This window comes from Melanotaenia boesemani, chromosome 22 (assembly GCF_017639745.1).
Source record: "Melanotaenia boesemani isolate fMelBoe1 chromosome 22, fMelBoe1.pri, whole genome shotgun sequence".
Lineage (NCBI taxonomy): Eukaryota > Metazoa > Chordata > Actinopteri > Atheriniformes > Melanotaeniidae > Melanotaenia > Melanotaenia boesemani.
This window is the reverse complement of record NC_055703.1, coordinates 21,672,820-21,895,051: the sequence shown is the minus strand read 5'-3', so window position 1 is coordinate 21,895,051 and position 222,232 is coordinate 21,672,820. Positions and strand designations below refer to the sequence as shown.

Here is a 222,232-nt window from a genome sequence, read left to right as displayed (position 1 = left end):
TTATTCATGATGACATATAGAGGACGGACAGCTCAAAAAACACATAGGAGGCTAAAAACAGTCTCGACAAAACAATTATTTTGTGCATTTTTGAAGTATGAATAAAAATCTGCCACAAGATGATACAAAACCAGCAGACGCAGTGAATCTAAATGATTTTCTAACCTTAAAGCCATAAATCCACCATGTTGCTAGACTTAAATTCAAGTGTGGGGAGCATTTAATTTCATATGTACATGAAATAAAACCTCATCTTCTTAAAATAAAGCAGTTAAATTCCTGTTTAAAAAAAAGGGTGACTGTAAAAATCTGGCTAAATTATCAACAGGCTGATATATGACTGATGCTGCAGATGAGATGCAGTTTGATTACATTTTACTGCACAGAGTATCAGCACAAAATTTTCTGTCTTCACCTCTTACAGCATCCAACTCTTGATTTAGGCTGCAAACAAGTTTGCATTAATATGTTTTTATTATTATGACCTTTAGCTTTAGCAGTAGATCTTCCACAGTGGTCTGTCCCTGAGGTATTTCCAGCCAGACAAAAACAGAGTTATGGTGGAAACACTGGATATTTATGAGGCATGGGGCTGCAGCTGTAAAAGCAGCTACATGACAAACAAATGATTTATGGTTGCAGTATGGTAGTCTTTGCCAAACAGACGGATTATGTTATTTTTTTACACTACCGGACTGGATTATGTTGCCAGAGCAGCACTTTCTTAAGCAACTGACTTTGCTGTAACAGAAATCCTGACAGACATTACCTTTCATGTAATACAAATGAAGGGAGGCCAAAGTCATAAATGAAGCTAAAAACTACACATTTATCTTTGAAGTTTTTCAGACCACTTGCTGTCAAGGTGTCATAAACATCAATCCTTGCTGGAATAAGTTGTGCTGCAGTCATTAAAACAGGAAAAATCAAAAACAAATTGGCAGGCATTTGAAATAAAATCAGAACATTCACACAAAAAGCTGCATTTTGAAATCAGTTTCAGTCAGAGTGAGCATGAGAAAGAAATCTGACCAGAAATGCTCATCTTCTTCTAACCTGGAGATTTATATAAGCTGGTTATTTGTTAAAGTGCAATCCCCAATCATTCTGAGAAGAAACTACACTAAGACTGAAATGGACAATAACTACTAAAAACATATTTAATAAAATTTGTTTTTTTGCCATTTTAGGCCTTTCATTCAGATTAGGGGTGTCAAACTTACAGCCCAGGGGCCAAAACTGGCCCTCCACTGGGCCCAATCTGGCCCACCAGATGAATTTGGCAATTGTGAAAATTACACAGAAAACATAAACATTTTTAATAAAGGTAACTGCAATCCCAGCCTCAGGATGTTGCAGGGTAACAACAGCTTCAGGAATGTCATTTTCCCATCATAATGAGTCAGAAACACCAACTTTAAACTTGTAGTGTAGTACTGTTTTAAGGTCACATGTGTCCTGACTACTGTATGGGTCATTTAAGTGGGATTATTAGGCGAGTTGTTTACCTGCCTGACCAAATAAAGTTTTACTCACAAGGTCCAACATGTGAATGGTTGTGAAATCGCTAGAGGCATAGAGTTAGGCATCCCCAGTGGTGCTGGGAAGGTTTGGAAAAAACTAAAAACAACCACTGTGTTAATGCATGGCACGACACAAGTAAGCCAGCCCTTCAGGCCACAAATCAGCATCCACCTGCATGTTAAGGGTTAAAAACACTTTTTGAGGGCAGTAATATAAAACTTTTGTGAGATAACAGATGGTTTAAAAGAGGTGTGAAAAACACAGTTAATGTTAAATTTGAAAAAACTTCGTACGGAAGTGGTGGCCTTAGTTTCACCTTCTTGTAGCCATTTTTACTCCCAAGGATGCACCTACAACCATTAAATCATTTTTGCTATCATAGGGATCGCCTCCTACTGGGCTTAGGATAGGATGCAGGTTTAAGTCCTTCCTGAATCAGCTTCTGTTTTGAAATGAAAGATATCTCTTCTTATTTAGGCTACACATGTTTAACATCATATTTAAGCCTTTTAGCATTCTAAAATGAGGACTAAAACAAAGAAAAACCGAAGGGCTGAATATACTGGATTAAAATATATTATTTGATGTGTTTACAAAGTACTTCACTGATATAAACCTCTAGGTTGTAGTAAAGAAGAAGCCAGGGGGTTACTAAAGTCAGTAGGATTTCTCCTCGATTATCCATCCATCTATTTCCGGTGGGACGTGCCCGGAACACCTCACCAGGGAGGCGTCCAGGAGGCATCCTAACCAGATGCCCGAGCCACCTCATCTGGCTCCTCTCGATGTGGAGGAGCAGCGGCTCTACTCTGAGCCCCTCCCGGATCACCAAGCTTCTCACCCTATCTCTAAGGGACAGCCCGGCCACCCTGCGGAGAAAACTCATTTTGGACGCTTGTATTCGCGATCTTGTACTTTCGGTCACTACCCACAGCTCATGACCATAGGTGAGGGTAGGAACGCAGATCGACCGGTAAATCGAGAGCTTTGCCTTTTGGCTCAGCTCCCTCTTCACCACGACAGACCGATGCAGAGTCCGCATCACTGCAGACGCCGCACCAATCCGCCTGTCGATCTCCCGCTCCATCCTTCCGTCACTCGTGAACAAGACCCCGAGATACGTGACCCTATTGCAGACCCTATCCTCGATTAAAACTAATGAAAGCTGATACAATAATTTACCTCAGTCTTAAACAGAGGTGTTCTGACCAGCCACTGGTTCCTCCCATCAGCCATGATATCACTGAAACTGGAGCATTATTTGCCATTCCCAGTAGAAACTGTAAGAGGTAATGACAGCCTCAACCATCATCTATACACACACTGCGGCTCTTATCCTTATTCAATACATCAAAATATGAGTTTGGAAATTTTATACTGCTATGCTTGAATGCAATACAGAGAAAGAAGAGAGACAGAGACTAATGGACAGCAGAGATCAGAAAAAGACAACCAGACAAAAACTAATCTCATCTATCTGCGCAGGTCAGGTTTCACACAGGAAATGGGTTTTCTTTCCTCTCCTCACTCCTCATCGATCCCTCCTTCTTTTCACCTTCTCTTGTTATTTCCATCACTCCTGCCTTTCACTCTCCTTCACACAGATGAATGGATGGATGAAAAATAAAAAAAAGTCAGCTGGGTTTATTCTCTGTGAAGATTTTTGCTGTCCTTTAGGGAGAAAAACAGTCTAGGGATGAGACAAGAGAGCAAAAGAAACGTAAGTTTTCATTGTCTTTTTAAGTCATTAATTTACTATTGTGTTCCTGCATGTCCACAGTGTATTCCTTAACACAAGCACCAACAAAAACGAGTGATAACTTGTCATTTTTTTCTTTATACAGAGTTGTCCAAACAGATACTTTTCTATGACTCTGTTATTAGTGTCTGGTTCAGCTACTACCTGGAGATGAAATCACTTGGTATTCTCACCGGAGCAGATGCCATCAAGATCATTGATTTCTTCCTGAACTCTGAGGAGCAGCACGTCCTGCAATATTTCCTGCTGCTGCTCCTCATCGCCCACTCCAAGAAGCTCCAGGTGATGCTCCTTCAGTCTCAGCAAAGCACGGCCTGCAAATTCATGCACAGAATAATATATTTTATGTTGTGCATACATATTTAAATAGCATTTCACAAAATCTATTGTAAAACATCTGTAAAAAATCTTCTTGGCATAGTTTAAAGGTCTGAGTGAAAAAAAGAGATGAATTCCATGTATACCTGATATATCATGTTTGATAATGGCTTTTTGGAGTGTGCTCATGTGTGCTGGGTGTTGTTCTTTAACCCATTCCAACACTTCTTCCACTGACCACGATGATGCTCGCTTTGACAGGTCCATCACCCTCCTGCCACATCAGTAAACGCTGGAAAGTGATTAAGAAAAGTTGTGAAAAGATGGAGACCTTAAATGTCTATATAACAATTGTTTATTTTACAAGAAAAATGCAAAACACAGATTAAATATGAATAAAATCCAGCCTTCCAGTGCTCCCCATAACCTACCAGAGAATTAAAAGGCACTACTGAGCAATGGCGGAGTTTTTTTGGCGCTTTCTAACAGAGGCTAACACGGTCTCCATCTTGCATCCTTTCTCTTCTATAAGCTCACTCCAGGCAATAAAAGTCAGTCCTATGTTGAATTGTGGAAAACTGGAACAACCCTCTGAATAAAGACTTTAATCTGTTTCCCTCAGGCCGCCGACACAGAGTCACAAGACTTAGACGTAACAGACAAAAAACCTCCTTTGTTCCCTTTGCAACAGAATTTTAAAATAGCTACAGGTGATCTTATTTCTATTGTGATTTTATTGAATGATCACATTTTGTTTAGTGCTTTTACTATTTTTGTATTTTAAGTTATTGAAGGACCATTTGGGTATCATTTATCATTTTGATTTTTTATTTCCTTGGTGGTTTTTATTGGTTATTTTATTGGACAATCATGTTTGGTGTACATGAGTGGATTTTATTGTTTCATGCTGTAATGTCTTAAGGACCTGTCTGTAAACAAAGTTTTTCATTAGGGACAAAATATCACTTTTCTCACAGAAGAAACTATATATACCCTGCCTAAGATGCCTCATTTGTACTCCAGGCATTTCTTCTTTGAGCTATTAACATCACCATGAAACACCTCAGTGTATTGCCTGCTTAATGGCCAGTCTGGTACACTTCCAACTCAAAATGAACAGTGACCTCGGCTTTGACATTACTTTACCAATTAGCTGACCAATCAGAGCAGACTGAGCCTTCCTTTAGAAAAATCCTGTAAGGGACGGGAGCTAAAACTGAGCGTTCAAGTCAAAGGAAAACACCAGGTTCTAGAAAAATATTGTAGCTTTGGTCATTAAGGCATTTAGATTTCTTCTTCTTTCTCCAGAGGACTTTCAATATCCTATGGAGCACAAACTGGGAGTAATCCGCACTCTAAAACACAGGGCGGAGATAAAGTGTCATCTTCTAATTTGTTTAATTGTAATTCTTTTTATGAATTTTAATCATTCTGTTGTGATATTGACATAATTATTTGAGATAAGTGGATCACAATCTCATTTCAGTATTTCATCTGCATCACCGCAGACATGCAGGCGTCCATCAGCAGCAGCTCACTGAGGTTTTACTGCAGGTAGGTCACATGGTAGACCTTCAAATGAGAGGAAATGTCATTTTCTCATGATATTTGACACTTTGGATTCAATTTACTGCACATATGGTGTCACCTACAGTACTTCTTCCATTTAAGTTACATTTTCTAGTGATAAATTTGATGATCTCTCCAACATGATGACACATACATACCCAAGCGTGGCAGCTGGGAATCTCCACAGAAACTTGAAATCAAGCAGCTTTGACATTCTAAGGTTAAAACAAAAAGGAAGTTCTGCCATTTTAAAAAAGTTCCCTCAGGTTTGTTTGGCTTTTCTCTTGGTCATACCCCCTTGGGCTGCACTGCTATAGGGCAAAAAACTGCTAAACTGTTGATGTGACCTTTTCAGCAGGCCAGACTAGTTATGAGGTTGTAAATATAGGAATGCAATTTCCTGAGTTAATTAAGGGGGATGTGCAATTGGTTGAGGAAATAACGAGGTCCCAGTGGAGTAATTGACATACAGAAAGTGACCAGCACAGAGAGACAGAGGCAGGTTCCCCTGAAGAGCTGGGGTGAGCTGAGGGTAGAGAAAATTTTACAGTAGTCTACTGTGTCGGCTTTATGTCTAAGGACAGCGTATCTCATACCTAACAGCCCCAGTGGGTCTGTTTTTTATTGAGACATAAAGTGACTGTATATATTGCTTGTCTCATTTCCTCTGAACCTTTTCATTTAGCCTCATTCTGTCCAGTTACAACTTAACCAGGACTTGTAAACAAATGTAATGTCCAAAAACAAGTAGGGTGGAAAATTAGCTTTTTGAACTGCCTGTGTGAAAGATTACACTCTATAAAACCCTACTTAATTAAACTTGTTAGCTTATGTTTAATCCTCAATTCAAACTCGTATGTTTGTAATAATCAAATTCAAACGCCTGAAATGAATTCCTCTCACTGAAATACTGCCTCTCTGCAGTACCACGTGTGCTCTGGTATTACCGCCTCCTGCCGGCCAGAGGATGTCAGGATGTGTTGTCTTCCACAGTCAATTGCCAGAACTGGGATGTTAGAAAAAAGGAGGTGAGATGAAAATGTTTGAAATGTAGCCTGCATCACTTATTCCCTGCACTGCTGTCTTCATACATAAGAAATTTATCCTCCAGATCAAGTATGACTGTTATCATGGAAAACAATGGATCAATGCAGACCTAACTAAAACCCAATGTTCAAAAACAGGACTCAGATTCTATTTTCTGTCCTCAGAACGTTGCAATCCTGCCATTTAGTGGTAGTTTGCAGGATTACAATATTCCTTTGAGATTTAAAAAAATGTTTAAGGACAAAGTTACTGTGGTGCTCCTTTTTTATGCGATTTCTGAAGCAACTCCTTCAAGCTACAATATGTCAAAGCTTTCCCAAAACTCAAACATGTAAACATCTGTGAGTATTTCCCTCATCAGAGGCTAAACCCAGTTCCAGTTAAAGGTTTGCACTTAAACACCCATTAAATCTAAAGCGTACACAAACTTTTATACTGGTACTGTAACTCCATAAAATAGGAAAAAAAGTGTTGAGTTTTGTACAAAATTATATATTCATTATGAACCAAGAGCATAGCCGAATTAAGCAATCTCCTCTGTGTAGAGAAGAACGGGGGCCGCGCGACCAACTCGATTTTAAGTTACCCAACTCGCTTTCATTACTTCAAACACCAGAACCAGAGTTCAGGTGTTGAAAACACACCGAGAACGTACAAATTCGATATAAATTTGAGTTCACAAAGTCGTTACATTTACCTCAAACCCGGATCATTCCGTTTGATACTGGTACGGACGGAGACTGCGTCCTCTGTACCTGTCCAGCACACGAACGTCTTACGTCAGGTACGTTTCTTTAGGCTCCGCCCCTCTCCTCCACTCCTTCGTGATGCTTTCAATAGCTTACAAGAATGTTAGAAAAATGAATTCCGTATACAACAAACAAATACAAAACTAGATTGTGGTAGAGTATTGAATGAGGATTAATTCGGTGATTTCACAGTCTAATTAAAGAAACTGTTCCTGTGATATTTTGTTGAGCGGGCTCTGCACTGGGTAGGTTATGTCCTTTATTCTCTGCGTGCTTTAAATTTTTTTTTATCAATATCACTGATCTGAGCAGTTTGGACGCAAGAAAACAAGTTGAGTTTTCAGTATTCTGTGATTTTCATGCACATGAATCTAAAATTATATATAAATTCTACCTCAGCTCCACTGATGTAGACGGTGTGCACATCTGTTGTCTGAAATCCAAAATCATCTAAATTTTTCTGAAGTTGAGCTGCAGGATTTCCAATGCATTACAATACAAGACAGTTGATTTTATCCTAATTTAAAGTCTCCATCATTGCTTGCAATCCTGCCAGTGATTATGGAATTATTAGCAAACATAAGAGTTTTCACTAGTCCTGGATATTCAGATGCAGAGGATGAACCTACAGCTCTGGGTGAATCCAGTGCTGAGCATCAGAGTAGAGAAAGTGTGGCTTCCAGCTTCTTGGAGGGAATAGTATTAAATGCTGGGTCCTATGTGTGAATTGTTGTAAAACCACCTGGGGAGGAGAGTCATGGCTGCACTGTAAGGTGCTGGAAAGGTGATACCTGAGGCCACCTCCTCTGTTCATAGGTGTTTTTTTCAGGTTTACCATAGATGGCTTCCTTGACACCTCTCTTAAACCATCTATCCTCTTTGTTCTACTGTCCTCAAAGAATTGTCCTTTTTCTTGAAATGCAGGTGAGTGGCTTAATAACACTGGTCTTTGTGACCAACAGTTTTGGTCAGGTAGATAGGTAAACAACTCAAAAAATTATCCACCATGTTGTATTGAGATCCTCAGTGTCAAGGCTAGAAATAGATAAGAGGTGAAGCTAGTGGCAGTAGGACTGAAAGACGATCCTTATCATCTACCCACCGACACCTAGTTAGATAACCAACACAATGAAATAATCCCAGCTATCAATCCTGGGTAGCTTCCAGTAAAGATGGAGAAGTTCTTGCAGGTCATTATACTTGCATGACTGAGTAAGTGTTCAAATTAGCAAATAATAATATGTGATCATGTCTATAACAATGATATAGATATTACGGTAGTATTGTGTAATAATAATAACAAAAAGATAATAAAATGACAAACTTAATTTGGATAACATCCATTCCTTTTGATGATTTTTTTTTCTGTATTTCACTTGATCAAGTAAAGGAATATTTCATTTATATCCATAAAAAATAATAATCCACAAGTAATGCCTGTATAAACATGCTAAGGTGGCTTATATGCCCACCATACAGTAATGTTGTTGAAAATAGACTATGATTTATTTGTTTTACTTTACAAACATGTGGTACTGCAAAGACTGCAAAAAGAAAATGTGACTTTGTAGTTAACCACATCAGATATGCTATCATGTCTTTTTCTAAAATCTTGGTAAAATATAAATTTCTTTTTTCTTATATTTCTTAATGACAGGGTACATTCTTTTTAGATTCCTAAATTACATCTTACCCTACCTTCTAAATTTTTTTATATTCATAAGTGCAATGTGATTTTCATGCAGTCAAAAAATTTCAGAGGAGGTCTTTATATCTGTTTATTTTCCTAATCAGAATATAAAACACAGAAATACATAAAGCGGTCATGGCAAGTAATAGCTTATTCATTTCTTTTTGCCTTTTTTTTTTTTTTTTTTTTTTTTTTGTGCAGGGTGTTTCAGGTGCAGCCTCTCCCTTGAACCCAATGCAATCTTGGCTAGCTGGCTGATGAAGAACACACACAGTCTGGATGAAGCTGATCTTTAACAGGTCATCATAGGGAAGACAAAGAACACTGTAGTTCAGGCCCAGAATCCATCTGTGATATGTTCAGAAATATAAACCTAGCAGAGCTCTTAGATCCAAAGACTGGTCAACTGGTCAAAACATTTATTTTCTCATGCGCCTATGCATGAAATATGCATGGTAACTTTTAACCTAACTTGCATTTAGTCATTTTAATTTATGATTTTAATATAATCTTTGCTATTTGTTGCTGCCTTTTATGCTTTCTTGCACTATTTGTAATCCTTTTAATGTTTTATGTGCACTCTGAATTGTCTTCTATATGAAATGTGCCATTCAAATAAACTTGCCTTGCCCTGTAGTTCAGTTCTTCCACTAATTTCATGATATTTCTGGCACCAATACATAAACAACTACATGATATAAACAGGAATATCATAATAAATCTTTTACTCACCAGTCACATAATGATCCAAACAAATTCCAAGGTGTACCATCAACATTAACCTGCTTGATAACCACTATTCAGTTATCACGTCTCTCTGGGCTTTTGTGTCTCTTCGGCAGCACAAAGAACAATCTCTCTTTATCTGTACAATAATTAGCATCTATGAGCTGTTACTTGGTTTTGTGTGTGATTTCTATTTTAATCCAACAGATGGCGCGCATGTACAGCTAATTTAAAACTCTTCCCCTTCCAGCCTCGGCACCAGCAGCAAGGCAATCTTCAGCTGGAAGTTTGTAGTGGTCACGTGACGATGCTCAGGGTATATTATTCCAAATGTCCGAGTTTGTTCTCCACTTTAGAGCCGCTAACTGCCTCTGCAACGCTGGCAACAGCTGTGCATGCTGCTGTGCTTTACTGCCGCTGCCGGGTCACTTTAACAAACTGTTCCTGACACTTTCAGAGTTGTCGGACTGAACGAGGGAAGTAAAAGCGTCAAGACGCAACTTTCTGGTGGGAAATCATGAAGAGGGCAGAGCTGTGATTGTGACCCTAAGTGACAGCTGACAAGGTGAGCCAGGGGAACCTTTTACTGCCTATCTAATCTCAGGTTTATGTACAGGCTTTAAATAATCTTACTAAAAATCCTTGCATCATAATTTTCTGCACCTGTCATTCCAAAAAGATAAACTGTCATATATTTGAGCAGCCCTGTAATGATATCCCTGGAGCTTAATGGCATATTAGATGCATGGAGTTTTAAGTGGCTGGTGACATTTGTCCTACAAATTCTTTTGTGGTTTCTTGATTACCAAATCCCCAAATAGGTTAAACTTTTGACCTTTTAAGGGGGGCAAACTGGTTGACACCTGTTAAAATTTTATTGCAATTACGATGAATGGAAAGTTAAAGAGGTGATTTACTGTGTGCCATTTATTGGAGTGATGTGTCACAATAGGCAGGAAATTCACATTTAATACAACTCATCCGCAGAAAATGTTTACTTTGTGTTTCAGCGGTCATGGGTGAAGTATCTCTTTAATTAAGCAGGGAAATAGGTTAATGTTGCACATGGATGACTGAGCAATGACAAGGGAGCTTTGTTTACTATGTGTATATATAGAGAGAAAGAGACATGTTGCTTTAAATTCCTCCATAACCCCCTATATGTGTGATTTCAAGTCTGAAAATGAGCTTATGAACTTTTATTTTGATTTTAAGATAAGGGAGGTTTGTGTTTGAATCTGTCTCAAATATAATATACCCACAGAGACCACATGTCTTGGTTTTTTCAGACCTTGAGGACAATTGGATGCTCTGTTGGGGATGAATGACTTGATAATTGGGTTCCCATGTTTAGAGGATGGAGAACAGACAGTCTGCTTTCATGGGTCAATTTCACATCTCTTTCAAACCCCTGAACTGTCGCGCTTTGTGCAGTTACCACAGAGCAGACCAGACTCCTGTCTTGGATTTTACAAATGAGGAAATTAAACCATAAACTAAGGGAAGACATGATGTTGAGTTGTCCACATAAGAAACAGCGGTAAACTGGCTTTTACATGGAGGTTACTTTGACAATGCACCACCCTCAACATTTATGTAGACCAGTCACACTACCACATAGCAAAAGCAGTCCCCCCACACCCTTACCCTTGGTAGGACAGCAGTACCCCTCTGAGTGTTCACTCAGCTCAACAGCTGAGCCCAATCCCACTCATCACCACACAAGCCTAATCCACAAAGCCCCTACCCCACAACCCAGACCACAAAGTAATTATTGCTAAAGTCCCAGGACCTGACACTCCAGATCATCCTAAGATGTTCTTTGACCTCATCCTGACTGGTCAGAGCTGGTTGGATACACCATGTACATCCATCCTCCTCCACTGCCATCACAGATGCAGATTTTTCTCAGTACTTGCTTATAACAAGACAGATAGTCCCTCCTTAGCTCAGAAGGTGCAACATCCACGTTCTTTCTAAACAATTAACCCTATTTCTCTTTTATTTATTTATTTTTTTAACCATGGTGAGTCATGTTTAAACAATTGTTTTGCCAGCATTTTTCTTTTTAACTTCAGGTACTTTTAAGCATCTAGTTTTGCTACTGGCCTCACATTTCTTTATCAGGAGGTAAAACATCTATCTGTTGCTTTAGTCTACCATCACATGACTTTCCTCTTTTCTTGTGTAAAGAAATCCCAAAAGTCCACCATTGGAGAGTTGGTCAAAGTATGACATTGATCACTTTGCTTTCCCACCATCCTCTGTTAGCACTGAGAGACTAACTTAATGATTAAAGTTTTATCCCACCACACTCAGAGTAATGAGAAGACAACTCACTCCACGCACTAACCCACTCACACACATACCATCTGTAGACACAGACATACATATACAGGGGTGTGAAGTGTTTAGCAGGTCTCCTAGCAGCCCTAATGGCTGCTGCCTAGCTTCAGTCTAAATGTCAACCTGACCCTTCTGTCCTCTCTTTAATGAGAAAGTCCTGACTGAGCGCTTTTTAACCACTTTCTCAAACAGTCATAGATCTACCACCGGGGCTTCAGGGAGTACACACACACCCCCCCGACTCCTGACTGGAGTATATTTCATTTAATTTCTGTGAGGTGTCTGACAAAACCTTTCTGTACTCAGTTTTATCTGTTTGTTTTGTGTTCCCTTTCACTTTATTCATATTAGGTTTAGATCATGCATAGTGTGGGAAACCTGGTCACAACCGGAGGAGCAAACAAGCTCGACACAGAGTAAAATGTCTTGAGGTACTGAGACATGAAATATTTATAAAAAAGAGTGGTTTTTATGAATATTTATATCAGTTACAATCTTGGAAGCAACTGGAACATTTCAAAGTCAGTGCTCTTAATTACTAAATGAGTCATACCAGAGTGTGTTTAACTGGTGGGGAACTTTGTCAGCCTTCAGGTGGAGTCACTGCTCCAGAAGATAAATGTATAAAGGCCAGTACTATTAACTTTAGTACTTAAAAGAAAAATAGGACAAAAAGCTGGACATCATACATAATAAAATAAAAATCCTCTATGATGAATTTCCAGATAACTCAAATTTTCCTGTAAAATGATACATTTCAATGCACTTACAGGCCAAGAAATCTGCAGTGTGCTAATACCAACCAGTATATGCACTCACCAGCAGCAACTACTGGGATTGTCACACACAACCATCTCTAGGGTTTACAGAGAATAGTCTGAAAAAAAGAAAATGTCCAGTGAGCAGCAGTTGTCTGATGTCAGAGGTCAGAGGACAATGGGCAGACTAGCTGAAGATGCCAAAAAAACAACAACAGTAACTCATATAACCACTGGTTTCACCCATGGTATGCACAATCCAGTCTCCATTTCAGCTGAAACATTTGGGTAGGGTCAGAATTGTACATCAACAAAATAAAAGCATGGCTTCATTCTGCATTGTATCAACAGTCAAGGCTACTTCCAGCAGGATAATACACCATGTCACAAAGCTCAAATCATCTCCAACTGGTTTCTTGAACATGACAATGAGTTCACTGGACTCCAATGACCTCCACAGTCACCAGATCTCAAACCAACAGAGCAGCTTTGGGATGTGGTGGAACATCATGGACGCAGCTGACAAATCTGCAGCATCTGTGTGATGCTGTCATGTTGATGTGGAACAAAATCTCTGAGAAAATGTTTCCAACCCTTTGTTAAATCTATGCTACGAAGAGATGCACCTACTGTAGCAAGGTGTACCTAATAAAGTGATCAGTGAGGGTAAAGGTTTCACTCAGGTGTGTGAGGTTTAAATGTTCCATAAATGGATGAAGATTCATCCACTGTCAGTGCCATTTTTTTCAGAATTTTTGGTTTTCTCATGCTTCATAACTTAATTTTCTCTTGCAATGAAAAACAAATTATTGGCTCAAAAAATCTAGAATTTTTACACTTTTACACTGAGTATCAATATAACAACTTGTCCATTACAGAGAAGCCACACGCAGCCCATACTGTGTGTGTTCTCCTAGTTTTGTTGACAAGCTGTCTGTCATGATGGGAAGCACCTGCTGGCTGTTTAACAAACTTGATATTTTATCAAATAAGATAATTTCTAAGTATGGCTACCAGCTCTATATGTGCTCAGTTACCATTTCCAGTTTGACATTGAAATACTGTACCATGTTGTGGAAAATTGGCCAAGGAATCAGCTTTATTACCTCTTCTGATGCAACACTATAAGAAGGAAAGCAGCAGCCACATCCGTAAAAATCCTTATGGCTGTTTGGTATTAAAGGTAAATCACCCCTTCTTTCTTGCCCAGTGATAGACTTTCTCTGCAGTTTTATGCATGTTATTTGATAGCTGTTGTAAAATTTCTTGCTAAAAGCCAAACAGACAGATGGAACGGAGCTAAAACACAACTCATTTCCAGCTATGTTGGCAGGAGAACAAATCACATAACATTGGTTTAAAGACAGCCACAATCCTCACACCAGAAGGATTTCCTTCTATTTATTTAGCTTGGAGCTTTGAGTGTGTGTGAGTTTGTTGTCAGTCAGAGCAAGCAGAGGAGATCAGAGCTCTTGCAGCTGGTCTCCCACGTTAGCAGCAGAAATGGACAGTAAGGGAAATAAAGCGCACACTTGATCAAACTTCAGAACTCCAACAATACCTCAAGCTGTTAGGAAACACATTCTTTTATGATTTTCTTTGCAGTTTCAATGGTACTAGCTGTAAATTCAATTTTAGGTCATTTTAACGTTATTTTCTTTAGCTTTATGCAGCTATAATTTTGCAATTTTGATCTTTCTGACACCAATACTATAAAATGTAGTGCAAAACATAATTTTTACATGGCTCATAAAAAAAATTTAAAGTATGATTGAGCTTAACTAGCTGCCTGTAAAACCCAATTTCATGATGTTTTCTTGACCCTGTTCCCTGCACAGGTAGAGCTTGAGTTTCAATTTGTCAACATGTCAACACTTTCTCCACAATCCTATGCAACGGCGTCCACTTTCTGCATATTGCCAGCAGTTAGTTGGCCACATATGCTTGAATTCTATCTTGCACATTGTCTTCAACATTTATTGTACTTTTCTACTTCTTCTCTTGAACTCAATTCCTTATTTTTGTGCTCTCAAATGGTTGCAAATGGTTGGGGTGTGATGTTAACAGTATGCTATAGTTGCCATTAATGTACACAGCTGGGTCTAAATGTTGCACAGTTACAGAAATTTATGAGCTTACAGTTTACATGATTTACTATTCATCTCTCATGACTCATGTCAAGTTTTTCTGTATTAGTGACAGCAGTGACAGACCTAGTGTTCATGTGCAGAAGAGTTTTACTTCATTATAGGGGAAGAAGACATTTATTAGACATTTTAAAACTGTTGATGCTCTCTTTTTCAGCTATTAGAGGTTATAGAGCAAATGATTATTATGATGATTCTTTGTTATTATTAATGGCAGTTTCATCAGTTAGCCTATGGTTAAAGTGGAAGAACATAACTGACATGAGAGAAATGTGATTCTTTTTGACTCCTGCCAGATCCTCCAGCCTCCCAACAAGTTAACATCTGCAGTGGTGCACATCTGACCACAAGCATCACTTCTCACCTCTGTGATGCTGAGTCAGCACTGATGTAATATTGAACAAAATGAATGTCCTGATTGTCAGAGTTAGATATGCTCAATGTTATGTTATCAGATAAAGCTTTTGTGGAATGATGTTTCATGTGTATCTTCAGGAGCAGATGGAAAACAAAGCCATGTATTTGAGCACAAGTGAAGAGAGAGAGAACACCTCCATGTACGAGGAAGCCTACGATGGACGCAACTTGTCCAAACTTAACCTGTGTGATGAAGGTAAGAGTGAAGAATTTTACAGACTTTTACCAAAAGGTGCAACCATAATTTGACCTTAATTTAAATCCCAGCAACTACAGCATATCCTGCTGAAGAGACTAATCGCAGTAATTTAGGTTTTTCTTAGTGACATCAGCAGCTCTAAAGTCTTTCTGGCAAAAGCAGCAAGAGAACGAAAAAAGAGAAAATGCTTTAGCAGATTTTCAGAAAGGGACTTTCTACAAAACCGTTTATGTGTGTCTACAGAAACACCCACACACTGATAACCAATGCAGACTAAGCCCTGCACACTAAAACACATGGATGTGCAAAGGTAATGCTGTCATCTCATGGTATTTGCTCTGCTTTCCCTGCAGTCATTGAAAGCCAGAAACATTCAGAAGCAACATCTGTATGTCTGTAAGGACAGGTGCAGCTAAACAAACCCATGGCTGACCCCTTTCATAATCTCAGGTTTCAACCTACAGCTCGGCCAGTTTGCTGGGAAAGTCAGAATAAAACTCAACTGGAGAATTTAACTTTCTAATGGAAAGCAAATAACAGTCTGACTCATCAAAACTACTGTTCTACTCCAGCTCTGCAAACCCTGGAACAGTTCCACAACTTCTTGAATTAAAGAAAAATATTTCTTTAGATGGTTTTCTAGAGTATGAGATGAGATTAATTAGAAAACTCAAGTAGGGCTTTGTAAGACATGCATCATTTTATGTTATCTGTTAGCAAATAAGTTATAAACTTTTACATTTAGGACAATGAATATAAGTTCAATTTTCATTTTATTTCCAAAAAAAAAAAAAAAAAAAAAAGAAAAATCAGAATGAAAGCAATCAAAGTTTTATCTTATAGTTTATTTGTGCTTTCAGTATTTCCCTGCTCTTTGTATCGGGCAGTGTTATGGCACTGAATCAGTTTCTCATCTGGTGTGTATCAATAATGTCAGCTTGTCCTGAAGTCCTAAAATTTTAACTGCATGTGTTACACATGAGGTGCTAATTTCCTCTTGAAGCTGTTGTATTTTCTTCCAGTCTATCTGTATGGTCTTAAGATGTTTTGCCTTCTTTGAAAGTATGTTTTGAACTCGTGTACAGTGACTTAACTGAAGAGGCTGACCTGCTCGAAAGACCAGTTCTGCTTTTATACACTACATTCCAATCATGTTACACACACACATACACACACACATCTGAACCAGCTGTGTTTTCTTACACTGGAGTGGAGTGTGCTCTTCATCATAGAGAGGAAGTGTGTGCGTGTGTGTTGTGTGTGCATCAGCAACAGTTCACCAGCTTCCATTGATGGATTATCGTGGTCCAAATGAAAGCCTCCTGTTCGGAGGCTGCGCTGCGGAATAAGTGTTCGCATTTAAAAGTCAGATGCAATTTAACATTGTGACTGTTTGCAGGAAAACTGAATCTATAACTTTAATATATCCAAGCGGATGTAATATTTATCATAATGTGGCCACACTGATTTCACATAGACACCTGGGGCTTAATGTTGTACAATAAAAATTATTCTGGTCATTAGTTTGCCCAACTTGTTTTCATATGTTTTGTGGGTTTGGAGAAGGTTTACCAGTGTGTCCTGGAAGATGTTTCAGGAAAATGGGGTATAGAGCTCTTTACTACAGGCAATTTGTTCCCAGAAACGAAATAAGACAAACTTGTTTCCATCAGGGTAGCCCTTCTGTTTATAACCATTACATAAAGATTTTCTGCACAAAACAGTAGAGGGCTTGCTTTCGAATCTGTTTAGGATTAAGCTGTTTCTGAGATTAATGACAAAAAAAAGGAATGAGACAGTAATTACAAGCAACTGAGTCCATGTCCACAAGGAGACCAGTTTAGTGTCTGTTAAAGTCTTTTTTGTTGTTTGAATGTTTCATCCACATGGAACTGGTGTTATGAGGGCCTGGACATGCTCCCATTTAAGGTATTTTCAAAATCCCAAGTGAATAAATCTGTTAAAATAAATCTGTTAAAAATAATTCAAAATTACACAAATATGCCCTTTTTAGATTCTCTGCCATCTTCTTCTTTGTATGTCAGGGGCCGAACAAATCTGAAATCTGATTTGACAACACAGGTGCCGATAATCGACATAAATGTCTTTTTAGATTTTTTTTTGTTTGTTTTGTTTTCCTTTTCTTTTTTTTTTTTTACCAATGTCACTACACCAGCATGAAGGAAATTATTGACATTTGGGTGAATATATCTAGAAAACAGTTTGTCCCTGTGCAAGTACAAGCAATGCTATTTAAGACTTTAACCTGAAGTTAGCTTGAAGCTATAACAGCACTAATCGTGCACCTATGCATGAAATTTGCATGGTAACGTTTAACTTAATTTGCTTTCTTTGCATCATCGGTAATGCTTTTAATGCTTTATGTAAAGCACTTTGAATTGTCTTGTACTTGAAATGTGCTATACAAATAAACTTGCCTTGCCTCTTCATATGGTTATGGTATGTAACTCAGTATCATTTTGTACAATTAGATATAAGAATTAGAAGAAAGAAAGATATTTTAGACTTTTTTTTAAGAGAAAGGACACATTTTCAGTGAAGTAAACATCTTCCTCAATGTCAGCAGCCTGACTTCTCCAGACATGGAGCTAGCCATGCAAGTCATTGTGGTCAGACACACTGATCCAGTCTACCACCACCACTAGACAGATTCTTAAACCAGAGCTGCTACTGGCTTGATTTTCCTACTACCATATCAAGTGCCACATACTGTACTCCAAAATAACCAAGTTAAGCTAAACATTGTATGTTTATATTGCATGAGTTTATGCACATGCTCCATGTCTTATTCTTTGTTTTTGGTGTACTTCTTAGAGTTCCAGTGCCTCTTACAGGCTTGGCATGCACACTACGACATTTTCTGTGGTTTTGTGTGGACACACACATTCCTTGAAATAATTCTTTACAGAAATTTTTTTAAAAATTGTATCAGTTCGGTCTCTATGTGGATGAGGCCTGAAACTGGCTTCATCTGAACTGGACTCACTGTTAGGGATAGAGTGAGAGTTCAGTGTAGAGTTATCAACTGGAGCCAGCTTAGGCTGTTTGGGTGTCTGGTCAGAATGCCAGTCAGATGAGGTGTTCTGGACATGTCTCACCAAGAGGAGGTTTTGGAGACAATCCAGGACTCGCTGGACAGATTATTTCTTGGCTGGTTTTGGTGTACTTCAATATCCCACTCTAGAAGAGTTAAAAGAGGTGGGAAGGAAGATGGAGGTTTAGGGATTTCTGCTCATCTAATCCCAGATAACTAGTAAAAAATGGACAAATTGATGGGCAGAATTAGCGGTGATCTCTTAAAACACTATGAAAGTAATTAATCTTATGCCAATGTCTGATGAAGGATGTGATGTCAGAAGAGCTTTTCAAAAATGTCTTTATCCTCTTGACCTGATGTTCCCATCAGCCACAATAACAACCACTCTACTGACTCACACACAGTCACACACAAAACAGGGACAACTTTCTATCATTCATTTAAAGAGCTGTGTCAGTTTTATCAAGACTAATTCTCAAACATCTGTTTGACCCTGACATGTGCTGACATGAGTTATGGTAATAGCTCTTTTAGTGAGCATGCACAGTTCATGGAACATGATATGATGTATGAGTCATTATGCATGTTGGTCAAATATTGTGGAATAATACAGAATTTTTGTTTGGATTTAGCTACCAAGAGCTTGTGGACAGTGTGTGTGTGTGTTTTACTGTGTGCTTTTTTAAGCCAAAATGTTTACCCTTCCCCTTGAACTTGTCAGTCCTCCACGCTATGAAGTGACTATTATGGTCATGATGGTTTACCACACACTTTAGATTTAATGACTCCAGCTCCCCATCGGCAGCAAGGTTTCACGGATTTTTATATAGAAGATTATTCAAACATTATAAAATACAGAAATGCATGAAATGAGTGTGCAGTGTCAAATTTGAGCAATAAATCTTTTTTTTTTTTTTCTGCCAACTATCATTGCCTGCGGATGCTGCTGAACCCCAACTTTCCAGTCAGTTGGAGGAATAGTTTTGTTTAGAGGGAAACTGTGGGCTGCTAATTCATTTATGTATTCATTTATGTATGTATTTTATTCTAAAAGCTAAGAAAATGTGCTTTTTTAACTTTGGTCAGGGTCTGGAATGCGTCGCAGAAAGCAGGACCAGTGTTGCAGTCACCTGAACTCCCTCTCAGCCATCAAATACGCCATTGTTTCCCTTTACATCCTGGTTCTTCTCACCATCTTTGGACTCTGCCTGGCAGGTAGGATACGAGAATGAATTTACCTGTAAAGATATGGCTTAGTCTTGTAACGATTCTGTTTGTGCTGGATGACCAAAACACTCTAGGAACACAAAAAGGTCATCTGACAAGTATGTCAGGCTTTAAAAACTTTGAGCCTTTGAAACTGAACATCATGTCAAAGCTTTTTCTTTCATATTATTTGTGCAACTCTCTTTTTACCTAACTTTTAGCGACTGTGGAAGTACACCTAGTTGAAAACTTGATTGGGCAAATTATCATTCAGTGGAGATGAAAGATTATTTTGTCAGTGTAAAAACAGACTAAATATATCTTTCTAGATCCCTACATATAGCCAGTCACACTTACTGTCTATGTATGGAGTAGCTTTGTAAAAATAGCAGATTTTTGACTGACGTGGCAGAAATTCTCCTGTTGTAGTTAAAGCAGCACTACTTAACTTTGGCAGATTTTTGCTGTTTGCCACAAACTAACGAAGACTAATTTATTATTCATCTTGCATTCTTATAGTGTTTGTCTTATAACAGTTTATGCTCTTGGCTTGCCAAGGGTCTTGCTTAAAACTAAAGGATTTTTTTTTTCCAATTCTTCATCTCGACACGTCGTCATATGTTGGGGGGGAAAAAACTGTGTTCCCATTAAAAATGTCAGAACTTCCATATTGTCCAGCCTTTCCCAAAGAGAAAAAGAAAAGAAGGGACAAAAATGTGGTTATGTTGTACATATTGGAAAAGTGAGAATATTGTCTGCCTTTCCTCTCAGAGCTGTTATGCAGATGACATCAGCCATTCCTCAAGGTTGAGTTGTAATGTAGGACACACACATGAACAAATACACAAATGCACTATAAAAGCCTATTTAGGTTGTCTTAGGTAACGTTTAGGGATGTGGTCTGAAACCATATTCCCCTCCTAAACTGTCTGTTCTGGTTTAGTGTTGAAAACACACAAGCACACTAAATGAATCAACAGTTATTTGAAGTACAACATAAGCTCCAGTTATGTATACAGTAGTACTGCTGCTGCTTTTATAGACGTTCTCCACTTGACAAAATCATTATACAGCTATCTACTGTTAGATGTATGAATGTTTCCTTACGAAATGTATTGCAGTATGTTATGAAATCAGTTTTCTGAGTACAGTTTGAGAATGGCCTTTGAGCTTTCTGCTGTTAATCCAAATGTCTACACATGTGTGGCAGCTCAAAACTTGATTCCCACATGTGAAAGTTGCATCTGTCCCAGCATTTTAGAAGCATGACATGCTTGAACTTTTTCACAGCTACATAAAAGGCAGAGGAGTAAAGCATGACGATGGCTTTGAAATGCTGGCTTCCTGTTAAATGTGCAATGATTCTCCTACTTCCATTCAACCATGGTTATGTGAATGTACAATATTCCATTTTATAGGTTTATGTATTGCCTTTTACTTTGGTAAAAATGACAACCTTTGGTCTCGGTCATTGAGTAGCATCACTATTGATCAACATATTCAGTTTACTCATAGCACTGATAAAATCTCTTGTTGCATTTGAATAATGGGGCGGAAAGACCTCACACAGGTAACCAAAAGGTCATTATGAATTAGTTTCTTTGTGGATATTGAAGAACCTTACAGAAAGCCAACCATCATCCCAGCAATCCACTTATCAGGCCTTTATGGTAGAGCAGTTGGACAGAGGCCATTCTTCAAAGACACATGACAGCCCACTGGGAATTTGCCAGGGGGCATTTTAATTGACTGTCAGACTAGGAAAAGCAAAGTCCTCTGTTCTGATGAAACAAAGACACATTTTAACCATCAGCCTATGAGGTAAAACCACACACTTTATCACCCTATTAAAAGCCATCTCTTGCGCTAGTTATGTCCTTTTATGGAGATGTGTTTTCTGATGTTCTAAAGTTTGGAGACGAGTACAAAACAAGCAAATCTGATGAAAACCCTCCCTAGAATTGTCAAGATCTTAGGCTGGGGTGAAGGTTTTGCATTTCAACAAGACAACCCATAACATTCTGTACTGCCATGAAAACACAGCAAAAAAGTCAGACTCTGAACCTTGACCCAGTAGAGCTGGATGAACCTGAAGATGGCTGCACACCAAGGCTTATACATGAATGTTTCTATCAAGAACAACATGAGAAATTCTTAAAAGAAAAGGTCCGCCAGCTATTCATTCCAAAGATTTGAGGTGGTTTGTTTTGTGGATGATAAATTCTGATAAATGATTACAGGGAAAAAAAGGAAAAATTAATCCATGTTCAAAACATAACACAATATGGAAAACTTGAATGTGAAAATGTTCCATCAGCCCTGTACATCTTGTTAAAAAGAAAAGAAGAGATATTAGTCATTCTCTTACCAACCAAAACAACTGCTAAGTTTCCAAAGCTAGATTTGGGAATGTAAGCAGTACGCCTTTCAAACATAACCTCCCAGTAATTGGCTCAAAACAAGTGAAACTCAAGAGTGGAAATTTGGACATGTGAGTTATGGAAATTAGCATTAGCCGTTTTTTCATATCACTCAGTACACTCAGTAATAAATTCCAGTGTCTTCAGGGCTTACGTTGCTGCACTTCCTCCTCCTTCTGGGTGATTTGGAAAAATCCTGGAATGACATTACATCGGCCTAATGCCCCATTTACTTGTATAATGGTGTGAGGGTATGAATGAGAAAATCTTTGGAGGTGTATCAGACATTTTAGTGCTGTTACCTTCTGCAGACTCACTGTGGCCTCCTTGTAAATGTCATCTCAGCTTTTATAGGAAAGGAGGACAAAGGGGTGATATTATCAAGGGAGAAGGAAAAGAAGGGGAAAATTAGAGAATGGTGTTAAGAGAAATTTTGTTCACGTCAGCTAAAGAATGCTGGAGAAATCTCCTGATTGCTTTAATCCTAATTTCATTTCAAAGCTTCTTATTCTTAAGTCACAGACTCCTGTTTTAACTTCACGGGCGATGCCATTTATTGAATGTGGCTTTGCGTGTATTCCCAGGCTCCGAGATGTAGTTAAGAGTTTGGAACAGCTTTGCTGTCATCACAGAGGTATTTGGATTTTGTTAAAGCCTCTAGATGAGGTTGTTTGAGAAAAGCGGTCAAACCAGGCTTTTTCAGCCAACCTCTCTTAAATAAAATGCCATCCATCCAAAATCTAAGTGGTTTCAGAGTAGCTGCGCGGGAGGGCCCCTCTCTTAAAACACACATTCATGCAAAACAAGTCCACGCACAAACACATTCACAACGGTTGCCAGTGTTCAGATGAAAACACATTCAGCTCTGTGCCGTTCTCTTTTTGTCTGAATTTTCACTTGATTTTTTTGCCTTCTTGGCCTTCCTTCAGTATAACTGCTGTGTACGGTGCATTTGACACATTTCTGTTATATTTTAAGTAGATCATAGAGCCTCATCTAAAGCTGAAAACATCTGCCTTCATGCCATGAATAACATGGGATTCTCTGCGTCAGCGCATGTTATGCTAAATCTTAGTTTTGGACAAGAGAAGGATCAGAAAGTGACAGACAGAGAGGCATAAAAGCCAAATGACAAGAGGATGAAAGAACCAGATGACGCCTGCTTCATTCATCATGCAGTTAAGAGCTGCCACATCAGTCTATTATTTCTACAGGCTTATCTCCCTGCAGATATCGGTGAGTTTTTTAGGCTCTGGTCGGGAGGCTCAGCAGGAGCAGAGGGATTGGTCTGGAAACTTTTATCAACTCAGAGAAGCCTGTTGGACAAACTTTTATCTTGGCAGCAACGTCTTGTGACTGACAACCAAAGAAGAGGGTGATTTACTTCAGACATGTTTGGCTTTTTAGCATTAGCATTTTAGCTAATCTCTTGTAGATGTACAGTAATTTAGTACAATGTTGAAAAGATGTCTTAAGGTTTTAGTTTCCAGAAGTCCAAGGAGGAAAGAAAATATGGAAGTTCAGCTTTAATGTCCTGATTAGGATTATATGAAGTAAGGTAAATAGATTTCTGTGCTACCACTACATCTTTGTATTGATTCCCCATCAAAGTGGACTCATCTGTTTCAGTCCTACTGTCGCTGATCCATCACCTGACAAATAAGAGTAATATCTAATATTCATCAAATAAAACAAGGAGAAGAAATCTTTCTTTTACCAACTATTAGTGATAGCTGAAAAAGAATTTGCTTGTTTTGAGGATTCAGATAACGGAAATGGTAATATTGGTTAAAAAAATTAAGCCTTAACCACTTGTTCCCTGTTGTTGAAGATTTGCTACAAACCTCCCTTGGCCTTTGTTTATTTTATTTCTTTTTATCAAACTAATTTATTTTATTTATTGGTTTGCTTTTATTTGTTCATTTATTTATAGTTTATTTCTTTATTAGTTGTTATTAATTAATTTAATTGTATTTTATTTCAGTTGTTTTCTTTTTGTCATTTTTTCCTGTATTTATTTTGTTTTTATATTATTGTAAATAAATTCAGGCATTAAGGGGTTAAGCGAGGTGACTGTTTTTTTTTTTTCATTTTCTTGTAAAAAGTGCCCTCCACCTCAAATGTATTTCGTTCATTTACGTAGCGACTTTAAAAATGACAAAGGACTACTTTTAACTGCAGAACATAAATAATTCCACTAGGTGTCAGAAGACAAGTCAAATTGTAGACAACATACACATTTTAAGAAATGTGATCATGTGAGAGTGCAAATATCTCAGAAACTCATATGAAATACAATACATTGGGTATGATAGGGTTTAGTCTTCATAACATAACTTGCTGTGGCTGATAAAGAACATCCCAGTAATTCTTGCTTAAAAAAAAAGTTTTAAATGGTTTTCATGATGACTTTAGAATAAAGTAAGAAATAATATGAGTAGGTGTTGCAGAATAGTTCCAGATTTTTTTATGTTATACTCTGTAAATGACATATGAATTTTCTTTGCTGTCAACTATTTGGGGAATCAAAGGAAACAGCTAATTATACACTATGGATATGTGCTTGGTTTAGAATGATGGTGACTGTTGTTTTTTTTACTATTTTATATGCCCACTTGGCGGTATTTTATGAAAACTCACTTACTCTGGGATGCAGTAGATTGGTACATATTATGTGTGAACCCTTAAAGCAGCTGTAATAACTATTACTACACTGAAAAAGGGTTATTCTAGTGAAATATACAGAAAATGATGATCCACTTCTGTTTCCTTTAGCTCTGTGGAACATTTTAATGATTTTCTTTATTGATTTGGTTTAACTGTTCTACTACATCTTCTAAATGTCACCCTCTCAGTACAAAATCACTTAGATAAAAATCTACTTTTAGTAAGTAAAAGCCAGGAGAGGAGAACTGCAACCACAAACACAGCTTAAAATAATACTATTGCATAGCTTAATATGCAAATCAGCAACTGTTTAAACATTACTATGTATGGAGTGACTATGTGCACACAATTTTCTCCGGGATTAATAAAGTATTCTCATTCTGATTACTGTGTTCGTACATTGGCCATAAAAACTAAAAATGTTGATATCTTAAGGAAATGGGGTTTACAGAAACTTCCAGAAAGACATTCACATTTTCATATTTTATTAGATTGAGCTTGTCATGCTTCAGTTGCACCTGAATAAAAGCTCAGGTTACACATGTGATCAGTTATATGCTTTGTTTATCTTAATTTTCTCTTTTGTGCATGTTGACTCATGCAGACGGCACTCTGAACAGAACATTCATTTGTTTCCCGAATAACACAAACGATCAAATTTAGAGAAGTCTGGTTCTAACATTGTATTCATGAGATTACTTTTTTCATTGGATGAGGGAATGTAATATTTTTGGATGCATTCTTGGCCAGACATGGCTACAAATACTTTGTGCTGCATCTGGAGTCAGTTCTCAGTAACAGGTTGTTGAATTGTCCCTTTATAAGGCCTCACACAGAGAGCGAGGGCTAAGAAGTGCCAAGGTGTTCAAGATTGGAGGTCATAGACAAACTTACAGTACCATCTCTCACTGCCCTACTAAGGTGTTACCCTACACTAAACAGAGTTAAAGTCTTCCTGCAGATCTTGAAACATGGCCCGGCATCCCTTTTGTAGGTGCAGCTGAGTCATGTTTTCCAGTCGGAGAACACATTCTGCTCACAGGTTTGGCACGGTGGCGCTCTTTTCCTTTGCCAGTTAATTGCTGGAAAATGTGATGTTAGGTTTATTGCTCTTCTATTAAGCCATGAAATCTTCAAACAAGAGTGTCTTTTAGTGATAGGGTCGGTAACAGTATCATGTTATTGCCAAGTGGAAATAGGCAACAGGCCCTGCATCCTGAAACAGCTTTGGCTTATTTTGGGCCTTTGTGGTAACTGAGTTTGGTTGTGCAGTTATCAGAATCAGTTGTTGTGTTCGACATCAGCCTTTTTCTGCTGCTAATATCTCTTTTGACTTTAAAGAAGACTTTGACTGATTTGTAAGTTCATATCAAGATCATGAGAACATTGTTGGTGCAGACAAAGCATACCTAGGATTATAAGAATCTAAAGACATCTCTGCATGACTCAGTCAAAGGCTACAGAAGTTGTCTATTATGACAGTTCACCATGCAAATGCAGGTCAAAGTGCAGCCATACAAAGAGGAAGAAACACTGAATATGTACATAATCTAGAAAGCTAGCATCTTCTCTGGGATTTTTAAACATGGACTGAAAGTGGACAACTGACACATGATCAGATGATTAAAACAGAAATTTAAAATAACTTTCTCTTGAAACTCCTGGGTGTCATGAGTCATGAGTCATAAGTGCTCAGTTCAAACACATGCAATTCAAAAGTGCCAGTGGAGCTGGGAATTGGACATCTGAAAAGGAGCCATCAGCAGATGCTCCCTTTCACTTGGTATCTTTTTGTCAAATGCTTTGCTTTGCACTTTTCAGAAAGACTGTTCCAAGCCACATATTGCATCTATTACAGCAGCATTGCTGTAATTGATGCAGTATGTGGTAGAAGACCTTTTCACCCCTTAAAAACCAAACCCACGACTGTTCAGCAGCTAGAATCTTACATCAGACAAGATTAGGATACAGCAACAGGTCTTCTCAATAGAGTGGGCCTGATTATCAAACACTTTGATAATGCGAGGAATTCATTGATTACAATTTAAACCAATACATTTCATTATACCCTGCATGGTTCACCTTTTCATAGAAGCTGCTTTTCATCCAAGTTTTATATTTACTAAAAATACACTACATATGGTTTTGTCATCTGTGAGTGTTTCAAATCTTTTAAAAAGTGCAGAAAAGTCTCTAACCTGAGCCTCACTTGTGTGCTAAATGTTTGTCACAGATTGTTCACACTGAAATGTTGAAATCACATTTCTCTTAAATGTGATTTCAACCAACTTTAGAGAATTTTTCCTTATATCTGTGTTATCCTCAGATTGCGGATCAAGATATTTTTTAACGGAGAGCATGTAATTTTCTGACATTAAGTCTGTTGAACACCGTCAAGATGGAGAACACTAACATATGTGGTCACTGGGAAAACAATGATGGGCTCTTTTTAGCACAGCCACAAGCTTTAGGTAACATTAGCTCCTTTGAGGTTATTTAAGAAAGCGTACATTCTATGATGAAGATTAAAAAAGAAAAAAAAGGGAATGTATTCCATATGTGTCTGGCTAAGTTTGTCCGTAGCAAAACTTGTAAGGGTGACACCAGGAAAGTGCCACTCCTACAGACAAACCTTAAAGGCTTTAAACCACACCCGTGTGGAAACAATAATCATTTTGGCTGGATGAGATGTTTCTGATCTTTGTTTATGTTTGACACAGGTTAGAAATTCCTTTCCTAAACATACATTGCCTACAGGAGAAAAACTTCCATCATTACAAACATGCACACTCATATACAGAGACACACACACACAGACTAACATGCTGTATATTTTGAGAAGTACATTTTTGGTTGCAAATGAATACATTTGCACATGTTATGCATATAAAAACAAACTGGAATGTATGCAGATGTGTGTTCTGTCATTAAAGTAAAAACTCCAAAGAAGAAAACAACAATTAGCTACAACATTAAAACCACAGACAGGTGAAGAGAATAAAATCTGGTCCTGGTATTCATGTAAATGTTACTTTGACATCTGTTTCCCCATCATATGCAGACCTGTAAATAGTAATATAAACAACACATTCACTGACTCACATGATGCACACGAGCTTTCCCATCCGCAAACACATACACATGCTTGTAGACATTTTTTGTCACATGTATGCTTAGCCTCAGGGCCTCTAGATTGACTCTGAGAGCATAAAGCCATTTCTAATGAGTCTCTGTACTCTGGCCTTTTCTGAAGAAAGGAGTCTGGAGACGGTCCAGCTTTCCCAGTAGGAGTTCATCATAGTAGGAGCAGACATATAAATGCACAAAAAGACTGAATAGTCAAGACAAGAGGGGTCTCAAAAGTCAGCAGACAGCTTCATTCAGAAAGTCAGACAAAAAAAAAAGAAAAAGAAAAAACCGTCAGACACAGCATTTATTTGTCAGGACTAATTGGACCAGGCCTCCCTCTCCATTTTCTCAATACTGGAATAAATTCTTATCTGGTCTGAGGAAACAATGATTACCAGAGAATGAATTATTATTAATCAGTAAAGTTTTTTTTGTTTTTTTGTTTTTTTTTTATCATATAACATGGCTTACACTTTTAGATCTTTCACATACCATTCTACAAGGATGTGGGTCTTTCATATTCAGAGGGATTTTGCTGAATTACAGTGAAGCTCTGAGGATGGAAAAAGGATCAGAAACTGATTTTGGTTGAGACTGAAATAGTGTGGTTGGAACTTTGCACAGAGAACCATGATATCCACATGCAACTACTTTAGTGATCTCCTCACTTTTCTTTAGACAAACTATTAGGAGTTTCAAATATTAGATTGATTGCAATAAAATTCATTACAGATGTTCATGATCCCATCTGGGAGAATTGTAATAACTTAGATATTTTATCAGGACAAACATCAGGAGAATTTATTTGGGCAAATGTCAACACTACAGCTTTAAGTGATGAAAGTAAACCTGCTGAAGGTACATCATATCCTGCATACAGCATCCTGTGTGAAAGCCTCTTTATAGTTGTTAGTTGCAATAATTATATGCAGGAGTGCACATACACTTGAACATGGTGTGTTTATTTGCATCAATTCTGTTTTTAAAAAGTCAGTATTGATGGTTTGAATCATTATTTACACCGTTCAGGCTGGTTTTGCTGGAAAAATGCATAACATAAACATAAGTTTGATCATTTATTTGTGTATTTTAAGTCTAATCAACACTGAAGAGAATGTGAGGTTGAAGTTATTACATGGGACATTTAGGGTGATTTAGAATCAGTTGTTTTTTTCCCTGTCAGTCCTGCAAACTAACTTAAAGCATAATGTTTTTAATTTTCCAATGTAGAATTAAACTGTAAAATAGTGTTTAATTCCATTTCTACTTGATTTTAACTAGATCTTAAAATTATAGCACGTCTTTATCATAAATTCTTGGGTTTTGTTTAGTCTAGAAAGTATAAATGTTCAGAAATCTTACAGAAATGTAAGATAAAAGTGCTGTATGCTGCTCAAACATTATGTTAAAAACAAAGTTTTTGTAAGGAATACTGACACAGGATGGATTTTGTTTGAGGTTTCACGGACATCATTTGCTCTCTTGTAGTTTTAAATCAAGCATTTATGTAGAAGAAAAATGGAAATTCCCCTGAAATGTGTTAGCAGTATATCATGTTCAGTTGACACGCTTTCTTTGTAAACATGCAGCTTCATACAGCTTCAAGCCAAAGAAGGTCATGAGATGCAATAAAATGAGATACTAAAGTGTGTAAATAACTCCAACACAAATAAAAACAGCAGGCCTCACTCATGCAGCTCTCCATAAACAGCTATAGGGATTTTATAAATCAGCTGCAGAGCGATGGGGGTGGGGGCTAAAGCTCTCGGGATGTCAGGGCACAATTGCAGGCATCCAAATAAGTCCTCCAAATGTCTTTTTTTTTGTGCTTTACAAGCAGACTAATTAAGTAACAACAAACTCCAAAGACTCTCATGCACATACACAAAAACACTACAGGGGTTTAATCTGGCTAATCGCTGTGTTGCAGCTCAGTGAAGTCATACAATACAAAAATGATGAGAGCTGGCGCCTCAGAGCTGAATGGTTATTAGTTTCAACTGTTTGCTTAAATGGCAACTTGGAACAGAAGAATTAAGCGATGGAAATGTGTGGAAAGCAGTTACAAAGCAAAATCTTTAAATATGTGTTCATTGACTTTCTTGTGACTCCATTTTGCCTAATTAATTCTCTCATTCTCCATTGGGACAAAAGCCAGTTAAGTTAAGTTTAATACCTGAAAGGGCCTTTGAATTAAAAAACTTTACTGCTTTGTTTTTGCACAGTTTATAGCTGCTATAAACCAGGTTGGTTGTCTGATAAATCTCTGAAGCTTGAGATGCAGCAAGATGTTCAGAGTTGAACTTCTCAGTGCAGAATGAGGGGAGGGACACAACAGAAATTCAACTGCAGCCATTGTGTTGGCAGAGTGGACAGCTGACAGAAAGGGTCAGTTATACAGCCTCAGATAAAAGTTATTGAATGAACAATCTGTTGTGTGTTTTTTTTGTCTGCTTCTGATCCTTAAAGGGGTTGTGGTTGCATTTACACAATTGCACTCATTGTTAAACATAACTTATTCCTCATATCTTGCACTCACCATCATACACACACACATACTTTCACCAGGCTTATACACTATGGTGTCCTGCAGGTTTACTCACCAATACACACAGTTATGTTTTCATATACTTGTTGCTAGAGTTGTTGTTGACTGTTTTTCTCAGTGTGTCTCCCTGTAGGTGCTCCTGATGATTCTCTGCTTTGTATTTTACACAGGCCATAGGTTGTTTTCAGTTTCATTACATGTGTAGGAGCTGGTAGTTTGGTTTTCTGTTTGGGTTTGATCGCAGTTTTTCTTCTGTTTACTCTTTTTTCTACACTGATATTTTTGTTTGCTCTCCGAGGTGGACCGCATTTATATGTTATGTAGATATGAACAAATGAAAAAAAAAATAATAATAATATGTATTAAGAGGATGATTATACCAACAAAGCTTAATTTCTTTAATATTGATTAATAAATTTGTTTGGAACAACAGCCTGACCATCTTTCTGCTTGCCATGATGCTGGACAGGACAAGGTCATCTACTTCCACATATGTGGATTACTTTGAATTAGGTCAAATTCAGCCACCTGTAGCCAATAACTCTGTCTGTGTGCATAATACTGTTGATGAACCAAGTTCATCAGGACAATCCTATGGGATGAAGGAAGTAATACATTTTATTAAGGAAGATGCAGGACAACAGTAACTATCTGATTGGATTTTAGAGGTGAATCTAGCTTAGAAAATAATAATCGGATGACAAAATGATGCCATTAGCTTTGTGGTTGCCGTTGGTGATAATGAATTAGCTGTCTTCTTCTGCGCCGCCCTTGCTTTGCTTGACTGTCAGTGAAGTTTCTGGTGTGCAGGTTTACCTCTCAGAACCTTAAACAGAGGATGAAAATATTTTCTGCCATCGTCACCTAATGTAAAAGAAATTTGAAAGTTTATTTAGGATATACCCACAATTTTGCTGCATACTCAGATGCTCTGCAGTCTGTTTTTTGCTTTTTTTAACTTCAGTGGAATAATCCTTAAAACATGAAAAAAGGAGTGAGTGAATGTAACTGCACAGGGCCAGTCAGTTAGATCATCTGGTCTCATAACAAATAATCACTCAAAATGTCAGGGGGTTGGTGTTAGCGCTTCGTTTCATGATTTTGTTTGTTTATTAATGTAACTGAAAGCACAATGATGATATGATGGTATGTAAATGCTTAATAAAGGGAATCCCCAAGGGTCAATGAATGAACTAATTGGCGTTTACTCCAATACAAGGCAGAAAGCCAGTACTTCCTCTGTGCTCTCACACACTGACAGGAATATTAAGTTATTTGACCTCACACAGCTGGAGCCACACTTTGATGTCTGCCACATCAGACATAGCCCACACTTGGAAATCAAACAAACTCCACCACCACCACCGCTGTCGCTTCATTCAGACATTCCTGTACTTGAGTTACAGCTGCTTGAACTCAACACAAAACTTCACAATCTACACACACATCCTTTCCCTAAGAGACACAGCTGAAGAGTCCACACTTCATTGTGTTTAACCTTTTAAAATAATCACCAAATAAACACAAGAAAACTCACAATGTTGCACATTTTATATAAAATTACCACCTGATTTATGTGTTTTATTCCCATTTAGCTACATCTTCTGTTTTATTTACATGGATCTTTTCAGGCAGCCAAAAGTGCAACTTTTAATAATCTGACTGTCTCTGCTAAGCCAATATATTTCTAATATAAACATCTTGCGTAAACCTGTGGTTTAGCAATGATATTTATGTATGTGCAGCTGCAGAATTGGGTCATGTGTGAATGCTGATGACCCAGGAGTAACCCATAACAGCAGTTGTGTGTTAGCGGTCTGCAACCATGAATGTATGGATGTGGGTGTCGGTTCATGACCTCATGGCAAACATGTGGTTTTGTGTGTGATGGTGTTGCCATTTCCAGTGAAACACAACAAACTCAGGCAGATACTAGTTTTTACAGTTTTCCTCAGATGTTGGCATAATGCAGGACAGATTGTTAAATGTTGTCCTATGAAATGTGAGCCCTGTTGGTCTAAACAAATGGCAGCCTATATCTCATGTGGTTTTCCCTAAATTAAGACCACATTAGCCATTAAACCTGTCATCTCCATGTGCTGCCCCACTCTCTATTGCACTGTTGGGTTTTCTAGGGGTTATTACATTGATGTTTTCAACAGTTTTACTCTGCTTGTCATGGATAAACGAAAGGCCACGCTATGCACAAACCCACAAAGTCCAAGGCCCCTCCCAGGAAGATGATGTATATTTCAGAAAAAGCTCCAAAACAATCAAAATTAGATTCAAAAGGCACATAAATTTAGAGATTACCAAGAGTCAAACTGTCAACAAAGATCCTAATAAACGTATCATGTATCGATATATCATAAAATGTCCACAAAGTAAAGAAAAACTATTTATATGAGACACAAAACAATCTAAGAGAGGCACAATGTGACCACTGAGAGAGTAATAATGCTGAGAAAAGACACAAAATGACCTAAATGAGACAGAGAGTTGTCCCTAACTTGATACACTTGGTTTTAAAGTAACACGATAAGGCCACAAAGAATTGCAAAATACCCAAAGTCAGGCATAAAATAGCATTGAAAATAAATAATGACCCATACAGTACAGTGTTTTAGAGACATTACCAAACTATCACAGAGCAAATCAGATCAGAGAAGTGGGTGTTTCATCCAGATTTGCTATGAAGTGTGCACAAATGGAAGTCTTCCCCCTATACATTTCTTTTTAGAAGGAGGTAGAATAACTGTAGCCTTTCTTCCTTCATGTCATTGTCTGCTGTTGAATGCTAACTGGTTCAAGTGGAGTTTAAGTACATTTTGTGGTGATTGAAGTCTGTGTGGTCATCGCTGAAGGTTAAATTTTAGTTTGGCCATGTTTATATACATATAAAATATTGTTTATGCTTATTTTGGGTGTCCCAGGCTGCAAGCAGTGAGAACAAAATCATTTTTATTTTTATTTATTTTCCTTGAGTTCTGCACTCGAGCTTGCATTAAACACAAACTATCACCAAAAACATGTATAATGACAGCAAATTTCATCTGCTGCTTGACCACAGGAGACTGTTCTGTTCTCTCTCTCTGTGCTTGCTGTGAGTTTTTGTTTGTATCCCAAATGTGGTGTGTTTATTTACATTTTGAGATGGAGTGTAAGTTGACTGCAAAGCTGTTTTCTCAAGGATAGTTCCCACTGAGCACTAACATCATAGTACAAGATGAATTAGCTGCAACTTTTCTTGCTTATCCAGTAAAGTTGAAATGCTTTATTTAAATCTCTACTTGGTTTATTTTTGTGTTTCAGTGGCAAGCTGTGTTTCATTTTATCTGTAAGTGCAATGATTGCTATTGTTTTTATCAGTATTGTTTATCAATTAAAAATTGGTCTACAGCATGCCTTTACTGTCTCTTGGTCTTTCAGCCCAAAAAGTTTTCAACAGCATTGTTGCCAGTTTTAACATTTCTGGATTTGTCTAATGATTATTTTCATGGGGGGAAATGACATCACAATTACCCAGAATCCAAAGTGACTCCACAGTTTATTTGTTCAACAAAAATTGCAACCTCAAAATTATAATTGATAAATTAAAACTGTTACTTTAAATCAAATTTGCAGAACAACTTCCTTCCTAAATACAAAGAGGCAGCTAATATCTCACCAAATGATAACATTGATGGTCATTGTCTCATTACAGGATGACCTAAAGAGACAATATCTGGCCATGTATAGTATGGTTCATTTGGAGTAGTGTAAGCATTTGAACTGGTGCAGATCAAGGAAGCCAATTCTCTTTCACTTAAAAACTATGGTCTCATAATATTATGACTACATACAGTTAAAGCAACTAAAGTCTCACGTGTAATTAACAAATGTAATTGGTGTGTCCATGTCAGACGTTGTCAAACATCACTGCCCACATGGATGCCTTACATTTGCATGGTTGTTACCCAGTACATCCACTAGAGGGCAGTGCATAGTTCAGAGGCAGCGCAGCAGCGGGTGGTAGTCTGTGCAGCCATTAAATACATCATGGCTTCTTCTATATCCCTTATGCTGGCTGCACGTGAGCTAAACTTCACAACATTGCCCCCACAGTTTCTAGTAGTACTGCACCATTTGCTGTGGCTGGGCATGCATCCGCAAGATCCCTGAAAACAGACTGAAATGAGCACGAACTGAAGACAGAGGACAGACAGAAGGCTCCATCTGTAAGCGTCTTTGTATTTAACGTTAGAGATAAATGGGCCTTAAGACTGCTCATCTTGTTATAAAGACATATTCCTCAGAAAAATTATGCATCATTACAACATTTATATAGCTTAGACTTTAACTATAGCTCATTACTTAAAATACTTTTACAGTAATGTCAACCCCTTTATCAACATGTTTCTGAAACAGCAGCCTCCATCAAAAAGACAGTAGTGTTGCAAACACACTCAGGAGGGGCTTAAATAAGATAAAGAGTCTAGAGGTTTTCATCCTTCCTACCTACCATCTGTGGTTTGTGGTTTTTATTTTGTCAAATGGACACTGTCCTGCAAGAGAGCATGCCAGGGATAGATTTCCACCTCCCAAATTCAAAGTCCTGGCATCCAAAATACCCAGAACCCGATGCGATTAATCAGAAGCTGCATCACATATATCTTTTCTGATTATTGTTATTTGTGCTGCATTGCTGCAAAAATCTAGTTTCATCTTCTTTTCTAAAAGATTTAATTATGAAGCGAGCCAAATGCTGAGCTTAATTCAGGATGTGAATCCAACCTTTTGTTAGTCATCCATTTTAAATAAAGCATCGGATGCCTTTTGATGTCAGGTCAAAGAAGGTGGGTAGATCCTGTAATTTCATTCTCATTCACGGTTGGAAGGCTTTCAGGTCCACAGGTCACAAAAAGACTCTTTCTTCTTTGTTTCCCACCCTCCTTCCTGCTACTGGCATCTCCTCAAAGTCAAGAAGGATGTTGGTCTGGTTGAGGGCGACTGGTCTCTTAGTTTCTTGCAGACACAAAACAAAGTGTTGTAATGATTCAGAGTCATTAGAGGGATATTTAAGAAGAGGATACTGTCAGAATGGGACTGAGCTTTACAGACACATGGAAAATGTCTATATTTAGCTGAGAACAGCTGTTTTAATGTTCTTCTGGTGGCTATTTTTCTCACCCTCCTCACAGGTGGGATCACTTTCATCTCTGTTGGGTCAATTATGGAGCCTGCTCTGAAATTGGTCTGTAATTTGGGGTAACATTACATGCTCTGTGAATGTTGAGTTTCAGCCGTTTTACAGTCAGGATGAATTTAATGAGGAGTTATATTCATATTGCATGAATCTGCAGTAAACACGTCATTTGTACCGTATTAATGTTTAGGGTGTAATAATTTATTTACATAAAAAAAAGTCAAAGAAAAAATGACAATTCACTTTCTTTTTGACAACTGCTGACTAATTTCAACAGTTTTTAATGTGAGTTTTTATTTAAATTAAAGGTGGACTGGTGGGATAGGCTCCATCCAGCCCACCTCTGACCGTGCATTGGAATAAGTGGGCATAGATAATGGATAGATAGGTAGTTTAATGGTATAATGAGGCAAACTTAACCCTTACACTAGAATGTTTATATCCAGACTTCAGTTCAGCTTATCGGCACGTTTTCTCTGTTAGGGAACTTTCTTTAATCTTGTGTAAATATTAAAGAAATGTTGTGACCACATAAACATAGCCCTGCTATGGAATATTATAACAAAAAAAAACAATATTTTATACTCTATGTACAAAAATGAGCTACAACGTTTAAACCACCTCCCTAAATGTGTGCAGTTTCTTCTGGTGTCACAGATGTGACCGTCAGCGTTACAGAGAAACAGGTTGGCGTTAGATCTTGTGGATTATGTGGATTGTCAATTCTGGTGTGTATATTTATTGTTCAGTCAGATTTAGGTTTTTGGTGCATGGAGGCCAGGTCAATGCTGCATGCACTTCGAGCCGTTGCTGAGCAGTATTTTCAACGTGGAGGTGGCCGCTTGGTGGTGAACACTGTTCAGGTGTGTGGTTTCCAGGAGGTACACTGCAAAATACTGCACTGAAACAAAATCATCAGCTTTATTCACTTCTCCATTAAATATTCAGTCATTTCCATGCTGCAGCTAATTAATGCATAATTTTGTCACTGTATATAAATATCAAGAAGGGATGAAGTCTAATTCTTTGAAAAAAAACTGACCTTTTTGAAGGCTTTAAGACTCCATCATGGTCATCTTTGTATACAAAAGCAGCTCTCAGACATATATTTTTTAAGTAATTCCTAATACTGTCATTTTTAATAATAATTCTTCAGGGAGGAAGTTGTGGATTTGTTGGGAACTGTTTTCAGCAGCAGATTAAGTTATGACAGCTGAGCAACGAAAGAGAAAAGCCAGGCTGTGGATCACTGACACATTTTTTACAACTTCTAAAACATTATTTGGCTTCAGCTGGGCCAGGCAGGATTTTCCTTTTACTTACTGTCAGCATGACCAGCTGCAGCCTTATACTTTAATATCTTTTACTGTAAACAGTCAACTCCTTCTTATGTGATTAGAATGAGAAATCAGTCTTGTTTTTTGAATGATTTTTAACTTGATGTAAAACAGTCTGACAAGGAAACGATGGCCAATCATGAAGTCTCAAAACTGGATACATCTCTTTTTTTTAAGGGGTGGCAAACCACACGATTTATATTTGCATTTGAGATTAAAACACATTCAGTATCCTGATTTTGTTCCAACAATAAAATCTTTCCTCTTAAAGATTTGCCACCTGAATGAATAGAGGGTCATTCCAGGTTCTCCAAACACAGAAGAACTTGTTCTGGCTTGTGTGTTTGGGTTGGACAGCTGAAGGATCTTGATATTATTCCAACAAAAATCTTCCGGTTAAAGTCAAGTCAAGAACACCACTGTATCAGTCATTGATCAGATTTATTTCCTTTAAGAGAAATGACTGTGAGGTCAACATCACAAGAAGAAAGGGGGAGAATGAAGGAGTCATAAGAGGCTCCAAAGTTCGGTCAGTGAAGGAAGAAGAATTACGTTTCAACACAAGTTGGACTTAAATCATCAAAATAACCCTGACTGCATTCTCTTTTTTTCATTTTGAGCCATTTCAGGTTCGTACTACAAATTCTTCTGCTCAGTTCCAGCGAACTCTGCCACACATAAAGCAGCCCAAACCAACCAATCAAACTTAGTGGTCTCATTTTAGTTAGGTGGTCTTCATCAGCTACAGCACATTTGTATACATGCAGTCACAAGTTGCAACCACACATACGTTTGTGTATCGTCCAACAAACAGATCCCAGGTCCCAAACACAACCTGATGTGATGTTTTGTAACTTGCGATTTTTTTCTCTGCTGAGAAGAACAATGAACTCGCTGCAAAGAAAAATATTTAGAATGTTTTATTTATTTATGATGTTTGACTGAAGCTCGAGTTGCTCCGTTCGTTGGTTGGACATGCAGATCGAGTCCAAATGTTGCAGTACAGGCATTTCTGCTGGTTTTGAATGGTTTCAGCTACAAGGGAAATGGAACTATAAATTTAACTGGGTTATGAATAAAGTTAATGGCCACGCCTGAACTCTGAACTAAAGCTTCTCTAATTTTCTTCTGCTTCACTTTATCTTTCAGGAAAGTTCTTCGGTAGTTCAGATGGATTTGGGCTTACATTAAAAACTCTTGGATAAGTTATGTAAAGCACATATTTGCTACAGATGAGAGGGGCAGAGCATTGGTCAGTTGGACTTGATGTCAAAGACTCGAGACTTGACTTGGACTTGGAAAAAAAGACTTTTCTGAGCTGTAGCTCAAACTGTGTCAGAATCGAAAAATATATGTATGTTGTTAAAGATTTTTTTTACTATTTGATATCATATTTTGGGATTTAAGTAGTTATATTATCTAAAATCTCATCATTTTAATAATAAGAAGATATAATAAGACAATAAAGTTGTTATTTTGGGAAGAAATAAAAAAATATTAATATTGCTCACATGAGGCGCAAATGTTTGTTTTACAGATGTTTTTTTGGTCATTTTCTCAGTATCTAATGGATTCCAATCCAACTTTATTTATAAAGCCCTTTGAAACAATCACAGTGGACCAAAGTGCTGTACAGAAGAATAAAAGCCCAGATTGAATATGTGGGAGTCATGACTGATGTTGATCACGATTCACTGAGAGAAAACAGCATATATAAATAAACTTGACAAACTCATCCACAAATCCTGTTTGTAATGGTGATTAAAAGCTAAATGACTCTGCTTTCTGTTCTCTCTTTATTAAACACACACAGATTTGCTGTGTATGAAGTGACTTTATTAAACATCCTGTTCGGGAGTTGCACAGGGAGATTAGTAGCCATGGCTGCAGGGTCAGGACACAGAGGACTGCAGGACTTTGAACTGTACAACACATTTAACATGATTCAGGGGTGACTTTTGATAAACTACAGGTTAGCAGAGCTGGGAAAGAGAAACTGCTTTGCCAAACAATGTATTAAGAAGAAGCTTGTAACAATAAGCTGAAGAGGATGGGTTCATGCACTTCACTCACTAGTTTACACTGCAGAAAAACATACTTTCATCTTTAATGAATCTCAGCTTCATCGTGGGACAGGCAGTAACACGGCATTGTGTGTAACCACAAAGTACATGTCACCAGTCATTTCTACATATGTGAAGCTTTTTGCATGATATTTTATGGCACTGAATGATAGGTCATGGTGTCATTCCTCGAAATTAAATTGCAAAAAATGCCAAAACAAACCAAGAAAACAAAGACACAGTGGTAACATGCAAAATGACTCATGCTCAGTTACTTTCAACCTGTATCCATCAATAAATAATTCAGACTGCAGATAAAGAGATAAATGAAGACACCATGTTGGCTTTAGTTACAGATGATCCTGATCATGACACTGTCCAGGAGGCCCCGGTGACTGTGTGTGCACCCCATGTGGTCTACTCATGACAGCATGGGGACCCAGACCTTTTTCACCTTTTTTTATTCTGGCAAAAAAACATAAGGCCAGGAGCTGTTTTTCTTTTTTTTTTTTTTTTTTTTTTTTTTTGCTGAGTTAAATTCAGTGGTTTTCATTAGAATTTGTAAATAAGGTTTAGTTAAAATGTACTAAAATGAGCCAGAGTACAATTTTGCCCCTCATAGTTAGAAATTTGTTTTTGTGAGAGAAAAATGGAAACAGGTGGTCGTTGCAAAGTAAATAAACATCTATCCAGATCTTTTATTTCCAGAAGGAACATAAACATGCACAAACATTCAGAACAAAGACTGATTATTTTGTATAATTAAAGAAAATCATTTTCCCTTTTTAGATGTGCAAAATATCCAGAAGTGCAGTAGGATGGAGTCTAAAAACTCAACAAGACTGAGTCTTTCAGCAGCAGCTGAAATGCATTCTTGTTTTACATCCATTTTAAGAGCAGACCAGGATCTTTATGTCATCTGCCCATGGTGTGATAAGACAGAGTTTATATTTATAATACACTGTATATAATATACACAAAACACTAACATATAATGAATTATTTTGTATATTTAGTGATAAACATGTGATATTATGAAAAATAGTAATGATTATTTGAGTCTTTTTGTCCACAAATCAACCAAACTGTCCTCATAGACACAAAAAGAAGATATCTCGAAACACCGGCATTAGCATGTAAGTTGCACCAAATGGTATCTAATATGTTTGCTTTCTCTTCTCATCTTGCATTTGTATTGTTCTAAACAAATATTTACATGTGTATATAAAGAAATGCTAACATGTTTTCATATATGTGTTGACCCCTCAATGTCTGAATTTATTTACAATTCTATAAAAACAAAATAAATACAGACAAAAACAATATGGGGATAAAAAGAAGAAAAATCTGGTATGAAATAAAGTACTATTAAATGTTAAATAAACAATCAATAAATAAGTATTAATAATAAAATAGTATAAAAAATAAACATAAATATGAGCAAATAAAAGAAAAAAATTAGTTAGATGAAAATAAATAAAATAAAGTCCAGAAATGGTTTGTTGGAAATTTGTGAAACCAAGCGTCAAAGTGTTCAATTTCATTTGTATATTTTATTTGTGCTTATACCTGTAGTTAAATCCATCATTTTATAACCTTCCTTCTTTGCCTACCATGATAACATCTGCACCTTCAGCCTGAACGTGTTGACAGAAATAAATAACCCTGATTTTGGTCAGCCATACCGAGTGCAAACAACAGTGCAGATGAGCTGCAGACGTACACAGACCATTAATATGGGACCCATTCACATTACACCATGAAGCCCAGCTGTTGAGCTGGCCTGCTCACCCAGCATTTGATACGTGCATGGATAAAGTGTCCTCTGCTTCTGTGTCTCCACAAGAGAGCCAGAGACCATGAAGCTGTGGATTTGGGACTAATATATTTTGAATATTGCTGCCGTGCCACTGTGCTTGTGTTTGAAAACACTGAATAAGAGAAGAATGGAACAGATCACACATGACTTTCCCATCCCACAGAGCTGAACTTTGAGAAGTTTGAAACTTATTTGTCAGGAATGCATCTTAGTTTTCCTTCAGTAGGTTAAAAACGTCTTTATGCTAAAACGATCTCTTTGAAGGACTAATATGAAGAACTACTGAACTGATAGATAAGCTGCAAGAAATTTTCAATCGTATCCATAAAAATGGTACAAATTTGAGAACATAAAAATTCTTGGCAGTCCTCATAGTACACAACCTTTTTCAAAGGTAGATACAGATAAAGTTAATCTAATTTTGAAACTTATTTGTGTTTCATCGTTGCTTTTTAGTGTGTTCCTCTTCTTTTCTACAAGTTTATCCAAATATTAGCCATTCATGTTTTTCTCCTTATGTTCTCTTTCTGTAATATAGGATAATCTAAGTGCCCAAAAATCACTGTAAATAAGATAAATTTAAAAAAAAGCATCATTAACCCTTAAAACTTTACTAGATTGATGCATCTGGTCTGATACTAAGTTGACACGTAGTTGGGGAACATACTGGAATATAAAGTGTTAGAAACTGCCCTCAGCAGCAGGGAGCTAAAATAATATATATTTAACTTAAGATAAATTCTAATTTAGCTTGATGTGTGGTTAGGCAACCATGTTGTTGTGGAGAGAAAAACATCCATTTTAGCCGCTTGCAAATGAAAAGATAAGCCTTTCACCACACAATGACCTTTGGGAAGATGGTTTCTGTTCTTCTAGTTAACAGAGCAGCAGTATAACAGACATTAATTAACAGAAAATATTTCTGAAGCCGATGGATGATCCCCTTAGCGATGTAGATGGAGAAACAAAGTGGAATTTTATGATAATTGGAAATTGCTCTAATAATTCATAGTTGCTGTTGACTGTAAGAAGCATGACCCCAACAACCTATAGTTAAGAAAAGCAATTGTGCACCTTAAACTTAAGAAACCACACAGCAGCTTTTCTGAAAACCCCTTTACAAAATTAAGAAACAGATGTTGGATGAATGTTACTGGTCCATGTAAACTTTTTAATATAGTAATAAAGAGATTAATGGACCAATGTGTGCAATGGATGTTTATTTTCCTTCTCTCGCTTTAATTTCTACATGGAGTTTCTCTGAATACCACAAATGAAATTTGCAGGTTGTAACTTGCTTACTTTTTTAGTTTGTAACAATAAGCTGATCGATGTTTGATTAACAAAGAACAATCCAAAAGCTGTGCTTATTCTTTTTAGTTTCACGTGAATTATTAAATAAATATTATTTTAAAATCAGTTTAGCAACAACTTCTAATATAGGCAACACGGTCAAAGCCTGTTATTTATTACGTTGAGTTACCACATTAATTAATTAATTTCTCTGTTTTTTGTTTTTTTGTTTGTTTTTGTTGTTGTTGTTTTCAGTTAAGGGGTATATGACATGGGCATGGCAGGTTACATAGTGACCAAAAAAATAAACAGAGATGCTTGCATCACGGATTTATCTGTATTAGCTTCTGTGCATTCAAACCAAAATGCTATTCTTGAGTTTACGTACTAAAACAGGGTCATCAGCATCTTCAAGGGCTTCTATTTTGAGGGCTTTAAAAGCAAGACTGATGCAGATACCAAGTTTAATGCTATCAAATGTTCTGCCTTTAAAAAATAATTAAAATTTGCATTGATCTCTGTGATAAGTATGAGATATTTTCAGTAAATCCATCTATAGAGCCAGCTGTGCTTCCCTCAGCACACTCCAGTACACTACTTAGCAGTAACACACCTCTAAGCTGGTTACAGACTGCCAAGAAAACCAAAAAGGAGAAAAAAAAATATGCATACTGTATATATAATGTCTGCCAGCAAATTTTGGAAGGAAAATGTTTAGGAACACAGTCCAATGAGTGTAGCTGAAGAGAGACACAAACGTTACTAAACTAAACTAAAAGTTGATACTATACCCACGTTATTTTTCCATACTGTTGAAGCAGATGACAAAAAGGGCCCACTATGTCAGTAATATGGAAGTGGTTTGGTTTCAGTAGATATAACTAAGAATAGATTAATACAATGCAAAATGCAATTAGTTAACACCAAAAAGAAAAAGCATGAAAATGCAGGCCAATGTGACTCGCTGCATGAGTCCTTGCAGTGCAATTGTCAAACAGAGAAGCATCATCTCATCATTCGTGGCTGCACCCTTATATGAAAACATTTAAAAAGAAAGAGACTACAAAAGCCGTTTTATTTTTCATGCTCCTTGTGGTCATTATTAGTATACTTTTGAAATTGAAAGCATTAACAAGCTCTATCCATCCATCCATTTTCTTCCGCTTATCCGGAGTCGGGTCGCGGGGGCAGCTGCCTAAGCAGGGAAACCCAGACTTCCCTCTCCCCGGCCACATTCACCAGCTCATCCGGAGGGATCCTGAGGCGTTCCCACGCCAGCCGAGAGATGTAGTCCGTCCAGCGTGTCCTAGGTCTTCCTTGGGGCCTTTTTCCGGTGGGACGTGGCCGGAACACCTCACCAGGAAGGTGTCCAGGAAGCATCCTAACCAGCTGCCCGAGCCACGTCATCTGGCTCCTCTCAATGTGGGGAAGCAGCGGCTCTACACTGAGCCCCTCCCGGATCCCCTCAACACCTAGGCTGTGCCTAGAAATCCTGTCCATAAAAGTTATGAACAGAATTGGTGACAAAGGGCAGCCTTGGCGGAGTCCAACCCGCACTGGAAACAATTCTGATTTACTGCCGGCAATGCAGACCAAGCTCTGACACCGGTCTTACAGGGACCAGTCAGCTGGTACAAGCGGGTCCAGCACTCAATACTCCCGGAGTACCCCCCACAAAAGTCCCCGGGGGACACGGTCGAATGCCTTCTCCAAGTCCACAAAGCACATGTAGGTTGGTTGGGCAAACTCCCATGCCCCCTCAAAGACCCTGAAGAGGGTGTAGAGCTGGACCACTGTTCCACGCCCGGGATGAAAACCACACTGCTCCTCCCCAATCCGAGATTCGACTATCCGACGACCCTCCTCTCCAGCACCCCTGAATAGACCTTACCGGGGAGGCGAGGAGTGTGATCCCCCTGTAGTTGGAGCACACCCTCCGGTCCCCCTTTTTGAAGAGGGGGACCACCACCCCAGTCTGCCAGTCCAGGGGAACTGTCCCCAATGTCCACGCGATGCTGCAGAGGCGTGTCAGCCAAGGCAGCCCTATTAGCGACCGCCGAAGCCACGCTCCGCTTAGCCCGCCGATCAGCTGCCTCTGGACTCCCACAGGCCAAAAAGGCCTGATAGGACTCTTTCTTCGGCCGTTCCTCCCAATCACGCCCCGAGGGAGTCCCCAGAAGGAGTGCTCTCCAACACCCCCTCCAAGGACTCCAAAAAGGGTGCAGAAGCACAAACAACAGTCAGGACCCGTCCCCCTACCCGAAGGCGGAGGAAGGCCACCCTTTCTTCCACCAGGGTAAACCCCAACGTACAGGCGCCAAGTCGAGGGGCAATGAACATGCCCACACCAGCTCGGCGCCTCTCACCAGGAGCAACTCCAGAATGGAAGAGGGTCCAGCCCCTCTCAAGGACAGTGGTTCCAGAGCCCAAGTCGTGAGTCCAACTATATCTAGCCGGAATCATTCAACCTCGCAGACCAGCTCTGGCTCCTTCCCCGCCAGAGAAGTGACATTCCACGTCCCTAGGGCTAGCTTTTGCAGACGAGGATCAGACCGCCAGGGTCCCCGCCTCTGGCAGCCGCCCAGCTTACACTGCACCTGACCCCTATGGCCCCTTCTGCAGGTGGTGAGCCCACGGGAGGGGAGGCCCACATCACCCTTTCGGGCTGAGCCCGGCCGGGCCCCATGGGCAAAGGCCCGACCACCAAGCGCTCGACTCTGTGCCCCACCTCCAGGCCTGGCTCCAGAGGGTGGCCCTGGTGACACACATCCGGGCAAGGGAAACCTTGGTCCTTGTTTTCTCCTCATCATAGGGGTGATTTGAGCCACACTTTGTCTGCAACAAGCTCTATATTGTGATCAAAATCCAGTTCAACTAATATAGAAAATAATATTGTAATATTTTTTTGCCATATCATTCAGCTGTTAAGATGTACCATTGCTCCAATTGGAAACTTCCAGATTCAGGCAGGAATTTATGTTTGTCTTCATTGGATTTTCCTTCATGAGACCCAAAACATGCAAACCAATCCTTACATTTCATTTCATGGCTGAAGATCAGGGATATGTAAATAAAAGTTGCAAATACAAAAAGGTGCAAAGTAATGAAATTGGCTGTGTTCTTGGGTTTCATCCATTTTCTCTTATTCAGTTTTCTTCATGTTTCATGTGTTATTCTCTTTTCTTTTTTTATTCAGCCCCTCTCATCTTTCATTTTGACATGTTCTTGATCTTCCTTCTCTTCTTCCTCTACATGCAGCCGCTCCTTCTTCCTTTACATGCACGCTGAACCTATCTGTGTGTGTGTTCATCATTTTGCGGTAAAGCAACCTGTGTAGTGGAGAGAGATTGCAGCTTATTTAGTTTTTCAGGTCATTAGGAATAAACCTAACACATATAATGAGCCGTAATTCAGGTGGTTTGCTTGCAGCAGGGTGGCTTTGCACCACTTTTGTTTCTGTCTGTCTGAGATTATGTTGACGTTTCTTGGTCTCTGCTGGTTCACAAAGCCACACAGAGAAACATGCTTTTATCGCTCTCAGAGATCCACGGAAAGTGTGGAAAGTGTGTGTGCTGTGTGTGTGCTATATCAGGCTGTTAAGGGTATCAGTGTTCTGAGGGAATTATCTGTTTCCTCCTATTTCCTTAGTAATTCCTTTTATATCCATTGGATGTTTTTTTTCTCACACTGCTCCCTCTGAGAGGATGTTGTCCCTGTGCAACGCTGAGGATCAGGTTTCAAAACATCTTGCAAGATGTCGAGCCGTTACCATGCAACATGCTTTCATAAAACCAAGGAGCTTTTTCTCATTAGACACGCTGGAGAACAGAGAGATTTTGTGCCACAGTCAAACACAAGTTAATGTTCTGCTGCAAGTATGCTAACTGTTAGCAAATGTGATGTTTACTCACTGACATGTTCTCTTCCCCTTTCAGATTAGTATGTTTGTATCGTTTCGTCACTTTATCTGTATGTTTGCATGCAAGTTTAGGGTTTAATTTTAATCAGTTATATTACTGCCTTTAATCAGAAGCCATGTGTTTTAATTTGAGAGGAGGATCCCTTGTTTTCGTGCTCAAGTATTGCATTTCCTTCATTTAAAACCCTGGCCTCACACTCAGAAAGTCCCTCTTTGCTTGCAAATATGTGCTATATCACCTCAAAGCTGTCTGGTCCAAGACACTGTTGCTTTTTTTTGCGGGCTCCTTCTGTGCAAGCTTCTGCTCTTGGATTTCTGCTTTTCACTCAACCTTGATAGAAGTCTTTACTTCGTTTCCTCATCATCACTTTTACGCCAACAGCTGCAGGAGTTACCTGCAGACCCTAAAGATTACATTTTTGGGGATCTCTTTGAAATCTCAACCACTTCTACTTTACTTTAAATAAAATCACAAGTTTTATCAGTATTTCTTCAGCATTCTTGACTATTTAGCTCTGTATAGTCCTCACAGATGGGAGTTTTCTGATCTTTAAATCCTCTTCATAAAATGTAAACAGCATGGCCAGACAAATATTATAACCCATGTAGGCAGTTGGTTAGATAATACCATATAAATCCTGCATTACCTTCAAGATGATGTTATTGTTGATGTAGAACATTATATAGAACTTGTTGCATTTACTTACACTTGGCCATCTGAGGTTTACCCAGGTAAGGTTCAGTTTACCTATTGGGGTGGCACTTTGGGTTACAGTCAGATTTTAAGGATGGCCCATACTCCTCGTAGCCCCGTCCATGACTGTTAAACTTTAAGTATGTTTCAGATAATCCTGCTTCCTGTCTGTGTCTCACACCTGGGTTGCCTCACCTCCATCTTATCATTATATTCTTCTTCTCTGTGTATGTATACTCCCAGGATTCTTTTGCTTTTTGCAAGATCATCATCATTATTTTCACCTACTGTGTTTTTGTGGATGTTTCATTGTGGCTTTCCAACCTGTACCAGTTCTGTGTCAGTTTTTTTACTTTGATTCATAGTTTTCAAACTTTTCCATTTCCTGCCTGTGTAACATCCTGCATTATGTAAGCTAAATCATCCACCTACAATTCTTTATCTGCAAGACTCTGGTGTCCTCCATCATCTTGTGTCTTCAGCATAACATTCTGCTTACAACCATGGATTGTGACACTGCAACATATTATGTGATTTGTAGAGAGAGAGGGCTGCTTTTTCATGATCATGCACTGTTTGAGATTTTTTTTTTTTTTTTTACATAAATGCTATGGCTTGTTTTAGTGGAAGTGTTTTTAAATCACAGTATTCAGTCCAGGATTTTGGTCTGGTAATCAAACTAGCTTTAAGCATTTTTAGAAGATTATTAATAAGAGAAGAAATTAAGCTTCTTTTGGTATCCAGCTTTAGGTCAATTAAACCATTTGAAAATAGTGATGTCATAAACATGTAAAGCAGTATTCAGCCCCTAATCCAATTGGCTTTTACTCATTAGTTTTGGTAAATTTAAAAGTTGTCTTGGGAAGAAATTGTAGACGTCAATGTCCAAAAAGCAAAGAGTCCAGAAGCCTTTTAAGATGTTCTTTTTAATCACTGGAAATCCAAACGTCATCTATCTAAAAACTGCTCCGTCCTGCAAGCATTGGATGAGCAGCTGCTTGCAGAGGCCAACTTAGCATCAGTCAAAATGAGGAATTTCTGTAATGAGACATTACGGCATAGACAACTGTACTCTGAGCCAAGTTAGAAAGCTCATAAAAATATTTAGGTCTTGATTTAAAAAAACAATACATTCAACAAGAACAGAAAACCAAAACCAGTGTAGAGTGACTGGCTCAGCATCTGCTCAGCATTACAGTTCTGGCTCGCTTCATGCTGACAGCTGTGATTGATACTAAATGAAACTCGATTTTGGGAATTTTGCTGTTGCTGAGGGATCACTGAATCAACACCGAGAACAAATTTCAGACTGTCCTCCTCTCTTTGTCCCTCTTCAGTCTCTCGCTCCCAGGTGTCCTTGCAGCAGGAGTTGCAGATGGAGAACGTGACTCGAATGTCGGAGAACTCTCGGCTGCCACAGCAGACCCTGGGCGAGGCATCCACTCAGGCTGACCTGGTGGAGAACATCTGGAAACTGGAAAACATCTTCCAGAACCACAGCGAGTGGCTGCAGAGGCTGGAGATCCTCATCAAGGTACCATATAAGATCAAACGAGATGAAATGTGTCTGTGTTATGTTCTCTCTCTTTTTTAGCTTTTTCGGGATGGTTGAGTAGGTGGGGTCTTTGGGAGTTGGTGTGAGTGGTGGGAAGATTTGTGAAACAGGAAAAAGAAACATTCTGCTGTTAGGTTTGCAGCATGATGTAATAATGCCCATTGCTATGGGCCTATGCGGTTAATTCAATTAATTGGCTTTGTTATCAGTGATTAGTATCCAGTCACTGTTTAACACTTATCTGCATAACATTCTCTCAAGGCTTGGCTTTTAGATGAAAACATATTGGTAAACACAACAGAGAAACTGTATTTACATATTTATGCTTTTTCCTCCAGGTTTCATTTTTTTGTATTTACAGTTATTTATGCTAATATTTGCTTACTATCCTCACAAAACCAATTTCAACCCCAATTTTTGGGGACATCGTGTGTCAAAACATCTTCTTGCTTTTATTCCAGCCATAGAGGACCATTACTTTTGTTCTTTTCAGACATACTTGTCACTTGTTGGTCTTTGGCTGCTCCTGATTGGATATTGCCATCAATTTAAGCTTTCTAATTGGTTGAAAATCTTATAGAAACTGGCTTCATCATGATTTCTGGGTCAAAACAGAGGTCCCTTAGCAACATAGTAGTAATAGCAATTTTCTTTTTCTTACAAAATAGTCATCATAGATCACTTTTTTGATTTTCTAAATAGAATCTCTGATTTAATCCTCTTCCTTGCAGGGCCTGGAGGTAGAGCTGAGGAGTATCCAGGCTAATTCCCTTCAGTCAGACGGCTACCTGGTGCAGCTGGACGACAGGTTGTCCTCACTCAGTTCCTCTGCTGACAGGAACCTGACAAGTTTGACTGCAGAAGTGACCCGAACCTCCAGATGGCTGCGTGACCATGACCTCCTGCTCAGGTACACATTTATATAGCAGCCTAGAGAAAATCTTAAGCTAAAGAATGCACTCCTATTTGTTTCTGATTGTATTTTAGGGAAACATCAGGGCAAGTGAGCGGGCTGAGAGAGAAACTAGACGAGGTCAACTGGACTGTGGGAGCTGTCAATCACACTTTCAGCAATGACATCGGTATTCATCACTTCAAAATCCAGGACTTACAGGTTGGAGGTTCATCAGAGTTTACATGAAAACATCATGTATGTTAAACCTGCTGCTGAAAACAACCCTGCCTGCAAACGTCTGCGCAGATCCAGATCAGCAACATAACAGAGGACACCAGCAGTTTATGGGTGACGCATGTCCACACGGAGGCCCAGCTGAGAAATGAGATGGAGATCCTGAACACAATCACAGAGGACCTGCGACTGAAAGACTGGGAGCACTCCATGGCCTTAAAGAACCTCACAGTATTAGAAGGTCAGTAAAGAGATCCAAATGTCAAATCAAATTCTTTAATCTTTAATCTGTGTGAGATTTGTGTGTGAAAATTACTGACAGCTACTGGTAAAGGTGAGAACAAACTTATTCAAATTCAAAGCACAGTTTTGAATGCACAGTGGCTGTTAGTGGCCATACGTCTTCCAGACATAAACATGTTTTTAATTATATATTAAAATTTTCTGTGATTTTGTTACACACTCTACCTTTAATAACAAGTTTTAAAAATGCAAAAAAGTGCAAATCAGATTTTCATGACAATGTCATACTTGACTTTCAAATTCCTGCCATGTTTTGTAAGGCTTGGTCAAGGCGTCAAACAGACATCATAAAGCATTGTCGTGAATTATGTGTTTTTGAGTCAAGTAAAAGAATAGCTTGTAGTTATCTTTTGTGACAGAAAGCAGGACATTATGCAAAAAATATGCTGCAGATTCAGCATTTTGTTTGCAGCACACAGAATAGTCTTCCTAATTATTTATAAGTAGTTTTTACGTTTTAATTATAGGTAAAAAAAAAAACTGATCTCAGCAGAAATAAATATAAACAAGGAACTGCTGTTAGTACAAACTTGTTCACTAATTTGAAATACTGTAGATACAGTTATCCTGACTTGATTCCAGGGGAATTGCCTCAGTAAAGTCTGCAAACAATACAGTTTGTCTGATGCAGACATGTGTGTTCTCTCATGAGGCTTCTTTAGAAATTAACTAGAAAATTTGCAGTTTATGTTTGAAAACAGCTTAGGACTGTGACTATGATTGAATCTGGGAACATTCAGACATCTATCTCCCTGATGGGACCTTGTGAAGATAAGATCTAAAGTGCTTCTTCTCAGCACTCTGGATATCATGTGGCATTTGCAAAGTAACATGACGTTGCAGTGTTAAAACATGAGAACTTTCATTTAATCCCCCTGGGTTGGACTCAGTGCTCTAAAAAGATCTTTTAACACAGCTCATCTGAGCCATGTTTGAAGTCCAGTTGAGTACAAGTGACCCCTTGCACGCAAAGTTGATTTTACACCATGGAATTACTACCCCAGAGTCTTAAGCAACCCTGTTCTTCATCCAATCTGTTCAGACCTGATAAGTCCCAATGTGATGCAATTCTTGTTGCCAGCGTACCAAATGTCTTCTAGCTTGTTAAAAATCAGAATAGGTATGCCATGATGTAATGCTGGCAGGGGTCGCAGCCCCAACTGATTGATGGCAACTCAAACCGAATGGGACTCCTGATCTGGAGTCTGCTTCACATGTGGGTGGGATGCCATTTCTTCTGAGCCTGGAAACAATTGTGGGTTAAAATTAGGCGCCTCTTCCAGAATGAAAACTCAGTTAAGCTCTGTCATTAGTTTTAGCCATGCAGGCCATTTGTTTGTTGTTAGCTCTCACTCACCTTAGCCAAGAAAAGTTTTACATCTCTCTCCATGTTTACCCTCTTCTTTACTCTTCCCAAGGCTCCATTTTCTTTCCTGTTTTTCTTATTCAGTTCTTTATCTCAGTGTTTAATTTCTCTCTAAGATCTCAATGCCACACATGCTGCATTAATGACACAAACATGTGAAGTAAAGTATTGCCTCTAGTTATTTTTGTAAAGGGATGCAAAAAAAAATCCCACATGGTTTAGTTTACAGTAATGTAGGAACATTATCACCTGAATTTGATCACTTTTGTATATCCAAAATTTGCATTTTCAAAAAATTGCACACTTATATTTTGGGCTTTGTTGTTTGTTGATCTCACTGGCAACTTGGACCAGTATGATGTGGAAATGTTCCTGAACTGTACCAAGAAGGAAGCAAGTTCGTCTGCTGAAGAAGATCTTTTAATACTACTGAAAGCTTCAAACAGCTACTAAAATAAGAGTTTTCCTTAACTTATAAGATAAAGACTGAAATTTCTCTCGCAATTTTCAGTACGTAAACTTCATCAAATGGCCCAAAACTTGGAATTGGCAATAATTATTTTCATGTCAATTCCATAAACTGTATATAAATAAGAGACCTCATGGGTCTGAGAAATTAAGAAAATGTGGAAGTGTCCTAAATGTGCATTTTACCAACAGGGGGAGCTGTTTACTACTTAAGGAAACATTTTCTTGATGGGTTTTTTGTGTAAACCACTTAATTTAAGTCATCTAACTATGGCTATGTACATCTTTTGTATACAGTTTATGGTCAGCTGTTTTCTAATTTTGGGTACCTCTGTAGCTAAATTGGTTGAGCATTCATGCCTTATATACAGTACAGAAGTTAAAGTCTTGCTGAATGTTGACTGTGATAAGTCCAGACTGCACCCATTTAGGCCGTTTTCACACATAATAGTCTACTAGACTTAGTCTACTAAACAGCTGGGGGTTGCAACATTCAGTTGGTCCGAATTTGCTTTCACACCACACTTAGTCAAACAAATTTAACCCTCTGAATAACAAATACTCATTCTCACCTGAGGTGGCGCTACATCAAGAATTACTGAAGCAAAATTTAAGATGAAAAACAAACAAAAAAACTCGCTCATTTAAAACCGGGCAACTTCCATTTCTATTGGTTGTGTTTATCCACAATGACTTTTTTCTGCATTTGGTTCACTTGGACTACATTCACACTGCATGTTTTAATGATTAAATCTGATTCTTTTGCAGAATTTTTTATTTATTTATTTATTTATTTTTTGCACAGTTGTTCAGTTCACAATATCTTTTCAGTATGACCTCTGTTACACTCCAGTGTGAACTGTTTACAGCCCTAAAGTGACCCCCATGTGAGGCAGACGTGACGTTACCATAATGCTGTTTATGGTAGCAAATATAGATGCTACACATGTTAGTGTGTGAGTATCAGTTTTAAAGCTCTTATGCAATTACAGCTGGAAAAATGATTATATAACGTTAATCCATCCATTGTTTACGGTCGATCTTACTGTGACCCATCTCATCCAGTGTTGAATTGTGATATCTGTCTCACTTTAATGTCTTAAAAGTTGGAGTGAAGTCAACATGACCGTTCAGACTGAGGTTGTTTTGAAAAAGATCGGATATATATACGATTTGGTACCACATCTGAAAGTAGCCTGGGTCAGATTTGAAATAATCTGACCGTAATAACAGGATCAGATATGGGTCACATTTGGGCAAAGAAGTTGGATTTGAGGCTATGTCCACACGGCACCGAAGCCAGTTCAGGTGTGAAAACGGTGGCAAAAACTAGGAGAAAGGCTTCAACATCCCCACGAAACCACTGTGGTACATACTACAAGGCTGTGGGGGGCACTACAAATATTGAAGAGTAACACTCCAGAGCTAGAGCAAAACAGCACATGTGCAGATAATGACATATCTGCTTGATATGCTTGGTTGATACTGTCTTGTAAAAGTAGCTCATTTTGGTGCTAAAGCTGTACAAGCCAGGACTTTCTGGAGCAGCACCACAACACAGTTGGTCACGGACGCCATTATTGTTGTGTTTGGCGCATTCATCACACTGACATCATATGCTCTAGTGGTGCAGTTACGTTGTCCGCACAATACCACAGACGGTGGAGGTTTCAAACCTATCCACCTTGGTACCTGGTTTCAGACATGATTGGTTTCATGGAGGCTAATTCCTGGTTTCGTGGGGATGAAAGGGTGGATTGCTAAAATACTTTTGCAGTTTTACTGCAATTCGGCGTCGTGGGGACGGCCCCTGAGTCACTTTTTCCTGTAGTGTGAACAGAGCCTTTTTTTTATTTTCTTATAGAAAAAGAGTTTATTTATGTATAGGTCTTTTTTTCTGTGTATGATTAAAGAAATGTTTCTGTAAAACTTTCTTTTAAATACAGTTTTATCCATCTGTTTTTAGGCTGCAACATCCTGTATCCTCCAAAAGAAAAAAAGAAAATAAAAACACACACACAAACCCAGTTAAGATCTTGTGTCATTGTTGTTGGTGATGAACGGTCCAACACTCTCCTCATTTTGTCTTACAGTAAACATACAAGTTGTCATATCACAGTCTGTTATGGTTCCTGCTAGACTACACAAGTGTGGCAGACAAAACAAGACAAGCTGTTGTTCCGTCCTGAAGCAGATTTTTCTCTCAGTGTTTTCATGCTGATGTTGTAATCCTGGACTGGGCTGTTGGATGTTTTCATGCTGGCTCTGGACGACCCGTTACACTTGTTAATGAACAAAGGTGACTATTAGAGCCAGGAAATTAATAATGTGTTGCTTGCCAAAACAAGGTCTTCACAGCTGCTAATATGAGTTTTATTCCTTTAAAGATTGGCATTCAGACTTAAATTCTATGTTGTAAAGTTAGGAAACTGTTAATATGAGTGAACGTGATAGGTTCACACCACCAGTATGTTTTTCTGCCTAGCTTTTGACTCATTGCTTTCCAGGAGAGCAAACTTAACAGGCTTTTAAATTAGTTCTAATGGCAAAGTTACTGAACTATAGTATGATTTTTTTTAAATAGAGGTGGAGAAAAAAAAGGTGTCAGTATAAGTAGTTATCCATTCTCAGCTTCCCCAATTCACATGCTGTAGTATCTTTGATCAAGATACTTAACCCACTCTGACCTTGATGTTTTCCTCACATGAAAGTAACTTTAATTTAAAGTGTCTAATGAATGTACAGATGCCAATTTTAACGGATAGAGGTGCATAGTTTTGCTCTATACAAGCTTAAATCTACCAAAAAGTACATTCAAAGCTCTGTAGCTGCCACCTTGTCTCAGTTTGATGAAAAGGGAAAATTACGTCCATTGACTTATAGATAATGATGGTTTAAAGGTCTACTAGATCCTCAATGTTCATTATGCACAATTTATCTCCTTATTTACATTTCTTCTTCAGCTTTTTGCAATCTGAAATATTTAGCTACTGCCTCTTTTCTGTGTCTCTGCCTCTTATGGGGAAACCGAACCAGCAGTGCAGACTCTTACAGAATAAATTAAAAAGGGCATTAATGCAGTATTAAAATTTAGACAATGACATTATGAGTCAGTGATCTACTAATGTAAGATAGTTAATAAGGTTTTCTATTCAATCTACAGCATGTCTTCCTCCTGATCTTGGCCTCCCAGCAGTTAGTAAACATTTCACACACAGATTGTAGCATATCAACCAGCAGTGGCCCGGTGACATGCAGCTTAATCTTGCAATAGAAATCAGAATAACATAATGTAACTTTATGGTGTTATTGTGCTTTCTGTGTGCAGCAGTGTCAGTAATTTGTGTTGCTCAACTAGATAAAAGCTACAGCAACTAAGCTGATGCCAAAATGTCCATTACATGAACTCCACATTGATGATGATTAGTTACCGTCCAAAACCTTAATTTATTTCTTACTTTAGCATGTCTAATATATGAAAAGGGCAATTTAAGGCACCCTTTGATTTGAAGCATGACACAGCAATAGCAAACTTGACTGTGAACAATGGTATTCAATGGGAGCCTTGTTCCAACTAAATTTATGCACAATTACATTTAGAAGAGTCAGTTCTTTGGCAAACTGAGACTGCAACTAATGGATATGGATAGTTGTTCATGTGTTGGTAAGCTATTACATGCATGAAATAAATATATCACAGAGACAATGCGACAAAGAAATGAATGGCAGCTTGATCAGTTTTCCTTGGCTTGTGCTACTCTTACAAGGATAAAACCACAAAAACGTGCACACTTTGACTGCCCTCTTATTGTGACATTTACACAGCCTTATAACCTGCTGTTACCACTTAAATGTGTACAGTTGTGAAGCAGCCTGAGGCGGCAGCTGGCAGATCTGTATCTCAAAAAGCAGTCACTATCAGAAAAGTGCAAACTGGAGATCTGAAGGATCCCAACCAGTGAACATGTGCTGGACCATAACAAGTCCTGAATTCTGAAGCATTCCCACAAGCTGTGCTGTGGTCCACCTTGTTAAACATGTGGTTCCAATTGTGGCCAGACCTTTCTCTCTTTTTCACTTTATATTTGGCTTTTTCTCCAACTCACTCTCTCTGGAGTAATCCAAGTACAACAAATGCTTGGACCGAATCCTTCCACCAGTTGTCAGATCTAGTTTGGCCTTCATTTGGTAGCTGTCATTCAGTGTGTGTGTGTGTGTGTATAAATCCATGATAGATATGAAGACATCTATGAAGCTTTTTTTACAACATTGGGGAAAATTTCACCTACATATATATATATATATATATATATACATATATATATATATAGGTGAAATTTTGTGTGTGTATATTATATACAGTATATATATATATATATATATATATATATATATATATATATATATATATATATATATATATATATATATATATATATATATATATATATATATGAATTATGTTTTTATTGTTACTAGACCAGCGCAGTTTGTAATTGTACAGAAATGTTTAAGAGAATCTTTTAAAAACAGCATTTGCAAAATGCAAAATGATTTGCTTTGTATGCACTAAAAACTCCAGTCTTCCCCTTCTTCATGCAGGACCTCCAGGGCCAAAGGGTGAAAAAGGTGACACTGGACAACTGGGGCCCCCAGGGGCCCCTGGGCTGACTGGATTGAGAGGTGGGTGCGAACATGCCTGTTGGTTATGGAAAGGCAAAGCAGATTTCCAGCCAAGTCTCACATCAAAATGCTGAAGCTATCTTTGCCAACAGCTCAAAATATAGTTGTTAAATAATAAAGATTGTATTATAATGAGAAGTCTGTGGTATTATGGGACCCTGTAAACCTAAACCTCCAAAGTAAACAATCACTAAAAAATGTAAACAGAAGGGACCATCAAGAAATGTTAGAGGAATAAAACAAAAAAAAAAAAAAAAGGGGGCAGTACAATCAGGAACCCTAGTCTACTGGGTGAAAGTCCTACTCTTTCATCTTTTTCTCACTGAGAACGGATACTCGACATGCACATAAACGCAAGTCTGCAGATCAATTTTGCTGAAAAAATAGGGCTTCAACACTTTGTTACAGTGAAAAAGAGAAACCAGTTGGTTTGGGTTAGAAGACAATCGCAGTAAGAGCTCAAATACGTTCTTATTACAACACCATCATCATTTCAGTGAATGCTAGTTGGACGAGAAGATGTTACACAGTCTTTAAATATAATAATATATCATTATTGTTTGCATTAACAACATTTGGTCATTTTTATAGAAGGAAAGTCTCTGAAAGTTATTAAAGATTGCATCCTTCGCAGTTCATAATTTACTTCAGTTTTATAACTATGAAACTATTATATGTTTTATTGTTTTAATTACTTTATTATTTTATATTATACTGATTTCAGCTCTTTTGTACACATTTCTCCTGCAACAAAAGTTCTAACTGCAGTGGGACTTGTTAAACAGAAACAGGCCAAACAGAATATGTATTGCTTAATTATCTGGGTTTTCTCAGATTTCTATCACAGCTTTGTTGGTCTAAAGTGTTCATTTTATAATCTCAAAAAAGATTCAAATAAACTACCAACAAAAAAGGCTTAAAAAACCCCCACTTTAAGTGTGAAGCAATGTTTGTGTGAAGATTATTATTTTTGCTTTTCATTAATTAATTTTTTTCCAACAGTGTATTAAGTCATACATTCTTCAACTATAATAGCCCAGTGTTACCAGCTGTTTCTTCTGATAACTTTTTAACCTGTAAAATATGATAGTATCACAGTTTTTGAAGCATTTTACCAACACAAAATGCTCTAATTCATTTAACAAATGAAGGAACTGCCCTGGCATTCTTTGTGGGTGGCTTTTAAAAGTCATAAAATCAAGTTGCCCTGTAAATACTGCATGTAAGCACCAAATTTGGGAGTCACAACCCTCTTCTAATCACCAGGATTTAAGGTTTAGAAGCATGAATGGTGGACATTTAGACACATTTGGAACAGAACAGTCTTTCAGGTGTTGCTCCTTCAGCTGTTGTGATTACATTTAGATGCATTAATAATGCAGTGAGCAGTCATTTTTATATATATATTAGGAATACATAAGCCACATACTTTGGGTGGGGATTTATTTTCAGACAGGACCAGCGGGATGCATCATCAATCTTCATCTTGTATGACTTTCTTCTAAAAAAAGAAAAAAATAGGAACCTGCTGCCAAAGTCACCAGCGTGTCACCAAAATTCTTTTTCAAAGACAGAGCATAATACAAACAACAACTATATGAATCCAGATGTTCTGGGAACCCCTTCAGCCTGGTACTTCTGGAATCATCACCCCACAGGTCGCCCCTGTCATCATCCATCCTACATTCCTTGGCTACAGTATACTTCCAAGAAGCATTATCTCCCTATTGAAAGGGGGCCGCCCCTGTGCTGCTGTACTTCCAGGAAAAACTAAATGAAAAGAATTTCTAACGTCAGAGCTAAAAAAAAACAGGGCTGATTATTAATTAACCTGTAGACATAGCCAAGTGAATTGAAAACAAAACCCTCCCCGAGGCCAAAACTTAAACACACCTCAGTGTTTATCACTGGTCTCAAGTAGAAGTGGACTCTTTCAGGAGCTGAGTTTTGATCAACAGACTCATTAGTGATGAGTTGCTGTATAGCTGAATGGTTTTAAGCAAGAAAAAAATAACATTTTATAACCTTATATGTTATAAAACAACACCAACAACCAATAAACGCCTACATGAAGGCTGGGTAAAGTGGCTTTATCTCTTTGTGTTAGTCCTTTTAGCATCAGGTGAACTGTTCAGGACATACATGGCTAACATAGTAGCAGGTCGGATAGCCACAAGCCACAAGTGCATTAAAAACCAACTTTAAAAGAAATTAAATAAAAACAGAAAGAAAAAGAGACCTAAAATAAAATAGATAAATTCCAGGAAATAAAGTTCCAGTGTGGGCAATTTAACAGTTTAATTAATTTAAGTGCAAATTGATCTTTGCATTTAATGGAAGTGCATGCAAACATTTATCAAACGTCGAAGCATTGTTTCTGACCATGCACACTTCTCTAAAATACTCTTAATCCAATGCATCAGATTTGTTTTGAACATATGAGTAGAAACCAAACACAATATGAACAACATATAGGAAAGTTTTGTTTGTTTTGTATGAGTTATTATTTGGTCCCCTGATTGGATGCTCAAACAACCTTTAGCATCTCAGTGTTTGCTGAGATGTTTCATCTCCTTTAATCAGTGCTTTTGGTTTCCTCCACCTCCTGTTGGAAATACAGTTAAGTCTGGAAATAACTGAACACGGACGCAATTGTTGTGTTTACCAAAACATATTCAAGCTACAGTTATATAATGAATGCAGGCTCAGAGTTCAGACTGGTGGTAAAGTGCATTTAAGATTTGGGGGATTACATTTTTCCAATATGTTGATCCTTCTTTTTAAACATAATGAAACAATCGACTTGAAAGCTGGAGGTTTTATAGATTGAGGTAAAATCTTTATTTTCTCATCAGTTATTTCTTTTGAAAATTGCTGCTTTGCACCCACAACAAGTGGGCTGTTTCAGTGCAAGCAAAATAGGCCTTAAACTGAAAAAAAACTCTAAAAAATTCCATCTGAAAGGTTGTAGGACCACTGAGAGAAACCAGATCAACAGATTTGAGTTTTTTTGGGGGGAAAGAGCATACTTATGAGCTACATAATAAGGCCCGGGTTTCATTATCCAAAAGGAAAACATCTGACTTAAAGTGTGAAACTGTATTTATCTGACTTTTTTAATGAACACAGCAGATTTACCACAAGTCAAAATCCATTTATCAACCTCAAGAATAGGAAGGGTAGGATTATAAAAAGCAAGACGAGTTCTAAACTAAACTCATTTTGAACCGCAATGAAAGAAAGAAAAAGTATGGAGATAGTTTAAGATGTCCACAATCTGAAGTTTGCAGCATCATCTGTAACACATATGGAAGCATAATGATGGTATGGACATGCACAACGTCCAATGATATCAGGTCACTGATGTTAAATGATAATGTGGGAAATCCAGATGGATGAATTCTGCTTACTCAGTTTGACAGGAAGGTTTATTGCATGGCATCCTGCCTCCTCCAAACATCCTACACAGGTGTTTTGAAGGTAAAGAGGCAAAAACAAGATTTTAACCAGATCTACCATCAATTCACTTATGAACGCAAAGATAAATGCAGAAAGACCCACTACCAAATAACTGAACACAGCTGCAGTAAAGGCCTAGCAGAGCATCACAAAGCAGGCAAACTTTACTTTGATTATGTTGTCTTTTCCTTCCAGACTACAGGCAGTCATTGCCTGCAAAGAATTATCCAACAATATAGGCATCATATTGGAATTAACACCAACAATTTGTCTGTTTTGTTGTGTTTATGTCAGAAAAGCTTCAGATACTGTTCTCTTAGGCAGCAAACAAAGTTTAATTTCAGAAAGTTACTGTATTTCATTTATTATCCAAAATGCTTTAGGGATTCAAACATAATTTAAAACAGATTTATATTGTTTTATTATGCTCGACTGTGTATATATTTCATATAAGAACTGATTGCCAAAGTTCTGCAGGCGATTAAATAATGTGAAGGAAGTGAAACTACAGTGGAGCTTACTGTTCTAATTAAAAACCTTAAAAATTTTCTCTTTTTTGCATTTTTTTAAATGCTGGAGGCTGTTTTTGTAAAAAAAAAAAAAATCCCCGATTTTACTAACAAAGGTCTCCACAATTTGTTTGCATTGCACCAAAAGCATGTCTGTAGCCCAATTTGCATCGAAGCCAAAAGAATCTATCATCACGTCCAGCCTTCTCCTGTTAAACGATCCAGTTGGACCAACAGAACACAAGCAACAATTCTGCTCTGGATCCAAACCTTGATGGAGAGCTTTTTCCCACTGGGCTGAATCGTGTTTAGTTACATGACATCATCTATCATTAGTTTATTTTGTGTTTCTGGCTCTAATGTGTTCAGTCCAATTATTTCATTTAAATTCAGAGCAGTCACAAATGTGTAATCAGAGCGTTTATATGTTTAGAAATGATAAAGCGTACTTTAGCAGTGCAATCAATAAGTCATTACTACATTAATTTTGAGACTTTAAAGCGTGCTTTCTGTAAATAAACATTTTAATTTTGTGCTACAGGGTAGGTTTTTAGAAAGAATGGTGCAAATAGTGTTTATGTTTTAGTGTAAAGGTTTAAAATGTGGGCAAATGGCAGAACAAGACTTTTAGAATCTTAATTTCTAGAAGCTGATACTTAACGTGTGTCCTTCGCAGTAGGAATGTTGCTTGATTAAATCACAGAGTAGTGTACACAGTGCTGATATGCACAGATGGGGCTAATAAACCATGCAATGGGACTCCTTCCAGGTAAAATGCTGCATGTCAGCTTGACAAAATAAAGATCAGGAGTTATTTATAGTAAAGGCTCACATCAAATTTTAAGAAAAATGTGATGACTTATCAATTTCAGTGGGACTGATTATGTTTCAGCCTGGCTCCCTGGGGTTTTAACCCCTCAACAGAGTTTACAGGCCTCTTTCATGTCTTTCCCTTTACCATATTGAGAAAAGTTTGTTACAAAATCACTCACAGATTGGTGTTTCATCAAGAGTTTTTCACTGTCTTAACAACAGACTCTGTGTAATATAAAAAGCACGGGAACGGGATCAGTTGCTTTGTAGACCATACTGCTTTTAACTGTCAATGAAACAAGGTCGAAAAAGTTTTCTAGGCGTCCTTAATGATTTGTTAGTTTTATATATCTTGGGAAATTAGTCAAAATGTTGGCATCTTTTTGCATTTCATCACAAGAAGGCCTCCTTAGTCTATATTCTTACAGGAAATTTGTACATAAAAACATGTAAAATTCCTTTTAATGGGAACTTTAAATGGTATTTTAGTGCACAATATCACTAGAAAAAATTTTATTAAAGGTTTTTAAAAAAATGAAAGAAGTGTCAATTTCTTATAGACTTTTCCCAGACTCGAACAAGAGAAATCGCCCCCTATTGGCCATTGTAGAGAATGCATGTTAAAACTACTTCTGTAATGGCTTCATGTTAATGACCTAGAGGCTTTATTTCAAATAACAGACACCAGTATTAACTCATTTTCTCCATTCTCCAATACTAAAAGAAAGTGTATGCTGGTAAAATCTTTCTGTGTGTGTATTGCTGTGTAAACATAATGTTTGATGACCAATGCTGTAGCATGTTTTGGTAGGGCTGATTTTTATGCAAATGTGTTTACATTTCAGGAAATTTAGGTGAAAAGGGAATGCAAGGTCCTCGGGGAATGAAAGGATCTGTCGGCGCCGACGGCATGCAGGGAGAGAAAGGAGATATTGGACCTGTTGGGCCTAAAGGTACATCTATGAATTATTATCTATGATAACAATAACCACAGTTCCACAATGTTTTGGGCTCTTTTTGAGACCATGTCACACAATTACATGGTCTAGGTTCTTTTCTGGACAAAAACCTAAAAAGGAGAAAAATAAATAATCAGAATATCTGAAGCTAAAGAAGCGCGACTTCTTCAGCTTTTAGCTGCTTGGACCACCATAGTGTTGGATGTTACCGGGCGACTCAGTAGTCACATTAAAATGACATAAACTATTTTGTTCTCTCACTTAACACCCGTGTATAGAAAAGTTTCTGCTTCTCCCTGTAGTATTGAACAACTCACTGCTGAACCTTGTACACATGTTCACACTTTAAATCATGTCACACTAGCAGCCCATATGATTGTTTGAAATTAATAAAAACTTATTTATCAGGAATTATTATGAAGCCAAAGCTTTAACAGTTCTGACATCAGGAGCAGGTGTCATTGTTTTCTTTTTGTGATTAGTCATGGAAGCTAGAATTGCTCAACCACCCATCTCTTGTTTTGTTTATGCCAGCATAACATCTGTTCCTGCCAGTCTGATCAGGTCTGAGCTTTCTCAACACATTAAATGCAAGAAAATCTTAAATAATCCATTCAAAATAACAATAAGTGTAGATGAGCTTTTTCTGAAGTCAAAATAAGTTCTTCAGGAGAAAAAAATTTAGCTATTTGGTCAAATAAACTTAATTTACAAAGAGAAAAGTTAAGATTTGGTTTTAACTTTCCAGTGTCAATTCATTATTATGCATTACTTACATCAGAAGCTAAGTCTGAATCTACTATTAAAATAAAGTATAGTCATTGGGATTATAATTCAGAAAACATCTACAGAAAATGCAGTTGTTATTTACTGAATCATATTCCCTGTGAGAGAAAATTAAAAGTATTTTACTGCAACAGTGGGGCCCATAACAAACTCACAGCAGCCACCAAGCTAATTCGATTGTTTTTTTTGTTGTTGTTTGTTTTTAAAGATTCCTATGCATGATGCAAAATCCGTAACATGCATTTAAATAGTGTCCCAATAGTCTAATATAACATTATGAGAAGCCAAGGGACAGGCAGTGTTCTGATTTATTGGAGCTGTTCACTGCAAATTGTAGATATCATTTTTCTCTGACACAAGTATGCACATGCACACATGTCAAACCTGTAGACTGACAACTGTCCACTTAATCACACCTTAATCTAGCATACTGAGCCTTCATAACATGTCAGTGTTCTCTCCTTTCTGTTTTCACTGGTTCTAATTATTCTGTGCATAAAACCCCGTAGTACTGATATGAACCTCACCCTGGTATCACCAGTCGGACCGCACAAGTAATAACAAAAACACAGACTAGAAGACAGTGTGATAATGTGCTGCAATGTTTGTATTTTTCGTGGCCAAATGTCATTGTGTGTGTGTGTACGATACGCTGTATGTGTGTCCAGCCAACAGCTGTTGTTAGTCAGAGCTGGCTTAGCTGAAATGTTCAGTGCACGTCCCAAAGTCCCAAAGTTGCCCAATAGCTCTGAAAGCCTTGGACCCAGTTGATCTGCTGTCTTTTGCACTTAGTTGTTATGGCACAACAGTCTGTCCATTAACATTTTGGCACATTTTAACACAGATAGATGTGCCTGTTGCTGGTTAGATCATCTTCCTCCTCATGTAATAAAATGTGTGGCTCTACCACATATTATAAAGCATAAAAAATAGAATATGCTGTAAAATGTTATTGTAGGAAAGGAATTACTTCAAGAAAATGCAACAGAGGATGGGCCAGAGAAAATCACCCATAATATTTGGTAGTAGAGGCATCGTAAAGGATGGGAGCCACTGCTTTTAACCATGACATCATCCTGTATCTGTGTCACGTTGTTTTCACCATTGAGCTGAACTGTTAGGAGGTGAGGACAGCTTGTAACCATTTCCTTCACTTAGTGCTCTCCAAAAAAAATATTGGACCTATTTTAAGTTAATTAGCTGCACATATTCCAGTTATTCTGACACTGAATTGGCATTTCTCATGTGGACAATTCAAAGTTAAATGTGCTCAAGGCCTCCCTTTTTTTGGAGAACTCGTTAACAAATGAGATTGTAAATATTTGGTGAAATAAAAACCTCAGTCTACAACATTTCCCAGCATTACAACAGCTTGTAACGTGGCATCGTGTCAGAGGGTCATGTTCTGTCTCTGCGCTTCATGCTCAGACATTAACTGTGTCTCCCAGCTGAAAACATGATCTCCAAAATAAACTCGTTAGCCTGAAATTCCTGGAAACCAGCTAGTGGGAAGCCATGTTTGTTAATAGAACTCTTTGGATTGCAGTTCACTGATGTCAGTGATTTTGATTAAAAGAAAATTAATTAAATGGTATTGGAGTATGGAGGGTCTCTTCTTCCACCAGTGGGTTACTCATTCAGCAAGAACATAGTTTAAAAATGTTTTTGCAGTTTTATTTATTTTTTTTAATCTCCAACAGCTGATAAGTTGTTGTCCTTTACTGGAAGAAATGACACATTTTTTTTTACAAGAAACCTGTTTCACAATAGTAATTTGTAAGAACTGCTTGCACACAAAGCTCAAATAGAACAAAACAGCATCATATTTCATCAACAATCATCATTCATGTATGATGCTTGACTTTGATTTGTTAAAATCAGCCAAATAAGAAGAAATTACCCTTTTTTGGGAAAATCATAGCTTGTGTGTTTCAGTCTGTGACACAGGCATTTCCAGTTAACCAAAGATTGATAACTACCATGAAAAAGCAAGCATGAAAAGTCTGTCACCTACATCATCATTTGATTGAGATTAATTATGTGATAAGCAACTCAAAATGTCACATTAGAAAGCAATTTACCAGACAAATGAAGACAATATGCTCTCAGATGTTTTGGGCATCCAAACACTGGCAGCTTCCAACAATGTGTGTCTATGCTTTCACCCATGTGAGGTCTGGTTAACAGACCGCAGAAGAGTGAAGAGTTTGTAGACCTTCTGGTGTGAATGAGGCCTCGGGGTTAGTAGGAAAAATGAAAAGGCTTGCAAAAACAGCACTGAGGAAGTTTTCATTTTGTTTTCTTAGATGAGTGGTGAGTAGTGAAGAAAAGCGTCTCAGTTCAACTGGAGTTTAAAATGTTTCCTGACAATATTATTTGTTTGTTTCCTTTGACCATAGATATGCAGCTTAAAGCACCATCACCTCACAGCAGTATGTTTAAGCCTCGGCTGGGGCCTTTTTGTGTGGAGTTTGCGTGTTCTCTCCATGCATGTGTAGGTTCTCTCCGGGTATTCTGCCTTCCTCCCATGGTCCCTAATGGTCCCTCCCTAATTTGGGAGAGTTATTAGGGTTCCTAGTTGAGATTATAAGTTGTTTTTTTTTGTTGTTGTTGTTTTTGTTTTTTGTTTTTAAAGGAACAAATTTAAAGGAGCCAGTTATGGTAGTTTTGACCAGTTGTTCCCAACCTGGGATCTAAGGCTTCCCAAGAGGGTCCCCCAAAGAGGACAGGGGGTACTTACTACCATTGTAATTAGTGTCCCTATTTTAAGGGGGGAAAGTCATGCTGTATGTTGTTAATTTAACTTTTGCTTTATTGAAGAACAGGACTCAGACAGAATACATTTTTTAGGATGAGAATCTCACTTTTGAAAGCATAAAACCTAGCATGGTTTCAGCTCGGGCTGGGAAAAGGGAGTCCATGGCCCTTTAGTATTTGCATGTAGGGGGTCCCCAAGGAAAATCGTATGGGAACCACTGGTTCTAAGGCAGTGTTCCTGTAGGATTCCTGGAGAAGCTGGAGGAAAGGGAGGTCTGAGAATCTCTGCTCAGACTGTTTTTCTTGTTACCTGGTTCTGAATAAGCTGAAAAAAATGGATGGATGAATTTATATTGTCTTATCTGTATCTGTATTTAGTTTTGTAATCTTTGTAGATTTTTGTATTTAGTAATTGTCCCTGTCAAATTAACAATAAAATGAATTCAATTATATAAAGCATTGAAAGCATTTCCATTTGTTCTCCATTACCCAGTAACATTTGAGTCGGCTTTAGCTGTAGGTTTCAGGTTAAGATGATGTGGAGAGCAAAAGAGGGAAAAAGCCTTAGCAGCAATAAAATCTTGAATTTGTTGTGGATGGTTTATCATCTGACTCTTTAAAAATATTCTTGAATTCTTACATGAAGTGGAGCATGGAACAGAAAGGTTTCAGACATATGTCTGTTATCTGTTATCTAAAAATTTCAAAACTGAATTTGAAGCCCTAAAATGAAGGTTGTGGATGATATTTTAACAATGTGTTTGCAGATTTTTGAGTCACAAACCATAATTTGGAAAGATTTATCCCATGTCCCTAATCAAAAGACTTCTTGTTGTTTACCTAACTACTCACTAAAAAAATGTTTTGAATAAGATATTTGTTAGTTCATTTCAAACATTTAATCCAGTTCAACCTTTTCAGGATCACCAGTACTCAGGCAGAATTACTCGGTTTAAATAAAAAACATTTACTGTTTTATGTGGCCTAGCAGTAACCCAGCACTGCCTTTTCTTCAGTGTTATTTAGTTAAGAATGAGGTCAAATTGTAGGCTAGCTGACAGCTGAGGACGTCACAGACTTGGTTTGCCAGAGTCTGACTGTAGTTGTGGACACAGACAGGCAGTAAAACACGGTGGGTGGGGCTGAGGACCACCTCAGCTGCACCTACATTGTGGTTTTGCATGTTTAAAAAAAGGAGTCAAATTAAAAGTGGGATAAATGCCCACTTTAAGCTGATCCTCCTATAGCTTCATGGCAAAAACACACTTGTGGTTTTCAAACCTTTTTCCTGAGAAATGGCAACAGCTGGCAGCGAAGCACACGCTGCTGCTACAGAGGTGACTCTTGGTAATTTGGCATAAAATGATGTTTTGAAATGCAAAAAAATGAGAAAAAGTCGTATCCAAGCTGCTGATTGGAGAAATGAGAGGTCAGTAAAGGTATTTACTTTTGCAGTGACCACAAATGAAAGGATTTGAACTTAAAAGTGATTTAATAGTTGAGATTTTCATTAACTTTTCCAAAATAAATCTACACTGTGAATACGCTCCAAGAAATTACCTTGACAAAGTGCTTCAAATTTTTTTCTACTCGACAGCTGAAGAGCCACATTAACCACAACTTTTAGAGGTAAATTAAACTCGGGATTCAGGATGGTGTCTCCCTGTTTTCTTATTTTTTCAAAGGCAATTACAGGGTTCTGCTAAAAAAAATAAAAGGAGAGGAAATGGGTGTGAGCTTAAGAAAAGGTTTGAAATTGTGAAGTTAAGTGAAGTGGTTAAGCTTTTCTCTTTTGGGGGAGTTCAGGCTATTTTAATGCTCTCTGTCTTATCTTTTTAAAACCTGAAGTCCCCCAATTGAGGGCTTTGAGAACAGATGGATCCAACCTGTGACAAAATTGTCATTTTGGAGACTTCACTGTACCAGAGTTGGCCTTTGCAGAGATAATACTCACATATTGCACTGTGACATGATAGAAGTTTAGAGCTATAGCTCCACCATTCCAGAAGGATTTTCATATTCATCCTGAAAGTGTTTAAAGTTTTTAGATGAGCCGGAAACTTTTTTGATTTTAGTTATGTGCCATCTTTATTTATTTTTCACCTGTAACACATATACAGATATTTGCACATCTTAAAAAATCTCCCTTTACTTTAACTCCAAAGGTATTCAAATAGACATTGATTGCATTCACTTATTTTTTTATGGGTATGCAATTTTCCAGCTAAGGCCTAAAACAAAGCACTCAAATGGTTTCTTGACATAATTTCTTCCTAAATATGTTGCGCTTGTTACCATATGACACATTATCAAAAGAGACATTGAACTGCTAGCTGTGAGTCTCCGCCCGTATTATTTACCCAGAGAGTTCACATGCGTTATTCTGGTAGCGGTATATATATTACCTGGTACCGCTCCAGACGCAGCCTGTGATGTCATTAACTCTGTAGTGGCCAGGCTTCAAACACAACATCCAAACGCATTTGTGGCGATCTCTGGAGATTTTAACAACATCTCCCTCTCTGCAACTCTACCAACTTTCCAACAGTTTGTCAGCTGCTCCACCAGAGAAAACAAAACGTTGGACTTATTTTATGCAAATATTAAAAATGCATACAGCTCCTTTGCCCTGCCACCTTTAGGAAGATCAGACCATAACCTAGTTCTTCTCTCCTCCTCCTACAAGCCCATCGTTCAGCAACAACCAGTCATTAGAAAGGCTATTAGAACCTGGTCTAATGAAGCTGAAGATGCTCTGAGAGGATGCTTCGAGGCTACAGACTGGAACGTCCTATGTGAACCTCATGGAGATGACATCAATGCCTTGACTGAGTGTGTGACAGATTATATTAACTTCTGTGTGGACAGCACCGTTCCAACAAGAACAGTGAGGTGCTTCCCCAATAACAAACCCTGGATCACCAGTGACCTGAAAAAGCTGCTGAACATCAAAAAGAAAGCTTTTAGGGATGGAGACAGGGAGTTATTGAAGTCCACACAAAAACAACTTAAAACACAAATGAAGAAGTGCAAGGAGGACTACAGGAAGAAGTTGGAAAGTAAGCTTCAGAAAAACAATGTGAGGGATGTGTGGTCAGGAATGAAGAAGATCACTGGCTTCGGGATAAAGGAGGATCTGACTGATGGAGGTCTGGACAGAGCGAATGAACTGAACATGTTCTTCAATAGGTTTAGCTCACCTCCTGCTTCAACCCCAACTAGCCACACACCCTCCATGAGCCCACAGCTTTCCTGTCACACCTCCACTCTGTCACCTTGCAGCTCAGTCAAGGACCTGGACACAACCTCATCTCCCTCCACATCAGGACTTCCTGAAACCTCCTCTGCCTCCACCTCCACTCTGTCTGTCTCCTGTAACCAAGTCATGCAACAACTGGTGAAACTGAACCAGAACAAGGCTGCAGGTCCAGATGGTGTCAGTCCCAGAGTTCTCAAGACCTGCTCAAAACAGCTATGTCCGATTCTCCAGCACCTGTTCAACACCAGCCTGAGCCAGAGAAGAATCCCGGTGCTGTGGAAAACATCCTGCCTTGTTCCAGTGCCTAAAAAACCACAACCAGCTGAACCAAAAGACTACAGACCAGTCGCCCTGACATCTCACGTCATGAAAGTCCTGGAGAGACTCTTACTGGCTCACCTCAGCAAGCAGGTGAACACCTTTCAGGACCCATTACAGTTTGCATACCGTAATGGGCTTGGGGTTGAAGATGCCATCATATACCTGCTTCAGAGAGCCCACTCTCATCTGGACCAGTCAGGCAGCACTTTGAGGGTCATGTTCTTTGATTTCTCAAGTGCTTTTAATACGATTCAGCCTGCTCTGCTGTGTGAGAAGCTGCAGAAATTCCAGGTGGATCCCTCCACAACCACCTGGATTTACGACTACCTCACAAACAGACCACAGTTTGTGAGACTGAAAGGTTGTGTGTCTGAGATGGTGGTCAGCTGCACTGGAACACCACAAGGGACTGTACTTTCACCATTTCTATTCACGCTGTACACCTCAGACTTCCAGTACAACTCTGAGTTCTGTCATCTGCAGAAATACTCTGATGACTCAGCAGTTGTTGGGTGTATCAGTGATGGACAAGAAGCAGAGTACAGAGAACTGGTCGGTCAGTTTGTGAAATGGTGCGGTGACAATCATCTCATCTTGAATACCAAGAAAACAAAGGAGATGATTGTTGACTTCAGGAGGAACAAGAACACACATAGAAGTGTTTCCATCATGGGAGAGGAGGTGGAGGTGGTGGAGGAATCCAAGTACCTTGGAGTTCAGCTGGACAACAGACTTGAGTGGAAAAGCAACACTGAGTACATTTACAAGAAAGGTCAGAGCAGACTCTACTTCTTAAGGAAGCTGAGATCTTTTAACGTCTGCACCAAAATGTTGCAAATGTTCTACAGGTCTGTTGTTGAAAGTGCAATCAGCTTTGCAGCAATCTGCTGGGGCAGCGGCATCAGAACCAGAGACTTGAAAAGAATTAACAAACTGATCAAGAAAGCCGGTTCTGTGCTTGGAGTAACTCTGGAGCCGCTGGAGTTGATCATCAAAAAAAGAATTCTGTACAAGCTGACGAAGATAATGGAAGATCCTTCACACCCTCTACACAACGCCGTGACGAAACAACAGAGTGTGTTCAGTGGGAGGCTCGTTCAAGTCCGATGCAAGACAGAGAGATACAGAAGATCCTTCCTTCCAGCAGCTATCAGGCTGAAGAACAAAGCCCTTAATTAATTAATGTGATTGTTTTACTAAAAAATTACTACTACTACAATATTGAATTTCCCTTTGGGATTAATAAAGTATTTTTCATTCATTCATTCATTAAGAAGTTTATCCAAATATAATTTCTTCACCAAATGGGTTTCACTTTAGTATCCTTTTTTAATTGATCACTTTTTTTCCTTTACCATATTTTATAAAAAGAAAAAACACCTTTCTTTGTGATGTATAAATGATGGAAGTAACTTTTATTTTAAGCATAAGTCAATCTGAGACTCCTGTCCTGGTATGTCCACAGGTGACAGAGGGGAAAGAGGCTATAAGGGACAGAAAGGTGATCGAGGAGAACGAGAAGAAAGAACAGGTAAGGGGAATCACACTCTTTTCTACTTGTCTGCACCAATAAAACTGCAGTGGAATAAGCCTTGTATGTCATTACAGCCTTCCTACAATAAATAAAAAACAACTGTGCTGCATTTAGGAAATTAACAGTAGTACTAGTTGTACATTTTATACCATCTAACAGCTACAATAAAAGCACAGCTGGAAATATTGCTTTAAATTGTTGGCTTTAATCCCCCAGAATATTATCATCCTGTTACTAAAGTGTCCCTCTATGGTTTGATGATTTTATTAATGTGCTTTTTCCCTACTGTAACTACAGCTGCAAGCTTGTGAGATGACCAAACAGGCATTAAGAACTAATTGTATGGCATCTGTAAATTCACTATGACGGAACATTAAGGAGAACTTGATCTGTTAAAAGATTCAACAAAAATATTAAGTATTTTATGGACTTCGCTGCAGACAGATTTTTTTAATGATATGGTGACATTCCCATTAATTAGTGCAGTAACGAGCTGCTGCTTCAGCTCCATAGAGAGTTTTCCATTAACTAATCCCACAAAGCTCTTTTTACACTTAAGAAGCTGCTTTTCTCCAGTTTATTGTTCTTTTCTTTTTTAAATTAAGCGCAATTTGCCCTTGTTCCCAGAGACTTTGAAACCTAATCAAGTTACAATATTTATACAGATGTTGACAAAAGAACCAATGAACCAATTATTTCACTGACTGCTGCCAAAATTAACAAAATTTCTCCCTTGCCCATGCTCCAAATCTCCTCCACATTTTATTAAACTTGGCTTGGTAGTTTTTGCAAAATACAACTAAAAGTATATACAAATATTTTCTGTATGATGTTATCAGTCTCTCTGATCACTGTGGATGAATTTTCCCACTCTTCTTTTCAACATTGGTTCAGTTCATTGAGGCTTGATGGATATTTTATGTACAGCTCTCTGAAGGTACCACCATATTTCATTTGTTAACGCACACCTGAATGCTGCAAACCAGCAAAACGTCTGTTTTTGTGGAGGTGCTCGCACTTTCTGATTATCAGCTAATTTAGTTCATCTTATTAGCAGCACCTGGCTGCTATCATAGTGATAAGATGGTCAAATTAACACTACAAACTAAATAAAAGAGCACATAAGTTAAATGATATGTGTAGAAATTGTAAGTAAATGAAATTTGGCATAACATTATTCAGATGCATTTTCAGTTTTTATAGCATCAACATATGAAGAACAAAAGGGCAAACTTGTCATCCTGTTTTTCTTTGTTAACTATTTTTATTTCATTCACATATGTGCAGCTGATGAGAAGCGTGCATATTATCAACCTATTTAGACCAAAGTATGTTGGTTCAACCAGAAACAAAAGGTGAAGTAAGAAAAGTTTTAACAGGTTTAATTTTACTAAAAATATGTTTGACAAGGAAGCGGCTGGGTTTATTTATGTTTAAAATGTACTGTGAATATTTACTTAGACTCTAGTCAAATCTTTTCAAGCTGCTGTTACAGTAATACTCTACTGGAGCCCCTCTGCTGTTGTATAAGCACATATATAAGAGCAAAGGATCCGAAACCAACAGGAGATGAAGAAAGATTTACAAGCTGATGATTTCATGAGCTTTAAATGCAATCGTCTTTGGCCCACCTGAGGCCAGAGATGAAGGATGTTAAGATCTGCTTTTCTTGTCAATAGTGTCACAGTTTCTTGCACAAGATGAAGAACCACATGGCATAATGTACATCAAAAGGATTGAAAGCTATTATATGTGCATATGTCATGTGGTGGTAAACCAAAACCCTGTAAAAAAAGAAGCCCACTCGATTTGAGCCAGGTAGAAAGAAGAAAAACAATTTCTCAAAAACCGCAGACCTTCCTTTTTTTCTACAAATATTTTTCTTTCTTTTTTTACATCATCTCAGCTGTTATGCATGTGCAATAGGAGGGTGCTCATGTAAAAAAGTCCTGGTCCTTCGACCACATGAATGGCCTTTGTGCCCATTACAGACCCGTCAAAGCTCAGCTCTTTCCTCACGTCATTTACAAGACATGGATGTTTGATGTTTCAGAAAAAGAAAAATGGGCCACGTTCATATGCTGTTAGAAGTATCAAATGGCAGCGTCATGCATTTTTCTGTCAGAAACCTCATATGGACGGCTTATCTTTGGCTGCTTGACTTGGATCTTTTGACCCTTCAAAGCATGCATTTTGTACCTGTATAAGCATTTACGTTTATCCACACATGTTGGATGTTAACACAAAATCAACCTGCTGCACAGATCATTCTGTTTCTGAAAGGATCAAATGTTTAAGCTCTGTTTAAAGCCTCACCGGCATGAATGAATATTTTTATGTTTAAATAGAAACAAATGGAAACCAGACTGTAGATATTTGGTTTTAAGAGAAAGAGCAAGATATCTTATATATATATGTGTGTGTGTGTGTGTGTGTGTGTGTGTGTGTGTGTGTGTGTGTGTGTGTGTGTGTGTGTGTGTGTGTGTGTGTGTGTGTGTGTGTGTGTATACATAACTTTCATTTAGAGTGACATTTTAGTCTATATTAAATGTATAAATAAGTAAATACATATTCAAATGTGTTTTTGAAAAGAAACATTAATAGTGTATAAAATCATAAATTAAATATAAACAAGTTAGTATATTATATTAAGTTCAGAAAAAAGCAAACAAAGCTATATTTATGTCATAAAGGATTCAAGTCATAGCACTTTTTGTGACTGGCACATTTATATATTTATTCAATCATTTAATATTGACTTCGTTAGTATTCCTTCTGCTGGATTTTGTGGACTTGTTGGCTTGAGCAAATGCAAAAATGACAAACAACTTTCAAAAAATTATTCTAATAAAGAAATGCTTAAATGTGTTGTCTTTTAAGTTTCAGTATATGGCTTTTGAAACCTTAATGTGGCAGCAAACTGCTGCTATGTGAAGATATTATAGTAAAATAAGGTTTTTAACAGGTGCTTTCCTAAAAAATGGGGTTTATATTTAAAAATTCTACAGATGAGCTGAATTTTTTTTAATAATGTGTCTATAGTAAAACTTGTTTAGGTGAAATAGCAATCTAACACTATCCTTACTTCTTATAGCATGCAGCATAAAAAAGAGATATTATATCTTAACTTTAAAAGATTTGTTAATGATTTGTTGCTCAATCATGGAAAAAACAGTCTGCTGGTAATCAGCATGTTGGCAAGACTAAGTTGTGTATAGCTGGCAGCTCCGGGGGATAAACACACTGTAAACATTTCATGCAGTGTATTCTGCAAATCCCTCTCAAATTCGGCCGTAGCTGATCAGTTTACCATAAGATGCTCTGTATCATTTAGCTGTGATTTTCAAAGGTAACTAAACTTTCAAACATTAGCTAAAAGGAGTCCACACTTTCCCTGAAAAACATTCTCCCTTGAGTTTCTAACCAAATTCCAGTTTTGCTTTTCATTTTGAAGCTGTTTCAAACATTTGTGTAATTTTCTCCTGACAGCTAACATATTACAGGAGAGATACCATCTGGCAGTTGGATAGCTGATCACAAGGGGCCAACACTGAGTATATTGGGTTTAATGCTGTGTTAGTACAGTGTACCTCTGCAGCCACTGGGATCCAAATATAAATGGTTTCAGATTTTTGAAGCTGTTGATACATTTGTTTTTGGACGTGAGCTTGTGTTAGTATTATTCTTAAAAATTCACTTGTTCTCAGTTTGCGTAACCCTTCAGCATCAAGTTACAGATGTTCATGTTTTTGTTTAAATTAGTCTTATGCGGCTGTAACAGAACAACTTGCCACCTCTACTTGAATCTTAATTTAATCATTTTGATTTAATGCGTAGTTAATCATAAAAATGTTCACGTTGAAACCTGTCTTCATATACAGACCTAGCTTGATCAGGAAAGCTGGATTTATTCCCATAATATTGTCATAATTCTAAGCTAAGGTAGCTGAATCTTTATTGTATTTATTAGACAGATATGAGTGTTGTATTGATTTCAGCGGAAAAAACATTAAAGCTCTGTAGTTCCCAAAATGTCAAAACTGTTGCTACACTTGAGATGATTCAAGTAAACTGACTTTAGTGTGTATGTGTGCTGCCCAGAAATCAGATTAAAAACAAACAAATTGTTCTCAACAGAAATAGCCTGGCAGGAAGGAGAAAAATTAAAAAAGGAAAAATAAAACATAAGAGAAACTTAAAGAGCATTTGAGTTCTAGAGGAACATTTTAAAAACAGATGAAGCTAGTTAACAGTTGTCCTGTAGCCATTCAGTCCCATCCAGTCCAAATGCTTTCTGCCTGCCAGATAAACATTAGTAATATGTGATCACTCCATGCTCTGGCCTGCTTCAGGTTCTGGTTGCTGCAACTTCTCTGGCCTCTGAGGCTTAACCCATTTGGATGATCGTCAACACTTGGAGCTTCCTCAACTAAGCTTTCCTAAGCAAAAACAGCCATTGTAGTCTGTGATAGCTCATACTGATATCCAGATTTTACAGAAGAGATGTAAAGCTTTTTAAGGATTAATTAGCTAACACCTCTTTTATGACACAGTACTTTATTTAATGTCCAAGGTGAACATGAGTACTGATGTCTCAGAAGCTTATTTTTAAACAAAACAACAGTAAATCTGCTTATACCACACAAAATTAGATTTGCACACATTTTAACCATAACACATAAAAACTTGGTTTAGTCTTCAACTGCATACAGTTTACTGATGGAGTTTAAGCTTGTATCTCTCACTGCAGGGTCCTAAATCAGACATTGTGACATATTCCGGGGCTATTCAATTCGTTCCCATAAGGGCTGCAGTCCTGCAGGTTTTCAATGTTTCCCTGCTCCAACCCTGCTCTGTACCCAGATTTTCACTCAAACCTGGGTATAGAGTTGGAAAATGTCAGCTGTGCGTGCTTGTCTACATACTTGACACTGATATTCGTCTTAACAAAGTGCTTCTAGAGGAAATTAAGTGTAGTTATCGCTGATGTTGATGCAAAAGTCTTCCATCTGATTGGACGTCAAAGTGACATTTCCATAGAAATTATACAATGTTTTGAATCAAAGCACGCATCGTTGCACTCTGACTGAGCAAACATAAAGTTTCACATTTTTCTCCAACAAATCACCAAGAGTAGGAAAACTTGAGCACTTCTTTATAGACACACAACACAACTTTTGCTGATTTTCTCAGTGATGCAGCCCCTATTGACGGCTAATTCGGCATCCATCTTGCATCCTATCCTACCTGTACTGTGAGATCTCCCTAAAACCTCGACTGCAACGTCACAGAGAGTGGCGGAGGAAAAGGTTGTGCAGTGCTGAGCAAAGACGGCACATAATAAAAGTCACTGTGCCATCAAACAAGTCCACATAACACATAGTGTTTGGGTTGGAAAGTTAGATAATGCGTCTTTAACATCCATCTATTTTCCATACCTGCATTTTCCAATTTAGGCTTGCAGGGGGCTGGAGCCTATCCCAGCGCCTATCAGGTGAGAGGCAGGATCTGTGCTGTACTGTATGTGTGGAGGGCTTCCAATCCAGAACTAAGAGACACTGATTAAGCTAACATGCATGTTTTTGGACCGTGGGAGACGGTTCCCAGAGAAAACCCACACATGAGCAAGAAGAACATGCAGAGTCTTCAAAAAAAGACCCCGGCTGAGTATGAAACTTCCTCCTGTGAGGGGACAGTGCATTCAAATGGTGCCACTTTGAACGTGCACCATGTCGATTCAGCAAAGAAGCCTAAGAGGATATTATCAGAGAAAGCAAGGAAAAGAAAGTGAGAGAGCAAAATATAAGACAACAGTCAACAATGGACTGACTTTTACTGGCTCAGAAAGAGATCAGATGCAAGACAGATGCCAAATTAGCCTTCATTAGTGGGTGCCAAAGAATTTGCCAAAGTTCCCTAGTGTGGCTTTAAAGCCTAGCAGTATTTAGGTTTGTTTATTCTAAATTGTAAGAGTATATTTATAAATATCTTACCCTGACAATATATTTTATGCCTCCACCTAACTAATTGTGTCCAACAACAAAATACAAAATTGAAAAGCTGTTGGAGGATACAGCTCAGCCTGAGTGCGAGCTGAGAAAAAAATCCACTGCTCCTCAATGAAAGGAGTCAGCTGAGATGGTTTGGACACCTCCAACTGGGAAGAAATCCTGGAGCCCACCCAGGCCTCAGTGGAAGAATTATGTAACATTTCTGACCTAGGAACACTGAGGAACCCCCCAGGAGGAGCTGGAGAGGATCACTGGGTACACGGATGTTTTGGTTTCCCTCCTGGATCACCGACCTAACTTTGGATAAATGGAGGAAAATAGATAGGCATATTGATGGTGTTGACTAATGCAGGATCAAAGGAGACCACAGTTCATGGTGAAACATCCACCTCTGTTACCTCATCATAAAGCCAATATAGCTGTATACCTAACATACAAATAACACATTAAATTTCTAACTATTTTGCCTGTTAAACGCAAAGTATGTGCTTTTTTTTTATATTTTGCTGGTCATGGAAAAATTATAATACAAATATGTGCAGTTTTGAGAAAATCGTGTAATGGTAGGTGACGGGCTAGTGAGCGCAAAATATTTGACTGTAAATTTTGATTTAAATTATACCCAGTCAGAATTTATGATGGTCTGATGAGGCTAATATCCTGTGTAGATAGAGTATCTGGCTTTACTCGCCAGCACTTTGTCAACAGTCTCACCAATGATGAGCAGTCCAGAATATTGTAGCTATGAGTGTGTGTTGTACAGTATGTGTGTGAATGTTTACCTCTCATTCTCATTTCCCTTCTGTCCTGTGAAAGGTGATAAATCAACTCCATTATATGAGTACAGCTGCTGCATAGTTTCAAGAACATGAGATGAAATGCAGATCCATTAAGTTTCTATTAGTAACTAACACACAAAAGCACATTTCTCTGTAACTATATATGAGTTTTTGGCCATATTGGCTCTCAGCATGAACCTCAAACCAGCCTGAGAAGGACTAGACTGGGGTAATAAGTTAGCTGACATATCAAAATATATTTTTAGTGATGACAACAAAATCTTCAGCTAGACCTTATTTGCCGTTTCAAATTTCCAGTAAGTGTGCATAAATTCTTGCTTAAAGTCTGGAATGTATGTCGGTCTATCTTAAAGTTTCCCTGAATAAAACCTTTATCCCTCTTTTCTCCGTCATTCTGTATTTTTATACAGATTATTTTTAGTTTAAATGCTTACAGATGCATTTGGGGAAGTTTCAAAGCAGGAAGTTATGAATTTCAAAATCCTTTAACTGGGGCGTGAGATTACTGTCAGATTATGGTTGATAATTTACTTTGGGAACACAAATCTTAGAACGTCCGCATTTGGAGAGGGAGTACTTTCACTTGTTGGTCTAACTAAATCAAAGTTTCTGTGGTTTATAGAAACATTTGCTTTTAACATGTATATTGGTTTGATTAACAGAGCATCGGTAAACTCAAACACTCAAAAAATAATCTGCACTGTCAAAATTTTAATGTAATCATAATGTAATCTTGTTGGGTTGTTGAGTAAAAAAGAAAAGAGACTTCAAACACAGGAAGCAAATGTGTCTCTATATGTGTAGGCAAAGATCATTGTAACATCATTTGTGTGTGTTTTGCAGTCGAGGAGGCTCTGGTGCGGTTGGTGAACGGGTCTGGTCCTCATGAAGGACGCGTGGAGGTTTTTCACGATCATCGCTGGGGAACGGTGTGTGACGACGCCTGGGACAAAAAGGATGGAGATGTAGTGTGCAGGATGCTGGGGTACAAAGGTGCAACTGGGATCCACAAGACTGGGCGTTTCGGACACGGTATGCATCAAACACACCTGTCTACTCTCTGCTGTTGTTTGTTTGGTGTCTTTAAACCTTTCTTTCAAACTTTGGAGTGATCTGGTTCATATAGTGCTTGTAAAGGTAGGTGACATTTGCATTGTGTAAGTAGATCATTTTAATTTCTACTCATATGTTAATAGATTAGCTCATCCACACCAGACTGTTCTAACCATCGCGTGGTCATTTGTTACTATAGCATCATAAAGCAGTTTTCAGCAAAATATACCACTAAAGCATTTGTGCTCACATATTTCGATGCTCAGTCACTTGATGTCAAAATATATTTGAACAAGACAAGAAAAGGTACCGCCTGCTGAAACAGGTGGTACCCTTCATGGCAGCTTTACAAATATAAGTTGGTTTATCTCAAGGCATTTTTACACAAACTGTAATGATAAGCTCCTGAAGACCTGGAAATTTAGCCACACAGAGGGTAAAGGTTTGAACAGAGTAAGGTTTATTGAAATCAGAAGAATGGTGGGGAGAAACCAGATGTAGTCCGCTAAGGAGTGGCGGGGAAATCCTGAGAGGCTGCGTGTTTAAGAATCCTGAAACGACTCCAGACATTAATTATGGGTCCACTAATCCAAAAGGCGTAGTCAAGGGCAGGCAATGTTCAAACACAAAAAGGCAAAATCAGGCTACTTATCAAGTGGTCATTCCAAACAGGGGTCAACATCCAGATTGGCACTTGACAAGAACAAATCCGGTATGGGTCAGGAAAGAGAGTGGTTGGGGTAGAGTGGGCAAGACAGAGGAGTGAACATGCACTATAACTCTAAGCCGGGGATTCCTGCTGAGAAAGAAGAGATACACAAGTTAATGAAAGTAATAATGAAAAAAGAAAAGAGCAGGAAAGAGTTAGGTAAGTGCTCAGTGCACCATGAGATGCCCCCCAGCTGTATAAGCTTATAGCAACATAACTCAGTGGACGGCTAAGGGAAATTTTGAGCCTGATAATTAAGGCCTCTGCTTCCAGTTCTACCTTTAAAAACTCTAGGAACCACAAGTAAACCTGTAGTCTGAAAATGAGGCACTCTGTTGTGTAAGTGTGGAATTATGAGATCTTTAAGCTACATTAGAGCTTGGTCATGGAGACCTTTGTATGCGAGTAAAAGAATTTAAAATTGTATCTGGGGAGCAAATAAAAAGAAGCTTATAAAGAAGTTTATGTATAAACTGCATTGTTTTTTTGCTCTCAAGCACCTATAGAAAAACATATTATTACCACCTCTGCCTGAAGCCATTTTCAGACATCAAAAAGTTGGCATTAATAGCTCAATCAGTCTGTTTAAATAATGGTTTTAAAAAATACTAAAGTTTCATTTATGTTAATGTACATGACATTTAGTTCAGACATGAAAGGCTTCTGAAAACGATGGAAAAGCCACAGAGACGCTGATTATTTCTCATTGATGTGAGATAGTCAGTAATCTGCAGTTTAATCCTAAAATCTTGATAACATGCTGAAACACACAGTGGTTGTTTAAGATGAAGCTGCAGTGGATGGAAGCAGCTGATAATATCACTTTGCATTGTGTCTGAGCTTATTAAGCAGTAAGTGTTTTACTTGCACTGACTGTTGGTGAGTTTATAGGTCAGTTCTCATAGAGAAATAAAAATAAAACTCCTGTTATGCACAATGGGAAAATGGACTGAAAGACGTCGCCCTGGTTTTTACGAACTCTCCTGCCTTCGCTGCTGAGTGGTACTACTTGACCAGTGCCCTACAATGCAGCAGGGATTAATATTAAAGTTTTATGAGGAAAGAAATGTGAGCCAAATGTCGTCAAGACATAGTCTCAGAGGTGATATCTATCTCTTTTTCTATCTCTCTCCATTCTATTTCATTCGCTGGTCAGCCTTACGTCATCTTGAAACTCTGTCCAGGCAGAGTTGTGACCAAAACGTCTGGGAAATTGAGGGAAAAACTTTATTTTCCTCCAGATAACATCAGTGACTAACATCACAGCTGGAATTGGTTTCAGACAATCTGGAATTCACATATACTGTAAATTTTCAGATGAGTCCTTACCTTTTTGATTGCTTTTAAATTAATTTCCTCTGATTCCTGTCATATTTGAAGTGTCTTTTCTTAGACAGAAAACACATTTTTTCTCTAATACAACTAAACTATTAAAGCTGCTTTACCTGTATGATGCAGTAAAGGCTTATTTTTGTGTCTGGTATCTAGAATAGGTTGTTTTTAAATCTGTTTACTTTTTTTATTTAAATTATTTATGACATGAGAGATTTTTTTTGTCCAAAGCATCATGGGATTTGAGACATTATGCAAGAAAAGTGACTTCTCTCTTTTTATTATCTACCTGCTTCACACTGACCAACCCTGGAAGTAATGAAGCACATGTTTTACACTTATTTTTGACAAATGTCTGTACTTTTTTTTTTATATAGAACAACAGGCCCGTTTTTTTTATCATCAGTGTGCACTTTCCCAATATCAGGATAATTTTCAGCCTTCATGGATGGGACTGTAATGTTTAGAGATGAGAGCACCTTTATGTTTTTATTGAAAAATCGATGTAACAAGATGCAACAGTGCTACATTAGAGACAAATGGGAGACAGAGACTGAGTTTTAATGCTGAAAATCAAAGAAATCTGTGAAATCTGAGAAACTCTGGTATTGTTTATTGTTAAAGGGTAAGGTTTGCCAATACTAACTACAACCTTTTGCATCCTTCCCCCAAAAAAGATAGATTGTCAAGTAGAAGTCTAATTTTTTAGCTATTAAACATTTTACAAAGAACCAATTGGTTATTATAAAGTGATTTCTCTCCTAGGTTATGGGATCTATTGAACTTCTGATAATAATTTGTCACTAACAGCAAAACAAAACAGCAAACCTACAAGCTGCTTTCTTACTTTATGCATCAAATGTCAAGAAACTTCACTTATCAAACTGACCATAAATTTCATGGCCTGACCATTTAACTCACTAACTAGAATCAGTTGAATCAGCTATTTATGACAATCTCTTGTTTTGTTTTGTTTTGTTTTTTTACAAGAGTAATTGTATTTCTACTTAAGTAAAGTGTGTGTGTACTTTTGCTGCCTCTGCAAAAAGTACATGGTACAAAATGAATTTATTATTATTATTAACTAATATGGACATCTTTCATTTTATTCACTCACCCAGAGACATTTTTTTGTTTTTGCCAATGGGACTCGACTCCTCCACTCCACCAAAAAACAGGTGTTTTGAGAGGGTTTATTTTAGGCTAAGCCAAGATGTTTGCCATGAACTAACCAAGTACTTTCTGATGCCAAAACCTAACCAGGTGATTTAGGTGCCTTAACTTAACCAAACAGGGAAATAAAATTAAACTACACAGTACATGAAAATAAACTGGTATCCTATTATTTTGATAAGTTTAAAGAAATTAAATTAAACTCACTACTATTATACACATACGCAAAATAATAAAAAGAAAGTTGTGTCTCAGGACAAAAAGCAAATAGACTGCTGTGAGACTGTGCTGAACCAAGCTGCAGCAACCACAAAAAGTCCTGCTTATCAGGAAATCAGGGCCTCAAGGAAATCCACAACACAAACTACAGTATATATCTGAACCTACGGAAAGCCACAGAACCAAATAACACTGTGTTTATAGTCTATCAATCTACTCATTGTCTATACCTGTTTATGTCAGTGCAAGGCTGTGGGAGGGCTGGAGCCAATCCTTGCAGCTGCAAAGCGAGAGGCAGGGTACACGGTGGACAGGTCGGCAGTCCATCGCAGGACCAACACAGAGAGACAAGCAATTAACACTCACTCATAGGGAGAATTTACAAACACACAGATGTACCTGGACTGAACCCACACATTCACAGGAAGAACATGCAAACTCCACACAGAAGGGCCTCAGCCGAGGTTAAAACCAGAAACTTGCTTAGAGGTGACGGTGCTAACTACAACATCACCATTCAGCCCACATTAGATTATAAACATTGAAATATATTGTACCGTGTCAGTTTTAAGCAGACTTTTTTTTTAAAACAGCCTCGTGGAATCCGCCTACAGGACCATACATCATAAACACACTTAGACAACCTTTACATCAAACAGAATATACTCACTCAAATTCCTTTGCAAATTATAAAATTATAAAATTTACTTTTATAATGACTTATTTTATTTTTCTTTTTTATTTGTTTGAGTTTGGTTGTCATATTTACACAGTAGTTAATAAGGAGATGCAGACATCAGCCTTCAAGAAGATTCACTTTCCATGGTTAGAAGAATTATTTTCTAACAAGCTATGATTGGTGGATTTTCTACAAGCCCAAATGCCCTTTTACCCTCATTACATAAGACTCTGAAAATCTACTTGTAAACCCCCTAAATCCCTCTTTCACAGCATGACTCTTGGGTGTGCCCTGAGATCCCACAGAGTGTTTTGGTGAGCCAAAAATTATTTGGAAGAAGTGTCATAAATTTGATGCAAGCAGGAGTTACACTGACATGCAAACAGAGCTCTACATGTGTGTTAAGATCCAGAGTAAATCCTTTAAAGATCCACGTCCGCAAAAACAAACCCTCGGAGGCTGCACCAGCAGAACAGCTGGGGTATCAAATGCAGCAATGGGCCTGGCTACTGCTGCAACAGGACTGTGCACTTTCCCCAGCACTTATCTCATCTCCATCCTCTGCATGGAGATGCATGCTGCTTTCAAGAAATCAAGAAGCCTGTTTCTCTTTATGTTACAATGTGAACTCATGCACATGGTTTAGCTTAGATACAACATTGGCATTTAGATATTGGCTTTTGAAAACAACACTTTTATTACATTTAGCAAAACTTTGCCTTTGGTATCAAAAGACGATATCAAAGACGAGTCAAACTACAGAAAGACAAAAGATGCATAAAACTGTATATTGAACATTTTGTATGTTGTTTTTTTTTTAAGTGAAACTTTGGGAGCAAAAAACCATGAACTTATAGAACTGGAACTTCAAGATTTTGAGATGATTTGAGCCTGTAAGCAAACTGGGTACTATGGTTTAGTGGTAATATGAGTAATGTGAAGCATCTGTTTAAGGTCCAAGCAACAATGAATAAAGTTTGATTTAAAAAGAAAAAAGGGAGGAGGGGGGGTTAATAAATACAGTATGTTCCATTGTGTCTTAATTAATATTTTAGTATCTAATCTCCAACCTTCTTGAATTCAAACTATTTGCCAGTTGTAAGTATAAAATTGGAGAATTAAGAACTATTTTAAAGACATTTAAATATATTGCTGAGGGCATAAAACTGAGCAAAATCTTTACTTTATTTATTTGCCTGTAGCTAATTCTGCTACTCGGTCATAATTTTGTGTCTCTGATTATGTTTTATATTAGTTTATGGTTGTTTTCTCTGAAGTAATCTAATTTCTTTTTTAAGGATTTATTTTGGTGAGTTATTTTGTGGTTCATAGTCATTTTGAGCTTTTATAGAGCTAAGATTTTATCAGTTTTCTTTCTTTTCTTACTTAAATCAAGGTTTTATGTCTTCTTTTTTTAGCACTCATTATTTTGTTTGTATGGTCATTTGTGTCATTTGTGTCTTTTTGTGTATTGAGGTCTTTTTGTGTATCTTTATAATCAATTTGCATGTGATTTAATGTATATATCTGTTCCTTGAGTTTTACTGTATACATTTGCAAGCCCTTTTATGTCTTACAGTCATTTTATATCTTATCATCCTTATTTTCATCAATTTTTGTCACTGTGATACTGAGGGGAACTTTTTGGTTAAGAACAGTTATTCAACATGAAGCAGAAATGGCCATTATTACATTTATACCTGCTGTTTCAGAACTGTCACATTTCACCCAGCATGCTTAAACAGAATCATGAGGTTAATGCAGTTAGATGCTCTCCTTCACTCTTATTTCCTTAAAGCTAATTTCTGTCTTCTCCAACCATCTAAAAATGTTGCAAAACTGAAGCATCTGGAACTTCCTGAAACCTCTGGTGTCTCCTGTTTTACAAACAGGAACCAAAGTTTATAGAGAAAACAATGCAGCCAAAAGCTCTGCTTACCAGCTGGAACTGTGTATTTTATTCCCGGATACACTATAATCTGATCAACAGTTCTGACAGGAAGCTCTGAGAGTACTCGCTGTCTCATTCACAAGCCTCAAACACACATTTCTAATGATGATTGTTTCTTGGATTGGGAAATAAATTTGTACCCCTTTGATCTTTTCCCTACAAAACTGTTAACCTTCTCAAAACTTTTACAATTTGGAGCACTTACAGAGATACAGACGTCATGTGTCGTCCTACTTCTCACATTAAGACACCCCTAAAAGCTTTATTCCTTTAGGAAAGATGTGGGAGGTTCAACTGTACTCGCCCCACAGCGGGAATTGAAATGTGAGGCTCAAGCAGTTGGTCTACTCTGCATCTATATTGGTTTTATGATTTCTGGAGTTTGTGGCTTTTTTAAAACCATGCACATTGCTCTCAAACTGCTAGTTAAAATCACAAGCAGATCCAAGTTGTTCTTGCTCTTTGGCTGCATTTGCATTGTTTTTATCTTTGCACATGAACAACAGAGAAACTGATACAGGGATGAGCCGCGAGAGGAGACTTTAAGTTTGGATTGTTGGCGCTAAAGTGCAGGTGTGAACTTAATTCTTCTTGATAAATCATTTCTGCTGGAATTATTAAGCAAAAACTATAAAAGTAGGTCAGGAGAATGTAAAGGAGGAAAACAGATGGATAAAAATAAAATAATCGGTTCAGTTTTTAAAAATTGTCCATTTTTATAGAAGAATAACACATCAGTGTTTCCTCCTTCTGTCTGTGCAGGAACTGGTCTGATCTGGATGGATGATGTTGCTTGTGCAGGGACTGAAGACACCATCCACCAGTGTAAGTTTTCTGGCTGGGGCAAAACCAACTGCGGTCACATTGAGGATGCTGGTCTGACCTGCATCGTTTAAGTCAAAGGGATGCCGCTACAGCTGCCCTTAAGAAAAGGCAGTAAACTTCTATGAGATGCAAAAATTTCTGCCATTTGTACCCGGAGTGCCATATTAGCAGTATGTTGCCACCTAACCTGACAAACCCTCTCCTTGACATGTGACTACTTCAACTATAAGAATGAGCAATGGAGAAGCTTTGCCTACATCAGTGTTATGTTTTCATTAACTGCACAGTATGAGCAGGGATCACATGACAAGATGATTCCCCATCTTCTCCTGTCTGCAATAAAGAGTCAGCATTCAAAAGAATGGGATGAAGCTGCCTTCAGCAGCTCATCTCAGCTCAGGTTTGCTGTTTTGACCTCCAACGTCGAAAGACCGGTTGATCCGACATCATTTCTACTTAATGAGAGATTGAAATGAGAAGACTATGTCACTGATTACATATTTTGTGTTTACTGGCAGCTGCTCTTCACAGTATTATGTAGGAATGGCTTTTGCTACTCAAACTGCAGTGTTGCCTTGTTTCTTATAATACAGCATTGCCCGGAAAGCAATTATTTGGAGATTTGCAGGTCAAAAGATACCATATAGTCTGAATTAAGGGATTCAGTTCAGCCTTTTCAGCTTGACTTTTATACCCAAACTAGAAGTGCCCAATTTTCTCACAATCGAGTTCTGTATAGATTCAGTGTTTCTTACCAAAGCAAGTTGTCTTTGAGGCCTACAAATATTTTAAGACAGTTACCTTTTAAAACTTTTGCAAAGCTGAATTTGACATATTTTAATTAAGTTTTGTGTGCAGTCGCCTTTCTTTGTTTCCTTTGTTAACAAACTTCTCATCTGTCACATACTTATCCAGAGTGTGAGTATGGGAATGTTTCTGGTGATTACAAATACCAACGATTTCATGCAATATCATGACAGAGTTTAGAGAAGAACAAACTACTCTATCTGTAGCTCCTTTAACTTTTTGTCCCTCTGCTCTTTTTCTAACCATTTGTGGCTGATTTGTTACCTATTTTTTAATGGTACCACCTGTCCTCTCTTTGCAATTGTTGGACATTTACTCTACTTTTAGAAAGAACTATAAATTCATCTTATTTTGTTGTGTTGATGGAATTGTTGTTTTTCATTCACCAATCAGCCAGAACATGATGAAACAAACTTAATATTGAGTAGGCCCCCCTTTTGCTGTTTAAAACATACCTGATCTCCTGACTCCTCTGGCCCTCTAAAGGCTGGAACATCCCGCACAAAGCCAGTAGCAGATATTTGAAATGGACTTTTTTGCCCCACAGATTCTTGATTGGATTGAGATCTGGAAGATGTAGAGGCAAAAATCAACACCTGGACGAGTTTTTGTGGCTGTGAGCTTTTTCCTGCTTAAAGAGGTTGCTGCCATCAGAGAATGTCATTTCCATAATGCTTGGCAACAACCATTTTTAATTAGGTGATACATGTCAAACACCCACACAAATGGCAGGACCAGAGGTTCTCCAGTAGGATATTGCATTCTTCCCGTAGTGCATCCCCCTCCATATCATCATTGAGAAATGACCAGGTTACTTTCTTCCATTATTGATCTTTCAAAGCCCATTGTTGGTGGTTTCAGTGGTGGATACACGTTGGTATGTGTAACTCCACTAATCTGAGGCTGCACAGCCCCTCATGCAACAAGCCATTGCACAGTGTACACTTTATGTTCTGACACCTTATCTGTCTGAACTAGAGTTCATTTATTCAGCAATTTGAGCTACAGTAGCTCTTCCATTGGACTAGCTTTCATTTTTCAAATGCATCACTTTGACTCTCCATGAGCCTGTCATTGATTCACTGGTTCTTTTTCAGGGATTGCTGCAGACTGGTAACATCCCATAAGACTTGAGATTCAATGACCCAGTCAGCAAAGCATCATGATTCAGCCTTTGTTGAAGTTATCTTGAATAGACAGTGGATTTAAAATATACAGTGACTTTAGTGCAGAGAACACCAACTCTGCACCTCTTGAGCCAGCATCCTGCAAGTTTTAGATGTTTCCCTGCTGCAACATGCCTAATTCAAGTCTCCTCAACAGCTTGTTTTCAAGTTCTACCCAACCATGTTTAACCCATCAGCCTGATTCAGGTGTGTTGAAGCAGGAAACATCCAAAACCATCCACCTGCAGGACAGTGGTCCAAGAGGTACAAAGTTGGTTATCCCTGCTTTAGTGAACAGTTAAAAAGCTGTTTATTCAGTCCAAAGGTCAAAACTGGTAAATCCAAGTCACACAGCAAAGGTACAATAATCATGAATTTAAAAGCAAGTAAGGAGCATTAACGAGGAAAACTCATGTGAAACAGATGCTGGAACGTTGACAGAAACTGACAAGATGATCTGGCTCAGAAGGGAAGGGGAACACAGCTTAAACGCATGAGGAGAAAGAAGCAATGAGACACAGGTGAAGCCAATCAGGGTGTAGGGGTAATCATGTAGAAGGGAATCTGATGCAGGCATTTCTAAATTAAACAGGAAAAACTAAACTGAACTTACAAAAAGACTCTATAAAGTTACCAGAAGTTCCCTATGTTTCCCCCTTTTTTCTGCTTGCAACACATCATTTCAAGAACAGAGTTCTGTTCCTGCCAGATACATCCCACTCACTGCCAGGTGCCACTGCAACGAGATAACTAATGTTTTCACTTGACCTGTCAGTGGTCATAACGTTATGGCTGATTGGTGTACGCACTTAGTCTTTATGGAAGATTTCTCTGTCCATAATGTTAAACCAGCTGTGCCTCTGATATCCTGACCAGTGCTGGAAAGCAGTCACAACGCCACAGGGTAGTAAAAGTCTTTTTCTGGTCATCGATAAAACCCCCCAAAACTAACTGTTCATTAAACTGATATATTTAATTGTTTTTCTAATAAAATGATCCTATAAAATACATGAGCAGTTAATATACATACAGTACATAAGCATTTAACCTACATATCACTACATGTGAGCACTGTTTGGTATTTAAATTTTTTTTAAAAAATAAAGGGTTAACAGTCACTCCAGATGACAGATGAAGTGATTATGCACAACAGATGAGTATAAACAGACGGATGCATGGATGCCTGCCCTGCATGATTTATAACGGTGGGTCTGTCAAACTGCCAAACGTTGGGTTGTTTCAGCATTAATACTAACACACACACACACACACACACACACACACACACACACACACACACACACACACAAACCAACCACAAAAGACTGCTTCAGCACTTTGTGTCTCTCTCAGTGGGATTTCATCTTTATGGTTGCTTTCAAATCCAAAAAAGGCCGGCACCTCCGAGCCTCCTGCTTGCCTCTTTTTCTGAGCTAGCAGAGGAGGCCAGGCTTTAGGTTGGAATGAAACCTATGCAGAAATATGAATACAGTTCATATTTGAAGATTTCAGTGCACTTTAAAATCTGGAAAACTCAGAACCTCACCTTTTCCTCACATTCCTCCAGCAATAAAAAAAAGAAAAAAGATGTAAAGTCAGAGACTTTTCAAGTTAAGCTGATCTGCAGCCAGATTTAAGCAAGTTAAATCTGCTGTGATGTTATTTCCTGATTGGTTAGAGACTCCTCTGACTTCAGATAAGAGCTTCATCCACATGGTATCCAATAACTTGTAAAATATAAAACATTATGTGGTCGTACCTTTAAAAAATTAAAAACTAATTGAAAATGAAGTGCACTTAAACATTTAAAAATGTCTTCTGAGTGGTTTTTAAATGTCTTCTTTGCATAAGAGTTCACTCTGCTTGATCGCAATGAAGAAACACTTCTGTGTGTACATGTATGTTTCTCTTTTTTATTACACTGTACTGGTCATAACCCACACAAATAAATCAAACATAATTAAAAATTCCTTCATGCTTTTTCTAGAAACACACAGAGCTTTTTTAATATTGTTTCTGTCAATTTGTGCCACTAAAATGCTGCATTTGCACTGCTGGAATAATAATAATAATAAAGAAAAAGTAGATTTGTTTAAACAGGTGAACTTTGTTATTCCTGTGAACATGTGGCGGAGAATTTGAAACAGACACAGAAGATGTCATTAGGTGAAGAGAGAGGTGGGAAGTGGACTTAGACATGTGTGTGTTTCAGTGTGAGAGTTGCACTCATGATCACAGGAACTGAAGCTTGCGGAGGTGTGCTCTGACCAGTAAGCTCTGGACAATCATCGCACGAATGAACGCTTCCACATGTGAAACGGATGTAGAGGTGATTGGCTGGAAAATCATCTGATCTCTGACACACATGGCCGGCGGTCTGTGAAGTCAGTTTGGCTCATGTCAACATGTTTCCATTTATCTAGCATGATGGTGTGACTGTGTTACTTTTTCCTGTGTCAGAGTGGGAAGGTATGGGAGACCTATGAGTTTATCTGAATGAATGCAAACATGATTATCATTGTGTATGGTCCACTTTTACTTAATGAACACTGACTAGTGCAGATTATTTGTTAATAACTCTTGCACTGCCTTTACTGCCATCATTTAAAGTATTAGGGACAAATATGTCCAACAGAATAATGTTTTTATGCTTTTTATCTCAGATTCTTAAAATCAGAAAATCCTGACATTTCTTCAAATCTGGCAAAAAACATGTTAATCTGGACTTAAAGATGACTGAGGCATAACTACAGATTTAATACACTAATATGAGAAAATTTCACTCAAACGATTATTAGGATAAAATAACAAATTGATGACTTTTTATGTGGGAAAGATCAACTATACGCTGTGACATCAAAGTGTTCTGGAAATGCTTTCATATGCCCAGAGTTCAACACCATAACTCAGGGACAGAGGAGGAAATTGTGACCATATTTCACATGTGGTGAGGTACTGAACTGGTGATACTAATTACTTTCACCAAAGACGTTTTTATGAATGTATGTGGTTTGATTGTCTGTTTTTCTCTTTTGCTTTCTTTTGTTTTATCAGGTGTTCTACAAAAAAAAGGACATATATGCATAAAAGCTTTACCAGAAGTGGGATGTAACGCAAATATTTTCTCACACTGTCTACAGCATTGCAACATCTGAAATACTAGGGTCAATGACTCAGGTCCCTTTCTGTGCATGTATATTAGGACAAGGGCAATAGTCCAATTAAATGGCCACACCTCAACTAAAAAGTACATGTAACTTTTATCCAGCCTTGGAGGATGTATGCAGTCTGAGACTCTGAATCAGGTTTACTGGCCAAGTAAGTGAAAACCCTGAAGGGAAAGAATCAGTGTTGTTTTCATGGCGTGTACTTTTACTGGTTCTGCTGTAGCTCTTTGGTTCAGATGACAGACTAAACTGCTATGTGTTTATTTTTTTGTCCTTAGTGTTTTGTACAGGCAGAGGAGAGTTATACTGCAAGGCACATGCTGCATGTTTTGCACTATACATAACAGCAATATGTCTTTCTTAGGCTGCAATCCATTGTGATGTAAAAAAACACAAAGATAGATTTATGACACATGCATTCTGCTTCAAGTCCTCTATAGTGACCTTAAAGGGATATTTAAACTTGTATGTGGTATTATTCATAATCAGCATCTTACAGTGGATTATGGCTGCAAAGCATTGTTTTCATAAGTGTTACTGAGTGGTGAAAAGAAAACATGTTATGTCAATACACCGCACACAAAAACAATAAATACTTTAATATACTAAAACTTAAGTAACAAGCCATATATTTACGATGCAATGTAATGCATTTGCAAGACAAGTACAAGTTGCATGAATAACCCTGTCAATAAAGTTTGATTCTTGCTATTTTCCTCTTTTCTTTGTATTGGAATCATTACATTATGTTGTGAAACTGTTTCATGACAGCACACACTTGCCTCTTTCTCTTTGGCTTTTTATGTTTTGTCTGATCAAAACCTATTCCAGTCTCCTTTTATAAAGTGCAACACAACACATGGAATAAGAACTTACAAACATGAGCTCATTTTGCTTCAGGGGAACAAGGAACTGGGGAAAAATGAAAGTCTCTGTCCTCCCTTCTACATCCATTTGTCATCAGATCACATTCCTGCTACTCTTCCTCATAATGAAATAGTTATCCTTCCACACAATAAGGAAACTCAGCTGTAGGACAGTTTGCTGTGAAGAGCTGAAAGGGATGAATAAAAAATGGGATCATGAAAGTCAAAGTCTAGGTCAACTTCACTGTGGTCAGAGGGGAAATTCTTCCAGTCTAGGCCTTGATGTTGGTGAGGCAGTAGAAGTGAGATGACAGTGACAAAACTCTCAGCTTGCTTTTATGTCTTACAAGTCCCTACACATCGGGCAAAGTTGTATCAATAGCTTTGAAACAGAACTTTTGCTATGCAACATAATACTGCTTTCTACTTTGACAAACTCCTGCAAATTTGGTTATTGAAAAACACATTAACTACCAAATTGAATTATATGATATGAATAATATGATACCCAAAAAGTAGCCCATCAACATTTAACGTTTTAACCACAAAAGAAACAAATTTGAATTAACTTGTTTGTATATGGGCCTACTACTATCTGTTTATCTGTGACTTGTGGGTTTGGATATAATAACCTATGAAAGTGCTTCTGAATCAGAGTCTGATTTATTTGTCATTATAAGGCGAAATTTAGAAATCTCTTGTAACATATTATATACAGCCACTATCTTAGAAATTCTGCGACATGTGTAGGCCTTTACCCGTCTTAACCTGATATATCCAACATCATTAAACATGACTGACTTCAGCTGGTGAAAAGCTGTATTGCAAGCATAATACTTTTTAATTCAGTAGAAATATATGTGTGAGATGTGTTCAAAATCCAGCATATACTCGCTGTTTTTTTTTTTTTTTGTTTTTGTTTGTTTTTTGTTTTTTGTTTTTTTTTTTAATAAAGAAAAGTTGCACATTTCTTTCGGATGTTGTGAACTAAAGAAAGAAAACGACCCGCGCTCTGTTTGTCCCTCTGAGGTGTCCGTAGCTGTACCGGAAAATATTTTAAACCCTCGGCGCGGTTTAACAATAGTTGTTGGTTGCGACCCGCCAATAAGAAGAAGAAGAAGAAGAACAGTAGTTGTTTTACAGAAGCGGAGATAAATTCAGGTAACTATATATCTGTTGAATAAACATTTACGTTGGCCTGAAAACAAACCACGTACACTTTAACTCGAACTGTTGCCACATTACTGTAATTAATGTGCCAAATGATACACTGTTAAGCTAACAAAGTGATTAATGCTAACTATCAGCGGTTGGTTGGTTAACGTTTTGTTGATGAGATAATGATGACAAAAAAGTTATTTAACAGTTAATTGTGCTTGTCATTTGTATTTAGAGTTTTTTAGGAGTCAAACATCGTCATAAGTACTGCATTTTGCCTAAAAAAGGTAAAATGCTTCTTATGTGACTGCCTTAGCTTTCAATCAAAATTAGTCATTTTGACGCCAAGTAGCCCATCAACATTTAACGTTTTAACCACAAAAGGAACTAATTTGAATTAACTTGTTTGTATATGGGCCTACTACTATCTGTTTATCTGTGACTTGTGGGTTTGGATATAATAACCTATGAAAGTGCTTCTGAATCAGAGTCTGATTTATTTGTCATTATAAGGCGAAATTTAGAAATCTCTTGTAACATATTTATATACAGCCACTATCTTAGAAATTCTGCGACATGTGTAGGCCTTTACCCGTCTTAACCTGATATATCCAACATCATTAAACATGACTGACTTCAGCTGGTGAAAAGCTGTATTGCAAGCATAATACTTTTTAATTCAGTAGAAATATATATGTGAGATGTGTTCAAAATCCAGCATATACTCGCTGTTTGTTTTTTTTTTTTTAATAAAGAAAAGTTGCACATTTCTTTCGGATGTTGTGAACTAAAGAAAGAAAACGACCCGCGCTCTGTTTGTCCCTCTGAGGTGTCCGTAGCTGAACCGGAAAATATTTTAAACCTTTGGCGCGGTTTAACAGTAGTTGTTTTACAGAAGCGGAGATAAATTCAGGTAACTATATATCTGTTGAATAAACACTTACGTTGGCCTGAAAACAAACCACGTACACTTTAACTCGAACTGTTGCCACATTACTGTAATTAATGTGCCAAATGATACACTGTTAAGCTAACAAAGTGGTTAATGCTAACTATCAGCGGTTGGTTGGTTAACGTTTTGTTGATGAGATAATGATGACAAAAAAGTTATTTAACAGTTAATTGTGCTTGTCATTTGTATTTAGAGTTTTTTAGGAGTCAAACATCGTCATAAGTACTGCATTTTTGCCTAAAAAGGTAAAATGCTTCTTATGTGACTGCCTTAGCTTTCAATCAAAATTAGTCATTTTGACGCCGTTGTGCGTAGTGATAGCCAAAGACTATTTTGTAGATATTCGGCATATCAAATATTTTAGGGCTTGTCACATACATCAGACGTCAGTTACTTTTAAAATACGATAACGTCTTAAGTCAGTCCATTCTAGTTATTTAAGCCAAGCCAAAACAGACCTGTTTAATATTGTGAGTTTGTTTTCGTTTGACAGAATGGCTTCCCCTACCACACCTCCCTGCGAGGACGTATATAAAACCCCTAAAAGTGTCCATGTGAGGAGCTCTGGAAGCAGCGGAGGTGGTACCCCCATGGTCATCCCTGCTTCGCCTTTCATGAAGAAGCTGGGTTGTGGGACCGGAGTCAACGTTTACCTCATGAATAGGTTTATTTTAGACCATGAAATTATGATTATTTAGCACTGGAATGTATCTATTTCCAAGTTAACATGTTTTTCTTCCACTTCCCCTGTGTTTTGTGTCATTAAAGTCATTTATGATTTGTTCAAGCCAGAGAACCTTTATGCCTTTGTATTTCTAACAACAAAACATCTTTATGCAGTGTTTCTTTTAATGATCTATTATAGAATGGGAAAAGTAAATGCTTCACCATGGGCTGTGAAGAAGATCAACCGCAAATGTGCGTCCAAACAAGAGACTGTTTACCAACAACGTCTCAACGAAGAGGCCAAAGTCCTGAAGGAAATTAATCACCCAAACATTGTTGGTAAGATAAGAAGCGATGCATCACAATACCATTTTGGCATCCCCGAATGGTATTTTCACACAGAACAAACTTAACAGAGTCCTCTTCAGCTATGAAGCAACATCATCTGAACCAAAAAACTTTAATAATAGATTAAATAGGGAGAGCTGAGCATACATTCAGTCACACCTATCCCATTGATTATTTTATAGAGATTATAGAGATGCCAGAATTATCAACACCGGGAATAAAAAGAAAAGTGTTTTACACTATTAAAAAGTTGTTCGTACACAACAGCTGCGGAAAAGGGAAAATAAAGTTTCCCCCCCAGACTGGATTGTTGCTTTCACAATTTCTACCAGTCACTTGATGAACATTTATGCAAAAAACAAACTTGGCAGAAATGTTAAATTTAAAGGTTCCCCTCTTAATTTTTCTTGTAAGTTTACAGCTTCTCTACCACGCACACCTATGTGGTATCAAAAGTTGAGGGGTTTTAGGAGTTTTCACCTTGTTTTCATTGTTCATTTCTGGGCTTAACTCTGTCTTTGTTCAAATATTAAGGTTTCCGTGCCTTTGCTACAGCCAGTGACGGCTCCAAGTGTCTGGCTATGGAGTATGGTGGAGAGCAGTCTCTCAATGACCTGATAGAACAGAGGGCGGAGGAAGGTTTGAACGCTTTCCCTGCAGCCAACATTGAAAAAGTGGCGCTGCATGTGGCTCGTGGCCTGCAGGTAAATCATGCACACTGTGTCACAACTGCATTTTATACAACTACCCATGGATTAATTTTACACTGAGATTAGTTATTTGGACAGAATAGTAAATGTTAATGAACATTACATGAAAACTAGTAAACACCCCGGATATTAGCCAATGCTAATTTCCATCCGTTGTCCCTGGATGAAGATTAATGTCACTCGTGTTCCTGTACAAAGATTAAATCTACTCTCAGATTAATACTCATCAGGTGCTGTTTGAATCTCTGCATTTAAAAACATCCTACTTTTGATTTGATCTGGAAGAAGTAGAGAAATGGTTCATGTTTGCAGTATTTGTCGATATGCATGTGAAACCCAATACAGTTCCACTCACAGCATCAATATTTATTTCTCCCAGATACTTATCTTTGTGTTATCTTTTCATTTAAATAGAAAATAACTTTGTTGAACAAAATGCAATCAATTCAGAGAGGCATTTTTTAGTATTGTCTGGAATTTGTCTTTTGCAGTATCTTCACAATGAGAAGAAGCTGCTTCATGGTGACATAAAGTCATGTAACGTGGTCATCAAAGGCGACTTTGAAGCTGTGAAAATCTGTGACGTTGGAGTTTCTCTGCCACTCGATGAGAACATGAGAGGTAAGTAAACGTTTTCAGTCAGGAAAACGTCCATGTAGCTTTGACGTGAGAATCCATCCAGCTCTTCACAGACTGTGGGAAAGTCACACACACAGTAAAAGCTATGGACCATTTAATGACATGCTTTTCAGCCTTGATAAGTAGAAATTTTTTAACTAGTGTTCAAAATCCATTTCTTGACTTAATTTTTGTGCAGCATCAACTTACTGATAAAATCAGACTCCCCTGTTCTGAAATAAATTGAGTCATTTCTGTCAAGTTTAACAGAAATGTTACACTTTTTAGCGCTATTTTTATATTGTTTTCTAGAATTCCCTCTTCTGTAGTTCATTAGTACTAACTTGTCAATCTTATCTGACTTACTGTAACTTTACCTATTTACCAACTGGATGAGCATCAGTTTTACTGGAACTCTCCACTGTGAGGATTTCCCTGAGAGAACTAGGTGAACTTTGTAGCCCTACAGGGCATAACAAGCTTTTTAATCAAGTGTGATGTTCCAGTGTCAACCAAATTATTATATTGAAAAAATAATAAGAGTGGCTTTTATGAGTTGAGGGCCATCTGCTCAAGGCAGGTGAGGCCACAGAACAATACCTACTTGCTTCATCACAACAATGAACCAGCCTGCATTTTGCCTCAGTAAGCTCACTGTATGTGTCATCATTAGCCAACAAGTTTAGAATAATTAAAGCATCCAGGCTGGTAATTGTTCATGACTTTAAACTGTATATTAAATGTTGCACAAACGGTATTAATCATGCATTAAAGCATCACTTCTGGTGTAAGTTCTTGGACACAGTGGTTGATTAACTTTTCTACCTGGACAGAAACGTCACTGTGGTAAATCAGACTAACTTTGTTTTGCAGTTAAATAGTTTCCAGTCATTAAAATGTTTTATTTGTCCTCAGTGTCTGACCCAAAAGCAGAGTACGTCGGCACAGAGCCGTGGAAGCCGATGGAAGCTCTAGAGGGTGGAGAGATCACCGACAAGGCCGACATCTTCGCCTACGGTTTGACTCTGTGGGAGATGATGACTCTGACCGTGCCTCACCTAGATATGCTGGAGGATGAAGATGAAGAAGGTAGAAAAAATTGTATCATAGTTTATTTTTTAGATAAATTCTTAAATCATTTCTAGATTTTTTTTTTAGCTTTTAACTCCTTAAAACAAGTCTGAACTCCTGCTGTTGTTGTTGACAGAAAGCTGAAATATTAATGAATTTGTGTTTCAGAGGACTCAATGGAGGAGAGTTTCAATGAGGATGCTTACTATGAGGTTTTGGGATCGAGGCCAGCATTGGACGTTGAGGCTCTGGGGTGCTCGTACTGGAGGATGGTGGAGCTCTTCTTTCTGTGCACAGAGGAAGACCCCAAAAAGAGACCATCAGCTGCACAGATCGTCCAGGCTTTAGAGAGCAATGCCGAGCTGGACACAATACCCTGTGAGGGGATTGTTAACGACTGATTCACTCCATTTTCACACTACAGATGAAGGTCTGGATTGTCATCGGGTGTATCGGGCCCAACCTATTAGATTTTCTATAAATACTAATTAATGCAGAAATAACCTGAGTCTGCTTTTCTTCCCATTTCCCAAATAATTCCCAAATTGGAACTATAATCTCCAGGAAATATTGAGGGTTTAATGTTGTAGAAACTTATCAGCTAATGGTTAAAGTACATTTTATGTTACTGTGTTTGGTTTTGTCTTGTCATATACTGTCACCTTCAGTTATAAGTGTTTTTCTTCACCTGTTACTCCGTATTTCTGTTGCATAGTAAATGTTTAAATGCTCTTTTGTCATGGTTTATTAAAAATTGTTTCTCCTCTTTGAAGTAATGCATTTTAATTTTTCCTGAACTGTAAAAGTATTAAAGTTTTACTCCAGCAGGAATTCAGTATTGCAGTTCAAACCCTTAAATGTTTAGGAAGAACTGTCATTAAAGCTATTTGTGATTATAACATCCTTTTATCACAACTCCTCCAAGCAGCAGTTCTGGTCAGCTGTTAGATGGTGAGCTTTGATTTTTGTGAAATGCTGGCTCATTATTTAACAGTGCTGAAGGAGAGAATAATGTGAGGTTTTGTTCAGGATGTATGGGTGCAACAATGTGCCTTTTGTTTTGGACATTCTTCTGGAAAGATTTCCAACACAGATTCAGTTTTCCTGCAATTGAACACATCACAGCTCAGATGTTCCAGGTCTTTGAGACTGGAAATGCAGAGGTCCAAACATCTGATTCCTTTAACAGGTGTGTAGCAACATGAAACAACACCTCCTTTTCTTTTGTAAGAATGCTTTCATGTTTAAATGCAAAGGAATGTGCTGATCTCAATGTGAAAACACACACTTTCTACTCCAGTTTGAATATGAAGAGCACCTTTGTTCTGCAACTGCTCGTAGGTGAATATTTGAAAAGTGGCATTTTAATGAAAAGGCATCAGTCAGCTTATTTTGTGGAGTTGTAGATGTACTCAATTAATTTCCACAATTCCATAAAACAAAACCAACATAACCTGTGTGTAAAAAATTGTCCCGACTTAATAAAACTGTTCTAATCTTATTTTGACAGGCTCAGTGGAAACTTCACAAGCATCCCCTGCAGATTTTGTAAGGTGGTAGAGCTGGTAAAAAAAAAAAAATCACAAACTAACAGTTGATTATCAAGCCTAATTATTTGCCTAATGTACTTAGAAATTTTGTGGAAGCAAAGCATCACATTTTGATTTGTAGATAACCATGGCAAGACTCAATCTCTTGGTATTCTTTTTAAGTGTAGTTTAATGTTTTGGGAAATAAGAACAGAACAGGTATTGCACCTCTTTTATTAAAGCATTGTCTTCCTAAAGTGGAAAAGTTGCTGCTTGAAATGCAAACACATGAAACAAGCTGCACGTACAACAATGTGGTATATTTCTCAGATTATGTACAACGTAGAAATGTCTCTAACGACGACATCCCTTTTTCAACAAGTTAGTGGGCTGAAACACTTTCTTTCCAATGTGCCCAGAGAATCTCAAGTTGGTATCAAAGAGGGAAAAAGAAAAAAAAGTTTAACTTTAAAACGCCAAGCTCAAAATGAGCCTGTGAAATGTTTTTTTCAGTTCCTCGCTGGGAAGAAAAACAAAAACTGCTACTTAATAAACTGTGAAATGAGCAGCTCTGAATAAATACTAACTTTTAAAAGACTGTAGCCCTACTTCACCTGGAACACAGATTGCATTATAATTATACAACCAAAATTTACACAGAAAACTAAAGCCTGGCCTAACCAACATGGAACAACCTGAACAGCTTTGCATATGAAAGAAAAAAACGTTTACTGCCTGAAGATGCGTAAATGTGCGGCTTAAAATTCAAGCACACATTTACTCCATGTCTGATCTGAATCTTTTCCATCCTTACGCAATGAAGTTGTAAACAAGGAAGGTTGGTGTGTTGCTGTACTTGGTGGCAAACTGTTTGCCATCAGGGGTCGGATCTGAGAAGGCGATTTCCTCCTTGGTAAGATGACTGCCGTACATGAACGTGCTCCTAAAAAAGGGAAAACATTTCATATGTGCCTGCTGCATTTCTCCATAAATTCGCTGTGACTCTTTTTCATACTGATATTATACTAACTTCTAAAGAGAGCAGGAAAAATGTAAACATTGATTTTCAGTCTACCTTGCAAAACAAGTGTAAATGAGCATGCAGTGATGTAGTGATAAAGTGGGCGCCTTACCTGACTGTGTCCAGCATGCGGGTTGCGATGCCCTGTCGTCTGGCCAGGCTGAAGACCCAGATCCGACTGATCCCACACAGAGCTGTTTCTGGGACGGTGGAGCAGCACCAGGCCCTGTGTCGCTCCATGAAGTCATCTCTCATCATATCCTTTCGTTGATCTGGCTGCTCGAGGACTCTGTAAGCCTGAGGAGGAAAAGCCATTATCTTTGTCAGTTCAGGGAAAAATTTATCACTTTTAATTCATGTTTGATGGCGTTTGAGGCCATCGGTCTATGTGTGGTAACTTTTCTAATAAGCTCTGTTCATGTGAATATTAATGACAAGCAAATACAAACATGCTAGTGTACACACACACATATCCATACCTGTCTTATGGGTTCAGCAACAAGACATCCCACCACCAGTCGTTCTGTGTTGATGAAAAGGTAGGTTTTAGCCTGCGTTGGCCTGCTTAGAATCACTTGCTGGAAGCCTAACTCATTGTCCGCTACGCGTCGAACATCCTCAGCCTGAAACCAAACAGGGCAGCCATTAAACTCAACATAAAAAACAAAATTTCTACACTTGCAGCTGTACTTTATGTACAGCTACATTACTGCTTTGAGAGAGAACATTTGTCATGAACTGCTGGAAATGACCCACAAGTGCAACCAGTGTGTGCGGAGCAGGCCTGCACCTTTTTAACGGCATATTTGGGATCATCTGGCAAGACCAGGAGAATTTTTCCATCCCAGAACTCAGCCACCACCCGTTCCTTCTTCCAGCCCTGGAAACAAAACAGAGGGAAAATGCTGCAGCTACAAGCCAACAGTTCACAAGAATTTTACAAATTTTCCCCATGAAACAAGCTCCTGCCAACAGCTTTGACCACTTTAAGTAATTTAATCATCACACTGGAGAAAGGAAATTTAAAACATTTGTTTTAAGACAAAATCCCAATTACTGTTTGTTTTCAACTAGAAATGGTGCAAATTATATGGTTGTATTTAACAATGAGGCTTTGTAATCAATGTTAGCACCAGTTTTTCACCTGGAAAAATTTCAAGTACAATTTTATTTTTTCTATTAGAGTTTTAAAGCATAAACCATCATAAACTGATGTGGAAACATTTCTGTCTGTCCACAGTTCAAATAGAGTGATGAGTGGGAGTCTTACAACAAATCTGATGGAGTTGAGGAATCCCTGGTGGAATTGTGTGTGCTGGAAATGATCCTCTGGGTTGTCCGCACTGTAAACCATCCCACATGAGCTGCAGGTTGTTGCTCCAAACTGCTTCTGACCAGCATCCTGACAAATAGATCAGACAATGAGCACATGAGCGGTGGCAGATGTGCTATAATGATGCAAGTCCACGTTGGACATTTGAAACCAGAGGAGCATGTGTGTGTGTGTGTGTTTATAGTCAAATACAAAAACTGGTTCTTTGCTTTTAAGAAGTGATGAAGATGGATGATTTAATTTCTTCTAATTCATACTTGGTTAACTAGAATTTAATGAACAATAATGTATGAACATTAAATGATGTGTGCAGATGACAAACTAGTCGATTTTTCTCAAAAAAAAAAAAAAGAAAAAAAAAGGCACACCAACTTAAAAATGTCATGCTGTAACTTTTTCTCTGAATGATACTAAGAGAAACTGAACCAGTCTTTACAAATATCAGAAAATTCTGTCTGATATCTGCAGTAAACGTTAATAGTTTAAAAACAAACATGGCCGCTTGGTGTCTCGTTCATCCTGCAGAATGAACAACTTGAAGAACGTTGGTTAACGTTGGTACTTTGTCTGCAAAGCTCTGAACAGAGAAAATAAAGATCTAAATGTTGCCTAAAGTAAAAAGCAAAAGCAACTCAGCGATGCCAAAATGGAACACAGATTTTAACAAACATTAATATGAAAGTATTATAAATACAACAGTATTGTATTAATTATATAAAATCATTTATTTAACTTCAGGAGAAAAGTCCAAGTTCCCACTGAATTCTGTCTTTGGTGCATCACAACAAAGCATTTTACTGCACAGTTACAACCATTCTCTTTAAGCATAAGCTGCCTCTAAGTTACAGTTCGGTACTATTTTGGAAAAACAGATGTTGACGTTTATTAAAGCTTGAGACAAAATATAGGATTACTTACAATAATGAGCTGGTCATGGTCTTGTTTCTCTTTCTTCCTGCGAACACTTCGCTCCTTAGCTGCAGGAGTCGGTAGAGATGTTGCCGAGCCAGAGGGAGTGCTGCAAGACACCGGTGCCCTCGGAGCTGCGTTCTTTAACCTGCAAAACAAAAGACCATTACTTGACGTCACAGAAACACACATACCAACGCATGACACGAAATACAAATTATTCCACATTAACAGCTGCTTATTCATGGAAGAGTTATAAGCAGTTTAGGCATTTTTTTAATCCCATCTTTCGTGTGAAGAGACGATATGTTTCCGCCACTCGAAGTGTCACCATGTAATATGGCAGCACACGCATAGAAATTAATGAATAAGACTACGACTCACCTTTTGGTGGCTGAACCAAATATGGGATACACTGCTGCAGTCCCTGGAAGAGCAAAAAAACAAACAAACATTTTTTTAAAACATGATTATAAAAGGGAAAGAACTATTTAAATAATTAGTTTTACATTAGATGCAACCAAACCTTTGGGAGGGCTGTAGTCAAAGATGGGTTCAGAGAAACTTTCTGTCAGAGAATCCTTCTGGAAAGAAATTGTTCACTATAATTTCACAATATACCACAATTTCTACAGAAAATGGGAATTTCAGCAAGTTATAATGTAAGTTATGTATTCCAAAAATGGTGATTAGAGGAACACGAACACCATGAATGTTTATCAGGCTGCAACGTTGCCCAGAAACAACTAAAAGGCTCAAATTTCTGAACATCGACCATATGAACATGTGATGTATTCACCAGAGTGTTGAGGGAAGAGGCTGAACTTGGTGAAGGGGTCCTGGACAACACAATCTTAAGCTCTCTGGTAATTCCATACTTTTCGGACAACACTTGAGGTGAGCTGAAAGAGGAAGACGAGGATCATCAACAACAAAAATTCAGGGCAGGAATTTCTTCTAGCCTACTGAAAGAAAATAATTAAGCACCTTAATGGTTGTGGAGTTTGAGGTTCTTCATCCGCAGAGTCATCCCAGTCTGCAGGATCAAACTCGACTCCCTGCTTTGTGCCCTGTAGGTTCACCTCCTTCGCAACTGGCTGTGCAGCGGCCAGGACGAAACACAAACATTAAACAAAATGATCTTACAATTTTAACAAGAGAAAATACATGAAGTCATATTTGATATCAGTTTAAAATAGCAACTGAATCTACCTGTACTGGTTCTTCCCGTTGTCGGTTCATTTCTTGAACTGCCTGCTGCTGCTGCTGTTTTGGTTTCTCATTCCTCGTCTGTGGCAGCGCAGCACTGCTCTTCACTCGAACCGAAGCTGGCTTGGCCAATGACTTCGGAACAGATTTTTTGTACATGGATGTTTGTTTCTTCCCCGTGCCAAAGAAAGCAGCTCCAACAAAGATCTTTGGCTTGGGCTTCAGGGAGCTGAAAGTGAGGGTGATAGCCTTCTTGGACTCTACTGGTTTGCTGCTGGCAGGTGCAGTGGTAGAGGTGGTGGTGGTGGGTGGTGTTTTAGCAGCGACACTGCCAAATTAAATAATGTCAAACAGTTGGAAAAACATAAAATACAAGAAAGAAGCAAAAGCCTAATGTGGCAGAAACACACCATTAATATCAGTGAAAACAAACCTGGTGGTGAGTTTGGGCAGCTTAATCATCTTGGTAGGTTTTGTGTAGTTTTTGATTCCCATTTTTCGGCCCTTGCTTGGCCCCACAGACTGCTTTCCAGGTTTGTTGCCTCCTTTGACTTTCTTTTTAGTTTTCTTTTCTGGCTTTTTGGCCAAAGGGGGAGAAGAGGGAAGAGCTGAGGGAAGAGAAGGCAGAGACTCCTTCATAGCCTTCCTCTCCAGTGGCGTAAGATAGTGGGTTTTCTGTTTGCCATAGAAGGAGCTTGGCACCACAGTGGGATTCAACAGAGATTTAAGGGGTGATCTAGCTGGTGAGCCTTGAAAATGAGCAAAAAGAAATAGACAAGGACAATGAAAGACTGCAAGGATGGTCATTTGTAATAATTATTGTCTTTTTTTTTTTAACCACAATGGCCAGTTAAAGTGACACTAATCAATACTTCCAGTCCAAAAAGTAACATCTTTGTCACAGATTGTATTACCTGCTGGTCCACATGAAAACTTCTGTGGCGACTTATCCCCAAGCTTCTTCCTTGGAGATCTCCTCTTCAATGGTGACATCTCTTGTCTTACGCCCCTTTTGGCTGGGTGGCTTATGTTTGAGTGACAAAATATCATATAAAAAGAAAAACAATGCCACAGACTTAATGCAGCTTTTGTCAGGTTTCCTATGAAACTGAAAAAGGGCAACAATACACACATTTAAAAAGAATGAAAGTAAAAATAAGAATAAGCCAGATGCATTTACAGCTTACCTGTCAGAGTCCAGAGAAGAGAGCTTTCGCTTCCTAGTGGTTGGTATCATTTTTAAAGTTCACCTACACATGTGACATTTCAAAGTCTTATGAGTGGACATAAATATATCACAACCTAAAGCACTTTAGCTCTAAACTAAGAGATTTTCTCTAGAAAAAAAAAACTATCAGATGCATCTAATGACTGAATTAATAGCTTATACTGAATGCAAATAAGAATAAAAAAAAATTATATATATATAAGTTATACGTGTTCTCCAGCTCCATTTTTATGACATGGGACCCTAATAACATTATGCTCTATATTTGGCAATTTCTATGTCAATTATTTGCTGGAGCTCTGTGTGACTTTCTAATTAAAAAAAAAAATAAAGAAAGAACTATACTGAAGCCCACAAACATTTGCATCTGTAAGATATGTGGTTGGTTATGCAATCGATCAGGTTTCTGGACACGAGCTTGTTGTAATCTTGTCTGTGCGCAAATGTGTTAGCTTAGCGGCAAAATAGCAAAGTACAAAGCGCAAAATCAGCAAGGGATGAAGGCAAATACGTAACTGGCGGGCTGGTTAGTTTATGCAAATGCGACTTCAGTCTCAACTACAAGCTAAAAAGTGTATCGGTGTCGATCATTAGTCTCCCACAGATTAAAATAATAGTGATTGACCGATTGATTAACAAGAAGCAAGCGAATCTAGCGGGAAACACAACTAGTTATACTGACGTAGTTATTGACAACACTTTAAAACAAAACAAGTAAATTCGTGATTTATAAAGTTGACAGTAAAATTATCCAACACGAAACACACCACCGTTGAATCAGTTTAACTAAACTTACCCAAATCGTTTTTGTCAACCAACATAAAACGCTAAAAATGTTTCGGTCACTGGCGGGTTTGCTGCTCCCTCCGCGCGCGTTTCTCTTCTGTGTTTTGAACAGCGCGCGCTGATCTAAAAATAGTTGCACACCCCGAGCGGAAGCGGAAACGATACATATACGTAATCTCTTACTATAATAAAAGCGTGTACGGACCATTCGCTTTTTATTAAAACTAATTTATGAAGGTTAATTATGTGATATTATAATTATCATGATACAACACTGAGTCTTGTCATCTGCAGAAATACTCTGATGAGTCTGCAGTTGTGGGGTGTATCAGTGATAAGACTGAGTACAGAGAACTGGTCATTCAGTTTATGGGATGGTGTGGAAACAATAATCTTATCTAGAATACAAGCAAAACAAAAGAGAGGATTGTTGACTTCAGGAGGAACAGTAAACAAAACACTGTTTACATCCTGGGAGAAGAGGTGCAGGTAGTGGAGGAATACAGGTACCTTGGAATACCAGCTAGACAACAGACTGGACTGTAAATGCAACACAGAAGCATCTACAAGAAAGAACAGAGCAGATTTAACTTCTTAAAGAAGCTGATCATTAATTGTCTGCACCAAAATGTTGCGTATATTCTACCAGTCTGTTGTCAAAAGTGCAATCAGATTTGCAGCATCAGAACCAGTGGCTTAAACAGACCAAACAAACTGATCAAGAAACCGGTTCTGTGTTGGGAACTCTGGAGCCGATGGAGCTAATTGTCCAGATAAGAATACTGCACAAGCTGCTGAAAATAATGGATAAATCTTTGCATCCTTTACACAGCACACTGAAGAAAAACTTAGGGTGTGCTCTGTGTTAGCCCTCGTCCTATCCAGTGCAACAAGCAAAGGTACTGGATATCATTCCTGCCAGTAACCATCATCCTCCAGAACAGGGCAGTATCTTCTTTAAATAAACTATTATTGGGTTTTTTTTTCGTTTGTTTTTTAAACAACCCTGCTACAACACTGCAATTTCCCTTTGTGAAGTAAAAGTTTTTTTTTGTTTTTTTCATTATCTTTTGCTGAATGTAAATAATGGTGGTCGTCTACCAGGTAATAAATTATGTCACTCAAATGTTAACATCTGTAATATTAGATGTTATTTTTATTTACTAACGTTGTTGTAGTAATATTTCACTGAATTTAATCTGAGAACTAAAATGCAATTGACAAATACGCATTGACAGATAGTTTATGAAACCAGACGGTTCTATTTCCGCTTCCTTTACCTACATGCTAACCTGTAGCTTCACTCAGCCAGCCAACCACTTCCGGGGTCAAATAGTCTATGCACCAAGTTACAGTAAGAGCGATCTCTTGGTATTTTGCCCCTGTAATAAATAGCGCATTGGCTCTCAAATAATAAACCATTTTTCATTATTTTTCTATCAGTTTTAATTACCTTAAAATGGTATTTTACTTCACAAGTGCCGGTGAGTAAGGCAGCTGTTTGACTAGCATTGTTGCTAGCTTGTAGCATCTCACTAAAAATATGTTTAATGTGACTGTGTTATACGTGTTTTGTCTCAGTGTTGCTTATTCACTCTGTAACAGTCTGTTTCTTGTTTCTTGCGCAGGGGTGAACCCTCCCTTTACGATCTATATGGGAAAGGACAAATATGAAAGTAAAATTGTTATTGATTAATCAAGCATATTCATACACACCTTCATGTTCGTGCTAATTGTTGTGTTTCTGCTGCACCACAAATGTTGGAAAATAATCTCTTAACACGAGGCTGCTTTTATTTACAGATGAGGATCTAATCAAGTATGGATGGCCTGAAGACATCTGGTAATATTTTTTCTCATCTAAGTTCTCGAAAAATAAAATTTTGTTCTCTTGTATACGCTTGTTTACGTACGGTGAAAATGATAATAAAAATCCCGGATCATACATAAAACATTTTTTTTTCCTTTTATACCAAGTTTCCAGATATATAGAAACTACAACAAAAAAGTTGGATTTCCTAATCCTCAAATTGTGCTTCTTTTGTGACCTTCTTTTTTTCCTTTTTAAGGTGACCATTTGTGACATTTTGTTATTGGAAAATAACAAAAATTTTTTTTTTTTTTTTTTTTACTCTCACAGGTTTCATGTGGACAAACTGTCCTCAGCTCACGTTTATTTGAGAATGCCAAAAGTAAGGAGTAAGCTCAGCTAATAACTTTTAAAAGTATCAATTGAAATACAACTTTACATATACTTTGTGTGGTTATGTTTAGGGGAAGACCATTGATGATATTCCTCCAGAGGTGCTGATAGACTGTGCACAGCTGGTGAAAAACAACAGCATCCAAGGTAAAATCTTGTCATAGCCTCTATTGTATTTCTACAGGTGTGTCATCTTTGTTCATCATACTCATGCTGCTTGTGATATATCCCGTCAGGCTGTAAAATGAACAACATCAATGTGGTTTACACACCCTGGGCCAACCTGAAGAAAACAGGAGACATGGATGTTGGACAGATTGGTTTCCATCGGCAGAAAGAGGTAATAAAACACAAAAGGCAGACACACGTAGATGAAACAAAATTTTAATTTGTGCTGTAAACATTGGCTAAAAAACAAAGAGCCTGCTAATGAAGCTAATTTTCCCCAATCACGATATATTTGCTGCTTCTCGCAGGTGAAGATTGTAGCAGTGGAGAAGAAGATCAATGAGATAGTAAACCGTCTGGAGAAAACAAAAGCAGAGCGCTCCCCGGACCTGGCGGCAGAGAAGGAGTCAAGGGACCAAGAGGAGCGAAACGAGAAGAAAGCGCAACTTCAGGAGCAGAAGAAGAGAGAGAAGGAAGAACAGAAGAAGAAAAAGGAAATGGAAGAGCTTAGGTGGGTTGAAGATCTAGGTCAATGTTTTTGTGGAATTAAGTTGCACAAAAAAAAAAAACACTTTTTTTTTCTGTCACATCTTTTAACACGTACACCTCTTTTTATAACATGTTGCACAGCCTCATTTAATTATTTATTCATTTATTTATATTAATCTGTGGTTTACTGTTTCTAGGAACTATTCTTCACTGATGAAGTGTGAAAACATGAAAACTAATGAGGTAAGACTAACAGAGCGGTAACACGTATTAATTGTAAAACATGAATGAAAACATCGTCATCAATTTTTTTTTTATCCATTCTGGTGAATTTGATGGCCAGTTTATGAATGTTTCTAACTGGTTTTGTATTGCTTCCTGTCTCTAGGATGGCTACGATTCAGATGACTTCATGTGAAGGTTAAAATAAAAACGGCGAGCAGACGGACGATCTGCTATCGGGATGATCCCCTGCTGCTTTGGCTTGCTGTGATTATGCACAGAGATTGAAATAAAAAAAGACAAATGGTTACTTTTGCTTTTCGACACTGGGAGCAGAAAGCAAAGCACACAGAAGCGGCACGACACATTGCAGTTCAGAAACTACTTTCAAACAGAGCTGGCTGACCTCTTCATCACAGGAAGATAATGTATGACGACACAGCTCATCAGGAATGTGGAGTCCTTTGAGGGAAGGAGAATGCTGATAACAGAACAATGTTTGGTGGTGGTTTCACTGCCATATAGATGATATGTTATTTGTATGAGTGCATTTGTTTTAATAACTCTGTCCAGCAGTATTAAAGTGAAGCACCAAAGCAACCTGCTCCCCTTTTTCAATGTGCCCCCCTTTTTTTTCTCCATGTCAGATTTTAATAAAAAATAATTGAGTAAATTAATTGTAACCAAACATAGCAGAGCCATGATGACATGGAGACAGATATGTCTTTCTTGTCCTGTCCCCTTAACAGAATGACTACTTGGGTTTAAACATTAGGTATTTGATTGTGGAAAACATAATATTGGAGGATGCGGGCATCGATCCCGCTACCTCTCGCATGCTAAGCGAGCGCTCTACCATTTGAGCTAATCCCCCTCAAAAACAGTTTAAAAAAGGAATAGGACACACCAAACAACTGACGGTGTAATATGAGACCTGAAATACTAACTAAGAAACAACTAATAAAGTACTATTTCCCATAATTGTGGCACACTTTGTTCCTTTATCATATGTCTTACTGCGCTTTTATTTTTGTAAGAGCATAGCTCATGTATGTTGAACTCCCATATAACACTGAAACAACACGGATGTCATTTTCCGTTATTTTACTTCCGGATATCATATGTATCACATAAACACACAAACACGTATACTCACGTTAAAAAATATAGATATGATATAGTATAAAACAGAATAAAATAAAAACGGAAAATATGGCAAGACACGGGGGGGATTAGCTCAAATGGTAGAGCGCTCGCTTAGCATGCGAGAGGTAGCGGGATCGATGCCCGCATCCTCCAATATTTTGTTTTCTGAATAAAGTTTAGATATTTTTGCTTTTTCTTTTTCTTTAAAGTACATTTTCTTTTTTTTACATCTTTGACTTTACAGATTACATTGAATTGTATATCTATCCAGTGGAAACAATCCTCAGTCCACTGTAAGTGGCAGAGAGCGGATAGATGGCAAAAGTGGACAGAGAATTTATGTGAGCAACTAAAAGATACACCTCCTTCGAGCCGGATTTGAACCAGCGACCTAAGGATGTCTTCATTTGCACTCTACAGTCCTCCGCTCTACCAACTGAGCTATCGAAGGGGTTATAGCACGGAATCAAAATAACCAGTCTGAACACGGACCTCCGAAAGCTGTAAGATGAAAATTATAGAGTAAAACAGCATAAAAACAGCCTGCTTTTCATCATCAGACAACTTCTTTTTGTGATTTGTGTTTTTTAAAGATTTGTGGAGTCACAGTGGTTCCATTAGTTAACAAAGTGCTGGAAACCAACCCTATACCCTTGACACTTATTGTAAGAGACCCACATTTTAAGGACACAACTAAATAACATTTCTTCCTGACATGCTAAAAAAAGCCTTCAATATCTGCCAATAATAGTAAATAAAGAATAAAACATTGCTGTCAATTACTGAGCACAAATTAAGAAAAGCATAACTGAAGTTCATGTGCCATTAATAAAACGTTAAAATACCAGTCACAGCCAGAGTTGATCTGAAGGAGATGACCATAAAAAAACAGAGGGTTGAAGTCTTTATTATAAATGATTTACATAACAAAGTAAGACATTAGTTGTTGCCATATCCATCTGATCTGGTGTACAAGGATGGGTTAGTGAATGAGCTGGTCAGAAATGTTTCGCTTGGACAAAGATGTTTTCTCATGTTTCAGTGTACAGTACAGAGGGGCCGTTGGCACAGATTTGATTGTGATCTCATTAAAGATACAAAGCTTGTTGAACCACATAAACACAAATCTAGAATATCATCAAGCAAGTACATGAACACTGTACTTCTTGTGGCTTTTGAAATATAATAAACAGGATAAAAATAAAGCAACGGAGATGAGGCGAGGCATGATAGGAACAGCAGTTGGGCTGCATCTTTTTCTGGTTCAATCTCTCTGTTTGAAATACTCTGAAGGAGGCAACCCTCCAGTAAATTTTCCTCCTATGTTTCATGTTAATGTGGTTTCATTATGAGCAGCTTCAGCTTGATGAAGGCTGAGTGAGACAAATTAGAAGAGACTAAGTGGTCCTCAACATTTAAGATGATGTCTTCAGAGGTTTCTAAATGGTTTTTCCCTGCTCTTTACCAAGTTTTCTTGTGTAAATTTCCTTATGTAATTATTCTTAAATAAAAAAAATGGTTTATAAAATCTACAAACCTACATTTTCTATAAATTATATATCTCTTTATCCAGGAGGTTAAAGCAGTATCTTGAACCTGCAGTAGAAAACTCAGGGAGAGAGAAAAAATACGACCTCAGCATCCAGCAGTGACAAAAAAAAAATTTGTAGAAAATCCCAAAAAAAAAAAAACTTCTATACAAACTGATTGATAAATTTAAATTTAGCCAAAACAAGAAACAAAGAAGTCTTTGTGAGGGAGTTTGTTTTCATCTGACCCCCAGTTGTCCAATCACGTCCTCAGAGTAGCCAAAGCACTGGAAGGCAGTCTCACATTGGGCCAGGGAGCGCATGTACAGTATATCACTGCACACACACTGTGTGTATACTGTGTGTGTAAATTAGTCAGCATCTGTTGCGTTATCCTGCTCGTGTCAGCAGCTCCTGAGCCCACGTCTTAATGGCTGAGGTCGTATGCTGGAGCAGCTGCCATGTTGAGTTTGTAAAGTACAAAGCGTGGCCCTGCAGACACGACATGGACACCTCCCCACTGCAACAAACACAAACACGTGGAGAGTTGGTACAAATCAAAACAAAAATCTAATTTATTTCAAATGTTCAACACTAAAGTTTGATGATTTAAGCTGCATGAGTTTATAGTTAGGCTGCAAGGATCCACACTGAGAGGCTTTGTCTCAGACTTGATTACAATCAGTGACAGATTTTAGCCTAAATATATAAACATCTAGAAAACATGATTCAGACGGCTCAGTATCTGTAACTTTTACCTTATAAAACTTTAATAAAATTGTTGGTGTTCATGTGAAAATAATTTAATCCTGAAATCCAACACAATTTCTAAAAGCCTCTTCGTGTGCATATGCACGGATATTCATCTAGTTGATGCAGCCGTTTGCAAGTTTTAACTTATGAACTAGCTTAACTGGCTCAGACACTTCAGTAACAAGGGGGGTTCATTGCTTCTGTAAGTACTGACTTGCAGGAGTCCTGTAGGCTGGTCCATGCTCGCTGTAGCAGGTCAGACATGTACGCCAGCGTTGGCAGGATGTAGTTCTGATGGATGAAGATGAGGAGCTCCTTTATGTACGCCAACACCTGGAACACACTCTCTGGAGTGTTGGTGTTCACCTGAGTAAGAACATAGAGGGAAAAGCAAATGAAAAAACAGAACCAAGTGTCTGAGTTTCCCATGTAGTCCACGTTAATGTTTTAAAGTTAATTTAAACATTTTAAAAAAACTGACTCAACACTGAAGAGGAGCCGATTAAACAGTAATAAGTAAAAACAGACTGTCTTACCCATTCGATGACCAGCGGCGTGCTTTCTTTGACCCAGAGGATAAACCGTGAGGTGTTGTCACACATGGAAATGGCTGCAGCTTTTCCCTTTTCTAAACCTTGTTCCATTACTGGGCCCAATACTCGCACACACTCAGAGTAATAATGAGGAGTGTTTTTCTCCAACCAGCTACAAATGAAGCAAAAACAAACAATTAAAAATGTTTAATAACCTGTTTGCATGGAAATAAAAAAGCAGATCCAAAGAATAGTGCTGCAAAATGACTGTTAATCAATCATGAATACCCTGTTAAATAATGGAAGCTTCCTTTACATCCTACAGGTTTACCTAATAAAAAGGATAATATATCCATAAGCTATATTATTACATAATTTTACAGTATTTGACACATTTTGAAAAATTATTTCAGGAAATTGCTTGACAGTATAGTAGCCATGTTTACATGTGGTACAGCTCATTAAGACTTTAAAGACACTGCAAACCTTATTTTTCCAATCACCTTAACCCAAATAATATCATATTTGAAGTAAAATCAGAGTTGTGCTTCATCTGGCAACACACTGTTGCTTTGTATCTCTAACACTTCATCTGGCAACATCAAGCAAGCAGCAGAGTTGATGCAGAACAAAAAAATTGTAGGTTTAAAAAAAAAAAACACATGGAGCAAGAAACAAACCCCAACAATGCTCTCTGTTATGTAAAATATAGAAGTTTTACTCTGTAACAAGGGATAAGAGTGGGTTATTCAACTTGTGTAAAGGGTGTAACTGGAAGTGTCTTATTTAAAAAAAAAGGCAGTATTGTTGTCCATGTACACAGTGTCAAATTTTTTGCACAGTATCATTAACTGAGTAAATTTGAAGGTGGCTAACTGGTTCCTGGCCAGACAGGATGTACCAAAGTCCTACCTGAAACCCTGCTTTGAGTAGACTGTTATTTTGCTCCAGGCCTGCTGGGACACAGCTGTGACTCCTGTTGTCTGCAGATACTTGGCCGTGGTGGAATCTGAAACACAACAACCTTTACTGCAACGGTAATCGGGCTAACGGCTGAGTTTATCAAAAATACGAAGACTCGTGATTGCAGTGAGAAAAGTACACTCAGCCAGACCTGTGACTGAGCTGTGGGATCTGATGTCATGGGCAATGAAACCAGCAGCGAACACGAGCAAAACCATTAGCAGCTTGAACCAGGGGAACCCCTGACCTCGCATCTTTACCTGAAGATTCTGGAAACACAAGATGTTATTTACAAAGACATATCCCCACCGTTTCACTAAGAACTTATAGCCTGATAACAAAAACTCTATTTCAGGTCCTATTTTGTGTGAATTTAAACTAGTCTGAATCAAACCTGGCACAGGTTATTGCACTCTTGGAGGTCTTGAGATTCTGTTGTGCCCTTCATCTCTTCATTGGTCACTCTAAAAGACTGGATTGTTTCTTCAAGGTTCTTCCGCAACTATAGATCACATGAAGAAGAAAAGCATTTAAAATGATTAATAACATATTAACAAAAAAAGAAGAAAAGACTCACAATTACACAGTTGCTTTACATATAAGTAGAATTTGGTTTCCAAACTTTTTGACTCTAAATGTAAGGCTTAAAAAACTAAGAAATAATGAGGAAAAAGTCTTTTTTGATGGTTCAGTTCACAGCTGTAACAAAGTACCTACATGTGCAAAATCAGCTTCTCTTGCTGAAATAATGCCAAATTCAAATGTTTAATATGGCGTGTAATAATTCTGTTCATGCATTAATGTGTAAAAAAAATTAATTAAATGTCTTCAAGGTGGTCAGTTTGGTGTATGACCATAAGATCACACATCAGAAATCATACCTTTGGTGGAAGAATATTCCAGGACTTCAATAAGTGGTTCAACAACAGACTGGAGAGGAAAAGAAAAAATTAAGAGGTGGTACCATCTTTTAATTCATGCCACAAATCAAAGAAGTTGTCTTTCAACTTCTAACTTTTTTTTTATGCATTTACCTGGACTGCGGTAGGTGTTTAGTGTAGAGCTGCCTCCACACTCCTAAACTCTGGACATCCACACACAAACACTCAGTCATACTGCTGAGCAACTGCAAAGGACACAGGACAAACATATTGTTAATCATTTGAGTAAACAGACGATTTACAGTCAAATAAAAAAGGGCCACTGTGTCTGATTTTTGAGGGTTACATATGTTGAAATTTAGATATATTTAAAATGATTTAACTGTACTACAGTAGACCAGGAAACACTGTCATTTGGCAGCAACAATAACTGGCAGGTAAGGCATAAAAACACCTGTAAACGCTGAGAAAAACTCTGAAACTCTTTTGACCAAGAATTTTTATTTCACTTTACTCTGTGGATGTTCTGGTCTCACCTCTCTCTTCATGTCATCCGGACAGTGTGGCGTGGCTCTGGACAGAAAAGACGGCAGGTATGTGTGTAACGTGCTCTCGGGTTTGGCTCCAAATGCAAGGACCTTCAGTCGAGGATACAAACGCCTTAACTGCTCCTGCAAACTGTATGTAAACGGAGATACGTTAAATCATTTTCATAACAAGAAGTGCATAATCCATGCAAATTAAAAAGAAAGTATTCAAAAAACCATGCTTGATAGCACTTACACATTTCAGTTATTTCAAGAACTAGATTTTTCTTAATTACAGGGGTTGTATGGATGTTGAATTGTCAGCTGTTTTTGATTTGCTCTTGGAAGATGTAAACAAGAAAGGACTGGAAATATAAATAACTTTTTGCCCATCAGGAAAAAGACTAAATAAAGACTAAAAAAAATGAAGTAAATACCCATTTATTTCTGGTCTGAGCGCTATGATTCACAACCACAAGGACTGTAGCGTGTGCCGCCACTACGACACTGTCATCTGGTTTAGTCAGTTCAAACCAGTTAATGGAAATGTGTGCAATTCACATCCTCATTTGCTTTGGGAGTGAATGAAACCCTCATCCTGGCTTGAAAAAGATAAGCCTATTAAATATTAATCAAAGATTTAAGCACATCTGAAATCAGCCACACGCATGCTGTTCTTCTGCTCTCATAGTCACGACTTGTGGGCGTTTAATTAGCTACAATTTGGAGTAAAGCATCTGACAAAATCTAGTTTTACTGTAGCCTAGGCTTATGCTGTTCATACAATAGGATTATTCAACGATAAATGACAAATGTAATAACAATAATGATAAAAAACCTTCTTTACCTTTGTGACAGGGCATTCTTAGGCATGAAGGCAAAATCAAGTAGAGGAAAGAACTCCTTTGGACCCATGATACCAAATCCCTTTGTCAAGTTTGCATGAAGTCTGAAGGCAAAAAAGAGAAAATTAAATAAACATTTCTTAAAAAAAAAAAAAGTATGCACAATCACTAGCTGTAAAAAGGATTAAATGTTTAAGTTATCCTCTAACATTACTGGACTGAGCTCAAAGAAGTGAATTAAAGTAACAGAAAAGAGTGAGGAAGTCAGTGTGTGGTAGCCATAGCCTTGTATACACTAAAAATGGAGCATTCAGAAGGTTTAAAAGAAGTTTGTCAAGCAGAATAATACCAGAATAAAACAAACAAGATAAATTAGGCCATATTTTTCTCAGACAGACTTACAGGAGTAGTCTCTCTAAATAGGCGATGGCATAAGAGGACAGGGACTTCACCCCCAGCACAGGAAGCATGATCCCCAGCCACACTGTAGCACAAATAAAAATAGATAAACATGCAAACTTCTTCTCATTTTAGGACATTTTACTTTTGAAATTAAATGTCTCAACTTTTCAATCCTGAATCCTTAAATCTTAAGCTGATTCAACAATGAGCAAACCCCAAGTTAAAATGAAAAAGCACCCATCAAGTAAAGACTTTATTTTAATTTCTTTGTTGCATGGTAACGTTTACCACTTTCATCGCATATCAGACTGTAAATACATCAGTAAATGAGCCTTGTACATGTGCAGAGTCCAGTCACTATCAAAGTCTGAGGGTCAAACAGAATGCTGATGGGACTGAAGTCCCTCCTGCTGTTTTAACTCTGATTACATATCAAAATAGGTTTATTTTTACATCTGTAGCTTTACAAAGTTACTGAAATGAGTCGGTTGTGACTTTTTGTGCCTTCAGGGAGATAAATGGTCTTCAATAACCTTATTTTGTAGATGAAAGCCTTTGTGTAATCTTTCAAGAATATTTATCCCCCCTTGCCCACATACTGCAGACTTACAGCAGCTCTAACAGGCAAAAACCTGAGCAACAGTTGGCTGTGAGTGGATGTGTTACTGTGCTAATACGCAATGTTGCTTCAGTGAACCCTGACCCAGAATTCCTGTTGGCACATACTGTTGGGAAATTAGAAGAAAGGCTGGACTGTAGCTTTGCATACATGTTATTTTCTGCTGAGTTCAAGTCTGCTTATTACCTCTTAGTCCCTGGCTGAGATCATAGAATCCAGCTTGACCCAGAGCCCACATGATGGTCAAACATTTCACTGGACGATTCTGAACTGAGCGCAACATCTCCAAATACTAGAGAGGAAGACAAGAGGGTGGAATACAACATCTCACTGCAAAATTGTTGCAAAAGACAAACCCTGCTCTCTATGTCTGATGACAGGAAATGAGCTGGCAAAGTAAATATAACCAGTTTTATAAGCAAATATCTTTATGTGTGAATGTTTAATGCAAAATAATTCAAATCAGTGAAGGGCAGTGTAGCTACTTGTCTGTAGGAATCAAACACTCACCTCGGGCAGGCTCTGGGTGGCTAGTTTGGGTTTGTCCTGCAGGATTGCCTGAATACAAACTCTGTAACCATGCAGAGGTTCTCCTGCAAAACAGGGAGCATTTTGGCTTTAAACCACAGATTGTGGTGGTGTTCTGCTTTGATCATATGTTTTGGTAGATAAAAAAAAAAAAAGAAAAATCAACCCTGCCTCAAGTTAGATCATCCTATTCTTTGATTCCCATTCAGCCTTTCATTAGAAGTGTCTAACACTGATTACATCAAAGATGAGAATTCAGTTCAATTCATCTTTATTTGCATGGCACCACTTCACAACAATGTCATCTCAGGGCACCTTAGAGACGAGGATGTTGAAGCCACTTTCGCTACTGCTTGTGACCCCTTGGGTTTACCTGACTGTCTGTCCAGCTCCCTGAGCATGCTGTAAACACAGTGGTCGAAGAAATCCGACAGAACGTTGCTGCAACGTCCGATCAGGCCTTTAATAACGCCCCTCAGCTCCTTCCCGGTAAGGCTGTACGGATAGTCTGGGCAAAAAAAACATTAAGTATGACACTGCACAGTAATAACTGCCGTCTTTTGAGCATGTGAAAAATGAAAGCCTGCGTGTGACTGACCGTGAGTATAGCTGCTAAGCGTGGGCTCCTTCTCTGGTGCAGTCAGATGGAGGTTGAGGTATCCTGCCAGATCTTTGACCCAGACTGAGGGGTTATCTGGGAAAAGGGACTGACTACGAGCCAACTGCTGCTTCAGGTCCCCAACATCCAACTAAAGACAGACCAGGACAGCAAAAACATAAGAGTTTTACTCTTAGAAGACATATATTAAAGAAAGACTTGAAGTTTTTTAGCATGTGCAAGTGATTTGATGCTGCGATAATGCAGCTTTGTTACTGTGTGATTGCATGTGGACATTTAGGGCTATAAAAGACCATTACGTTTACTTCATTAGTTGAAAAAGATCACTTAGTTTATACACCAATACCAAGGATGATAAAGTTAATTTTGATATCAAACTAGATGATTTAGGGGACAAACACAATCTACTCACAGCTTTGAAAGCTTCCTCCAGAGTCTTGTGAGTTGCAGGTGTGACTGTATTGCTGGAGGGAGATTTCTTGGATAGTTTACTTGAAGAGGACTTTTTGCTTTGAGACTCCGCTGGTGGTGGAACTTGCTCCTTGTTTTGCTTCTTTCCCACTTTCTCAAAGTTGTCATACACTGTCTCTGACATCTTAAGGGGTGCTGACGAAAAAACAAAATAAGGCAGCAGTCGTTAGATAGCTGTGGTAAAATTCACGTTTTTTTTTTTGTATTTCCTCTACTTTTCTGTAAAACGTTCTTCTGTCCTCAAGTTGAACTGGAAGTCCAAGCCACTGCGTAAGACAATGGAATTTCTCTTGTAGGTTGCAGCTTATCCCATCAACCCTCCCTTCATGGCTTATATCCAGATGAATATTCATGAAACACTGACTGGGGAATTTCCAAAAGACTACAAACAACAACAGCACTCCAAGTATTCCCATCTGTTTAACCGGTTTGCAACAAAATGACATTCAGAGTTACAACCCTCTACTAGAGTTTCAACACACTTTAAAGTTTTCATGGCCAACACAAATACCTTTAATGCTCTCTATATCAGCTATTGTTGGGACTGTAGAAAAATTGTTCAATCTTAAACATTATCATCTTTACTTTCCAGTCTATGTATTGGATGTCAAAGCCTCTGAAAGAGTTAAGACTCTGGACTAAAAATAAAAAAGTTGACACCTCCCCCAAAAGTAATGAGAAAATTTAATAGAAATCTTTGTTATTTTCAACTAGTGTACAGCCGTGACCTGAGGCAGAGAAGCAGGATTACACTTCCACCCAATGTAACATCCATGATGCCAAGAGCACAAGCACCTTGCATGAGGTGAGACAGTTATATTAATTAACTGTAGGTCCATGAGGCTGTACACAAGAACCACAGTTAGAACCTCCCATCAACTTGAGCAGCTGCTGACAGAGGTCACCAGTTGTTCACAGATCATTTAGCCGTATACATTGCAATGAAATTTAAATCTATATCTGGTCTGTAAAACACAGGGCTATGACGCAAACACAGAACTCATTTGTAATTTCAGGAATAGTCAATATGGTAGATGGAACTAATGATGATTTATTTGTTTAGTAATTTACTTTTTTGTTATATATTGGTGTAGATTCCCAGTCATCCAGGTCAAATCGTAGATACTGAACTCTAGTGGCTCTCTTTAATGTTTTACTGGCATAAGACCAGACATGTTTTGACAGCTTAGTAAGCATTACATTTGTAAAAAGCAGAACAGAAAAGCACAAAAGCTGAGACAGAAGTAATCTGAGCAAGCGTTCATGTCAACTTGATGTTGACATTGGAGGTTCAGAGTGAAATAACTGGACAACAATTTGCTAAAACTTGGCTCCTGCGTTTCACGATCCATTAGTAAACCTCCCTTTTCCTGTTTCGCCATCATCTATTACTGCAAGTGTTAGCTTTAGCACAAGCACTAGCCTTTGTGCTCTTGATCAACTTTTGATTGAGTTACAGAGTTCAGACAATCTCACAAACCGTAGTGAAATGAACACTGATGTGATGTGAAATCAAATGGAACAGGCTTACTGTATCATGATCAGTGCTTTATGTTAACTTTAACCTAATATTTAAGAAGACACAGCAACATGACAGACTGGAAAAGGTTTTTAAATGTTCCAGTTCTTAGTAAGTTATCAAAAGTTGGTACAGAAGCAAACTAAACAAGTATTTGATACCATAATTTATTTTCTAGTTGGTGTCCAAATAAGGAAATGCCAAGACTATTGTAGAGAGGGGAATTACTTATCATATAAACTGCACAGGAATACAATGTCTGCAACAATTTTGAGGAAATGTAACCAGCAGTCATCATAAATCTCAAACAAAATGCAGACAGACGAGGGTCCTCTGAGGTGAATGAGTTGGGTATTCCAAGGGGAAGAACACTGAGAGACTATGGTAACTTGAAATGTTGCCTATGCAGTACAACACAACTTAATACAAAAGGAAAACACTGCCAGGGTTTTGCTGCAGTAGACCAGACCAGAATTGCCAAAGTCTGGCATCTATTTAGGTCCTAGCAAAGTCCTAGGACTTTCTGTCAACACAGTATTGGTGGGATGTAATCTGAGGTGTACAGACCCCATTATGGGGTCAAATTCTCACACCAACAGAGAATAGCTCACTGAGTCCTTCACATGCAAATACAGAGAATACTTCTTCAGACTGCAGCAAAAAGTCGGTGAGTTTAGTCTGTCAGTCATTTTTTTTTTAAAACACAGGGGTCGACTTGTCTCATAATAGACAAAGTATTCTGCTGAAAAGGATATTTCCTTTTCCACTCACATTAACTGAACAGAAGTCAGTAACATCGAGAGTGCTGCAAGTTATATTTTCTATAACTATAAAAAGAATTTCATGCTTGATAATCAAAATTCAAAGGATATTCTTAATTTTGTTCAGAAATGACATAAGAGAATTAATTGTATTCACGACACAAATAAACCTAAATTAAATCTTTTTAAAGTCTGACTAGAATGTAAAAAACAATGACAGACATTACCCCTGGTTAAAAGCTATTTGAAAATGTTAAGCTTGGAAAAATCTGTTTTAAAATGTCCAAATTTGTAGCAACCATCCATGACTTTTCTAACCAGACCTCATTCAAAACCCTTTTGGCTAAACTTGAGGGTGGATGATAATTTTAAGCATGCAAAAACAAACAAAAAAAGAAACTCAGAAACAAGTCTCATGATCCAGTGCTCAATACTTTCAGCAAACAGATTTTTCTGCCTTTACACTGCCTTCCCACTGACACAGCAACGGTCACCATTATAGGCAGACTTTGGACAGGATGATTGAGAGAAGTAGTGCATAAACAAAACAAAACAGTGCTTCAGTGCAGCTGTTGCCAGGTTTACAGAAAGGAACATATGCTTATGAATATAAAGAAAAAAATGTTATATGATTATTATAGATCAACTATTATGTTCTGCTTAAGCAATTGAGGACTTGCCCACTATAAATTCTCACAAACAAGGGCTAAGTCATTGGACTTGACCACATTATTTACTATTAATAGTCTCAGGTTTGTGGTACTGTAATTAAATCGAACACGAATTCAAGAATTTAATGCTGACGAATCAAGCCATATAATGAAAAGACTAAAACCAGGTATTAACAAAGTGCTCCATTTTAAAGTAAAGCTTCCAACAAAGTCAATAAACCATGACAGACCTTCAGGCCACATTTGTGTGATCTGACATGATTCCGTAAAATTGAAACAAACCAATTACCATTTCAGTGGTGGAACACCATGTTACCTGAAAGGTTAATTCAGCTAAATGTTTCCCCACGTACACTTCAGGATCCAGAGTGTCGAGTAGTTTCACAGCTTTCTTTTCAAAAGGGTTTAAACAAAACTATGAGTGGGTGAAAACTGAAAATCCTGTAAATTTATGTGCATTTCTCGATCTAAGCAAAAGTACAGATAATTGTATATAATTGAAGTATATTGCCTATTTGTATTTTTTAAAATATGCATACAATTAAATAAATGATCACAGTCAAAATGCAGAGCATTATTCTCATTCCTTATTTTCCAACTGTCAACTGTATTGTCCAATAATGACAACCATGTCCACTGATCTCTAAAAACCTCCCAAAGAACATTACAGAAAAGAATGAAATATGATCAGGACTTGGAGAAAACAAGAGTAGTGTGTTATATCAGACTGTGGTTACAAAAACAAGCTACATGTGACTTATCAAAATATGTTTCTATTAGAAAAGTATGCTAAGAATGTGTCTTATCCTTTTCACTCAAAATACAACACACAAGAAATAAGCAAAAGGCATGTGATGATAAAGATGACAGTAACTTAAGATTTCAATTACATATTAGAACTGTAATACTAGATACTTTAAACAAAGAACAGGAAGGATGGATGGGAACATGGGATTTAAACAGCCACGTCGTTAATCAACACCTGCAACAGTGACAAATAAGCCCAATATTGCTGAACTAAAATATTTTTTTTTTTAAAATCCCCTTGAAAAGCAGTTTAAAGATCAGAATCAATAAGCTACAAGACTGTTAACACATACTTCGAGATGCTGCTACTTGGTGATGACGTTGGCTTTGTTGACACATCAGGACAAAATCTGCTAATGTGCTAACTGAACATGCTAGCTTATTAGCTTTATAATATATATAACATGTTAAAACAAAGTAGCCAGTAAGGTGTCAGTACGTAATTAATGTGTCGGTAGAGATACTTAAAAATGACCTATTGATACGCTTTAAATAAAACCACAAACAGTACAATAGAACATTAAAATAAAAAAAAAATAGTACGCGAACGTTAGCTTAAAATCCTGGCGAGTCAAATCTGATGACAATCGCGAGACATCCTCCTTTGCAACAATGTCAGTAAATACATAAAAAAGTTCACACCAAATTTATAATTTGACGTGCAGACAAAGCTCCGACTTTTGTCTTTTTAATTAAACTTTAGTCACTAAGCAGAGGGTTTATTGAGCAGCATCTTGCAGAAGGCCGTGTTCACTTACGTCTGGATGGCTGCTGGTTAGATTCGCCCAGGGCTTTCCTACCCCCGCTGCCAGATTTCTTGTCAGTCGTGTTCTTCGCTCCTCCTGAGCTGTTACTTTTCTTTCCTTTCTTCACTACCTCCCACTTCCCAGCAGAGCCATTATTTGAAGCCATGTCTCGAGTCCAGATGGGCTGTTATTAGATCGGGGTACCGTGACTTCCTGGCTCCTTACTGCGGTGGGACACGACGACGAAGCGCTCTGTCAACTTCTCTGATCCTAACTGTCCGCGTGCCACGTCTCTTTGTCGGGCTGACGTCAGAATGATGTATTTTGAACAATGAAAATGAGTATTTATGTAGTCGAAGAAGTCCATACACATTTAATTTATTTGTTTAATAAAGAACATATATATATATATATATATATATATATATATATATATATATATATATATATATATATATATATACATATATATATGTATATGTATGTATATATATATATATATATATATATATATACATATATGTGTGTGTGTGTTGGTTGGGGGGTGTTTCTCACTGATGTAATTCTCTTACTGGTATCTAACAAGTGCCAGGTCCAGTTAAATCTTGGACCTGTAACAGTTCTCTGTCTGGCTTCTATTAGTAGAGCAGGTGGCAAGTAAGGGCTGCAAATGCCTCATGTAGTATTTGGCACCAATTTCCTGGATCTCCATCAAGATATTTTTAATTCAACAGAGCAAAAAAGCTTAACCAAAGACTACAGTAAACATTTTGATCCTTTCTGGGCCAAAATGTTAATCTTGCCCATTGACCTTTGCAATACATCACGTCCTTGGTCCCAAAATATTTTACCACATAGAAGCACTTTCCTTAGCAGCATAGCAGGTGTAAGATTCTATGTATGTGGGTGCAATATAAATAGTTAGTTGCTAACTTGAAAATAAAAGACATCTAAAACTTCAGTAATGTCAGCAAAGAACGAAACAGTGATGATTTCTTAATTTTCTTGAAATCTCAGAGCTTTATTACATACCTGCAGAAACTCCAAATGATGCAAATTTATCACATGGCTGCCAAGGTAACAAACTGTGAGAGGATCAGATGTATTTCCTCTGAGACTGGTCCAATTAATGTCCATCACACTCAGCTTGGCTGTCATTCACAATAAACCAAGCTTTCTTTTGTTAGCAGCCCTATGCAACATATAAAAACTCAAATACGGCAAAAGAAAAGTAATGATAGCAGCTACAATGTTTAACTCAATTAACACAGTCAAACATTAGTATTTAGTAGTGTCTGTCTGTAGTGTTAATTTTCCTTTTTTCATTCTTTCCTTGTTTTTTTTTATTTGTTTATTCATAGCCTGATATTTGTCTGGTAAATAAAATTTACACTGACACCTCTGACTTGGCTAGCGAAGAATACAGTGGAAAAAAACAAAACATACACAAAAAAAAAAAAAAAAAAATGACATTTCTTCAAAACAACCTACAAAATATAAAATTGCATCTTTCTGTATCTCTGGCAGATGACAGTCACTGCATGTTGGCATTTTGGATCATTTCAGTTTGTTTGTTTCGCTACATTTAGTGCAAGACCTTTAATCTCCCCAAATCCAAGCCACATTTTTTCAGAAACTGTATAGAGCAGATTAAAAAAGATAAATAAATAAAAACATAAATACAACATGCTGTCTCCTAAACAAGCTGTCAGGACATGACAAAGCTGTTATTTTATTAAAAACCTTTTCTGACGGAATAACGATGTAAAACGTGTGATGTTTTTACCTCAGAACAATGACTTCCATGAGCAGGTACTGTACATGTGACAAGTTTGAAGTCAGTGATATGTCTGTGGGCTAAATGTTCACATCATTTATCATTATATGTTACAGGATTAAAACAAATCCATGAGATTGATCGCTCTTCTACAGGATAAAACATTATATAATCTCACCTTGTGAAATTTTCAGTCATAATATCAAAATAACTTGATAGAATCTTTTGTAAAACATTGCTTGGTTTCATATATAAACCCTGGAACGAACCTTGAAGCATGTTAGTGTGTGTGTGTGCGTGGGCACAGATAAGAGTGCATGGTGTGAGAAATTGACCTGCTCCTCAGACATATAGATTCATCGCACCATCTGCTCCAGAGCTGCATCTCTGTTATCATACTGCTGTTAACTTCAAACTTCTGTCAGACTAGTGAGCTAAACTAGTTCTGCAGTGCAGCTGTCCACTCTGATAACAGTTAGAATTAGTCGATTAAGCCAAGCCAGACTGTTGGGTCCTAGTCCAGACAGGTCTGGGTTAAGTGTCCTTTGGAAGTGGGCTGTACAACAATGGCATTGTAGATTTGCACAGCCGTGGGCCAAGTGGGAGAAGTCAGGGGAGGCTGTAAAAAGTAATTTAATAGGGTGAAACAAAGAGGGAGGGGGTATTAAATAATAAACTGGGTAAAAGATGAAGAAGAATGAGGAAGAATTCAAAACTCTTCTTGGTCTCCTCGTGTTCCTTCGTCAATTTCCTCATCTTCTGGTGGTGCGAATCCCTCCTGCAAAAGACAGTCTGTGAGTGTTTAGGTTTCAGGTTGTACTGCTGAGCCATAAAATAACTGCAGGCCTGTCTGTTACAGTCTTCTCCAATGTTGATTTCTTGCATTTGTTTATATCTTGACTGCAGTTCAGATTTCCTTGCAAATTCCAAATTGCATAATTCTGCAGTGTCTGGGATTAACAAGCAGCCATTCTAGCAGGGGGAGCCAGGTCTCTGTACTTCAGAGTTCCTTTATCTTGCTTTGAATACTGGATTTACTAACAAAATCTAGGTTAAAGTCAGCTTTCTATAGTGACTTAATTTCTTCTGGATAAAGGATACACTTTATCAATTAAAATCTGATGAGTTATAATTGACTTATTGCACAAGTGCATGACAACGTTTAGACTTTACAGAATAAGAGCGTCACTGTGCCATTAAAACAGAAGGATGTAAGAACAAATGAAACCTGCTCTTACAAAAAACATATATTTTCTGATTTCCACTCTAAAAAGATAAACGCTCTTTTAAACATCTTGCCTTTTGGCAATATGTATATAATTAAACAATGCTTTTAAAGTTACAAAAATGGGTATTTCATAGTGGATTTCTGGCAATAAAAATCCCAGAGAGTCTCTAAACAGATCTGATACACAAGAAATCAGACTGAATTGCTGTGTAAATTAATTTCTCTCTAAAACCATATGTGTGCTTATTAAAGGCATATTGGAACTTGTATTAAGTAAAATATTATATCACTGTGAACACAGGTCTTTCACCCACCTTTTTACAGCTTATTTTTAACCCAAACTACAAAGTATAAAGTAATACAACCAAATGGGTACTGTGACATTCTTTGATTTGGTTTGAACAAACACTAAAATATGTCCATGAGTGTGGTGCACTGCTTTTACCTCGGTAGCATACAGTATGTCTATGATTTTGCTGAGGACTGGGCTGCTTCCATTTTCGCTCTCTTGGCAGATCAGCTCAATGTCTCTCAGCTTTCCGAAATAGAAATCTCGCTCTTTCTCCAATCCATCTATAGTCAGTTTCAGATCCATAATCTATAATAATCCATAATAATGAAAGAAATGAAAGAGAGGCAGGTCAAACTGCAGAATGGTTGGATGGTATTCTCAACATGAAACTGCTTGTGCCACAAGTGAGTCTCAAAATGTAATGAATATTCTAGTGTGATTTTTAACATTAAAGGGTCTTTTGAGCACAGAAATGGATGAAAGATTTGCACAGGAAGCTACAACATCATCATAAAACATCTGAATAAGTCAGAGCAGTGGTACCTGCTGGTTGAGCTCTATGAGCTCAGCATCTCCTCCATTTCTGGTCACTGGAGTGTTCCTGCGGGCTGTTGGTATGTTGATCTGCCTCTGTGGAGCGGGGACGCTTTTCGGTGCTGTGGGAGACGTTCTCATGGGGCCTAAAAGAAAGACAAGTTTATGTTTACACAACTACAACAGTTTGAATCTTGACTGAAGCCTTTAACTCACCACTATAACATGATATGTAAAAATAAATTTGCGCCTTTCCTGCTTTACATGTGTATAAATGTAACATGCTGTTTCACATGGTTGTTGTGAGAAGTCAATTGTTTGTGGGTCCACAGAAGTGTCCTACTTCCACCCAACCATTAGCATGACCCATTAATAGAAGGAAACTGCTCTAACTTTGGCCAGCCTTAAGCTTGCCCAACCTAAAAAAACATACATGCATGTCACAAAGCAATGCTTTTAAACACAAAGAGCAGAAAACATCTGGAGATTTTGGTACTGCTTTTAGCTGCAGTTTCCTTTTCACACATACACTTGACAGCAGGAGATTCTCTGTAAGATGCATTCTCATCAGCGGAAAAACTCCAGAATGGTGCCTGTGTAGAACATGCAGGAGGTTTTCTTCTCTGCCGCAGCACACAGCACATCAAGAATAGTTAACTTGAATCCCTAATAATCCATAATTAAAATGGTTTATGTTTTAACCTGTTAATGCTGTGCATATATTTTTTTATACATAGTGTTTCTGATACCAATTCTATCACTTTATGTTTTTTTTGTTTATGTTTTTGTTTTGCTCAGAAGCCTGTTGTTTACAATCTGACACTTGTCCTCTGCCCCCTGGTGGATACTTTTTGCACTATACTAAAACAGGAGCTTTTTTTTCATTTGGTAAAAGGTCCAAATAAAGATTTCAGATTTACCACCCTGGGCAGATCAAGTAAGACACTCTGAAAGCACAGACTGAACACGCACATGCAAAATGGAGGGGATGTTACCTGAGAGAGGGGGTCTTTTAGGTTTAGGATGAAGGGGTTCACCTAGGTTAGAGGTGGGGATGTGGTTGCATGAAGAGGTGAGATCAGTGAAATGAAGTATTTAACTTCACACACAGTGGACCTGTGTCTTACACACACTGACACACAGAAAGACACTTGTTGTGATTTGTGTACCTGGGTTAGGCGGAGGTGGCGTTCCTTCCTGGCCCTGCCTCATCATTAGAGGGTCGTATTCTTTCCCATCATAGTTGGCATCAAAAAACTTCTTAAACCACTGAAGGAACTCAAAGTTGTCCTGGAACTTCCCCTTCACCAACCTCTCCACTGGGATGATCTGGGAAGGATGAGGAGAAGGACTGAGAAACAAAGTACTGAAGGAGTTTATTTTCCTTTTCTTCTTTTTTATACAGAGCTTGCCAGGAGCTACGGCATGTCTTTAAATGACAGGAGAGATGACGTTTACGTGCAATAATGAAGTCATCGTGGGACGATCGGCCACATCTTCAGGATGCAGAGCATGTCATCATGATACTCATCACCTCCCTTTGCTCTTATTTCAGCAACAAACATTACCTACAGTTTTTTTTCAGTCTGCTCTCACCTTGTCCACGTTCATCCTCTTGAAACCAGCCTGTAAGACCTTGAAATTGTGGATGTATTCATGCTCCAGTTTGGCATTGAACTTGACTTTTTTCAACAATATACACCCCGGAAACAGCATGTCCATGAACTGGCAATAAGCAGCGCCTACAACAAAAACATGGAACAAAATTAAAAAACTTAACATTCATTTGGACTTTAATTAGAGGACTGAGATATAGCATGAATTTTTACCTGAACAGAGCTGCTCAATCTTTGTGTAGGTGAGCTGTAGAGAGTCGTTGACCCACGCCAGCATGTCATGACGACTCAGATTCTCTACAGTCATAGAGGTGGAGTAGACATTCACCGCCATCCTCCTGCTTCATACACATACAGATTTTATTTCACAACTAGCTGAATGATTAACTTTTGAATGATGAGGCTGAAAAACACATTATTTATATTAACACACAAAATATAATAAACTATGTAATATTTACAGAATAACATTGCAATCTTTGTATGGAACATAAACATCCCCAAAAAAAACTAAATTATATGGATATTATTGATTCCTATACAGTCATACTAGCCAAATTAAAGAGTTTGGAATAACAGATCTTTCTGAAAATGTTGCTTGAATGATTAAATGCTCATAATTTGTTAAAATAAAGCTATTTAGTCTCCTATTCAGTCTGTTTCTTTTCTTTTTTTTATTTGTTTGTTTGCTTCTTCGCCTAATTATCTTATCTTTTAAAAACGTTGATAAGCTACATGGAGTTCTCTGACAGAAAGTAGGACATCGCCGCATATAAAAACCTCTGCTGATAAGGATTGCAATGGCTGAGATGATATAAAATGTGTATAAACACCTAATCTGAAACTTAAATAATTAAATAACTATGAATAAATACAAAGATATAAATGTGTATGTAAACATACTCAGTGTCATTAACTGACTTTCATTCAAGGAGAAACTTTGCAGGACAAAAACAATATTTAACCTATCAACAAAGTTCTGAAAGAATTTGTATAATATCACAGGAAAAAATGTTGTTTAAAAGTAATGAGCGGCAGTCATTACTTTTATTCATTTTATTTAGAGTTATATTCCACTATTCAACATTTTTTCTCACAGTGATGACACAGCAAAACCCTAGAAATTTAATTATTTTAGCAAATGTGAGGTAATTTATTTATTTTGATTTAAAAAACTGTTTAATCCTAAATGTTACTCACCTGTACTGGGTGTGTGTTTTGGTGTGTACTGTTGAGAACTGGGTTTTGTTTAACCACCTTAGAGAAAGACCTGGAAGATACAAAACAAAACTATATAAATAAACCACATTTGTTGTTGTATGGGGAAACTGTGTGTGCTATGTCCAGAGAAATGCCTAATTTACTAAATGGGATTAAGTTTGACTTCATTGGAGAGATTTGGTGAAGCTTGGAGGACACTGTGATATTGTTGACGTTGCATCCTTAAAGCAGACAGGACCGCGTCTTTGTGTTGGCAACTTATTTCTCCCAGTCCCAGCGGTGCATATAGCCTTTATAATTTTTATTTTCAGGAGACAACATGTTTTTAACTAAAAGCAGCGCACACACTATTGCAACTCAGACACATGCACGCGCTGTCTCACTGCGCGCAGGCAGGTGACACACTGTGTTTCTCATAACTGTCTTGTGTACAATAATAAACCAGGTCTGCACCAGCCTCTTAATGACCCATTATTTGAGTCAGGTGTGCTGCAGTATGGACATATTGAAAACCTGCAGGACGCTGGCTCAAGAGGTCCCAAGTTGGGGATGCCTGCTCTATGGCAATTCAGACACACACGCACCGTCTCACTGTGCGCAGGCAGGTGACCTACCGTGTTGCTCATAACTGTCCCATGTTTCTGTGCGTGCAACAATAAACCAGAGTAGAACAATTAATCATTGTCAAAAAGAACTGAAATGTTTCTGCTCGATTAGTATATTTTCCATAAAATGTATTTTGCTCCAATATAGGTCGTAACAACATCTGCATACAGAACAGGCTATGTTCTTATAATAAACGTATTACGATGTAACGTGATACGTTTAACGTTTTTACAATAAACTTATCACGTTATAACGTGATAAGGTGCCAGTTTTTTGGGTTTTTTTTAGGTGACAGCTCCACGTTTCTGTACTATTGCAACACTACAAAGTTAAAAACTCAAAACCCTGCTGTAAACAATCTGATACTTACTTTCTGCCCCCTGGTGGATTGTTTTTGCACTACAATAATTCTGACATATTACACAGTAATAAATTGTATGTTAATTATTTTTGGGTCAAATAAAGACTTTAAATAAAGAAAAATACATTTACACAGTCTTCACTGCTATATCATAAGAAATCATAATTATATTTTTTCTTGGCTCTAGGGGTATTTATTTTACTGTCAGTGTACAGAAAAGGGTGTCAGAGAGAGGGTAAGACATGCGACAAAGGGCCTCAGGTGGCGCCAAACACCTTGTCAAAGAGCTGTAGCCTCTGTACACGAGGTGGTGGTTAAACCAGTTGAGCTAAACACCACCCAATGATAATCAACATTAATTTAACATTTATCACTTAAACACAAAACATTAAATATTAAAATGCTTATTCCAAACAAACTGCCATATTCCAGTAATTTGAAGGTCAGAAGTTACATCTCCTTCTCAGTCTCCTTGTGTTGGCATCTTGTGTGAAGTAAAGACCAACAAATATCACTGTTTTTTTGTTTTTTTTTCCATGTTGTCTCCCTACTCTGACACATCCTCCTCCAAATCATAACCACCCTTGTCCTCCAAGGGCATGTTGCACATTATAACTTGCTGCCATAATGCCCGTTACTGAAATGACAGCTCAAGTACCTTTTTAATGTTATGAGTCCCCTTTGTACTTTTATTTTATTACAAATTCCAGAACATTTTAGGCCCAGAATACATCAGTGATATGTTCAGAGAATATAAACCGAGCAGAGCTCTTAGATCCAAAGACTCAGGTCAACTCGTCCAGACCAGAGTCCAGACTAAACATGACGAAGCAGCATTTAGCTGTTATGCTGCAAAAAAATGGAACAAACTGCCAGTAGAGATGATACTTTTCTTTTCTCATGCACCTATGCAAGAAATCTGTACAGTAACTTTGAACTTATCTTACTTTTAATCATTTTCATTTATGAGTTTATTATGTTTTTTTTAATATATTTGCCTTTTGCCACTTTTTAATGCTTTCTTTACACCATCTGTAGTGCTTTTAATGTTTAATATAAAACACTTTAATTGTCTTGTATATGTAATGTGCTATTGAAATAAACTTAACATGGTTTTGCTTAAAATTATTCTAAAAGCTGAATTAATTTTTAAACGATTCAAAAAGCTGTATTTTATGTCTACTGAAAGATTACATAATAGCCTACATATCTTCTGGACCGAACCGTGCTGAAGATAAACTAACAGGCACTAGTTTACTCATCGGGCCACTAATCTCTGCCTCGGTTAATCTCTTTAGCCCGAGTGTTTAACATGCTCTATCACAGTTCAGCTCAAATCACCACTCATGGTGTCCAACAGGAATAAAAACCAGTAGAGCAGCAAAGCATCACAATAAAACATTGAGATAAGGAAAAATCCAACAATACTGAAGCATTTCCTGTTAACAGGCGCTCTCCAACATAAACACCATACAGGATGTTACATTCAACAATCACTTCCTGACTGCAGGACTTCACAGAGGTGACATCGTCTGACTGGCGAATGCTGCCAGTTATTACATGTGACAAACTCAGTGTCCTCATATGCAACAGTAAATAAAACCTTTGTTGATTTGTTGTTGTTATTTTTCACTGGTTGTCTCATCCAGGAAGGAAACAAGCTGCCAAGTTAATACAAACTACATCCCAGTTATTTCGACCTGTTGAGCAAGTTCATGAAGAGGAACATGATACTACAACAACTCCCAGTTTTATTCATCTGTTGTCAGCAAAGCTGAAATCAGAAACTTTGTTAGCAACAGCTTTTCTTTTCTTTCTATTTTTTTTAAATTAATAAACATTTTTTCGTGAAAATAGACAAAGTTATAGCAGTTCAAACCTCTAAAATGTCAGAATTTCCTCATTCAACCATAATTATAATGTCATATTATTATAATTTGATATCTTTGAAGTTTTGCCCTGAGGGCATTTTATTAGGATTGATGAATATGTTGAAAGAGTTAGAACTTTATTATGAATTTATAATAAAATAATAATAAAAATAATGTACCCTCTGTTTGAAAAATCATCAGAAGCACAAATCTGGACTCTCCAAATTGACATCTACTCACCTTGTTATCGTTTGTTTTTTCCAATTTCTAATTTCCAGACAAATCTCTAAAGATTTTGTTTGTATGTTTTATTTAGAGACATATTTCTTATCATTACTGTATACAACCACAGCGGTTAAATGTATATCAGACTGACATAATAATAATAATAATAATAATAACTATGTCTTACCAATAAAATAAATAAAAAAGATTGTAAGATAATCTATTCAAACTTGTTTTCTATTATCAAAATCTGAGATAAATGTGCATTGTAATATTTTTGTTAATGTCAGCAGATGTAATTACACCATATATTCTGAGATTAAAATGTTATAATACTTTTTTTCTACAGAGCATGTAAACTCTAGAGAGTGAGACTTTTACTAGCTGAACTTTGGAGTCGGATTTACTGTTCACATTTGTTGTTTTGGCAGCTCTAAGCGTTAAACGGTGCGACAGGCACCGCTGCCTCTGTGGCTGGCCAGCTAGCTTCCGGCTAACTACTTACTCTGCTACCGCTGCAGGTCGAGATCAGAGCGCGTTTGACTTTTGCTGTAGAATTAAAAGAATTTCTAGCTATTCCAGTCTCACATTCGCGGTTTCAGCGAACTTCAGATACATTCAGCTATAACTGAAAACGAGACTTTGTCTAGTCTAACCTTACCCCCCTCTGGAGGCCTTTTCGATAATACACAAGCACATTACCAATGAAAAGAATGCCTGTCTCTTACGGGACGGTTTCATTATTTAACCGAAACATGAATCAAATCTATGTTAAAACAACTTAAGTTCTCTACCAGAGAGGTAAAATTTAAGTAAAGTTGAGTTGGTATTACTCACAGAGGCAAACACTGTCCCCTTCACTGCCGTCCCGTTGCTTCTGTTGATGGGTTTTCCGTTGCTATACCCCCCGACTGTCGTCTCAGCAAGTTGCGCGAGACTGCGCTCACCTAAGCTGCCAGCACTGAGCATGCGCTAAACAGTTGAGGATTTATACAGTGGGTTTTCAGTAAACCTGATTCCTTGCAACAGCCATAATGGAGCCCCTTTCCAGTCTCTTCACAGATAGAAAAAGTGCTCAGATCTATCATTCAGTCAATATAGAAATTACATTATTATAAAGGGACTTTATAGGCTTTCAGAAAGAAAGATGAAGACTGAATTAAGAAACCAGCAGAATAAGTTATGAATCGATTTAACTTGAAATCAGTTCACTCAACTTAAAATTGAAATCCACAACACAGTTGTGGATAATCTATTACATACAGTGAAATACATTTTAGGATCTTGAACAAATCTTTGTATGAAAGGGGAAACCTAACAGAAAGGCTGTGATGTTCAGTTCCTCCGCTGGCATTTATATGAAAGTTTTGTTGCAGAAAATGATTGCACAGATTAAGAAGCACTTTTAATCAGTCACACAAAAAAATAGTCAACAAAGTTCATCACAACATCCGTAATTAAACTGCACCATGAAAAGAAATATATATGAAATAAAGAGGAAAATTACCAGCTATTTTGAGCCTGACTTCATTTTATAATTGAATGATTTGAGTGATCAGATTGTAAAATTGGGTTAGAAAAACAATGTGTTCTTCAGGCTAAAGAGAAGATGGATAGTTCCGCTTGTTATCAGCACACAACTGAAACCTTATCATGCATGAAAACATGCAGGTGGATTACCCTTTAACATCTGTGCAATCTGTTAAGGAGCAATTAAGACTGAATAATAGCCATATAGATGGTTTGGAGCAACATACGCAGCAATTTAATTATATCTTCTTGTCAGGAAGACCAACATGACACTATGCCACATTATTTACTTGTTTCAGTAGTAGGGTTTCTAAAATGATCTGCCTGCAGTCCAGTTTGTTTATGTTCTACTGTATACTCTGAGCTATTTAAACTTTCTGGAAAATATCTGATTGCAACATGTTTTGTTTTTTTTTCCTTTTATTTCAGCTTGTATGGTCTGTGACCACATGTCTGAATAGGTTAAAAGAAAAAAAGTAGAACAAAAAGAATCAAGATTTTTTTTTTTTTGTCTTTATTCTTTCATTGTTATTCTTGTGGTAAGAAACAAGCAGCCACATACAGATTCAACAGGTTCACTGTCCAACACAACAAGAATGTACAAACACACAGTCACTGAGCAGTCACAGTGCCTTCAACAAAACAGCAAAAACCATCCAACAATAAAACAATGTTGTTGTAAGTAATTCTAGAAAAACAGCACCAGTTATTATGAACCTGTGACCTTCAGGGGAGACTCTGCTCCTCCATTTCTATGTGGTGCTCTTCATGCATTGGTGACAGTGTGGCACAGGTGATTTCCATTGGCACATTTATTATTTAAACAAAAAAACAAGGAAAAACAAACATCCTAAATATATAGTGTACCTGGACACATATAGGTGATCATGTATAAATATACTGGCAGGCAGCAATGAGACATCATCAGGAGGCGAGAGGGTCAGTGGTTTGTTTTCAGTGTGTGCAGCTCAATCTTCCTGCTGAGCATAGACAAAGTCTAACAACAACCCTGTTTCATGTCCCTACAGATAGGAGGCTTCACCTTCAAAATGCAGTCCAGACGCAAACATGTCAATTTCTCTCATCTACTTTCTTTCCACTCTGTGCAAAATCTGAGGCCTCATTCATAAAATGTACAGGCAGTTAACACTTTTTTCTTCACAGAGAATAAATTCATTTAATGAACAAGTTGCCAGTAGTAGAAAACTGTAATCAAATGTAATTAAAAGACTACTTCTGTTCAGAAAGAGACATAAAGAGTTAAATAATATGTATCAATTCAGTTAAAATCTTTCATTTAGCTGGTTCGTGACTGTTATTACTGACATTATATGATGTTATCAGTGGAAAATAAATTATGTAAAAACCCTAAAGCAAAAGGTAAACTGATTCTATTCAAACCCACACATTGATGTATAGACAAAAAAATCTTAAACTAGTTCATAACATTGTAGTTTGATGCCAGAGACGCCAATTAATTAATTTCTGATTACCTGTAATATAATTTTATTTAGCGATTTTTGATAAATGAGGCCCCAGTATTTCTTGTTTTGATATCTGGAATGAGAAGGCACTGCACTTCCTCTCTATTCATGTACATGTAAATCTTAATAATCCTTATTGTTATGATCAGTCTTAGCACAAGTCTTCCTCCCTGTTACCCCTACAATGTTTTTCACTCAGCAGCGCTTCGCCCATCTAAAACAGATTAATCTTTCTTTCATACACTCTGCAAGGTCTAGAGATCCCACAAGCATGCTGATGGAAATGAATGCATTTAGTTATAGTGGGATCATAACTGGGGCAGAACAGACAATCCCAGATAAGCCTGCAGGCCTTATTGTTTATTTCCATAACTCAATCTGCAGACTCCCATTACATTTCAGGTGAGACTGGGTGTTTCTGGGATGTGTCTATTTCAGTTAAAGGCAGTGAAGTTATAATGATACATGAGGGTCAAGTCTGATTCTCTTTAGGGAGCACACAGTGTTTGACGCAGTTGGATTTCATCACCACACAGCACATTTTGTCCATTGGAAACAAAAACACTGTCAGAGGAACCCATGGAGCAGTAGGCAGCCGAGCAGAGTGGGTGGTTTAATCACAGACAGAATCCACACACGTTTCATATGAGGCTAAAGCTATGGTGTCTACAGTGTACTGCATGTTTGTTTGTGAACAATTTGAGAGATATTTCACTGAATCCAGTTTTACTAGTTTTAAATAATTCGGTTAACATCACTTCGGCTCAAACCATCAAAAACTGTACTGGTTTTGATATTTCACAGGTTAGTTTGCCTTTCTTCACAAAATGTAAACATGATGATAATGAGAAGACTTTATTAATGTTAAGATGATTAGCTTGAATTTGGCAGAACATTTGAAATTCATAATTAGCCCTTTACTCATATGTAATCAGTCAGATCACTCCAATTAAGCCACAAATTAGATCTGTAGAAGCTACTTTGGCAAACCGCTTTATTATCAGATTCAGCTCATCACTAATCACAGACTTGCTTGAATTTATTTTCCCCACTCGAATTTAATCCTGTGGTTGAAAATCAGTGCAGTTTTCCTGGTTGTTTGGAAATATACAAAACACAGAGGCTCGGATGGTTGAAGCTCCAGCTCTGGAGATTACCAAATACCACTGGAACGACCACCAGGAGGGGCCAGGATTCGAGCCGAGGACCTCTTCGGGACATGGTCATCAACCTGAGACCCTGAGAGAAAAATTCAAAACATATGCACATTTAAATTTTTACAGTTAATAAAAGTGAAAACAACAATCACAGGTGCTACTAGTTTCATGTCAGGCTACCTGAGAGACTGAAAGAGGACTCATGAAGGTCTCGGACACCCTGGTGCACCCGACTGCCGGGCTTGTTTGGTGACTCTCCATCTATGGGGCCCAAACCGAGCTCCTTCTTCATAGTGTTGGCAACCTTGGCCACATCACCAGAGTAGGGATCCCTGACAACCCCTTTGCAACCCTGAGTCTGAAAGAAACAAAGGAAAGATAAAGGATAAGAATATAATCTTGATTATAAAACATTTAAAAGAACATCTGCTTTTCAATTATTTCTTTATGCACTCAAATATGTGTAAGAAGTAAGATAAAAAGCAAAAATCACCCTTAAAACTAATTCCCATGTATGCAGAAGAGTTAATAACCCTCTGAACTGAGCTGAACCATGCAGAAGCTGTGATGGAGGAAGCTTTTGCAGACAGCAGCAGCAGAAAAACAGTGTCAGCGTACAAAGAGCGCACAAGCATTAAATCCTTTATATAGACTGTCAGATCAGTGCAGTTAGACACAACATGATGGGTGTGTTTGTAGGCGTTTACAGCCAGCTGACGCAGCATGAGCTCTACTGTCCTACTGCCAGTACCGCTTTAGCATAATATGATTGAGTCTTTAAAACTCAACCAGAAGTCAGAAATAAGGAGTGACTCGCCTTTTCTCGCTGGACCATCTTCTTATAGAGGTAGTCAGGGAAAGTGCGCTGTGGGTAGAACTTCCCGGACCCTTCAGCACACATAAACACGCCATTCTCACACACCAACTGTCCACGGCTGATGGTGACCAGAGGAACGCCATGACAGCGCATCCCCTCATAAAGGTTGAAGTCTCCACCCTGAACCTGAGTGCTCACAGAGATCGTCCTGCATGCAAAGAAACCAGTGTGTGAGTAGGTTTTGCAGTGATATCAGATCAGTAAACATGTTATGGTTGCATACCTTGTTGCATCCGGGTCCCACACCACCACGTCGGCATCGGCCCCGGGGATGATGCGGCCTTTACGAGGGTACAAATTGTAGATCTTTGCAGCATTAGAGCTGGTCACAGCCACAAAACGGTTCTCATCCATTTTTCCTGTAACCTGCAGGCACAATATAAACGTAAGGAATAAATTAATGCTAAAAAAAACAATTATACAAACTTGTTTGGAGTTTACAGTATGTATGTATACACATACCACTCCCCTCTCCCAAATGACGCTCATCCTATCCTGGATTCCAGCCACTCCATGAGGGATCTTAGTAAAGTCCTCTTTGCCCAGAGCTCTCTGCTTGGTGGTAAATGGACGGTGCTCTGATGCCACAACACTCAGCGTGTCACTGGAAATAGATCATTACATGTTGAGTGTGGATTTTATTTCAGAATAAGATAAGACTACATAAAACCACTGCAATCTTCATACTACCATCAAACAGCAGAAATCATAAATATATAGCATGATACATTTGGGATAAAAATAGAAAGATGTTGATAATCAAGAATAAGAATAACACATTAAGAAGAATATAGATGTAATATACTTACTTTCCCAGCAGGCCCATGAGGTAGTTGGGTGTGTTTGGGTCAAGGCGGAGAGGTGGGACAAGGACGTGAGCCGCAGCGTGAGCCCAGTCCTGGTGGTAATACTGCATCCCATTCAGCACAGAGTGAGCCACTGTGGTCTCAGCATGGACCACCTTGTCTGAAAGACAACAGTTACAAGACAAGGCACTTTAAGTGTTTTTTTGTGAGCAAAGTCGGTCTTTGGATTGTTTCATCGGAGAAGTAACCCACCCTGCATTTTAGCAGCAGCGATCATGTCTCCAGCTGACATGCTGGACACATTCACAAGGTAGATGGGGCAGTGGGCCTGCAACCAGAAAAAAATCCAATAATTCATTGATTCATTTACTTATTCAAAGAGAACTGAGAGAAGAAGCATTAAAATCTGCTTTTTTTTTTACCCTGTTGGCAATGGTGATGGCTCTGTGAGTAGCTTCAGACTCAAGCTGTGATCAATAAGATACGACAAGTTTAACATGTGCACTGTTGACATTTATATCTCAGGTCTCTTTAGAAAACATCTTCTATCCAGTGTAACTAAAACAAGTTTATGGCCCTTAATGTTTAAGGGAATTAGACATAAATATCATAGAAGAACAGTTAATATGGACAATTGTGTCTCAAAGAGCAAAGCTGAGTTCTTACACAATGATTTATAATAGATGCATTATGATATTTTAAGACTATAAATTAAATAATAAAATTCAGTAATCCAAAATAAACCCTGTTGTGAAGTTACCTCCTCTGGTCGACTAATCTCTATTCCCTCTGGTCCACTGATACCTAAATCCAGAGCCTCTTTGGCACCCTAAAAACACAGATAATGCATCTCAAGTTTAATTTTGGTAAACTTTTATTGACCTTTTAACAATAAAATACTCTTCAGCAGAATTTTTAAGAGCATAAGTTCTAATTTGACTCTGTTAAACAATTGAACAGGTATTTGACAGTTTGCATGCTGTTCACCTCTGCCACCAGCTCTCCATTTTCTGCATGAACACGTGCAATGGCCCCAATATCCTTACAGGTCTGCAGTGTCTGATACAGCTCTGAATCCCGCAGCATCATCAAGTCTTTGTAGGCCATGAACATCTGGAAGGAGTTCACGCCATGCTCTCTCACCAGGGTCTCCATCTCATTATGCACCTGTTCGAAGGACAAAAGTCCAGAGTCATGGATCTGTGTTGGCATTAAGATTCCTCACAAAGCTTTAGTTTGTATTGGAAAGAGAAGTTAGTGAAGTGGATAAGGTTGTGTGGAAGAAAAACTGTGTGTATGTGTGTGTGTGTGGGCATATGTTTGTTTGAATGTGTTTGTTATATGGGGCATGAAATGAGCTTAGTAAGCAGCCAGAATGAGACACTGGATTACATTTGTGCACGGTCATTTAACACACACAAATATCTCTTTTATATCCTTTACTAAATTATTTAATAAAAGGAAACTACAGTAATGTGTGTTACACTACACTGTGTATCTGCACTGCAGTAATTTGGATTCAAAGTTCACTATAAACACAAAATATGCACCATGATTTAAATGAGAGGTCAAAGCAATTTCCCTGAGATTTCTCTCAACTTATAAAAATGATTCTAATATTAAAGCTGTCATTCTAAATTTTTATAAGCTGCCTTGTGTAGGAAAACTGTTTTGTATTGTATTTAATTAAAGAGCTGTCAAAGTGGCAGGAAAAGAGCCTTCAGCTCTTAGTGCCTTTGCAGAGCTGGAAAAATAACTAAAGACCTCCCGTCCCCCACCCCTTCTCCTGAACTGCTCACCCTACCGCCCTCTGGAAGATGGTACAGAAATATAAGACAGACTCAAAAACAGTTTCTTTCCCTGGGCCATCTGTGACCTAAACTCCACCTTGAGTAGAGCCGCATAATACACTCCCTTTGTATCGTTCGAGTACATCACTCATCGAACAAAAGTCATTCTTCTATCCTTGTATCTTCGTTAAAGTTCCTCATCTTCAATCAAGATAACATCAATCCTTCTATTGTACCTTCCTCCATTTAATTACTATAAGCTCAAATGGTTGATAAAGTTAACTATCAGCTAACAGCAAATTCATTTCCTAAAGTTTAATTTTTGCAAGCAAATATCTTTGCACAACACAACATTAGAAAACAACACTCTCTTTTCTACTGTCCCAACCCCCTTTGTCAGGTCCAGCATTTTTATCTAAATTCAGCAATACATAAAGGAAAAAAAAAGAAAAGAATAATACTTAATTATCAAGGGAGGCCTTATGTCCATAAAGCGCCTCTTGAAAAAAACAATTAAAAAAAACAAGAAAACAGTACTTTGATTTTAGAAAACTGTGCAGTTTTTTTCCTAACACAGCATATAAAGACTAAATGATGGATTTAGCTATCAGAAATTCAAATCATTTTTAGTTACAGCTCTAACTACATTATATCGTGGTGAACAAGGATATAAGGAACTACTAGACTAACCAGGCATAATAGCCTTAAACATTTTATTATATGTAATACGATGTGGCACATGCACACAGCCAGCAGATGATCCAGTCCAGACATTAAAGCCAAAGGCTGAATGAGACACGTTGACTCATAGGATCTGCTTAATGTGCCTACTGAGCATGTGCATTAACCCAGTTCCTGTAAGGTTTAAACTAGGTCAATACACTTTTCACCCATGAAATGAAAAAAGCTTTGACTGCTTGACAGAGGAATAAAAGCTTGATAACATCTGTTTCCATGACTTCTATTTATGGTTTACCACCTGAGCCTTCTGGGTTTTACCTTTGGTCCCCACCAGGTCACCCCGACATGCAGAGCGTAGTCGCAGCATGCCTTGGCGTCTGCCAGAGCTCGGCACTTCTCGTAGGCGTCCAGTAGGGAGCAGTGTTGTTCAGGCAGGGCCAGAGCCATTACCATGGTGGTACCACCCATCAGAGCCGCCTAGGTGAGGGGAGAGGGGGACATGGGGTGAGTGAGAGAGGGAGGAAAGGATGGGGAAGGCAGAATAAAGAAATACTGATTATAAATGAGGACAATGGCTTCACTGTAAACACACAGAGTCTGTTTGTTTGATGACAATGAACTTTTCTTATGAGCTGAGGTCTTGTCTTCAAATGATCGTTTATCTACTAGCAGAACAAACTGAAAACATTTAGTTAAACTCAATCAAAGGTGTTAATGTTTGTTCAAACTTAAAGCATGTTGCTACGGCAAACTTTTTCCTTTTTAATGCTATTCTCAATGTAAATACATTAATACTATTGTCATTGCAATTTCCCTCTGTGATTAATAAAGTATTTTTCATTTCATTCAATTAATGTCACTCATCACAGCTCAGGTTTGCATAAATCTTAGAAAGTGCACAATATATAAATTTCATTATGTATTTACTTCAAAAGAGCCTCCTCAGACAGCTAAGCACGCAGTTGCTGGGTAAAACATTTTTTCAGCTGCTTCCATTCACCACTGTTTTAAAACAGCACTTCTCTGCATGTTTAAGCTTGATAAATAGTCAGTGTGAGTGGCATAAAACTGACACATGCAATACACTGCGTCATGTTAAAAAAACGTGATGGATGGCAGCAGTTGAAAATGATGATATATGGTCAGATAGAGAGGAGGTATGTCGCAGCTCAAAGGCTGTTGTTCTCTTTAGCTTAGATGGCTGTGGGTCAGCTAATCATCTTTAGTATAAGTTTAGACACCAGTGTCATTTATTTACTTAATAACTCAACCTGTCAGACTCCTCTAAACAGCTGATCATTTGTCAAATTATCCCACTGCTGCTGTGTCTGTCCATTATGTGACTGCAGCATATGCATATGTTGTTAGTAAATTAAAACTACTAAAATTTTCATCTCAAAATGTTAGCATCAACATCAGAAGAAGTCACTGACATGTGACAGATTAATATAAAGCTGTGCATGTCTGAAAGGGGCCTTAGTCTTTATAAAAGTGGCGTCTGTTTCTTAAACCATCTCTATAAAGGTGGCAAAAAGAGGCAATATGGGACATGAAAAGAGGAGGAAATAAGTAAAGAAAGAATAACAGACTAGATGGCCAAGGATGTACAGTGGTGTGTTCGACTTGCCTGAATGGTAAATGCACTTTTGTGTAACCATGACAACAGATACTGCTCAGCCATGCCTGTCGCATGTCCCCACCCTTTTCTTTTGCTTCTCATCGCTCCATCTACAGCTGAATTAACAGTCTCCCACTCAGTATTCTCATATAAAGTCCAGTTAGGGATATTTTACTGAGAAGTGATAGGAAAACTGATTAATGATCATATGTAAGAGTTGAAAAGGACAGATACAGTAGGAAAACATTGTTTAGTCATTCACGAATTCAGCTGCAATGCAGTCGGTTACAATTAAAAAAGAAAGAAATAAAAGGCTAATGATAAAAATAAAATAACATGGACTCACCATCACTTTTACACTTTCAACCTGAATCTTAACCCAGATAAAATGTGACTAAATTTGGATATTTGTGTCAGCATCAGCTCCAGACATGTTGCAGACTGGTGGAGGGGGAGACCCTCCACCTGCCAATCAGCTATCAGGTTTCCCATTTCCATAGAAACCAGTCTGAATGATCTGCAGCGTCAGCATTGAAGGTGTCTGCATATGGGTGTGCATGAAGAGTGTAGCGTCATTTATCACTGTCAATGTATGCAAATGTGTGTATACTTGTGTGTGTGCATTTGTGTGTGAAAAATCAGGGATTGTGGGATTTAGTCTGTCTGCCTCCCAGGATTAAATTAAAATGGACTGCCAATCCACTTCAGTGTTAGACGTTTCTTTGTGAAGCTGGAAAAAAAAGCCATATGATAGTTGTATCTTTGACTTCTTAACTCTTAGTTAATAAATACATGAGGCCAAATTGAAGATTTTTTAACCCTCTGATGCATGACTCTATAAAACAGTGCCACGTTTTTTTTCACACACAAAATTTTACTGCTACAGAAATGTAGTGTTTTTTTTATTATTTTAATCCTATTTGACCTTTTATTAATTTATTTTGATATAGTCTTTTAAAAATCATAAAATAATATATAACATTTATATAACATATCTGTTCTATAAAAATATTGCCATATCATATTCTTTTCCTGTTTACAACTTGGTAATTACAATGTATGCTTGTATATGAAATTATAGCTTTATTTATTTAGTCGTCAGCAAGTGACAGTGTATGGCTCACTAATGTCCACTGAAGTCGCTATTTTTCAAATATACCAGTCCCATCAATGCCTATACTAGAAAACTAGGTGTCCATTGTAGTGGATGCTATGCATGAAAGACTTGAATAGTATATTATATGTGTCTTGCAGTTGTTAGACATGTTTTCTGTGTGTAACATAAAGATTACAGAAATATGTTGCTTAAGTAAGTAGTTTAAAAGGTGGAGACAATTTCAATTTAATGGGTTAAAGCGTTGAAAGGAACAAATTATTAAAACATTATGCTTTCCAACCCATCCTGGACAAATGTGGTATCATAACTTTAATAATATTAAAGTTATGATACCACATTCATCCATTCTTTAAATCACATATTATGTGACTTAAAGAAATGTCACATTTCTCATCATGTGATATTGTGATTAAGGAAGCTTGAAGCTGGGATAGAAAAGGAGATGGCTGCATCACTGTGTGGGTCCTGACTGAAATAAAGGTTAACTGTTTACATTAGGAATACAGTATTATAAGAAAACACACTTTAGACTGATATAACACACTTCATTGAGCCTGCATAAGCTGATCAGTGAGGGTGAGGGTGACACATAAACCACAAACAGTGTTTAATATAAATCCTCCTCTTTATTTAAGACCCCCCAACCCCTGCTGTGAAAGTAATCCCCAAAAGGGGGGAAAAAGAGAATAGAACTGTTCTTCTGTGTGTGTGTTGGGATGGCAGTAGCAAATAAAGCAGTAAACATGTGCAGAGAGGAAAAAAACATAGGAAATAACTAAATAACAAGGATCTTTTATACATGAACTGGACAGGTTAAAGAGGGTGAAGACTTGATGTGGGAGGATGAGAGGGTCTCTATGTGTTAATCTGCGAAAGGCTATTGGTGTCAGACGAATTACTGCTGCAGCTCTCTGACCAGCCTCTATCAGCACCGCTCACACCTCATGTTACAGCTGAACATTTCACCTTCCTCCATCCCCTCCTCCTTCTCTTCATCTTTTTACTCAGCAGAGATATTAAAATGATCCTGACAGCGTCTGTTGGGATGGATTCTGTAGCTGAAATATGTCAAGCCAATATTGGTCCTTTATGAAAATATTAGATTTACTCACATTGGTCTAAAATCTAATTTGAGGGGAAGTTATTGATCAGTGATGCACCGTAAATGCTGATTGTGGAGTGACAACAGATCAAACTTAACTATAGTTTATTTACCATTTTATTATTTAATACTGCTAGCAATGCACACAGATGTAATTGGTACAATGGCAATACGTCCAGTTGAGGATATTTAGTCATCTTATAGCAAATTCTTGCCATTTTTCTATACTCTGTAACAGACTTGAACACTATTACACTACAAATTGATTATTCCTATCTATGCTCCATGTTCCAGCCTATTTATTACATGTCAGTATTAGATGGTGGTGGGCGCAGAGGAGCAGTGGGGGATGTAGGAGAGGTGGAAGGAAGGAAAAAAGAAAAGAGGGATAGGATATTACAAAGCAGTGGGGGTGAGAGAGAGAGAGGAGGAGGATGCAGAAGGAAATAGTTTTGGGGTTCATCAAGATCGCATGTGAGCAGTTACTATGGCAACATTGGGAGCATGGGGACAACACAATGCTACTGTGGTCATGGGAGCACATGGGGAGGGGGGAGGGGGGGTGTTGCCATGGCAGCAGCGAGAGTGTTGGGTAAAGGGATGATGACTGGGGGGGTTGCTGGCATGCAGACGATTCAATCTTCTACAAATTCCTCTCAAGACACTTTAGCTGGTGTTGAATTAAATACAAGCTGCATGTTGCTGAGCTGCAGCAAAGTCCCTGCAGTCCCAATAATTTGGCATAAAAACTCTAAATGAACTAGCAGTGTGTCGAGGATAAAAGATACTGAAAGTCCCTCAGATCTGCGAAAGATAAATACACACTGGTCTGGATGCCAGCAGTTTTACAGAATGGCGCATAACGTAACTTGTCAAACTCGGGGGAAAATTAAAATGACAATAAAAGGCTTTTGCAGGAATACACGTCTGTTTCACTGCTAATCAAACTGGAGTGGATGAACATAAAAAGCTACTCCTCAGTTTAAGAGCTCCAGTTAGTTGTGGTGCTTTGATAATTTGAAACAAATATGCAATTTAGATATTGGTATAGGATGTTATTTGTTCTTTTTAGGAAAGTAAACCCATCGTTAAAGTGTTCAGTGGGACCAGAACCATGTATTAGATCAGTAGATGTACAGTAGGAGACCAAGAACTCCACTAGAAATGTTGCCTTTAAATGCTTAAGCGAAACTGGAAGACATTTGAAGGTCTTATTTTGAAATAGCTAATGATACTGTATGTAAAGTGGCTGTAACATTTGCTGCAACCCCCAACTCACCGAGTCCCAGAGGGAAAAATGATGTCACACATGATCAACATAAAGAGGTCAAAACAGCCGTTAACACATGGATACAACTGCAGGCGACAATTAAACACTCTCTTCTGAATTTTAAAGCCTGATTAATAAATCACCCTTTTTTCATCTCAAAGGACCAGAGGACAACAAGAAGAGCATCAATAAGAGATGATCCCAACCTGGGGTCCCCAAAGGTAACAGAGGGTCTGTGAGGGTTTGACTGTGCAGAGCATGTGTGTTTGTTAATGTTGAGGCCATGTCCACAGAGAGACGAACTAAGGTGTATTTGCTGGTTCCTTGTAAACATTTTGTTTACAAGATAAATAAATGAGGGTCATAAAAATCTGCTACCCTGCTACCTGCTATTTTGGTGCCAGACATCCCCGGGTGGGACCTGACAAATAAATAAATATGCATTTTGCTTTACCAGTAGACTCAGTAAATGCTAATTTCAGCCCAGTCGTGAATGTAATTCATCTTTGAAGCCATACTGTAGTCCAGTAGCAGATAATATGGCAACAAAAACAGTCCTGTTACATCAGCAAGGGTCTATTAAAAGTATTCCAGTAAAATAGTTGGTTCACAACAAGTCTTTTATTCATAAAAGCCATGTTATGCAAGAAATGAAGGACTTTAACATAATGTATATTCTTTGTCAATATAAAAACAAAAGCTACTTAGTAAGCCACACCTTGTGAATCCAATCCGTTTTTGTCCATATTGTGTGGTTTAGTGAGGTCAGTTAGTGGAGCTACGTTAGTGGAGTAGTTTATGTCTGTCTTGGTAACCTTAAGTTTTCATGCACATTTTAATTAGTTAAACATGTCTGAGAAACACCACAGTACAGATGATTTGTCCCTAATAAAAAAGAGTAAGGTTATACGCTGATAGTTACCCTAACTTATGTTATATCAAAGTACAGGATGGCTTGAAAGCATAATTTGTGGCAAGAAGTCAGACAATGAAAGCATTAAGTCAAGCATGATTTCAGTATGGGAATGGTGGGGGTCTATGGCTTTTTGATTAGTTGCATGAAGTCGGTTCTTAAGGTAAAATGGCTGGGAACCACAGATCTAACTATCTAGTACAAATGACAACTGAAAAGCTTTGTTTGTATGTGTGTGGAAGGAGATGTACTTCAACCATGAACCACCAACAGCTGTTTGCGTCATATAGAAGCAGCGTGAAAGCATCTGTTGTCATTAGTCTCCATGAACGAATGAACAAAAGACAGGGGTTAATATTTTACTGAAGACTAGACGGAGAGTTTAAAAGCATGTTGGAGTATGACAGCTGTCTCCGGATGCTTAATGTGTTTAATCACAGGCATGCTAGTGAGTCATGCAAGCATGTGCATGTATATGTGTGTGAGTGTGCACCTTGGTTCCGCTGTAGAAGTCATCCTGGATGCTGGCGTTCATAAATGTCTGCTGCAGATGCACGCAGGTGTCAATGCCGCCCGGTAATACTAGTTTCCCAGAAGCATCGATCACCTTAGCTCCACCTGGGATCATTAGTTCTTTCCCAACCTGCCAAACAGCACAAACAAAAAATTCGCTTTATAATCGATTTATGATTAAAACATTATTTTTGGTTAAACAGAAAGCTTTATACAATAGCCAGACAGTCTGCTGGTCAATTTCATTCCAGCCTGAAATATCTCAACAACTGCTGGTTGATTGCCGTGTAATGCTGTACATGTGTTCACGGTATTCAGAGGATAAATCCTAATTACTCTGTTGACCACTTTGCTTTTTCTTCAGTGCTATTATTTTGGATTTAGGTTGGAACTGAGCACCTTCTGATATCCATACTGCTGCTGTGATGTAAATAAGCACTGACAAAATATCCATGCAGGAGTACAGCTGAGTTTTCCAGGTTTCTGAGTCAAATAAAGTAGAACTTATCTCCATGGCAACACAATGTGAGCTAATTATAGTCTTCACTATGATCTCCATGGAGTTCACTGTTGTTAAATCCCTTCATAATGTGGTCTTGTGAGATGTGAGTCATACCAGCAGCTGGGGATGTAGTGGATGTTTAAAATGTGAGTTTGTTAATAAAAGTTAAAGAAATTAAACTTGAGTTGCTCCTGATCAGCAGTGCATTTGCAGGTGCATGTGTAAACGTGCATGTAAATGAAGTCTACCTGTTGTATGATGCCGTTTTCAATGTAGACATCTGCTTCCTGGGTGAAGTCATCATTGACCACTTTACCTCCCTTAATGAGGATACGCATGGACCCCATGTTAGCAGCTATCGTCCTGCAGAGAAAGAAAGAAATTAATTGAACATGAGTCTTAATTGCAAAAATAATGGACAAGTGTTATCAGACGGTGAATTCTATGAGGAACATTGTGTGGAGGAAAAGTTGCATGATCTTTTCTAACTTTCTGTGTACAAATGCATTTTATGATTAAATGAATTACACATACTTGGCTTTTCACGTCACACACATAACTTTACCAATAGCCAGACAGACATAATGCATAGATTGAGCCTTTAAAATCAAATGTTGCATGCAGCAAAAACTACTGATAGAGGGACAAAATGAATTTGAGACAAATTTTAACATTTATGGCTAAGAATTTCTTTTCATTACTGAAAAAACTACATTTAAATGCAAACATTTAACTGGTAATTAGCTGCAGAAAGCCAATGCACAGTCCTTCCACAAAACACAAAAGGTGTCTGCTGGCAAGTTTTATGAAAAACATAAATCATCCTGATTTCAAACAACTAACAGCTGACTCAGACTCATACAATGTTGTATGCTCAGTGCAAAAGAGGACAAATAATAAAGAATTACGCAAGACTACAGGTCTGTGAATCCTGCATTTTCTGCTGAGTAACATGTCATCGTTTCTGACACATATTCTGCCTTTTGTGTCAGCAAAGTAAAGTTCCTCTAAGCTTTTACTAGGTCAGCTCTGTCTATTAAATATTGAGTGGTAAATCTATAATTCACAACTCTATTACAGTCTCTGAGGGAATAAAATAGTCTTCCAGTTCTGCAAGAACTGATAGATAAAAGATGTTCCTTCATTTATAGCTAAAACCTATTGTAACTGCTAACATAAAATGAAAGAAGATAACAGGTTTTACTTGTGAAATTTCAGTTTTATATCTTGTTATAGATTGAACACAAACTGATAAGTTAGGAAAGTTGATAACATAAGGCATGCAACTATTGGCTGCAGCTCTACTAAAGCAAAGTGAATTGCAAGACATCTAATGAAGGGACACAAACACCTCTGTTCAATAATACTGCTGTATAAGCATTTCTAAGATAAGAGTTCCTGTGGTTATTTTTGCATAAAGATTACCTTTGGCTATGATAATTCAAGGATGCATTGCAGTATACACACTGTGCAGTTTCTGTTTCATAGATGTTCAATATTAATTAGATCCCATTACCATTTGTGTCTTTGAGTAACTCATTGTATTTATCATTATTTTCTTTGGCCATTTAAAATAACCCAGAAACTTACAACTTATTACTAATCTGATTAATGGGAATAAAAAAGATCTTTGGCTGGTTTTTGTCTGTTTTTAATCTTACAATAAATCATAAAGATATTAACCTGTTGAGGCATAAAAGAAACATTTTAACTTCAATTTTTGACTCGCATACCAAATAAATGAGAGATTAGGCACATAATATTAGATTGACAAATTGTTTCTTTAGAAACCTCTCTCTGTTAGTATGTGTATTCTGCATGGATGGCTGTATGCAATGTGTTTGATGGCAGGACACAATGGCCTCCCAGTCACACAGAATCAACTCAAAGAGATGGAGGAGAATAGAAAGAGGAAAGAGTGGAGAAAAAAAGGGGAGGGACAGAGGAAGAAAGAGGACAGTGAGTGGAATAATGAGGAGAGAAAATATCTGGAGCCCAAAATTTGTATCCGAGAGAGAAATGTGGGGACTCAAGAAGAAGATGGATAAAGAAATAGAGACTTAACTAACTTTGTTGGAGAACTGAAACAGAAAGAGGCAGACACAAAGATGGCCACAGAAAGAAATGAATCCACTAAGAGAAAAAGATTCTTAGACAATAGTCAAGAGATGAAGGATTAAGTGGCTGTGGCAAACATGATGGTGGAGGGGCAGCAGTATAGAAAGCAGCGCCCTAAAGGCCTGGCAGCCAGTATAAAAGAATGGTTTCCCTGGAGATGTGAACTGGAGTGCTTTCAGCGGGAGAACAGACAACATGCACTCACACAAACAACTCCACACAATCCAGCACCAAGACTGGTTTGCAATTTTAATTTTAGTCAAAAGTCATTTTTACACATAAACAGCAGGCCTTAAATTTTCAAGCGATGCTGCAGGACTTACTCCAAACTTCCTGTGGAGATTTTCCAGCCAGACCCTCATAAAATCTCCAGCTCACCAAGTAAGAAGAAGTGTGAATGTAGCGCTTTATCTTGTGGCATAGTTACTGCAAGCAGGCGAGTATGAGTGCAGACAAAAGTTGCTGATCTGTTTCTACATGTTCAAATAAACATGCTGCAGATATCAACAGGGAAGTCATCAAAGAGTTTCATCACGTATTCTCAACATAAAAACATAAACTGCCACAGCATCCTATCCTGTCTCCTGTGTGCTTTCCTACACCTCCACCCTCAGATTTCCATGTGGGAACATGAATCTCCAGCTGAAAGTCTCCCACTGTCAATAGCATGCATGAACAGCAACTCTGGAAAAATTAAATTGCTCCTGTTAAAGAGTAAAAATGACTGAAACTTTATTCCCATCTCATTAGGATGGTCCTTTACTTAATAAGCCAATCAATGAGAAGATATGAAAACAGGAAAATTATGATGCAAGACATTTTCCAAGAAGAAAAAGAAAAAGATCTCCTGGTTAAAGCTTCTTTAATATAAGGGTTTGCTTAATTTTTCTGTTTAACTCGACATCATGTTATGCCTTGTATGCCAACTTCTGGTAAACTACACTGAGCATATAACTATTTTCTTATGTTTTATGAACTCAACTGACCTCATCAACAAACCTTTATATTTTATTCTTTGTCCTTCTAGTCCTCCGTACAGCACTTAAATCCTCTGCGGTTGTTTTTCAAGTGCTTTATTAATAAAGTTAGATTGGATTGTGTCATATTTCTTCATCTCCATTCACTGAGCCCCTGAAACTGTTTAATCTTAATCAGTTAAAAACATGTCAAAATCATTTTGATGGAACACAAATGGAGAAACTTGTATAAGTGAACATGAAGCTGGCAGAGTAAACATTTCAACTAGAAACCTCTTCATGAATGAAGCCTCTATGAAGTGCAACAAAATTATTCAGGAAACACAACAAATGTTACAAAAATTAAATAAATACATAAAATGTAAAAACATAAATGCAAGTTTCTAGCCAGCAAAGGATGAAAAACCCCAGAGGACCATTAAAAAAGCTATGTCAAAGCTTCATGTTCTGTTTTTCTACAAGATAAAAACCAAAGCTTTGGATTTTCTGCTTCATTTATTTATTGACAAAGTGCACGTATTCCAAATTAATTATGTAATTATCTGCTAATGCAACTCAACATCCATCAGTTTTACATAAACCAAATCTGGCAGCCTTAATTTGGTTGTGAACATCAGTAACTCATCCATTTTTTTATCAAATTTTTTAAGAACTGACAACATGCTGAGAAACACCACATCTGAAACTTCAGAACAATAAAACATCAGCAGATTGCAGTTGGATGCATGCCCCCTTAAGTCTATATTAACATTTTCCTTATTAACATATCACAACGGAAAATAAAATAGTGAAGTTCAGCAAGAACTACACAAAAAATTATGTCTGCATGAAAATCTGGCCTCTAGAAATGATACATAAAGGCTGATGATGTTGTTGTCACCATTTTCAAGTCACCTCTGTTCAGACTCCCACAGATGAGTGTGTGTGTGGGACGGGGATCCCTGACTTAACAGACTGCTGCCACCAGACACTGCAGGCTTTGTATGTTTGTGAGGACTGTAAAGCCAGAGGAAATTAAAGTCAAATTATGTAACTGACCCTTTGAACATGACACTGTAAAAATCACAAGCCACACAGTTTTGGATCGGTTTAAAGGGAAGGTGAACAGGTCATCTTTCTCTAGACGTGGACAAAACACTATTCAATGCCATAAATATGCAGTATGTTCCATTTAATGTGCATTAATGGATACAATGTTCTCCTATTACCAAAGCCTTGGCATTTTCCACCATGATCTATGGTGCATTTGGTCGACTACAAATATGGGTTCACACGGCCTCTTGTCAAATTTAAAATCTATTTTGGTTTTCCAGCACATGCACAGTTGGTGCCCTTGGATCCCAGTGGCAGTCACAAAAAATGGGGGGTTGCACAGATGTCTGCACAAAGCCTCACACACATCACTGAATGATGAAATTTACATCACCCTGACACCAGCAGGACACTCAGACTCTTGCAGATGCATCATTGGCTTTTGGCAACAGCAGAAAATGTTGCCTTTCTGCAGACTAAGTACAGCAATTACAATCCACAAAGACAGATTTTTTTCTTTTTATTAAAAAATATGTTTTGGGTTTTTGGCTAAAAATAGATGTGATGCAACATGAAGGAATGTGATATAACTTTAGGTGACAGTGGAGATTGTGAAGAGCTTTATGTCATATCACATCTCACTGGCCTGTATTTTTTTTTTTCTAAAGCAAAACTTAAAGTGTTTTTAAAAGGCAACTAATGAGCAACAAAAGTGCAAAAATCCAAAAATTGGTATTACTTTCCCACCACACAATACACCAGTTTGACATAAAATGTGGACATCATCAGGGCTGGACATGGTAGGTAACAGGGAGGTTTTTGTAGCTGTGATACAGTTAGTTATTTGGTCAATATTCATCACCATAAGCATTTTGATAACAGAGGCTGCAAAAACTGTTATTTTAAAATAGAGTCCATGGTTTATTATAGCTAAAGGAGCTAATCCAAGTTAGCATTCCTGCCTGGATGCACTTTATACAGGTTTGGAAACTCGATTTCATTAATACAGCTGCGACAAGAAGTGCAACCTTGTGTGGTGCTCATTTTATACGAGAGGATTATTCACCCAGTTATTTTATGTAGTTATAGGTGGGAATCAGAAGCTGGCAGAATCATGTGAGACTGATGAACAAATGGTGATGTGGTGTTGGTGAGATACAGCCTGACAGAAACAGTAACTGTGCTAAGTCTTCTTTTCTAATTAAATCATTTGGCTTTCGCATCTCTCTTGATTTACCCTCCTTTGCTGCTCTGACGTCTCTGCCACTGAAAAACACAGCTTTGCTTCCACCTGAACCTTGGCAATATTTTCTGTTTCTGGCCCTGTTTAACACCCCAGTTGTAAAATGTATACTTTGATACATGACATTACAGTACTGCAAAAGCAGCATTAGCAATTCAAGCTAACGTCACTAGCTCACTGGGTCTCCTCAAACCACATATAAATAGACAGATGCAATATGGTAGTTTAGAATTGTAAATATATCAGGACATTAGTAATAAATGAGTGAAATGGTGGAACTGAGCAGTACAGAGATAAGGTTTCCTGACTTTTGTTCCATCTCCATCTGTTCAATCAGGCTCATAATGAAAAAAAGGCTTGGTATGCATCCATATCTACCATTGTTTAACTTGTCCTTTCTTGGCTGGTATCCCTTATGAAGCATTACTGCTGTGCTATTAATAAACTGACACTAGATGTATGTGATGGTAGTTCAATTAAATTTGGTGAAATGTATTGGAATGTACAGCTGCTTGACTATGGGACAAAAATGATTTAATCAATAATAATAAAATACAAATTATTTAACACAATAACTAACAAGCCAGGGCCGTCCCACAGCAGTGGTGGAGGATCTACTTCCATTAGTTGCCCAGATTCACCTTCAGAAGTTTAATAATAATAATAGCTGTATTTTATCAATATCACTGTTTTTGTGATTGTTTGAAATCAGAATAAAAATTTGAGATATTGCAGAGCCCTACTGCAATGGACTGGTTATCTGTCAAGGGTGTACCCTGCCTCTTGCCTGGTAATTGCTGGGATAGGCTCAAGGGCTGTTCCTGCATGTTAAGAAATTTATGTCAACTTGCACATTAAAAACAAACTAACGATGAAATCAAGTAGATAATTTATTTTTATGCCTGAAGTTTGCCATTAATCCTTCCATATCTATTCATTAAGTGTGTGTGTGTGTTTGCTTTCTGCTGTGTCATAGCAGGTATAACAGACTGAAACACACACAGCGACACAGTCACACACCAGGCAGTATTTCACACCCACCCTGGGACCAGCTGCTTCAGCAAAACCACACAAACACATACTCCTGGTTTATGATGACCATGGAGATTACACGCTTACCCCAACATTAACCATCACAACTAAATGCATAACCCTAAAACTTACCCCAAAATCATCATGTTTACAGGAGTCCACCATAAAGTAGTATCCAGTCAGGTTTTTGTCCCCATGGTTGTAAAAACAAGTACACACACATGAACACACACAGATGAACTCAGCAAGTTCCCTTGCTCAAAAGCGCCTTATACACACAATTTAACATAGTTACACACAGCAAGACGTCTAACCGTTCTCCTCTCCATGCAGCTTTTTAATGGGCGATAATTAATAATGAATGAGAAGCAGAAGGCTGAATTAGATCGGACTCACTGTGTCACATCATCACAACGTCACACACACATACTGCATGGTCAAACATAGTCTTAATAAGTGTTCTTACTGTAAAAGAAAATGCAATTTAAAGCTCTAAATAAATGCTTTTGAGAAATAAATTTGCTTGAAAAACCTAAAAGAAGTCATCTATATAAAATACACACTTCCATCGTAAACACATGTACTGCAAGAAATAAAAAGGATGGCGAGTAAAGATTAAAACCTTCAAATTGAAATGATGAAGTGTCTGTTTCTGGATGTTGGCTACATGTGTGGTATGGACATAAAAGTGTGTGTGTGCATTGCTGCATGCAGTAAGTGAGAAGAAAGGAGTGGACAGCTGCTGACTGCTGCTTGATCTGGACAGTAATCGCCATGGGGATAGACGGTGTGCGGTGTGTGTTTATGTGTGACAGTCAATATATATGTGTGCATGTCTGGATGTGTGTATGTGTGTGTAAGAACTGAGCTATTTAAAAAAGCCAGAACAAGCGTTCATCAGACAAATTTACTTCCACTTGGAGATAAGAATAGATATTAAAACACTCACACGTGCAAAATGAGGTTTTAGGAGTTGTGGGTGCTGCTGGAGGTTCATGGATGAATGAGCCATTAGTGAATCATACAAAGATAAACAACATACATTAACAACATCAACCGCTTGAACAAATACAACATCACTCTGAGGATTCAGAGCATCTTAACACTAACATGCACTTGAATCGTACTAAAACAGAATATTTCTAGTAAAAGCATGATTTATTGTGTTTTTATCTTTTTTATCATGAAGAACGTACTTATTTTCCTTCAGTCTGACCTTTTACCTTTAGTCTGATTTATCCTTTGGTCTGGATTCTTGTTGGACAGGAAGTATATTTGTGACCTTTATGGAGCAGATTTATGCTCCTCAGTAATTGAAACCTTTTGATTTTATTCAAATATGCTTTCATTTTTTCACATACAGAAAACATGTATAGTATCCGGATCCAGCCTGTGTATCATGGACATATTTTTAAACTATAAAATATAAACAGAATAAAACCTGGATGTGGAAAACTTTTATATTTCAGTTATATTAGAAGCCCTTATTTAATGAGTCTTATTGTGGCCACGGTTGGCTTCATCAAATTCAGAAATTACCTTCTCATTGTACATTTGTAATAATAACTACTGAAAGCATATGACCAAAAATAACTATGCAGGATGTAACTGTAAAGCTAATCTCTCATAACTTTGGTGTTTAAAAATTACAACCTTGATGTGCTGCATCAACTAACAACAGCACATCTGCATTTAACTAGCTATGCATTCATCTAGTTAAGCATCTAGCACAGCTAGCTAACTTCATCCTTCAAATGCATCATTCCTGGACGCCAAAACTTGTAGAAAATCTCAGCCTCTTTAACTGGAATTTTCTGGGAATAATTTGATGACGGAAAAAGAGCATTCATTAGCTGTGGATAATCACCAACACCTGCTTCTATACTGATCATTTCACGCCTGGTTATTTTAAAAGTTTGCTTTGAAGATAAGAGGGATTAACAAGTGAATATAGCTGGAAAAAACTTTCCTTTTCCCAATCTTCATCCTTCAGTTCCTCAGACATGTAGAACTGCATCGTCAGCAGAACATGTCTGCAGAAATCTCCCTTTGGATGGTTGGTTACTGGTAATTCCAATAACATTCATAACTTTAGGAAAATGAGCAGCATTTTAAAGCTGATGCCACTTCAAGCTGCAAGTACAGATATGTGCTGAAAGTGTTTATGACTTGGACTTCCCAAAATAACTTCCTAAATAGTTTTTCATCATTAAAGACTGTGCAATGTGTACACCTTGTGTTTGTCCATCACAGCTGACTGATACAAAACTTCTATATTTTTTTTTTTATTCTGATTTTGTCAAATAGTGTGGTACAAATTAGTGTCTGTGACCAAATTGTAGTAAATTAATTCATAAGCCAACTGAAATAGTTGTCTAAGTGTTCCCTTTTAAAGTGAAATCATCTGTCTTGGAGGATTTGCTTCAACCATGACCTACAAATTACTCACAAATAATGTCATCTCCCTGCATGTTTTTCTATAGGTACTAACAAATAACATGCAACTCCCATCCACACAGAAAGGGTTTTAGAATATAGAATATAAGAATATACTTTATTATCATTACACAGTGATGTACAATGTAATTAAGAAATTAATCAAGTTACCTAAATTAACCAAGAAGCGTAATGCTGATTGGCACAAGTGGACCTCAAAGTAACTGTCACATTGTGATTGAATATTTGAACGTTTTACAATAGAAGATAATTTAAAAAATATACATGCATCTTTAATGAAACATGTACTGTGCATGTGCAGCTACATCATTTAATTAGGATCATTTTTTATGTATTCAATTTATTATGCTGCACCCCTACCAAAGCATCTTTAACGCTCCTTAAACCAAGTGACGTGGAGCCAAAAAACCAAGCCAGATCTGCATGCAAAACCCTCCATAATCCACAAAAAGTAATGAGATGAAACACCTGCTAACATTTTGTACCCAGCTACACATACAGTATGATCACAAACTGCACACACATATAGAGTGCAGTCTCGTTTGGATACACGAAACCTTAATCATCACCATCATCATCATAATTAAGAATCAATATATTTAGTAGAAATGAGAATAACCTGCAAACCAATAACCGACTTACATAACAGTTAGCACACACTCACAATACACGTTATGCTCAGATTGCACGTCAGATACACGCACACAATCACATTTGACACACAATCAGATCTCACCCATATTTAGTCGCCCACAGGCACACGGTCCTATTTTCAACACAACCTTCTATTTTTCTACGGAATTCCGGAATTATGTGTCTTGCTTTCCACGATGGAAAGCAAAACGGTATATATATATATATATATATATATATATATATATATATATATATATATATATATATATATAAGGGATAGTTAAGGGTTAGCATACCAAGCATAAATAAGCAAGAGAAAATACCTCACAAATTTGTAATCTACTGTACCAAACGCAGATTTAATGGCTACAACGCTGACGTTATTAACGTTAAACGATGTCTAAGGCCTAATTCTAGCAATTTAATGAATAACACTAGGAGTAAAATCCGTCTATTTTCACTAATAAATGCTAAATTGTCAAAACCACACTGTGAATTTTTTTTTCTCCTCTTACCCCTTTCTTCTCGGATTCCAACACCCTCCTCCACTGGACCTTCTCCCTGTCGACCAGCTCAAGCCAAGTGCGCGAGGACAGCTGGCACAGCGCGACCCGCAGATGCTTCTTGGCAGACGGTCCGGGAGCAGCCAATCAGAAGCCGTTCGAACTAGCGCAACAGAATGACAGACCAATAGGAGAGCAGATGCTTTTTTCTCATGGAAGGGGTCTCTTTCGCTCAGAAGGCAGGGGCGTGTATCTCCAGAGTTGTGCTGCGTTCATATATCGTCGGAAATGTGAAATACGATATTGATATGATTATAATTTATCTATTACTTAACATTTTTGACTGAATTGTTTATATATATATGGTTTATGTGTTTGGATATATTATAAATAAGTAATTTATTTAATTAGTAATAAGTAATTAATTAAATACAGACAGTATTTTATATTGTACTCCTGAATTCAATATTCGTCATATACACACTATATCTAATGCAAATATTTCTGTTATATATTGATAAATCTTTCAAATATTTTTGTTTCTAGTTATAAGAACATTATATGTAAACTGATTTAAAAATATAAATTATTGAAAATTTGAGATGAAAAATACTTGAACTACAACCATTTAATTTTCAAATGAAACAATAAAATAAGTACATGATAATTTCCTATTCATGTCTGATCCATAGCACTTAAATACAAGAGCTTACATGGAGCACTTGAAAGCAACATTATGGTGCTGAAGCTAGACACTATGGAGAGCAGGGCCTGCTCATTTGGCAGCTCAGCTGCTGTGGTGGGAATTCAGATGCAGTAATTAACACAAGTACATCTAAAAGCCTATAAAATCAGTCACACTTAATGTGCAACACCAGAGTGAACTTTCCGAGCTTTTGCTGGATGGATTTAATTACTTTTTTCCTAGCCAAAATACCAAAAATGAACTTAAGTATTACTCCGAATGAACAGTTTTTTTGTTATTTAATCCATCATTAGGCTAGTGGGGGTCAATGAGACCTATAGGACTAATTAAATCTTTAACACTGGTGGCTGAGTTAATTATCACACATGTAAAACTGAATTTGCAGTGCACTCTTGCTTGGTTTGGACTTCTCTACTGTTTGCATGCATGAAAAAAGTATAAAATAGCAAGTAAATCACAGTTTTGTTAATAAAAGGGGACAGAAACTCTTTGCAGCAGCACAGACACAGTTCATTAGCACTGTATACAGAAGTTTTTATCTTGTTTCAGTGAAAATTACAAGACATCTCACCTTTCTGAACATGCACCACAAGTCTAAAACAGAGAAAAAATACAAGGGCGTCTCAAATTTGACCTATAAATCTGTTATTATTTTGGTATCATCCTAAATAATCTCTCAAACTGTCGCTCTCAAGAGTTTGATCTGACCTCCACACTCTGACAACAGACAAGTGAAATGCTGCCGAGTGTTATTGAGCTGCTTTTGTGTCAGCAAAGTTTGGCGAGCCTCAACAGAGACTACAAAGAGACATGGAATCAAAAACAGATAAATAAAATGTTAGTAGAAACCTAAATAGACACTGAAATGGAACTTTTAGAAGTTACAATCCAAACTAGCACACATGTAGATCACACAAAATCACAAGGAACAGTCCTTTTTTTATTCACGGTTCATTTCTTACATTGTTCAAGTACAAAGTTAAAATGCCTTTTTTAATTAGTTCATATTCATACAAGAGTAAAATAATAATAGTGCCTTTCATTACTACGACAAACTTAAATACAGTCATTGTAAAGACAAACTTGATTTATAGTCCTAACAATATATTTTTTTTATTTTCAGATAAAATTTTAGCACCTTTTGAAACACCACCAGGTCCTCCTTTTCCTAAAAGCTCATCTTTCATTTAGTCCATGAGATGAGTGTCTGCATGCGCCACAGCATTGTATTTGTAGATGTTGTGTCTCTGTGCGAGCGTCGTTCGCTCTGTGTCAATAAGAGTGTTTTGTGTGTGTTTGTCTGAAAGTGTATCAGTGTTTAAAACAGCGCATCACTCAGCCTAAAAGCTGTCGATAGGCGAACAGAAACATCATCACCGTGTCACCCATCATTTAGAAATGTCAACTCGTTTCTTCTTTCACTTGTCCCGCTGCGCTCTCGGATAGATATGAGTTGAAATAACAAAGCTGGAAATTTTAAATGAGGTTGAAATCGCACCTTTTGGGTCAGAACAGGTTCCTCAGGATATGTATGGAGTCTATCAAGGGAAATAAAATATTAAAGACTTTTTAGGTAAAAATGAATTCTTGTCAAAATTTCATGGATGATATAAAGATGGAAAGATACACAATCTAATCTTTGCTTAACAAGCAGACTTTTTCTTGTTTTTATTTATTTATTTTTTATTGGTGTTTGTTAACTAACACGTTTTTTGGTTGGATAAGAGGAACAACTGTTCTCATTTCTAAGTGATTTTAATGTTTGTGAAACATTTTTCTGTACAACACAACAAAAATATCTTTAAGCTGTATTAAAAATGTGCATTAACCCAATTTGATGGGTCATAAACGACTAGAATTAGTTCATTATTGGTCTGTTGTCAGTTTGGTAACAGGACACAAACAATAAATAGCAGGACAAGCTTTCATGGTGATCCCGGTGTTGAGATGTTTAAGGCTTCCTGTTTTACGTTCCTATCTTCTAAATGAATTTTTGACCAATCTAATTTATTTCACAAGTTTTTACGAGGTCCTAAACACTAGAGAGGAAACCATTTGGCTTGGGAGCACATAAAGAAATGGTGGATTTCAGCTCTTTTATGTTATTTCAACTCACCCCTGATCTGAGAACATTGTGCAGCTCTTCGTTTCTACAATTTCTTCTGGCATTCCTGGGTACAATAGAACAAGTCACTATACTAACTATATGCTTTCTCCAGCCTCTCTCTCCCCTCTGTAGGCTGAGACTGAAACTGAACTGAGCACCAACCTGGAACAGCACACACACACAATAACAGATTATTGTAATTATTATTACCATATTATTATTATAATTACTCCCTAATCTAACATGGAATCAGAGATTACACTGACTGACTGACATGCAGCACCTGGGGGTGGTGGTGAGGGTTGTTTGAAGGGGATGCGGTTGGAAAGAAAGGGTGTTGGACGGGGAGAAGGAGCACCGAGCGATGCAGGGTGATGATGTCACACCCAGCAGCACCTTGGGAAGCCTGACTGCAACAGGCGGCCGGCAAAGAACACAGTGTGTATGCGTATATGTGCTGAAGGCGTGTTTTGTAGCGGAGCAGGAGTTATGAGAAGCGCGAAAAAGTCGGAGATGAGTGTGTGTCTGTGTGTGTGACCTGCAAAAGCACTGTAAAAAAGAGCAAGAGTTTAAAAAGCACCTGAAGGTTGGTTGTATAAATGGAGAGTAAACATGATGGAAAAACTTTGAACCTGCTGGTTAACTGCTGTCTTGAGAGGCTGTTTGTGCTGTGTGTGTCAGAGAGAGTGTGTGTCAGCATAGACTGCACATCCAGTTGTTAGCTGGTATCTGAGGAAGGTCAGAGGATCGGAAGGCTTCCTGGAAAAGATGGTTGTCAGAGGACAACAAGCACCAGACTGAAATGTTTTTTCAAAAGACAGCCCTGTTTAAATAAGCCACATATAAGCACATGGATTTCTATTATGGTGTCTGAGTGTGTAATAGAAGAAAAACTGCCTTACTTCATGAGAAGCTGCTTTCTATGACCACCTATTCTTACTCAGAGCTAAGCAGTAGCTCAGTTTATCCCAGCATGTAGTGGGCAGAAGATAGATGAAATACCCAAAACAGGCTGTTAAGTTGTACCTGTGTTATATAAGGAAGTATCTGTTATTTAAACAGGGTCATCTGTTCAGTCGTAGGAAGTAGAAAACCAGCATAGTGTCTAGAGTAAAGGTCTGTCTGGTTTCAGGGGACATCACTGCAGTGTAGTAACTGAAGCACAATATGGATCCTCCATGAAGCAACAAGGAAGCGTGACTCCTCCAGGGATGGTGGACTTTTACATTTTCACCAGGCCAAAAGAGGACAACACCAGAGCTGAGGCACAAGAGAAGCTGCATCACAACAGGAGATTACTTTAAATGCTGCCTCGAGGAAGATACAGAATGTCTACAGAGTCCTTCCATATTTTAATTAAACATCTCTCAGAGACAGCGCTGCTCTGCATGAAGAAAAATCTGGCAAAATGAGTTAAACCTGATAGTTTGGAGCCAAAGAGTGAGTTCTTTTGTTTGGAAAATGAAGTGGAAAATATGGCTCAATAAGTGGTTTGTGAAATAAGGACAGATAATACTTCAAAATCTAAAATGTACGCTCTATGCATTGAACCGTCCTTCCAAAAGTAAGTAATATATTTACAGGAGATTGAAAGATTGTCTATAAAAACATTTACTTACTAATTAAAGCTATTTGCATGTTAATAATTTGTAATAACTTATTATTACTTTTATCACTGTGTTTTGATCCTAAATGTAAATGACCATAAAAATTAAAGATGTGCATCAACATACTGACCACATGCTGGTACAGTATCATGACATCTATACCCCCTAATTTACCAACCAATTACTTATTGATTAAAGGGTGAACAGGCTTTTTCAGCACATTCATTAAAGCAAAAGTGAAAAAGCAATAATTTGAGAAGCATTACACATATTTAAAGCTCACTAATGCAGTAACTTTGGGGCACTTTACATACTGAGGATGTAGACAAGAGTAAGGTTGTGTAACACTTACTAAGCCTTGTCTAAAGCTAATTAAAGTATATAAAAATGTAGTTTGTATTTCCACTTGTTTATTTACCCTCCTACAACCTGGCACCACATACGTGGACGTTACATCCTCACCATAATACTTAAGCCTGTTGTACATAAACAAGCCTAGGCCTTTGAAAATTAACATTCATTCATTCATTCTTATTTTTTTTATCACTTATTCCAATTCAGGAATGCAATGGGGCTGGAGCCTTTCCCAGTAATTAGCAGGGAAGAGGCAGGGTACACCCTGGACAGGTCAGGTCTATCACTGGACAACACACAGAGACAATCAACCACTCACACCCACATTCACTTTTAGAGGGAATTTAGGGCGACCAATTAACCTAACATGCATGTCTGTGGACGGTAGCAGGAAGCCGGAGAGAACCCACTCATACACGGGAAGAACACGCAAATTCCACTTTTCGAACCCCTCCCCAGCCGAGGGGAGCCTTAGCTTTTCTTGCTGTTTGGTAAATTGATATTTCAGATAAAAGGGGTTAAATTAAAAAGCTTTCATTGTTGTAACTTGGTTTAAACTCACCTGCCACGATTATTCTTAAAAAAAGAGCAGCTCCTCCTTCGAGATGAATGAAATATTACAATCTGATTAGTTGCACTCACACACAAAAGAATGCTTAATAGAAATTTATCTGAGCTGTATCACCTTAGCTTCTTAACACACTGAACACTGTACTAGTATTAAGAATTCACCCCTCTTGGATATTTTTCTGCCTCTACCTGCTTATTATTGTCCGTCTTATCTCAGTTTAGGAAACAAAACTGCAGCGAGTGAAACAACCAGAGACCATTCAGTCTCCAAGAGCACCAAAAACTGTAAGTGTTGTATTTAAGTGGCACCATTTTGACTATCACAGCCTGATCAGCACCACAAACTTTAACTGGTATGTTTGTGTGTATTTTTGGAAATATTTGTGTTCATTGCACTGTAGTATACCTGTAGCACTATTACTAAAAATGAATACAGTTAAGTGTTACGGTTTAGAAGGATTCACTGGTGTGTTGATGTATTTAGATACTAAAAACAGGGCATCTCTGTTAGTTTTGCGCCCCCTGGAGGTTTGAACTCCAGCTGTCACGACAGTAAAGCCAGTAGACATCAGTTTCAAGGTTGGACAGGAAGTGAGTGTATGTAGACTTACAGTACAGAAACCCCTGCACTTGCATGTGTGTATAAATCAGCAAGGTAGCACCAAGGGACAAGGGTCAGCCAGTGGTCTACACGAGATCTGGGAAAGCAGTCCTTTACTTGTGTGTGTGTTTATGTGTGCAAGTCCGGTCTGTGTCATCTTGCATCAGCCAACCTTCATGTACTACCTGTATACTGTTTGTACTTATCAGTGTGTGTGTGAGAGAGAGAGAGAGTTGGTGTGTGACTAGTAGCAGGCGAAGTACTCCTTGAGCGGGGCGAAGAGGTGTCTGATGACAGGGACGCTCCAGGAACGTCCCAGCAGCCTTTGCCTGGCCAGACGACTCATGTTGGACACATCGGTGTAATGGACAGGGAAACCAAACACCCTGGAAAACACCAGACGGTTCATTGTTTTAGTTTACACTTGGATTGGTGAAAGATATGACAAGCTGGGCTACGATCTGCCAGGAAAAAGTTAACTGGAAAATATTTTATTAATAGATTAATTGTTCAAGGTGGTTAAACTGAAAATGATTTTTTTGATTTGTTGATTTTTCATTGATTTGATTTGATTAGATTTTTTGTCTCTCATTGTTGCGGAACTAAAATATTTCGGGGCTTCGATCTCCAAACTGAATCCACATATCAGGACTGTTGTCAGACTGTATTACTATTTATGTCAATTTGGAGGATAAATGAAGAGTTATTGAAAACAATAATCATGAGTTTGACCAATGATGTATGGAATTGTGCAAAAGTCTTAACCTCATACAGGAAAACTGGAAATATGTGCAGAAAGTTATTGAAATATATGCAAGTATAAATGGAAATAAAAAAATCATTGTTCAGTTCCAACAAGCTTGAAAGTAAATGTTTGGTATTGGTCTGAACCCCCTTAGGCAGACTTCTTTAAGCAGTCTTCAGGAATAGTTGTCCCCACACTGCTTCGATAATGTAAAGGTCCAGGCACTGGAGAGGATTCATCACTCCATTAGACCTGTTGTCTCTGATTTTTAGTCCAGTTCTTGTATTATTTGGGATACCTCAGCCTTTCCCCCTGTTTCACTTCCCTAATGACGGCTTTTTGTCAGTCCATGGAGACCATTTCTGCATTAGATGAATCAGCTGAAGGTCCAGATGTATCTTTAAGGTCTTGCGTCAGTTATTTGAATAATTTGTTTATATTTCTTTCTAATAAAAGATTGTTTCCAATATCCAATATATGCAAAGAAATTATTTTCAAATTTCAAAATAATCCAGAAATATTTTATCTGGGAGATTGTAAAGGTGGCACAAATAAAGCCAAGCAAACAGAACAAACACACAAACATCTCTGTACCTTTCCATCTCGGTACACCAGAGAATGTCCTCCTTGTTGTCCATGTAGACGGGGAAATGCTCGTCTTTCCCCTGCTTCACAGAGTTGGAGCGTGTCGTTATCGTACGCAACTTCTCAAACTGGAATTATCATCCAGAGCCAAACACACAAACAGATACAAACAAACACAAACATCCTTTTTTTAATCCTACAGCTATTGCCCCTTGATATAGTAGCTTCCTATAGCACATATTTACCTTTTAAAGTACTAAGACAGTTTTAGTTGTTTGAGTGAAAAATACAGCTGGAAAATGTGGCAAAAAATAGTAAAAGATAGCAACATTTTTTGAATAATAAGCTAAATACATACAGTATCTTACAGGCTGTGTGCAAATATTAAACAATAATCTAAGTAAAAAGTAAAAACCTCTAAAAAAGAAAGAAAACAGACATCATATAAACATATGAATGAATGAATGAATGAAAAATACTTTATTAATCCCAAAGGGAAATTCAATTATCTTAATTATCTTAAGATTCAGACATTCACGCATGCACACACAAACAGGTGAATACCTTGGCTGTGCGGCCATGCTCGAGGCACTCTTGTAGGTCCAACCTGTCATTCGTCATCGGTGTCAGAGGCCTGCAGGGTGGAGTACAGCGGTGATTTAAAGCTGTGTTTCTAACAAATCAGCAGAGTGAAATAATCTCTGCATGTGTTTGTATGTATCACCTGGACATGCCTGGCAGGTTGCCCCAGAAATAGCGAGCACGATGGGCAGCAGAGACCTCCTTGGCATCAATCATCACTGGGTTACACTGAGGAAGAGCAGTGGGGTTAGCTCCTGTTTGTTTCAGGTTTATCTCAGTTTTTCTCTTTCTTTTGCTAAAAAGTAATTTATGATGGTTACAGTTCGCTAAGCAAAATTATCTATACAGCTAATTAGAATAAGCAAAAGAAACTCTATATAAAGTAAATTTTCATGTTTAAAATGACCATTTTTGCTTGTATACCTTTAAGTATCTACAAAAAAAGTAGCTTCTAAGCTGCTAATCTATAAAAAAAAAAAAAAACATGGACAGTGCCACCGTGACTCTTTGGTGTCCTCTGCTGTCCAATTCCCTCTCATACAGTTTTGACTTCCTTGGTGCCTCGCACCCAGCTCTCTCTCTCATCTGCAGCTGTGTAGATGGTTCAACAGGAACGCTGCACAGCTGCTGTCCATCATCTCATCAATCTCTCCAGCTTCAAAGCCTGGTTTCTCCAGCAACTCTTTGCCAGTCTGACAACTATTCTTCTTGTGGTACTGAGCCCACTTCTGTTAATGGTTGTATGAGTTACTCATTTGAATTAAAGTCTAATTCTGCATCTCGTGTCCTCAGATGCCCTTTTTATTGTGTGGCTTTCTGAGGACTCCCTGGTCTGGATGTTTTGCCCTTCATTACCAGACTCTTTTGTTCAATAAACCTTTGTTTCTCCTGAGATTAGCATTCGAATCCTCCTTCTGCAGTCATGACAACACAATACTACAAATCACAAATTTCACTCAAGTGACTTCAAAATCTTCACAGCCTGTGACACTCTTTGGATGAAGAAACGACTTTCCACAAGGACAAAAATGTTCTCTCTGTGAGCTTTGTTTTTCTACCTCTAAAAAGCGTGAGATGTCCCGTTTGTCGCTGACTCCCATAGCAACCACATTCTCAAACAGCCAGAAGAACGGGCGCTCATCGCCTGGTTTTGGTCGAGCCTCATGCAGCAGGCGATAAAACTCAAAAAATAACCGGCCAGTTCCCTCTGCAGGAAGACAAATAACATTCATTTAAAGCATATTCCCAACAGATAAATCTTATAATCTTACAAGGCATTTGTCCCTCTATTCTTACCATAAAGCCCTTTCCTTGCAGGGTTGACTATTGAGAGGTCGTTGCAGGGGCTTCCTCCTATCACCAGGTCAAAGGGTCCCCACTCTTCAATCTGACAGTGAAAATACAATGTGAGTTAAAAAAAGGCAAAGATTATTTATTCTTTCATGTTGCGGATGGAGCAAATATGAGAACACGTCACTTACATGTTTGCGAGTTACGTTGCGTACGTCTCCAACGTACATGATGCGACCATGGTGTCGCACCATGCCAACAGTGATAGAGTCTTCACACACTTCGGATGCAACATATTTGTCAACCTGGATGCCTAGATCTTTCAACACCAGCAGACCTAAACAGACATAAAAATGAATATTTCCAACAATGTTGCATCGATCACCACAGACTTACATCCATTTCTGCAGCTTTACACCTGTACCTGTGGCAATGCCGTCAAATAGGGAGAGGACTCTGATTGGTTGCCTCTTCTCTGCTGCAACTGGAGGATACAACTTCGCTGGCTCCTGTGAGAAAAGGAAGAAGAAACACTGATGACTGTGATTTGAAATATGTGTTGAGGCAATAAAAATGTGAACTTGCTCTGTTTTGATGTGTATTAACCTTCATGGATAATTAGAAGCCCTGGAGCAAATTTATATTTCCAGTTTAACTGAGCTGTAATACACCTCTAATTTCCAGCAAGGTTATGAGAGAGAACATGTGGCATATACATCAATTTAAAGAGATATCATTGACTTGTAGTGTGCTATGTAAACTGGGCTAAAATTACTGGGATGTGCTGTTAAGAAATTTTATTAGTTGCTGGATTTCAGAAACATTACATTTAAAAAAAACTTAAAATATGTGTTTTTTTATAGTCAGCATAAAATGGAAAAGTCTAAATGGAAATACAAGGCATTTCTCTTTCAAATTAATTATATAAAAGGTTCTGTTTGTTGCACTGTAATAAACTCATAGTGATTTTTATTTTAATAATGCTTTATCATCAACAGAGAACAGAGAAGAAAACTTACGAATTCCTGCTCGTGGTTGTTGGCGAAGAAGTGCTGTAGCCTGCAGGGCCAGTCGTCCCGTCGCCGTAGCAATCCATAGGTGTTCCGGGATCCACACATGTAGCAGTTCCAGGGGTCTTCTTTGATGGCCGCCGCTGCTGAGCCGGCTCCGACCAACAGGTCCACACACTCCACACAGAAACACCTGCACACATAAGCACATTCAAGCAAATTTACTATAGCTCAGAAAAATGAGAAATCATACTGATGTGTTTAAGCTATGGTCATTTCTCTTTTTTTTTTTTTTTTTTTCAAAATTGGTTTATTAGAAAAAAAAAAAAAGGAGATGCACATCACACCAGTTTTGAAATCTTTACACTGGCTACCAGTCAGTCACAGAATAGATTTTAAAACCCTTCTGATTGTTTACAAATCCCAGAACGGTTTAGGCCCAGAATACATCTGTGATATGTTCAGAGAATATAAACCTAGCAGAGCTCTTAGATCCAAAGACTCTGGTCAACTAGTCCAAACCAGTGTCCAGACTAAACATGGAGAAGCGGCATTAAGCTGTTACGCTGCAAACAACTGGAACAAACTGCCAGTGGAGATTAAACTTTCACCAAATGTAGACATTTTTAAATCCAGGTTAAAATCATTTCTTTTCTCATGCGCCTATGCATGAAATTGGCACGTTAACTTTTTTAACTTATCTTGCTTTTAATTATTATTATTAATTTATTATTTTATTGTGATTATGTGCTGATGCTTTTTACTATTTCTAAATATCTGTAATGTCTTTGTTTTATGTAAAGCACTTTGAATTGTCCTGTACATGAAACGTGCTATACAAATAAACTGCCTTGCCTTGCCTAGTTCATTCTTTTTTTCTGTCTTTGTTCAAAAACATGGGCTTGAGTTTAATGACATTAGATAGGCTAAAAGAAACAGGAACATTCAAAGCTAAAGCCAGGCAGTGCATGTACTGGATATTGTTCATTAACTTTCCAATTATTCATTTCCAATGTATAATTATGTACCTTGCATGTCTTGCAAAGTGCTGAGAGTTTCATAAACAACTTAGCTACTGGACAAAATCTCATGACATTTCTATATCAAGTTATGTGACTTGTTCAATAGAAAAGCTTCACATTTTGCTGCATGATGCCCACACTTATATCTATATGATAGGTCAAAATCAGCCCCTAACATTGGTCAGTCTTTAAGTCCTGTTGCATATCATCAGAGGTTGATTGGTGCCACTTTTGATCTTTGCTGTGTTTGCAGTCAGGAGACTTAGATGTCAAAATCAACTGTGTGCTCAGTATTCAAGTAAATAAATCTGTTCTACATAAGCTGGCAGACTGTTGCCAATAAACAGAAGCATAAATCTGATTTTAAGATTTTTGGGTAAATTGTATCTGCAGATGTGAAATGAAAAACTTTGTCCCAGCCACCAAAAGAAGCTGCTGCATATCAATCCAAGACTGAACAGTGTAAAACAGTGCTTCCCAACCTGGGGTACGGGACCCACAAACGGCTCAGGGGGTCCTGAGGCTTTTAACATTCAGAACTATTGTGATTAATGTCCAAACATTGTTCCTGTTTTGGTTCAAGTTCAAATTTAAGACAAAAAAAATATTGTATGTTGTTAATTTAATTTTTGCTTTATCATAGGACGGGACTCGGACAGAACACATTATTTATGGTGAGAATCTCACTTTTGAAAGCATAGTTTCAGCAAGGGGTGGAACAGGGGGTCCATGGCTTTTTAGTATTTGCATGAAGGGGGGATCCCCAAGGAAAATAGGTTGGGAAACACTGGTGTAATAAGGTGCTGTGCTATACTGACCTGCAGCAGTTGTTGTTGCCACACATGAGCACTTCCCTGCCTCCACAGCAGATGGTGCAGTAGGACTGGTAGCCATCGTCATCATACTGGTAGGCACACTCCAGGAATGAGTTCTGCCAAGGAACAGTGGTTTTTTTGTTTGCTTGTTTTTCTTTCATTATTCATTGGAAAATTGCGTTTCTACTATTTCTTCAGTCTTTTTATGTATCTAAAAGAAATCTATCTACATTTCTAACAATGTTTATGTTGCTTTAAAAGCTGCTTTCACCTAGCAAACTTTGGGAAAATCTGCTGTATTTGTTGTTCAAAGTAAATGTTTAAGTAATCTTTATGTTTTTATGTTATGAATATATATCAGTATATAACATAATTGTTTTTTTAGGTAAAATGGACTCACTGAATACAAATAATGATAATAAAATTAGTAATTAGGGATCTATACATTTATAAACATTTTAAATCATTTTAAATATCACAGCATCACCAGGCTATGATATTTCATACTGCTAAGATTCTTGTCCTCCTCACAGGACCATCAGTGAGGCGTTTGATTGACCCCACATTCATTCCACAACATAACAATAGGCCCAAACATAAGAAAAAAGTTCTGAAAAATTATGTTCAGGTGCAAAAAGTCCTGCATTAAGCTATGATCTAAACATGACTGTCTGAGATTACATGAAGAGACAAAAGATACAACTGAGGCTTAAGCCACAGAGCTCTCCGAGATGCTCGAAAATGGTGGTTTAAAATGGTGCTAAGTAAATATTAATATGATACTTAGGATGAAAGAAATACAGCCTGATTTCTGTGAGAGGGTTCTTACTTTGCAGCCCTGGCACATTGCTCCTACAAAGAGAGGATGCTCCAGAGAGACATTGAGGCTTCCACAGGAAATGCAGATATCTGAACAAAGACAAACACTATCAATTTAAAACCACAAAATAAGTTTGTTTGGCTCTTTGATTTATAGACTATCTGCCACTCAACCACAATTAGCCAAATGACACCTTACAGCTTATTTGTACAGATACTTATAAATATAATCCTTTGAGAGCAATATTTTGTCTGAATCTTGAGTTAGAGAAACAAACTTTTGGGAAAAGAAAGTAATACTTAAACAGTTCATATGTTTTTACCTTCTATATTCCTGGTCTTCTTTTTGATCTCATGTATAAGTCTCTCTGGGAAACACGAAGCATAAGAAAACTTGTTACTCAGAATGCAAAATATAACAATAAACATTATGATCCAGTTCTGCTGAAAATGTGTTTGTAGTACCTCTGGTCCCTTCATCGATCACCTCTCGGATCTTTGCTTTCTCTGCTGAGTTCTTGCGTGGTTTCTTTGCAGGTGGAGGTGTGTATGCTGCCTCAGGCTCCGCCCACATCTCTGGGTACACTTCCTTGTATAGATTCTGTTCGTCTGTGTGGATAAAAACCAGAAAGCCCGAGATTTTCATTCAGTACCAAATTTTTATATTAATATCTGATGTTTTTGCTTTTTAACTGTCAACCAGAGTTTGACATTTCTAAATCATCTTAAATCTGCATCAAAATTTAATCTTAAATTTCTTTACACCTCAAAACTTTGCATGACGTTAGTAATGACTGGTCCGCTTCCTGTAGATTTCATCCCTCATGTTTTTATTCTACATACAGCTCATTTTCTTTTATCCTTAAAAAAACTTTCAGAGCTAAAAAGGAGTTGTTTTTTTCCATCTAAGTGATTCCAGTGCTGGTTTAGAAACTGAGCCTAAATTAGAACCAGTTCTTTCTGTTTGTGATTGGACAGCTCAGGAGAAATCTGTTTGGATTTTAAAACAAGAAACATGAGCTCTCAGATTAATTTGGTTCTCAGGCTGGTAACCGACTAAAAGATGCAGGTGGTGTTGTGTGAATGAGAGCAGTAACTTCTTACCTTCTGGAGGGTCCAGTGCTTGTGGACCAGTTGGGAGGAAACCTGTCATGGCCCACTCTATCATTTGCCTGGTCTGAAGATCCACCCCCTCTGCATCATCACTCGCATCACAGGAAGGAACTGGCCTCCCCGCCCTCACGCTGGCCACCTAAGCACAAAAATTAAACAAAGATGTTTTCTTTTAAAATATGATCTCAGCTTTCTGTCTCTTTGATCGGAAATGTGTCCATAACAAAGACAACTGTGTTTTTTATCTGACTCACATTGACAGTAAAATATATAACACAATTATTATAAATGTGTAAATTTAGGTCATGCAGAATAGCTACAAGAAGGAAATATAGTACATCTTTTAACTATAAAATACAACCCACAAATTATAGATTGCAGTGCAAGACTTACACAAACCACAAACAAAATGTGGGCAGAACTGGAGGAGAACATGCCTCCACAAATGCAAAATACCAGCCAAAATAAACTAGATAAGCAGATCACGTTGCATTTATATTTTTGATTTTTCCATTGTTTCGTCCTGAGAGATTCATGAGTGTATCGACAGGCAGAAAAAGCCACACATTACAGAACAATCCACTCATTCTCCAATGTCGAAGAACACTGAGGAGTTTAAATGGTGGGTTTTACCTGCAGGGCCTCAAAAATGGCTTTACGGTACATGGATTGCTTGTTGTATGTTGGCTGATGGAAAGCAGATGAAAAAGAGCTCAGCGGCATCAGCTTCTCCACACAAACCTGAAACAGAAAAACCACAAATCATCTAAGGAAAAAAATGGGCTTTAAAACCCTTCCTTAAGTGACTCTTGGTGCCAGAATGCTAAGATAGCTTTGTGCCATTAATAGTCAAGGTTATCTTTTATCAAATCCATGTAAAAGAACTCAGTGAATGTCTGCTAAGAATGAAATATCGAACAAACCCAAGCAGTTATGTGCAGCTTTTAACTGCTGAATAAAGCTGAGTAAAAATCAGATGTAAAAAGTTTGAAATCATGTACTTGATGGAGGAAATTTCAGATACCCACCACAGAGAATTTGCCGTCACCAAACCACATCACCCAGCGGGTGCCATCTGCTGCTCGACTCCGGCCGCTCATCCACCAGGAAACGATCCGTCCAGGCCACCAAGAGAAACCTCGCAGCTTTCCAAACACCAGCGCCCCGATCACAAAGCCCCGACCGTCCTGTTTGCACACATAATGAACAAGGTAACACTCCAGCCAGCAAAGTCAGAACACAGAGTCCACATTTGCTCATGTTGTAAATATTTTCCCACCGATTACGGAGCCACAAAGGAAACTAAAATTCTATAAAAAATTCTGTGTATTTAAGTAAAGGTGAACTAATTTATCTGAAACATGCTGTTTTTTCTTATTTATTCCAAGTAATTAATTTCATACTTTGTCTTTTTTTAAAAATGTACTATTAAACTAATTCTTTTTTACAAGACATTTTAAAGGACTCGTGTAATTCATGCTACATTTTTAAAACAATGTGTTGCTAAAAACAGCATTTTACACTTTTCTGTATAGTACATTGATACTGATAAGAAAAATAGTATTTAAAAAAAGTATTTTGATTGCAAAACTACATCACGGTGTAGAGTTTTTCCAGGATCTCTTAATTTAGTAGATTTTTTTTTATATCTTTCCAATTCCACTTCTTCAGCAGGCATCACACTTAAAAAGTGCTGGATTATTATAATCCTGCCTGCTGAAGAATGATGGAAAACTGCTTAACTGCTTAGACACCAGAACCTTGGACAAAAAAAAAAAGATACCACAAAGAGATGCTAAATACCATTTAACTAATCAACACTTTCATCATCTCCCAGCTGGCCCACAGTGATGGTGAACCAAAAATTACTGGATAGGTTGCAGTGCATCCAAAACGTCTGCCAGGGTTCTCACCCACACAAAAACCTGGCAAAACACAACTCCTACTTTTGTCCTCCTACACCGGCTCTCTGTAAAGTGCGGCATTGAACACAAAACTTTCTTTCTCGCTTACAAGCCCCTTCATGCTCCTGCCCTCCGGTACCTGCCTGACCTTTTACCCTCTACATCTCCCCCTGAAATCTTCCCCCTACAGACAGCGGACATAAAGACTGGCCCCTTCAGACTCAAACATGGAACTCTCTAGAGGCAAAATACTGATTAACTAGTCACTTAAAACCCACCTTTCAGACTGGATTTTGCATCACCTAGAACCGTGTTTATTGCTCTTTTGGCTATTTTTGCCAAAATGTTTAGTATAATTTTCTTTTACAAATCAACATATAACATTAAATTCATGTTTCTTCTCAGACTCACTATTAATTGATTCAGGTTTCCCTCAAAAGTGAGCTAGCACTTACAGTTTACAATGTTCCTTTCAGGATCAGATGCTTTTAGTGTTTATTTTGTTCATTCCCTGCAAGGAAAGTGGGAAAGTGACCACTCGGGTCGGTGTTTAGCTGAGTTTTAAATACAGAAGCAAACATGGAGAGAAGATTTTCCCGCAGGAAAAAACCAAAACAAAACAAAAAAGCTAATTTAAGACAATTTTCCAGCTTTTTCACCTCATCTGACCTCTTGGATTATGGAAAAGCCAATCTAGATTATTTACATTAAGCTGAAGGAAATTCATCATATACAGCTGACCCAAAGTTCATGCCAGATAGTACGTCTCACCTGGTATTCAATCTCACTGGGAGTGCCCTGGTCTCCCCTAGCAACCGGCTCTGGTGTAACGGCTACTGTTGGAGAGGCAGGGTCTGTATGTTGTTGTGAAGGGGGAGGAGCTGGGCTTGCTGGCTCCTCCTCTTTTTGAAAGTCGGCCTCTGAAAGGTCATCCATCATGTTTATCTCTGCCTCTCTGTACGCCCGTCGCTCAGCCTGTGGAGGAATAAGAGCAACAACTCATGAGCAAAGCCGGCAAATACTCCAATAGGACTGCTGATCCATCTGGTGCACAATGACGATCAGGCAAACTACATTATCTCACTAACTTCTACAGCAACTCTGCAGAATTCACGATTTATGGATTACAATTTTTACTTGTGGGCAAAACTCCTACATACACACTCACACACTACATACACTGGTGCTGATTAGATAATAGATTAGTCATGCTAATCTTTCTTTTTTTTAAAAAAAAAAAAAAAAAAAAAAAGGTAAAATAAATTATTTATAACCCTGCAGCTTTGGAGGATTTGCCTTTTTATTTGTTTGATATTTGCTATTGGACTATTTATGAACATTTCTAGTATGTTAAAGCTAATTAAGTTCTTTTAATATGAGTTAAAATGGAAACAACATCAAGTAAATCATGCAGTAATGACTTCAAATTGGCTTCAATCATAACCTATGGCAAACACACACACTTTACTATTTCACATACAGTAAATATAGTACAAGGTCAATGTATTTTCTTTTTTTTTTTTGCAAGGATGCACAATGAAAGAGAAAGTTTTCTCAATAAATCATATAAAAGAAGAGCTGTTTCATCATATAACACATTTTTCTTCTGCTTGTGAATATGTATTATCAGAGTATGCTGGTTTAGTTTTAATAATTTACTTCATTTAATTAAATAATTTAATAAGGCTCCACACTTCGATTCAATCAATAAATAGTGTGTATTAAATCGCAGGCCAGCTGTACCACACCACTAGTGTGTCACATGTAACTGCTGCGAGGGAAATCTTTGCACAATTAGGGAATTTCCAATAAGAGCAGCGAGATACAAACTAGTGACTTTGCTTTTTGGTAGTATGAACAAAGAGAAACTGATTCTTCTCACAGAAAGGACACAAAATCAAACAATGGAAATGAAATGTTTTATCTGAAAAGAAGACGACTCCAGCATCAATATTATCAGTCTTACATTAGGTTAAATGAGAATATGTCCTGTCATCTATCATAGCTACATTCTGCCCTACATACTGCCGTCTTTGGTCACATTTAATTTGTTGTGTCATCATGTATGCGCCCTCATTTATCATAACTTTATATATCTTTTTGTTTTACTCCTATTGCCCACTCGCAAATACTCTGATTAATGAAAGATCTCATCAGTGATGTTTTCCAGCTGATCTGGTGGCTGCTCTGGATCAAGGCCTTAGTAGGAACAATCGTTTTATAGTTCTTCTAAACAGGAAGTGAGTGTGGAGAACGGGAGCGGTGGGGAGGCAGTTCAACGAGTTCAACTCAGGGAAGGAAGACGAAGAACCGGCGAGTAAATAGGATTATCTTATATATCTGGAGAATACAGTACCGAAAGAAAGAAAGTACAGAGCATTCTGATGGGAGACAGGAAAGGAGAAGATATGAAAGGTCAGATTTTCTCAAGTGGAAGTCAGTTTCTCTTCTTCATTATACAGCAATAGCTTTAATATGCAATCTTACAGAAACACAATCAAAGGAAAAGTCCTGCATTCATACTGTTCCTGAAGTTAAAGCTATGGGAAGCTTCAGAACAGACCCAATCATTTAGAAATAGACTATTTTGTGTGTAAACCTATCAAACTTTTTAGTAGCCAGCAGGCACATGTTAGCATGTTTCATATAAAAGTAATGGACACAATGCAACAAATATTGCAAATGCACCAGTGTACATCTGCTTTCCTGTTAAAACAATAATGTTAAATCACAATCTACATCCTCATTCCCTGCAGCTGATCATGCCTGTTTATTCAGCAATCTACTGGTGCATTTCAGTAGAGCCCCGAAGTTGGAATTTCCAAGCAGGAATAAGCAGGTGAAACACACCACAAGGTGGATTCCCACCTCAGAAATCAGACTTGCAAGGTAATTGGAACACAGGGTAACAATGGGTCTTGTGGAAATCAAGACTTTCTACAATAACGCAGTGTGACTTAACCCTTTAGGTGCCAGAGTTTTTAACGTTATTATAAATGAGAAAAATGTTGAATATGCAACAGTTTACGATAAAATGACTCATCCAGTTTCTTACTGTGGCATCACAGGTTGGCAACCGTATTCTACAACTTTCACTATGATCTACTTATATACTGTAAAGTAGTTTTATTGGTGCCAATGGTGGAGGCAGCTGATGGCTGACGGCAGATTCACGTCTGCCATCTTGGAGAGGAGAGTGTTAACAGGTTTAAGTTCAAGGTTTCTTTATTGATACCCAAGGGTAGATTTGTTTAGCAGAAACAATGGCAGCATTTGGCATTTCCTTAACAAAACAGAAACATACAGTGAACCTGAGTTCTCTGAGTTAAAGTTCTTTGGCCTGGTGATTGTTGCAATTTTTTGACTTTGACTCTTTTTTAATTGAAGCTCTTAGTTGGGTTACAGTTAAATGCTCAAAAATACAGTAAATCTGTTTTGAAAGACTTTCATAAACTATGCAAAAACCGACTCCTTTAATTTACTGCTATTATTAAACATTTATTAAAACAATAAACAGTGTTTTAACTTGTTCACTCAAATCATGAAATAACACCAAATGTCTACCAGTTGAGTGAGGCTTTATTTTTCACATACACAAAAATCAAACAGTATAAAAAATAATAGAATAGAAATACTTTATTAGAAATACTTTATTAATCCCTTCGGAGAGCCCTCAGGGAAATTTGGGTAATCATGACCTCACTGGTTTCTATGCTGCAAAAATCCCACAGAAGCCGAGATGAAAGATCCCGAAACTCCACTGGAGCATATCAGTGACCTTAAAAGGCAACAGATGAGAACCATTTGGATTTTATTCCAGCTGAGCTGGAAGTTGTAACTTAACTGTGAATGTGTGAAACAGGCTAGAGGGGAGAAAAAACACAACGGTACTTTTCTAGAAAGAAGGAAAAGTAAAGCAAAACAGACAAAGCGGGGGGAGGCCTAATGGCGTAAATTCAGCTGGAAGAAACCGTAAAAGTGGGCTTTGGGTCGTGACAAGGCTCGCTCAGTTTGACTCCGAGGTGAGAAGGTCACTCCTCCTCGCTTCTGTTGACCTCTGACCTCATAAAATCCTAATCAGCCTGTTACATGGATCGCACATACTTTTAAGGGAATTTCCATGTGTTTTCACTGTTTTCTAAATACTGTTTTCTTATTTTTTTATTTTTCCTCCTTGCTGCAAAATTGTTTTTATTCGTGCCAAAGTTTAAGACACTAAAGATCAAATCAATATTTGGTGCGACACAGTTGGCTTTCAAAGCAGAAACAGTTTTAAAGGAACTTTTTATGTTACAGTTCTTCAGTGTATTTGATCTGAATCATTCAGATCTGACAGAACTATGTGGGTGTCTTACCATCTGTTGCAGGACCTCATGTTCTTTGTGTGGATAAGGATAACTTTCATGACTCTAGCTGAATGTTCAAAGTCGCTGCCAGAGTTGGGCCCAATCACGTGCCTCCCTGATGGTATTTTGTGATTATTAATTAACTGCACTGCTCTGTATACATTCACACTTCGCACTGCAGTTTGACATTTTTTACATACTTGCATAATGCAAATATTTACATTGCTGAGTATTCTTGTCATTTCTCTGGTGAAAACATGTTTCAAGGGTTTATATTTTTATTGATAAAGCATAATGGATCAGTCTGAAGTTGTTTTTGTTTTTCCGTAGGTGTAATAGTTATTGTATGTGTATGAAATCCCTATAAAACTGAACCTGAAAATAAGCACATGGGTTATTTCGTGCAGAGAACAACTTGACAAAAGCAGCTCTTGATTGATACACTGATTCAATGATCTGCAACTTTTTACAGACTTTTTTTGTATTCTCTTAAAGTTTCAGGTTTTCTCTCTGTAAACGTATTTTTGAAGTGTCTTTTCAAGACAACTCATTATATTCATCATTAGGTGTTAATTTATCCACCATTTTTATTTATAACTAAATACCATACAAATTAACCACATGTGGTAGCTATTTAGCTGTAAAAACGGTATGTTAATAGGCTACACTAAAATTGTGAACCGAATAAAAGACACATACATCTTTTACCTGCTAAACATCTGCATGTTAATGATGTTATGTTAAATAAGTTGGTGTTTGCATTTGAAGAAGCTGCAGCTGAACAGAGCTGCTGACAGCAAAATGCCTGCAAAGTTTTAAGTATATGTTTTGTTTATGTACATTTAACAGAAACATAGATGAACTTGCTTTGTCAAGCCTCCATAGGTTTTATTTTACTTTTTAAGTGGCTAAATTACTTGTTATTCTGCTGAAATAAGTGATTTATTTAGCTGTTTTTATAGATTATATTAGCAACTGTATGAATAGTTTTTAAGCATCAAGTGTTTCAGCATTTTTTTAATTCTGTATGACATTTGCAGGGATAAAACTGAACAAATTAGAAATCACAACCCATTACTTCAATCGTATGTTTTCTTGTCATTCTCATTCATTTATCAAGAACAATTATCTAAATCAGCAATCTTTTGATTTTTATTTCATAACACCAAAAACTTGTTGTTCTTGTTGTGAAAGAAATTGGCAAACTGATTATCATATTGATAATCTTATTAGAAGATGAGTAATCTGACTTCCGTTGCTTAGTGTCCTGCTTAGTGGATGAAACGGTGTTTGTTGCCTAGCAACATTAGCTGGTTGAACACTTCACCACCACCCTACTTGTTTTTTTGTTTTTCCTTTCAGGAATGAGGTTGAGTCACAGGTGACAAATGAACATGCAATCATCTGCTTGAGCTTCTGTGAGTTCCTTCTAATAATCAAACAACAGTTTTAGAAAACACAGACAAGGATGTGTGTGCAGCTTTTGCTATGCTGTAGTCAGGCAAAGATCTGCTTAAATAAATGCATCAAATAAAACATAACTTTTACATTTTTAAGCATTTAAAGAATTACTGGGTTAGCTTTACTTTTAAAATAGTTGTTGCTTCATATTTGACTCCATTTGTTTGTTAAAGGCATACTACCAAGGGATCATTAAAGTCAGTTATATTTGTTTATTTGTGCAACCATTCGAACAATGGCATATTATGAGATTTGCTCATATCATCCTTCCAATTAACCTTTAGGACTTTACAACTTTGCCAGTGGCCAATAAAATCGATGGTTTACATTCACGCATACATTTAAGAGTGTATTCTTTAACATCTACAGTAAGTTACACACACTGCAATAAATTAAATGTAATGGTGAGATTTCAAATTCCCTACAAACCTATAAAACACAAATATTTTGGCCAAATAGGCAGAATTTCAGGAAGATTTCCACTTTGCTAGGAGTTATTCAAGGTTTCTGCTGTGAGACCCACAGAGCAGAAAATGCTTTGAATTAATCATCTGTTTCCAAACACAACCATGTTCTTTCTAACTGAAGTGTTTGTCTCAGAGATATTTGTCAAATCAATTTAAGAAATATGATAACAATGAGAGAAGACAATGTGAAAACTGTGATTAACAACATGCAACATGTGAGTATACCTGTTCCCATTGCCAAAAAGGCATCTCACATCTTAAAAAAGCTGATACAAAGAGCTCTGAAGTGGATTGAAATGCTTCCGATACTGGGTATATACTGTAGTTGTGTTGTAATAAAAATGATCTCTGGGATTTTTGTTGCATCCTGACCAAGATAGAAGCGTCCAAATCCTCTTACTGCTTTAATATGAGGGACAAATAATAGGAGGCAAGGACAGAAAACGGTAGTAACATTGTGAGTTACAACTTTGAACTTTGAAAAACCCTATGGCTCGGCCAGTGTTTTCACTCTTAGTGCTGCCCCCTTGACCTCTGACCCCTCACCCAATGACCTGACCAATGAGCCATCTCTTAAACCCCTCCCACTTTATGACTGTGATTGACCCTGACCTCAAGATGAACCCGACATTGCTGAACAAGCAGCCACACACTACAATTAAAAGAGCAGTGAAGACCCTCTCACATTGTCAATATGCAGATTGCTCTTTCATTCGCATCGACTGCAGCTGTGAGACAAGTTAAAGAAAAGCAGTCAGGGTTTTCCACGAAGCTTCCCTGAGGTCTCTCATAATGAAAGGGAAAAAAACATCATGTGTCTGATGGGTGTTTACAGACAATAAGAAAATGTCTGAGGTAATTGTAGCATAATTATTTGTTGACTGTTATATCATTACAATATTGGGTGGCCTATTAAACGTCTTTCTGGCCAGCTTAGCCATTTCAACTGGAAAATCAACAAAAAATGAACAAATACAAGCTGATGATGTTTTTGTTTTTCAGTTATTAGCTAAAATGACGATACAAAAAAGCTATTTTTCAGTTTTACTTCTATATCTTCCATTCTGGGGTCCAGACCTCTGCAGAGGGCTGCAGGAAAGGTCTTAAAATTACTAAAGCAAAGCAAAAAAAAAAAATAATAATGCATTGATCCTATTTTCCTGCTACTCTCTGTCCAAAAAGAAGCTTTGTCAAAACCAAACTAAAAAGGGAGGTACACCACTAATGACAGCACTGCTCAGAATGGCTCATCCTAAACATAAAGCAACCATAAATGTGGTCCTGGTTGCTTTAATGTCACTGACTAACACATTTGTGAAAGCCATTTAAGGAGGAGCAGAGCTAGGGTAAAGGTGGGAGGTGAAGGGTTAACAGGAGACATTTGCACATGCTTTTAGCCAATGAAAAAGTAAGAAAAGTTTGAAAACTGATATAATAAACGTATTCTTTTCTTTCTAGACAAACATATGAGCAATGACATCTTCTCTCCCCCATTTGGAACAATCTTAATGAATTAAGTACCATTTTACTTCAAGCAGAAGGCTTGGAAACAAACTTCCAATGAGAAAACTTAACAACAAACCAGCTTGCATCACTTCCTGTTTCAACATCTAAACTTAATGCTGCATTTCTCTACACTCTTGTATACTCTGCAACACATGCTCATATGGAAAAGAAAGATGGAACCACTTACAGGCCAGCAATGGAAGCTCTGCAATTGTAACCCTTCCTCCCTGGCTCTCTTCCTCTCTGTCATTTTCTTCGTCTGTCACTGTCTCACCTCCTCCTCTTCCTCCTACACTTTGCTTTCTGTGAGTCTACTCAAATACACTCACCCTCCAGCCTTCATTGCTCTCTCTGCTGATTGGCCCACGGTGAAGTGTGTGATTTAGTGGCTTCTTCACTTAACAGATGTTTACGTGAGTTGAGTCTGGTGGCCCTGAGGCTTTCAGAGTGCTGATACTCATGCAGATTTGGATTAATGTTGGTGTGAGTGTGAGGTGTGTAAAGTCAAAGGTTAGGTAATCCTAAGAGTTCACAAGTCAGTAGGATGTACACACACACACACACACACTAATGACCACATGAATGTGGGATTCAGTGATACAGCGAGGCATGAAGGAGTTTTGCGTGACAGGAGGGACCGTAAATCGAAGCCGACATGACGTTTGTAAACTAAAAGCTGAGACTTGATGAGACAATGTCCACTCTCTTGAGCTACACTGAGCCCAGTAGAAACTCCTACTTAAAGCTGCACAAACACATTTTTTTGGCCTCCAGGAGGCAGAAGAACTCCATTACAAGCAGGAAGACACATATTTCTAACACGTGTTATCCGAGTTGTTGGGGGTAACATAAAAGCAAGCAGGTGGCAGCTTGCATCATGGATGAATCGACATTGATCACCTTCTTTAAATGAAAAGAGTAAAAGCTCGCTAAGCTGAAAACAAGGTGCTACACAAAGAGATTCAACAACTATATTCACTTAAATACGACAGAAATGTAAAAAACTACAGTTTTTTATTCAAGAGAGTGGGTTTCATCTTTGAGACTAGGACCCCGTTACTTTAAGATGTCCATATTTATACAATAAACAAAAGTAAAACAACATTAGCATAAATCAAGAGCAGCCTCTAGCAATCTGATGCTTAACAAGGTTAACATAACCTCTACCTTTGTCTCTAATGTGGTTTCCACCTACTTGTGATATTTTTAAGGTATGTTTCAACAGACATTTTCTCCAATCAGCTAAAAGGTGATTTCAGTCTAGTGTACTTTTGAATTTCCACAGGTTAGATAGGAAAGATCGTGCCTGGTAAGGAATACAGCTCCTCCCCAACAGGCTTGGCCACAATCTTACAACAAAGTGGGCTTCAGTTCCATTTACTTAAAAAATGTTCATATTTATGTCCTAGAACACAACTTTCATTAAACGAATGGAGCTTACTGGTTTATTAATCGGATTTCACTGCTTTCTTGTCACATCTGAGCTTTTTCTCCTTACTCATTATGGGACTTGCCTACAATGATAGATTCTGATAGATAGTACTGTGGTACTTTAAGTTCCAGAGAAGAGTAAAGCCGAAAAGGCTGAGACTGAAAGGCAGATATAGAATGCTGGGAGAAATGTTTCATGCTACAAGCTTCAATAAGTATATTTAAGGTAATCTAAAGCCTTGTTTCCACAAAGTGGTTTGGCACGGGATGGGACGGTTTGATGTACTTTAACTGGAAAAACCCTCTCTATTTTGTTTCCAGCCAACAGTACCCTTACCCGGTAGGCATCAATCAGCCAGACTGACATGTAAGCTACATAATAGTGTGATGTCATAGCCTTTCTTGTTCCACCGAGGGTCTGGCTTGTTACAGGACAGAACACATTTTTTGTGTTTTCACAGGCAATTACTGAGAAAAGTGCCAAAATATCTGATCTGAGCCATCCTATTTTTTTGGAAGCCTTCCATTGTGGTGTCAATCTTACCAATCGGACCGTAAAAGGGGGAGCTTGGCACAGCTACAATCCATCACTTCCCATGCAGCTCAGCAATAAGAACAAAGCAGGAACACCATATGTTTAAATACACTGGATTTTTTTGGTGTTCAAAGCCACATGCCAAGAAGAAAGAACATAAACTGCTGGATGTCCACCATTTTTGTCCTTTGTGTGTCACGTTCTTCTTCATTTTAATTCAAGGAAGACTTTGCACTGCTATGACATTAAGCTATAACGGACAAATCTATCGTTATCTGGCTTATAACCCACCTACTGGGTAAGGGTATGGTTGGCTGTGCAAACACAACAGACATCAGTGTTTACGATACCAAATTGCAACAAATCCATCGTGTTGGTGGAAATAGTGTTTTTCAAAGCTTACTGGTTTATGAACCTGATTTCGCTACACTCTTGTCACATCTGAGCTATTTCTCACTCATTCTGGGGATTTACGATGATAGAATTGTTTTTACAAACAATGACAGCTATTACGGTGGTATAGCTTAATGTTAGCAGACATGACGATTTCAAGTGAATATAAAACCTAAGAGACTGAAACAGAAAGGCAGAAATAATACACTGGGAGAAATGTTTGATGCTACAAGGCCAACTCAGAACATTCAGGGTAATTTAAAAGTACAACCTCTCTAACAGGGCTGTTTTAGGTGGGTAAAATCCCCCCTTAAACTCTTTTTAGCCCAAAGTTCCTGTGGTTGAAAAATGAGGAGACCGAGGAAAGGACCCCCTAAGATTTAGACTTCTGTTCCTGGAAAAGGTTTCTGTGATTGAAATGCAGTCTCAGATGCTAATTAAATAACCTCAGAATGATGTTAAAGAAAGCAAAGAGGGCTACAGTACAGTATACGCATAAAGCATAGCGCTCCAAAAATGCTTTGTCTTTTCTATTTTAATGCAAATACTGAAATTACTTCAGTTACCAAAGTTCCTTAACAGAGCAGCAAGATGTGATATTTATAGAGGTTTTAACAGCTGGCTGCAGTTCAGCTGATTGACAGAGCAATTTTTCACACACACACACACACACACACACATAGAAACAGAAATCTGGAGTTGGTTAACCTCTGTCTCCATCACAGATTTCCTCATTTTCTCTTTTTCTGTAGAACACAAACATTCTCTTTATTTCTCTCTTCTTTCACTCTTTTTCTACATCTAAGTCTTTCTTTGCTTTACAACTTAGTTAAGCTCCTTATTTTGTCTTTTACTTTAATTACATTCTTACTTTCAATAATCTGTTCATGTACTCAAATATCACACTTAATTTTTTTTTATCTATTTGAAGCTACTTTATGCTTGTTTGTCCTCTGCTCAGTGTTTCAGAGGGAAATATTTTTTCTTTCACTGTGCTATATCATACTAGCTATAGCTAATGAATCCTTCTCAAATTTGCATTAAAGGTTACAACAAGCACATATAAAATAATATATTTTATCTTTACATGTATTAGATAATTATTGCAGGTATAAAATTCTTATGAGTGCATAAGAAACAGTATATCCTTGTTCTGTTCTTGCTTTATTCTATCTGGTGTTAAAATAAGTTGAAACTAGGAGTTGACGTTATGTTTTTTGTCTCAATTTCTTTCACAAGCACATGCAAAAGCTTGAGAGTTGGTAATGAGTCAGTAAGTGAGAACAAAGTGTTGACAGGAAGTCACATATGCTCTACCTTCTGCCATCTGTCATATGTACATGCAACAGTTTCCAAATCTGAAGACCAGCTGGTATCAGTCTGGCCAACTAAACTGAGTCTTAAGTAATTGCATATGCCTCAAATAAGTGTTGAATTTTTATGTTTGTTTTAAACATCCTCTTAAATTAAACCTACACAAATCTGTTGATAGTTACATCTTTTTGACTCATTTAGAAGTTGTTTTGGAGTTTTTATGATCTTGTGTCATATGCCTTACAGATTTTGTGATTGTGTCCATCAAGCACTGAGTGCTGCAGAACAAGTTCAAACAAGAGACAGAGGAAACAGCAGCCATTTGTGGTTTCTGTCTGAGCCATCAATCTATCAGCATCTGTTCCTCTCTCACACTTTCACATCTGAGTGTGTGTCAAGTGCCCTTATATATATATATATATATATATATATATATAATAAAGACATCAGCAATAATTTTATAACAGCTATTGTTGTTGTCCATCAATCCAGGAAGGATTATAAGACCATTTCTAAACTATTTAAAGTCTATTGTTCAACAGAGAGAAAGGTTATTCACAAGTGGAAAACGTTCCGGACAGCTGTCAGTCTTCTCAAGACTGGATGGCCAAGCAGGTTTGTCTCAAAGTCAGCGCAATGTTCAGAGAAACTGCAAAAAAAAAAAACCTAAGTTACATTTCAGACTCTACAGATCTGAGTTAGTATATTAAAAGTTCATTGCAAGACAATTAGAAAAAGACTGAACAAATATGGCTTGCTTGTAAGGGTTGCAAAAAACCCCCCTCTTCTCTCAAAAAAAAAACATGGCAGTGCAGCTTAGGTTTGCAAACTTGCATCTGAACAAACACAAAACTTCTGCAACAATGTTCTTTCGACATAGAAGAGCACAGTGGAGATGTTTGGTCACAGCACCACACTTTGGAAAAACAGCACATAAGCACAAACATCTCAATCCAACTGTCACAAGCATGGTATTGGATTTGTGATGATTTGGAGTTGTTTTACAGCCACAGCACCTGAACACATGCAGTCACGGATTGGACCCTGAACTCCTCTTTATACTGAAGTATTCAAGAGTCAAATGTAATGACATCTGTTCAAGCTTAGCTGTTCAAGCTTAGCTCAAAGTCCAGACTTCAACCTGATTGAAATGCTGTGATGGGACCCTAAGAGAGTCGTGCATCGTGAAATGCTACAAACCTGTTATATAGAAGGTTGCACTTCTAAGCACTGTTATATAGAAGAGTGGCAAAATTCCTCCAAAAAATATGAGCAACTGATAACATCAAACAAAAACAACTAGACAAGAACACAAGAAGTAAACACCTGGTAGGCATTCACATTTTCAGATGACGTGAAAAACTAAATCCGCCACTTACAAAAACACTTGTTAACGTGAAGTCCAGTATTTACTCTCTTTTTCCTCTTCTCCATTTTCCACAAACAACTGCTTTCTTGAAAGATGAGGTAGATTTAGCCTGATTAAAAGTAGCACGCCAAAAATCATACAATAACTTAAAAAATAAATAAATAAATAAATTGAAAGCTTCAAAAAGCTGATGGGAAACTGATGAATAATCTTCTGACATTTAATTTGCTATTCATTTGAAATATTTATTCTAAGAACTTGAACAAAAGATTAAGATAAACTGTTTTGTTATACCTCTGTTTGTATATGAGGAGATAATCAAGTAGAAGTTGTACCATCCGCCACATTTGGCCAACTCTGGAAATGGACTATGGAAAAGTGACTAAAATAGAAAGTATGACTTAGGTACACACCTATTCAAAACTCACCAAGTCCAGAACAATCACACTGGTACAACCAGACAGAGAAAAACCAACAAATTTCTCCATCTCTGTGTTTGTATTTGGCTTTAGCAGCCATTGATTTTTATCCAGCATTTAAATGACAGGGAAGTTTAATGATGGGACGAATGGATCTATCTGATTGGACTTAAAGGGTGCATCATGTTAAAAGAGCGTCTTTCTGTTTTATCCCTTCACTAAAGACAAATTTAAAATCAGCCTGAAGTAAAATATCTTTGTTGGACAAAAATGCAGAGGAGAGATTGCAAGCTACAGAAAGCAAAGACACTGCTTTAACTAACAGAATAAATGTCACTGCAGAAAATCTAATATATTGAAAGATAACAGGTCATCCAACACAAGCAAATTTGTAAAGGGGAAGTCAACTCCCCTCCACTGTAAACAAACAAGCTCTACAGAGTTAAGGCAGGAAAGGCAGGCAAATCCAAACAAACTGTGATAAAGGCTAAACACAAACTCCAAGTTAAATTAGCTGTTAACCAAGAGGCCAAATGTTAGCTAAACACATCTGTAAAGGTAAATGTTTTGTTCCAAACCTAAGGAAATAAGAAAACTATAAGGAATTGGTAGCATGACATAAAGGAGCCAAACCCAGAGAAAAGAAGAAGAAAAGCTTTGCAAATGAGGTTGTGTCATGTCAACTAGTTATTGCTTGGTGAACAATAACTAATTTAGTGAAATGTCTGGATTGCATGCAGGTCTGTCCTGCACATGAACTTTTTCTACAACAAAGCGATGCCATTGTAATAGGTTTAGCAAGTGGTTCAGCACTGTCTTCTTGAAATAAGACAGTCTGAATGACAGCATGTGTGTACCTTTCAAGACCAACAGTGTCTTCTAGATGTTCAGTCAGTTTCATAGGCAGTAATGCACCTCCATACCATTAGAATGGAGGACCACTAGGGTCTTTGAAATAGCAATGCAGCATGTTGGTGATGAGTAATTAATTGTGAAATAAAATTAAACTGGGGTTGTACATAAATTTTCAGACATCTATTTGATGATTATCTAAGTACTGTCAGGGTTTTTAAGAAATTGTTGAACCTTGAAATATCTTTGGACTACACTTACTCAATTAGAGGTGATTTCAAAGACTATAGAAAAAGACAAACCTATTCTATAAACACAAAAATAGACTGCAAGACATAAATAAACAAATCAACAAGAGCCAAAAAAGCTTTCAGCCTGTAAATTCATTAAAAGACAAGAGCACGCCAATGTTTCGAAATCTACCTGTTTCTGTAAAGCAAAGTGTAGCTTTACCATTTAAAACGGTCATTTTTATAATGACACTTCAACACTACAAGCATGTGACTTATCCAAGACTAAACATAAAGCAAGAGTAAATGCTTGAATTTTAATTCTAAATTAAGACTTTAATACGTGTGAATAGGAAAAATTTCATGACCTTCAGATACCCTGAGTGTGTTTTATATCTCCGGCAACCCAATGAACACATGTGGAATGGATTATGTGAAAGTAAAATTAGTGCAACATTTATGTTTTGAATCGAAGCCCTGACCTCATGAATCCACACAGAGATATAATGTTCAGAACAGCAGGGAGATGGGAGTGAAGATAATATCTACCCCCCTTGAGAAAACAAAGGTGGAGCTGCTCAAATGCTTCAAGAAGAGCAGAAGCAAGTGATGGCCTGCTTTCAGGTGGGTGGAGTGGCAGCAGGCATGCAGTGTGTTTTGTGAGTGATGCTGTGGACTCAAGCTAAGAGCCTAAATGTTTTAACAGCACAAAAAAATCTTAGGAATTTAGGACAGTTCTCTCAGTTTATTTGGTAAAAATAAACATGAAAACAGAAATAGCACGTATTTGAGTTAATACCCCTGACATATCAAATAAAGATGTCAGACTTGATAGCAATACGGCCCAGCATGCACTTCACTGCCATGCTGTTGAGGGATTTCCCCTTAGCTTGACTACTCAGCACTGCACAAAGCAAACCACAGCTAATTTCTACTGCAGTTTGGCTTCTTTAAAAAGAAAAGCACCATTCAGTAAAATGATTCAAAGGCCAATTAAGTTTTTACAAGACAAGATAGTGCAAAATAAATAACTTAATTTTCTTTCCTTTCTAATGAGTTACTTGTAGTCTAATTGTGCTTGGTTTCTAAAAAAATACTTTGTGTAGACAGATATTCACACACACAGAGACATTGTTGTCTCCCACCTCCATCTTCCATCGGCTGAGCCATTCTTCTCTCTGCCTCCTACTGATGTAGTATGGATCTCCAGCCTGAAAAGTTACTCTGGGGACTGGCCTCCTCCGCAGTCTCCCAGTCTCCCCCTGCACACCAACCAAGCACAAATGTGACAGCAGTTAGCTTCATTTCTAGATGCAGAAAGCAAGCAGAAGTGTATTATTTACTAGCTTCTCACCTCCCTAGGGGAGTCACAGTTTCTGTCATCTGGCTCGTCTGCAGGAGAAGAAAAGTTACAGGAAATGGGTCATTTGTACAGATTTAACAAGAAGTTTAATGAGGAGGGAAAGTCATGGTTTTCATCATTCTGTCTCAACCTTCATAATTGAAGTCAAAATGCCCTCAAACATAGCAATCTGGAAGTTATTTGGGTTTTGAAATTTCAGAAAATTAACAAGTTGAATGCAGGTAAATTATTTTTTAAAAATAAGACAAATCATGCTAATTATTAATTCAGATTTGAAACGTTTAGGTTAATCATTAAATAGTGTTATAACAAAAGCATATCTGCACTGCAAACATGAGCAGAGTCACATTATTTTAACTTGGATGTTAAATTTATACCCTTATTCCTCTCGGACTGCTCTAGTTTCCGGCGCCCGCGCTTCTTGCGAGGTGAGGGCTCCGGCTCCTCGGGCGGAGTTGGGGGAGCATTTGCACAGGGGTCAGAGGTTGCCATCTCCTGGGGAACAGACAGAGCAAAGTCTGGGTCTGAGAAAACTCCTGCTCGCCTTCATCTAGATCATTCAAAGGGCAGCATGTTCACCGTAATCATACACACACATGTGCAGGGTTTAAACACACATAAAACACTGCAATTAAAGAGCTACTGAAGTACTTGCGCAGACTTATAAGTCTGCTCTTGTTAGTACAATGTAGAGGCCGGTGTGTCCAGCAGATTGTGTCTGTATAGGATCAGCATAAGAAACAACCCCAGCTTCTATTAACACACACACAGACAAACACACACCTTAAGGATAAGGAGGGGGGTTAGCAATGAAGTTATTAACAGGGTAAATGATTAACAAGCACATGTGAGGGGGAACTTATGTTAAATGATGCTAACTGCTCCAGACTTAAGACCTAAATGTAGCATATGAATAAAAAAAGGAATAGCTTGATTAAACAAATGTGCTGCAAAATATTTAGGTGACAAAACAGCTTTTGTAATTAGGCTTGTCCATTAGCTGAGCAGCACCAGTGATGCTAAACTCTCTGCTCTGCAAGCCCAGCAGGGTTTTTATATGTAAGCGCTGCTAACACATTTTATAGATGGATAGTTAAAAAGTGGAGCATGGGGATGAATATCAGGCTCAAAGGCTACACTAATGCTAGTTGGAGCTAACAAGCCCACAAAGGCTGTAATGAGCAGCTGAGAAGGCCTGTAAAAAGCAAAGCACAGAAATGGTGACTAAAAGGGCCTGGGGACAGACTGAACTGCAACAGCAATTTTTTTGCACTGATAAAAAAAAGAGGTCTACAATAAAGATGCAATTTTTCGGTGCTTTAAAGCTTTAAAGCATCTAAAGCATCACACAATAAAACAAAATATTTTGCTGCATCCAGCTTTCATTTTGTTAAATAATTGCAAGCACATACACATATAGGACCACTTATTTCCTGCTGCATCAACCAGGCTCTGAAAGTTAATGCAGGATCGAGTAACACTAAAAGCCAGCTGGGTTTTTATGTGTACAGTCTGCATGTAGACAACATTTAAGTGTTCACAACCCTGGCTTTGATAATCCTGAAACAGCTTTTTCTAAGTAAAAAATAACTTTGTATCAACTTGTATTGAAATGAACTTAAGAAAACATGATAGCTGCTTTTGCAACAAACATTAAGAGATAAACATAAAATAAAACTGTACTTGAAAACAGAACATTATAACAAAAACTTAATTTCTGATTTTAGCAAGTAAAGTAAAAAGACAAAACACTCAACGTGAATAAAATCAAAGTAGCCACAAAAATTCAACCACTTGGGTAAAGTGTAAAACTTGCTATAAAATGTGCTCTGAAAAGGTACATAATAAATTAATAATAATAATAAATTAGCTCACATATATTTTTTTTAAATGTGCACAAAACAATCTTTGGATGAATAACTCAGGTGATGGATTTTAACATACAAAAAGGGTGAAGCAGTGTCTATCTTGTGCACATGCAGTACCACCACGTGGCCTTGACATGAGCACATGGCCTTAACATTTATTATCTTAAACCCAAAATAATAGCAAAGCTGCATTAAGCAATTAAAAAGACACATAAGTTCCTAATGCTAACTTTTAATCAAACAACTGACTACTTACACATTCAGCAGAAACAGAGGAATCTGGACTTGCAGTCATCTTTTTGGCCACATGTTGAATGTAAATTCATTTCAGGCCTGGTTTGGTCCACAAACTCCTGAGAAAAATATCTGGATGTCTTTGGATTGCTATGAGTTCGACGTTCTTCAGCCACTTCTCCTTTCCGCCACTTAGCGCTAAACAGGAAGTGTACAGCCGGCTTGATTGAGCTGGTTTTACACTTCCTTTCGTGAGAGCAGGTGCACTGTTTGAGTTAGATTTGGACCTGGATGGAGCTCCATGCTGCAGACTACAGTGCTGATTCAAATTTTGGGGAGTCATTTGATTCAGTCAAACTATCAATAGTCATTGCTTAATGCAGCTTTTTAAAGACAGAAATTGGAGATGGATATGACCAAAGATTTGCCACAGAGATGGCTGAGGTGCAGCAAACATTTTTATGAACAGAATCCATCTGGCAGTGATGATAGATTACAGGAAAACACAGAAGCTACTTTAACCATGCAGATTATGCAACTTTGGTAACAAGTCCTCGCTGACCTACACTTCCTCTTCTCTCCGAATCTACAGCTGCCTTGATCTTGCATGAGAGATAGCATGGAAAGTACCTGACATTACATTTCATCTGCAGACTCCTAAGGTGTGTTTACAATATTTACATACAGTGAAGGGCAGTTTTAAGTTGGATAAAACTTTAAGGATGCCCAAGGGGAGGCTAAACACAGAACAGGATGTGGCAAACAATATAACAATAATGCACCAAAAATAACAAAATAAACAATTACACAACATGCAAAGAGATGTAGAAAAGTTTTGCAGTCTACAGTCATTTTTTTAAATTAAGGAGGACATAAAAAGTCATTAATTTCTTTATTCACACCACATTCAAAGTACATTTATATGTTTCAGCACAGAGCCCTCAACAGAGTGTCTTCTGTACAGATGCTCCAAATGTGGTACCTTCACCTAATTAACCACAATTTACTTCTAAAAACACAGCACTTTCACTTAAGGTCCAATGTAAAACTGTGTATAGCCACTTATAAGCAAACATCTATTAAAAAAAACACTAAAATCATGATTAGGTCCATTATTAGCTATGTAAATCCAAACATCTCACTTCAAGCCAGTAACTTTAAAATGCCACTTCCTGTAGCTGGTGCCATAACCCTCTTAATTCCAGAAACATCATTGAGAAAGATGAGCTTCGGTTTGGTTCAGAATAGTGTTTTGCTACTGAATTATGCATATTGCCTCTGCTGCTGTTTAGGGCACTGATATTTGTTATATTAGGGGTTGTTTGGTTTGTATAGCATATTCCAAACCACGGGGATATGACAACATGTAAACCACATGGGTAAAATGATAATTTATAAAGTCCTTGGGAATTTTATTCTGGTATAAGAATAACTGAATAATTTAGTATTCCATGGATTATTGTAACAAGTACAACTACCACATCTGTAAGTGATCTTGAAAGACATTAATTCTAATGGAGGTTTACAGAATACTTCAGAAACTGCTCTGCAGTGCTCTCTACATGTCAATGTCAAAGTGCATTAATGTCATTTTTATTTCTTTGCGAAGCACAAACTTTAGCCCATATTTGGTAAAGAAACAAGTTAAGTCATTTCTATAACAGGCGTAAATATCACACATATGCATAAATCTGTGAGGAAGAGGACATATATTTATTTTATTATCTTAATATACTGATATTTTTAACGATTTTAGACAGATTGCTGATGTTAATGCTCATTTATGATCACTGCCATATCAGTATTTCTTCTCTGAATTGAGATAGGCTTGTTGTATCAACACTAGGAAAAAAAAATACATATATAACTTATAATTAAAACATGTCATATCAATCAGAATGTTTTTTCAGAAAACTGTAGGCTTCTGCTTCAAGAAACTTGCATGATTCTCTTGCAGAGGCAATCCTGAAATTAGACCTTAATCTGCATGTCAGTGTTGATTTTGTCAAATATCGTTAATTCTAAAGCTTTTATCAGTCAATAGTGATGGCAAATCAATGCCACTGTGTATCCCTATCATCCGTAATTAATCCCTCCAGTGGATCTAATAATTGGAGAACTGTCAATCCCTGACATTAATTGAACAGAGTGAAATGAAAAGATAACAAAATGTTGAAAATTAACTACTGCAGCATTTCCCAATTACAAGGCATCTTCATGAACAAGACATTTCTTGTCTTTTCTTAGTGTAATTCCAAAAGAGGTAACACTTGCTATTACTACATGTTACATGACACAAGCCTGACTTCTTCTTTAATACGATTAAATCTATAAATATACCCTTTAAATCATTAAAACTAATCTATTAATCAACTTGTTACTCAAGTTCATGTCTTTTTTATCAATACCACCCTATTCACGGTCCATATACAAAAGTTAAAAATAGCCACTGGATCTAAAATAACATCAGCTTCACTCATTAAATACTAAATTAAAAAAATTTGTCCACAAGTTACGTGTCATTATCTGAATTAAATTATTTTAGTCAGTGAGCTGGTGGTAGTTTATGAAACTAATCTTAAATTTTTTTTCCACTCAGGTTTCAAGTTTCCTCCTCAAGCTATCACTATTGTTAAAAATAAGACGGTTCACATTAGAATCAGGTAGACTATAAAAAAAAAGAAAAAAAGAATTAAAACAATAAAACAGAGCTGCATATTTGAACCTTTATGATAGTCCATATTTGTTTAAAATGAATGTAAATGGATTAAAAAAAAGGGGCAACATCATTAACTGTAGTCAAGAAAAAAACATAAAGGAAACAAATAGTACTTTGGTAATGCATCTCGTACGTAAATCTTAATTAAAAGCAAATTCAAATAAATACAAAAAAATAAATATGAGAAAAATATTTTGTTTCACATTATGTTGAAAACAATCACAAAATAGTCCACTACATCAGAAAACATCTAACATGCTTTTTTGTTGTTGTTTTTATAATAGTTAACAGCTTTCAAGCCCACCTGCTTTAAATTAAAGCACTAATTAAGCATCCACTTAGTCTGGCTGCTGCAAATAAAGTGAACTCTTTAATGCAAAAAGCTCATGATAAACTTTATTTTAAACCATTTATTTTTACCATTGTCCACAATAACTGCAAATACAGTTTAAGATAAAGATTTATAAACACTTGCATCTCTTTTGAGATATCTGACTTTCTTCAGTAACTACAGTTTATGACATATATGAAGTTGTTTTAATCTGTGTGGCTTGCAGCACAACAGAGTGCATTTACACGAGCTGACCCCTTTACGCTGCGTCACATAACAGTGGTTTCATTGAGGCCGCCAAACAGATTTTTTTTTTTTAATTGACCAGTCACAGGTCTTGATACTTTTTGTCGAACACCACAACCGAACACCATTTTTCCACAATGTCTTTGACCTTTGTGGTTTTGACATAAATGGAAAGGCCAAAAGAAACCTGACCAAGCTGCATATATGTTAAAAAACAGGAAATTGAAAACTCCTCTTACCAAGTCCTGCACAGCTTAAAGTGAAATCCAGGAAGTCTTTGTAATCACACTTCAACCTTATCCTGTATTAAATCCTGTTTTTAAGGTGCATACAAAGTTTCATTATTCATGTCAGTTTGGATCACAACTAACTGTAAGGCTTTCCTTGTAAAAGCATATTTTCAAAATGTGGTCATATTGCATTGAAAACTCTTCCAAAGTATCTGAGAAGAAGCCAAAAGCTCTAAACACACATGGATAACCAGCTGCTCCACACGTGGTTCCAGCAGAGATGAAAATAACAAGGAGGAAACAAGGGAGGAAATAACGCAAAGCCGAAACATTTCTTAATTAAAAGCTGACGCTAAAGCAGCCAGAAAAAAAAGTAAAAAAGAGCAATAAAATATGAAGGTTTAATATCTTCATCATTACTGTAGTAATACAATCATGTGAAAAGTAAGTGCTCTCTACATCAGTTCAGTTCCGGTTTTAGATAAAAATAATGTGATTCATACCAGAATTTAAAATTTGACAAATACAGCATCAGATACCCAACAACATGACATTTTATTATACTGTGCCAATTTTTATTTAACAAAAACTAAACCTAATCCAGAATCAGTATGTGGAAAAACCACATCCTGATTCAACAGCTTGTAGAACCAACATTAGCAGCAATAACTTGAAGTCATTATTATTTGCATGATGATATCAGTCTCTCACATCATTATTTAGGAATTTTGACCCACTTGTCCTTAAAATGTTGTTTTGGTTCATTGAGGTTTGCAGTTTTTGTGTATGCACAGCTCTCTTAAATTCCCACCAAAGCATTTGAACCAGGTTGACGTGTGAACTTTGGATTATTGCAACACCCTGATTCTTTTCTTTTTTAGTCATTCTGTTATACAGGTAGTTTTGTAGCTGAGTTTGGTATCATTGTCCTGCTAAATGATCCATTTGCTTCTCTTTGATTAGTGCTGATGTCTTTCCTCCTGAGATTTGGTTAAACCATACCTGAATGCTCCAGACAGTAAACTGGATTTTGATCAATGCATTTGATTTATAGCTCCTGCCTGCTACTTATCAGCCATAATAAGATGCGTGTTGTTGCTCATTTCATGTTTTATTTACTTAATTTTAAGACTGAGATTTCATGTCTAAATCAGGGATGGGCAAGTTAACATGTTATTACGGCGTTAATGCAATAATTAAATAAAGCTGGCAATCATTTAATCTCTCGTTGACACAGATTTTTTGGAGTCCATTTCTCACTGGCTCTGAATATCCATGCAGACAAACCACGGATCACAGGAAGGAGGGGGGAGTATTAGAATGTAACGTTTGCCATCACACGTTTCAACCATTGAGAGCATTTGAGGTAAGCCACGCTCACGTGAACTGGTGTTGTGTTGAGGTCTGTTCGCATGAGTAAAAAGTAACGCTTTCACTAGAAAACCTCATTTCTGACGTACTGCGATTGTTTCATAGAGATACTAAGAAAAGCATAAAGCCCAAAAATGTTTTCTTTTTATAGCATTGCATTTTATTTTAAAGGTGCAGCATTTCACAAAATCAAAGGTTAGTGACTGAAAAATTTAATATATAATTAAAAACCGTGTTTCTCTTGCTATCTAATCACTTCAATAAAATAACTCATGTTTTTGTTCTCTTAGAATGAGCCACTTATACCTTCTTGCTGTCGAGCCACATACATGCCAGTTGCCATATTTTTGCCACCACTTTTACTACGGTGTCTCTGAATGGACAAACAACCATGTGAGTGAAGTGAGAACCCTGTGAGCTTTAAAACTGCAATACCTGCTTTGTTTGCTATGTGCTAGAGCACCATTTGGGATAAGTAATGCCTTAAAAGACACATAGAAGCCAATGTACACTGTGTTGAAGTAGTTACCTGTAGTGAAGCCATCACTGCACCTGAGGCCACTGGATCCACTCACAGATGAAATCATGTTAATGTCTGGAAGAATTTTGGCCACATACAACCACAGTCCATTCACAACTGTGCTTGCCATTTAAAGACAACCCTGAGCCCATCTTTACCACTAGATGTCAGTAATTATTTCACACTGTGCATTCAATGTTATAAGTTTTAAAATAGTCAAAATATGGACTTTTTTCTAATAATATCTAAGTGCTAAGATTCTAACCCTGCTTTTGTCTGTTACAGCAGGTAAATACACCTGATGGCTAGAAATTCACTATCACATATGGGATTATCTCGTATGCTTTTTTAGATCCTTTGTAAAAGGGAGGTGAGTTTACATAGAGTTGAAATTCATACTACTGCCTTGTTGTTTTTGAACATTTAAATCCTGAAAATGTAAATTTTTGCCTTTATTACAAGCTTAATAAAAAGCAGCTTATTTGTTGAAACTTTAGTTTTTTAGCATTACATTGAAAATGAAATACAATACACTACTTTGAATGACAATGCAATTAATTGCAATTGAAAGATTCAATCGTTGTCCAGCACTAGTCTTGATGATTAAAACTTTATAATTAGAGGAAGGTGTTCTTTCTATTTCATCATTCTTTCTGTGTAAAGGTCAAGTGTGTGCTGTTACCTAGTAATAAAAGAGGTAGTGAAGGTGAAAAGGAGGAAAAAAAGAGACACCCCCCACCCTTCAACTCTCTGTTCCCTATAGTTAGTGTCACTTATAGCTCCACCCTGAAGATCTACACAATGGCTCTTTTTCAGGATACACCTCACAGTATGTGTTTGTGCATGTGTGTGAGGGAGTTAATCTACAACATTCATGCCTGGCAGACATTAGTTTGTAGTTCACTAAAAATTCATGTGATACTCCTGTTATACAAAAACATCCCTATAAGGCAGTGTATAGTACTTCTTCAAGTGCTAGTGCCACTTGTGCATTAACATGATAAATGCTGTTATTACAAAATGCTGGAGAAAAAGTACTCTTAAAGACTTTAAGACTTGTTTCTTACACATTTGTTTACACTGAAGTCCTATGTGGGTTACATGTGTGCATGTGTATGACAGGATGTACACTAAAACCTTCTCGCCTTGTCACAGCTCAGACATCAGAGCATGATCAGACCTGCTCACCTGCACTTGCAATGCACACACATGAACAGCACACTCTCTCTCTGCATTTGCTCAGTATTCACTCTCTGTGTGGGACTGTTTGATCAGCTATATTGAATTGCCGCTTCTGCCGCAGAGTTCAGTCAGCACAAAGTGAGCGACAAGAAGATGAATGGTGAGAAAAACATGGATGAGAGACCTGAAGTCAGGGATAATGATTAAGTACACCACACAGAGTCATTACAGTAATAATGCAGCTCTGAAACACAACAGACATATTGTTACTGCTGGACAAAAAGGTGAGTGGAAGGTTGCCAGTTAAATCCTCGACTCAAGCTTAGATGGAGATGTGGTGGGGGACAATGAGACACGGATTTACACTGGTGTTGTTTGGACAGGTTAAAACAGACCTTGGTCCAGTTCCACGGATAGTTCAGTCTGTCTGGAGTAATGTGAACGGCCATTCGGACTCTGGTGTGGACCAAAGAAGCAAATCTGGTCCACTTGAAAACCGAGGATCTCGGTTGCAAGTGAGCTCTGGTATGCAGACCAAAGAGAGGAAATGATGAAGAATGGCAATTTTCGCTTCCTCTATTGCTGCTCATACTGGACAGATTCTGCATTTGGCTTGAACACCAAAGTAAAACAAAAACACCAAGCTGAACAAATGTTTTGTTGCTCCACTGTTTACTTGTGGTGATGCTTGGATCTTCTTCTTCTTTCTTCTTGGTCAGTGGTAGTTTTGGGAAATACCTCCTCCTAGGTAGCTGTTGATGTAACGAGACATGGTCGAGGTGATTGTTCCGTTCTCTGTCAAGATGATCCCACGCTGTTTCAATAATGCTTAGGTCCAGGCTTTGGGGAGAATACATGACTCCATGCCACTTGTGCCAGTTAGCTTACCCTCAGCTTTTTCTTTCCATTTGCCTTCCTTAATGGCTTCTTAACAGTTACTCTTCCATGAACACAATTTCTGATGAGACTTTAGCAAAAAGATCAACTAAAGGTATAGATGCACCTCCTGTGCTTGGTCTTTAACTTTTTTTTTCTTTTTCTTAAGGACGTCACTTCCAAATAAGGTTAATTTGCTGTAGTTTTCTTTTTTAGGCCTGACAATTCTTCAATTCTCCACTTGTCCAATTTTCTCACATTTTTTGGCAGACATGAAACATGCAAAGTTTTCATCTATTAGCTCTTTGAGAATCTCTTTGTTGGTATAAAAATGCTGTTTTGTATCTATCAAACTGTTATATTTAGCATATTTTATAGATGCAACCAAAGAAATGACAAATAATGTGCCTTTGCGAAAGGCTGCTAGTAAGTGCCAAAAGATATCTGCTAAGTTGTTTACTATGTGTAGATGCAACCCAACTTTATTCTTTGAGTTAGGTGCCCCTTTTATACTTAAATGATTTTTAGGTCACTGTTAAGTGGCTTAACAAACAAAAACCACATTCCTCTGAAAATGATCAGGTACAAGGATTTGAATAAAATGAGTTAAACAGCAGAAAATATCCAAAGAAAACCTCTGAAAGACCTCCTGCAAGTATTATTTCCAAGACCGCTTTAAAAGATCATAAGACAGGCTCCCTGGAAACAAAATGTAAAGAAATGATGGGTGGCTTTTGCTCACTAGTGAATACCAAAGTTAGTCATACATGCTCTGATTGGAGGTCCATACAGGTATCAGGAACAAGCCTGAGAATGATTTGAGTTTGTTATTTCAGGTGGACATTTCAGAAAAAAACTGCCTTGGGCTTCAAGTTCATGGAACTTGCAATTATGTGTTCACGGGTGTCCAGTTCTCAATGAAAGCTGTCTATGTTGGCGGTAATGTGCAGCACCAAATTCTCGAATTTTTTGTCATTACTTTGTTTGGATGACAGCTGAGGCCCCAGTTGTGGTTTATGTTTTTTAGTTAAGAATGTAAATGGTTGAATAAATGAGAAATGTCTGCTTATACTGTGTGATCATGCAGATTTGGTTCCTTGTGTGAGAGATCTTGTTGTCAGTGATATTTTCTGTGTCAACAAAACTACATAATTTAAGAACCAATACATGTTTGTAAAAAAATAAAACAATGAAACAGCTTAAAAAATAATATAAAGACATTAAAATATTCGGTATTGAGTTAATTATTCAGGCATGTCAATGCTAAACATGTTCCAAAAAAAATTTAAATATTTTTATTGCACTTTTTAAACAGAAGGTGTTTACATTAAATCATTTAGTCATTAATTAGATGATGAAAACTCTCTTTTAGACAAAATAGTAGGAGGTGTGTTTTTTTTTTTTTTACCTTGGCTTGTACTTTCAAATACTTAGTTCCACCAATGTTTTAAACAGCCCACTCAAATATAAAGCCTCATATTCCACTTGATGATAGTCAAATGACAGACACTAAACACACTTTTAACTCCTATCTCACTATGACTTTAAGTAGCAACTGGAAAATGTGGGGGTTGGGGGCATGCTGATGAGTGATAATGATGAGGGCATGAGGTTATCAGGACACAAGGAGGGAGAGTTTATGCATCGTCTGCAGCCAGTGTATGCGCAGGGAAATCCCCGTTCTTAGATAAATTGCTTGTAAGGAAAAACGTTTTAACACATGAAAGCAAAAAAAAAAAAAAAACCCACACAAGCTTCATGGATGATGCGGAAAGTGCTCACTCACATATCTGTCAAACACAGTCAAATGTGAAAATCAATTTGAAATAGAGTGTGACTCCAGATTCTTGTGTGTGCTTCAGTATTTTGTGGGGAAAAAAACTGAGACTGTGGTTGGCATTCAGCAGTTTGCAGGTGTGAATGCATGAGCCAAGGACTCATGAAACAATGCATCCATGTCTTTTTCCAGATTAGAAAATATGATTTTTACAAAACAAAAAAATCACTTTGCTTTAGTTTAAAGCAGAAATAGTTGGTGACAGGCTCTAATTGCAGTACTCACAGGAAGCAGCTGTTTGCGTTTCCTGCTGGGACGACCGACTCTGCGCTTGCTTCGAGGACTCGCTGGTGTCCCCTCCTCTGGACTATCCTGGTCTGCTCCATCTTCACTCTGGTCAGACACAAAAAGCCCACATCAAACACTGAGCAGTGACTCAATATATATTTATAACTGATGTCAGCAGTGACACCACATTAAAACAACAGAGATTCAAGGCAGGGTAGTGACTGAAGACAGAATATAAAGTTAGGTACTTTCCCACTTTTTATAACCTAACTTTCTTCACATTAACAAATAGGAGAAATTAAAGTAGATACAAGTCAAACTCAGGCAACTTCTGATTTAACAAAACTGCTGAAAAAGGTTATATGACTTAAAATCGAACTGTTTAAGAAAGCATGCAGAATTTGCAAAGTTGCTAGACATGCAACAGTTAAAGTATGTATGTAGGCAAAGAATGACTTGCAAGATAATACAAAAAAATCTAACTCAGTTTCTTCAGGTTTAAAAAACATTAGAAAATAATTAATTGATGCTTTATATCAGGGGTGCCCAATTTCGGTCCTCGAGATCTACCAACCTGCAACTTTTAGATGCAACCCTTCTCCAACACACTTCAATCAGATGTCATCTGCATGGCATTCAGCACTGCAGAGGCCTGGTAACGAGCCAGTCATTTGATTCAGGTGTGTTGGAGAAGGGTTGCATCTAAAAGTTGCAGGATGGTAAATCTCGGGGACCGGACTTAGGCACCCCTGCTTCATATGAAGCTCTGAACCAAAATAAATTAATCATAGAAATTTTTTTCGCTTCCTTTCTTCAGCTTACAGCAGAAATGAGGTGGTACAGCTGACTAATAAACTATCAAAGTGTATTTCATAATGATATATGGAATAAAAACAGCTTGATGTATCTGCATACCAACTAGAAAGCGAGAGCTGTGCCCACTGGGATGGTGAGCTGAAATAAATTTGCCCTTCGTGTTGCCCTCTTTTAACTCTCAATTTATAACATTATGCCATAAAGTGTTTTTAGTTTCCTTATTTCACTCTTTTTAGCAGAATTGTAATGTATATTAGGGCATGGTGTTATTATAGCATTAATTAATTAATGGCATTAATTATTTTATCACACGTTAACATCTTTTTTTTTTTTTTTTTTTTTGCTGTTCACATGCAGAGGTTTGCAGTCCATGACTCTTCCTCCATGTCAGGTCCTGTTGCAGCAGTGCATCTCATGTAAACAGGAGAGAGGGGTTTTATTAAAATGAAGAGACATTTTCTGTCTGGCACTTAAGAAAAAAGAAAAAGAAACAACATTTCTCTTTGTCCGTCAAAACCCATGCAAATGGGCAGAGAATTGTGATTTTTGGACGAGAAACTGCTCCCAAAAAACAATGAGAAACATTCTTTTTAAAAATTTTTTTAACTAATTGTGGTTTTATCCTGGTGGACATAAGTTTTGAGGCAAGACAACAAAGGTAAGACATGTCTTATGACTATGTTTTACAAACTTGAAGCATAAATTGGGCTTTATTTTGTCTCTGGTTTGGTAAATCTTGATCAGAGCGAAATTAAACTTACAGTTTTCGGATATGTGTGATGTGAGCTTTTAGTAGAGGTGTTGTTTGTCTATGTTCATGGTGGGTGGACAAGGGGAGCTATAATTTGTATTTACATATTTTCTCGGACTTTGTGTACCTGGGCTTTTGTTTGTTGTCTTAACTGTGTTTGGTGGTCATAGAAATGGTTTTACTGAACTGTTAGCTGAGATTTTGGACTTTCTGTGTATACCACACATTTATAGTTACATTTACAGACCTGACATTACACCCGTAAAACAGGATGTCCACCCCTTAACTCCCAGTAGCGGAGTGTGCAGGGGCAAGACGTGAAGCTAAACCCTCAAGCTAAGAATGCAAAGTTTGAGAATTTATAGGCAAGAAATCTGAATAATGACCCACTAAAGGTGCATGGATGGAAGTTATTGTGCATATTGTGACCACTGGTACTACTGTTGCCTTCACCTTCCAGGCTTTTTTCCTAGGCTCCAGCTGTCCTGCGATCCTGAACTGGATGAAGTGGTATAGAAAATGAATGGATGGATGAAAAATAAATATAATAAAATATGTAATAAAAAGATTAAAAAATAAATAACTAAATGGTGTAAATGTCTAACTGAGGCTAAATATAGTTGAAACGGTTTCTTTTATTCCAGAAATTTCAGAGTTTTCATAATGTTTTCTAAAAGGATAGTTCATTAAATGCAAACATCTTGATAGTGGACTTCTACTTCTTTGCACTAAAACAAAAGGGAAAGTGTGAAGGTTTCATTACTTATAGGTTACTATGCTGTCATTTTACAGGTTAGGCCCACTTGAGTTTAAATTAAGTTGAATGGGGTCCCTAGACCAAAATTAGTTTGACACCCCTGCATTAAAATTATAAAAAGCGTTAAGACTTGCAAATCAGATACTTTACCCACCTCTGCTTATTTACCTGTTGATGTTTTTTTTATGACATAATGATAAACAAACTAAAGCTAAATAAAAGGCTCCACTCACTCATATGTCTGTTAGAAAATAATAAATATACAGTGTTATTCCCTATTGCTCCATGCAGCAGTTATCTTAGTGCAGAGGCAATCTCCTTTCAAGAATACTGAGGGTCTAGCCTAAATCAAATCGGGTCAACGTGTTCTATTTTTATATTAGTGTGTGCAATGTTTTTATTAGGCCAAAGAGGATATATGAAAGAGCCAAATAAAACAGGCAGTACCAGCTACATCTTAAAAAACAAACAAACAAAACCTGCTTTAACAGTTTAATGGGCACTCATGACATAAAAGATTGAGTGTATTATTTTAAGAGTAATTAGGTTAGGCCAGGAGGCTAGAGTTCTGTTGCTGCAAAGGTTTTTATTACAAGCCTTCTTATTTGAACACTTTTTAACATGCTTTACTGCCTCAGGCAGAAAATTAAATAAATGTCACTGATACTAGAGAAAAATATCAGGCACTTGAGTTGCTGAAGTGGAGCAGACAGCTTTAAATGTGAGAATTAGGAGCAAATTTAGTTTCATTCAGAGGACAACAGAAGAAAGAAATCATGGAAGGCATTCGGAAAATGAAATGCTAACAGTAGGATTTGTTTGATTTTTATAAAAAAAAAATATCTTTTTGGGTTTGCTTAGGACTAAACCTATGAGATATTGAAATATGTTACAAAAAATATGATAATATGGTTGATTAATACAAAATAACATATACAGCATTTGAAATTATAATTACAAGAACTAAACAAAGAGTGTGAGTGGTTGTTTGTCTCTCTGTGTTGGCCCTGTGATGGACTGGCAACCTGTCCAGGGTGTAACCTGCCTCTCATCTAAAAAGCACTAGGACAGGCTTCAGCCGCTTTGACCCAGCATTGGAATGAGTGGGTGTAAACAATGAATGAATGGATGGATGGATGAATGGAAGAACCAAGCCTGATTCAATTTTCTAAATTGATGATGAGCATGATTAACCAAGAATCAAATTAAATCCTCTGCCTATCAGTATAGATACTCCTTTATCAGTTTATACAAATATGAGAAACATATTTGACTAAAAACAATAAAAACAAGAAATTTGCTTTGGATAAATTCAGAAAATCAAGCCCTGACAAAACTTAAAAAGCATCTATTACTATAATGTTAAATAAGTTATACTAATATATCGTTTACTTAATCCAAAGATTTAAATATGCTACATACGTCATTTTCCACCCTCACTGCAAATTATCAGCATTTAACCTGACAACAGTTTGTTTTACATCAACTTTACCTTCAATGCTGTAAGTGTAACTTTGCAGTTTATTGTTTGCACTCTTGCTTTTATAAAGAAACGCTCAAACAAGTTTGGCTACACAGTTTTTGTCTGTTCAGCAGCAATAACATATGGTGGTTCTTAAACCTTTCTGCAGCTATATTCTGTGCGAATGCACAGTGTGTGCTGCCTGCTGTCAGACTTGTGTTTCCATTAATGCCCTTTACTGCTGGACCTGAATTACAGTGACAATGGAGTGGTTGCTACGGTGCAAAAACTGCTTAGCAACTGTCTCCGGCGGTGTCACAGTGCCAACTAAACATTCTGATGTCACTTCCCTAACAATCAGCTTAGCAACCAGCTAAAACGAGTAATGGCTTTGTGACTGTCTGCCTGGTGTGCTGTGCATATGCCTGTCACAATGCGCATTCACACACACATAAACACATTTTTACAGTAAAGGTGTGCACAATTATGTTCTGAAAATGTGAAAAAAATAATAAATAAATAAATATCCACCTACTTTTAAAATAAACCAACAGAGTTGAAAGACCACCCAAAAATATGTCAGAACACATAAATGGCCACAATGACCATTCTGTCCATACATCTTTGGTCTATTTCTGTCTCCTGGCTGGTTATTTTAAGCTGCTGCAGTTGCTAAGCAACCAGATGCAAACCAGGCAGGCAGAAGAGGATCCCATCAGCAGCAGACAGCTTGTCCTCTTTCTCCCTGTTCCCATGTCCTCCTCTTGATCTTTTCCCTCTTTTCCTTCCTGTGTTTCCTGCATCTTCCCCCTCAACTGCGTTCTCTCTTTATTTCATATTAGATTAGGGATGGGCATTTTAGGTCAACTGGTCAGTCTTTTCAAAAACGATTAGTCGAGTAGTCATGATGTCATCATGACGCCATCAACAATGACATGAAAAAATACTATCTCTAAAGGGAAATTGTAAAACATGTGAGATGGTCTTTGTTATATTTGTACCATTGTGTGGGCTTTAGTGTCTTTTATCGCTCACTGGGTAGATGAGAAAGTGGGTCAGTGAGACGCCTGGATAGAAACTGGTCTGGCTGCATTTATGGGGCAGCTGCTATACCAGGTGAACTAAATACTGCGCCCACAGGAGCTTTCTGCCACAACAAAACCAGTTATTTTCCCTCATCTTGCTGTCTGGTGGTTTTGCTCCTGAAGTGCAACATTTCATTGACAGTTTAGTAGCCGTACTGCTATGATCTATTGCCTCCACTATCTGTGAAAACTCCAACAGCAACAGCTGTTCAACTTTCCTGCTTCCACCTCCAAAACGAAGGCAGAGACGAGGTGATTCATCCTGGGTGAAGTTGCTACTAGCTTAGCTCCCTTTACTCAGCAGTGGTGATGCATACATGGGACTCGGTTGTAACTAGAAGAGCTGTGTGGCATTTATTGCTGAAGCTAACAAAAATAGTAGCAAAACATTCACGCTAAACAGCCAGTTTCTCACTGCTAACTTTTTCTGGTCCAAGGTCCCCTGCTCAGACTCAGACCTGCCTGTGAGTCAAACCAGGTGACGTGCTGTGCGTTTAGCCCACTGTATATATGTATTTTTTTTTAGATTTGTTTACACAAAAATAGCACTGGGATCTAAACTTACACATTTATATTGACATTTTAACCCCCTTAGTTACATTTATGAACAAGTTCAAACATCTTTGAGGCGGCGTGGCTCAGCAAGGTAGAACGGTTGTCTTGTAACCTGAGGGTTGCCAGTTAGATCCTCGGCCAAGTCGAGTTCATGTCAAGGTGTCTTTGGGCAAGACACCAAACCCCTAACTGCTCCTGATGGGTCGTGGTTGAGCACCTTGCATGGCAGCTTCCGCCATCAGTGTTTGAATGTGATGTATAATGTAAAGTGCTTTGGGTATCGTTCCAGGTACAGTAAAGCGCTATATAAATACAGACCTTTTACCATCTTGGATCTTAGAAATGTAAACAATTTCCCTTTGCTTTTTAAGGTCCCTCAGCACATCCTCTGACCATTATTACAGTTTTTAGCATGAATCAAATGCAACAAATAAAGACTTTATATAACAAAGTGTTCTCTCTGTGTTGGTATATCAAATTGTAAAACACTCTCTCACATCACTGAATCCAGAAAGGGGTGGGATGTCCTCTCTGGGTTGGTAAAGAAATACTTCCCCAAGTGGAGAACTTCAAGTATCTTGACGTCTTGTTCATGAGTGAGAGAAGAATGGAGCGGGAGATTGCCAGGCAGATCGGTGCGGCGTCCGCAGTGATGCAGGCTCTGCATCAGTTTATTGTCTCAATTTACTGATTGACCTATGTTCCGACCTTAACCTCCTCACAAGCTCTGGGTAGTGACTGAAAGTGTGAGATTGTGGATACAAGCGTTTTAATTTTTGTAAAAACATACATCATACATGTCTTGAAAGCGATGCTGAAGTTGTGTTATTAATTACGTCACTGCTTTGAGATTACTTATTCCACCTAAGAAATCAGGAAGGAGACTATATAAGGTTTTAAAATGCATTCCAAACATGTTTAAAGACTTTAGCAAGAAATACCACATGAACGATTTCTTCAGAAGCCTGTTGCAGCCTTAAGTGTTTAACAGGATATAATAACTTTTTCCATACATCTGTTACACCCGAGGGAAATCTTTTGACAGATATCAAACTAAAGCATTCAACCCTTTATGGAGAGACATAGCTGAGCTGTGATTTGCCAAAAAAGCTAAAGGTTTAGGCTCTTAAATGACTTTTTTCCTCGTAATGTTTCTCATTTGTTCAGAAGCTGATTAGTTAAAGGTTTTCCTGAACATTTTACATTTTGGAGAAAACTTAAATGAAGCCTTAGGTCTTGATGGGTTAACAAGCCTTAACTATCAGCTGCAAATGAAACGAGCTGTGATTTAGATTTATAAGATTCAAGTTGTAAAGAGTGACTGTAAATAATTGCAGGAAAGCAGATAACGGATATAAGCAAATAGAGGTTTTAGAGTATGACTTTTGAAGCTGCTACAATAGCCAGCTTTGTGTAAATTCATCTTATTATCTCTTGTTTTATATGTTTACAAAAGCTGATATACAACTGGAATCACTTCATAAGCTCAGAGAAATACCTCTTTAATTCCACAGAGATGTCTTTCTATCGTCATCTAGCTAGCAGCCCCTGTCATGTGGAACAGATTATAAATGGCATCAAACTCCCACACCTCTATCTCGCAGTCTTCCTCTCTGTGCTGAAAATCTGCAACTTCCTCTGATTTCTCTCTGGGCTTTTCTTGACTCTTTGTGAAAGTCAGATCTCAGGAAGTTAAAAAGAACAGCTCTGTGAAGGAAACTTTGCTTTGGCTCTGTGCCCGTGTGTGAGACGAGTCTTTATATAGAAGTGCTATAGAATGAACTTCAAACTTCTCACAGATTTACGAGGACCGCCCTGAGCTCTGAAAGAAGTCATTTTTCACCTGTCTGACTGTGGGCTAATATGTGGGTGTGCTTGTGTGGTCATTTATGTAAAAAAAAGACAGTTTGAGTCTACGTTTCTGCTTCCTGCATGTGGTCAAGTGGATTTTTAGAAAGCAGCGTGGTCTGTAGTGAATGTAAATAAATAACTATAAGTTTAATTATTACAAGCGCAGCCTGACTTGCCAGGTTCTTTGTGTGTGTTGGCTAAAAAAAACTTAACTGTGAGCTAAGAAGCCAAATGGTAGTCTTAATGACAGCTGTAGTAAAAGAGGCGGAGGCTGTAATAATAACTCAGGCTGCAAAAATAACAGCTTTGCTACTACGTCAGTGTGTTTAATAATAGAAGCAGTGATAATAGCTGTTGTTGCAGCAAGTCAAGTTGCAGTGGAAGTGGCTGGATTGTTTACAGAAAGAAAAACATATGCATATTGATGTAGTGCAATGATTCACATAACTCAATAATAAACTAGTTAGTTGGTGCCAAATGCAGTCAATCTAACACACTACAATATGCTCAGAACTGGATGCAATTAAATACATCAAGTAAATTTACATGAAAAAAAACCTGATACAACACCTCGACTTAAAAAGGTAGAAGAGTAAAGTAACAGATGTTTTCACAGTGTAGCTATAAGGGCTTTCTAATTTTCCAATAAGCTTGTTAATTTTTAAAATGGAGTGCAAATTAGTGATTACATGTGTTTAAAAATACATTTAAAATGATTACATGTACTAATGAACAAATTCTATTTCCCTACATTTAATTATTCAAAAGACTGAATTTCTCAGCAGCCATGAAAAATATATTAAAAAGGCCTTAATATAATTTCAGATAGTTTGTACTCACATTTTTTTTAGGCTGACGTTTTTATAGTAAAAAAAAACATACAGATGAGGTTAATATATTGGGCTTAAAAACTGGTTAGCTCTATTTAAATCTCACCTATAATTTTAATTGTTAATAGATTTTATATCTTTTTTCTTTCTTTTTTCTTATTTAACATTTTTTATTTACACTACCGTTCAAAAGTTTGGGGTCACTTTGCCATGGGGTTCAATAGGGGAGTGACCCCAAACTTTTGAACGGTAGTGTAACTTTGCCATTTATTTTCTCTATAGATAACTGGTCAAACTATCTTTTATTTTGCACAAATTCATTCATACAAATGTATAATAAATCCTCCATTATAAGATTTAAAATAAAAACATTGATTGTGCAAAAATAATAACTTTTTCAAAAGACTTTTAGCCTGTTAATTATTGCAAAGCCAAAAACTTCTGTGTTTACATTAAAAAAAAAAAAAATTTGTGCCCAAAAAATTAAGTGTAAATAAATCTTGTCAGTTTCGGAGCCAAAACAATGCAACACAATCAGGACACAGTAGATAAATATTAACCACTGCTATCGATTAATGTTATTCTGTTTGCTCATAGATTGATTGTAGTGAGCAAGCTAAACATCAGTCAGTACCAAAGTTAGGCTGATAAATGTGTGCATCCTTAATCCTAACTAACCATTGTGAGAGTGGTAATGGAAAAGTCAAAGGGCTGCAGAAAACATAGTTAAGGATGGGAGTTAAACAAGCAATCTGTGAAAGTTTCCAGATTAAAATCCATCGTTTAATGCCAGGGTGGTCGATGTCTAAGATGTCTAAGTCTCCATGTTCAGTGTTAAAGAAGTGTTTGTGATGTTGACTCTCTGTCATTACTTTTCAATAAAGAGCTGATTCAAGCAGTAACAAGTTATCTGCTAGAGAATAGTACTGAAACCCTACTATGTTTTGGGGCTGCAGTAATGCTTTATCACTGTCAGATAAACAAGTTTAGAACAGATTTTCTTAAGCATATATTGTTCCTCTTCACAAATACTTCAAAGTAAAAAGTTTAAGTTTTCCCTGCTGATTCCATAAATCAATCTAAAATCTTCTAAAATACTAGATTTTTATGTTTCATTTCTCTTAGTAATGCTAATTTAATACTATATAGTGGCAGAACTATCTTAGTAATAGTAGGAGTTGTATTACATGCATATTTATGGCAGACAAAGTGACCCAGAACATCTAATTTTTAGTTAATGGTATCCGTAACATCTTCCCCTTACCAGATCATTGGAGGTGTCGTTCTCAGGCGTCTGAGGCGGCTCGGCAGCAGCAGGACTGTTTGACGGCATGGCAGGTGGTGGCTCTGTAAACCAAGTTTATAAAGCAAAGGAAATGGTGCAAATCAAAACATGGGAAGGGCCATCAGAAGCACCAGGTGCAGCTTCATTCAATCTGTCAGTCGGTCGGACGATCACTCTCCCTCACACAGTCCTCACCCTCTCCTGGGAGATGAAAGAGAAAACACATACACCAGGACATGAGATAATGGAGTACAGTAGCAGAAAATCTGTCAGGTGTAAGTGAGAAATTGTCCTCGGCATGTGACTGACATCTCTCTTTCTCATTATTCTCACATTTCACAGTGCTTGCTCATCATTTCACACGTACAAACACACAGGCGGAAAAGCACGCTGCATCCCTGAGGTCAGTGCTGTGCAACAGGTGTGTGTGTGTGTCACTTTGAATTATACTTGATGGATGCGAGTCCTGCACATGCAGAGCAGAAAAGACTCAAACTCTTAGCTGCTGAGGTTGAAACACAAACACACACACACACACACACACACACACACACACACACACACACACACACACACACACACACACACACACACACACACACACACAGGTGTCCTCTAAAGAATAGCTGTCAACATGGCTGTCAGGAGTGATTGATTGATGTGGCTGAATAATACTGTCCTGTTCTATTAGACATGGTAGCTGCATTCACTGGACCTAAATCTTGAATTTTGATCTTAAACATGACACAGATTTTAGTTTATTATTATTCTGGAAAGCTGATCTGAACACATAAAATTTGTAGTCCTAAATCTGATAATGGCAGTAAAATATATTTTAAAATGTTTTAAATAGGAAAAATACAAGAATCATGAGGCAAAAATGGGAGGTGGCATGCAACTCAAACCTCTGGGTGTTAGCTTTCCGAATAGCTGACGCAAATGAAGAAAATATTAAATAAAAATACAGGAAAAGTCTCCAAAACTATCCAAATTCAAAGCTGACATTTTCTAATTGCTTGTTTGTTCTGAAAACAGTCCACATCCTAGTAGTATAAAAATACACTTCCTCTCATTTAAGAAGCTGCAATGAGCAAATCCATTTTAACCCATGAAGCTAGCTCTGGTACACTGCGTGTTTTAGAGGAGGTTGTGTAGACAAGTAGAGGACAGTTCTTAGGAAGCTGCTTAGCAAAAAGTCAGCGATGTGTGACCTTGTAAGTGCTCGGCTCAAACCGGCTCGTTTCATCAGCCTCATCGCTCTCATTAACGTTCTTTTGTTACATGGAAGTTTATTAATGAAATAATTAGAGGAGAGTAATAAAAGGAAAGAGGATGTAGGGATGGCTTCACTACTACAAAACATGTTTTACAGGTAAAATTACAATTTAACAATCAGAAACTTAATGTTTTGTTTTCACTTGTTTTGTCCAACTGGCATTTAAGAATATTAAAGGAAGAAACTGCCTTATAACTATTATTTAGGAACACATTTATTTATCTCAGATGAGAAAGCAGCTCATTACAAATTCCCATTAAGGTGAGCAAAGACAGCACTCTGGCTGAGTCAGATGAGTCAGCGCATTATTTCCAATCCCAGTATCTTTAAATTAATGACAATATGTTTAGGTGAATACTGATCGCAATAATATGTACGTCTTTCCAAGCATGCTGCAAATGCATAACAGGACTCGTCAGATTCTGTATTTTAACTTGCTGTAATATACAAACGTAGCTTAGCCTCCCTAATCCAAGCTAGACAAGTCTATGACAACTTAAAAAGGGATCTTGTTGCACTCAAGTCACAGAATATGATGTAACTTCTGCCTCATCCAACATCATGATCAGGTGGTTGATAATAAATAATCCTGTCTGTAATTTTCTGCCCATTATAGAAATTTTTCATCTTTTCTACATTTTTCTGTGGTGTCAATGATGAATGTGAATACCTGCAACATAAAGCTGAGGTGTAATAGCTACACACGGCTGAATTAAGCTGCTTGGAAGCGTTGGAGTAGAAATTAGCTGCAGTGCTCTTTAAAGTCTGGCTCCTCCCAGTCTCTTTGCATTGTGTTAGCTTCTTGTTACCCTTCTTTCTCATTAGGTACAAAACACATTAATTACACCAAACAGCTGCCTGATATCTCACTGACTGACAAAAAAAGTTCCATCATTTTCACACACTTTACTACAGACTTGCTCTTTGATAAATTGTTTTTTTTTTAATCTAAATTCAGTTTCAAAATAAGTACCACGAAAGAACAATATGTAGTATTTTGACAATATTTCAAATAATCTGTATTAAAGTCCTAAAGTCTATGTTGTCCCTGCAGACGCTTGAAGTAAGCTTCATAAATAAGATTATCTGGAGGCAGAGCCCAGCTGCACAAAAGTACACAACTTGCATTGAGAATAATGACCGGTGTCAGATCCTGATCACAATCTGAGCTCAAACCATAGCGCTTGCACGCACCTAAAGGAAAGCTGTAGTGATCTGGGTCTTCAGCACAGTGTGACTGCAGCCAATGTGTCTGGCTTTGCTCACATTGTATTGTACAGTATGTCATTCCTCATGCTGTGTCCTTACATCACCTACTGTAAAGACAGCTGACACTGGGCCAGGGTTACCAGCAAAAGAACAGGAGTGGAAACTTTGCAGAAATGGGTGTACACAGTATCCACCCCACCACTCCTGGGGCTCCCTAAATGAGCTTCAGGATGCGTGCCAAATATCTCCTCCAAGTTCCGACTATTTGGGTCACAGACACACACCTCACGCTCGTATAGCAAGTTACTATACACTGATATAAATTCTTCCAGTCCTTATGCCAGCAGTGATTTAAATTAGACCATAGTCTGAGGCCCATGTAGAAGCCTGTACTGGTGGGAGGAGAAATAGTTGCGCAGAAAAAAAACCTTCAGAGGTATGTCAAGGTAATGAGAGTTAGACAGTGCTAAAACAGGAAAGAAGGTGGCTTCTCTTCACAATACGAGCATGAATGTTTAAACGATTCAAAGCTCCATTGAAGCACACCAGCACAATCTTCAAAAAGTAACTTGCAGTTCAGGAAAAATCATCAGTATGAGCCAGGATTTTGATAGTACTGAGGTCATGAGATCACATCCCCTGCAAAAAAATCACATGTTCCTCTAGACTTGTCTTGCATGTATATCAAACCCTTGCTCAAACCAGAAAAAATAAAACTGCTGATGGAAATAAAAATGATAAGGACTGATATGTTACTTGGCCTAAACATATTGTCATCAATTTAAAGATTCAATGATTAGAAATAATAAGATCAGACAAAACATAAGGCATTTGTTAGTTTCATTAAGTGTATATGGTGCAGAATTTCAAAAAGGAGATTATCAAAAGGAGAAAAATCAGACTTTAATTAACCCAAAAACATTCATAACAGTGAAAGTAAACTAATAATTCACCATACAATGAACGTCAAGATATTTATGTAATTTGTTACATGAATCTCCCATAAGCTCCTGAGCTCTAAAATATAATTACTTTTATTAGAATAAACTCTGGGGTTTTAGACTTTTGAAAAATTACATTTAAAGAAATTACCTTGGCTTTTGGAGGAATTTAAAAACAAAGTAAATATTTGAAAGCTACTCAAAACAGTAAGATACTCAGTCAGGAAGATGCGCTGCATGTCTAAAATGTACGTAAACGTGTAACAAATAGATTATTGATCATTTGTTACAAAATATCAAATTGTTTTAAGTCGACTTGTTGATCTCAGTGCTTTTTGAAGTCTATACCGGAAGGGTTGTAGTCATTTCCGCTAACTTGACGAACGGCAGCTTTATGACAATTAATATTGGGAGCGACCTCACGCGGCCTTTACCGGACGGTCTTTTATGAATCTTTCATAAACAGGTATAATCCCGGCGGGAGTCTGTGTAGGCCGGGCAGCCGGTGAGAGACACGTGTCTGAGTGTGTAGCAACGATAAGCTTTACTAGGTCAGGTAAAAAACATTCACGGGGGCGCGTTTCAGACCGAATGCACTCGTTAACCCCGGTAGGCGCGCACCCGTTCGCTCGCTCTCCGCGGAGGCGACGGTTCCGCGCGCTGATGTGTCTGTCTGCATCTGGTGGGTGAAGAGGACGGTGCGCTCCGGTTTAACGTTACCTGCAAGTGTCGGAGCGGGGGGAGGGAGCCTGGCGGAGGGGCGGTAGAGGTGTACACTTCACCGGACAACGTTTGATACACAGTCATTACATAACGGTTGTCCGGTTGCTTTGATTTTCCTCCCACCGTACAAAAGAAATCCTCAAGTTCACTCGCCCCATGTACGAACCTCTCCGTCTTCACGCGCACATCATCTGCTAAAACGGAACCAACGGTTTGGCTCCGGAGCGCGCGAGCTATGACTTTAGGAGATGACTGTAGCTGAGTTAACGGGTGCCGGTGTACGTTCACGAGCCAAAATGAAATGTTTATATTTACCGTGTCCTCCGTCCCTCAGGCACCCGGACCCTGACGGTCGTCTCTCTCTCTCTCTCTCTCTCTCTCTCTCCCTCCCTCTCTCTCCCTCTCTATCTCTTCTCGGTCACTCTCTCTCTCTCACTCACTCGCTCACTATTTCTCTCTCCCTCCTCGCGCTCTACCGGGGTCTTCTCACTCCGCTGCTCTCTCTCTCTCTCTGTTTCTTCGGACTAGCTCACTCTCTCACGAGCCGCAGAGGCTGCCGTACGTTTCCGCGGGGTCCTAGAGTCTACAAAGCTAAGCACCTCGCACACGCGTGTTTGCGTGCATGGAGACTGTACCAATGCACGTGCACGTTCAAACAGAAGACAGGTGTAGGAGTAGAGCATGACAGCCACTTCCATTAAAACACCAAAAAACAAAAGTTCAGGCTTCTCTTCTTTGACAAGAATCTGCACGAAAGACATATTTAGTTTAGATAATTAAACTTTATCAGACAGATTGATTGTTTTCTCACAAGACTAAGAGAAGTTATAAGAAACATCAAAATATTTGTCTTCACTATTTTTCTTATGAACACTAATTGTTACATAATATGAATCACCAACCATCTTTGAGCACAAGAAATTACAATTTTTAATGCATTTTCATAAATACAAAAACGTACTAGTTCATGTTCACAAAGATCTTTTTTGTGCTACTGCAAATTAAAAAATAACCACACAGAATCACAGTTGCAGCTTCTTGTGAAACTGTCTTAAAAGAAGTGTTGGAATACACTTGCAGGTGACAAATGCCACTTTTGGAGGCATCAACACCTACACTGGTTATAATAAACATCTATAACAAACATTAAAACAGACATGGTTATAATATAGTGTACCATAATATTCTTTTCCTGGATTACTATATCATGCCTCCTGGACTATAAAAAAAAAGTTTTGGACACACAAACCTGACTTCCTTTTGAAATACATTACTTTGACAGACATGTTGAATGATATGCAAAAATAATGTATTTTTGAACATGAGTGCAAATGTTTCTGTTTCATGACTGTTTTCATGTGACCTGGCTGCATATTCACATATCCTGGGTGAACTGATTGTAAATGGACAGCTCTAAGTACATCATGTCACACCTATCAAAATGCATCTGGAGTGACTTCAACTGGTATTCAGATCTGCTTGACTCACATTAATAGTTGTATTTTGATGGGTATTCTCATATGTTTTGAATAGAGAGAGGAAAGAAAAGAAAGCCAAATACGTCACATGATCGATTTGTGATGTGTCAGAGCTCTGTGTGCGCACATCTGGGCTGATTATAGACATAAGAATTAAAGCTTTTATGCTCTCTGCATGTGTCATTTTGGACCTTCACTGTGTAGAAATGTGAAGAAAAGCTTAAAATCCACTCAGTTTGACAGAACAAATGCTGTGTTTTGTTTTAGGGTGTGTGTGATCATCACCATTTTAGAGCACACAATTATTACCTCAAAAGATTATTTAAATTGTGTTAAATCCAAATATGTCCATTTAAACAGATGCATTATTATAAGATTTTTAAAGATGCCCAAAATTAAAAGCCCATGTTGTAAATAAATGCAAAGGAATATGGATAAATTCCTCTAAAAATCAGTACTGTTTTGTTAAAATACAAATGTTAAAAACTGTTATTTCTTAAATCCATAAAGCCACCATATTTTTAAATATATATGCTTCATCAAATTACAACAAATTAGTAGCACAGAATGAACAGATGTCCATTTATTCATTACAGTTTTTCTCCATTAGTTTGGCTCATTTCTTGAAACAGAAATTACATCCTCAAAATAACATGGACAAACCTCCAAACCTCTTGGCAATTTATATGTTGTCACATGCACAATAGTCTGTTTACTTGTCAACATTAGTCAAGAACTTAATACCATGAATACCATATATGAATCTCTTGGAACATTTGATAAATTGTCAGGTGAAACTAGAACTTGATTGAAGATGGAAGAGCTTCATACATCTCAGATGACTAAAGAGTACGTTTAGTTACCTGACAGGTGCTGTCCATGACTGTGAACGCTGCCAAATATGTATCCTATCCATCAGGCCTATCCCTAGGGGGACCCAGGTTTGGAACCACTGAAGTGGTGGCCAGTAGTATAACAATCTTGTGGAGGAGAACATAGAACATTGCTATCTTCTGTTACTCTGGTGTGTCTGATTTGATGTTTTTTTTTTTTTTTTTTTTACTCTGCTATAGAGGATATTGGCATTGGAAGAAAACAAGACCCCTCACATCCTCATGTTTGTGGATGAAGCTGGCATTAATCTGGCCAAGCACTGAAGACGTGGCCATAATATTATTGGCCACTGGGCCACAGGTGGATGTCCCAGGCCAGCGTGGGGGTGCTGCCATTTCTGAGAATGGTGTGGCCACTCACATCCCCAGTCTTGGCACATACAATACACAGAAGCTCCTCATCTTCTTGTACCAACTACATTCTCATTGTGTGGCACAATGTGGATTTCCACCGTGGCCCACTCATCAGGGCCTGGTTCACTGCTCATCCAAGGATGGTCATGGTGTTCCTTTCACTGTACAGCCATACAGCCGTGTGTGGATGCAGGAGGGTGAGGACAGCAACCAGTGAAGAAGTGTGAAGTTACTTTATGTGTGTGAACAATAATGGTTATAATTTCTTTAGCAGTATGAGTGCAATGTTTGATGTCAAACCTTGGAGGCTACTCTTACTGTAGAATCCTTTTTAAATCTTTTTCAGCTTTATTTGCTTTATTTGGTTAGCTAAACAAAAATGTTAGTACAGTAACCATTGTCAATGAAGGACTGGGCTAAAACTGAGAGATGGACATGAGGGACAGTTCTGTGATCCTCTGCCATAGTGACAAAACATCTAAACATTTTGACTTGTAGTGCTTACACAATGCCAAAGGGATGATGCATTCTGGGGGCACTGACTATTTATATGAGAAATAATTAAAATTCTTTTTTAAAACTGTTTTGGGAGAAATAAAAGCTTTTGCAAGTGAGCTATGGTATTGTGCTGAACTGTAAGACTGTTTTACCAAATGTAATTTCTATTTCAAGAAATGAGCCAAATCAATAAAGAAAAACTGTAATGCCACCCTGAGTTATTTTCAAAGTGCATTAACATAAACTGTTTATCAGTGGCTCGCGTTATGTTAAAGAAACAACCTGATGCAGAGACTTGATCATCATGAAGTTATTCACAGATCATAGGAAATATCATGTCTACATTAGAACCTACTATTCACATAATAATCAGGTAATTTACTGTAGTGTACTGGGTTTTTACAGGCTGCTGTTAACAAAAATATAAAGTAGCAATGGGATGGATAGATAAATAGATTTCTATCTTCTGGCAGCATCTGCTCCCTGCAGTCACATTAATGTTTTGGTTAATTGTTGTAAAATTGTAGACAAAGAGTCTGTGGCCATGTGAGGGTCCTGTGCAGGAGTACAGTACATAAACCACTCTGGTGAGATGAATAACAGGCCCCCACCTGCTCATTTTTAAGCCAGGTCAATGTTTGATAGTGCTTATAATTACCAGAAAGTGTTAGACAAGATTCTTCAAACAACTCAGAGCATGTTTGAAGTTAGTCTGTGACAGTTTAAAGCCATACAGGTCAGGTCTGACTATTGAGTTTATACCTGAATCTTACATGCCATCCACTTTAACATTAGTCATGTTAAAGGTACATTTTTTGCCCAGTGTTTAGACCTTATTGAACCATATAATGTATCCCAATTCGCATATTGGAATCAGAAGATTTATTAGGGAGCTATTAGTTATGATTAAGTTTTGTCTTCATGTGTAAAACACAGTTTCATGAAGCGTTTTCTCTCAGTTCTTTATCAGTATGCTTCATTCAACACAAGTTCATAAAGCCTGCTGACCCGTTTTCTTGTTTGGCAGGTTCTTGTCTTACTCATTTTTGCAGGTTAAGTTTAAACCTGCTAGAACAAGTTCAAACCTGCTGCCCAACGGCTGCGGACACTGAATTCAAAGTAACCGAAAAAGAAGAAAGCGTACAAGAAGCAAACTGAAGGCAAATGGAAAAATCCTAATCTGACCAGTGTATTCAAGCTGTGTAGTTCCACATAGCTCAAATAAACGTGGATAACCTGATGAAAATAAAACAAAACAATGTTGGTCATTTAAAGCAATAATAATAATAATAATAATAATAATAATAATAATAATAATAATAAGAAGAAGAAGAAGAACTCCTGTCCTCTCATAGTTATGTGAGTCCTTGTTATCATGACTATATGAAAAAAATGAAGAATTCTTTGAAAAAATGTGGCCACAAGGAATTGTGGGACAGCAATATTTCCTTTCCTTTTATAAGAGATGGCCCAGTGTTCCTAAGCTAAAAGAGATTAAAAAAAGAAAGAAAGGAAGCAATGAAGCTCCTTTCCTTAGCTCAGTTTTATTTTATTGTCTCTAATTATGGCAATCACTCAGACACTTCTGGGTCATTTCACCACCTTAGAAACCTTCCTCAGTCAGAAATGACTATTTGATTAAACTGTGACCAAGCTGCTTTGTCAGTCTAACGTGGTTTTATTTACAAGCTTTTAAAAAGCCGTAATTAATTACAAGTCCACAATAATATAGCTGTTGTGTTTATAGTGAGGATGGAAGTAAATTCGTACTATGTAAGTTGTAAGTTGATTGTATGTGAAAATGTTGATTTGCATTTTTTGCAATATGTAACATCACTGTTGAATGCTGCAGTTGCAATGCGATCTGCAATATTTATACATAATAGTGATGTATCGTGCTAAACACAGGTGTATTAAAAGATCTGCAAAAACTAATTTTCTTACTTTTTGTCATAATTTTCATTAAACCAACTCACATGGAGCCTGAGTATGCAACACTTTTTTTTTCGAAGTGAAAAAACTTATTTTATTTTAATCCATGTTATTTCAGTTGATCCCATTAGCATATAGTGTATGTGTGGAATTAAATGCATTATATGCTGAAATACATGATGGTAATTCTAAAATAAATAAAAGTGAAAAAGCAGGAATGTCATGCCTTCTAACTGCCTGCATTCACACACCCTAAAAATGTTCAAATCAGTGTTTTTAAATATAAATTTAACAAGTTTAATCTGCAAATATTTAGTCATTTTTACTTCAGTGAATTATAAAGGATACATGCAATCTGCAAAATGACTCTAAATGAACTGTTGCTCCAGTTTTCAGACCAGATAAACATTTGTTATGTCAAGTTGATTTTCCGTCCAGAAGAAAGGGTTTAAACGGAGTTTGACCCCTGAGAAGAAAAAGGTGCACTGATCTTTACTGCACAGGGTCATAACTGCAGTGGGGGTGCTGGGTGTGAGTGCAGGGTGCAGGGTGCAATGAGGGAGGGGGGTTTATAGCAGCAATCAGTGAGGTCACAAACAACAGACACCCCCAATGAGTTTAGCTCAGACAATGGATTACACCCCCACCTTATACACCCTCACAAACACACATGTGACCTCTGAAGGAAGCTCGTGGGAATTGTGAGAGTTGCTGATCCGAAAATTTAAAAGTCTTAAAGTTAATGTTCATTTTTTTCATTTACTGTAATTCATGTGTCTCTTTCTAAACTGTTCTGATCATTTAGTATGAACATTTGGGATTGTTTTTGGTCAGATTACAGCTTCTAAAAAGTTATATTTAAAGTCTACAGCACTATGACTTTTACTTTAGTATAAAAGTGCAAATACAAATATTGTATAAAAGTGTAACTTCTGGTCTTTGGGATAACAATATCTCTACTACTTTATATTTAAACAAAAAACATTGTACCAACAATGAGTAAAGTGCCCTACAGAACACAAGAAAAGCTCTTCCATTTCATAAAAATCCTAACAGTAGAACGGCTCTCTCTCGCCAAATACGGATGGAAAAGTGTCACGTGATTTTGTTTCCACCGTGTCCGACTTTAGCTTTCAGCTCAGGTAATGACTCTAAGAAATTTAAATAAATCAAACACAATGAAACGTTAAAGATTTGCCCTGTTTCTTATAAATGTTTACCAAAACTAAATTAACCCTGAGCCCTTCACAAGTGCACAGTTCTTTGCACACAGGCTCTGCCTTCCTTGAAGTCAAGAGTTCACTGAGACAAGGACAACATGAGTGAGTTAATGCAGGTTCATTTCCAGTAGACCGAACATGACTGCAGTTACAAAAGGTAGCCTCTGCTTTGGGATAAATCTGAGGGTTGTTGTATTTCTTGAGTCCAACTTGGTTTGATCTCAGCTGAGGACTTTTCCTTTTGTAAGCGTTGTTTTCAAATATTGTGTCTCGTATTCAGCAATCACAGCAAAATCTGATTAAAATAACAATCATGGGACACTAGCTAAAATGCATTTTTCCTTGAATGTTTCTTTAGTAAAGTAAAGTTTGCAGAGCTTGTAAGAAGCAGAGTGAAGCTGGCACCCCGGCATTCTTTAAATCTAGCAAAAATTGAATCAATGGTTTGGGCTACATTTGAACAGCTCATGTTGTTTGACCTTTGATGACCAAACCTTAGTTTTATTAATATCTTTCTTATGATTGCAGTACAAACAAAAATTTTAACAGCACAAACGTGACGACACCAATTTAGTTAGATTTGGGTAATGGTGTGGCTGGATGACCTGTGATGACCCCAGTAAACTTTTATCAATATCTTAAAAATAGCAGCACAAACCAAAACTTTCTGCAGCACAAGCATTGCATAAACATTTGACACTGTTTTTGTTAGATTTAAAGAATGTAGGCTCTTGTTAGAGAATGATAATGACACAGTATTAACATGTTTTTGTAATTATATGTAAGAAATTAGCTGAACAGCACACAAGTGTGAACAAGCTGACTTAATTTTGTCACTTACAGGCCAATTTAACAGTATATACTGGCTATTTACATTGTTCTTTATAACATCCCAGACAAAATGAAGATGTAACTGAGAAATTCCACTGTAAGCAAAATTTTAAAAGGTAGTCATCATGAAAATGGTAGCTTTGCCCTGGCTAATACCATTTTATACTACTCACTCATTGTTATAGATGCTGTGGTTGGTTAATTATGCAAATTATAGTGTGCAGGAGCTTGGCCATGATTGGTGCATTTTCTAGCAGCTCATCAGCGATTGGCTCGTGGAGGACAGCGTTCCTGTAAAGACATGAGTTGGTAACAGAAGCTACTATTCCAATCCAGCCACACCCTGGGAAGGACACAGTGGTTTGCAATGATTTGAATGTATGTTCATTCTGGAGTTTGTAGGCTTGTGCTGCTGTTTTCTTTTGTTTAATTTTCCCCTTTCTCCTGCTTTTTGTCAGATTGGGGAGTTAAGTTGTTTGATTTCCTTTTACTTTGTTCTGGTATTGGTTACTGTCTTTTGTTCATGTAATTTTGTGTTATTATTTTAGCTCTGGCCCACCCTGAAATAACTTCAGACTGACTGCTGTGATTCCATATTTATTTGTCAATAAAACCCACATTGTTTAACTTTTATTAAATATCTCTGTGGCTGCTTGAGACTGGAGGGAAATAAATAATTGTTGTGCTATGTAGTGTCATGGCCACCCCTAGACACAGCATAACACATCTACAATGAGAGCATTTATTGCTGTAAATGTAACTTACACAACTTATGACGGGCTTTGAAATGTGTGAACAAATCACCTATTCTTTTTTTATTAAAATAAATAGGTGCAACATTTTAAGGGAAATGTTGATTTGGTAAAACAAACAAACAAACAAAAACATCCCATTGGTATGACAGTAGGGGTGAAGATTAAAAATGTCTACAGTCCACCCACTACACAGTTAAGATGAATTGTATGTGTGACATCAATTAGTTAGAAATAAAATAAGTTTTGGTTTTGGTTACCAAGGTTCAGGAAGGTTGGAGATCTCCATCTGGTTGTAGA

At 37.6% G+C, this 222,232-nt stretch overlaps 9 protein-coding genes and 3 non-coding genes across 20 annotated transcripts; 4 read left to right on the top strand and 8 right to left on the bottom strand.

Moving 5' to 3' along the window:
- Positions 1–2,882: 2,882 nt before the first annotated feature.
- Positions 2,883–6,985, bottom strand: LOC121633209 (sterile alpha motif domain-containing protein 12-like). Its single transcript, XM_041975033.1, has 4 exons — positions 6,915–6,985; positions 3,748–3,875; positions 3,457–3,597; positions 2,883–3,214 (listed from the first exon to the last, which is right to left on the bottom strand). Exons 2-4 carry the CDS (start codon positions 3,866–3,868, stop codon positions 3,198–3,200), a joined length of 279 nt encoding a protein of 92 aa, XP_041830967.1. The 5' UTR covers positions 3,869–3,875; positions 6,915–6,985; the 3' UTR covers positions 2,883–3,197.
- Positions 6,986–9,727: 2,742 nt separating this feature from the next.
- Positions 9,728–91,091, top strand: scara5 (scavenger receptor class A, member 5 (putative)). Its single transcript, XM_041976316.1, has 12 exons — positions 9,728–9,947; positions 15,129–15,246; positions 19,394–19,522; positions 47,925–48,121; positions 48,874–49,052; positions 49,130–49,256; positions 49,344–49,512; positions 56,011–56,091; positions 61,718–61,825; positions 70,420–70,485; positions 78,143–78,331; positions 85,178–91,091. Exons 2-12 carry the CDS (start codon positions 15,135–15,137, stop codon positions 85,309–85,311), a joined length of 1,491 nt encoding a protein of 496 aa, XP_041832250.1. The 5' UTR covers positions 9,728–9,947; positions 15,129–15,134; the 3' UTR covers positions 85,312–91,091.
- Positions 91,092–92,292: 1,201 nt separating this feature from the next.
- Positions 92,293–97,537, top strand: pbk (PDZ binding kinase). 2 transcript variants are annotated; one of them, XM_041975398.1, is made up of 7 exons: positions 92,293–92,407; positions 93,850–94,020; positions 94,222–94,361; positions 94,905–95,074; positions 95,572–95,701; positions 96,614–96,787; positions 96,938–97,537. In XM_041975398.1, the coding sequence occupies exons 2-7, from the start codon at positions 93,851–93,853 to the stop codon at positions 97,168–97,170; spliced, it is 1,017 nt and encodes a 338-aa protein (XP_041831332.1). In that variant the 5' UTR covers positions 92,293–92,407; position 93,850; the 3' UTR covers positions 97,171–97,537. The 2 variants fall into 2 exon arrangements, with proteins under 2 accessions (XP_041831332.1, XP_041831333.1); XM_041975399.1 differs by lacking the exon at positions 92,293–92,407 and adding an exon at positions 93,283–93,317.
- A 979-nt stretch (positions 97,538–98,516) lies between these two features.
- esco2 (establishment of sister chromatid cohesion N-acetyltransferase 2) lies at positions 98,517–104,897 on the bottom strand. 2 transcript variants are annotated; one of them, XM_041975396.1, is made up of 15 exons: positions 104,795–104,897; positions 103,958–104,020; positions 103,685–103,794; positions 103,204–103,519; positions 102,774–103,098; positions 102,549–102,658; positions 102,361–102,463; positions 102,088–102,145; positions 101,946–101,988; positions 101,571–101,709; positions 100,590–100,721; positions 100,110–100,199; positions 99,799–99,942; positions 99,432–99,616; positions 98,517–99,241 (listed from the first exon to the last, which is right to left on the bottom strand). In XM_041975396.1, the coding sequence occupies exons 2-15, from the start codon at positions 104,005–104,007 to the stop codon at positions 99,109–99,111; spliced, it is 1,938 nt and encodes a 645-aa protein (XP_041831330.1). In that variant the 5' UTR covers positions 104,008–104,020; positions 104,795–104,897; the 3' UTR covers positions 98,517–99,108. The 2 variants fall into 2 exon arrangements, with proteins under 2 accessions (XP_041831330.1, XP_041831331.1); XM_041975397.1 differs by having other exon boundaries at positions 102,088–102,142.
- A 1,178-nt stretch (positions 104,898–106,075) lies between these two features.
- ccdc25 (coiled-coil domain containing 25) lies at positions 106,076–108,484 on the top strand. Its single transcript, XM_041975400.1, has 9 exons — positions 106,076–106,268; positions 106,413–106,460; positions 106,588–106,627; positions 106,925–106,976; positions 107,059–107,134; positions 107,224–107,327; positions 107,464–107,666; positions 107,842–107,887; positions 108,033–108,484. The coding sequence occupies exons 1-9, from the start codon at positions 106,244–106,246 to the stop codon at positions 108,060–108,062; spliced, it is 624 nt and encodes a 207-aa protein (XP_041831334.1). The 5' UTR covers positions 106,076–106,243; the 3' UTR covers positions 108,063–108,484.
- A 183-nt stretch (positions 108,485–108,667) lies between these two features.
- Positions 108,668–108,740, bottom strand: trnaa-agc. The gene has a single exon. It is a non-coding gene; the product is annotated as a tRNA-Ala (tRNA).
- Positions 108,741–109,092: 352 nt separating this feature from the next.
- On the top strand, positions 109,093–109,165 carry trnaa-agc. The gene has a single exon. It is a non-coding gene; the product is annotated as a tRNA-Ala (tRNA).
- A 210-nt stretch (positions 109,166–109,375) lies between these two features.
- Positions 109,376–109,463, bottom strand: trnay-gua. The gene is given in 2 exon segments: positions 109,376–109,411; positions 109,427–109,463. It is a non-coding gene; the product is annotated as a tRNA-Tyr (tRNA).
- A 440-nt stretch (positions 109,464–109,903) lies between these two features.
- Positions 109,904–122,467, bottom strand: tmem214 (transmembrane protein 214). Its single transcript, XM_041975395.1, has 17 exons — positions 122,199–122,467; positions 117,624–117,817; positions 117,191–117,341; positions 116,966–117,100; positions 116,575–116,657; positions 116,251–116,356; positions 115,446–115,527; positions 115,046–115,147; positions 114,208–114,349; positions 113,825–113,916; positions 113,672–113,720; positions 113,185–113,292; positions 112,942–113,059; positions 112,740–112,836; positions 111,831–111,999; positions 111,509–111,660; positions 109,904–111,061 (listed from the first exon to the last, which is right to left on the bottom strand). Exons 1-17 carry the CDS (start codon positions 122,350–122,352, stop codon positions 110,932–110,934), a joined length of 2,064 nt encoding a protein of 687 aa, XP_041831329.1. The 5' UTR covers positions 122,353–122,467; the 3' UTR covers positions 109,904–110,931.
- Positions 122,468–123,191: 724 nt separating this feature from the next.
- Positions 123,192–132,850, bottom strand: LOC121633902 (microtubule-associated protein RP/EB family member 3-like). 2 transcript variants are annotated; one of them, XM_041976224.1, is made up of 8 exons: positions 132,755–132,850; positions 128,834–128,903; positions 127,847–127,974; positions 127,614–127,759; positions 127,187–127,346; positions 126,027–126,163; positions 125,637–125,789; positions 123,192–124,741 (listed from the first exon to the last, which is right to left on the bottom strand). In XM_041976224.1, the coding sequence occupies exons 3-8, from the start codon at positions 127,965–127,967 to the stop codon at positions 124,673–124,675; spliced, it is 786 nt and encodes a 261-aa protein (XP_041832158.1). In that variant the 5' UTR covers positions 127,968–127,974; positions 128,834–128,903; positions 132,755–132,850; the 3' UTR covers positions 123,192–124,672. The 2 variants fall into 2 exon arrangements, with proteins under 2 accessions (XP_041832158.1, XP_041832159.1); XM_041976225.1 differs by having other exon boundaries at positions 127,847–127,971.
- Positions 132,851–133,938: 1,088 nt separating this feature from the next.
- Positions 133,939–157,422, bottom strand: LOC121634260 (dihydropyrimidinase-related protein 5-like; the record flags this gene model as incomplete). Its single annotated transcript, XM_041976795.1, has 14 exons — positions 133,939–136,170; positions 136,269–136,446; positions 136,906–137,113; positions 137,189–137,331; positions 137,428–137,569; positions 137,775–137,931; positions 138,024–138,099; positions 138,194–138,238; positions 138,532–138,600; positions 138,759–138,938; positions 140,561–140,719; positions 146,756–146,905; positions 147,526–147,639; positions 157,288–157,422. Coding segments are annotated over 14 exons (1,842 nt in total), but the record flags the coding sequence as incomplete, so codon positions are not given.
- A 1,478-nt stretch (positions 157,423–158,900) lies between these two features.
- LOC121633332 (DNA (cytosine-5)-methyltransferase 3A-like) lies at positions 158,901–216,474 on the bottom strand. Of its 6 annotated transcripts, XM_041975229.1 has the most exons (24): positions 214,290–214,353; positions 210,021–210,026; positions 209,805–209,887; positions 200,431–200,538; positions 189,169–189,286; positions 188,783–188,820; positions 188,574–188,690; positions 173,877–174,080; positions 172,230–172,388; positions 171,835–171,942; positions 171,193–171,340; positions 170,554–170,697; positions 170,412–170,456; positions 170,099–170,178; positions 169,273–169,385; positions 167,442–167,625; positions 166,847–166,931; positions 166,614–166,759; positions 166,429–166,519; positions 166,191–166,339; positions 165,275–165,360; positions 165,115–165,184; positions 164,560–164,678; positions 158,901–163,606 (listed from the first exon to the last, which is right to left on the bottom strand). In XM_041975229.1, the coding sequence occupies exons 3-24, from the start codon at positions 209,871–209,873 to the stop codon at positions 163,465–163,467; spliced, it is 2,523 nt and encodes an 840-aa protein (XP_041831163.1). In that variant the 5' UTR covers positions 209,874–209,887; positions 210,021–210,026; positions 214,290–214,353; the 3' UTR covers positions 158,901–163,464. The 6 variants fall into 6 exon arrangements, with proteins under 6 accessions (XP_041831163.1, XP_041831164.1, XP_041831165.1 ...); XM_041975230.1 differs by lacking the exons at positions 210,021–210,026; positions 214,290–214,353 and adding an exon at positions 214,415–216,474; XM_041975231.1 differs by lacking the exon at positions 214,290–214,353 and adding an exon at positions 213,972–214,243 and having other exon boundaries at positions 164,560–164,630; positions 209,805–210,026.
- Between the last annotated feature and the right edge of the window lie 5,758 nt (positions 216,475–222,232).

What these genes read in the sequence shown, in the direction of transcription:
- LOC121633209 (XM_041975033.1), bottom strand. Translation starts at nt 3,868, where the DNA reads ATGGACCTGTCAAAGCGAGCATCATCGTGGTCAGTGGAAGAAGTGTTG. An exon ending in TATCAAACATGATATATCAG is followed by an intron (nt 3,598 to 3,747) that starts GTATACATGGAA and finishes ATGAATTTGCAG; the next exon opens with GCCGTGCTTTGCTGAGACTG.
- esco2 (XM_041975396.1), bottom strand. Translation starts at nt 104,007, where the DNA reads ATGATACCAACCACTAGGAAGCGAAAGCTCTCTTCTCTGGACTCTGAC. An exon ending in CAAACTCCACAACCATTAAG is followed by an intron (nt 102,464 to 102,548) that starts GTGCTTAATTAT and finishes TTCCTCTTTCAG; the next exon opens with CTCACCTCAAGTGTTGTCCG. An exon ending in TCAACTCCATCAGATTTGTT is followed by an intron (nt 100,200 to 100,589) that starts GTAAGACTCCCA and finishes TTTTGTTTCCAG; the next exon opens with GGCTGGAAGAAGGAACGGGT.
- pbk (XM_041975398.1), top strand. Translation starts at nt 93,851, where the DNA reads ATGGCTTCCCCTACCACACCTCCCTGCGAGGACGTATATAAAACCCCT. An exon ending in ACTCGATGAGAACATGAGAG is followed by an intron (nt 95,702 to 96,613) that starts GTAAGTAAACGT and finishes ATTTGTCCTCAG; the next exon opens with TGTCTGACCCAAAAGCAGAG. An exon ending in GGAGGATGAAGATGAAGAAG is followed by an intron (nt 96,788 to 96,937) that starts GTAGAAAAAATT and finishes TTTGTGTTTCAG; the next exon opens with AGGACTCAATGGAGGAGAGT.
- tmem214 (XM_041975395.1), bottom strand. Translation starts at nt 122,352, where the DNA reads ATGGCTTCAAATAATGGCTCTGCTGGGAAGTGGGAGGTAGTGAAGAAA. An exon ending in CGGATGACATGAAGAGAGAG is followed by an intron (nt 113,917 to 114,207) that starts GTGAGACCAGAA and finishes TGTCCTTTGCAG; the next exon opens with TTGCTCAGCAGTATGACTGA. An exon ending in TACTCAAAGCAGGGTTTCAG is followed by an intron (nt 112,000 to 112,739) that starts GTAGGACTTTGG and finishes CTTCATTTGTAG; the next exon opens with CTGGTTGGAGAAAAACACTC.
- LOC121633332 (XM_041975230.1), bottom strand. Translation starts at nt 209,873, where the DNA reads ATGCCGTCAAACAGTCCTGCTGCTGCCGAGCCGCCTCAGACGCCTGAG. An exon ending in AGCACTGGACCCTCCAGAAG is followed by an intron (nt 170,698 to 171,192) that starts GTAAGAAGTTAC and finishes TTATCCACACAG; the next exon opens with ACGAACAGAATCTATACAAG. An exon ending in GCAACGTAACTCGCAAACAT is followed by an intron (nt 166,520 to 166,613) that starts GTAAGTGACGTG and finishes TTTCACTGTCAG; the next exon opens with ATTGAAGAGTGGGGACCCTT.
- scara5 (XM_041976316.1), top strand. Translation starts at nt 15,135, where the DNA reads ATGGAAAACAAAGCCATGTATTTGAGCACAAGTGAAGAGAGAGAGAAC. An exon ending in GACCATGACCTCCTGCTCAG is followed by an intron (nt 49,053 to 49,129) that starts GTACACATTTAT and finishes ATTGTATTTTAG; the next exon opens with GGAAACATCAGGGCAAGTGA. An exon ending in GACTGGGCGTTTCGGACACG is followed by an intron (nt 78,332 to 85,177) that starts GTATGCATCAAA and finishes CTGTCTGTGCAG; the next exon opens with GAACTGGTCTGATCTGGATG.
- LOC121633902 (XM_041976224.1), bottom strand. Translation starts at nt 127,967, where the DNA reads ATGGCGGTGAATGTCTACTCCACCTCTATGACTGTAGAGAATCTGAGT. An exon ending in GATTGAGCAGCTCTGTTCAG is followed by an intron (nt 127,760 to 127,846) that starts GTAAAAATTCAT and finishes TTTTTGTTGTAG; the next exon opens with GCGCTGCTTATTGCCAGTTC. An exon ending in AGAGGATGAACGTGGACAAG is followed by an intron (nt 127,347 to 127,613) that starts GTGAGAGCAGAC and finishes CATCCTTCCCAG; the next exon opens with ATCATCCCAGTGGAGAGGTT.
- ccdc25 (XM_041975400.1), top strand. Translation starts at nt 106,244, where the DNA reads ATGGTATTTTACTTCACAAGTGCCG. An exon ending in GGGAAAGGACAAATATGAAA is followed by an intron (nt 106,461 to 106,587) that starts GTAAAATTGTTA and finishes TTTTATTTACAG; the next exon opens with ATGAGGATCTAATCAAGTAT. An exon ending in GGATGGCCTGAAGACATCTG is followed by an intron (nt 106,628 to 106,924) that starts GTAATATTTTTT and finishes TTACTCTCACAG; the next exon opens with GTTTCATGTGGACAAACTGT.